Source organism: Mobula hypostoma, chromosome 9 (genome assembly GCF_963921235.1).
Source record: "Mobula hypostoma chromosome 9, sMobHyp1.1, whole genome shotgun sequence".
NCBI classification, from domain to species: domain Eukaryota; kingdom Metazoa; phylum Chordata; class Chondrichthyes; order Myliobatiformes; family Myliobatidae; genus Mobula; species Mobula hypostoma.
This window is the reverse complement of record NC_086105.1, coordinates 98,573,040-98,788,767: the sequence shown is the minus strand read 5'-3', so window position 1 is coordinate 98,788,767 and position 215,728 is coordinate 98,573,040. Positions and strand designations below refer to the sequence as shown.

General features: G+C 42.8%; 2 protein-coding genes across 4 annotated transcripts; one reads left to right on the top strand and one right to left on the bottom strand.

The window, feature by feature from the left end:
* The first annotated feature begins 44,013 nt into the window (after nucleotides 1-44,013).
* LOC134351886 (3-phosphoinositide-dependent protein kinase 1-like) lies at nucleotides 44,014-129,756 on the top strand. Of its 3 annotated transcripts, XM_063058741.1 has the most exons (15): nucleotides 44,014-44,205; nucleotides 47,493-47,538; nucleotides 98,518-98,811; nucleotides 104,430-104,472; nucleotides 106,871-107,008; nucleotides 107,200-107,344; nucleotides 108,555-108,652; nucleotides 109,018-109,093; nucleotides 110,059-110,127; nucleotides 111,252-111,348; nucleotides 111,835-112,008; nucleotides 116,590-116,807; nucleotides 117,130-117,187; nucleotides 124,476-124,628; nucleotides 125,342-129,756. In XM_063058741.1, the coding sequence occupies exons 3-15, from the start codon at nucleotides 98,572-98,574 to the stop codon at nucleotides 125,453-125,455; spliced, it is 1,623 nt and encodes a 540-aa protein (XP_062914811.1). In that variant the 5' UTR covers nucleotides 44,014-44,205; nucleotides 47,493-47,538; nucleotides 98,518-98,571; the 3' UTR covers nucleotides 125,456-129,756. The 3 variants fall into 3 exon arrangements, with proteins under 3 accessions (XP_062914811.1, XP_062914810.1, XP_062914812.1); XM_063058740.1 differs by lacking the exon at nucleotides 47,493-47,538; XM_063058742.1 differs by lacking the exons at nucleotides 44,014-44,205; nucleotides 47,493-47,538 and adding an exon at nucleotides 90,691-90,853.
* A 9,040-nt stretch (nucleotides 129,757-138,796) lies between these two features.
* Nucleotides 138,797-165,033, bottom strand: LOC134351885 (uncharacterized). The gene is made up of 10 exons (XM_063058739.1): nucleotides 164,906-165,033; nucleotides 160,172-160,286; nucleotides 158,425-158,563; nucleotides 155,176-155,321; nucleotides 149,928-150,076; nucleotides 147,989-148,136; nucleotides 146,714-146,804; nucleotides 145,958-146,036; nucleotides 145,311-145,390; nucleotides 138,797-143,742 (listed from the first exon to the last, which is right to left on the bottom strand). Exons 2-10 carry the CDS (start codon nucleotides 160,221-160,223, stop codon nucleotides 142,950-142,952), a joined length of 1,677 nt encoding a protein of 558 aa, XP_062914809.1. The 5' UTR covers nucleotides 160,224-160,286; nucleotides 164,906-165,033; the 3' UTR covers nucleotides 138,797-142,949.
* Nucleotides 165,034-215,728: the final 50,695 nt, after the last annotated feature.

Below are 215,728 nucleotides of genomic sequence, written 5' to 3'. Positions count from 1 at the left end.
TCCACTGCCAGAATTATACCCCTAATCCCATGAAGATAAGATCAATGTTGCTATCCAGAGGAGACCCAGACACCTGGGATGCGGATATATGGTATGATGATAATGATAATGGGTCCTTTGATGAGGGGGAAACTGCTTTTGCCCCAGAACCATTGCAGGCTTGGCCTGCTGTGGTGACTTCTCAGAAAAATGTCCATGGGCAGCCGGGAGTACAGACTCTCGAGTGCAAGAAGTATAATGATAAGGAGCTATCTGAAATGGCTGCCCGTTTTAAACGAAGGTCTGGGGAATTGCTGGCCAAATGGTTACTCCACTTGTGGGATGATGGAGGTGCTAGTATAAACTTTTATCCTGAAGAACTAGCAAGACTAGGGTCTTTAACCTCGAATTCTCGTATTAATATTGATATTCTCGTATTTGGAGTATTGTGTGCAGTTTTGGTCACCAAATTACAGGAAGGATATAAATAAGGTTGAAAGAGTGGAGAGAAGGTTTACAAGGATGTTGCCGGGACTTGAGAAATTCAGTTACAGAGAAAGGTTGAATAGGTTAGGACTTTATTACCTGGAGCATAGAAGAATGAGGGGAGATTTGATAGAGGTATATAAAATTATGATGAGTATAGATAGAGTGAATGCAAGCAGGCTTTTTCCACTGAGGCTGGGGGAGAAAAAAACAGAGGGCATGGGTTAAGGGTGAAGGGGGAAAAGTTTAAAGGGAACATTAGAGGGGCTTCTTCACACAGAGAGTGGTGGGAGTGTGGAATGAGCTGCCAGATGAAGTGGTAAATGCAGGCTCACTTTTAACATTTAAGAAAAACTTGGACAGGTACATGGATGAGAGGTGTATGGAGGGATATGGTCCAGGTGCAGGTCAGTGGGACGAGGCAGAAAAATGGTTCGGCACAGCCAAGAAGGGCCAAAAGGCCTGCTTCTGTGCTGTAATGTTCTATGGTTCTAAGTATATATATGTATATTAAATAGTTAAATTTAAAATAGTGCAAAAACAGAAGCAATAAAAATAGTGAGGTAGTGTTCATGGGTTCAATGTCCATTTAGAAATCGGATGGTAGATGGGAAGGAACTGTTCCTGAATCGCTGAGTGTGTGTCTTCAGGCTTCTGTACTTCCTTCCTGATGGTAACAATGAGAAGAGGGCATGTCCTGGGTGATGGTGGTCCTTAATACTGGACCGCTTTTCTGAGGCACCACTCCCTAAAGATGTTTTGGATACTATGGAGGCTGGTACCCAAGATGGAGCTGACTAATTCTACAACTTTCTGTAGCTTCTTTGGATCCTGTGCAGGAGCCCCACTCCCCCAGAGCAGACGGTGGTGGATATGATGATATCTGTTAAGTTTGTTATTGAGGGAGAGTTCAGAGCACAGCAGGACACCAGCATGCAGGACACTCAAATGAATTTTATTGATAACCCTGCTTGTACACCATGAGAGCTTCTCCCATGTGGGAGCAGCTACCTGAGTAGTACAGGAATAAATTTATTAACTATCTCTACATCCCCCTCCTTAAAAAAAGAGATACATACATCCTGTCTATAGAACTGCATTGAAATTGTAGTGACTGAAATTGAACGATTCAGTTCACTTTACCCATAGCACACAGGTTACACTCCTTACATAAAGATAAAAAAATACTTGTCAACATTATAACTATCTTTCTCTTTGTTTTTAATGGTCTCTCTCTCTCTGTTTTCCTTCTTTTTTCCAATACTTTTTAAGAACGGTCTCATTTTGTGAAATGTTTTCAACATTAGAACTTTTTTTAAAAAAACGCTAAATCTACTGGAGGTCAGGGCAGACCACCTCAACACTGACAAAGTGAGAGGATTATTCTGCCTCTTTAGGCTCTTATCCTAAGCTGTTAGGCTATGGAGGGACAGGTAAATGACCTGATCTAGTATAGGTTCCTGGAAACGTTGGAGCGGATGGAGATTCTTGAACAGGTGCGTCCACCTCAGGTTAGTGGTTTTCCACATAAGGGTTGGGCCACTCTATTTCTTTCTCTACCTTTTGTGGATTTTGAAGGCGCACAAGTGCACCCCTGTTCCACCTGATTTCACCTTGTGATGTTCTGATCACAAGCGATCGTGGTTCATTCTGCTGGGCTGTTGTTCCTTTGGTGAACTGGTCTGAAACCCGAACAGCCTCACCACTCCTGAGCGGCGACAACGATTTTGCTGTGTCTGAGATCGTGCATGTTCTTTGTTTTCTCACAGTACGTCGTCTCAAAATTTCTCACTTTGTCCAAGTCTGATAAAAAGGGAAGGAAGAACAGGCAGGCTTGTCTCAATCTCCGGCCTGTTGAGCTCTGATGGACTATAGTTATTTGCAAGAGGTGCGGACCAACAGCTATCGGTGCTTTATCAGGTTTTTGCCTTCAGTCGGACTCTTCTAACAGTTTGCACTGCTCCTTCCGTTTCTCCATTTGCCTGTGGGTACTGTCGACTGCTTGTCTGCTGTTTAAACTCATAGCTCCTAGCAAAGGCTTTGAATTCTGAGCGGCAGAATTGTGTATTGTTGTCTGACACCAGTGTCTCTAGTATTCCACGTTGAGTGAATACAGCTTTCAGGTGCTGTGCAACTATTGCTGAGGATGAAGAGGACAGCTCGGACACCTCAGCATTCCACGAGCAGTAATCCACAGTGAGAAGATATTTGTCTCCTTGTATTGGAGAGGTTGTGACTGTCACGAAACAGCATTGCCCATTTACCTGGTTGAAAGACACGCCACCTGCCAATCAAGGTTTGACCCCTCCTCGCCCATCAATGCACACCTAACCATTGGCCCCTTTAATTAGCCTTGTACTTGACCTCGGGCAACTGGCCTTTGTAATCAGTTTAACCCTGCTGGCACCGAGCCATTGGCTTCCCTGCGAATCACCTGGGCTGGACACATCAGCCCTGCTGCTCTATAAAGGAAGCCTCGTGTGCTTAACCCTCTCTCTTTTTTGCTACCTCCGAGGGACCACCCTGCCGTTGGTGAGTTGTGCATTGAATAGAGTTAGGGGTGTGAGTATCGTCCCTAATATTATAAGAGCCGTGCCCGCGCAGTGTCAAGGGTGTCGGGTATCGTATTGACTTTTCGTGTGTGTGTGTGTGTGAGAGAGACGTGATTTTATTAATTGCCCGTGCGTGTTTTATTGCTGATCCGACTACGGTAAATTGTGTGTGTGTGTGCATGTTGCTTCTGTTGCCATTTTCCCACGTTTGTCTAATGTAAATAAAATCCTTTACTACCAAGAATGTCCAGAGTCCTCGCCTTTCAGACCCTACCGAATCTGTTTCCTCACTTACAACACTCCTTTCAGCTCGAAAAATGTCTGTGGCTGCAATTTGCCATGGAAAGTCTAGGAGTTCTGTGGGACAGAGGGGTTCAGCATGATTTTTGTGTAGTTTTCTGCATGTTTCACATTGCTTTATGTAATCTCCCATCTGTGTGCTCAGACCAGGCCACCAAACGGGTTGCCTTGCTCTTAGACGGTATTTTTCGATGCCTTGATGTCCTTGGTGGATTTGACTGATGATTTTGGCATGCGTAGAATCAGAAATGATGAGTCTGGAGCCCTTTAGCAGCAAATCATCAAGAATGGTGAGTGTGTCTCTTTCAAGCCTGTTAGGTCAGAGAACATGAGCTCTTTTGGAACAGCTGGCCATCCATGCTCACAGTATTGCTTCACCTTGCTGCAGATTTTGTCCTTTTCAACTCAGCACAAATTTTGTCCAGTTTGCCCTGTGATGCAGGAAAACTTTTTTTACCTGATCTAAATAGATATTGGCATCTTCCATGAGGTGGGGTCAGCATCTGCCCACTAACTTTTGCATGGCATCCTTGACAGTGTCTGGTATCGTGAAAGATTTGCCGGTGTCATGTTCATTGTCATAACAGTATCACACAAACCTCATTCTGAATCTTTTCAGATGTGGAGGTAAGTCATCCAAGTGTTTGGAGCTGAGGAGGCTGACAAGTGGCTTGTGGTCTGTTTCAGGTAGGAATTCAGTGCCTGTCAAGTAGCAGCTCGTGTTCACAAGCCCACATGAGAGCCAGCATCTTCTTTTCAATTTGTCTGCAATGCTGCTCAGTAGGAGTCAATGCTCTTGATGCATATGCCACCGGTTTCCATACACCCACTGCAGTACTGCATGAGCACTCCTCCTAGGCCAAAGGAAGAGGTGTCTGCTGAGACCTTGGTTGCTTTGTTCCGATCAAAGAACACCAGTGTTGGCGAAGAAATAAGCTCTGTTTTAAGTGATAAGAATGACTTCCTCTGTGGTATGTCCCAGGTTGAAACATTCCTCTGAGAGAGGAGGTCATGTTTTCTCTGCCAAATCTGAACTGAACCTTCCCAGCTGGTCTACCATGCCAAGGAAACTGTGGATCTCTGATACATCCATAGGCTGTTCCACGTTTCAAAGTCCTGCCAGTTTTCATCTGAATCTGGTTGCACTCCCTCTGAACACAGCTGGTGGCCAAAGAACTTTGCAAATTTGTATTTCTTTTTGTTCAGGGTGATTCCAGCCTGTTTCGGTTTCTTCGAGGTAGCTTCCACTCATTTATCATGTTGCTCACTTGAGCCTCCAAAGGTGAGTATATCGTCCATGTGGCAAACTACTTCTTCCAATCCCTCCAAAATTTGGTTCATCCTCATCTGAAAGAGTTCAGGAGCTGATAAGATTCCAAAGGGGAGTTTCTTGAAGGCATTGCATTTATGTGGTATGATGAAGGTTCTGAGCTTCTGTGACTCAGGAACTAAACGGATCTGCCAGAACCTTGAATTTGTATCTAGTTTGGTGAAGAACTTTGCTCCACCCAGCATACCCAATGTGTACTCAACAAAAAGACTAAACTTCTTCCGCCTCACTGCATTATTCAATGTCATTAGATCAACACAGATCCTCACTCTGCCATCTAGCATGGGAACAGGAACAATACCCACACTCCAGTCAGTAGGTCCATTCACTCTGGTTATAATGTCAAATGCCTCCATTTTCTTAAATTCAGCTTTGGCTTTGTTCATCAATGGGGCTGGTATACACCTCACAGTGGTCAGAGAGTAGGGCCTCTCTGCTGGCCTCAGTTGGATAAGATACTCTTCTTTCAGCACCCCCAGGCCTGTGAACAACTCCGGGTACTTCCCCTGCCACTGATCATTGTTTAGCAAATCCAACCTTGTAATCAGGTTCAGCTTCTCAATGGCCTGTCATCCCAGTGGTGGTGAGAAGAGATTCTGAACAACCTCTTTTAACTGTTTCTCATTTTTATGGACGGAAGTAGCAAACATTCGTTTCACACTGAGCTTACGTTTCCCTGGCCCCATGAGCACTTTCGTTGTTCGGTTTAGTGTAATGCTTGTTTTCTTCACCAGTTTTGTGAACAGACATTCGGAGATGGCTGTGACATCTGCCCCAGTGTCCAGCTGAACCATAATACACCAGCCTTGTCTATTTGAATCTAGAGCCCCAAGGAAAGCTTTCTCTTCATCTGCATCATGGTCTTCTTTGACCCCCTGAAGAACTATTTTTGAGTAACACTGGCTCTTTTAACGGCTAACTCTATTGCACTGGTGGCATTTCACTTTGCTGGACGGATCTCTTTGACGTGGATTGGAGACGACACATCTCCTGCAGTTGGACATTTTCCTGCTCTTTGTTTCGATTGCTTGTTTTGTTTGAGCTGAGCTCTACTATCACCTCTTTCTCTAGTCTCTCTGTCTGCATCGTGTTTGTATCTTTCTTTTTGTACAGCTTCTAGCTTTACATCAACATCCTTTTGGTGCCTGAGTTCTGCCTGTTGCTGACGAACATTCTCACCCTGCCTGACCATAGTAATAGCTTTCTCTAGTGTGTGAGATTTACCTGCAACTGAAGTCTCTCTGACAAATTGGTGATTGTAGCCCAACAACAATCCTGTCTCTAATGTCCTCATCTCTCAGGTTTCCATATGCACAATTGTCTGAGGGCATACAATGCTGTGATGAAGTTATTTACACTTTCATCCGGCTCCTGCTTTCTGGAGTTGAACTCTGCTGAAATATTCTTTAGAATTAGTCCTGCACTGTTTTGTACTCCTTTTCCTGAGTATCTGTCAGTCCTAATCCAGTTATGACGTCATCTGCTTTGTGACCCATGCAATATATCAGTGTGCTTACTTGATGCTCTTCTGAAGCCTCAGTGAGATTCCTTGCAAACTGACATCTCTCAAAGTGTCTGAGCCATCTCTCGGTCCCCTGATATAGAGAACTCAAATGTCTTGGGTGGCTTTATTAGAGAAGTCGATGTAAGTCTTGCAGGTATTCGCTTCATTTTCCTGTTGGTTTGTTTATTTAGTTGGACTACAAAATCATCTTTTCTCTTGATTTTGAGTTTGACTGATTTCCCTGACTTATCTGCCGTGTCTGTGTCTCCGTGCACTTCCACAGGCTAAAGACCCACAGATTATTTTAATGTTTCCACTTTTGGGTGTATCTTGAAGGCATTGCCTAGCAACCCTGGCCTTTTCTCAGCTCAGGCCTCATGGTGCATTCATTTCATAAACTAGCATAGGCACTTTAGGTTGATATGTCTGGATTTTTTTTATAGATATATGAGAACAAGAACAGTCTTACTGTAAATTCTTGTTGGGGAATCTCACTTGTTCACCAATTCAATTACTTCTGACACCATGTTGGGTCCGTTATTGAGGGGTGGTGCAGACCGCACCAGGATACCATTATGCAGGAAATACAACTGAACTTTATTAATAACCCTGCTTGTACAGTATGTAAACTCCTCCCATGTGGGAGTGCCATAGGAGTAACACTATTCTCCACCACTACAACATCTGAGCAACATTACAAAGTACATCTTGAGAAATGTTCCCCGACAGGTCAGGCATGAGAAGTTGGTTGTTCAAGACTGAGATGAGAAGTTCTTTTACCAAATGTGGTGGGTCTCTGTCACTTGGTACCTCAGAGCGCTGATGATGCTTACTTGGTGATTAGATCCAAAGCCAAGGTCAATAGAAGATTGAGATACAAGGAAATTAGACCATGAAAACAGGAACAGGAGCTGCAACTCAGCCCTGGAAATCTGCTTTATATTTCATCAAGATCACAGCTAATCTTCTTCCTCACTACTTTTTCCCTCCTCTTCTCATGTCCACGAATCTCTTAGCAGCCGGAAGTTGGACAATCTCCGACTTTGACTGACCTCACTGACAGTGCCGTTATAGTCCTCCAGAGCAGGAGAATTACGAAGATTTTCTATTGTTCTCCTGAAGAAACTTCTCTTAAATTTCTCAGTCCTACATGGGCTAATCTGACCCTTCCTACGGCCCTCAGCTGAGGGAACTATGCTCCTTGAAATCACCCTCTCAAACTTGTAGAATTTTGTAAGTTTCAATGTAATTTCTTATTCTTCGAAATACTAAAGCAAACACAGTCTCTCCTCATTGAAAGGTTGTGGGAGAGGGTAGGAATTTGGAAACTGGCTGATCTTATTGAATAATGACATAGGCTGGAGTGGGCTCTTCTGGGGGCTCTTCTGACAGCTCTGTTCCTGTTTTCTATTGCTGACAGTGAAAGGAATAATATCACGGGTTTCTATGCCCCAAGTCAGGATTGCAAAAGAGTAAAGCATCATGGAAACTTGGCCAAGTACAGAACATATTTAGACCATAAGACAATAAGATACAGGAATAGAATTGGGCCATTTGGCCCATCAAGCCTGCCCCAATTCCTCCCAACCTCAATCCCTGCCTTCTCCCCATAGCCCTTCATGTCCTGATCATTCAAGAATTTATCAACCTCTGCCGTAAATATTCATAAAGACTTGGCCTCCACAGCCGCCTGTGGCAAGAATTCCACCAATTCACCACCCTCTGGCTAAAGAAATTCCTCCTCATCTCCATTCTAAAAGGATGCCCCTCTATTCCGAGGCTGTCCTCTGGTCCCAGACTCTCCCACCATAGGAAACGTCCTCTCCACATCCACTCTATCAAGGCCTTTCAACACTTGATGGGTTTTAATTAGGTCATCCCTCATTCCTCTGAATTCTAGTGGATGCAAATACTCTTGGTATCACAAGCCATTCAATCCTGGAATGATTTTCGTGAACCTCCTTTGAACCCTCTCCAGTGTCAGCACATCCTTTCTAAGATAAGGGGCCCAAACCTGCTCACAATACTCCGAGTGAGGCCTCACCAGTACCTTGTGAAGCCTCAACATTACATCCTTGCTTTTATTATTTGGTACAGAGTAAAGCTTTTTCCAGATTGACCAGTCACTGAATGTGTAGAGATGGTGCCCTCTACTGTTCATTAGTGAATCAGATATGGTGCATAATAAAACATATCCTTGGGCATCACTGCCACTTCTATGCCTACACTTCCAGACTGAAAAATAGCTTTTTCCCCAGAGCTAGAATTGCTTGGAACCAATCGATCAAACATCATCCATCAATTTGTTATATTGCTACTTTAATACTGGTTTTATGGCTGTCATGCATCTAAGTTGTGCTTTTGTACTGCTGGACATTGCTTGTACTGGCTGGTTACTTGATTTTATTTATTGTTTATTTATTTTGTTATTTTATAGCACTGAGTACGAGAGTTGCAAACTCATTATTGCTGTATTGGTGCATGACAAATTGTACTATGCAATGACAATAAAGATATTTCATTCATTCATCAAGTGGAGTGATTTTGAGTTAGAATCATTTTTAGGAGTGCAATGATGATTCATGAGAGGGCTATAAGCGAGATAAGCCCTCTTAGACAGATCCAGGCACAGGAGAACATTGAATCCATTCAAAATCAAAGGCTTTTCGTAGTCTCACCTCAGTCAAACTGATACCAAGCCGTACCAGGACAACATCCTGGTACAGGCTATGCCATTCAGGGGCTTGGGCTATACTATTTTCTTTTTGCTTTCTGCTATCATAACCGTATGTGTTAAGTGCTATGTGCTGTTGGTACTGCGTTTTTCACCTTGGTCCTGGAGGAATGCTGTTTGGTTTGGCTATACACTCATGTATGGTTGAATGATAACTAAACTTGAACTTAAACCTGGTGGCCATGTCTATCACAAATGTTAGTTGCTGAGGAATTTTGGTGGAATCTAAGCTTCAAACACTGTGACATATCAGGAAGGAGTGAATTACTAAGATAGTATGTTTTGGGAAGCAGTCAAATCCCTTAGATTAACTACACCAAATTAGGTAGCGGCAGAAGGGTATGACTGTAAGTGAGGCAAATAGAGGGATCCAGGAGACAGGTCTGAAGGAGCCTCAGTCCTTGGAATTGTCTGAAAAGTTCTGAGATTCTAGCTTGCTGTGTGGACGGGAACAAGGGCTATAGGAATGATAAGCAACCTAACCACAGAACAGTGGTTCAGAAAGCGTGGGGGGGGGGGGAGGGTTGCTGTGAGAAGAAATATGTGAGTTGTCATTGGACATAGTATAGTCAGAGGAATAAACGCTATTTACTGTCGCTGGGATGGAGAGTTCAGAGTATCTCATGTCAGAGCTGGGAGCTAGCCAGCAAAGGATACAAGCCTACTCAAGTACAAGGAAATCTGCAGATGCTGGAATTTCAAGCAACACACATAAAAGTTGCTGGTGAATGCAGCAGGCCAGTCCTGACGAAGGGTCTTGGCCAGAAACGTCAACTTCCTAGAGATGCTGCCTGGCCTGCTGCATTCACCAGCAACTTTTATAAGCCTACTCAAGTGACAGATGGGCGTGCTGAGGAGGAAGGGTGGCCCTTTTGTTAACAAGTGAATTTGAATCAATAGCACGGAGCAGCTATTGGATCAGAAGGTGGAAATCTTCACGAGTAGAGTGAGGAAATCACAAAAGTAACAGGAGCTTGATGGAAGTTATATACAAGTCTCCAAATAGTAGTCAGGAGGCGGGGCACAAAATACAGCAGGAGATCAACAAGACATGTGCAAAAGGTAGTATTACAGTGATCATGGAAGACATCAATATGCAGGTAGCCATGGAAAATCAGACTGAAATGCAAGAGGGGGGATTTGTGGAATGTCTATAAGAAGGTTTTTTTTTTAGAGCAGCATGTTGTAGATTCCACCGGGGAATAGGCAGATACAGCAGAAATTCATCTCGAAGGGAAAAGGAGTGCCCCAAAGGGAGGACAAAACAGCCATTGTTGACAGCATAAAAGCAAAAGAAGAGGCATATGATATGGCAAGGAAGTCAGAGGTCTGGAAAACCATTAAAATGCAGCAGAGGACAACTAAAAAATCTATAAAGGAGGAGAGGGAAGATGAGGGTAAATTGGTCAATAATAACAAAAAATTCCAATAGTTCTTTTTGATACATAAAGGGTAAGAGTGGACAAAGGGCTGCTTGAAAATCACTCTGGAGAGGAATTAGAGTGGCTGAGAAATGGAGAAGAAGCGAAGTACTTTGCATTATATGCCACAGTGGAAGACACCAGTAAGGGAGAGAGTTGAATATCATAGCCATTGAGAAGCTGAAAAGGCCAATCAAATTCAGAAACAGATTTAGTATCACTGCCTATTTGTTGTTTTGTGCCAGCAGTACAATGCAAAGACATAAATTTACTATCAATTACAAAATAAATAGATAGGGCAAAAAAAGGAATGACAAGGTAGCGCTCATGGGTTCATGTTCCATTCAGAAATCTGCTGGCGAAGGGGGAAAAGTTGTTCCTGAAACATTGAGTTTGGGTTTTCAGGCTCCCTCCCTCCTTCCCGATGGTAGCAATGAGAAGAGGACATGTTCAAGACAGTGAGGGCCCTTAATGATGAATGTCACCTCTTGACATTCTTGATGATGGGGTGGGTTTTGGCTGAATCTACAACCTCTGCAACCTCTTGTGATCCTCTATGTCAGAGGCTCCATACCAGTGTGTGATGCAACTCGTAACCATACACCAATGGAAATTCAGAATCAGGTTAATATCACTGGCGTATGTGGTGAAATTTGTTGTTTTGCAGCAGAAGTATATTGCAATACATAATAAGAAAACAAACTGTAAATTACAATAAGTATAATGAATAAACTTCTCTTGGGCTTCCAGCTGGGTACAGGTATCCACTATAACCAATGTTTTAATGACAAACTCCGCCACCTTCTTCAGGGATGATGCCTGGACATGTCTATACCACCAGACTAGACTTGCCCAGGCATCAGCCCTGAAGAAGATGGCAGAGTTTGTCATTGAAACATCGGTTATAATGGATACCTGTACCCAGCTGGACACCCGAGAAGAGTTTATTCGTAATATACGCTGGGAAAGCACTACATCCTTTTTTTTAAACAATACAACTTCAACTTAACAATCCATCTCCTGTACTCAATACATTTATGAAAATCAAAGTGTCAACAGCTTTATTTACAACCTCATCAACCTGATTTTCACATTCTCACAATCTGTCCAAATCCTTCTGTAAACTCCCTGCTTTCTCAACAATACCTGCCTCTCCACCTATCTTTGTATTGTCTGCAAACTTGGCCACAAAGCCATCAATTCCATCATCCAAATCATTGACATGTAATATGAAAGGATGCGGACCCAATACCAACCCCTGTGGAACACCACTAGTAACCATCAGCCAACCAGAATAGGCCCCCTTTATTCCAACTCTTTGCCTTCTACAGGTTAGCAAATCTTCCTACTATGCTGATTTTATTACGCTAATAGTTTCCTTCTCTGCTTTGAAACCAATGGGTGAGGTAAGGAATCAGTTTGCACCATTTCCCACTTGGTCGTCCTTCATGTACCCATCATTTTTCTCCTTTGGTAGAGAATATGGAGCTAGGGAATCTGCTGTGCTCATATTGAGACAGGGAGTGAATTCAAAGGGCCAAAAGTTTCAGGCCAGTGACCTTTCTTCAGAAGTAGGAGATGTTAGAATACCAGCCTGCAGAGAAGAGAGAGGCAGAGTGAATGAACACAATGTCTGTACAGAGGAGACCAGGAAAGGCTGGGTGACCCAAGTGTGCTTGATGTGGCAGAGAGAGGAGGGTAAAGCCGCCTTAATTGTAACTGATCTGTCCTAAAGAGAATTGCCGGCAGAGGACAGGACAAGTAGACAGTGAGATGGTGGCTGTAAGGACAGCGTTGGGGAATTTCCATCGATTTGTATCGGTTCAGACCTACTTCTGTCTCACATTGTATGGAATGTTGAATGTATCTAGAGTCACTGGTGAAGCGCTGGATTCTTTGTCAAGATATTGTTGTTGTTGCATTGAGACCTCTGGTGTTCCTTGCCATTAACGGTGCAGCAGTCTGTAGAATGGTTTCCTTGACGGTTTCTTTGTTCTTTGCCCTCCTTCCACATTGTGATTGTTTTGCACCCATATTTTCTGACAGCAAGACAGTAAGTTATTTTGGTAGCTGCATGGCATCACTGCCTTGTTCTAAAACTTCCAATATATTGTAAATGAATATAATTCTTAAACTGTTTGAAACTTATTCTATCATTACAGTAGGATTTCTTGATTTTGTCTTCACCCTTCAACCTAAATTCTGAATTCACAGACATATGAACCTTATAACTGCATGCTGATTAAACTGTTGTCTCATTGACTCTTGGTTCTGTGCAGTATAGCCTTAGTCCTTCACCTACTTTCTTGTAGTGTCAAGTCTTCCTCTGTTATCTCTGAGATCTGATTTCAAAGCCTTTCTGATTACAAGTATGCTTTTGTTTTCTAAATTCAATGTTTTCTGGCATGTAGTAATTTGGTGGACTTGCAAACTGAGAATGGGACAAGAAATGCAATCTCCGTTACACACTCTGTGGATGCCGCTTTACCCAGTGGATCATTTCCAGTGTTTGCTGCCTTCAGACCGAGAGAAGCCAGCTGGCAAGTTTTGACTGTCACAGAACAAACAGGCTGGTTGAAGATAAGCAGAGTGACAGGAAGGGACAGAAAGTTCATCAAAAATGCTGTACCAGTGAGAAAATCGTAATAAGATCAGTGATCATATCTAACTGCAAGAAATGTTTGCAACTAAATAGATAATGAAACTAATGCAGAAGCTGAAATAACATGTTGTGGATAAATGGTAACCGGGGGTTAAATATTCCATACTACATGATTTTTAGAAAAGGAGAAAATATAGAAGAATATATTAGTACAGTGAGGTCATGGATAGACTTGGGTTGATATCTTTATTATAAAGGGTGCTATAACTGTTGCAAAGGAATAACTGGCCTAGATAAACAGGAAGTGTGATCAGTATGGGTAGAGATGAGAGATAACATTGGAGGGGGTGGTTACAGGAAATGATGTCAGAGAGAGACTGAATCAGGAAATAAAAGTTTCTACTGTCACAAAACACATCGGTTTGTTTGATCAGGTGGTTCAAATGGTCATGAAGGAGTTTAAACTTAACATAGGAGGGCACATCATATTCATAAAGCAATTTTGAAAGATGAGTTTATCAAGAACATTTGGGGCAGATTCCAGCAGAAAGGTTTTAGGGAACCATTTTATGCCTGGTCTGAGTAATGAGAGAGGCTTAATTAGTAACTTATACTGAGGGATCATTTAGGAAAGTGATCATAATATGATGGAGTTTTGTATGTACGTTTATAGTGTCAGAGTAAATCAGAAACTAAACCATTGAAATGAAAAGATACACATACAGAAGATATGTGGGCTGAATTTAATAGGGTTAGTTTGGAAAACTCATTTAAAAAATAATCTGCTGATATATTATTTCAAAGGTTTTTTTTATAATTCTTAGTAAATTCCATTGAGAAATGAAAATACACGGAAAAACTGATACATCTGTGGCTTATTAAGAAAGCCAAGGGTAATATTAAATTAAACAGCTTGCAGCGATATCAGGAGCAGTAGGAAACTAAGTGTGGGAGCATTATTGAAAGCTTTCATGACATCTAAGTAAAAAAAATCAGAATGAAAGTAACAATAAATATTTGTCCAAGTTCTTCTACAACCATATAAGAAGGAAAAAGTGAATATAAGTCTGTGTTACTTAGAGGCAAAGTTTGCAGGTTAAAGTGGAGAGAATAAAGAAATATCTGAGGTATTAATCTTTTATCTGTCTTCAATATAGAAGACACAATAGTCAAACCCAGACCAAAGTTGAATCATAGGAGGATGCACGACAGCTGTGGCAGGACTTAAATGCCATCACCTCCTACAAATAAAATCAAGTGACATAAATGACAAAAAGGTTTCGCTCTCAGATAACCTCAGTGCTGTTTAGGCCCACTTTGACTGACAGAATATGGAGGCACGTTCACGAACACCTACGGCCCCTAACAACCCTGTGATTTCATTCTCTGAGGCTTCCTTCAGAAGGCTGAACCCACGGAGAGCATCTGGCCCAGACAGTGTACCTGGTCGAATAATAAAGATGTGTTAATCTACTGGCTGGAGTATTTGCTGACAACTTTAACCTCTCGTTTACCTGCTTCAAGCAGGCTTTAATCGTACTGGTTCTCAGAAAGGACATGCTAAGCTGCCTCAGTGACCATTGTCTAGTAGCACTTACATCCACTCTGATGAAATGCTTTGAGAGGTTGGTCATAAAACATCAATTCCTGCCCGAGGAGTGAATTGGATCACCTCCACTGTGCCATTGGTCACAACAGATCAACAGCACAGCCCATTTCATTGGCTCTACACTCAGCCCTGGAACAGCTAGACAGTGAAGATGCATGGTACATCAGGATGCTCTTTACTGACCACAACTCAGCATTCAGTACCATCATCCCCTCAAAACTAATCAATAAGCTGCAAGGCCTCACCCTCGATACCTCCTTATGCAAGCTGATCCCTCAATTTCCTCTCTTGCAAATCCCAGTCAGTTTGGATTGGCAACAACATCTCCACCATCTCCATCAGCACAGGTGTGTCACAAGGCTGTGTGCTTAGCACCTGCTCTACTCACTTTATACTTTTGACTGTGAGGCTGAGCACAGCTCCAACGCCATAGTTAAGTTTGCTGGTGGCCGAATCAAAGGCGGAGATGAATCGGTATGTAGGAGGGAGACTGAAAATCTGGCTGCGTGGTGCCACAACAACAACAGACCTTCACTCAACATCGGGAGGAATTCTCCTCTGGGCATCCCGTGTCTGCTTAATTCATATTCATCAGCCTCCCATAACCCACCTCAGATACAGATATGGGTGTTCCTAGTGCTTCCTTTTGAGCCATACCCCCAATCAGACTTTATTATCTACGGCACAGCAGCAAGTGTCAGACAAAGTACTGAGAACCCCAAGGAGAACAGTATTAAATGGCCATAGCTAAACCCTGGCACACACCGGGAGAAGCCAGTGCCACTACAGAAAAACCATTACGCAAAAATGCATCTCCATTACGCAAACAACAGGAATTCTGCAGATGCTGGAAATTCAAGCAACACACATCAAAGTTGCTGGTAAACGCAGCAGGCCAGGCAGCATCTCTAGGAAGAGGTGCAGTCGACGTTTCAGGCCGAGACCCTTCGTCAGGAGATGTGTGTTGCATCTCCATTACGTTGGTTTGTATCCTTATGACAAGGAAGCAGTTCGCCCCAATTCCTGCATGGTCCTCCCCCGTGTGGCCATTTTTCTTTCTCCCTTGTTAGGGAATGTGGAGTATAGCACTTCCCTTGTTAGGGAATGTGGAGTATAGCACTGAGTTAAAGGATCAGCTGTGGTCTCGTTGAATGGTGGAGCAGATTCAAAGGGCAAGGAATTTCAGGCCAGTGATCTCTTATCAAAACTAGAAAATGTCAGAAAACAAGCCTGCAGAGAAGTGGGAACAAACACTCCCCAAACGTTAAACCTTTCATCACCAGGATCATTCTCCTGAACCTCCTCTGGACCACCTCCAATGCTAGCTCATCCTTTCTTAGATAAAGGGTCCAAGATGGCTCTCGTTACTGCCAGAACATAGACCGATGCCCAACGTACTAGACATCTGTTATACTAAGATAAGGAATGTCTACTATTCCAGGCCCAGGCTGCATTTTGGTAACCGGATCACTTAGCCGTCCTTCTCCTACCTGCGTACAGGCAGAGGCTAAAGGGCAAAGCTCTAGATGATTAGGCCAACAAAGAGGTGGTTGCAGGAGGCAGGGGGACAGCCCCAGGATTGCTTCAAGTCATTAGACTGGGCTGTGTTCAAGGACTCACCTGGAGATCTGAATGAATACACCACGGTTGTAATGGACTTTATTAAAAGAGCTGTAGATGAGTGTTCCCACAAAATCATTCAGATCTCTGCTAATCAGAAGCCCTTGATAAACCATGAGACCTGAAATCTGCTGAGAGCCAGATCAGAGGCATTCCAGACTGTGACCAAGAAAGTTACAAGAGGTCCAGGTATGATCGTTGAAAAGCCATCTCACAGGCAAAGTGGCAATTCTGGACTAAGCCTGAATCAACAAAGGATGCTTGACGGTTGTGGCAGGGCTTGAATTCTATCACCTCTCGCAAAGTTAAATCAAGCAACATAGGAGACAGCAGGCTTCACTCCCAGATGAGCTCAATGCCATCTATGCTCGCTTTGACCATCAAAACATGGAGGAACCGTCACAAACACCCACATCCCCGATGATCCTATCATTTCAGTGTCCGAAGCCAATGTGCAAACAGCCTTCAGAGTATGAACAGACGAAAAGCATCCGTCCAGATGGGGTACCAGGCCAAGTACTAAAGACCTGTGCTGACCAACCAGCTGGTTTGTTCACTGGGACCTTTAACCCCTCACTTCGGCAGATTGAGGTACCCACCTGCTTCAGGCAGGATTCAAATATACCAGTGTCCAAGAAGAGCGTGGTGGTCTGCCTCAACGACCATCACCCAGTAGCACTTACATCCACAGTGAAGTGTTTGGTGATGAAACGTATCAATTCCTTGCTGAGAAGTGAATTAGATCTGCTCCAATTTGCTCACTGAAGAAATGGATCCATCTCACTGAAACTTCACTCAATCCTGGAACCTCTGGACAGCCAAGTGGCATACAACAGGATGCTCTTTATAGGCCACAATTCAGCATTCAATACCATCATCCCATCAAAACTAATCAATAAGCCTCAAGACCTTGGCCTCAATATCTCCTTGTGCAATTGGATCTTGGATTTCCTCACTTGCAGATCCCAGTCTGTTCGGATTGGCAACGTCATCTCTTCCACAATCTTCATCAGCACAGGCGCATGAAAAGGCTGTGTGCTTAGTCTCCTTTTCAACTCACTATACACCGATGACTACGTGGCTAAGCACAGCTCCAATGCCATATTCAAGCCTGCTGATGACACCACTGTATTTGGCCGAATCAAAGATGGTGATGAAGCAGCATATAGGAGGGAGACTGAAGATCTGGCTGAGTGGTGTCACAGCAACAACCTCTTACTAAGTGTTAACAAGATCAAGGAGCTGGTTAGATTTCAGGAGAAGGAAGCCATAGGTCCACAAACCTGTTCTCATTGGAGGATCAGAGGTGGGGAAGGTTAAGAACTTTAAATTCTTTTCTTTTTAAACCTTTTTATTAATTTTTCCAAAGTTATAAACAAAATAACAGTGTTGATACAAAGAGATTGGAATAATTTTATTGTTAATAAACATATACAGAAAAGATTTCAGATAACACAGGTATAATAGACTTCCAAACTCATGATGTACTTAATCATAGATATAAAAGAAAAAAAAATACAAAGAAAAACCCCCCCAAAAAACAAAAAAAACTAAATACTAAACCCAAAAAAGCAGATGGAACAAAACAAGGCTAGACCAATATCTTAAATCGAACACATTCAGTAATGTCATCAACTCCGCTCCTCTATTCATATATTTTAAGTTAATAAGAAGGATTCAGAAAGGTCGAATTACAAGAACTTTAAATTCCTATGTGTTATTATTTCAGAGGACTTGTCCTGGGCCCAGTATGTAAGAGAAATTATGAAGAAAGGACAGAGGCACCTCTACTTCCTTAGAAGTTTGCAAAGATTTGGCAGGATATCTAAGACGTTGCCAAATGTCTATAGATGTGCATAGATGTGCAGCGGAGAAGATATTAACTGGCTGCATCACAGCCTGGTATGGGAACACCAATACCCTTTAATGGAAAATCTTACAAAAAGTAGTGGATATGGTCAGTCCATCACAGGTATGGCCCTCCCCACCCTTGAGGACATCCACATGAGATGCTGTCACAGGAAAGTGGCATCCATCATCAGGGACCCCCACCCCAACTTTCCAGCCCATGGTCTCTTCCCGTTACTGCCCTCAGAAAGGAGGTACAGGAGACTAAAGTCCTACACCACCAGGTTCAGGAACAGTTAATACCCCTCTTGATCCAAAGGGGATAACTTCACTCAACTTCTCTTGCCCCATCATTGAAATATTCCTACAAACCAATAAACTCACTTTCAAGGACACTTTATCTCATGTTCTTAATACATATTGCTTATTTATTTATTACTTTTTTGTATTTCTTCTTTTTGTATTTGCACAGTTGTTATCTTTTGCACCCTAGTTGAACACTCTAGTTGGATGGTCTTTCATTGATTGGTTATTATTCTACAGATTTATTGGGTATGTCCACAAGAAAACTAATCTCAGGGTTGCATATGGTGACGTATATGTACTTTGATAATAAAAATTTAATTTGAACTTTATAAAGCCTCAGCATTACACCCTTGGTTTTATATTCTAGTCTTTTTGAAATATATGCTAACATTGCACTTGCATTCCTTACCACAGATTTAACTTGCAAATTAACCTTCAGGGTAGCCTGCACGAGAACTCCGAAGACCCTTTGCACCTGGATTTGCAACCCATTTAGAAAATAGTCTACACCTGTATTTCTTCTACCAAAGTCCATGACCATTGTCACGACCCCCGTGACGGGAATAAAGAACCAGCAGAAATAGAAAACGCTTTGGAGTCCATTATTGCTATAAACTAATAATATTTATTAGTAACTACACAATACAGTAATATAAATGTAGATAAATCAAACAGGTTAGCAATGATTACATAAAAGTAAGTGTGGAATATATATGTATGAAAAACCAAGCTGCTTTAAGTCTAGGGGTAAAAAGATACAGTCTTACGATGATGAGTAAAGTTCAGTTCGTGGTATCGAGTTGAGTAGTGATGGAGAGAGAGAGGGAGATTTGGTCTTCAGGTGAACTGATGCCGTTGATCTTCTCGTCGTCCTCCGAAATCCTTTAAAAGTCACCGACTGTGACTTTAACAAAGGGAACTGGTTTTCTGCGGTGGAGCTATCACCCAGGCGAGGGTGGACACATAGACAACTCCCCACCAGTCAACCTTTTTTCCTCCTTCCACTACAAGAGCGATTGGATCGATCCGCCTGATCGATTCTCCAAAACCCACTTTTTCTGCTGGTGCAACAATGCTCATTCAGTGTCCAGATTGTGTGCCTGAGGTCTGTATCATCTGACCTCCCATTTATCTCACCAGGCTGAGCATCACCCGTCATTCAAATAATTCCTCCTTCCTTTGTGAAGAAATGCAAGCAGGCAAACAGTCCTTGAAAAATATCAACAACCTGCCTTGGGTCACCATAGCAACTTTCCAGCTGCTCGGTGCTGTCTCCAAACCCAACTCAGTAGAAATCCAAAGTTACTTCCAATGCCTTAAAGTGACAGTCCAACCGTTAATCTTCATCTCTCTCTCTCTCTCTTACAAAAGCAACATATCGGTGGTAAATAGGTCTCTCTCTCTCTCTTTTCAAAACCACAGTTAATAGGGGTACTCCAGGATCCCCTCACACCATACACTTCCCCACGCTGTATTTGATCTGCCTCTTTTTTGACTATTCTCCTAATCTAGGTTCTTCTGCAGACTCCCTGCTTCCTCAACACTAACTGCCCCTCCAGGTATCACTGTATCATCCACAAACTTGGCGAAAAAGCAATCAATTCTGTCATCCAAATCATTGACATATAATGTGGAAAGATATGGTCCCAACATTGACCCTTGTGGAACACCACTAGTCATCGGAAAAGACTCCCTTTTTCCCACTCTTTGCCTCCTGCCAGTCAGCCAATCTTCAATCTATACTAGTATAATTCCTGTAAAATCATAGACGCTATCTTGTTTAACAGCCTCATATGTGGCAGCTTGTTAAAAGCCTTCTGAAAATCCAAGTAAACAACATCCACTGACTTTACTATCCTGCCTGTTATTTCCTCAAGCAACTCCAACAAGTTTGCCAGGCAAGATTTCCCCTTAAGGAAACCATGCTGACTTTGGCCTATTTTATCATGTTCCTCCAGGTACCCTGAAATTTCATCCTTGGTAATGGACTCCAACATCTTCCCAATGACTGCAGTCAGGCTAGCTGCCCTATAATTTTCTATCTTTTGCCTCCCTCCCTTATGAAGGAGTGGAGTGACATTTGCGATTTTCCAATCCTCCAGAACCATTCCAGAATCTAGTAATTCTGAAAAGATCACTATTAATGCCTTCACAATCTCTTCAGCTTTCAGAACCCTGGAGTATCATCCACCTTGTTCAGATGACTTATTTGCCATTGGAACGTTCAGCTTCCCATATACCTTCTTAGTAATAGAAACTGCACTCACTTCTGCCCTGATGTTATATAACCATATAACAATTACAGCACAGAAACAGGCCATCTCGGCCCTTCTAGTCCATGCCGAGCTCTTACTCTCACCTAGTCCCACCGACCTGCACTCACCCCATAACCCTCCATTCCTTTCCTGTCCATGTAGTTGCTCAATTTAACTTTAAACGACAACATCGAACCTGTTTCAAACACTTCTGCTGGAAGTTCGTTCCACACAGCTACCACTCTCTGAGTAAAGAAGTTCCCCCTCATGTTACCCCTAAACTTTTGCCCTTTAACTCTCAACTCATGTCCTCTTGTTTGAATCTCCCCCACTCTCAATGGAAAAAGCCTATCCACATCAACTCTATCTATCCCCCTCATAATTTTAAATACCTCTATCAAGTCCCCCCTCAACCTTCTACGTTCCAAAGAATAAAGACCCAACTTGTTCAACCTTTCTCTGCAACTTAGGAGATGAAACCCAGGTAACAGTCTAGTAAATCTTCTCTGTACTCTCTATATTTTGTTGACATCTTTCTTATAATTCGGTGACCAAAACTGTACACAATACTCCAAATTTGGCCTCACCTATGCCTTGTACAATTTCAACATTACATCCCAACTCCTATACTCAATGCTCTGATTTATAAAGGCCAGCATACCAAAAGCTTTCTTCACCACCCTATCCACATGAAATTCCACCTTCAGGGAACTATGCACCATTATTCCTTCATTCCTCTGTTCTACTGAATTCTTCAATGCCCTACCATTTACCATGTATGTCCTATTTTGATTAGTCCTACCAAAATGTAACACCTCACATTTATCAGCATTAAACTCCATCTGCCATCTTTCAGCCCACTCTTCTAACCGGCCTAAATCTCTCTGCAAGCTTTGAAAACCTACTTCATTATCCACAACTCCACCTATCTTAGTATCATCTGCATACTTACTCATCCAATTTACCACCCCATCATTCAGATTATTAATGTATATGACAAATAACATTGGACCTAGTACAGATCCCTGAGGTACACCACTAGTCACCGACCTCCAATCTGACAGTTATCCACCACCACCCTCTTGCGTCTCCCATCCAGCCACTGCTGAATCCATTTTACTACTTCAATATTAATACCTAATGATTGAACCTTCCTAACCAACCTTCCATGTGGGACCTTGTCAAAGGCCTTACTTATCCAGATAATTATATATACCATCTCTAAGAATACTTTTCATTAATTTACCCACCACTGATGTCAAACTTGCAGGCCGATAATTGCTAGGTTTACTCTTAGAACCCTTTTTAAACAATGGAAAAACATGAGCAATATGCCAATCCTCCGGCACCATCCCCGTTTCTAATGACATTTGAAATATTTCTGTCAGAGCCCCTGCTATTTCTACACTAGCTTCCCTCAAGGTCCTAGGGAATATCCTGTCAGGACCCAGAGACTTATCCACTTTTATGTTCCATAAAAGCTCCAGTACTTCCTCTTCTTTAATCCTCATAGTTTCCATAACTTCCCTACCTGTTTCTCTTATCTTACCCAATTCAATATCCTTCTCCTTAGTGAATACCGAAGAAAAAAAAATTGTTGAGAATCCAATTTTATCCCTCACTATTCTTTTGCTATTAATATAACTGTAGAAGCCCTTGGGATTTATTTTCCCCTTACTTGCCAAAGCAACCTCATCTTTTTTTAGCTTTTCTAATTTCTTTCTTAAGATTTTTTTTTTTACATTCTTTATATTCGAGCACCTCATGTTCTCCATGCTGCCTATATTTATTGTAAAAGGGGGAGGGGGGGAAACAAAAAGAAAAAAAATATTTATTGTAGATGTCTCTCTTTTTCCGAACCAAGTTTCCAATATCCCTTGAATACCATGGCTCTCTCAAACTTTTAAACTTTCCTTTCATCCTAACAGGAACATAAAGATTCTGTACTCTCAAAATTTCACCTTTAAATGACCTTAATTTCTCTATTACATTCTTCCCATAAAACAAATTGTCCCAATCCACTCCTTTTAAATCCTTTCGCACCTCCTCAAAGTTAACAATCAAAATTCTCAACCCTGGGTCCAGACCTATCCTTCTCCATAATTATATTGAAACTAATAGCATTGTGATCACTGGAGCCGAAGTGCTCCCCAACACAAACCTCTGTCACCTGACCTATCTCATTCCCTAACAGGAGATCCAACACTGCCCTTTCTCTAGTTGGTACCTCTATGTATTGCTGCAAAAAACTATCCTGCACACATTTTACAAACTCCAAACCATCTAGCCCTTTTACAGTATGGGCTTCCCAGTCTATGTGTGGAAAATTAAAATCTCCCACAATCACAACCCTGTGCATACCGCAAATATCTGCTATCTCCTTATAAATTTGCTTCTCCAATTCTTGCTCCCCCATTTGGTGGTCTATAATACACCCCCATAAGAGTTACTACACCTTTCCCATTCCTCAATTCCACCCAAATAGCTTCCCTAGACGAGCCCTCTAATCTATCCTGCCAGAACACCGCTGTAATATTTTCTCTGACAAGCAATGCAACACCTCCCTCTCTTGTTCTCCCCCCCCCCCATTCTATCACACCTGAAGCAACGAAATCCAGGAATATTTAGTTGCCAATCATTCTTGAATTTCTGGCACGCTGCTAGTGTATCCCACAGTGAAGACTCTTGCAAACTTTGTTAGCCATTTCTTTGTCTCCCATTACTACCTCTCCAATGGTTTGATGTCCATTCTTCTCGGTGAATGACCACCAGAAAATAAATCTCAAGGTATAATATGGTGGCATTTGTGTACTTTGATAATAAATTTTACTTTGAACTTTGAGCTCAAGTACATGCAGGTACAGGTGCAATGAAAAAACTTACGCAAGAAATTCTGCAGATGTGTGAAATCCAGGGCAATGGACACAAAATGCTGGAGAAGTTGAGCAAGTCAGGCAGCGTCTATGGAGAGTAATAAACATTTGACATTTCAGACTGAGCCCCTTCATCAAGATGGAAAAGGAAGGGGAAAGAAGCTGGAATGAGAAGGCAGAGGGGAGGTGAAGGAGTAAAAGGTCGCAGGAAATAGAATTTACAGCATTACAGGCACATACCACTAGAGGAATTGGTTTGTTATTTTCACATGTACTGAGATACAGTGAGAAGTTTTTCTTGTAGGTCAACTCATTACGCAGTGCTTGAGGTGGAACAAGGAATGTAGAATAAAGTGTAAAAGCAACAGAGAAAGTACAGTGCAGGTAAACAATAAAGTTCAAAACCGTAACAGCAGATTGTGAGGTCTAGAGTCTTTAGTATTGGACGAGGGAAGCATTTACTATAAATGTTAATATAAACAATAACATTTAATATAAACTGCCTGAGAACAGGAGGATTGAAGCTGTCCTTGAGCCTGGTGGTGTGTGTTTTCAGGCTTTGTATCTTCCGCCCAGTTGAAGCGGGGAGAATAGAGATGCTGGCTACTTTACTGAGGCAGCGGGATGCATAGAAGGAGCCCATTGAGGGGAGGCTGGTTTTCATGATGAGCTGAGCCACGTTCACTATTCCCTGCAGATTCTTGCGGTCACAGGTAGAGCAGTTGCCGTATCAAGATGTTTTGCATCCAGATAGGATGCTTTCTATGGTCCGCTGATAAAGATTAGTAAGGGTCAACGGGGACATGCCAAATTCATTTAGCTTCCAGAGAAAGTACAGGCTTTGTTGAGATCTCTTGACTGTGGCATCTACATGGTCTACCAGGATAGGCTATTGGTGATGTTTAGTCTTCAGAACATGAGGCTCTTAGCCTTCTCAACAATTGATTTGGAAAGGAGAATGGGCCCTGCTCTCTCCCCACCCATCCCTTTTTGAGATCAATGAGCAGCTCTTTTGTATTGCTGACATTGAGGGAAAGATTGTTGTCATGACATCATGTCGCTTCTCCTGCCTGCATCGTTGTTTGAGATACAGCCCATTATGGTGATATCATCTGCAAGCCTGTAGAGTTAGAGCAGAATCTGGCCACTTTGTCATGCTTGTACAGGGAGCAGAGTAAGGCGAAGGGACAACATTCATTAGGAAAACTATAAATGGGACATAAATTGTACAAGAAAGAACACAATTAGAACCAAAAATTAACAAAGTTGTGTTATTGCAATGTTGGAACCAGAAATGCACTGATAAAACCTGAGAATTCCCCGGGAACTGATGAGCTACATCTCAGAATTCTTAAGAAACAGTAGATAGAGATAATGGACACACTAGTATTGATGTTTCTAAATTCCCTTGATTCTGAAATAATCTCAGTAAACTGGAAGGTAGATGTTTGGGGAAGTTGTAGTCACAGGTGTCGGCTGACCAGGACGTTTTAAGGTGCAGACGCTGAGTAGACATTCCAATTGCTCTCACAAAAGGATTATAGGTAAGCTACCTGCCTTGATGAACAGAGACACTATTATAGAGGCCATTGCCAGGTCTTTTTTTTGTTCCCGGCTGAACATGAACAAATAGAAAATGTGTACATTTGCAATTGATGATGAGCAATAACATTAAAGACAATATGAAAATGGGCCAATTGATCAGCTCAATAAGATCATCAACTTTTGCATTTCCATCTGCTATTTGTGCACTCAAAATCGATTAAAATCAGAAATGTAGGTGTCTGAAAAACCTTGGATGCATCTCGTCTGCAGAAGGAATATTGATAGGTATGTGTCCGACCAAAGACTGAGTTACTTTACTTTTATCTGAGAGCTTTTCACAATGTAGTGGCATCAAACACTGACAGATTCCTATATATCATTCTGTATCTAGTAGGGTAGTAAAGTAGTTTAGATAGGGAGATGGAGTGGCAGAAAATGAATGGATTTAGCAAACTTTCCATCAAATGTTAGTAAAACGAAAGAGCTGGTTATTGACTTCAGGAGGTATGGTGGAGCAGATGCCCTTGCATTTATCAATGGTGCTGAGGAGGAGATGGTTGAGTGCTTCAAATTCCTGGACGTAGGTATCACCAATAGTTTGTCCTGGTCCAACCACATATGGCCAAGAAAAACTGTTAGCTCCTCTATTTCCTCAGAAGTCTGAGGGAATTCTACATACCCTGATGACCCTCACTCATTTTTACAGGTGCACCATAGAATACGTCCTATTCAGACACATCACATCTTGGTCTGGCAACTGCTCTGCCCAAGACAGCAAGAGATTGCAAAGAGTTGTGAATGCAGCCCGGTCTGTCGTGAAAGCCGTCCTCCCCTCCATTGACTCTGTCTACGCTTCCTGCTTCCTCGGGAAGGCAGGCAACATAATCGAAGACCCCTCCCACACTAGTCATTCTCTGTCCTCACCCCAAACCCCCTCCCTTGGGCTGAAGATACAGAAGCTTGAAAACATGTATTATCAGGGTCAAGGACAGCTTCTATCTCACCGTTATAAGACTGTCAAATGGACCTCTTCTACGATAAAGATGCACCCTTCATCTCTCAGCCTACCTTGTTATTGCTCTTGCACCATGTATGTCTCCTTGCACAGTGCCTTCTCCATAACCGTGACACTCTATTTTACATTCCATTATTGTTTCTCCTTTTGCACTAACTCAATGTACTGATGTTTGGAATAATACCCCTGGGTAGCATACAAAAAGCTTTTCACTATTTCAGCACAGGTGACCATAAAAAACCAGCAAGAGTGAAAGAGCATGTGCAGGCAGATGGGATTAATTTGGATTGGTACCATGGACGTGGGCTGGAAGCTTGTTCCTGTGCTTAACTAGTTCTGCATTCTTGTCACAGTACACTCTCGGAGGACTGGACCCAAGTGCGGAGGAACAGCAGGCTTTCTCTGTCATGGGGGTCGCTGGCAGCAGCGCAACCCATGAGCTGCGGATGGCAGGCTCACAGCTCGACTCCGTCTGATGCGGAGGGCAGCCAATTCCTCGGAAGAGAAGGATTCCTGAGTCTAACAAGAGGTTAGACTCAGGAATCCTAACAGAGCCTTGGCGGAATGACTGGGTGACACTGCAAGACAAATCGTTCTCTGCAACACAATGACTCCACTAAGGCACTAAACAGGAGTCCTCTTCAAATAACCATAGAATGCGGAAAAACCTGTCAGTCATAATTAACTTGACAAGATTAAACCGAAAGCACAAAGGCTTAACAGCTCTAGTTGAGATAACAGTTAGCAAATACAGGTGTTCGAGAAACATCCATCAATGTTCTACAGCAAGCCACAGAGGCCTTCAGGGCTCATGACAGTTCAATGTTCAGAGGGATCTGTATGCCTACAATAGAGCAAGTGCTCCAACATATTTCTAGCTTTGCAATAAGTCATCAACTGAGTAATTCCTTGTTTAATTATAGCATGTCTCCACAGTTTACTGCAGGCTTTACTCCTGTTAATGGCATCGTTTGTCACACTCACGCTTGGGCTTGCTGGATATGTAACTGTTTCAAGGAAGATGAAAGCAATTGGCTTAGCATGGAGAAGTTGGGGTCATTGGTCTGGTGAGGAAGCGCAAGACCCAAAACTAACCTGGATTTGTAGACTGGGTTGGAATTATGGCTCGTATTGGGAATCAGATGAGATATGTCCATCTAGATTAGATGATCATATCTAAAGATGCTGAAGTAATGGATGATGCTCAAACCAGTTGTGATCATGATACAGAGCCAACCACTGTTTGAAAGTCACGGCACAACTAGTCAAGAGGCTGCAAGTTTCATTGTCCCAGGGACAAGGGCAATGTACACAGTTGAGAAGGCCACAAAGTAAATCTATGATAACTGTGTATCACTTTGGATGTGTTTACGCACTTTGAGTTTTACTAAAGAAGTGTGCCTTTACAATGTGGATAAGTCAACTGGACCAGATGGACTACATCCCAGTGCTCTGAAAGAGGTAGCTGAAGAGATTGTGGAGTCATTCTTTCAAGAATCACCAGATTCTGGAATGGTTACAGAGGACTGGAAAATGTAAATGTCACTCCACTCTTTAAGAAGGAAGGGAGGCAAAATAAAGAAAATTATTGCAGTTCGCCTGACTTCAGTGGTTGGGAAAATGTTGGAGTCCATTATTAAGGACGAGGTTTTGTGGTACTTGGGGGCACATGATAAAATAGGCTGAAGTCAGCATGGTTTACTTGAGGGGAGCTCTTACCTGACAAATATGTTGAAGTCTTTGACAAAATAACAGACAGGATAGAAAAAGGAGAGTCAGTGGATGTTGTATACTTGGATTTTCAGAAGGCCTTTGACAAGTTGCTACTCATGAGGCTCCTAAGCAAGATAAGAACATGAAAGATACTAGCATGGATAGAAGATTGGCTAACTAGCAAGAGGCAAAGTGTGGGAATAAAGGGTACTTGGTTTGGTTGGCTGCCAGTAACTAGCAGTGTTCCACAGGTGTCGGTGTTGGGGCCACTTCTTTTCATGTTTATATGTCAATGATTTGGATGGCTTTGTGGTCAAATTTTGTGGACGATATAAATATATGTGGAAGGGTAGGTAGTGTTGAGGAAGGGGGGGGATCTGCAAAAGGACTTAGGTTCAGAGAATGGGCATAGAAGTGGCAGATGGAATACAGTGTTGGGAAGTGTATGGTCATACAACTTGATGGAAGAAATGAAAGGATTGACTGTTTTCTAAACGGAGAGAAAATTCAAAAATCAGAGGTGCAAAAGGACTTGGGAATCCTCATGCAAGATTTTCTAAAGGTTAACTTGCAGGTTGAGTCAGTAATAAGGAGGGCAAATGCAATGTTAGCATTCATTTCAAGAAGACTAGAATATAAAGGAAAGGATGTAATGCTGAGGCATGATAAGGCACTGGTATGACTGCACTAGTAGTATTGCGAGGAGTTTTGGGCCGCTTATCTAAGGAAGGATGTGCTGACATTGGAGAGGGCCCAAAGAATGCTCCCAGGAATGAAAGGGTTAATGTATGCGGAGTGTTTGATTGCTCTGTGTTCGTACTCACTGGAGTTCAGAAGAATGAGGGGGGATGTTATTGAAACCTATCAAATGGTGAAATAGAATGGATGAGAAGACCATGTTTCCTATAGTGAGGGAGTCCGAGGACCAGAGGGCACATCCTCAGAATAGACAGGCATCCCTTTTGAACATCCTAAGGGGGAAGTTCTTTAGCCAGCGGTTGGTAAGTCAGTGGAATTCATTGCCACAGACAGCTGTGAAAGCCGAGTCATTGGTTATATATAAAGCTGAGCTTGATATGTTCTTGGTTAGTTATAGTGTGAAAGGCTACAGGGAGAAGGCAGGAGAATGGAATTGAAAGAGGGAATAAATCTGCCATGATGGAATGGCAAAGCAGACTCGATGGACCGGATGGCCTCATCGTGCTCCTATGTCTTATAGTTTTATGGTCTCATTTGTATATTGTTTTGTGAATGTCAGATTGTCAGAGGATGTGCTGATATATCATCATCTGAATACTTGCATGATGAAATCAAACTTTCCTGTTAAAGTTCGTAGAAGCATTCTGATTCAAATTTCCTGTGGTCTGCGACCATTACTGTAAGTATCAGAATCAGGTTTAATATCACTAACCTTTGTCGTGAAATTTGTTGTTATGTGGCAGCAGTACATTGCAATACATAATAATAAAAACGGTAAATTACAATTCAGGCTCTTTAGGCCTCTCCCTGATGGTCATATTGAGAAGGGGGCATGTCCTGGGTGATGGGGGTCCTTAATGATAGATACCCTTGGATGCTGTGGAGGCTAGTGCCCAGGATGGAGCTGGATGAGTTTACAGATTTCTGCAGCTCTTCACAGTACACCTGTAGAAGTTTACAAGAGTCTTTGTTCACATATCAGGCCTCAAACTCCTAATGAAATATAGCCACTGTTGTGACTTCTTTGTATCTGCATCAATACGTTGGATTCATTATAGAACTTCAGAGATGTTGACTCCCAGGAACTCGAAGTTGCTCACCCTTTCCACTGCCGATCCGTCTGTAAGGACTGGTGTGTGTTTGCTCAACTTACTGCTCCTGAAGTCCACAACCATTTCCTCGGTCTTACTGAGGTGGAGTGCAAGATTGTTGTTGCAACGCTACTCAACTAGCTGATTTATCTCTTTCCTGTTTCTCTCCTCGTCACCACCTGAAATTCTGCCAACAATAGTTGTGTAGTCAGCAAGTTTATAGATGGTGATTGAGCTGTGCCTAGGTACGCAGTCGTGGATATAGAGAGTCGAGCACACATTCCTGAGTCGTGCTAGTATCTGCGTGGTGGAGATGTTATTTCTCATCTGCACAGACTGTGGTCTCCTGGTGAGTAAGTCAAAGATCCAGTTACAGAGGGAGGTACAAAGGCTCAGGTTTTGGAGCTTTTTGATTAGAACTGAATTCAAGATTGTGTTGAACGCTGAAGGCTGATTTATACTTCTGCGTCAAATCAACGCCGTAGGCATGGCGTCGCCACGAACCCTACACGGATCCCTACGCCGTAGCCCAACGCGCACCTCTCCCAAAATGTAACTACGCATCACGGCAACGCAGAACGCAACAGCTGTGATTGGTCCGCCTGGTAGCATCGCATTTCCTACTATGCTGCAATAGCTTCCCATGGGGCGACTGAAGGGCAGGGAAGGAACTCTGGCTGCAATGCTTTCCATAAAGCTTTACAGACCTCCGAAATTATGGAGGACATATTTCACTTCTACGAAAAAAGACGATCGCTTTTAACTTATTTACCCCAAGAAAGACTACGATGACCATGAAGCCTTGCACAGGCAGGTGTGTGCGCATGCGTAATATGCCCGAATTGCAGAGCGACGCAGACACACCAACGCACAAGTATAAATGCTCACAGCGCACATAGGCCACTTGTGTATGTTACGGCGTCAAGTTGACGCACAAGTATAAATCAGCCTTGAGCTGTAGTCAAGAAACACAACAAAATGCTGGAGATGTCCAGGCTGTGTAGATTTTCTCATGTTTGTAGTCAATAAGCAGCAGCCTGACATAGGTATTGCTGTTGTCTGTGTGATCCAAGGCTGAGTGGAGAGCCAGTGCGATTGCATCTGCTGTAGACCTCTTGTGGCAATAGGAGAATTGCAGTGGGACCAGGTCATTGCTTAGGCAGGAGTTGATTCTAGCCATTGCCAACCTCTCAAAGCACTCTGTCACAGGAGATGTGAGTGTCACTGGACGACAGTCATCGAGGCAGTTTACCCTGATCTTCTTGGCCATCGGTGTGATTGTCATCCTTTTGAAGCAGGTGGGAACCTCTGACTGCAGCAACGAGAGATTGGAGATTACCATGAACACTCCCACCAGCTGGTTTGCACAGGTTCTCAGAGCCCTATCAAGTTACACCATCTGGGCCTGATGCCTTGTGAGGTTTCACCCTCTTGAAAAATGTTCTGACATCAGCCTCCAAGGCAGAGATCACAGGGTCACAAAGAGATGAAAAAGCATCATGCTGTCTGGGATTATTCTGGATTTGTGAATAGCATAATAATGAATTAATTAAATTAAGAACCAGTCTTCAGTAAATAAAACCTGTTTACAATTTAAATTCCAGGTGATGCTAGTGAAACCCATCATTGGGTGTTGAACATTCTGACTGCCCCATTGAGTATATTCAGGGTAAAACAATAGGTGAATGGTAGCTTTTTAAAACTTTAGAGGAAGATTAGGGAAGACATTAAGTGGTCATCTCCTGTGTTAACACACTGTTAAAGGCATTTTCCTGTCACTTAATGCACAGTTCAGGACAGGACTGCTTTGTCATTCAAAATTCTGGGCCAGATGAATATTCAGGAACATCCCTCAACACTATGACAAAGGGGTATATTTTGGGTGCCTGGAATTTATGCTTAGAAGCTTTTGGATCAGTCAACAGTATTGAACATTCTGCTGGTTTAGTTTGCAACCGTTGTAAACATATAATTCTGTAAAGTTAGTTTAAGAGAACACTCAGTCCTCTTTTACTGTCATTTAGAAATGCATACATGCATTAAGAAATGATACAATATTTCTCCAGAGTGATATTGTGGCGACCCACTTTCGAGCACACACGAACCAGCTCACGAAACAGCGTGAGCAGACAGAGAGGTCGGCCCCAAAAAGGGCGCCAGGCCATCTTCACCAGCAGGGGGAAAATCCCGCGCGCAGAAAGGGTCTGGGAATATGCATTCCCCACAGCAGCCCCGCCCAGGGAGGACGGGAACGGGAAGGCTTTAAAGCAGGCTGCGAAGTTTGAATAAATCTCTTTCATGGCAACTCTAACTCACCGACTACGTGTGGTTATTTTAGCACTGTGTGTAGCACACCGCTACAATATCACAGAAAACAGGACAAACGAAAGACTGACACTGACAGAACCACATAATTATAACATATAGTTACAGCAGTACAAAGCAATACCATAATTTGATGAAGAACAAACCATGGGCACAGTAAAAAAAAAAAGTCTCACAGTCCCCGAGTCGATCGATTCCCGAGTCCCCGATAGCAGGTGGCAAAAGGGAGAAACTCCCTGCCATAAACCTCCAGGCACCATCAACTTGCCGATGCCTTGGAAGCAGCCGACCACAGCCGACACTGAGTCCGTCTGTCCAAAAACTACGAGCTTCCGACTAGCCCCTCCGATACAGCCTCCCGAGCGCCATCCTCTGCCGAGCGCCTTCGACCTCTCCCCGGCCGCTGAAACACGCAAAGCCGAGGATTTCGGGGCCTTCTGCTCTGGAGATTCCGGTTACCACACAGTAGCAGCGGCAGCAAAGCGGGCATTTCAGAAGTTTTCTAGAAGTTACTTCGTACTCTCACGTCCGTCTCCATCAAATCAGAATTGTGCACAGTTCCCTACTTGACAGATTACAGATACCAATCACTGGAGAGGCCGCATGCGCTGCCCTCGCACCGCCATCTTCTCCTTAGCCAGTTAGTTGACTATATTCAAAGTGTTAAGGTTAAATATATGATTATAGCCATTCAAGCTGCAATTAATCATCAGGTGTTATCTTTGTGTTTAAAAAGAATAAACACAGCAGATAGCAATAAATTATGAATGAGTGCAGTGTGAATAGAGACTTTAATATTTCCCAATTACAGTTTCCATGTGGCTGAAATTAGTCAGTCATAACAGAGCCAGCTCGTTTTCCAGAACTGTTGAAGGTTTATCTTAGATCCACCTTGGATTGCAAGAGTTTCAGAATTGGATTGCTTGCTGAAGACCTGATAAAGGGTCTTGGCCCAAAACGTCAACTGCTTATTCCTCTCCAAAGATGTTTGCCTGCAGCATTTTGTGTGTGTTGCTCAATTTCAAAATGACTGTGCCTAAAGTTTTAAAAGGCTTTTGATGGATACCTGACATAAAGTAAAGTCTGACATCACGGGTTGGATAGTGACATAAATAAGCAAAAGGTTATCAGAGTGAGGCACCTTTTTTCTCACAGGTTGCTACAAGTGTGTTTCACAATGATTAGTATCGTGGCTTTGTCTTTGAACTGTCTTAGCAGCTGTGGTCAGGCATGTGAAGGGGTCCATTGATGATCTAAATGAATGTCCTTGCAAAGGCTAACTGGGATCTCACTCAGAATCACAACGTACCCTGGACTAGACAAAGCCAGGGAGAGATGTGGAGTTGGCTGATGCATGCCAACTTCATGATTCAATATGTGGGATAAAATTAACTGGCACATGTAAAATTGTTGTCTTATAAATCATGGTCACGATGTTTACTTTACTTACTGCCCGTCACACCGCAGTCGTTTAGGGCAGTAGTGAAGGTCCCCCATCTCTGCTGGTGTTCAGGACTTGCTTCATCGTGTTAGTAACTTCCTCTCGATTTTCACTACTGTCAGTCATGCAGGTCCTGGGTGGAGACTCAGGGTTACAATCACACTCAGATGCAGAAGGATTCTTCGTTGCTGTTTCCGTAACAATTTTGTTTTACCAGTCCAGGTTGTTAGGACTGAGCTGAACCTCCAAACCTGGAGAACTGGTGGGCCACTCTTGGTCTGGCCTCTACTCACAGGCCTGGAGGACGGATGGGCCACTCTTGGTCTGGCCTCTACCCACAGGCCTGGAGGACTGTTGGGCCACTCTTGGTCTGGCCTCTACCCACAGGCCTGGAGGACTGGTGGGCCACTCTACCCTTTGACCTGTCTGGCATGGGTGACCCTACCAAGAGCCAAAGCACAAGACCCTGACTCCAGCCAATATAGCTCTCAACGTCATTGAGACACGCAAGCCTCCAAACCCTACGACAAGGTTGTCATCTTCTTGGAGCGTGGTCACGCCGCATTAAGCACATATTGTGTTTGGTTAGTTGAATAAGTATTTTGTTAAATAATGGAGAGAATATAAGTAAGTAAATGAAAACTCTGTGTGGATTTCAGAGAGTTAAAAAGGAGATAAAAAAAGCAGAACTCCAGAGGTTGTAATTAGTGCATAAATTGAAATAGGATAGTGCGGACAATTATGTTGTAGAAAGGTGAAGAATGATGGAAAAATTGTACGACAGTATCTATGTAAATAAATCCACACACTTTTTTGTAATTCTTGTATGCCTTATCTGAAAGGTATATTTTTGAAATATTTACAAAGTATCGTGGAGCAGCAATTGTGTTGGATTCAAAATGTCCAAAGCAAGTACAGTATTGAGACGATAGCGTGGAGTGCAACAGTGACACCTGTTGGCAGAAAGTCAAAGCTGCAATAGATTTGCCTCCGTGCCCAGCAGGTGATCGCTGCCCGGGTATCATTGCACAGCAAGCCACTGACTAGATAATAGATGCCAGGGACAAAATTGATGACAAAAAATATTATAGGAAAAATTAGCTTGTTCCACTTCCTTCCCCAATCCATGGAAAAAACCTTCTGGATCAGAGATTGCTTAAAACAAAACTAACTTTATTCACAATAAAAAAAACAAGAATAAATTGTACAAAGCCTTTTCATTCTTACATCGATAGACAATGTGTTAAGTAGCATTTCATTACATTACTTGAAACCAATTGCACTGTTGCCACACATGTGGCCCTCTGGGACGGTACACTACAACAATAATCGAGGGGCTTTCTCTCTCAGTCCACTCCTCACTCAGTAGTGGGAAAGCCCTGTCCTGTGGTCCCCCTACCAAGCCCTTGCGGAGGCTGCACCAAGCTTCAGCACCTACTGCCGTAGTCTAGGAAGTGCCAGTCAGCTGCATTCATCTGCAGACCATCTTGATTTGCTGGCAGACCTACGAGTTTCAGGCAAACCAAAGGGCACCCTTCACTGCTCTTTCAGCAGGACCTGATGTCTGCCCCTCTGCGTGTCCCTGGGAATAACCCATAGATCCGAGAGTCCTGTGTCATGTAGAGAACTGAGACTCTGCTTGCTGGATGCCAGTCACAAGGAAGCCTGAAGCACCCAAGCAGAGATCAACCATACTAGTGCCCAAGAAGAATGTGGTAACTAGCCTCAATGACTATTGTCTCGTAGACTTAGATCCACAGTGCTGAAGTACTTTGAGAGTTTGGTGATAAAACGTACCAAATCCTGCCTGAGAAGCAACTTGGATCCGCTCCAGTTTGCCTCCCGTCACAACAGGTTAACTGCAGATGCCATCTCATTGGCTCTCCTCTCAGCTCTGAAACACCTTGGCAAGGAAGATGTGTGTGTCGGGATGCTCTTAGTTGACTACATCTCAGCATTCAACACCATCATCCCCTCTGACTCATCCCCAAGCTCCAAGGCCACAGGACCATAAGATAAAGGAGCAGAATTAGGCCATTTGGCCCACTGAGTCTGATCCATTCCCCTCTCAGTCCCAATCTCCTGCCTTCTCCCTGTATCCCTTCATGCCCTGACTAGTCAAAAACCTATCAACCTCGTCCTTAAATATACCCATTGACTTGGCCTCCACAGCCACCTGTGGCAATGAATTCCACAGATTCACCACCTTCTGGCTAAAGAAATTCCTTCTCATCTGTGCTCTAAGTAAACATCCCTCTGTTCTGAGGGTGTGTCCTGTACAACTGGGTCCTCGATTTCCTCACCTGCAGAACCCAGTCAGTTTGGGTGGGCACCGCGGTAGGAAAAGAAGCACTGCGGTAGCGTGGCTGCTAGTGCGATGCTCTTACGGCTTGGGGCGTCGGAGTTCCATTCTGGACTCCCACCCCCGACTGGAGTGAGTTTCCTACAGATTCTCCGGATTGCTCCCAGAGTCCAAAGACAAGGTTAATTAGTCATTGTAAGTTGTCCTGTGGTTAGGCTGGGGTTAAACAGGCGGGTTGCTGGGTGGAACGGCTTGTTGGGCTGGAAGGGCCTGTCTCTAAGTAAATATCTCCAGGTAAAATAACTGTAGGTAAAATAAAATAACCGTGTCCTCCACGATCTCCGTCAGCACGGATGTACCGCAGGCTGTGTGCTTCGCCCCTTGCCCTACTCACCTTTCATGATTGTGTGGCTAAGCACACTCCAACGTTGCTTTTAAGTTTGGTGATGACATCACTTTCTTTTGGCCGAATCAAAGGTGGTGACCCATCAGCATACAGGAGAGAGATTGATAATACGGCTGAACGGTACCACAACAACCACCTCCCACTCAGCGTCAGCAAGACCGAAGAGCTGGATAGCGACTGCAGGAGAAGGAAGCTGGAGACCATGATCCAGTCCTCACTAGGGGGATCAGAGGTGGAGAGGCTGAGTAAAGTTAAATTCGGAAGGTCTGCCATAGGCCAGCAAGTAAGCGCCATTACAAAGAAGACACAATAGTGTCTCATTTTCCCTAGATCATTGCAGAGGTTCGGCATGTTGTCAAAAACTTTTACCTGCTTCTACAGATGCACAGTGGAGAGTGTCCTGGCTGCATCACAGGCAAATGGAATGCTGGCCTTCGTCGCTAGAGGGATTGAATTTAAGAGTAGGGAGGCTATGCTGCAACTGCACCTGGAGTACTGCATGCAGTTCAGGTCTCCTTACTTGAGGAAGGATATACTGGCTTTGGAGGTGGTGCAGAGAAGGCTCGCCAGGTTGATTCCAGAGATGAGGAGGTTAGACTATGAGGAGAGATTGAGTCGCCTGGGACAGTACTCACTGGAATTCAGAAGAATGACAGGAGATCTTATACAAACATATAAAATTATGAAAGGGATAGATAAGGTAGAGGCAGGAAAGTTACAGTCTCAAGATTCGGGGGAGTAGATTTAGGACAGAGATGAGGAGGAGCTGCTTTTCCCAGAGAGTGGTGAATCTGTGGAATTCTCTGCCCAATGAAGCAATGGAGGCTACCTCAGTAAATATATTTAAGACTCGGTTAGATAGATTTTTGCACAGTAGGGGAATTGAGGGTTATGGCTAAAAGACAGGTAGGTGGAGATGAGTCCCTGGCCTGATCAGCCATAATCTTATTGAATGTCAGAGTAGGTTCGACGGGCCAGATAGCCGACTCCTGCTCTTCTTTATTTATGTTCTTATGACTCTTTACAGCTCATGTTCTCAGTATTATTTTTATTTGTACAGTTTTTCTTTTGCACGTTATTATTTATCAGTCTTCATCTGTTTATGTCAAGACTTTTTTTTGTAAAACGTTATTGTAATTCTTGTAAGAAATTAAATATCGGCGGTGTATGGTAATACGTACATACTTTGATAATAAAGCACCGCAGACAAAAAGCCAGAGGAACTCAGCAGGTCAGGTAGCATCTATGGAAATGAATAAACCCTTCTTCAGGACTTCATTTAGTCGATTAAAAAATTACTTTGTACTTTGAACACCATAAAATTCTTCTGGATCTATAGGTCAGGACTAAACTTGTGAATTTACCTCCAGCAGCTTTAACTGATATCAGCAACTCAGCCTGGAGGAAAGATCTAATCGGACTTTACCAGATTGAGTGACTCAGTACTGCCCTGGAGCAACTATTTAGTGGCGAACTATTGAATTTGGATATCTGGATCCATTGTTTAATACACAGTTGGAATGTGGGCTTGTACAAGTGAAGTCATCTGGTGTTGCCTACAAATGCCACACTGTGCAGAAACAGGAGTCATTCTCACAGACATGAACCATCCAATTTCTTGGAAAGAATCTGCCTTTGTTTTCTTGTGTTCTTCAGTCTTCTCGATGCTATTGCAGTTCCTGTAGAGGCTGTGTCTCAAAATAAACCATAGTACAGCAACCTGGCCTCAGGCTACGTCCTCACTACGCCGGATAATTTTGAAAACAAAGGTTTTTCTCTTCGTTTTGATCTTCTGTCCACACCGAAACGGTGTTTTCAGCCCCCAAAAACGGAGATTTTCAGAAACGGTCTCCAGAGTGAATAAATCTGAAAATGCCTAATATCCGTCGCAGTGTGTACAGGGTAACCGGAGCTTTTTAAAACCGCTGTCATGACGTGCCGCAACAGATGGCGGCAGCGCGGCATTTCATTGTTTTATTATTATTATTATTATTTTATTGTCGCCAAAGAATTGATACTAGAGCATACAATCATCACAGCAATATTTGTTTCTGCGCTTCGCAGAACCTAACAATTTCAGAACAGACGGCAACAAGACTAAAGCCAGAAGAGTTAGAAATGTGCTCACCAAATACTTTGACCCATAGCTTACTGAATAAATAAGTATACTCACTTTGCCCTGTTTTCTGTCCTTGCTTGTATGAAGGTGGTTTACCTATTGATGCAAGTACTTCTTTGACAATAGATGTGTGACAGCCTAATGTAACATTGTATGGAAATACAAGATAACACTGATGCAGACGTGTTTTATACATTTAACAAGGTGCTTTATTAATGTAACAGGGTTAGTCAGTTTTTCCAATGTTCGTCGTCAGCCGGGTCATTCTGTCCGTGAACTCCCTGTCGGTTGCCTCCATTCGCTCCAGTATTTGTGTTTTTTAGTTTTAAGTCCTCCTGCGCGAGAGCCAAGAGCAATCCCTTTTAAGTTTTTCTACTCTGTAACTGGACAAACATGCACTAAGTATACCGTTTCCTCTTCGCTTGTTTTCTGTGTGTCCTGCGCATGCCCAGTAGGAGATTCGCCCAAATATCCGTCTAATGTGGACAGAGATATTTTGAAAAACGCTTAGTGTGGACGCCTGTCATTTTTACTTGAAACCGGCATTTTCAAGATTATCCGGCGTAGTGTAGACGTAGCCTAAGTGTTACTTGAAATTTTTTTTTAAAAGGTTGAGTGATTAGACACAGATTCAAAAATACAAACACAAAATACTCTGCAGAAGCTGGGGTTAAAGCAACACTCACAACATGCTGGAGAACTCAGCAGGTCGGGCAGCATCCGTGGAAATGATCAGTCAACGTTTCAGGCCGGAACCCTTCGTGCCCTGATGAAGGGTTCCAGCCTGAAATGTTGACTGATCGATTCCATGCATGCTGCCCGACCTGCTGAGTTCCTCCAGCGAGTTGTGAGTGTTGCTTCAAAAATACAAAGTTGAAACATTAGGAAATGCCTCACATGCAATGCTGTAGACAGACTCCTAGGATGAACCCGTAAAAATGAAACATTTTAGTGGTTAGCACAACGCTTTACAATACCAGCGACCTGGGTTCAAGTCTGTAAACAGTTTGTCTGTTCTCCCCATGACAACGTGGGTTTCCTCCAGGTGCTCCAGTTTCCTGCCGTGTTCCAAGAATGTACCTGTTGGTAGGTTAACCAGACATTGTGAATTGTCTTGTGATTAAACCAGGGTTAAATTGGGGATTTAACCCTAGCCTAATCAGTCCTGCTGAAGGGTTTTGGCCCGAAACATCAACAGTACTTTTTCCCATAGATACTGCCTGGCCTGCTGAGTTTGTGTGTGTTGCTCAGATTTCCAGCGTCTGCAGATTTTCTCTGGTTTGTGGGTCGGGGATGGGTGGGCAGTGTGGCTCGAGGGGCTGCAAGGGCCTACCTTGCGCTGTATCTCAATAAATGAATAAACTTGTGCAGTAGGATCATTCCAGATGGAACAAATTACACAAGGAGGATAATGGTACCACATTGCAGCTTCTCACCTTTCCCCTCTCCTGATTAAAGCTGAACTGGGTATGGGACTGCCTGCTTTCCAACACCTCGCCGTTGGACAATCTTTATCTGTGAAGCTGGGTTCTATAACAACATTCACGGTGGAGTAATGAAGGCCAATTTCCCCACACGGTTAAGGACCGTCCAGGAGGAGAAGACAGCTGGACCATCCCATACACTGTGTACCATTACCTGCATGCCATTACCCCGTCAGTGCCCGGTTCCCGTCAGCATAATCTTGGTCAGGCAGCTCAGTGTGGACAATGGATCACCGTCGAGACTAAGCCAGCTGTGAAATTTCACTTCCTACCCAGCCAGCCATCCACTAGTCTGGCCATACCAACTGAAGACCATTAAAGGCATCCATTAGTCTTGTGAGACCATGGATCTGCGCCTGGAAAGTCTTCACTCTCCAGGGCGCAGGCCTGGGCAAGGTTGTATGGAAGACCAGCAGTTGCCCAAGCTGCAAGTCTCCCCTCTCCACGACACCAATGTTGTCCAAGGAAAGGGCATTAGGACCCATACAGCTTGGAACCAGTGTCGTCGCAGAGCAATGTGTGATTAAGTGCCTTGCTCAAGGACACAACATGTTGCCTGGTCTGGGGCTTGAACTCACGACCTTCAGGTCGCTAGTCCAATGCCTTAACCACTTGGCCATGTGCCCACATCAGAGACCATTATTATCCTTTTTACACCCACCCCCCCCCAAATTTTATGTCATCTCTGAATGTGGAAGAGGTGCTCTGTCCACCCAATACGCCATCAATGCACAAGAAACAGACATTGGCATTAGTTCCATTCTATGGGGAAAACCTAATCCTATCCCAAAAAAAAACAAATCTTCTATGTTTCTCCCACTCCCCCAATATCATCACCCTATGGTTGTTGAACATCTTGTAAGTTGTCTGGGCTCTTTGGTGACCTGTAGAATGATCCCAGCACTGTAACCACCCCTCTATGAATTAATTCAAAGCAGATGAATTCTGTTGCTGGAAACTCGAAGTAAAATACAGCAGAGCCCAGAGATCTGAAAGAAAAAGAGGTGTTGGAGACGTCCGGAAGGTCTGATGGTATTTGCGGAAAGAAAACAGAGTTAATATGTGTTAATTTTTTTCCCCACAGGAAACTGTGAAAAAGAGAAAACAAGTTTGTTTTTAGTCACACAGCAGTTGAGGGAGAAGTGGAAAAGAGGAAGAGAACATCTTTGGTAGTTTGAGGCGTGGGCTGCTGTGGTCGTTGTAGAGGTCATCTACTGTAGATCACATGGGTCTGTGGGAGCATCTGAGAGAAGGAAATGACCACCAGCTTTGAGGTGAGGACAGTTCATGTTTATTTTATTTATTTAGTAATACAGCACAGAGTAGGCGCGCCTGGACTTTCGTGTTACGCCACCCCAGCCCGATCGTGGGACATGTACAATGATCAATTAACCTCTTCGGTACATCTTTGGACTGTGGGAGGAAATCGGAGCCCCCAGGGAAAGCCCACGCATTCCATGGGGAGGGTTTACAGATCCTTACAGAGAGCTGCGGAACTGAACTTCGAGCTGCCGTAGCTTTGTACTAACTGATACGTTACCACGGTGACCACTGTGAACGCGAGAACAGGAGAAGTGCCACCATCTCACACAAAGCAAAACTAACCACAGGAATAATGAGGTTTTGCTCCCAAATGCCCGCAATGTCGTTTACGCCCACTTTGACTGACAGGATATGGGGGCACCTTTACGAACACTCACAGCCCCTGGTGACCCTGTGAGTTCGGTCTTTGAGGCCAGTGTCAGGGCATCCCTCAGGAAGGTGAACACACAAGAAACATCTGGCCCAGATGGTGTATGGAACCGAGTACCGAAGACCTGGCTGGAGTGTTCACAGACATCTTCAACCTCTCGCTCCGGCAGAGTGTGGTACCCACTTGATCCAGGCAGGCTTCAAATGCCGAAGAAGAACGTGGTAATCTTCCTCAATGATTATCGTTAAATACACTTATATCCCCTGTAGTCATAACCGAAGGGCGGTAGTGGGGACGAGCTCCCACTGCTAAACAAATGCTCTTCATGGTGTGCATCTCAAACAACCTCTGACAACCAAGTCCAACTCCTGGCCTTCAGGTGGGGCACAGTTCTTATGCCCAGTGGAGCTGTTCTCACTGACAGGAGAAGGGGCAAAGGCGGGCCACTGGCGCCTTAAAACCAGTTGCTCCGGGCAGATGGGGCTCGTTAACCATGGATGGTAGCTCATCTAGGAGAGGGAAAACTCCGATTTCAAACCTCTGCTGCCTTGCCGCTATACCCACTCATGGGAAAGGCTTCGAGAGTAAACCCCGAGGAAAAATCCAGAGTTGGAGTCCCGAAGGCGGCTGACTGCTGTACCCAGCACCGGCACGGCAACTCCCGCAATACTGCTGGCACCAAACTGTATCAACTTTCATTTTCCCTTTGGACCTGTCATCAGCATGGAGAGGGGGGGGGTCCCACTGCATGGGCAACAGACGGATCTCCATATCAACTCTGCCCTGGCTTGCGCCCTGGAGAGGCCACTCCAGCTTACCGGAGGCGCAGAACCCATGGTCGACCACGACCGACAGAGGCCACACATCCCCTGCAATTAAGTGCTTTGAGAGGTTGGTCATGTAGTATATCAAATCCTGCCTAAGGAGTGACGTGAATCCACTCTAATATGCTGGCTGTCACACCAGGTCAACAGCAGATGCCATTTCAGTGACCCTTCACTCAGCCCTGTAACACATGGGCAATGAAGGTACATATGTCAGGAGGCTACTCATTGACCACAACTCAGCCATCAACATCTCAGTACTCATCACCAAGCTCAGAGACCTGGGCCTTGCTACCTCCTTGTGCAACTGGATCCTCTATTTCCTCACTTGCAGACCCCAGTCAGTTTGGATTGGCAACAGCATCTCTCCACAATAATGCGTTGTAAGGTAGACAAGAATGAGGTTTAGAAGGAACTGAGGAAAGCTGGAATGGGCATGAGAAGACTAAGCAAGTGGAGTTAAGGATAACTCCAAGGCATTTCGCACATACATGAAAAACAGGAAGATAACTAGAGTAAGGGTAGGACCATTCAGGCATAAAGTGGGAAACATGTGCCTGGAAGTGGAGGAGAGTCAGGAGGTCTGTAATGAATGATTTGCTTCAGTGTTCAGCAGTGAGAGGGACTTTGATGAGTTGGGGGGGGTTTAGCATAGATGAGACTAATTTACTGGAGTATGTCGAGGTTAACTTTTGAAAAGCACGAGGACAGATAAGTTTCCAGCGCCGAAAGGGATATTCGCCAGGTCATTACAGAAAGTGAGGAAAGAGAGAGCTTGGATATTATGCTATGGACATAAGACTCGTATATAATTCCAAGGATTAATCCTTGGAATTATATACGAGTCTTATGTCCATAGCAGCCGGCTGGTGGCATAGTGGCATCAGCGCCGGACTCCGGAGCGAAGGCTCCCGAGTTCGAATCCAGCCGGCTCCCTTGCACACTTTCCATCCGTGCTGGGTTGAGCGTTGAAATAGCAACCTCGTAAAAATAAGAAAGCCTGCTAAAAAAAATCACTGTCACGATGGCATCCCGATGACTCCACTCGGAGTTAAGGGCTTTCTTCTTCTTCTTCTCTTATGTCCGTGGTGGGCAAACTAACAGAGAGGATTCTTAGGACAGGTTTTACAAGCATTTGAAGAAGCAAAGTTTTATTAAAGATAGTCAAAATGACTTTGTGAGAAGCAGGTTGTGTCTCACGAGTATAAAGGACTTTACTGAGGAATCAACAAAAGACAATGTAGGTAGAGTGGTCGATGTGGAGTACATGAATTTTAGTAATGTGTCTGACAAGGTTTCCTATGGCAGACTCATCCAGATAGCCATAAGGCATGGGATCCTGAGAAACTTGGCTTGTAATTTGCCCCAGTAATACCGATGATACTGCAGGCATTAACCATGGTTTATAGTCAAAAGAAGTATGTAAATGTGCTTCAGTAGCCAGACAACAGGAATATACAATAGGATCTTGAACGGAATCAGTTCCTGCACACTTTTGTTGTGCAAATGTCATGATTAAGAAGTGCAAAAGACTTAATGTGTTTCACTCACAAAATTTATCACCAAATTAAAGCATTATTTTGATAAAATCATTACAGATGACACATCTATTTTTACAATTTAAGAAAAAAAACTAGGTGCAACGCAAGTTTCATAATAAAGAACAGTAAATGACCCAGCCCTAAAGGAAGCAAAATTGGCACATTAACCTCGGACTTAAAATTGGGGGCAGCAGTCTCATCTTGCGCATGCGCAGACCGTATTCCTGGCCGGGTCAAAAGCGGATCGCCGGAAGCAGCGATAGGCTGGTCCTCATCCTCAATGTCACTTGAGATAACCAATAGCTGTACAGTACTGAGAATCCGGAAGTGGCGCATGAAATGATACCCAATGCGAAGACTCCTAAATAAAGGGGTTGGACTGCCGGTAGGAAGGCGCTGGGGCCGAGACGCATTGTTGTGCTATGACGTAAGGAGTCGGAGACGGAAGATGGCGGAGTTAGCGGCTGCGGGCGGCGGGCAGTGAGCGGCGCCCAGGTCAGCGCCAGCTCTCGCAACCCGACCGCGGGTAGTGCCAGGCAACTGTATCTGGGCCGCACCGCGTCCATGGCGAGAACCAGCAGTCAGATGGTGAGTAGCGGCTCATTAGGACTCGGAGTCCGGATCGTACGGAGACCGCTGGGCCTCCCTAGCTATGGTTAGGAAAAGTCTGAGGGGAGGGTGAGGCCGACCAGGAGGTAGGTTAGAGCGGAGGAGGCCAAGGGGATAGGTTGAGGGGGCTAGGTGGTTCTGGGGAGGGAGGAGGGAAAGGGGTCGGGGGTGTCTGTTGGGTAGAGAGGCCGGGGGTGGGGGAGGACTGGCGGGTGAAGGGGCTGGGGATAGGGACTGGAGAGAAAGAGGATGTAATGGGTCGAGGGATGGAAAGAGGGTAGGTGGGCAGGGGAGAGGTAGAACAGTATAGTGTCAGAAAGACCCTGCAGCCTCAACGTTTGTGCTGACTATGAACCCAATTTCAATGAATTCCATCTGCTTGAATGTGGTCAATATCCCTGCATCTTTATCTGCCTCCTTAAATGCTCTTAAAGGTTGTAACTGTATGTGCTCCCACCACCAGCCTAGCACTGCTTTTCAGGCGTCCATCGTTGTTAGTGCAGCAAATCTGCCTTCCTCCCTGCCCCCGCACTAATGCAATCCCCTCTGCTGTTTATTTTCATTCTGAGGAAACAAGATGCCATCTACCCCATCTATGCCTCTGGTGATTTTGAATACTTTATCAATCTGCCCTGAACCTCTGAGGTGCCAGGATACATATAAAAAGACCATGTTTGTGTGATCTCTTCTTACTGATAGTACTTCGTAACCCAGTGAACATTCTGGTGAACCCCTTTTACATCCTCTTAAAAGTCCCACATCCTTCCTGTAGGTGACCAGAGCCGTACACAGTACTCCAAGTGTGGCCAAACCAAAGTTTGACGAAGAGTGGTATGACTTGATAAGTTTTATACAAGCTGGCACAACTGATTTTTTTTAAACTAATATGACATATGCTACCTTTAACACCTAATCAACTTGTGTTGCCTCTTCTAGGAGAATTAGGAACACATATCCCACCAGTTACCTTGTATTCCTCTGCATTTGGCCTCAGAATGCTGCGTCTCACACGTGTCCATCTTAAGCCCTGGTTTCTCTGTTCATATTACAGCTGATCGGCAACATTCTTCACTATCCAGAGCTTGACCACTTTGTGTCATCTGTAAGCTTCTAATCACCACACTTGCTTTTCTTTTTGTCCATTCCAATCACAAGTATAGAGGTCCCAGCAGAGATCTGGGTAGAAGGCACCGTGTGCCTTAAACATCTCGATCACTCTTCCATGAGGGACGTCATTGCAAGCTATAGTAAAGTCTGTATGAAGTCAACATTGACTGCCCTACTATCATCTAAGATCAAGTTTGAATGGGGGGGGGTACTGAGTAGGAGGTGGGATCAGAGGGGAAAGGTGGGATCTGGGTGGGAAGTCAGATTTAGAGAGGGTGGGGCGGGGGAGAGAGAAGACATCAGAAATAAAGGGGGCTGGGAGAGGGGAGAGATTGGATGGGGAAGGGTGGACAGAAGGGAGGGGAGATCAGAGGGAAGGGAGGGAGGGCCGGGAGGTAGTTGATATTGTGGGAAGGGGAAGATCAGGGGGAGAATGGGAGCTGGAAGGGAGATGAGGTTAGAAGGAAGGGGGGGCTGTGAGGGAGGGGGGAATTGGATGGGGAAGGGGGGGACAGAAGGGAGGGGAGATCAGAGGGAAGGGGGGGGTGGGCCAAGAGGTAGATGTTATTGGTGGGGAGGGAGATGAGATAGGAGGGAGGGGAGATCAGATGGGGAAGGGGTGAGGGGGGGAGATCGAGAGCTGGATAGGAAGGGTAAGGTGGTGGGGGGGGGAAAGCAGGGCCGGAGGGGAGATCAGGGGTGTGTGTGTGTCAGGAGGGGGCTGGGAGGGAGGGGGAAGGGGGTGTTGGGAGGGATCGGATGAGGAAATGGTCTGGGAGGGGTGGCCAGGTGGGTGGGATCGGATGGGGAAATGGTCCGGGAGGGGTGGCCAGGTGGGTGTGGATCGGATGAGGAAATGGTCCGGGAGGGGGTGGCCAGGTGGGTGGGGATCGGATGGGGAAATGGCCTGGGAGGGGTGGCCAGGTGGGTGTGGATCGGTTGGGGAAATGGTCCGGGAGGGATGGCCAGGTGGGTGGGGATCGGATGGGGAAGGGGCTGCCAGGAGAGATGGTGGAGTTTAGAGGGGGTGACGTCTGTGAGGAAGAGAAATGTCACAAGAGACAAGCTGCAGGTAGACCCTGCTGGGTTGGATCGGTAAGAAGGAATGGGGCAGTTTGAGATGGAGTTGGCAGGATGAGGTAGATTAGGAGTCAAGGGGTGAAGCTTTAAGGGTGGAGTCATATGAGCATGGGATAAAGGAGAACTGAGTTGAGGGCTGGCAGGTATGAAGATAGGAGGTGGAGGGAGAGGAAGGCAGGAGGCAGACACTTCTGAGGTGAGTGAAGTGATGACAGGAATTGTGAGACCAAAGGCCTGGAGCCATGAGATGGTGGGGGGCGGGGGTGTGAAGATGGAGTAGACACATTAGACTGAAGATGGGGAAGGGGGCTTGCAAGGTGCTGTTAGTGAGGAAGGCAGTGGTGATGGAATTGGAGAAAAGAGTGAAGTGTGGGGGGCAGTCAGAATGGAGTTGATGGTGACCAAAGTTGGGTGTCTGGTTAATGACCCTGGCATGAACCCTGGTGAGTATTTGGGATGGGTCACTGGCTGTTGAAGAGTGTGTGGATGCAGAATGAAGCAAGAGGGGGTTTAGTTTTGTATCTGGTGTAATGTTTGAGGTGATGGGACCAGTGGGACTAGTGAGCGGGAAGGAGATTTGTACGTGGAGAGAGAAGGGGGTTGGGAAGCAACATGGGTCTGGTGTGGAGAACTGACCTAGGGGAGGGCAAATGAAGAAAGGGGGATAATTACCAAAGGATAACAAGGGTATAACCATGATGTTTTGGGATGGTGGAGACCAACAGTTGGCTCCCTTCCTACTACCTGCTTCTTCCCTCCATCGTCCCCTCTATCCTTCACCTGCCCTTCATACTCCCTCCCCTTATATTCCTATGGTCTTCGTTGTATTCCCAGTTGTGTGTGGCTGATCTCCCATTCTGTTCCCCTCTGATTGATGTGGTCCTTTCTCACTCTCTATCCCATCCTTGGAACTTCTTGACTCTTACCCTTTCTTTGTATTTTCTCTCAAACTCTCACTCCTGCACTCTCCTCTTGTGTCACAACGCTGACTTCATCTTCCTGTCTTTCAGAATACTTTCCTTCACTGTCCTGCATCACAATATGTGCACGTTGTAGATAAATGGCTTTTTGTTTTGCAGGCTTTGAAATTTTGAGTCAAGGCTGATATATCCTTGTTGCTTTTTGGTGAGGACTGAATCTTTACTTAAATTGAGTGACTTGTTCTGCTGGTAGAGTTCATTTCTGTACATTATCATGTTTAATAGATTTAGCCAAATTCAGAGTGCTTTGTTTTCTGTGTGAGTGTTGTACCATTTTGTTTAGTATCCCTCTGAGATTTTCATTCCAGTATTTAGTGTATTTCTTCTGTTATTATTGTTCAGAGTTACGAATTCTACATTTAAAGGTTTGGATGGATTGTGAAGATGTTGGTCTCTTCTGCTGATATAATCCCTTTCTGACAACTGAGCTTTTACTAGTTCATAGTTTTTTAAAAAATTGTTTCCATAATTTGAAGCAAGGCTGGGTTATTTTTTATTACTGTATCACTTGACCAACTTGATCTGTAATAGTGGTTTTAACTAGTAGACATGTTGGAAATATAATATTTACTGTATTGTAAGTTGATTGAAGCACAGCCCATACTTGTTTTCTTCTAAGCGCGCTTTGGGTTTAAAGATGATTTGTTCTGGTGGTTCTGAAGTGACTAATGAATTCTTTGTGGGGAACTCAGCTTCTGCAGCCATTCGGGTAGGTGGAGCTTAACAGTTCTTGGTACTGTTGTTCCTTCCACCCAATGCTTCTCTGTACTTGTCAAAAGTTTGGTTCAAAATCTTTCCTTTAGGAGTTTGGTATCAATTATGTGGTGGTCCATCATGACTTGGATGCTAGGGCTGGGAGACAGTGTCCTCCAATCTAGCCAGTGAATTTTTCAATATTTTAAGATGCATCAAACCAAAGACTTGAATCCCCAAGGCGAGTGCTAGTTAATCAGTGTAAAGTAAACAGTACCAATGGCATGATGGGCCAGAAGGCCTGCTTCTGTGCTGTATGATTCTGCAACTCTGTTTGGCATCTGAGGCAGTGCTTTTGATGTTTCTACTATAAGACTGTTGAAGCTGACATGTTGGGTGGCAAACACCCAAATACTGTTTATTGGTTGAATACAGCCTTGGTGTTGGGTTTTAGAACATTCCTTCCCCATTCAGCTAAATGCTGTGATGACTTGATGAAAGTACTGCAGTAGTGGATTTTGTCATTGGTGTTTGTGGTCACTGAGCAGCCCTTCCAGAGATCTGGGAACTGATCTGAGGTGACCAAGGACCAGTGTTAGTGAGGGGACGGTGTGGTGTTGAAGGATATTTAACTTCCAGACATTTAGTGTTCTGTCACGTTCTTTGTTAGGGGAACCAGCAATGGCTTGGAGCTCAGCCAGTGTGGGTGTGTTGTCTTCTTACCATAGAGGTAACTATGTGATTTTAATTCAGTGGTGGAGACACAATTTTCCCGTTTGTCCGAGGTATTTACTCCACTTCAATCAAGAGCTTTTGAAGGTGATTGAGGTCGAATAGAACATTGGTATAATGACACAGCTTTGATACTTGCTGCACTAGGATAGGCTGAGGACAAGCATATTGGGGAGAGTCTTCCCTTAATTCCTCTTGTTTGATTGAGTCAAAAACCTTTGTGGGGTGGTATGTTGTTGTGCCTCTGAAGCACGTTGATCCTCATGTCGTTGAGGATTTTGAGATACTCTGGTATTACTGAGACTGTAACAAATAACGTGCTGTGGAATGCAGTCCAGAGCACTTGTATCAACTGGCAGTTTTGAGTTAAGAGTTCTTCAAAGAACTTCTGTTGACTTGTCTTTGACCTCTCATTGAGATGGCTTGTGAAGTGCTTGAGCTTAAATAATCTTGATAATGCTTAAGTATTCAATTGATCTCTTGATATTTTGTAATATTTTCCAGCCTCTCTCTTGAGTCTCAAGTTTTCATTTGACCTTAGTTTTCAGGTGTCTCTGGGTCTGTTTTTAGCCTGAAGTTGTGATGATGCTTAAAGACCAAGAATGTTTTTGGTTTGTCTACAATTTATGAGCATCTGAATCTCTAGATCGTGCTATGTTCTTGGGTAGAGAAATTGTTTGTTTATGGTTGATAATTATGGTGGAAGTTTTCTTTTTCTTTGAACCATTTACTAGTTTTCCTGTGGCAGCATTTCTGTTGCCATTGGGGCCTGCTTGATGAATTGGGCTCCTGTCGTGTGGTTGACACGTTATTGCCCCTCATTTGGCCAATAAAGTAGTTTGAGGCATATTGGTACACTGGTTGGGGTGTTAGAACTTTCTATCTGAAACTATTTTACTCCTGTAAAGCGTGTCTGCTTGGTGTTTTGTCAGGAGGTAGACTCTAGTGGGGTTGGCTGTCCTTGCTCTCTTCCTAGCAGATGTTTGTCTTTACAAAGCTTTGGTGCAATTACCAGGTTAGTTGTATATTACATTTTACAGACCTTTTCACTTTATTTCAAGGTAACAGTAGAATTATTCTTTGGGCTCACCTGTCACTTCCGGGGCTGACATGCAGACTTTATATCTAGGTGGACTGGTTCTGTGAATGTGAGCCAAAACATTGAACTCTCACATAGGAACCTCTAAGTCTTAATTCATTCTTGATGTCAAGACCAGTTCAGTGGAAGTGGTGTCCTTCCAGAAGCAGGTGCATGCACCCTGTTGTTTCTTGACCTGGTTTTCTCTTGCTGTCAGGGTGGTAATGTGATTGTCAGCATGTCTGAGTTTCCATACTATGAGTTGGTGTGATGTTTGGCTCTTTTGTTTCAGTTTTTCACAAGAGTCCACATGTTCTTGATCTTAAACTTTATTTTGAAACATGGAATACGCCTGCAATTGGGGATAGCTGTTGCACACCACTGATGTGGTCTTGCTAGGCAAGATCATTAGAGACTATGCTCCTTTGCATAGGCTGGAGAAGGTCTAGTATAAACAATTGTTGTAAGGTTGTTGATATCCAGTACATAATTCAATAATAAAACAGAAACCTGGAGCAGCGTAGAATGCTATGGATGAAGAATTGGGAAATGGGATTAGTATAGATATGTGGCTGATGTCATCAGACATCAGACATGGTAAACTGAAGAGCTTGTTTCTGTGCTGAATGACGTGTGATTGGTAGACAGATATGGATACTTTGATAGGTGACAATTTCCTTTTCCTCAGCAGAATCTTAGCAGAGTTTCACTCTGAGTTAGGAAGCATTTGTAATGCAAAAAAGGTGGACTTCTGAAACTGTTTCACAAAATGCAGTCTGTTCTGGGACAACTAACTCTAAATTTGAAATTGACAAACTTGTGTGAACTAAAGATATTAAAGTTTATATACTGAGAACTCAGCCAGCCACATTTTCACTGATTGGAGGAACAGGCTTGGAACTAAATTTGCTTTATTTGATAGTCACTGTAATATATTACAGAAGCGAGAAAGGAGTGGACTGGAACTGATGAAATGGATTTATTAACTTTGAGAATAAAATATCAGATGACTGTTGTAGCCTTAACTGGTAAAGGGAGTCTTGCCCTACGTAGACGGAAGAACTGTGTAATATTGTCAAAACATCCCAGCATGGACGGGCATGATTTCATGATTAGTGTATACAGAATATGTCAGTGGATGTGAATGCACAGTGGATACCAGAAGTCAAATGGAAAAGCTAAACCGAGTTACCCTGATGGAAATTATTCCAATTTAACAAGGTCCATTTTGTAAATTATGCATTGAAGGAGGAAACTGGGAGCTTTAGATTCTCGTCTGACTCCTTACCCTTCCTCCCCACTGAGTACATGATTGTATCGAGTTCGGTTACGAGAAGTGGAAAGTGCTTGGAGATCAGATTTAATATCTGTCCTTATAAAATGTCTAGAATTGCAGGCTTATAAAACCTTGCTTTTGCTTGCTCCTACATAGGAAAAAATCATAATTTATTAACAGAAAGAATGTAGTGACTTGCAGTACCAATACCATTCTTAGGAGCTGCAGATCTTCAAAATGTTTTTCTTAATTGTCCTCTGGAATGTCTTAAGTTATCCTATTTGAGGATCAGTTAGGGATGAACAATATATTGGTCTTGAACCAATGTATTAATAGCCTTGGACAAATTAAGACATTAATTTTTCTCAGCAAACTCATTGTGCTTGTCTCCCCTTTAGCTTAGACCAGACTAGTCATGTGCAAAAGGTGCTTTTTCTGAATGTCATTGGTGAGCTAGTTTTGTTTTCTTGAGGGAAGTGAGACTAATTGGTGCTTCTTTCAGAGCGAGAATCAGTCATCTGAATAGCCTTCTTGGTAAGATGCTGACATTTTATGATTAAACTCCATCTGACAGAATTCAAGATAATTTTCTGTAGCCAGCCAACATAATTTCAGATTTATCAGTTGGTTTCATTACTTGTGATGATAGTTACGGTACCATAAATTGATCTTTCGTGAGCCCCCATTGTCTTAGATGCCGGAGTATTTGACTGAGTACATTCCTAGCTTGTGTAAATTATGTGTAGCAATTTGGAGCCGTGTTGTTGCTGTCAGTGATAATTCAGCTAAATATATTGTAAGAATGTTCTTGTATCCAAGGACACTAGTTACTAGTGACTTGAGAGTGACCTTAACATAATTTAAATGGACTTATGTTTTCCCTATTTTTCCAATTGTTAATTTTCTCTAATTTCTGAATGGCCATTCTTTCAGTTGGTTCAAGCCTGGATCATCTGAATTTCATTGCCTAGCTGTTTGCCAGATAAAGTCATTGTTTCTTAGGAGCATTGATAATCTTGTGTTCTTACAAAATACTTGTATCTGGACTTTGAAAGTTGGGTTATTCGGTTCGGGAAGCTGTCCAATTAACTTAGTCTTTCATTATGCATACCCAGTATATATTTCACAGTGGAGGTAAATACCGGTTGCATTTCTGATTGGAAACCCCCTCCCCCATTTGGTCAAAGGTCTTTGACATATTGTAATACTTAGCTGTGTATCAAGCTGTTCATTGGCTTTGTGCTGTTTTACTGATACAACTATTGTTCTCTGATCACCTGCGTATCACCTGGCTTTGGTAATGTTTACTTCTCTGACAGAGTTGGAAAAAGTCTTGTTAATAGGCCTGTTTGTAATTCAATCTAATCAAATAGAACACTTTTAATGTTCAACTTGTGACAAGCCATCCCCTTTTGGGAGGAAAGTTCCTGTTAGTTGACAAAGCTGGTAACACCTCTTTATCTTGTGTAGTAGTCACTGTAGAATTGAACTCGTGCTCAGGGCTTAAGTTTGAAAGCTTCAATTTTCTGCAAGTGTTGTGCCAGCCCAAGTCTGATCTGTTTCTACAGATGTTGGATTCCTCTGTATAACAGGTTTTAAATCTAACAGTTATAGCAGAAGAGTTCAAATTTGACTGACATGTACTAAACACAATTGGGAGTCTGAAATTAAAACAATCTAGAAGAAACTGCTAGGTCAGTCAGCTCCAAGAATAATATAATTATTGGTTTAGTTTGGAAGCACTGATTAGATGTTGACATGACCATTCTCAGGATTAAAAAAAACCTTTTGTCTGCTCATTGGGGGATCGTGAATCAGTGTTAGTATCACCGGGACCCTTCAATTAATATACTGTTTACTGTAGTGTATTGTACTTAGAAATTTTGATAACTTGCTGAAGCAACATAAATGAGATTAGATCTCAGTTGTGTGCCATTATGACTCATGGTTATGAAAATCATACACCTGGAATGAAGATGCCAGGATTAGCATATATTCAGCTTCAGTGTCAATTTTAGAGAATGCAACCTGAAATTTAGGGGGGAAAATTGGAGTAGGAAACATCGCTACTGGTTCTGAAGGAAAATCGTTAACCCTTGCTTCTCAAACCATGTAGCTTAGTCTGCTGAATATTTTGCCATTCTTTTAACAACTCGGCTTGGAGTTTCTATTGATTGCATGATCATCAGGATTATTTCCATAATGATTAAACAGTAAAAGCAAACTGCAGATTGGGTGAGCATAAAATTAAAAGCAGAAAATGTTGGAAGCACTGTGGATGGAGTAACAGTTGATCTTTTCAACACAACTGTCAGAAATTAGCAACATAACAGGGTTTAAGCAAGTGAAGTGGCAGGAGAAATTGGGAAGGGAAGCAGATTTAAAAACGAAGGCCCTTAAGGCGGAAGGCAGGAGTAAATATTGTAAAGTGATAAGTAACGAAGCAGTAGATGAGCTGGGAGAATGGGGGTTGATGGTGGGTGTTAAAATGGGAATCATTATCAACAAAATAGGGGGCATTAGTTGTGTCGTGATGAATTGAGTTATTCAATGTCACCAAAGGTGCAGGTGTGGAATAATTCTGTTTGCAGTTTTCACCATCATCAACAGTGTTTGGTTTGTTTATGAATCTCTCTGAACAGCTTTATTGTTTCTGCCAGATCCAGGATGTGAGCATGGGGCAGAGAATGTGAAAGCAGAGTATTGCTATCATATGATGGGGATGCTGTGCCAATTCATAGAGCCATTCCTTACCTGGGTTGCACTACGGTAATGGCAGGTATAAGTTACTCGGTCGTCAATTTCACTCTGTATCTTTACTCAATGATTGGACTTTCTGCAGTCGGATGTAATAGTTTCTAGATCTGATATTACTCGTGCATGCTTATAATGGTCATTACAAACTGGGGAAACACTGACGAGTCCCTAGTGTTCATGGTTCATGCATTGAAACAGGAGTTAATAATTGCTTTTATTCGTTTTCCATTTCCTCATTCTCCTTGCAGTTTGTTCACAAATACGGTCGACCTTAACTAATCCGACTTCCTGTAATCCAGTTCTTTCGATAATCCGGCACTGATTATGCTTAATGTCATCCTTCTGTAATTCGGCATTTTCACTAATCCAGCACTCCTCAGGTCCCAGTGGTGCCAGATTAGTGAAGGTCGGCCTGTATTGGAAATTACAATAATTGGCCTATTGAATTCTTATTCTGAGAAGACACACTTTGGGTTTCCTTTCTCTTGTTTTAACCAGAGGGACTAATTCCTGTATATAAGTACTGGCACGTCTATTATCTCTTGTATTCAAGAAAAGTTGTGTTGTTTGGGGGAGTACCTAGGTACCATACTTGTTTGTCCGTGGTCTGCACTGAATTAGCATATCTTGGCTGCTGCTTTGGATCTTGATATCAAAGTTGCTGGTGAATGCCGCAGGCCAGGCAGCATCTGTAGGAAGAGGTGCAGTCAACGTTTCAGGCCGAGACCCTTCGTCAGGACTAACTGAAGGAAGAGTGAGTAAGGAATTTGAAAGTTGGAGGGGGAGGGGGAGATCCAAAATGATAGGAGAAGACAGGAGGGGGAGGGATAGAGCCAAGAGCTGGACAGGTGATAGGCAAAAGGGGATACGAGAGAATCATGGGACAGGAGGTCCGGGAAGAAAGACGGGGGGGGGAACCCAGAGGATGGGCAAGAGGTATATTCAGAGGGACAGAGGGAGAAAAAGGAGAGTGAGAGAAAGAATGTGTACATACTAATAAGTAACAGATGGGGTACGAGGGGGAGGTGGGGCCTTAGCGGAAGTTAGAGTAGTTGATGTTCATGCCATCAGGTTGGAGGCTACCCAGACGGAATATAAGGTGTTGTTCCTCCAACCTGAGTGTGGCTTCACCTTTACAGTAGAGGAGGTCGTGGATAGACATGTCAGAATGGGAATGGGATGTGGAATTAAAATGTGTGGCCACTGGGAGATCCTGCTTTCTCTGGCGGACAGCGTAGATGTTCAGCAAAGCGGTCTCCCAGTCTGTGGCCTTTTATATATTGGGTGCTGCCGATGTGGCCTTTTATATATTGGTGGGGTGATATACTGTGTCCGGTGCTCCCGATGTGGCCTTTTATATATTGGCGAGACCCGACGCAGACTCCTTCTTGGGTTTCTCCCCCCCCCCCCGTCTTTCTTCCCGGACCTCCTGTCCCATGATTCTCTCGTATCCCCTTTTGCCTATCACCTGTCCAGCTCTTGGCTCTATCCCTCCCCTTCCTGTCTTCTCCTATCATTTTGGATCTCCCCCTCCCCCTCCAACTTTCAAATCCCTTACTCACTCTTCCTTCAGTTAGTCCTGACGAAGGGTCTCGGCCTGAAACGTCGACTGCACCTCTTCCTACAGATGCTGCCTGGCCTGCTGTGTTCACCAGCAACTTTGATGTGTGTTGCTTGAATTTCCAGCATCTGCAGAATTCCTGTTGTTTGGATTTTGATATCTTGTTTTTAAATACTCTTGTGTGGGTGAAGGGTGTTGGGAGGAACTGGTCAAGATTCCAATGTGTGCTGGCTAAGCCACTCTGTCTTTGTATCAGACAAGAGTCAAATGGTGTTGAACAGGATTGTCCCCTCCTTGTCATTCTAAGGAAGTCACCACCCAAGTTTGATGGGTCGGGTAATTTTTTTTAACTGCAAATTTCCCATGAGGTCAAATTGACCAGTCAGTGCAAAGATTGGTGTCTAGTCTACTGCATCCCATTCTTGTACAACAACAGTTCTTGCATTTAGTTCATTTCACCCCAGCAATCTACAATGACTCCCAGTTTGGTGACACTGTAATTTTAAAATCATTATTTTCCATATTTGTGTAACTTTGATTTGGCATCCATCTCCAGACTATGTACTCCTTAGTGTCCTTAATTTTAATCTTACCCTTTAAATTACTATTCCATTAGCTACTTAAATTCTAGAATTTCATTCCTTACTTTTGTGATTCCTGCCTTTTTTTAAAATAAATTGCTAAAATTAAAGTTGTAAAATTAGTCAGCTCCATCATGGGTACTAACCTTCGTAGTATCCGTGACGTCTTCAAAGAGTGGTGCCTTAGGAAGGTTGTGCCCATCACTAAGGATTCCCAGCAACCAGGACATGCCCTCTTATCATCGTTGCCATCGGGAGGGAGGTACAGGAGCTTGAAGGCACACTCAACGATTCAGGAACAGCTTCTTCCCCTTTGCCATCAGATTTCTAAATGAACATTACCTTGCTGCTTTTTAAAAATGTATTTCTGTTTTTGCACCTGACTATTTGATATACATATACTTTAAATCAGTTTTCTATATTTACTATGTATTTCATTGTACTGCTGCCGGTGATATTAAACCTGCTTTTAATTCAGGCTTGCATCTTGGATGTCTTAATGTTATTATGTGATTGGTTATTTTAAAATTTTGTTAACCGTCCTTTGCTAGGGAAATTTTGCATTGTTTTACAGTTTATGAATTTCTGGTGGAAATTGTTCATATCACCAAACACTCATTTCTGTACAGATGGAGGATAAACAAGGTTTGTTGTTTGTGATACCAGTGGTCTCAGCATGATTCAGATTGCACTGTTAATAAGGCACTCTCCAGTTTTGAGTAAAATGACACTCTTACTGGGCTAGAGAAAAAAAATGCGCACACAGATTGATAAATGGAGAAAACTATTGCTTTGAGATTTTCTTTTCTTTTAAAATCTGGCTTCTGCAGTTTATCTGGCAGTTTTACACTCAGGTTTAAGCCAGTTGTTGGAGTGCAGTGCCTTTTTTAACCAGTTGGCACATCTCTTGGCTAAAGAAAATGTTGATTAGAATTGAACTCCATCTACACAGTGATTTCCCACTGTGTAATATTTTAAAAGATAAACAGTAATCTCTACATAATCACCAGTAAACTTTGACAGGACATGCACATAATGTAAGTACTTAGCACCATGAACTCCAGCTGAAGTTATTTAAAGACAAGTAGTTAGAAAAGGCACGTTGAGAGTTACTGAGTGCGCTTTGTCAGTCACAGCTGTCCTCATTGATTTCTACTTTCTTGACCCACTAAACAGTCTCCCTGGATCACATGTTTATAACACCTCCCCCAATTTATTGTAGCATTTGGTATAACCCTGGTGCAGTTCAGCACTCTGGTTAGTTAAGGGCATAATCGCCTCACGTAGCCTGGATTCGAGGCAGGCACAACCCCGTGCAGCTGCACTTGCACATCTGAACTTATTGCATATTTTAAATCGTGTATAGTCTTGTAAGCCAATACTTATTTTCACTATTTTTTGGGCTGATTCCATTAGGCCATTTGTTGCACCGAGTAAAGCCGGTCTTTGTCCCATTTTCACTGGCTCTTGGTTTAATTAGTCTTGACCATTTAACTCCGAGTCCATCAGCCATCTGCTCTCTAGGATCTAGTACTGGGGAGTTTGGTTAAGCCACTTCTCAACCAACTGCTAAAATTCAGAATAATGCCTGCCCTTTCCTACCAGCAGTCTCTAATGCCCTAAGGTATTTTTTATTCAGCCAATACAAATTCATACTAGGATGCAAATTACTTTGAAATCTTGTCAGGATTGTTTGTAAGATGTTAAATACTGCCAGAGAATTGCTTAGTAGCAGGTTATTTAATCATACAAGCTGTTGTAGAACTATTTTCTGATTTACTGAAGAAAATCATTTCAGCAACCAGTACCACCAAAGTAGGCTTGCTAATTATCTGTTTCAACTGCTCTGAATAATTGTTGTATTTACCTGTACCTGTACTCGCACATTAAACACAATTAGACTTCCAGGTAGCTCAAAGATGTGAGTGACATAATGTTCTTTCAGGGTAGGTATTTGGTATAAAGATTATTTTGAAAATGATGTTTAAAGAAAATAAATTAGGATGTGCTGGAAAAATGAGATGAATTTAAGAAGACAGGTTAGTGGAATAAGTCAAGTTGCTGGTGAAGGAAGTTTTTTAAATCGCTGAGGGCATGCTATGTTGGTGCTGAACATTTGGCAACATTTGCCCGCTGCCTCCAGCACACCCTTGGGTGTGTTGGTTGTTACCATTATACAAATGGACTTCACAGCCATGATAACCTTTGTTATAAAAATTTTTCCCACTAGGTAGAGGATTGGTACAGTATCCATAATCAGACCCTGAAAGAACATTACGGCATTCACATCTTGGAGCTGCCTGGAAATCTAAATCATTGCTTTGATGTACATGTAAATAAACTTGAATCTTGAAATTCTGCCGTCTCCATCTGCTGTGATCAGCTGGGTCAGTAACTTTAGTCTGGGCGAGACCGTAGATTGGTACGGCACAAGAACAGACCCTTCAACTCACCATGCTGCGCTGGACTAATTAAGCTAATGACACCATATGCTCATGGTCCATATCCCTCACGTTCACCTGCCTATCTGAGAGCCTCTTCAGCATCTTTTGTACCTGCTTCCACTCCACCACTACTACTACTACTAGCGATCATTTCAGGCATCTCGCACACTTGTGTGAACCAAAGCTTTCTCTGTCACCTCAACCATTAGTCATTTTAACCCTAGGGAAAAAGAAACTAGCTGTCTACTGTTCATGCCACTTGTTATATAAATCTCCATCAGGTCTTTGCTCAGCCTCTGCCACCCCAGAGGGAAGCAACCCAAGTTTGTCAGCTTTTCTAATGTAGCACGTGCCCTCGAATCCAGATTCTCCTTTTAATCCAATAGACTTCCTGTGCACATCTTTATAGCCTCCAAATAGCTTCCTGACTCTTGACTCAATGCCTCAAAGTCAGCTTGTTTTCCCAGCTTTAACTGCTTTGGATTGTGGTAGATAGAAAGTGCCATTTGGTGGAATAATTTGCCGGGAGTTTTGAGTTGGTGCCTTTCCGAACAGTAACACTACATCAGAAGGTATTGGATCCTATTTTTTTGGGGAGAACTTGCATATAGAATGTTGATTTTTTTTTGTGGTGGGGGGGGCACATTCCAGAAACCACTACTGTTGGTCAAATATTGGAATCTATCAAAATCATGCAGCCATTTTACAGACAGGAAGATATCATTATCTGGGTAATTTGGTTTAGATGACTAAAATGCATTTTGCATGTGTTTGTTGTTGACTAGTACACATTGAATTCCCTATTCCTCTATAAGCAAGACATTGAAATCTTTTTCAAATGTACACGGATTTACTATTTAATTTCTAGGACAACCTCCAGTTATACAGCTCTCTGAACAACACTGTGGTATCAACATGAGCATTAAACTGGGGTACTGAAGTGGGGTTTGAATCATGCCTTCTCTCTTGAGTGGGAGTGCTACCACTGAATTAAATTTGAGACTTTTAGAAGTTTCTGTTTCTGCTATTCAACTTGTACTCAAGATTATGAGCTATTGCTATTGTTGGAAAATGACAAAGGTTTTAATTTGCTTTGTTACTGATGCTTTTGCTTAAATGATAGGTGAGGAGAGCAAAATAAACCGGCCTTAATTTGGGATTGATGGAAAGTTTTATGTGTTAGTATACATCGTAATAGGATTAAATCTTATACTGGGCAAAATCATACTTCACCACACAGCTGCTGTCCTTTGTTTTGGAGAAATGTTTTGACTATAATCTAATTTGCTTAGATAGTGAATCATTACCTCCATTTGAACAAATTGATTGATATGTTTACAGATCCCATTTTGAGTTGAATTTAAAATTAGGATACAAGTACTTCATTAGTTTATGTACCATTTTGAATTATTTTGTGTATCTTTACTCACAAGAAATTTGCTGCCAGGAAATGAAACACTAATAATCTTAAATGTTTTTTAATGCAATAAAAGCTACTTCAACAATATACCTCAAATACAAGTTTGAACACATTCCCTGCACTAATGTTCAGGTTTCCCTTAAAAAACCCTCCTGATATCCTGATGCAACTTCGATTTGCAGCTGAACATTGATCTCTCAGATTTCCAGTAATTGCCCTCCCATTCCCATTCCCATTTCCCTCTCGCCTGATCTTCTTACTTACCTGCCCATCACCTCTCTGGTGCTCCTCCTCTCCCCTTTCTTCCATGGTCTTCACCGTCTCAGATTCTCCCTTCTCCAGTCCTTTATCTCTTTAACCTATCAGTTTCCCCAGCTCTTTATTTCACCCCTCCCCCTCTCCAGTTTTCATCTATCACTCTGCCACCTTGTATTTCTGCCCCCCTCTCCCACCTTCTTGTGCTAACTTATCTTTTTTTTCCCCAGTCAGCCCGAAACGTCGACTGTTTATGTTTTTCCATTGATGCTGCCTGGCCTGCTGAGTTCCAGGATTTTGTTAGTTGTCACTTCAGTTGTAAACACTTTCCATGAAGTTTGGCCCATATGTATGTTGGTTGAATGTAGCACTCCATGTGTAATGTATTTGACAATCTTACTGCAGATTCCATAATCGGCAGAATCAATAGTTTATGGAAATGTTAAGCAACAGTGTGGAATAGGCACTTCTAGCCACACTACACAGCAACCTCCGATTCAACCCTAGCCCAACCACGGGACGATTCACAGCGACCAGTTAACTTACCTACCAGTACATCTTTGGAATCCCGCACTGTCATGGGGAGAATGTACAAACTCCTTACAGGCAGCAATGAGAAATGAAGCTGGGTCGCTGGTACTATAGAGCACTGTGCTACCATATTGAGAAGGGTGGATCCATATTTGTCAGTTCTGGAGGAGAAGTGATTTGATTGAAATGTGAGGGTAATTGGCAAGTCATTTGCTGTGAAGGTGGTTTTTATAATGACATGTGCCTGTGTGTGTGCGAGTCTGTGCATGCGCATCTGTGCGTGCGTCCGTAATGTCTTTTTCGTGGCTTTTACAAGGTGCCGAGAGAGAGAGACTGTGTGGCGTGCTACTCCTCATACAGACATTTTCACAGTATTTTTCCTTTTTTTTATTTTACGAGGTTGAATTGCGATCTCGACACTCAACCCGGCACGGATGGAAAGCGTACTTGGGAGCGGACCCGACTGGTTTCGAACCCGGGGACCTCCGCTCCCAGGTCCGGCGCTGATATCATTGCCCCACCAGCCAGCCCTGTGAAGGTGGTTTTAATGCATGTTTCTAGGTTTATAACATTTTAAGGTGCTAGTTATGCACAGAACCACTTACACAACTGGATTTGTGATACTGTTCACGTGATTAGTAATGCTAGAGTGCCATAAGTTAAAACCAGTTGTTCCAAACTCTACCAAAAGCACCAGAAACAAACATTGTTTCCAATCTGAGGTTGCTGATGTAGCCGAGCGGAAGAGGAATTTCTTGGAGATTTGTGGTTGTATGGAATTCGCTACTCAGAGAATATGTAGAGGCTGTGTCATTCAATACAATAAACTGTATTTTTAGTACAGGAGAATCAAAGATATGAGGAAGTGGTGTTGATCAATATTGGATTAGCCGTGATGTGACCCAACTGAATGACCAAGCAAACTGCGTATCCTGTTTCGTGTCCTGTCAAAACTAAATTGGCCTCATTGGTTGAATCTTTTTAGTTGTTTCAAAATCCAGTATTCTAGCTGATTGGGGGAGCACTATAAAACTGGTACACTAAACTGGAATTAGTTGGGTACAAATTTCTGCCTGCAGTTTGTGAGAAAAGTAAAGCTTATTTGAGGTTAGCTGAAAGAGGCAATTTCTATTTTGTACTTTCTGCCCCCATTGAAGCATAATCGAGTACAGGATTCACTATGTCCCTTTACCTTTGTAATGTGCACAAATTTGTAGCTTGTGTTGCCATGGATGTAGATATATTTGTGGGATATTGTGGAATCTTGCCATGATGTGAGGAAAAGTGTCCACTTTATTGCAGGTTAGCATGTCAGTGATTGGAGTACCACAAAGGCAGGACTAAGCTGAGGCAAGTTTTTTTAAAAAAGTTAAACGCTTATGTCTGGTCACATTTACCTTAGCAATAGGGTTTCCAAAGGAAGGAATGTATTCATTCGAGTTGAGAAAGTGTGTCCAGTTGTGAAATTGTTCTTTCTGGTTGTGAAGAACAGTGTCCTCCTGTAGTTTCATGAACATTTTTTTCCACTGCTTTGCTGGAAATTTTTATGCCTTCTGTTCATTCTGTTTTAAAATCTATTTTTGAAACTGCTGCTCTGCTTCAGGCACTCTCTGACAGTTTCCTTGAGTACTTTGTGACATTCCAGTGATTTTTTTTTTCCTCTTCCCCACCCTTATTGCTAAGGCCTCTGACTTCAAGGCAATAAGGCAGTATTATAGGTTTTGGATAAAGGTTGTTCTGCAATGAGGGCCTCCCTCAAATGTTACTGAAGCACATAGATGGCCAACAAATGTGAGAGCTTTGCCTTATTCTCCTATCCAAGCTCTGTGGACACCAGTGAGTGGGCTGACCAGGGGTTCTTGAATGAATTTGACTGTAAAATCCATTTTTGGAATTTTTGACTGGAGGGCAAAGAATTGAGCAATAGGATGCCTTTTATTACTCAAAGTTAAGCTGCTCCTTAACTTTAAATCTAGCAATTCTCTAAAAATTCTGGGCAGGCTTGATGTAAGTTATAACCTTATTGGGAGCAAATGGTGATTTTTGCCATCAATATTTCCCCAAGTCTTCAGTGCTGATTTATGAGCTGCAGCAAATTCCCAATACCTCAGCAATCTGGTCATTTAATAGATATTATGAGCACCACTCACCAATTGTCTGAGTGTTAGCTTCTAAGTACCGGGGCACTTTGGAAATCTTTTCCAGTGTTCTCTATTTGACGAAGTAATCATACATACAGGTTGCTCAGAGGGCGAAAATTGCACTGGTCAGTCACCAATTTACCTTGTAACTGTAACCACAAGTTGTTATTCCTATTTATCCTTTGGTGCATCCAGTATCAATCAATATCTTGACATCACTGTCCTGTGATCTTTTGTTGTAATTTTTATTCCATGCTTCCTAAATACAACAATATACAGTGTGCCACGTTAGCTGTTGAGGTCTTAGCAGATCTACTTTATTTGGTTTTCTTGCCTATCCCCAGCATAGATTCGTAAGGTTAGAGAGGAAGAATTTTCTCGCCCTCTCAGTCCCAATGACCAACTACTTATTTTGTACCTGTAGCCCCTCATTTAGACATTTCAGCCAGAGAAACCAGCCTCTCGGCATCCACACTCAGTGTTACAGAATGAGATTTCCTCTCGATCTATTCTTTAGGAATAATAAATCTAGTCTGTTCCTTTGCACTTCTGTACCACGGTAGCAAGTTACTGGGGTAGTGAATTTGGAGCATGGAATAGGGTTGTGTAACCCAAATAATGCGACATTTATTTTCAATTTTTGTCAAAGGCGCAATAAGAGCTCTATTTATACAGGCTCAATTCTGTAACCTAGTAATTTCCAAATCAGTAGCGTATAACTTTTTTCGCAAGGCGGGCCAGATTTACAACATAAAACTGTAGACTACTCAAAAAAAAATCACATTATAACTATGTTTACCCAGTTACTGGCATTTTTGAATCATATTTAAGTACTCGATGCTGTTCGTCTTGCAGCACCACTCATCCTGTGCTGTTCCACATGTGTACCCACTGGTAGTGTGCCCTATTGTTAAACGGTGACTGGCATGTGCTGTACTGCTATTTTCAGTGACAACTAGTCCCATCAATACTGTGATAGGTGTCACACAATGTCAGACATGTAGCCATCAAAAATATACTCGTAAACTGTTGTGTACGGAGACTCCTGTGGTCATCCTTGCAGTGTGCTTTTGACTAGGCTGCATGTAGACTTGGACTAGTGTGGCCCAAGAATCTCTGGCCTTTGGCATGGTCCAACATTAGTACAAAGCATGTATAATGAATGCTGCTTCTTCTTTTGCAGTCGGTAAAATTGAAACAGAAGGCAAATTAGCCTTTTTGAATCTTTTCTGCCATTAGGTACAATTACAACTTGTCCTCCATCTCATATATTCCTGCTCTTTTGATACACCTTGTAGGAATTAAAGATGTCCTGTGGATTCCCAGGAGCTATTGGCAAGGCTGTGACCAGGCAGCTACCATGATGAATGGATAAAACGGGGTCTTGAGGAACTACAGGAACAATATTGGGGAGCTAGTCAAAAGTGCTTGGAGTTGTATAGTGCTCTGGTACTGCATATGTTTCTAGCACTGCAACTGCCTCAACTGATACCTCATTAATAGGTTCAAAACTCACAATTTTAATTGAGTTAATCAAACTATGGAATAGAAGGTGATCAGTGAGTTCCCAGGTTCTTGGGGGGGGGGGGGGGCAACCACAGCAATTTGCTAATGCCTTTCAGAAGAGGAAAGTTATGGCTTTGGCGATAGGAGAGACTGCAGATACGTGAAGTGAAAAGCACCATGTAGCATTTGTAGAGTTGCATGTTTTGGGCCGGAATCCTGCATCAAGACTGGTTTCACCTGTTCTGTGTACTGTGAAGACTAGCTTCACAGTAATGTGGTGCCTTTTAATTCACTTTTGAAGTGGCCTTCCAAATCACTCAACATTATCATTTATTGGCAGTAAGTTCTGGACTTCCTGGCAATTCTCATATCTTGTTGAATAAGTAATCTGTCCTCCCATCTCACTTCTGAAGAATTGGCATTCTTCAGTTAAGGTGACCAAAACATTATATACACTATACTGTATGCATGGATTCATGAAGATTGCATGAAATTCTCTGCCAGTCCCCTCATTGTAAAGGTCACAGATTGGCCACTATACTGCATTTTATGGTTAAGCTAGGCTCTCACAATGATATAGTTCATTATCATTTGCTGAAGGAAATTTTGTTGCTTAAAATATTTTTGGTGATGTGGAAGCCAGAGTCCACCAGATCCTTATTGCTGTTTCTGCGGCCAACAGTGCCAATCCAGTCTCATATAGTATATGTAGTTCCTTTGAAAATAAGTTGTTGCCGAACTTTGTTTTTAGAAGTTTCTGCTCGTAGGCGAAAATCTGAATACCATAATACACAGGCAGGGAATGATTTTGACTGAATATCAGTTCTGAAGATGCAGAACTGTGTTGTGCAACATGAGAGAGATCAAAGAGAACAGATTAAATTAACTTTGGGGAATGCAAATTGCTCTTTGTTTATTAACCAACATTTTAATTGAAATTTAGCATTAAGTTTCTTAAAGTTTCTGTCAACATCTGTTGAAGTAGAGGAACATTTTTTTTTAAAAAGCAGGAAACTTAGCAGGCAGGAAGCTGTTTGTTCAGATCTATGTTAGAACATTTTTGTTTTACGTAATTTGCCCTTACTACTTGATTTGGGTTTATCAAATCAGATTGCAGTGTTGCAAGTATGGAATATTATGTTCCAAATGTTCTTGCAGAACTTGGTTTATTTTAAATAAGCATTGAACATTCTGAAAGGAAGTAATGTGTAGTCACTTTTTGCATTCTGGAGGTCCGTGGTTACTATAGTTAAAGCAAAGACGAAAGATGTGAATGAACCCACTTCTCCATTCTTAAAGCTCTGAGAGGTATCAGTTACTACTGCAGGAAGTCACAGTTTGCTTTAACCAAATATGCTGCAGCCTCAGCTGCTCTTGTTTACTGTAGTTACACAGTAATCTAGCTTTTTATTTTCAGTGCAGCACTTGTTAAGCTGGAGTTTCATCTGCACTCTATCCGCTTCCTGTTCAGAATCGTTGCTTACTTTAGGTTTATGCACAGACCTTGTAAAAGTCTCCCTCGATCACCAAGATTATGAAGCCCTTTGCTGAGAAATAAATGCAGTTCCATCACCGTCTTACCCATTTGGTTACCTGTACAGACGTTATACTATCCAAACTGAACTTCTACATACAATGTCATGGAGCAGCGTTGGAGAGAATAGTGACTGGATGACAATTCAGGCCAATCTTCACACCCTTTCATAGTTTACTGTTACACTGACAGATTGGATTCTGTGCGAGGAGTGCTGCTTTCTGCTCTCCTTGTTGCACATTGCTATCAACTTGCCAATCAGGAAATTTTTCAGAAAATAATTTCTGTAGCTTACGTGTGTCTGTTGATGCGACTTTTTTAATAGAGTTGTCGTTTATAATTGGTGTTGAATTTCCAAACAGGAAGAAATTTAACTTAAGATGTAGCCTCCTCCACCATTGGTATAATTGTTTATCATCAATCTTCTATCATTGAAGTAAGCCACAACTTGTGGCCCCCACAATATTTTCCCACCACTTCCTCTAGGTTTTCATTTAGTAAAGCTGAGAGCTTTGTGCTGCTGACAGAATTATAAATTAAGGCAGTTAATATTAAACTTTAATTGCCTAATGCATTCAGAATCTTTCCATTAGATAATATAGCTTTCTGGTAGAAATGTCTTTTTTGTTAATGATAAAAGGATAGGCCATTGTTTTACTTCGGATATCTTTCGATCTTTGAATTCCACAACTTTGAGCCCCAAGTCTAACAGACTTAAAATCTTTCAGTACTGTTACATTATTGATCTGCTTACAAAAACATGCTTATTTTCATCACAGCTCTAGCAGATGTCACACAATTGCCTTGTTTTACCACCTCTGGGTATTAATTTAATCAAACTCCTACAATGCCTGGAAATGTTTTCTACAGTTATTTTTGGCAATACTTGCCGTGAGTATCTCCAGTAGCTGTGTAATTCTTCACCATCGCTGGAGAAGGTGAGAGTGGTTTGGGCCATTTTATTTTGATGTGGGAATCACATAGAAACTGGAGTTGTAGTTTATGCAGATGGATCATATTTGTTTATGTGGTATCGGTGGATTCTCAGTGTAATGGACACGAGAAATAGGAGGAGGAGGTCACCGCGCCCACTGATCCTGCTTCAGTCATTAAGATTATAGCTGATCTGGCTGATCTTGCCCTTTCCCTGTAATCCTGTTCTTTACTATGCAAAAGTCTATCTCACTATTCTAAATATATTTAATGAGGTAACTACTGCTTCCCTGGGAAGAGAAATTCCATAGATTCACTGATCTGAGGAAACTAATTCCCCTCCATCTCTGTCCTAAATCCACTCCCCCAAATCTTGAAGCTACGTTTCTGTTTCTAGTCTCATCTACTAGTAGACACAACTTTTCTCTTACTTTCTTAATTTTATGTTTGCAGAAGATACTCCTCATTGTTCTGAATTTCAGCAAGTATAGTTCCTGGTGATTCACTCTCTTCATCGACTTGCTGTCTCTTCTCCAGAGTCAGCCTGCTGCACCACCTCTAAAACTAGTATATCTGCAGTAAGCAAACCAGAGTTACAATGGCTGTCTCCAGCACATATTTGGGCCATTTGGTCGTTGCTGAAAATGAAGCATTTCACTGTTTTGATGTACAAGTGACAAATAAAGCTAATCTTTAAATCCTTTTATGGCATTGTGCATTGCTAAAAATTGGAACATCTGTTACCTGGAATCAAGAATATAAAATATAGGCATGCAGCTTATAGATAAAACAGCTTTTGTTTTTCTTGCTAGTGAACATGTAATGAAGTGGCATAGGCTTGGTAGAATAGATCCTAGGGAAAGGGTGTAGAGAAGTACAAAGATGGTCCATGGAAACATGAGGCTCTCTAGTCTAGAGCTCTGTAGCTACACATTTAAGTATAGATTTTCAGTTATTGACAGTTCTGGGGATGTGACAGTGACATGGAGGAAAATAGCCATGATCGTACTGTTGAGGGAGCATATTTGGGTGACTACAGGACCAATCCCTAGGATTCTAGGGAAAGAGCACAAGTATTGATGATAAACTTATCCCGCTGTAGCTCTTCTCTGAATGTTCATTAACCTGAAGTCCCTTTCCTGATTGCTTTTGTGGAAGCTCTCTGCGGTTACCTTTGCGCTGAAAGGCAAATTATACAAAACAAGTTTTTGCTTGTGTTTGTAATCTAGAAAATTAAATGTAAATACAAGTCAGGAATTGCTGTTAAATGTCATTAGGCCCTTCTGTTTTTTTGTCGATGTTAATTGGAAAAATAACCCTGTGCCAGTACAGCACGGGGTCCATAGCCCTGCACTTTCTAATCCCAGCAGCATGCTAGTAAATCCCCTCTCAACAGTGTGGAGTTTTACACTGTTTCGGGAAGCAAATGTCACACATATGGTTCTGAAACTTTCCGCTGTTAAGAGTGAAGGCCAAATGCAGTAAACTAATGCATAACTAAATGAAGCTTAAGGTTTTTTCTTAGTTCTACAACTGTAAATTATTTCTATAATGATTACTTTTAAGAGATTTGTTGCTGTTACACACTCCGCCCGAAGTTTGTTGTAACAACAAAATATTGGAAATACTCAGCAGGTTAGGTTGATCCTAAACATTAACACTTTCCTGCTAGAGGTGTTGCTTGGCCCACTGAATGTTTCCAGCATTTTATTTATTTCCAGTTTCCAGCGTTTGTAATTTTTTGCTCTTTGTCTTTGTAGCTTTAATGTGAAGGTTAACATTTCAGTAAGCATTTTAACTGTACCAGTTCTGTTACTCGTTTGAGTAAGATGTCAGTGTTCTAATTTTATCTGTTTTAAAAAAATTCTAATTTAGATAATTGCACGCTCTGTTGTACATATACAAAAGATTACTTTTAGTAAGCGAATGATTGTCTTCCCATAAAGGTGAACAATGGTTTAATTTATTTATAGGGTTTTGGAATCACTAGCAAGAGTAGTGTGTTTGCCAATCTCCAATTACCCTTGAGAATGTCATGCTGAGCTGCTCACATGAAATGTTGTAATTCATCCGGTGTACGTATTCCTGCAGTGTTATTTAGTTACTGTATTCGAAGGTTTAGTCCCAGCAAAAATGCATCTCCAAGAAAAAGAAGATGTGTGACTGAGTTCTAACCTGTCTTTGATCTTTTCCTCTAGAAAGTGGAGGAGTACGACTGGTTGTACAAGCTATGTACGAGGGTTCCCAGTTTATGGAAGACCTGATTGATGGAAAGCCAGCTGCGCAAATTCTCCTGTAAACTTTTAAAACAGTTTTCAAGATGGGGATGTTAGTTACAGAAATTCAAATATGCCAGGAGTTTGAGATGGGGGGGTGGCAGCTAGTTAATTTTAAGACCGTCTGCCACCTGTCTTATAACAAGCCTGTTAACATGTAACCTTCCTGCAGTTGTGGAACTACTCTTTAAAAAGAGCACAGCTGCCAATTCACAGGGGAAAGCCAAATAAGAAAATTGCTTTGGAAACTAGACAAATCTTTTTATTAAGGCTTGTAAAGTACTTTATCAAACAATATAATATTCATTGATATTTTAAACTAGCCATTCTATCAGAATCAGATTTGATACCACTGGCATATGTCATAAATTTTTTGTGGTGGCCGCACAGAGCAATAAATAAAAATGCTGTAAACAGAAATAAGAAGTATGCATATGAAATTAAATAGTGCCAAAAGGAGGAAGAAATAATGGGTTCATTATCCATTAAGAATTCTGATGGCGAGGTGAAGAAGCTGTTCCTAAAACACTATCTTCCCATTCCTGAACCCCCTTCTTGATGGTAGCATTCAGAAGGGAGCACCTCCAGGCTGATAGCAGTCCTTAATGATGGATGCTGGCTTTTTAAAGATGTTGGTTTTGATTCTGTACCATTGTAAGTACAGGGGACGAGAGTATTTAAACATTCATGCTGATCGACCCTCACTGAAACTGTTTGATCCTGACTTACAGAAAAACCCACTAACAGGCTGTCCTCTGTGACAGAACCCTTGTGTAACCTGGGGACTGCATGTCCTGCAGATTAGTAATCAAGTTGTAGGGACTTTTATCCGGAAAGTTGTACCTTTTGAATCAGAGACATGAGTGAAGAGACCCAGCATTGGTACTGGGGGCTTCAAATTTGAATAATGAAATCTGAAATAAAAAATGGTTGGTATCAGAGTGACTTTGAAAGATGTATTTCCAAGGGAAGGAACTCTACCTTTGTTACCTGCTATAGTCTATATATGGCTTTCCACCTACCAATGATTAGCAATGCATTTATTGTTCATATCCTTGGGGGGAAATAAAAGGAAGCTTCGAGAGACTGCACTGTATTTTGTTGATGGTACACACTGTATCATTGTTGGTGGTGGAGGTGAATGCTTATAAAACGTGCCAGTCAAGCATTAATGATATCCTTAAATATTGTAGGAAATGTACTTGGAGCCATCAAATCATTCAAAGACATAATGTTGTAGTGTGGATGAAATTACCAGAGAGACAGAGTCACTGGTAGATACAAAGCAGCTTCTTTATTCGACACAACAAGGTACAGCAGGCATCATATGGACGGGGACGCTTTCGGTAGAAAGGTCTGCTAGCTCAATGTGGGCTCGATATTTCTATGCTAAACACAAAGGCAATCACTACTTAAAAAGTTATAGGCAATGCATAGCCAATGCTTCCTATTGAAGTTACATACAAAATATCACACCATCGTTTCCTTCTGACGCCAACATGTCTGGGTTGGTATCCACAGCCTTTAGGAATGTAAGTTAAGTCTACGATACATTTATTTGGCATTTCCCGTGCTAACATAGAAGACAATTAATATTTGTAATGTATAGATAATACTGTCTTTGAAACTACAGCATCAGGTCAAACTACAGCGCCAGAAGCATCTGGTATTCACACCTTTTTAGGAAGCGCATTGTCAAACAGTTAAAATAGAAGTCTGGTGGCCAAAGTCATTTAAGTGTAAACAAATCATCTACCCAAAAAAACTCACTCTAACAAATGGTATCCTTAAATATTGTAGGAAATGTACTTAGAGCCATCAAATCATTCAAAGATGTTTTCCATGCTCTGATTTGATGGCTCCAAGTGCATATCTGACAGTATTTAAGAAACTACACACTTCAGGACATAATATCTGTTTGACTGTCACCTTTCTAAGCATTTGTGTTTTCCACCACCAACCAAAGTCATACAGTGTGTACCATCAACAAAATATAACGCAGTCACTCATCAAGGCTTCCTTTTGAGTGGCTGCCTGAACCACTTTCTCTGGCAGCTGGTTCTACATAGATATCACACTTTGTGTACAAAAGTTGCCCCTTAAGTTCCTCTAAAGCTTTCCCCTCTCCCCTTCATCCACTGCCATCTAGTTGTTGTACCCCAACTCTAGGCATACGACTGAATATAGTCAATGCCCCTCGTGATTTTATACATTTCTAAAAGATCTCCCCTCATTTTTCTATGCTCTAAGGAATGAAGTCTTGGCCTGTCCAACTTCTCCCTTTAACTCAGTTCCTTGAGCCCTGGCAGCAGCCTTATTCTGCTCTTTTGTCGATTTAATAACAGCATTCCTAACCCAAACTGAACACAGTACTCTAAAGTGCTGTTTCACCAGTGTTTTGTGCAGCCACACCATGACTTTCCCACTTTTGTAGTCATTGCCCTGATTTATGAAGGCTCATATGGCAAAAAACCACCATCACCACCCTGTCTACCATTGACTCCACTTTCAGCAACCATATATGTCAAGGTCCCTCTGTTCCATAACACTTTGTAGAGCCTTGCCATTTCCTGACAGTCCTACCTGGATTTAACTTTCCAAAATGCAACACTTAGCACTTGATTTGAATTTGCCATTCCTTGATCCACTTTCTCAGCTGATCTATATCCCCCTGCAATTTTTAAATCTTCATTATCCTTTTTACCACCTACTTTCTAAGTAGGTTAAATTTTATGGACAGTCATTCCTGAAGCATCTTGTCTTCTCAACCAGAGGATGTATTATTTGTGGAATATCCAACTTCTGAGCTGCTTATGAAATCAGTATTAATGTGGCTAGTCCAATTAAATTTCTGGTCAGTGGTGACCACAACCCCTAGAGGTATTCACAGTTCTGAAGATGAATGGAGATGAGGCTATTGTTAGAGATGATTATTCTCGGGTACTTCGGCATCACGTGTTGCTTGCCAATTTTTAAGCCTGACTGAATGTTAATGTCCAATCATGGGTTGCTTTGTTTTGAGAGGTTGCAAATGAATTCCCCTGTCTGGACCTATGGGAAATGAATGAGCATGGTTATACCAAGTTGGTGCATAGATTTCCTGCTAGCAACGGTTCCCAACATGGGGCCCACAGACCTGTTGGTTAATGGTAGGGATCCATGGTATTAAAAAGGTTGGGAGCCTTTGTTAGAGTATCCTTGGGCAGAGGTTAACTTTTAACACGAGTAGAATTAGGCCATTTGACCCATTGAGTTTGCTTTGCCATTCCATCATGGCTGATTTATTATTGCTCTCAACTCTGTTTTCCTGCCTTCTCCTCATAGCCTATACTGCTCTGATTAATAAAGAACCTATCAACCTCCTTAAGTATACCCAATGACTTGGCCTGCACAGCATCTGAAGCAATGAATTCCACCAATTTACCACTTTCTGGCTGAAGCAATCTTTCCCTATCTCTGTTATAAATGGGCATTCTCCATTTCTGAGGCTGTGTCTTTGGGTCCTAGACTCCTCACTATAGGAAACATTCCCCACACATCCACTTTATCCAGAGCTTTCAATATTCAACAGGTTGCAATGAAGTACTCTCCACCCCCCCCCCCCCGCCCGCCTCAGCCATTTGATAATTCTGGGTCAATGAGTACAAACCCAGAGCTACCACTCTTGAGCCTCCTCTGGACCCTCTCCATTGCCAGAGCATCTTTTCTTGGATAAGGGGCCTAAAACTACCCAGTACTCTTAAGTGCCTATAAAGCCTCAGCATTACATCATTGCTTTTGTATTCTAGTCTTCTCAAAATGAATGCTAAAATTGCATTTGCTGCTTTTTACAATCAACTCAACCTGCAAAGTTAACTTCTAGGGACTCCTGTAGGAAGAGCCCCAAGTCCCTTTGCATCTGATTTTTGAATTTTCTCCCCATTTAGAAGATAGTCCATGCCTTTATGCCTTCTGCCAAAGTGCAGGACCATGCACCTCCCTACATTCTATTCCATCTGCTACTTTGCCCATTACCCCAACCTTCTGCTGAACCCTGCTTCCTCAACACTACTTGCCCCTCCTATCTTCATATCATCTACAAACTTGGCCACAAAGTTGGTCAATTCCTTCATCTAAATCATTGATGTACTATGTGAAAAGAAGTCCCTGCACTGATCCCTGCAGAACACCATTAGTCTCCGGCAACCAACCTGAAAAGCCCCCTTTATTCCCACACTTTGCCTCCTGCTAGTCAGGTAATCTTTCCTGTAACACCATGGGCTTTATTGTTAAGCAGCACCCTGTCAAAGGCCTTCTGAAAATCCAAATAAAACAATATCTACTGACCTTTGTCTATTGTGCCTATTATTTCCTCAGAATTCCAACAGGTTGGTCAGGCCAGATTTTCCCTTTGGAAAATGCTGACTTTGGGTTATTTTATCACGTGCAGTCAAGTACCCCAAAAACTCATCCGTAATAGATTCCATTTTACCAATCCCTGAAGTTAGGTTAACTGGCCTATAATTCCCTTTCTTCTGCCTCCCTCCCTTTTTAAAGAATGGAGTGACATCTGCAGTTTTCAGTCTTCAGGAACTATTCCTGAATCTAATGATTTTTAAAAGATTTCTAATCCCTCCAATCTCTTCAGTTACCTCTTTCTGAACTTTGGGGTAAAGACCATCTGGTCCAACTTCAGGCTTTCCAGCTTCCCATTCACCTTCTCTTTAGTGATAGCAACAACACTCACTTCTTCCCCTGACACTCACATTTCTGGCATTCTGCTAGTGTCTTTGCAGTGAGGGTCACACAATATTTATTAAGATCCTCCATTTCTATTGCCCCAGAGTCATTTTCCAATGGTGTGGTATCCCTTTGTCTCTCCTTTACGTTGTATATTGTCGGGGGGCGGGGGGGGAGACTTGTTGTATTCTTATTTGTATTATTGGCTAGCTTATCTTCATATTTTAACTTTTCTCTACTTACGGCTTTTTTATTTGCTGTCTTGGTTTTTAAAAGCTTCCCAATCCTATAACTTCCCACTAATATTTGTATATCTACTATATGTTCTCTCTTTGTCCGTTAGGCTGTCCTTGACTTTCATTGCCAGTCAAGGTGGCCTCATCCTCCCTTTGGAGTACTACATCTTTTACTGTATCTTCTGAATTTCCCCTATAAACACCAGCCATTGTTCTGCCATCATCCCTGCTAGTGTCCCTGTCCAATTAACTTTGCCAGCTCCTCTGTCATGCATCTGTAATTCTCTTTACTCCACTGAAATAGTGATAAATTCAATTTTACCTTCTCAAACAGCAGGTTGAATTCATCATATTATGATCACTGACTCTTTGAGTTTTCCTTACCTTAAGCTCCCTAATCAATTGACCCAACACCCAATCCAGAATTGCTGTTCCCATAGTGAACTCACCATAAGATGCTCTTGAAAAGCCATCTCGTAGGCATTCTACAAGTTCCCCTCTTGGGATCTAGCACCAAGCAGCTTTTCCCAATCTTCCTGCATATTGAAATGCCCTATGATTTTTGCAACATTGCCCTTTTGACATGCCTTTTTAATCTCCTGTTGTAATTTGTAGCCCACATCATGGTTACTGTTTGAAGGCCTGTATATAATTCCTATTAGGGTGTTTTTTTTTTACCCTTAACTCTACCCACAAGTATTTTACATCTTCCAATACTATGTCACCTCTTTCCAAGGATTGATTTAATTTTTTAAAAATCATTACAGCTACCTCAACCTCTCTGCTTACCTGCTTGTTTTTTGTTTTTAATGTAACATGTATCCTTTGATGTTAAACTAACTATGATCTTTCAGCCACAACTCAGATGCCCACATCGTACCTGCCAATTTCGAAAATGCACCACAAGATCATCTGCCTTATTCTGTATACTGTGTGCATTCAGATGTAATGCTCTCAGTCCTGGATTGATTCACCCCTTTGATTTTGTCCCCCGTTACACTTTAAATTATTCTACTAACTGCAATTTTGTTCTATCATCTGTCCTTCCTCAGTGTCATACACACTGCATCTAGTTGTACACTAACTGTCCCATCCTGACCACTATCACACCAGTTCCCATCCCCCTGCCTAATTGGTTTAACCCCTCCACCTCTAGCAAACCTGCCCACTGTGATAGTGGTCCCTCTCTGGTTCAGTTGTAAGCTGTCCTTTTTGTACAGGTGATGCCTTCCCCAGAAGAGGTGCCAATGGTCCAGAAATCTGAAACCATGCCCCCTACACCAATTCCTCAGCCACTCATTCATCTGCCAAATTATCCTATTCTTGCCTTCACTGGCATGTGGCACAGGCAGCAATCCAGAGATTACTACTTTAGAGGGCTTGCTTTTCAGCTCTAACTCCCTATATTCTCTTCAAGAACTCTTCCCTTTTCCTACCCATGTTGTTAGTACTAATATGTACCATGATTTCATTATATTTCATTATGTACGATGATCATCTTTGTCCATACATCCATCAACCTTTAAAGTTGATTACATTTATCCACAACTATCTGAGACAGATTTCCAGAGATGTACTCGGTGGCTACTTTATTTAGGTACACCCGTACAATTGCTTGTTAATGCAAATATCAACCAATGGTGTGGGAGCAGCTCATTGAATCTCTTGACCTTGTCTACATGCAGTTGTTCAGACCAAACATCAGAACGGGGAAAAAATGTGATTTAAATGACTTTGACTGTGGAATGATTGTTGGTGCCAGATGGGGTAGTCTGTTGATCTCAGAAACTGCTGATTTCCTGAAATTTTCCAGTACAACAGAAAACAAAAGCTGCCCAGTGAGCAGCAGTTCTGTTGGTGAAAATGCCTTATTAATGAGAGAGGTCAAAGGAGAATAGCCAGACTGGTTCAAGCTGAGAGAAAGGCGACAGTAACTCAGATAATTAAGCACACCATTGTTGTAATGCACCTCTGATCGCAGAACATGTCAAACTTGCAGTGGATGGGCTACAACATAAACAGTTTGTTAAATATTATCCCAATCTTTATTCTTTTGTGGGGAGGGGGATTTTGGTCAATGTGCCTGTTTGGTTTTGCCTTTTTTGGTGCAGGGAGGAGGGATTTGGGGGTTGATGATTGTGCTGCCTTTCTTTGTTTTCTTGTTTACATGGCTACCTGTAGAAGAATTTCAGGGTTGTCTAATTTCATGATAAATGAAACTTTGAAAATATAAGAGGTAACTACAAAGTAGCTACCAAGTGAACAGCCTTTAAATGCATGTTCTCATTCCAGTTCAAAGTGGGCAACTCTATGTCCTCGGGCCTATATATGCTACATTTATTCTTGGTGACAAGAAGGAACAATCTGTTGATATTGGCATTTGTGCTTTTGATGTCTCTAGTCTGACATCTCCATGAATTTCTCATTTTTTCTAATCTCCAGGTTAAACATAAAATTTAAAAGCTCAAAGTAAATTTATTTTCAGAAGTACATATTTACCATATGCAACTCTGAGATTCATTTTCTTGTAGCCGTACTCAATAAGTCCAATACAATAATTATAATAGAATCAATGATAGATTGCACTAACTGGGCATACAACCAGTGTGCAAAAGATGAACTACAAATAGAAAAAAGTAATGATAAGTACACAGTAAATATCAAGAAGGAGATTAGTCCTTGAAAGTGAGTCCCTAGAACATTTCAGTGGGGCAAGTGAAGTTATCCCTTGATGGCTCTCAGTCCCTCCTTATTGGACTATCCCTCGTCAGATGAAACTGTCTTTATGTTGTGCTCCCTCTTTCCTTGGTAAAGAAATCAAGAGGATTCCAGGTGTACTTTATCAGTAAAACTTTGTTTTTGAATTGCAGCAATTAAGGTGATTTTTTTTTTGCTGTATTTTTCAGTGACTTCATTTTAGGATATGTTTGGACAGATGATTGAGCTTTAGAATCATAAATTATATCTTTAAGTAATGTGACAGTTTGTGTTGATTGAATTAGACAATGCTAACCAGAAGTTTACCAGTTTTTGACTTGCGTACTACTATAGGTATCCCATACATTATAAAAATACAATGTGATCTTTACAAGGAGCAGTTCATTAACAGTGTGTATTTTACCGCATAGTGTAAAATTCTGAAGCTTTTTCCTGTCTGATTCATTACATCATAAGTAATTGTGTTTAAATTAGTTGCTCAGCTTTTGCAACCTTTAAGCATTACATCTATGCCTTTAGTAACAACATATCCATGGTAATTATGATATGCTAAGCAAAGGTATTGTTAGCATGAGTCTAAGAGCTAAAATGCACCTGAACAATCTCTGCTCCTCATGGTATGATGGTCATTGTTAATTTGTGATGCCTATAGCTAGGTTCCTAAACTTGAGAATTGCTTCACTGTTTTCTGACTGAGCACTAAATTAAATGGCATGTTCTAATGGATCTTTAATAGCCAACGTTCTTGAACTTGGGGCAACGGTCTTGTGTAATATGGTTCAGGGGAAAAATAAAAAGAAACCTGAAGAGGCCATCTCATTGTAAAATGAAACTTAATTCTTTATATTGTTTAATGTGTCACTAATATTCTATTAAAACCAAAAGCAAATTTAAGAATAAAAAAAACAATGTGTTGCTAATGGTGAAAAGTAGACTTTAATCTTCTAGGGACGTTCACGCCACTGTTGCTTGTAGATTCATTGTGTGGTACTCATCTGCTTTGAATGGGCTTCAGTAATATTGGTGCCCAAGAAGAGAGTGGTAATTTGCCTCAATGACGATCGCCCACTGGCACTTGCACCCACACTGATGAAGTGTTTTCAGAGATTGATGTTGAAGTTTATCAGCTCCTGTCTGAATGGCGACTTGGATCCACTCTAATTTTCCCACCAAGACACAGGTATACAGTGGATTCCATCTCATTGGCTTTTCACACACCCTGGAACATCTGGCCAGCAGAGGGACTTGGTCAGTTTAGGAGAGTGGGCAAAGAAATGGCAGATGAGATACAATGTTGAGAAATGTACGGTTGTACATTTTGAACGAAGAAATAATCGGGCACGTTATTATTCAGATGGGGAGAAAATTCAAAAGTTAGAAGTGCAAAGGGACTTGGGGGTCCTCGTGCAGGATACCCTAAAGGTTAACCACCAGGTTGGATCGGCAGTAAGGAAAGCGAATGCTATGTTGGCATTCATTTCAAGAGCAATAGTGTATAAGAGTAAGGAGGTGTTGATGAGGCTGTATGGGGCACTGGTGAGACCTTATTTGGAATACTGTGTGCAGTTTTGGGCCCCCTATCTGAGAAGGGATGTGCTGATGTTGGAGAGATTTCAGAGAAGATTTACGAAGATGATTCCTGGAATGCAGGGGCTAACATATGAGGAGCGTTTATTGGCTCTTGGACTGTATTCATTAGGGTATAGAAGAATGAGAGGGGATCTCATAGAAACATTTCGAATGTTGAAGGGGTTGGACAGAGTAGATGTGGAAAGGCTGTTTCCCTTGGTGGGCGAGTCCAGGACAAGAGGCCACAGTCTTAGAATTAGAGAGTACCCATTTAAAACAGAGATGAGGAGAAATTTTTTTAGCCAGAGCGTCATGGATTTATGGAATTCGTTGCCACATACATCTGTGGAGGCCCGGTCATTGAGGGTGTTTAAAGAGGAGATTGATTGGTAATTAGTCAGGGTATCAAGGGATATGGGGAAAAAACCCGATATTGGAACTACATGGGAGAATAGTTTAGCTTATGGTAGAGTGGCGGAGCAGACTCGATAGGCCAAATGGCCTACTTCTGCTCCTTTGTCTTGTGACAGATGCTCATACCCTCTCTTCATCCTCGTGATAGTCAGGGTTGTTTTGGTGTGCCATAAGGTCACTTGAATATGGGGCATCTGTCTGTTGAAGCTCAGCCTGTAGACATAACTGCATTTCCAGGAGGAGTTTCTGGGTGGTGAGCAGAAGCCGTACATCACCAAAACCAATTGAAGCACCTCATTTGTTCAGCTTGTGTTTGGGTCATTTTATTGCAAACAACTTTTTATGTGCTGTTGAAGTGATCAAAGGGTAATTGCATTAACCTTAAATGTTTTAAATTGTGCACATTTTTGCAAAGGTTTAGGGATTAAGTTTTGGCTTGGTTGTGAAAGGGTTTTGCAAATATTTGCTTCTGTTAAGAAGTTTTGAATGACCCTTTACACTTGTAAAATTCTCTGCTTAAGCTGTTTTTATTTTTATTGTGTAAACAAAATCCTCAATAAGGAACTGGAACCTTGAACATGACTCACCAGGAAGGCAGAGAACTTGTGACTTCCGTGCTTGTGCAATGAGTATTGTATGCCACGATGAGTATCTGTATTCCTACGTGTTTTAAAAGCTTGTTTTCCTTTGAATTGACACATGACTGAGATTGTTATAGGAGAACATTGAACTTCATTAAGCTTATAATTTGGTATAATCAAGCCTCTTTCATTATCTGTCCTTCCCACAAGTTCTTGTTCTTCCAGTGCTGTTTCTTCAGCAATATTCATGAATGTAAATTAGTCATTCACATTTGGGGTGGAAAATAACTGTCAGGTCACCTTTTGCCCTCCTAGAGAATGCCAGCAGTCAGTGTTTGCAAGAAATTATTGGATGAGTCTCAACATCTCATTACTATTGCTAAACCCAGGACTGGCTGAACTACTTCCCCAGTCACTGGTACCAGAAATAAAAACTTTGTTTCTGATAATTTATAGGCACTTTGGTAAATGTTTTCTAACTCTGTTCATCTTTCAGTGATGCTTGAGGGCAAAACCCGATGTGTACATCGCTTATAGTTAAAATGGTGGGATCATATTGGTAGGATCAAATGTTTTACTCCAAGCTGAGAACTGTTTGTGTTGGGAATAGAATACTTTTCATTTTGTAGCTGAGTGGTTTATTCATTGGTTAGAATACAGACATAACTGAAGGCCAGCATTTTTCACACATTTCTAATTGCCCAAAGATGTTGGTGAACTGCCTTCTTGAGCTGTTAGTCCTTCTGATGAAGGTCTTTAGCAATCAGATTAACTTGTCAGTACCAACACAAATGCAGCAATACACTAAATAAAGATTAAAGATTAGCTCTGCCACATGTACATTGAAGTTTACAGTGAAATGCTGTGTTTTCCAAGAATGACCAGCACAGTTAGAGTTGGGCTGAGGCAGCCCACAACTGTCACCATGTTTCTAGTGCCAACGTAGCATACCCACAACTTACTTAACCCTAACTCGTCCATCTTTGTAATGTGGGAGGAAAATAGAGCACTGGAGGAAACCCATATGATTAAGGGAAAACATACAAACCTACAGCGTGAGAATTGAACCCCGATTTTATAGTTGGTGCTGTAAACTGTTCACTGCCTGCTTGCCTAGTTTGGTCTGCATGTTGGAATATGTATCAAAGCTTTGCTAGACCAATCCAAAACTAACCCCACTATTTTTAGTATTTTGTTTGCACTGGGATAATAAACCTCCTCCTTTCTTCTGCAGAGTATGTAGGTGATGGTAGAATTGGGATGTCATTGATGTAGGATTGGAGTTGCTAGTTGGGTGAAGGTCTGTTCCAACGCGGTGTATGTATTTCTCTGATTTCTTTCAGTAATTTTATTTTGGATTGGAGAAGGTTAATATTTAAGATTTCCTGTGTCACTGTAAAAATGGGAGAACTTTGGATTTAATTTACTCAGGATTTCACCTTCAGGATGCTTATGAATTTTAGAGATTCTTTCTCCCCACTATTTGAGGTTTTGATTGAGTTTGTTTTTTTTTTGGGCTTCTTCAACCATCATTCATATTGTAAATTGTTCAAATTATTCAGTTTCCCCTGGTATAATCGAGATCTCTGGTTATTATTGTTGATTAAACCAATACCCAATGTAATCATTGTGCAGAAATGTTGAAGGCTGTTCATAAACTTAAAAAAAATCCGAAGATTTGAGTTTTAAGCAATAGAAGTGACTTAAGTTCTTGAACTTTCAGCTGAATGTGTCTCGATATGTGCCTTGATATGGTCTCTGGTTTGTAACATTCAATATCCTGTTGCACCCAAGTTCATAAATGAAACGCAATCATTTTGGGAAAACCATAACTGTGATTCAATTTGTTGAATTCTGCTATAATTTCTGGAACATAAATGCATATTAATTAAAGCACATTTAAGTACACTGCCCATTAAGTACAAAATTCTGGCATGTTGATAAGATTGATACCAAGGTATTGTTTCCACCATCTGGAAATTTAGAATTGGGAGTGGAAGGAAAGAGTTTGCATTTGGTATAATCCAGGGCAAGGTGTTGGACTGAGATGTAAATCTTTGCAATTTTATACTGTACAGGTTGTGGATATCCAGTTGCTGTGTAGATTTAAAGTTCAGATTTATGGATTTTTGGAATCTAAAAGCATTAGCGTTTGGGAATGGAAAATGAAAGTGAGCATGATTGATCATGATTTTTATTGAATAATGGAGCATTCTTAAAGGAACACAGAGCTTGTTGCTTTTGTATGTTCTTAAATAACTACAAGTGAAGACATATAGTAAAATGGGGGGGGGGGGGGTGCCGTGAGGAGAAGGAGGCAGGGGAACCATGGGTCAGGTGTTCAACACAAAATTAGAAATCCATTTAAGATTTAAAGGTTCAAATGAAACTATCTTTTTTTCTTTGTCACCTTGTCCAATGACATTGAGAGCAATAGTAGAACGTATTATTAAAGACCTCCAGCACCCACGGCATGCCCTTTTCTCACTGTAACCATCAGGTAGGAGATACAGAAGCCTGAAGGCACACACTCAGTGATTCAGGAACAGCTTCTTCCCCTCTGCCAACCGATTCCTGAATGGATATTGAAGCTTTGGAACTACCTCACTTTTTTAAATATACAGTATTTCTGTTTTTGCACATTTTAAAAATAATCTATTCAATATACATAATTGATTATTTTTTATTTTATTATTTTTTCTCTCTCTCTGCTAGATTATGTATTGCATTGAACTGCTGCTAAGTTAACAAATTTCACGTCATATGCCGGTGATAATAAACCTGATTCTGATTCTAAAATATAGCAGGCTTTGGAAACTTAGGATGAAAACATAATGCTGGAAATGGTCAGTTCAGGCACATCTGCAAAGAGAACAACTCAGATCATTTTACAGGTCAGTGACCTTCCCTCAGAGCAGGTAAATATAAAGGGATGAAACTTATTCCAAGTTGCTGAATAAAGTGAGCAATGAAGGATATTGAGAAGAGTGGATGGAGACCAGGAGAGATTGAATAACACTTGTGGTTGTGTTGGCTGAAAGGGTAGTCAAGATATTTCTGGGAGGTATAAATAACAGGTATAAAATCTGATGTATGAGAAATGAGTGTCTTGGGTAGATGAGATGACTGGTAGTAGAACAAACAGATAGAAATGTCAGATAACGATGGGAGTGGCTGGTTATCTGAAATTGTTGAAATCAGTAGCTGCAATGTGCCTCTCCCAAGATGTCTAATACATAGTTTTAAATTAATGCTTATCCCTTGCAGCAAAGAACACCCAAGAAAAGTGGTCTAGCTGCAGCCATCAAGATGAATTAAAGATTGTATAGCTCTTCAATTGATCTAATACTGTGTTGTCCAAAAAAGTATCTTGGACTGGGAACATTTCAGTAATCAGTAGAGGAACACGACATTGCTAAGGGAAAAAGAAAATGGTATACAAGGCAATACAGAGCCTCGGCCCAAAACGTCAGCTATTTACTCCTTTCCATAGATACTGCCTGGCAGTTTGAGTTCAATCAGCATTTTGTGTGTGTTGCTTAGATTTTCAGCAATTGCAGATTTTTCTTGTTTGTAATTGTATACACAATTCTTTAACAAGAAATGTAAAAGCAGAGGACTCTTCTGGATATGTAAATTAGGTTAACTAAGTACTATCTTTTTTTTGGTGTACACTCAATCATCAAAGTCAGACAATGACAATCTCAGCAAGGGAGATTCTGACTAACTACCCTTGATACTGAATGGCATTCCACCTAAGTCAGTTTCCTTGGGGACACATTTGACTAGAAACTGAACAGGAGCAGCTTCATACATACCAAAACTATGAGAGCATGTCAGAGGCTGTAAATCCAGAAAGACTGACATACCATAATGAATTCCTTGATCTTGCTGATGTTGAATGCAGGATTGTTGCTGTGGCACTGCTCAACCAGTCAACTCCACTTCACTTCTCTATCTGAGATTCTGCCAACAGCAGGTGTCATCGGCAATTTGGCACCATGAGTGTGGTGAGAGTAGCACAGTGGGCTAACCGTGCATCCTTGATGTGCGTCTGTGTCAGTGAAGATCTTTCCTAAACCAGTCAGCACTGGTAAGTTGAGGATGCAGTGGCAGAGGGAAGTACAGAGGCACAGGTTTAAAAGCTTGTTGCTTGTTACTGGTGGGATGATACTGTTGAATATTGAGCTGTAATTGATGAACAGCAGCCTGACGTACAGTAGGTGTCCAGGCACACCAAAGCTAAGTGGGGAGCAAGTGAGAATGTCTGCTGTAGACCTTTTGTGGTGCTAGGGAAATTGCAATAGGTCCAGGTCCTTGCTCAGGCAGGAGTTAATTCTAGCTATTACCAACTTCTCAGAGCACATCATCACAGTAGATTAGGCAGATTAGCCATAGATTAGATGGAGCAGATCAGCTTTATTACTTTATTTATTAAGATACAGTGCGGAATAAGCCCTGCCAGCCCTTAGAGTCATTCCCCCAGCAAACCCTGATTTAACTCTAGCCTAATCACGGGACAATTTACAATGACCAGTTAGCCTACCAAACGGTAAGTCTTTGGACTGGGAGGAAGCAGACGCGGGAAGAAAGTGAAAACTCCTTACAGGCAACGCCAGGAATTGAACCCCGGTTGCCGGTACTGTAAAGTGTTATGCTGACCACTATGCAATTGTGCCACCCTTACCACTTGGGCACTGGTATGATTGCCCTTTTGAAGTAGGGGGTTAATTCTTTCTGCAGCAGCAAGAGATTGAAGATGTCCATGAACACGCCAGCCAGTTCATTGGCACATTTTTGGTACTCTGACAGGTAAACCATCCCAAGACATCAAGCCACAGTGGTTCACCCTCTTGGAGGATGTTCTGCTGTTCTGACATTAGCTTCAAAGACATATCACAAGGTCACCAGATGCTGTGAGAACTTAATGCGAGTCTCCCTTTCAAAGCATGTGTAAAAGGTTATTGAGGTCATTGGGGTGTGAAGCATTACTGTCCTTGTGCTTTTAGGTTTTGCCTTGGAGTAAGTGATGGCATGGAAACCCTCCCACAACAGTTGTGCATCCGACTGTGTCACTGATTTCATGTGAAATTGCCTTTTGCTCTCACAAAGACTTTCTGCAGGTTGTAGTTGGACTTGTGGGGTTCTAGATTGCCAGTCTTCAATGCTACAGGTCTAATCATCAGCAAACTGAGTCTCCTGATTCATCCAGGATTTCTGATTGGGTATGTTTGACCTGTTTTTGGAAAGTGCACATTCGTCCACACAGGTCTCATTGAAGTCAGTGACAGCCGTGGCCTATTCATTCAGATGAAAAGATGTGAATGAATCCAAATATGACCCAGTCCACCAATCCAGTGCAGTTATGTAATACTGCTCTACCTTTACCATCCCTTCGCAGTGCTCACCACTGGTGCTATGGTCCTTGTTCTCTGTCTATGCTGAGGTGATTGGACTTGCCAAAGTGCGGGTGTGAGATGGCATTGTAAGCGTTCTTGATGGAGGTGGCAGAGTAATCAAGTGTTGGCCCCTCTGGTTCTGTAGTGGTAATTTGATGGTAGTTTCAGACTTCAAGCTAGCCTGGTTGAAGTCCACTGAGATGATTGGGAAGGCATCAGGATGTATTGTCTCATGGCTGTTGATCGCAGTGCTAAGCTCCAGTGCCAGCTCAACATGTTGAGGTAATTGAAGCCTGGAGGCTAGTTGAGCAGCAGAGGTGAAGAATGGGAACCCTATTGTTGGTATGGCTGGATGGAGAAATGGTAAGAAAATGGGAGCAGGACATGAAACATAGGTGTAGGTACCATACGAGAGAAGAAAAGAAACTTTCAAGTTGGGAAGTGATTTCTGTGGGACAAGAACATTCTGAGATGATTGTACTAAGGTATTATTCTTGAATCTCAGGGAGGGAAGAGAGATGAACAGTGTAGTTGAGGCACTGGGGTTGGATGTGATAGAAGGAAGAAATAAATTAATTAGCTGTCCTGAGGGGGAAGACCAGCAGAGTGTTCTTTGGGTGTGAGGAGTCATGGAGAGCTGGTGTACTTGAAGCCCCCTCATGCAGAGCAGAGATCAATTTGCTAAACAGCAACACCCTGCCCTTGTCAGCAGGTCTACTGAGAATGTTGATCTTGCTCCTTGGTATGAAGTTCAAAGAATAGTAGGGTTATAGTCAGTGGATGGCAAAATTGAAGCAGTCAGTGTCATATTGGCAGTTTGTGATGAAGTATTGTAGCCTTGACTTACCAGAAATCACTCCTTTGACAAGATCAACTGTTTTATCATAGAATTAAATTATTCCACAGAAAATGTTGAACAGTGTTTATAAAAAAAAACGCATTTACAGTCAATGCACCAATCCTTTGTCACAGTTGGAATAATTTTTTTTTGAGAATGGCATTAAACTATAAGTTCTCCCCTTGCATAAATTCCTTCCAGTGAGTGTACCTGTCACATTGTGATGTTATTAGATTCATTGTTTGCAAAGCCCTCAACTCAAGCTCACAGATGCATAAACTACAAAGGATTTCCAAACCACAGGTACAACTCTTATGAGCTAAAAGAACATACCAACGAGTTGTAGGTGAATGGGTTGTCCATTGCAGAAACCGAAGGTTGAGGAATGAATTCTAGTTCTTTCTGTCATGGAAAGTTTTTCCCAATGTTTCCCACTGAAGCTGGAGAGATGTTGTTGGAGCTAAATTGAGGGTTGTGGGGAAGAAGAGGGGGAAATGCCTGGTGAAGAAGAAGAAGAAACAGTATTGTGCTTGGGTGCAAGAGATGAGTTTGGGGAAAAGGACAAATGGTTTTGGCTGTATCTTCACTCCAGAATCAAAGTCACCCTGCCCTTCGTTAACAAACTACCAGGCGTAGATGATGCTTCGATATTCGGTGGCCTTTCTTTTGTGGTACACTTTTGAGTACTGGGTAGGACCCCCACCCCCTTGCACCCTGAACACATGGACAAACACTTTGCTAGGAACACCTACACACTAATGCTAATCGAGTATCCAGTGAAGTATACAATTGAATAGACTTGGCACCAATAAAAAGTCTGTAACATCCTGCCTCTACTGCACATCACAACCTTGCAGCAATGTCTACAATCAAACCTTGTAAAATGGACCATTTCCAAATTTTTGTCCTGCAATGCTCTAGCACAGCACTTGGTTACCTTGAATGACAGAAGACTATCTCAAACCTGGTATAAAGTCATGGTCCACTGGACTGTGGTTCTCTCTGCCCACTTGTATCCTTCAGTCAATTACAACCTATAACGGGCATGTCAAAACTCTGGTGGGGTACCACCAATACCACTTCGACAAATCTTACTGGTAGGAACTGTGAAACAGCATAATTATCCTCTCTAGGTCCATGTTCTCCAGCATTGAGACACCAATTATGCTCATCTGGCTTTGTTAAATACTGAAATTGTCCCAAAGTAGACATCCTGTCAGAGAGGAAGTCACATAGTATTCTCAAAGCCACCTTGAGAAAAATGTAATACTGATTTTCCCCCTGGCCCATGACTACTTGGAATGTAGAACCATTCAGATCTCAGGGTGTGCAGATCTCCCATTCTCTATGTCCTGCTAAGGACCACTGCCTTATGGAAGAGTCAGCAGTTCCATGTGAACTTCTACAAGTAACTCAATACCTACAGAGCTGGAGTGGAAGCAACTCATCCAGAACCCTGTTAGTTATTTGTGTGAAAATGTGTTTAATTTAGCAATGAAAACTGAGTGCATAGTCGCCACTTCTACGCTATCTGCAGAATTGCAAAATGTTTTCTTCTGGCAGAAGAATAGGAATGCATCAACTGCACCATATTTCATGGAAAGAAAACGGAAGTTAGAACAAGCTGGTTTTGTTCATTGTAGGTAGAAGTAAAAACAACAACAATCTCCAATCTTGTTCTCTGATTCTATCCTCTTGTGGAACAAAATCACAATGCAAGAAATTTTCTAACCTCTTTAGTGGAGTGCAGCAAAAGTATTATCATCAGATAAAAGCTGCTTCTGAGCTTTGTGACCCCATAACCAAACAAGCTGTTGTGCATTCATGGTACCTAGGTCAAAGTTGCAAGTCCAATTCCAAAGAATTTCAGGCATATTGAGGGCGTACAGCTTATTCAGCTCATTTTCTAGCACTTAATTTGTATCCCTGCAGGTTATCCCTACTCTATCCTTTACTATTAAAGGAAAATATTCCTGGGATGAGACCTTTGTAGGTTAAAGGAGAGAGAAAGCGGACTGAACCCATGCAATTTGGTGTTTTAGAAAATGATGGAAGATGAGAATGAAGCCTTTTTTTTCCCTACAATCTAAGTCTTTGTCTATGAATTACAAAACCAAGTTTGTGTATCATCTGCACACTGCTTTATCATGCCCCCCTATTTTTGAGGTTAATTTGGCACAGACATATTGGGCTGAAGGGTCTGTTCTTATGTTGTGGTGTTCTGTGTTAAATCATTAAAATCTACTATAGGAAACGAGAGACTGAGTACTGAACCCTATAGAACCCAGCTAGTCACAAGAACATTTGACACCTTCAATTTGTCACTTGCCACAGAGGCCGTTCAAGATCTAATTCACCGTCTTTCCTGGGACTCCATGGGCTTTTATTTTGACTTCCCATGAGGGATCTTGTCAAAATCCATACAGGCGAAACTAAACACACTACCCTCATCAACCCTCTTTGCTACCTTCTCAAAAACACTCATTTACAATTTTCTCCAAAATGCTGTCTGTGCTTTTCTACTGTTCAGAATGGATTCCAACAGTTTTCCACCAGTGAAGTTATGCAAACTGCCTGTAATTACTGGTTTATCCCTTCTTCCCTTTGTAAACAGTACATCAACTAATCCTCTGGCACTACTTTGAGGGGGGAATTGAAAAAATTCAGAGCTCTGCATTTCCTTCCTTTTTTAAAAAAAAAGATGGGTTGGATACATCGTGCAGCCTGATGATCTATTTACTTTCACAGATGCCAAGCCCTTTCTGTTTCATAGTGTTTATCCCATCTAATATTTCACTCTATTTCTCTGTAGTTATAACATCACACTTCCCTTTTGTGAGGAAGCCACAAAATGCTAAGAACCTTCCTTCCATTCTCCACTCCATGCGGAGGTAACCATTTTGGTCTCAATTAAGCCCTACTCTTTTGAAGAAAAGCGCATCTTTCCCTGGTATATCAGTTGACCCTTAACCAACGGCACTGAAATATCTGCTTTTATCACCTCTCATTCCACTTCCTCCCCCACCCCCCACCATCATCCTGCATTTCACCAATATTTGCTTTGTGTTATATGCTTATGATTTTTCAGTATCTTGTCTGTTTAGTCTTTTGAGTTTGGGCATGTTTTCTAGGAAATAAGTTATAATGGCCTAAGCTCAAATTTATACCTCCTTAGTGATGTGGCTGTCTCTGTTGGGCTATCTGGTTCTGATGTAGCCTGCAGCGAGCTAGAGGAACTCCAAAGCCCACTTTGTGCATATACATATACTTATTTCATTGTAGGACTTTAAGACCCTTTAATGGATGAATACCTGCAACTGTAATGTGTATTGTGAGGATGAAAATTGAGCACAGCATCTGTAGACAATTGGGTGTGCAAAGTCAATTGTTCAATCGCTGTTTGCATCATACTGTATAAAAGTTAAAAGATATATTAATATTTTTTAATATTGATTAGGTCCAAGATCTGGAAAAGGTCCACTTGTAATAATGTGAAGTGATACTGGGTCATTAAGACCAAAAGACAAAGACAAAGGAGCAGAAGTCGGCTATTCAGCCCATCGGTCCTATCATCATTTTATCATGAGCTGATCCATTCTCTCATTTAGTTCCACTCCCCCGCCTTCTCACCGTAACCTTTGATGCCCTGGCTACTCAGATACCTATCAATCTCTGCCTTAAATACACCCAATGACTTGGCCTCCACTGCAGCCCGTGGCAACAAATTCCATAGATTCACCACCCTCTGGCTAAAAAAAAATTCTTCGCATCTCTGTTCTGAATGGGCGCCCTTCAATCCTTAAGTCATGCCCTCTCGTACTAGACTCTCCCATCATGGAAAACAACTTTGCCACATCCGCTCTGTCCATGCCTTTCAACATTCGAAATGTTTCTATGAGGTCCCCTCTCATTCTTCTAAACTCCAAGGAATACAGTCCAAGAGCGGACAAACATTCTTCATATGTTAACCCTCTCATTCCTGGAATCATTCTAGTGAATCTCCTCCGTACCCTCTCCAACGTCAGCACATCCTTTCTTAAATAAGGAGACCAAAACTGCCCACAGTACTCCAAGTGAGGTCTCACCAGCACCTTATAGAGCCTCAACATCACACCCCTGCCCCTATACGCTATTCCTCTAGAAATGAATGCCAACATTGCATTCGCCTTCTTCACCACCGACTCAACCTGGTTAACCTTAAGGGTATCCTGTACGAGGTGTTGCAGTATACCCAATAGTCAGTAACTTGTTACATTTTTCATTTGGTACAAGTTGCATTTTATAATTATTCATGGTTAAGTGCAAACAAATTGGCTAATTAAAATGTTCTTTATCATGGTGGAAATAAATTTTTGTTACCTCTAATTTAGCAGATAAGCAAAGGGTATGAATTATTCATTTCATATATTCAGCCTGCAGCTGCTGTACCTGGATCATCTTTCTGTTTGTCAAGAAAGCTTATCCAGTAGCCTTTCGGGCAGCATTTTTGTAGGGTGTAAGTGAGTTTTTCCAGCCACCAGTCCAGCTTATTTTCCTCCTTGAAATTTGGGTGTGTAATACAATTTCAAGATGTAGGTAAAACCATGTACATGGCTGTGAATGAATTTGCCTTTTTTTAAAAAAAGAACTTGGTTCCTTCAGCTTCTTCCTGACCCACAATTCTCAGCCTATTTACTTTCTCTCAGCACTGTTGATACTTTACAAATGAGAATTTTTGTGCTTTGGCTTGAAGCTGTTTTCTACTGAGTATCTAAATTGATCACAAACATTCCAAATCCTGACATTCCTTTCCGTCTTTTGATTAGAAGCAAAGAACCTTCTATGAATTTTAGTAACAAATTTACTTCCAGAATGTATCTGTTCAACATTCCTGAAAAACGTATTTAGTAATATCTACCAGAATTTTGGCAATGATAGAATGAGCTGGTTTACTTCCGTAGGAAAGAATACTTTGGCAGTTTGTATCAATTCAGGAATCAACAATGTGTGTAACTAAACTGCCATTGGTTCTTGAAAGGGTTTTTTTTCTCTTGTTCCCTGAATGTTCTGTGTCTGAGAGCAATGTAGCAGGACACTGATGCACTATATATTTTGTGGTGGCTTATTTGAGAGCTACTTGGATGTGGAAGTCTTTCTTGAGAGATCATTTTGATTGTATTCTGAAGTTGAATTTTTCTTAAGAATCCAACATTGGAATACTGAAGTGGAGTAGTTACCCTGAGAATTCTGCCTGCTGTACCATTTGAGAAGAATGGCTGCAGCGGAAAGGTAACTTGCACTTCTTTCCAAAATAATTGAAATGTGTTTAAAGTATTATAAATGTCCTTAAAACTATGAAGTGTTTATAGTCTGTGTATTACTGTTTGTGAATGTTTGATTCTTCTCGTGACAGTTCCTCCAGCAGAGCACTTGACAGTAAAAAAATAAGATTACCTTTCCTTTGTTTTAACTCTTTGACAGCAGGTAGATGTAAAGATTGGCATTTGTAAAAGTAGTAATGAAATTCTGTACTTTTCTAATTTGTCAAAAGACTCCCCCCGCCCCCCAGAGCATTGCAAATTACAAAGTGACCAGTGAAGCACTCTGAAAGTGTGGTCATTCGCAATGTCAAGAGTAAAAATTTACTGTGAAACTTTACTCATACTAAGGAATTTCTAACAGTAATTTAGTGGGTATTGAGCAACTTGGAAACTATGCTACATAAATAACACTTGCTCTCAGAGGAAGCAGTTTAAATCCTTGGCCTGTGGAATAACTAATTTCAAGCCCCAGATTAAGAAAGGGCAGTGGCTAGATTCTGATCCATGTAATGTAAAAACAGTTGTCCTGGTTGTGAACATAGCAGTTTGATAGCTTCAGGTAACTGGGCCAGTGCCCAAAAACAAGGTTTGGGCAATTGAGCATTGAACCCCCTCAGGCTATGGAATGATAACTTTGCAAAGAATTGACATTCTAGCAGAAGGAGTTAAAATTGATTGTTTTTGCTAAATATATGACAACCTGCTTTCTCATCAATAGAAATACACTAATTGATTTTGTAGGGAAGTGTTTAATCAGAAACTAGTTCACACATGTCTTGGTGACTGTTATAATCCTTACAGTACCCTTTAAACCCACCAACTGCCTTCATGGAGCCATGGAGGGATACAGCAGGAAACAGGCCCTTCAGCCCATAAGTTTGTGAAAATCGACCAGGTATTTGCATATATCCTACATTAAGCTTCGTGCATTTCTCAACCCTTTTATCCCAGGAGTCCTCTAATGAACTGACTTTGCACTGCTCGCAATGTTATGCGAAACAACGTCTACATAAAAAAGTTAAATTTCCATAGCAGATTTCATAATTTTGGGGCATTCAAAAGCACTTAATCCAAGTTGAGTACGTTTCAAAGTCTCGGCACTGTTGTCTCGCAGGGACACAGCAATTTCTCCAGACTGTAATGTGCTCATGCTGAGATATTCTGAGATTTTTAAAAGTGGTATATGTTGACTAGGATTCCCACATTAAACCTGCTGTTCAAAAATGTGCTATGGGATCTTTTGATTTGCTCTTGAGAGAGCTGATAAACCTTTGGTTTAGTTGTCATCCGAAAGTTGACAGTACAACACCTGACTGAATTGGTGTTGGTTGAGGCTCATGTACAGGTGTTTAAAACCATCAGTGGAGCCAAGAATGCTATCTATTTAATAAACCATGGCTGACATCATATTAGTTCTAGGATATTGACCTTTGTACCTAAAGAGGAGAGCTTAAATTATTAGTTTTAATGTTTCAGACAGTCACTTGCAAATGTTATGTCTCTGGAGTATGCCTTTTTTATAAAGATCTGACCTTATAATAGATGGGAAGAGTTAAACGCATCCTACATGTATTAAAACTATCAAGAAATAATGAAAATGGCAATGGGTGGAGGTTTCACTGTGGCATTCAACAAGATCTTATTTCTGTCGGAGTTGAAAGAATGAAAATGAGACTAGCATCCAGAGAGAAGTTTCAGTTCACACCCAGCCAAAAGTGGGTTGCAAGTTTCAGATTGTTTGAAATAATTCTATAAACCATTTCACACATTTTAATTCTATCATTTTTAAAAAAAATAATGAGCCAAAAACAGCATAGGAATGCTGTATGGCAAGAGAATTTGCACTTGCTAAGCCTACTTCTTAACCAATTGAGTACTTTGTTTTTAGCTGAACTCAGTCCTGTGGTAGCCAGTTAGTGACCAGGAAGCTCTCTCTGATAACAATATCATAAGTGACCATCTCTCTGGTCTGCAAAACAGGTTTGTTGTATGGGTAGTACTATCAATGACTTAGAGATATGGTGATGGCCATTAATGCCTGCTGCTTGTGTTATTTAAGTCAGAGATTTAATGAACTTCTAATGAATTTTAGGAAGAAACTTAACATTCAAATGACTTTTAATCATAAAAGGACATTGAAGCTTTGTCTTTTATCATTCCTCTAGATAACAGAGGAGGCACTTTATTCACACTTCAGTAAAGATGGTCCTGTGGAGATAACACAGTGGACCTAAGTTATTCAGCTAGGTCAATCAAACAGAAATTGCATGAACTTAGTTGTAAATTTGTGTCTATAGGTTTTTTTAAACTAGGAGCTTAGTGAGAGCCCACCTAGTGTTTTAATCAAAGAATGTTGAATGCTAGGTTTACGTAAAAAGTAGGTTTGAATGACTGATCAGGATTGGAGAGGGCAGGGTGTTTTGTTGAGTAGCTACTTATTCAGATCTTTGGTCTTTATGGGATATCACTGGATTCCAGTAAGCTCTTGTTTACCTGTGAAACTCCGGGGGAAAGTGTTCATCCTGTGATGAAACACCAAATAAATTGAAAGTTGTTCTTTAGATGGTAGATGGGGTTTTCAAGTTGTTTTGTGTACCATTCTAGGTCAATATTAGGAAGGAAATTGTCTTTCAGTTCCAAAACCTTGGATGATTCTAAAGGACTGTTCAGTTCCAGCTACCATGTTTCAGGGTGATTTAGATTTTTTTTATGCATGTTAGTTGTAATGTTTCCAGGGATATTGTAAATTCAAGTATGCATTCCTAGGGGTTAGGGGATTGGTGGTAGTCTATCAGGAACTTTGAAGGTATGTACAAAGGGAACCGTTTCCTGTTGTTATCACCCTCAGATTCACCAGTCTGTCAATGTAAGCGATCTTAAAGTCCATATTCACTTCTACAGTGATGAGGCCACACTCGGGTTGGAGGAGCAGCACCTTGTATTCTGTCCGGGTTGCCTCCAACCTGATGTCATAGAAACATAGAAAACCTACAGCACAATACAGGCCCTTTGGCCCACAAAGCTATGCCGAACATGTTCTTGCCTTAGAAATTACCTAGGGTTACCCATAGCCCTCTATTTTTCTAAGCTCCATGTACCTATCCAGGAGTCTCTTAAAAGACCTTATTGTATCTGCCTCCATCACCATCGCTGGCAGCCCATTCCATGCACTCACCACTCTCTGCATAAAGAAACTTACCCCTGACATTCCTCTGTATCTGCTTCCAAGCACCTTAAAACTGTGCCCTCTTGTGCTAGCCATTACAGTCCTGGGAAAAAGCCTCTGGCTATCCACGCTACCAATGTCTCTCATTATCTTGTACACCTCTATCAGGTCACCTCTCATCCTCTGTTGCTCCAAGGAGAAGAGGCTAGGTTCACTCAACCTATTCTCATAAGGAATGAACTTCTGGTAATGCACCCTGCCGTGCGCCCCCACCACCACCACCACCATTCCCCACTTCCATTTCCCCCCTCTCAGCTTATCTCCTCACCTGCCCATCTCCTCCCTCCTGGTGCTCCTCCCCCTTCTCCAGCCCTTTATCCCTTTCACTAATCAACTTCCCAGGTCTTTACTTCAGCCCTCCCTCTGTCCTGGTTTCACCTATCACCTACTACCATGTGCTTCTTCCTCTCTTCTTCCCACCTTCTTACTCTGACTTCTCATCTCTTTTTCCCATCCTGATGAAGGATCACGGCCCGAAACATCAACTGTTTACTCTTTTCCATAGATACTGACTGGCCTATTGAGTTCGTTTAGCAGATTTTCTCTAAGTTCTAGCTGGACCATTTAGGAGTGAAATCGTGATGTATTTTAAGCAGTTGCAGCAAAGAGGCATTGGGCACTGTTTGTAATCTGGCAGAAACACTGAGTGGTTGGGTTCCCTTCTGTCCTTTGTCCCAAGAATGATCTTTTAGAGCTGTTACATGAAGTTAACTTGTCCAAACTAAAGTACTTGTTAAACATACTGTTTTCAGTTGGTTAGCTCATCCTAATCAGAAAGCATGTTTCACTAGATTCGGTCTGTGTCTTGGGAAGAAACCTGTCAAGTTTCTGTGGCTTATTAAGATTTCTAAGACCAAACTATTTGTTTAAAAGACATAGTGGGAAAGTACCAGATACTACTTTTGTTCACCAGAAAAATCCACTTTTCTTTCATAGTAAACAACTGGGCTGATCCAGGAAATGGTTTGTAAGTGTGTGGGTGTGAAATGCGGTCCATCTTCCTAGTCTGGAGAGCAGGAAAAGGAATTTGAGTTCTCTTATGCTGCACGGTTACTAGATTCAAGCCCACTGTGTATTGATGACTAGAAAACTGCAGTCCTTTGATTTCTTGGCTTGGTGCCATTTGGATCCATTTCTCATAGCCCAGGAGGGTGCATGTTCAGTTCCTGAGAGGTATGACAGACCAGATTTATCCTTGATTCAATGCAATGAAAATGGATCAAAAGTACAAGAGCTCCTCCTGATGGCTGTGCAGTGAAGTTGCTGTCCTGCAAATAATATTATAAACCACTAGATATGAAAACTGTTTACTTGGATGTTCATTCTATGGTGATCAGAGCAGGAGTAAAAGAATAAAATTAGGATAATCTTTAACTTGGGGATTTGCTCCATTGATCTATGACAAAACAATATTATATCCCATTTAAGGCCTATGATCAGTCCAGTCTCCCTGGATCTGTGTTATAACCAAATCATTAAAATATTCAATTCTGCATGCGTTGTTTCAGGGTGGAGAGCCTGAGTGAGTGGGTTGTTAGCCTGCAACCAAGGTTTAGCATCTTTTCCCTCATGAGATCCTGGCTTCCTTCCTATCTTTCATTTCGACACCAAGAGGCCCTGCCCATTCACCTCCTTCCTCGGCTCCAAACAGTCCTTCGAGGTGAAGTAACACTTTACCGGGGAATCTGCTGAGGTCATCTGTTGTCTGGTGCTCCTGATGTGGTGTCTTCTACATTGGTGAGACCCATCGTAATTTGGGGGACCACTTCGTCGAGCACTTCCGCTCCATCCACCTAAAGCAGAACTTTCCAGTGGCCCAACGTTTTAATTCCAATTCCCATTCTCGTTCCACTATGGCCTCCTCTTGTGCCATGATGGATGAGCAGCACTTTATATTCTGTCTGGGTAGCCTCCAATCTGATGGCATGAATATTATTTTTCGTAAACTGGAAGGAGAAATTCTTCCCCACTTCCTTCTATTCCCCACTCTGGCCTCTTACCTCTTCTCACCTCCCCCAGGTGCCCTTCCTCCCCTTTCTCCTATTGTCCACTCACTTCAGTCAGATTTCTTCTCTGGCCTTTTACCTTTCCCACCCACCTGGCTTAACCCATTACCTTCTAGCTATCCTCCTTTTCCTCCCCCCCCCCCAATTATTTTATTCTGGCCTCTTCCCCCTTCTTTTCCAGTCCTGAAGGGTCTGACCCCAAAACGTTGACTGTTTGTTCATTTTCTTGGATTCTGCGTCAGCTGCTGTTCCTCCGGCATTGTGTATGGGTGAATAGCCGAAATCTTTCCCATGTTAGGATTTTAAGGTGAGGAGAAAGAGTTTTACCAGAAACGAGAGAGGATTTGGATTTTGGTATTTATTATAAGACCATAAGATTGTACGAGCAGAATTAGGCCATTAGGCCCATCGAGTTTGCTCCACCATTTCATCATGGCCAATCGTTTTCCCCCTCAGCTCCAGTCTCCTGCCTTCTCCCCATATCCTTCATGCCCTGACTGATTAAGAATCTACCAACCTCTGCCTTAAATATACCCAATGATGGCCTGCAAAGCCACTTGTGGCAACAAATTCCATAGACTAATCACTCTCTGGCTAAAGAAATTCCTCATCTCCCTTCTTGAATGGATGTCCTTCTATTCCGGTCTTAGTCCCCACCATAGGAAACATCCTCTCCATATCCCTTCAAAATTTGATTAACTTCAATCAGATCTGCTCTCTTATTCTTCTGAATGCCAGTGAGTACGGCCCAGAGCCATCAAATGCTCCTTGTGTGATAAGCTTTTCATTACTGAAATAATTTTTGTGCACCTCCTTTGAACCCCTATCAATGGCAGCATATCCTTTCTTGGATAAGGAGTCCAAAACTGCCCACAGTACTCCCAAGTGAGGGCACACTATTGCCTTATAAAGCCACAACATTATATTCTTGATTTTTTAAAAAAATTCTAGGCCTCTTGAAGTGAATGTTGACCCAACCTGCAATTAACCTTTAGAGAATCCTGCATGAGGACTCCAAAATCCTTCTGCACCTCAGATTTTTGAATTTTCCCTCCATTTAGAAAACAGTCTTTTTATTTCTTCTACCAAAGTGCTTGACCATAGTCTTCCTGACTCTGTATTCCATCTGCCACTTCATTGCCCATTCTCCTAATCCAAGTCCTGTAGCCCCTCTGCTTCCTTAGCACTACCTGCCCCATCTTTTTAACGTCTGCAAACTTTGCCACAAAGCCATATATTCTGTCATCCAAATCATTGATATATAACATAAAAAGAAGCGATTCCAACGGAGACTCCTGTGGAACACCATTTCCACTGGCAGCCAACCAGAAAAGGCTCCTTCATTCCCACTCTTTGCCTCCCGCCAATTAGCCAACGCTCAGTCTATGCCAGTATCTTTCCTGCAACACCATGGGCTCTTAACGTGATGAGAAGCCTTGTGTGTGGCACCTTGTCAAAGGCCTTTTGAAAATCCAAGTACACAACGTCAACCAACTCTCTTTTTGTTTAGAACACTTCCAGGAGAGGTGGTGAAATTGGATACAATCATTGCATTTGAGGGACTTTTTGAGCAGCACTTGGGTAGGCAAGGCATTGGAGAACATGGACCTGATGTGAACAAATAGGATTAGAGTCAGTGGGCGAAAGGAAGGTTAATGTTCGGCAGGTGTTGGGTGTTGTATGTATGAGTCTATAGCTTTGACTACGACTCTTTTCTCAAATGAAGGATGGAATTTTTATGTTGGGTGATTCAGGATTTTAATAATATAGATGTGCCTATTGTTGAATTCTGAGTGAAGTAGTGAAATAGAGAATGGGAGTACAGTGATTCCAACCCAATTTATTGCCAACCTCTGCAGGAGAAAGTAACAGTTAAAACACTTTCCTGAAAGCTGCTGTTCCCTTTCCCATCACAAAGACTGAATTTCCCTTTATCCTTTGTCTGACAGCACCTCCCTCCCTGGGCCTATGAGTCATATTTACAGTTGAGGGGTCATGTTCCCATTGAATCATAGAAGCTTACAACTCAGGAGGAGGCCTTTCAGGACTCTGTAGTAATGGAACAATAAAGCTCTCCAAAGTATTCCTGTCTTCGAGCTATAGGACCACAGTCCTGCAGGCCACGATACTTCAATTGCACGTCTGAGTACTGCCTCATGTTAGCAGTGGGAAATCAAGTGCTCAGGGATTTATGATAACTTTCCTCTTTTGTTCTGAAATTGCCTGTGTCAGAGAATATTTAATGACTGGTTGTACAGTGTTGTCTCATTTTGTTTGGATTGCATGTGAATGCACACAGTGTATGTACTTGTCTTGATTAATTTCTTCATGACCTGAATTTTACTGAATGTGTTATGACTTTGTTAATGAACCCATTTTCCTATGTGCTTTATTTTTCAGTATGATGTTCCCATTCAGTCCAGTGTAGTCCTTTGCTCTTGCCCATCTCCATCCATGGTAAGGAATCAATCAGACTCCAGCGTGCGACCAACGATCTCTGGTGCCTCCATGGACAGCAGTGCAGGCGACACTGGCCCAGTGATGGGCTCTTTACCACAGCGAACAGGGCAACGGCAGCAACCTGTAGTGCAGACCCAGCGGCAGCAGTCAGCTAGTCATGCTCAGCAACCACGGAAAAAGCGACCTGAAGATTTCAAGTTTGGCAAGATTCTTGGCGAGGGATCATTCTCAACAGTATGTATTTATACTTGTACTTGTAGATTGCTTTTCCTTTTTTTGAAAAAAAATATGGACATTGCCTTCTAGCTCGTACAAAGGGTTGTGTATTTATTCTCATCTATCGTGAACGAACTTTTGGATTGTCCATGTTAAGGGTGTTCCATGTCCAATTGCTTGTGTATGGAATATTACTGGTAATTTGTACAAGTTGTGTTGTGAGTGGCAGATGCACTGTACTGGTGTGCCTTGTCCAAGGATTTGGATTGGGTCAGTTTGAGATGCACAATTCTAACCTGAGATCTTGAATTTGTGCTAGGAATTGACCAGATTCTATTCTGACACTTCAGCTTGGTATTGAGACTCAGCTATATTAACACAGTATTTAACATTGTAATAAAGGGGAGACTTTCAGATCCTTGCGTCATCTCATCTTTGTAGAGAATTCCACTTAATCTTATTCTGTCACTTTCATCATAATCCTGGAACTACTTGCCTTCAAATATTTACCCAATTTTCTTTCAAAAGCTGGAATGTAATCTGCACCCAGTACATTTTTAGTTGGTGTATTCCAGGTTAGAGCCGTCCTCTCATTACCTCTGGAATTTTTGCTATTCACTTCAATTCCACATCCCTTGAATTCTTTGGCTGAAAAGAATTTTCCTCTATTTGCCCAATGTAATCCATCACAATTTTGACAACTACCACTCGTCTCGATATTGTATTCTACAAAGCAAGCAATCCCGTCTTCTCCACTTTGTCCTTGCAACTAATGTTCCTCATCTTTGTAACTTTATTTAGAGGACTTTCATATCCTTCCGAAAGTGCAGAAGTGTGGTAACCGGAATTAGGAGACAATGTTGATTGTTTCTAATTCTGGATATGAAATATCAATATTTATAGATCTTCAGCAAGCACATCTTGTATCCTGACTCTTGTTATGAAACCCAGGGTCCCATATTTCACAGCCTCTGTGATTTTATGTACACAGAAGCACAAGTCTAGTAATCCTAATCATTATCTGTTGGCTCTTCAAGTGAATTAACTCTGTCCAAAAAACTCTGACAAAATTTTCTTCTATTTAATAAAGCCTTGTGGCTGTTAGCATTTCTAACTTCAAGGTTAATTTAATTAATTAAATTGTTTTACTGATCATCATTTTTTCACCAATGATAAATCAAGGTGCTATTTGAGTATCCACGTTTTTCAATGAGCACTTAACATGTATCATTCTTGAGTCTTTTGGTATCATTCTTGTATCCAAGGAGTAGTACAAGTTTATAGCTACCCCCTCTGCAATTCCCACCCTCACTTCTTCACTGGATACTTCCCATCCAGATTGGGTGATTTTAAGCCCAGTTAGCTTTTCTACAGCTTTCTTCCCCATCTATCTTTGTCCCATCAAGTATTTTGATATCTCAAATAGACGTTCTCGGCATTATTTTTCTTGGAAAATGTAAGTGCAGAGTATTTGTGAGGATTCCAGCCAATCCCTCTGCCTTTGTAAGAAAAAAATGCATATTTTTTTTCTAAAAATTCTTAGAAGGCTAGCTTCAGAGACACCTTGGTTTCCTGGTACACATGCAGGTTCTATAACCAATTAGGAAGGCAGATTTTGGCTTTTATCACAAGAGAATTTGAGTAAAAGTGTAAAGATGCCTGACTCCAATTATATAAGGCCCTGGTGAGACAAGCCTGGTATCCATGTCTTGGGGAAAAATATACTTGGGATAGAAGGATTGCAATGAAAGTTGACCATATTGATTCTAGGAATAGTGCATATAATGTATGAGGTGAGATTGAGTAGACTCAGGAGTTTGAAGGAGAGGTGACTTTTTTGAAACAGAATATTTTTGTAGTGCTTGATGGCTTGGACAATTTTTATCGGAGGGTTGTGTAGATCTAAGAGTTATACTCTTTCATGGCAGAGATGAGAAGAAATCTCCATTTAGAGCTGTAAATCTTCAGAGTTCTTACCATATGGAGCCATGGCAGCTCAGTGGCTGTGTATGTTGAGTATGTATCAATAGGTTTTTCAATATTAAGGAAGTGGCACTAGTACAGAAAAGTAGCATTGGGGTAAAAAAAATAATTTGTGAAAGGCAGAGCAGGTATGAGGTAATAAATTACTTTACTTCAAGCTGTGCTTTGTTATTGCATACCAGTCATTTTTTGGGGCCCTGATGCAGCCCAGCATTCCCTTTTCCCAGGCACTTAAACTTATATGCACGCAAAAGATTTGCGTTCAACTTTATTTTAGTTCCTATTCTCTTACTATGTATTTTTTCCCTTACTTTTTGGCATTCATACGAACATCAGTCTCTTCCAACAGTACCAGACATGTACAAATCCCTGGTTAATTTTATTTGGTGGGGCTTTACGATATTTCTCCTGTGCTCATCAGAACGACTGGATTCTTTCCAAGGAAACCATTTGGTCAGAATTGCGTAATCTATCTGACCCTTTGTAATTCCGACTGCAGATTTCAGATTCCTTCTAACACTTTGGACATGCACTACTCTTGGAGAAATCTGTGGCAGTCCAAAAGATGGGGCATATTCTGAAGATGGCAATACTTGTACCCTAGGGGAGGCTTGAATCCAGTGCTTGAAAGAGCCCGTCCTTCAGTTTGGCAGTGCTATTAATTGATCAGTCATTCTGGGAGCTGGTAGCAGGGCAGAGTACTTTGAATGTGCCTCCTAATGACATCCTCCCCTCGATGAGGGCTACAAACTAGAAAAGCCATTAGAGGTCAGTAAATTGCAACAATGCTTCTGCATGTATATGGGATTCATGCAGCTAGGCAATGCTGGGGCCTTAGAGGAAGTGGCAAATAAATAAAAGTGCAGATGATGCAATGTGAAACACAAGCTGAAAATGCCAGGCAACCTGAACCAATGAAGCAGCATCTGTGGAAAGAAGCCAGTTAACATTTTGCGACAGCAGACCTTGGAACTGGGGAGAAAGGAATGGGAGTAGGCCAGCAGCTCAGATAAGCCTGCCCCAATCATTCAGGGTAGCATATACTGGCTTCAGCTCCTCTTGTGCCAGTTCCCCGTAACCCTTAATTCCTGGCTCTTTCATATATTTATATATTCATATATTTCATATATTCATATAAGTAATATTGGGAATTCTGCTTCCCTAAGGTCTGAGGATGGTTCCCTGTACCTGTCCCTAAATGTTTAGATTTCTCCTTCCACAAATGTTGCTTTGCTGGCTGAGTGTTTTCAGTATTTTTCTGTTTTTGTTCCTTTATTGGAATTGAATGCTGTTTTGCTGTTGGGGGATTTGAATTACCTGCATGTTTTTCCTCAGTGTTCATGTCCTCAAAATAACCCTTCACTTTTTGAACATTTTTCTTTTGACATGCTTCAGGTTACAAAAGCGAATTAAAACATTTGCAATTATTATGGGTCTCATTTGCCTCCACAAACAAGTCAGTGACTATCACCTACACACAATTGACTTTGACTCAAAGCCGTGAATCATTCACTTCCTTTCACCTTTAGTTACCAGGTCCCTTCTAAAAGAGCAATGTTTGTGAAGTTTTAATCATTTCCTATAGTATATTAGAATTGTTTACTTCTGCCAGTAAACCTTTATTTGGGAATTATACACAACCTTTTATTAATGGAACTGTGCAGCACAAATTCCTGTTATGAGATTTTTAATTGGTTCAAGTGTTTACAAAAAAGTTAGGATAGCTTTTCTTTATTGTAAATTAATATACAAATGCTCCCTGATGTACAAACTCCTGCCCTTAGGAAAAGCTTGACTGATATGTTCCTGAATGTCTGCCATTTGTAAGTGTGGGTGTTCATGTTGATGTTTTGGTACTTAGCAATTTAAAAGCAAATGGATTATCAAGTCTGAGCCGTGCCAGATTCTCTTTAGAAAAGCTTTAAGTGAGGACACAATTGTGAATAAAGGTAAGTGGCTACCTGCACTAAAGATAGATCTGTGTTCTCATGCAACATGGCTACAAGTCAGTGACCTTGGACAGCAATGGCAGAAACTGACCCAGGAGCAGGCCAGTATTCTGGATAGTGTCATTAGGCCTGAGCACGCAAGATGATATAATGAACTTGGGCTTTGAGGAAACAGATCAGTGGTCAGGGGCCCGGAGGCGGGCTGTCTGTGTGTGAGTGGGATCAGTGAGAAAAGAGCTTGCTTTGCTGTTTTTTTTAAATTGCTGCTTGTGTTGTTGTGCCGAACATTGTTTCTTGCTTTGTTGGTGCCGGAATCTGTGGTAACGCTTGCAGATTGTCCCTGGCACTACTTTAGGCTGTTTGTTGTTTCAGTGTATATTTTGTTGTACATGTGATAAATCTGAATCAGTGATAGCAGGCGGGGAAGCTGGGTCAGTGGCAATCGACATTGAGAAGAATATGTTCCCATTTATGGGTGGGTTTCAAAATGGCACTTTTTGTGCTACTCTTAGTCACGTTTGTCAATGAAATCCCAAGTATCAGTGCTTTCTCTGCTTACTAAATGTAATAAAATGCACTTGTCTTTTTTTTAAGGAAACAATTCGTGTTCTGGCACTGATTATTTTTTTTTACATGTTCAAATTTTGACTGAATTTTCAATGTTCATTAATTGTAAAGTTCTGAACAGCACAATAGCCCAATGTCCATCTGTCATGGCCTGCAATAATGTGATGCCTCAGACCCTGCAGCTCACTGGGGAAGAAGATTCCCTGGGACAAATTCCTTTCTTTTTCCCTTATGAGGCTGACCCTTCATTTCTCTCCTTTGTTCTGGACTCGCCACACCAGGGGAAGCATCTTCTCTTCATCTTCCCTGTTGAGCTTTTTTAATATCGCAGCACATTCTTCTCAACCCTTTACTATCAGCCCAGTGGGTGCCATGGGTACAGCTGCTCTACCACAGAGCAATCCAATCTGCTGACAACCTGGATTGGATTTTGACCCCTGTATGTGGAGTTGGCTCATCTTCCCTGAGATTGTGTTTCTCTTCTCTCTCCACCACCACCCCCCCCCCCCATGCTCTGCTTTCTTCCCCCATCCCAGAAGCTTATAGATGAGTAAGTAAATTAGCTCCTGCAAGTGTTTGGATGAGGGACATGTGGGGAGAATAGAATGAGATTAGTGTAAATGGGTTGTTGATGGTTGGCATGGATTCAGTGGCTGAATGGCCTCTTTCCGTGCTGTATTTCTCTAACTAAATTGGGAATTAGCATCACTCTCACTACGTTTGTTTAGGTATTCATGACCTCAAGTGCAAAGAGAAAATAATAAACGGGGTGGTATGAATAGTGGTTTAATGTTGCTACTGAGGACGGTCAGCAATGATGAAGATAAAGTTCATGTTTTAAATTGAGTTAGATGTGCATTATCTTCACTGTATTCAGGTCCTTTAGATTGCATGCCGGATATATTTTGGCACTGCACAGCTTATCATAGCTGTAGGTTATTGTGGTGTGGCATGCCCAGCTGAAACAGGGGTCCACAGTGTTAGAATTGCCCAAGTATAGTCATGGTGAGTGACTTTTGAAGAATTTGAGTTTGGTAAGATGAGCTGCATGTAAGAAGGAGCTTTGCTTATAAGTGATGCGAATGTAACTGAGTTTGTTCTACAGTGTAGCTGACTGCTTTGTTTGTTTCTCTGCAGGTTGTGTTGGCCCGCGAACAGACAACTGGTAAAGAATATGCTAGTAAGTAAAAACTAATAGACTTCCCTTCTAATTCAATTGATAGTTTTGAGCTGTTAATTCCACCATGGCTCACATTTAATTTTCCCAAGACAACTAGAAACAACTGTTAGCGTTTGACTCCAATTCCTGTTCAGGCTTTAGAAACAAGGGATGATAGGACTTGAGTTTGATCACATTCTTGAGTGGTGGATCCTGGAATGGCTCTATCCTTCCTCTGGCCAAGATCACTTACCCACCATATGTCAGCCAAACTCTGGAACAAGCTATTGAATGTGAAAGGCAGTCCGTGCTACATTTGCAAATCTCACAGCAGATATGTGTCAAAAATAGAAGGAAATATTTGAATTTTTTTGTTTTTATTGCCAGTGTTGATTGGAAACTTGTTCCATTTCCCCCACCCCACCCCATTTGTGGTTCTGAACACGAGACTGAATGGAATTAGTCTTGTGTCACAGCTGAGTCAGCCTGTTAGATAACTGACCTCAAGATAACTATGAATACTTGTTAGATGGAATCAGTCTGATGCAAGTATTAAATGAGCTGAATTTTACCTAAGCACAAAGATCCTTTCCCTAGACACTGAAGCTGAAGAATAGATTTGTTTTTGTTTTTAAACTTAAATTAAAGCAAATGATAAAATATTTCATAGTATAACAGAGGGCCAGTTGATAACATGTGTTTGATAATCTATCAGTAGAGTTTCAAGATAAGAACATCACGGGACTGAAATTCATTAAAAGGGCAGATGCTTACGAAAGTGGTTGAATAACAGAAAATGGTGTGAAACGTGGTTTTGTTTCTGCACTGGGGAGAAGTGTACAATGGGATTTTTCCTGGGGTTCAGCACTATGACCACTGCTTTACTGAATAATAAATATTTTGGACTGGGTATACAGTGCCCATTTTCTAAACTTCCAGATAACTCAAAACTTGAAGCCATGGTGAGGATTTCAAGAAGCCCTAGAAAGGCTGGGGTAAAGGTGAAATTCAGTGCTGAGTAATGTGATGTTACACTCTAGTAGGAATGGTGAGAAGAGACGATATGAACTAGATGGTACAAGGAAAGGGATGGGAGGGAATACGTACTCCTGAAAGCGGAAGGGAAGATTGGGAGAGCGGATAATTTAAAAAATGTGAATCTTGGCATTTATAAATACAGGAAAAGCAAATAAGAGTAAAACAAACGTGGTCGACCTTTTATAAAAGATTGGTTTCCAACAGTTTAGGAAGGATATTAAAGCTTTAGGAGTGCAGATGATAATTTACCAAAATGATTTCAAAGATTATAGCTGGAGTTCAATAGAAAGATTGGAGAAGCTGGGGTTGTTTTCCTGGGAGATGTGAAGAGATGTGATAGATCTCAATTTCACAAATTCATGCAAATAGAATATCTGCTTCGATTGGTGGAGAGACTGAGAACTGAGGATATAGAAGGAAGGTGGCAAAAGAACCAGAGAGGAGCTGGGGAAAGGTTTTTTTTTACACAGCAAGTGATTATGGTCTGGAATGTACTGCCAGGGAGAAAAATGGAGGCAAATTTAATTGCAAACTCAAGAGATTCTGCAGATGCTGGAAATCAAGAGTCACACATGTGCTTAAGGAACTCAGCAGGTCAGGCAGCATCTATGGAAAGCAATAAAGAGTCAAAATTTCGGGCCAAGATACTTCAGTACTGGAAAGAAAGGGGGAATACGCCAGAATAAGATGGTGGAGGAGGAGACTCACACCATTACAATTGAATTGTAATGTTTGCAGGGGAGCTAGGTAAGTATCTAAACAATCAGCTCAGTGGTGTAGGGTGCTGAGTGGGACCGTCTGTTTTTCTTATAAAGATTATATAGGCCAAATGGTCTTCCATGTCATAAAATTTGGATTGGTGATTAGCTGTAAAATTTGGTCTTGGTCCATTATTAAACCTGGCCTACATCAACCAGACTAGTGCCTGGCTTCCCTCATCTGCTTCCTGTAAAGATGGCGCCATGTTAAAAACTCAGCTGCCCACATCCTGAGTACACACGACTCCTTTGGCTGTTGTTTATGGGATGTATTTTAAAATTCTAGTATTTTCAGACTGTTTATAGTCTTTTCTTTGTTACCCCTCCCACCCATGGTGGAGGGGGCTACCAGTGAGTGAGGGCACAAATACATCTGAAACCGATTGTCAACTTTAAATATTTCTGCTTTTCCAATTTGGCACAACTATCATTCCCAGATTTAATTGTTCTATTTTAATGACGTTTTTTAGACAGTAGAGCTTAATCTTTGGAATTTGAAGACTGTTGGTCTTTGTAGTTAATAACAGTCAGTGCTAGCACAGGAAATCAGAGTAACCTTGTTCTAATCAATGCAGATATAAAACATTCAGTCAGCAGCTTCAGTAAATTACTTTATCTTACAGTTAAAATTCTGGAAAAACGTCATATCATTAAGGAGAACAAGGTACCGTATGTGACCAGAGAGAGGGATATCATGTCTCGGCTGGATCACCCCTTCTTTGTAAAACTCTACTTCACGTTTCAGGATGAGGAGAAGCTCTGTATCCTTCATTTTTATTGCATGTTTTGCTCTCTTTCACTGCTTAAAAGAAAGTACAAAGGAGCCATGCTTGAAGATTAGCACTTTAACAGAAGCACAGTCTTGTGATTTTTATGTAATTACAGGAAAATGTTATAAATCAAGGTGTTTTTCCCCAGTCTTTACAAGATTTGATCCTGAGCTTCTATGCAGATTTTGGTCTTAGTTATGCTAAGAATGGAGAGCTGCTTAAATATATTCGTAAGCAAGGCTCATTTGATGAGAACTGCACAAGATTTTATTCTGCTGAGATTGTTTCGGCGCTAGAGTACTTGCATGAGATTGGGATTATACATAGGTAAGGACTTTCATTTTTGCAGCTGTTTCGCCTGTATTATGTCTTGCCTGCTTCAATTTCTTCATTCCTGTTAATAGTAATTTGAGCTGATGAAGGTGGTCTTCAACTAGCTGGAGAAGTTTCTTGCCTTGATAGAATGCTTAAGTCTCATCACCAGCTGGGAACTGCTGGAGAATGTCATTAAGGCATTGATACCAGCCACACCTCTCACATTCCTCCAAACCCACCCCAATGCATGGACGTTTATGAAGACCCTTCAGCTTCACTATCTCTTGTTTCAGTATGTAAAAGCCGTTAAAGGCCATGGTGTTCTCTTGATCAAAAAAAAATTGAAAGATGGTGCACAAATGGAATTAAAGTACAAATCACAAATTCCCTGGAAAAAATAAAAATGCTTAAAATCAATCTCCAAGTCAACTGAGAAAGACAGAAAAATTGAACCAGATAACGAAATGGAGGTATAATTAGAAGCCATGAGCAAATGCGAAAGAGTCACTGGTGACAAGGGAAGGAGTTTATTGTTGTAAGGGAAATTAACAGTTGTAGCATTGGGTGAATTAAAAGTATGAACGTAGCTGGGATGGTTGGATAGAACTGTGATGGGGTGTGGCCACAGGCAAGATTTCAATATTGGAAATTTTCAGGTAACGGAAACTGCTGGAAGTACTCAGCAGGCTGGTAGAATTTGTGAACAGAAGTGATTAATATTGTAGGTCTAGAGTTGGAAAATGTTGGAGCTCCAACAATGCTGAAAAGAAAACAGGAAGGATAGGGAAGACATAAATAACTGGCACCAGCAGAGTGACTGCTGTTGAAAAATGTGGAGCAATAATTGTATCAAGTTGTTGAATGTGGGTGAGAAAACTGAGATTAAAAAGTTTTATTTTAAGCCTGGAAAAATTCCTCAGAACACTGGCATGCTGCACCAGGGCAAAGATAAGGATCAAAGCAGGATAGTGAACTAATAATGAGGTGTCCGGAGCTCAGGACAAAGCTTGTTGCTTCTGGGTACAAAACCCAGACACGTAATAGACCTTAAGGGAGCAGTGTAAATCAGTTTGAGGCAACTTAATAAAATATGGAGAAAAGAATTGAGCTAATGAGTGGTTTTGATCAATATGGGCTGAGACCTTTGTGCGATTGCATGCTATTAAAGGTAAGCTATGAATAGTTTGTCATTGATAATTTAATCTGCTTAAAATGATTTTAGGGACCTTAAACCAGAGAACATCTTGCTGAGTGAAGATATGCACATACGGATTACTGATTTCGGAACAGCAAAAGTATTATCTTCAGATAATACGCAAGGTGCATAATTTATCCTTTCTCTTTCATCAAACAGTGCCAACTTTTATATAAAAATAAACTCTTAAAAAGAGCAGGTGGTTAACTGCTATGTTTTACCGAGCCCTGCCTAGTTGCACTGCAAGAGCCAACATTTAAACCACTACTGTGGACAATTACTAGTGCTCTATGTACAAACCTTGCATGGCTCTTTGACGATTGGAGATATCTTTTGTAATTTGTGTCCCCTTGCTTAAAGGCTGTTTAGGTTGATGTATTCATTTGTTCACGACTTGAATTGAAAAGATTAGAGGGAAATGCTGTAGGGAGATGTGTGTGAGTATACCGATCATTGTGTTCCACAGTTTACTCTAGTTTTGGTATTGCAGCTCGAGCAAATTCTTTCGTTGGAACAGCACAGTATGTTTCGCCGGAGCTTTTAACCGAGAAATCTGCTTGTAAAAGGTAAGTAGACATCTCCTTTGCAAATCTCTGCTGGGGCAGCTATTTCCCTTCGGCATTTTGTGATGTATTTTTAACACCATACCCACACCCCTCCAAAACCCTGATCCTTAATGATCTATCTAGACTTTCTCCTAGGCTGCGCTTTCTCATTGACCAATCATCCAACTATAGCATGTCTGCCGTGTGGGAGGCATCACAAATGAGCTGAGATTAATTATAGGAGATGTTCTTCAGACTCCCTTCTATTTTGTATAATGATGCCTGTGTCAGGTACCTGGACTATCATTATGGTATGGGTTCCACAGACTCTGACTGGAATGCAGGTTCTTCAGACACAGACTCTGGGATTTGGGGCCCTTGAGTCCTGTCCCAGCTAGGTACTGAACTCACCAGGATAAGAGGTTCACAATCCTTGCCTTTGACTGGAGAACCTGAATAGAACACTGACTCGGGTATTAGATCGTGCTGGATTTGCCCCTCATTGATCTGTACGTGTATAGATACTGACCTTCACTGGAGTATAGACCAAATGGATTTTTACCGCAGTTCGATACCACAGCTGATGATTTTGACTGGGGGGGGCGGGCGCGATACTGTTTTCAGAGTATCTACATCTCCTATTCTCACTTTAGACTGTCGAGGGACTATCACAGAGCAATAACTCTGGTACATTTCCCCTCCTCTTTTCCTCTTCAAAGAACGAACCATACCCAGCTTTCCTATAGTCAGCGTAAGGAATAATTGATTCTGACATTGAATGGAAGCTCCCTGTGTCACTAGCACTCATGATAGAGTAGCTACACTGGTGGTCCTCTGAACTAAAGGAAGCTGGAGGTTGGACTTTACCCTCAGGCCTTCCTTTCTGACTGCAGACCTGTGATGTGGAGGTCAGAACAGTGTGAGTGAAATTCCAGAAGTTCCTGTGTGCAAATGCTGTATTGATTAATGTTTTCTAACCTCTGTAGCTCTGATCTCTGGGCTCTTGGCTGTATCATTTACCAATTGGTAGCTGGATTGCCACCTTTCAGGGCTGGGTAAGTACATAATATTGTATATTATGATGTTAGAACCCCTCTCCCTCCACTCCTCCCCCCCCCCCCCACAGCCTCTCATGTTATTAATTCAATTCTTTGGTTTTAATCTTGTCAATATCCATATCCATACTACACTATCCTCTGACACAGCATTGTTGTGTTGCTGTTTAGTGCACACAAACTGGCATTGCCTGGTGCTCTGCCTCAGCACATATGTCTGCAAAGAGCTTCTTAGCCGAAAGCTGATTTCTGAATTTGATTGAAATACATTAACTTCTAGCAGAGGTTTTGAAAGTATATGTTAACAAGCAGGTGTAAACGTTTTCTGAATCAGTGCTTATGAATTGCTGTAATTTATCAACTGTCACTTGGTGAACTGAAGTGGCTATAGTTAGCTATTCAGGCAGTGGCCGTTTTAACGGAGTAGAAACTCCTCTCCATTTAAGAAGCAATGGAGGCTTTAGGGATTGCCTGTTAGGATGGTTTCACGCTTACTTTCTTTTTCTCGGATTTTCCCCACCCTTTATCCCTTTATTCTATGTTAAAGCACACAGGGAATATGAAAAGTAGAAAAGCATTAATTTGGAAATCCTGTTTGAGCAGCCTGTTTGACTATTAAGTGTATGCTAGTCGCAGGTAGCAAATCACAAGCAACACCCTGTCCCAAGTACTAAGGTCAATTGCTCCCTTTCTCTGGTCTGACTTGGCAGTGATTCAGGTCCATCCTAAACTAACAGGTGTTCGTGGGTAGTGCAGACACATCTTTTCTTGGATCCACTTATCAATCAGCGTTGATACTTCATGATAGTCTCACTTCTACATTTATTATCAAGGATTGACTTGTGATCCCCATCTGATGCCAGTTGTTGGCATCCCCTCTTCTGCATCACCTGTACTTGGCTAAGCCAACTAACTGGATTGTGTTGATTTGAGAAGGATTTGTACTCTATTCCTTGGGTTTTTCTTAGCCTGCTCAGTGCATTATATGGTAAACTTCTAAGGTTCCTTTAACTCTATCGTGAAGCTGCATACACTTAGCTCATGAAATCACCGATTAAGGGAATTTTTAAACCTTCATAGTTTTGATGATTGGTGATATTTATTGTATTTATTTCTCTTCACAGGAATGAGTATCTCATATTCCAAAAAATAATTAAGTTGGAATATGAATTCCCAGAAAAGTTTTTCCCAAAAGCGAAAGACTTAGTACAGAAGCTTCTGGTAAGTAATTTCATAATTTCTCCCTTGATGCTTATCTCAAGATGTTCACCAAACTGCTAACTACAACCAGCTGTATTCTTGGCCTTTCACTGAATATCCACTCTCAGAAAGTATCTCATAAAAATAAAGTGGCATTGTGTTACATTCCATCAGTGTGCCTTGATTTTGAATTTAATAACATTATCTAGGCCAACATTTCAGTTTTACTGGAGGAATGCTACACTCTAGGCATTGCCTTTCAAGTGTGATTTAAAGACTATTAACCTGTTGTTTGAAGTAAAAGATTGTGATGCTGAAAACATTCTACCATAAAGGAACAACCGGTCATTTGTTCGATTGCTGGTCGTGGTATCCGACTGGGAAAATTTGTTTACCATTGTGTTAACTGAATTATTACATCACATGGAAAGTACAATTGATTGGACACCGAGTATGGAGCTATTATCAATGGGTTTTTAATAATTTATTTTCCTTTTTAAATTCAAGGTGTCTGAACACACCAAGCGCCTTGGCTGTGAAGAAATGGGAGGTTATGGACTCCTTAAAGCCCATACGTTCTTTGAACCTATTGCATGGGAGAATCTGCACCTTCAGACACCCCCCAAACTCACTGCATATCTCCCAGCAATGTCTGAAGATGAAGAAGATTGCTATGGCAATGTGAGTACAAATACCCTTCTGAATCTTTCATACTTATCCTAAAAATGATTAATTTCAGCACTTTTAATTGATTCTCATAGTTTCCAAATAAACAGCAGGCACTAATGTTTGTGTGCATATTGCACAGTATTTTGGTGCCCTAAGCTGCTCTCTTGTAGTGTACATCAGATAACAGAGGGCTGAATTTCCTCTCCAGTTGTAACTCTGGGCATGCCCCTATTAACTTCTAAATGACCTTAATCTTTTAGTAGATGTATGTATATTATAATTCTGTCTTAAATCATTTTGTCTTTCCTTCCTTAACTTCCAGAATCTTAATTTATGATCGTTATGTAGTGAAAGGAGATCACTATGTATCAGAATTTACAGAAGCAAGACCTTCATTTAACACTTAATTCATTGCTTCTCTGCAATTTTTTTTTTTAATTTTATTTTTATTTGGATAAGGAATTCACAATTATGTACTTTTTTCACACATATAACCTTTTCCATTTTTTTATATGTATAAAACTACAATTATTTATACATTCTTAAGTACACATTGAGATGATATAAAAGGAAAATAAACATTTAAATAGATAATTATGTACTGTGGTAAATCTAACCTATTAGGCTAAGTAATGAAATTAGTTGTTAAGAAAAATGGTAATAATAGTTTCCATACAACCCTTCTGGACCATTTCCACTGGTCCAAAATGTTGCATACAAGCCTATATACCAACCATTGTAGGTGTTTATATCCCAATTTGTTCGTGCTTGTTCCTGCCCGCAGACATAATTATCCAATCCCTATGTACTTATTTACTTAATTTTTTCATTTTTTTTTAATCCCTTTCCCAAATCTTTCCCTTTACTTGTGTTAATTCTCTATTTTCCAAAAAAAAAACAACAAACATTTAGACTAGGGGTGCTTACATTAGCAATATTACTGTGTTGATGAGAAGAGCAATAATAATCATTAGGAGAGTCATCTAAAGTCTGCTCGCATTGGGGTTATATATTCAATCCATTTATTCCAGATTTGATAAAATGTTTCTTTTTGAGTTCTCAGGGAGTAAGTCAACTTTTCCATTTTAAATATTTCCAAGATAATTTCGTAGCAATCTTCTAATGTAGGTGGTATTGGATTTAGCCATTTTCTAGTGATTGATTTCTTACTTGTCGCTAAGAGGGCCTGCAGCAACTTTATATCTTCCTTCTGTTCAAGGAACAATACATGCCCCAAATAGAGCGTCTCAAAGTTCAGAGGTATCTGGGACCTAAGTACCTTAACTAATGTTCTATGAATACCTTCCCAAAATAGACTTAATTTAGGGCAATCCCAGAAAATATGAAAATGATTTGCCTCCCTGGAGCCGCACCTTCTCCAACACATCACATTTGTATCTTTATATTTTTCCTGATATGGGGTCTTGAAGTATCTTATAATGTTTTTCCAACAATGTTCTCTCCAAGTCAAAGAATTAGTCGAGGACAATTGAAAGCTGCAGATTTTCCCCCAAGCCTCCTCTGAAAGTACCAACCCCGCTTCTTTCTCCCACTTCTCTTTAATATACAGTGTATTTACATTTTTAGCATGGGAGAGTGCATTATATAGGCGAGAAACTGATTTACTAGGTATTGAACTGCAAGCCGGATTCAGAATCTTGAAAAATTCTAATTCTACTGTTGATAGGTCTGTATATCTACAACTCTGGTTAACATAGTTTCGTATTTGAAGGTACCTAAAAAAGTCATTATGTTCTAGGCCATGTTTGTCCTGCAGGATTTGGAAACTTTGTAATACTCTTTTATCTATAAATGAGAGGTAGGTTGTAAGACCTTTCTTTATCCATAGCTCAAATCTTTTATCTCCTCTGTTGGGAAGGAATTCGGTATCATATGCACACCATCTAAAGAGTTTTAGCATGTTATTAATTCCACATGAATTAACCACCTTCTGCCATACTTTTAATGTAAGATTTATCCAAGCATTATTAAATTTTTCCAACTGGGCCATCAATCCTTTGTCGGCTATTGAGGCCTGAAGAGGAAAACTGTCAACTAATCCAAATTCTATTTCCTTCCATCTAGCCTTATATTCCCTATTACACCAATATAACAGAGGGGTTATCTGTGAGGCATAAAAATAATTTCTCAGTCAAGGAAGAACCATACCTCCTCTTTCCTTCCCTAACTGTAAGGTGTTATATCGAATTCTAGGTTTCCTTCCTTGCCAAATGAAGCGGGAAATCCATTTGTCCCATTCCCTGAATTGATTATCATCCACCTCCACTGGTAAAGTACGGAAAAGATATAATAACCGAGGAAGAATATTCATTTTTATAGTATTTATCCTTGAATTTAAACTTAAAAAGGGGATAAGATTCCATCTATGCATATCTGCTTTTATCTCTGAGATTAATGGCCCATAATTTACCTGTGACAGTGCTGAAAGATCCTTCGGCAGGGTTATTCCTAAATATTTTAATGATTTAGCTTCCCACTTAAGATCGTATGTATCCTGCAATTTTTTGGATGGTGTATAATTTAGGGACATAACCTGCGTTTTCTTTACATTTATTTTATAACCTGATATTTTCCCAAAGTCATCCAACAGTGTAAACAATCCTATAAATGATTTTTCTGGTTCACTCAGATAGACCAAAACATCATCTGCGAATAACGCCACTTTCTGTTCAATCCCTGCCACCTTGATACCTTTTACGATTTCGCTCTGTCTTATTAGTTGGGCAAGTGGTTCAATATATAGCGCAAAAAGGAGAGGAGAAATTGGGCATCCCTGTCTAGTGCCTCTCTCTAAAATGAAGGAGTCAGAGAGGTCCCCATTTATCTTAATTCGGGCTGTAGGGCTGTCATATAGAGTCTGAATTACTTTAATAAACCTTTCTTGAAAGCCGAATCTTCCTAACACTCTGTATAGGAATGCCCAACTAACCGAATCAAAAGCTTTCTCAGCGTCCAATCCTACTACCATTGTCTCTGTCTCGTTCTTATTAACCTGTTCTAATATGTGCAGAGTTCTCCTTATGTTGTCCTGTGTTTGTCTTTGTTGAATAAATCCAGTCTGGTCTAAATGGATTAGGCCAGGTAAAAGCTTTTCTAATCCGCGCGCTAATATAGATGTAAATAGTTTGTAATCTAAATTAAGAACACTCATTGGCCGATAATTGCCACTTCTAGTTTATCTTTACCCTCTTTTAGGAATAACTGAAATAATCGCTTCTCTCCAGGAAGGTGGAGTTTCTCCTCTCTGCAATATCCAGTTAAAGGTGTTAAGTAGTAATGGGGCTAACTGTGTCTTCAGGGACTTGTACCACTCTGAGGTAAACCCATCAGAACCCGGGGACGTTCCAGCCTTTAACCTAGAGATGGCCACGTTCAGTTCTTTGACAGTTACTGGTTCTAATAAACTTTCATTTTGTAAATCTGTAAGTTTAGGTAGATCTAAAAAATTCAATACACTATCTATATAGGGCTCATTGGGGGCCCGGGGTTGGGAGTACAGCTCTCTATAATATGTTTCAAAACTCTCTTGAATTTTCCCTATTGTACTCTCCACAAGCTTTGTCTTTGGATTCTTTATTTTATGAATTGTATTGTCTGCTTGTTGTTTTCGTAATTTATATGCTAATAATCTAGCTGATTTACCTCCTACTTCATAATTCTTTTGTCTCAGGTAAAGAAAATTTCTTTGAGTTTCCAATGTATAAATATCATCAATTTCACTTTGCAATTTCCTAATTTCCTGTTTTCGATTTGAATTACTTTTGTTGCTATCTACAACTTGAAGTTGTTTTAATTTTCCTTGAAGGTCTGCTAATTTTTGTGCATTGATTTTTTTTCATGTGAGTAGTAATGGAAATAATTTTCCCTCTCAGTACAGCTTTCAATGTATCCCATAAAATCACTGGTGATGTTTCTCCCGTGTCATTAAGGTCTAGATATTCTTTGATTTCTCCCCTTAATCTCTCTATTACTTTCGGGTTATTGAGTATATGTGAGTTTAGCCTCCATAGTGTTTTCCTCATTTTCCTTTCCAGGATTAGAGACATAGAGACTGGGCTATGATCCGACAGATCAATTGTTGCAATATTACAGTTTTTTATCCTGAGTCTATCTGTATTAAAGATAAAGAAATAGTCTATCCTTGAATAGGCTGAATGAGGGAAAGAGTAATATGTATAATCTTTACTAGTAGGGTGTAATTCCCTCCAGACATCTATAATTCCCAACTCCTCCATCAATGAATTCACTTTCCGAGTCAGAGGTTTATTCTGAGTAACTATTCTTGAAGAATCCAATATAGGATTTAATCTAATATTAAAAACCCCTCCACAAATTACTACCCCTCGAGAACTGACCATTAGGTCAAAAATGTGTCTATAAAATGACCATTCACTACCTGGATCTTTAGCGGCTTTTTTTACTTTTCGGTCATCTCCCTTTGTTTTTTGTTCTTTCCCAAAGGTTGTCCTCTGGTTTGTTATTCTTTGTGCTTAAAAACTGTTGCTGATGTGAGAGTATCAGGGAATAAGATTATTGACTTTTTGTCCAATCTTTTTTGCTCCATGGCTACAGTATGATGACCTCCTCAGTCAGTTTGTCTCCATGCAAGTGGCTCCCTCCGGCTCACTGCACTCGCTGTCTTCCCCTGAGCCTAGCCCACCACAGAGGTTATGTAGTAACATCGAGCAGTATGTCCATGATCTTAATGACACTTCGTTTGAGTTGGACCTTCAGTTTACAGATGAGGACAAGCGTCTCCTGCTTGAGAAACAAGCCAATAGAAATCCCTGGTAAGTTGCAGTTATGCACATAAACAGTTAACCCTCTGGCTTTACAAACCTCCCAATAACTCCAGCTGGTATACTACCTTTAGAAACATTTGTCTGAAGAGAGACTACTTTCACCACAAGAAGTCACGTTCACCACTGTGTAAACCATTGCAGTGGCAGTTCTGTGTTCCCTTGGCCTACTTTGATATTGCTGTCGATCTGAAGTATAGTGCCAAGGCCTTGTGCTCAGCAGTGTTCGAATTGCCCATCAGACTGTGTCCTCCCTTCTCTTCCATAAACCTGTGACATGCTGCCGGTAACTGGTCTGTTTTTTTCTTTTCAGGCATCAGTTTGTAGAAAATAATTTAATCCTGAAGATGGGTCCAGTTGATAAGAGAAAGGTACACAGTATTTTTCATCAATGTATTTCACACTGTCTGTAAACAAGCAGAGGGGATTGAGAGGAAAAGTTATTCCATGGTGACGGAGAAAGTCAAAATGGTGAAAGGGAAAATCTTTGATTTTTTTTACAATTGGATTAGTGGCAGACCAGTGGATTTGTAGAGAGGGAGCTTTGCACAGGTCAGGGAGAAAAGTTTTTAAAAAAGGAGCATTTTGTGGGGCTCAGCGCATAGCTGTGGACCAGTCTATTCAGAGAGAGAGAGAGAGAGAGCTTCACACAGGTCGGGAAGCAGAGTTTAAAAAGGAGGGTCTCGCTGAGCTCAGCGCATTAGAATAGTGGGTATGACTGTAAGGCTAGTTTTCTCTTCTGGGTGTCAGATGTGGGATGTTCAGGAGACTTCCAGCCTTCCTGATGGCCACATCTGTGCCAGGTGCATTGAGCTGCAGCTCGATGACCTTCGGCTTGTTGAGAGTGAGGAAGTGATAGACAGGACCTACAGGCAGGTAGTCATCCCAGCAGCTAGGAGACTGTCAGGAGAGGTAAGTAGCTGACCGTCGGGCGAGGGAAGGGAGGGTGTCAGGTAGTGTGGCTATCCCCTTTAACAATAAGTACTCCATTTTGAGTGCTGTTTAGGGGGATGACCTCCCTGAGGGAAGTAACAGTGGCCATGCCTCTGGCACTGAGTCTGGCCCTGTGGCTCAGAAGGGAAGGGAACGGAATAGTGGCAGCGGTAAGAGGGAACTCTGTAGTTAGGCAGACAGATAGGCGATTCTGTGGATGCGAAGAAGAAACACGGATAGTAGTTTGCCTCCCAGGTGCCAGAGTTTGTGATGTTTCTGAGCACATCCACAAAATCCTGAAATGGGAGGGTGAGCAGCCAGAGGTCGTGGTACATATTGGTACCAACGATGTAGGTAGAAGAAGGGTGGAGGTCCTGAAAGCAGAATACAGGGAGTTAGGAAGGAAGCTGAGAAGCAGAACCTCAAAGGCAGTAATCTCAGAATTACTGCCTGCGCCACAAGACGGTGAGTATAGTAATAGAATGAGGTGGAGGATAAATGTGTGGCTGAAGAATTGGAGCAGGGGGGCAGGGATTCAGATTTCTGGATCATTGGGACCTCTCCTGAGGTTTAGACTAGATTTACGGGGGTGAGGGTGTGGTGGGAACCGAAGTGAAGAGGCCCAGGGTGCGGAGGTTGGAGCACAAGTAGACAGCTTGAAGGGAGTTTGTGAAGAAGGATAGGCAGATGTTACAGCAAAGATGCACTCAGCCTGATGGTTTGAGATGTGTTTATTTTAATGCAAGGAGTATCATAAACAGGTGGATGAACTTAGAGCGTGGGACTGTGACGTTGTGGCCATTACAGAGACTTGGATGTCTCAGGAGCAGGAATGGCTGCTGAGTGTGTCAGGCTTTAGATGTTTCAAAAAGAACAGAGAGGGAGGCAAAAGAGGTGGGACGTGGCATTGTTAATTAGAGATAGGTCACGGTTGCAGAAAAGGAGGAAGTCATGGAGGGATTGTCTACTGAGTCAGCGTGGGTGGAAGTCAGAAACAGGAAAGGGACAATAACTGTTCTGGGTGTTTTTTATAGACCCCCCCCCATAGTAACACGGACATCGAGGAGCAGATAGGGAGGCAGATTCTGGAACGGTGCAATAATATGGTTGTTGTGATGGGAGATTTTAACTTTCAACTTTCCTAATATTGATTGGCATCTACTTAGCACAAGGGGTTTAGATGGGGTAGAGTTTGTTAGGTGTGTTCAGGAAGGTTTTCTGACACAATATGTAGATAAGCCAACTAGAAGAGAGGCTGTACTTGATCTGATATTGAGAAATGAACCTGGTCAGGTGTCAGATCTCTCGGTGGGAGAGCATTTTGGAGGTAGTGACCACAACTCTATCTCCTTCATCATAGTGCTGGAGAGGGATAGGAGCAGACAATTTGGAAAAACATTTAACTAGGGTAGGAGGAAATATTAGGCCGGAACTTGGGATCATAAATTGGGAGTAGATGTTCTTGGGGAAATGCATGGCAGAACTCTTGCATGGTGTTCTGCATGTGTATGTTCCATTGAGGTGGGGAAGGATGTTAGAGTTAAAGAACTATGGTGTACAAAGTATGTAGAAAATCTCTTTAAGAAAGAAAAGCATATGAAAGGTTCAAGAAACTAGGTACTGTGAGAGCTTGAGAAAATTACAAGGTTGCTAGGAAGGAATTTAAAAATGGAATTAGGAAAGCCAGAAGGGGCCATGAGAAGCAGGCAGAATGGTTAGCAGGATTAAGGAAAACCCCAAGGCATTCCACTAGTATGTGAAGAGCAAGAGGATGAGACGTGTGAGAATAGGACCGATCAGCTGCGATAGTGGAATCATGTGCATGAAGATGCGGAGGTACTTGTACTTTGCTTCAGTATTTACCAGGGAAAAGATCTTGGCCATTGTGGGGATGACTTGCAGTAGACTGAAATGCTTGAGCATATAGACATTAGAAAGAGGATGTGCTGGAGCTTTTGAAAAACATTAAGCTAGATGAGTCACCGGGACTGGATGAGATATACCCAAGGCTACTGTGAGAAGTGAGGGAGGAGAATGCTGAGCCTCTTGCGCTGACCTTTGCATCATCAATAGGGATGGGAGAGGTTCCAGAGGATTGGAGGGTTGCAAATGTTGTTCCCTTGTTCAAGAAAGGGAGTAGAGATAGCCAAGGAAATAGACCAGTGAGTCTGACTTCAGTGGTGAGCAAGTTGTTGAAGATCCGAGGGCAGGATTTATGAGCATTTGGAGAGACATAATCTGATTTGGGATAGTCAGCATGGCTTTGTGGAGGGCAGGTTGTGCCTCACGAGCCTGATGGGATTCTCTAAGGAAGTAACAACACACATTGAAGGTAGAGTAGTGGATATAGTGTATATGGATTTCAGTAAGGCATTTGATAAGTTTTCCCATGCAAGGCTCCTTCAGGAAGGAGGTATGGGACCCAAGGAGACCTTTGTGGATCCAGAATTGGCTTGCCCACAGATGGTAAAGGGTGGTTGTAGATGGTTTGTATTCTGCATGGAGGTCGGTCACCGGTGGTGTTCTGCAGGGATCTGTTCTGGGAAGCCTCTTCTTTGTGGTTTTTTTATATAAATGACCTGGACGAAGAAGTAGAAGGGTGACTGATGACACGAAGTTGGGGGTGTTATGGATAGTCTGGAGGGTTGTCAGCGGTTACAGTGGGACATTGATAGGATGGAGAAGTGGGCTGAGAAGTGGCAGATGGAGTTCAACCCAGATAAGTGTGAAGTGGTTCATTTTGGTAGGTCCAATTTGTAGACAGAATATAACAGAAATGGTAAGACTCTTAGCAGTGTGGAGGATCAGAGGGATCTTGGGGTCTGTGTCCATAGGACACTCAAAGCTGCTGCGCAGGTTGACAGTGTTGTTAAGAAGGCGTATGGTGTGTTGGCCTTCGTCAACCATGGGACTGAGTTCAAGAACCGTGAGGTATACAAGATCTTGGTCAGACCACACTTGGAGTACTGTGTTCAGTTCTGGTCACCTCAGTACAGGAAGGATGTGGATACTGTAGAGAGAGTGAGAGGAGATTTACAAGGATGTTGCCTGGATTTGAGGGTGTACCTTACGAGAATAGGTTGAGCATACCTGGCCTTTTGTCCTTGGAGTGACGGAGGGTGAGAGATGAGGTGTGTAAAATGATGAGGGACATTGATCATGTGGATAGCCAGAGGCTTTTTCCCAGGGCTGAAATGGCTAACATGAGGGGGCATAGTTTTAAGGTGCTTGGAAATGGGTACCGAGGGGATGTCAGTGTTAAGTTTTTCATACAGAGAGTGGTGGGTGAATGGAATGCACTGCCAGCAGTGGTGGTGGAAGCGGATATAATAGGGTCTTTAAAGAGCCTCTTTAATAGGTACATAGAGCTCAGAAAAAGAGGGCTATGTGCTCGGGAAATTCCAGGCAGTTTCTAGAGTAGTTTACATGGCCGGCACAATGCTGTGAGCCGAAGGGCCTGTAATGTCCTGTAGATTTCTATGTTCCATGTCTGGATGCAAACTCAATATGAAGTATAGGTGCACCTATATCTGGAATTCAGAGAATTGCTATTCAGAATCACTTTTGAAGGCAGGCATTTCACCCTGCTTCTGAGTGACTATACAGGTTTTTGTTCTTAGGAGTTCTGTTCTGCAGGCTGCCTCTTCAAGAGATTCCTTTACCATAGCATTAGAGAGGGATAGGAACAGACAAGTTAGGGAAGTGTTTAATTGGAGTAAGGGGAAGTATGAGACTATCAGGAACTTGGAAGCATAAATTGGGAACAGATGTTCTCAGGGAAACGTACGGAAGAAATGTGGCAAATGTTCAGGGGATATTTGCGTAGAGTTCTGCATAGGTACATTCCAATGAGACAGGGAAATGATGGTAGAGTACAGGAACTGTGGTGTACAAAGGCTGTTGTAAATCTAGTCAAGAAGAAAAGAGCATATGAAAGGTTCAAAAAAAATTAGGCAATGATAGAGATCTAGAAGATTATAAGGCTAGCAGGAAGGAACTTAAGAAAGAAATTAGGAGAGTCAGAAGGGGCCATGAGAAGGTCTTGGTGGACAAGATTAGGGAAAGCCCCAAGATTCTACAAGTACGTGAAGAGCAAGAGGATAAGACGTAAGAGAATAGGACCAATCAAGTGTGACAGTGGAAAAGTGTGTATGGAACTGGAGGAGATAGCAGAGGTACTTAATGAATACTTTGCTTCAGTATTCACTACGGAAAAGGATCTTGGCTATTGTAGGGATGACTTACAGTGGACTGAAAAGCTTGAGCATATAGTTATTAAGAAAGGGGATGTACTGGAGTTTTTGGAAAGCACCAAGTTGGATGTCACCGGGACTGGACAAGACGTACCCCAGGTTACTGTGGAAGGCGAGGGAGGAGATTGCTGAGCTTCTGGCAATGATGTTTGCATCATCAGTGGCGACAAGAGACATTCCAGAGGATTGCATATGTTCCATTATTCAAGAAGGGGAGTAGAGATAGCCTAGGAAATTATAGTCCAGTGAATCTTACTTCAGTGGTTGGTAAGTTGATGGAGAAGATGCAGAATTTATGAACATTTGGAGAGGCATGATTCGGAATAGTCAGTGGGGCCATGTCAAAGGCAGGTCGTGTGTTATGAGTCTGATTGAATTTTTTGAGAATGTGACTAAACACATTAAAGGTAGAGCAGTATATGGATTTCAGATAGGCATATGGATAAGATAGGCATTTGATAAGGTACCCCATGCAAGGCTTATTGAGAAAGTAAGGAGGCATGGGATCCAAGGGGACATTGCTTTGTGGATCCAGAATTGGCTTGCTCACAGAAGGCAAAGAGTGGTTGTAGATGGGTCATATTCTGCATGGAGGTTGGTCACCAGTGGTGTGCCTCAGGGATCTGTTCTGGGACCCCTACTCTTCGTGATTTTTATAAATGACCTTGATGAAGAAGTGAAGGGATGGGTTAGTAAATTTGCTGATGACTCAAAGGTTGGGGGTGTTGCGGATAGTGTGGAGGGCTATCAGAGGTTACAATGGGACATTGATAGGATGCAAAACTGGGCTGAGAAGTGGCAGATGGAGGTCAACCCAGATAAGTGTGAGGTGGTTCATTTTGGTGTGTCCAATATGATAGCAGAATATTGGACATACCAAAATGTATGTCTTATTAACGGTAAGACTCTTGGCTGTGTGGAGGATCATAGGGATCTTGGGGTCAGAGTCCATAGGACACTCAAGGCGAAGAAAGCATACAGTACAGTGGCCTTCATCAATCGTGGGATTGAGTTTAGGAGCCGAGAGGTAATGTTACAGCTATATAGGACCCTGGTCAGACCCCACTTGGAGTACTGTGCTCAGTTCTGGTTGCCTCACTATAGGAAGGATGTGGAGACCATAGAAAGGGTGTAGAGGAGATTTACAAGGATGTTGCCTGGAATATTCCTTATCAGAATAGGTTTCGTGAACTCGTCCTTTTTCTCCTTGGAGCGACAGAGGATGAGAGGTGACCTGATACAGATGTGTAAGATGATGAGAGGCATGTGGATAGTCAGAGGCTTTTTCCCAGGGCTGAAATGGCTCGCACGAGAGGGAACAGTTTTAAGGTGCTTGGAAGTAGGTACAGAGGAGATGTCAGGAGTAAGTTTTTTTATGCAGAGTGGTGGGTGCATGGAATGGGCTGCCGGCGACGGTGGTGGAGGCAGATATGATGGGATCTTTAAGAGACTCCTGGGACAGGTACATGGAGCTCAGAAAAATAAAGGGCTGTGGGTAACCCTAGATACCTTCTCAGATAAGGACATGCTCGGCCCAATTTTGTGGGCCGAAGTTCCTGTATTGTGCTGCAGGTTTTCTGTTTCTAGATCTGTCTTCAGCAGATCCGTAACAAGTATTGTAAAGCTCACAGAAGCAGCTGAATCTCAGCTGCTTTTACACTCATAAAAAATTCGTGCACTTATTGTACTGGATAACAGGGGGTGGTTGTCCATTAAAGAGGGTCCAGTGGGGAAAGTAACCCTGATGGACAATCTTAACCTGGAATGTCAACTAATCCATTTCCTTCATAGAAGCAATTGATGCATTGAATTCTTCCAGCAGGTTATTTGTTGTGGTGACTGAATAAAGTGAGCTTCGCAGCCCCCTGGTGGTTCATTTGGTTAGTGCACAGGGCCAGGCTTGTTCATTCTCCAGCTTGCGTTATCTACTCTTGCTCAACATGGGATTACTCGAGTTGTTATTCTGTACAAAGTCTTGTGATTGTATTTTGACATCTGTTTTGTGTTGGTTTTCACGTGATAATGAAGGGGACAAGGAAAGTTTGTACAATGTCAGCTGTGGAGTAGGCAATACCTTTGCTCTGTAGCCTATCCCTTGATTCTGACTTGTAGATGTCTCTAAGGAAATTTTGTCCTGAGTCAGAAAATACCCAAAACTCAATTGGGTAACAAATCTCCACTGTATTGTAATGAATGGCAGTCAAAAGCTCATAAAACTGGCAGTACAATTACCAACATTGGAGGGGTGGGGCAATGTTGTTTGTAGGAATGAAGTATGTAAGTGTGTCCAATTTTTGAATTTAATAACGGAACTTGTTCATGTATTGGTAATTACTTGGGGATAACCATTTCCTACATTATTAACATTGTTCCTAGGCACCATTTCATTGTAGCATTGCCAGCCCCAATTCTATGGCGAAGGACAAATGCTTGAGTGGAGCCGATTGATTTCATTGGTATTTTTTGTTTGCAGGGCCTGTTTGCTCGACGTCGGCAGCTGTTGCTCACGGAAGGCCCCCATCTCTACTATGTGGATCCTGTCAACAAGGTTTTGAAAGGAGAGATCCCTTGGTCACAGGAACTGCGCCCAGAAGCTAAGAATTTTAAAACATTTTTCGTTCATACTGTAAGTTCACTATGGGATGGTTGGATTTGTTGGGAGTCACTTATCCAAATTAGGTTGTACCATCTTGGCTGTATGACAATGTTTTTGTGTTTACAATAAATCTTCATGATTTGCAAAGGTGGTGGGTTTGCAGTGGAAAACCAAATGAATGGATGCCACTGAGGCTGCCAATATTGTGACTATGGTTATAAAGGACTTCCCCTCCATGGATAAACAACTTTCAATATCTTGCAGCTCATATGTAAACCTCCCCACGTTGTTCCTTTATTCTCCACCTCTACCTTTGCCTACATGCTGAATCTTGGCTTCTGCTACGAACCTGTCCCTTCCCCTTGTACGCTGGACCTGAAAATTCTCTGATGTTCCCCACCGTGTGTACAGGGCTAGGGAGGACTTGGTGGTGTCGAAATGCTGTTTGTTGATACAAGTTTTCAGAACGCCATGCTTTTGTGCTGTGTGGGGTGTACGTAAAGAGCCCTGCCATTGCTGCAAACTCATGCAAATGAGAGATCAGAGAAAGAAGCCTGATGCAAGTATTGACTGTAAGAGTTTCCACAATGGAACCTTGATCAAGTGCACCCATTGTGTGGCAGGGGTGGCTGTTCCCTGCCCCTCTACTGGAGGATGTACACTTTTATAATGGAAGGAATGTCAGTTAGTGAGATGAAGATTTGATTGCAGTTTCAATTGCATTGTTGCCTTTTGTTTTACAGCCTAATCGGACATATTACTTAATGGATCCCAGTGGAAATGCTCACAAATGGTGCAAGAAGATCCATGAAGTGTGGCGACGGCGGTACCAGAACCAGCAGAACACCGGCATCTAGCAGAGTGCAGCTCCAGTGGAGGGACAAGCTTCCTCTCAAGTTGCCAGAGCTCCAGAGTTGAACACTGTAACACAGCAAAGAAAGCCTCCCTCATTCCCTTTTCTCTTGCCCATACACCCCTCCCATCCTCTTCCCTGCCCATTTAAAAAGAAAAACACACAGCCTGTGACATCCAGAAATATTCTATGCTTGTGTGTATTGGGTTTTTTTTGGGGGGGTGGGCTGCAAACTTTACTCCCATATTTCTTTTTTCCAACTAAAATGTAAATGGGATTGCGGGTTGCTTTGCCTGCTTTTCTGCAGGCTTATCATATCACAAATAGAAGACCCTTTGCCTATGTCTGTGTAACGTCTGCTCTCATTCCAGCTTCAGGATTTCAGATGAAGATCGCATATTTATAAACTGCTTTGTAGGCAGATTTCAAATTTCAGTTTAGATATTCCCCACAACCCTCATTCCAATTCCAGGTAGCCCTCTGCAGGGGCTGACCTCTTTATATTTTTGTTTAACTTTCTAAAATTTATTTAAGAGCTATGTGATTTTTGAAATTTGTTCTTGTTTTCATCTGGCCTTTGGCACCTGATTTGCTTCCCCTCAAGGCAAAGGTATATAGTGGTACTGAGGAACTGTGCATAGAAACTCTTTCAAACACAAGAAAACCCCTTATTTATGCGCTGTCTTATTCAGAGTAAAGCTGGTATTAATCTAATTGTAGGGCCCTTTCTCGCCTTTGTTTATGGGTAATCAAGATAGGTTCTCAAAGCAGAAGATGAAGCTTCCTAATTAATTGACCGGTCCATATCGAGCCTGTCTGTGTGGTGCGATAGAGTTCTTTACATGATAGTTTTATGTAATTACCTGTTCTGATTCAGTTCTACAGAAGGCTGTTGTTAAGTTGTTGCTCATACCCAAAGGATTGAAACTGATCTTTGGTCTTGGGCGTTTGCTGCATTTTTGCTTGGCTGAAGATATTAATCTGAACGAGCTGGAATCGTCACTGTGAGGCACTGAATTAATGCGTGCTTAAACCAGCAAACTACTTTGCTGCTTCTCCCTTCCCTTAAGTGATCGAAATGTCTAAAACCATTTCAGCAATGGTGCAGTATTTGCTCACTAAAATTTATACATGCTTTGTGCTAGATTTCACTCATGAAGTCAGACTAGTGTGTGTCTGCAAGTGGTTTGTGCAACCAGATGTTCACTTTGCATGCTGCGTTGTTTAATTTGCCGCTCTGATTCCTGTGGCACCTCAGTACACGTGCCCAGGGTCTGTCTTTAGTCACTGGTCTTAGTCATTGTTCTCTGGCCATGGGGACAGGCTGTGAAAGCAGCAGGGATTGAGGTACTTGGCTATGCTCAGTCCTGCATTCGTACATGTGACTGGATTTGAAGGTGTCCAGTTTGCTGTCATGTAACTTCTGTAAATTTTCTGTATATAACTATATATATAATATTATATATATGTGTTTGTGTGTGTGTATTTGCAGAGGGAGAGTCAAAATTGCACCTGGTACTGCAGTAAGATACTTTTATAGGACTCTCCGTGTGTGTGCAAACAAAATCAATGTTGGAAAAGAGAAATGAGTACAAAACAACAAGTCATACTCCACAACCCTCCTAATACATTACCAGTCAATGAGCGAGCCTTGTCAACCCCCAGATCCCTGGCACAATTCCTCTTTTTGTTTTGTTTTGGTTAAGGTGGCAGAAGGGTTTACAATCGGTCACAGCAGCTGCGGTTCACCCACACTAGGTTTACAAGGATACACGCTGGCTGCTCATTCTGATCTAGTGACCCCTATGGATGTGTGCCTGGGCTGTTGGGGGAGGACCTTTAAGGTTCTGGTGATCAGATCCCCACTTTGGCTGGAAGAGTGGTTTTTGCCCATGTAACTGTACTTCATCATGGTCTTTATTCTTGGAGAGCAGGAAAACTAACACTGCTAAACTGTACCGGCAGGTTATCCTATATGTCATGGAGCAATGCTTCCTAAAACAGTATGGTAATGTATATTCAATATATTAGTGATGTACTATCTGCACCACACTGTAGAAAGTCATAGAAACCCTGATGTAAAGTAACTTAAAATGTGATCTTGGAATACATGCGACACAACTCTTCAGATGCTGTTTAATGTGTTTTTGTGTTTTGTTTATATTTTGCTCCTCAGTTACATCCTGAGCAACCTTTGATCCGCATAGATTGATTGACTTGGGTCTCTTATGTAAGGCAGATGAGGGTTGCTGGTCGGCAGAATGGGCAGAGTTCAGAATTCTTTTAGACTGTGCACATTCAGCTGGACACTGCAGCATCTGGGTCATAACGTGTAACGGAGCAGGCCGATAGGAAAGAGCCTTCAGTCAAGCTTGCAGGGATTCCTCGAACAGGAATAATGACCCAGATATGGGCTGTCACCACTGTTTTACAAACCACCCTTTATTACTATCGGTCATCCTGTCACATTCCCCTTTTCAGAAGATAAAGTTGTGGTCTGTGAATACTGACCAGTTAGAACCCAGGAACTGATGCTGTGCTAGTCCTCGTGCAATTCTCTACAATACCGTTGCAGTTTTTGTTTGACCTATACCCCAAGAGCTCCTCCTTCCACTCCTGTCCAAGTTGAAGAACCAAACTTTATTAGAACTTGAACACAGAAACAGATCAGGAGTTAAACCAGGTTTTTTCTTTGTAGCTCAATCTTGGAGCTGATCACTGTTAAACACAAGCTTTTGGAGGTGTGAGCAATTCTCCAGATCTTGGATACCTGAGGTGGCCTCTGGGTACTTGTGATCAGTGCATTTGTTTCTAAAATATTGATGGCTTCTGGAGTTTTAACGGGTAGGCATGCTGTTTACCATGAGAGTGCAGTAGACATGGTTCTCTTTCCTTATTTCCTATAAAAATTAGTACTGCGAATGTCTTGGCTTCAAAATAAAACTCAATAACAAAACTTGACATTTAGTGAGGATGTGCAGTTCCTTGTGAAAACTAGTAAAATTGGTAATGGCTTATTGACTGCACTCGTGAATAGGATGCCTTTTTTGCCTGTGGGTTAGGGGTTTATCTGATAACTTTTTATAGTCCGTACAAGCTGCCATTGATGAGCAAGTAAAGGACAGGGGCACCAAGAGTCCAGTGTTTAATCATTTTCCAGAAGGGGTAGCAGCAACTTTTAAGGCCATCAATCTACAGGCAGTGGCTGTTTTGTGCAATGTGATGCATTCAATCTGTGATTGACCTGTGCCACTGCAATAAGTCCTTCACTTTTTTTTGTTGGGGGGGTTAAGTTGAGAAATGGATTATATTATCTTGCATCATATAGAGGTGCACTTTGGATTTATTGTACACAATACCAGTTTGCTTATGGCTGATGAGAGTTATCCATGACTTGCTGTCTTAACCTGAGAGATCTTTCCAAGACTGCTCAGTAAGCATGTGACTTTTTTCTATGTATATGTGTGATGTTAATTTTTTGATGTAATTTTATTTGTTTTGCCACATTTGTATAAATCTTGGACACGACTACAGTCGGTGAGAACTGAGTAAACTTCAGTCTTGACACTTTACAGCGAGCAAGCGCAGATTGATAAAATTCATCACTCCTCTTCCTTCTCATCCCTAAGAAAGATTCAACTTCACTACATGTAATCACAGCCCCACTGATTTTTGTAGTTTTTCCCGGATAGTCCCAAGCCTGGAAAATACAGCATAACTATTAGCACATTTGAATCTTCCTCCACTATTCAATTAAAGATCATGACTGATCATCTTAAACTGCTCATTGTCTGTCACTGTGAAGAGGGGAATTTCAAACAAACATCATCAATGCTCTACTCCGATCTTCTGACACTGCTAATCTCAGAACCTGCATTTTGTGAACAATTTAATGAGAGGGAAATCTTCTCTCTTTCCCCCTCCCCCCAAGAGAAGTTTTAGCGCTTGCACATTTTGTCTATATTATCCTCATTTGTGTTAGAAACAGGAGGCATTGATGTGTGGGGATAATGGGCAAAATAGAACTGGTTCTAAGCTAGGAATGCAATACATTACAGTCCAAACACATTGTTCACTTATGTTTATTTCATTTCATCCTTGTCAGATTGCTTCCTGGTTAAAGCTAGCCTGTAGTTCAGTCTGTTATTTAAATTCTAATATACAATTTGCATCTGGAGTTGATTCATGTTCAGGGGCCATGTTGTGTATGTGATGTTCAGCATTTGAATATGAATAATTATTGTAAACTATAATATTTTATGACTTTGTTTCCAGTCTTATATAAATTTTCTATTTGGTCAATGATTTGAATCATATTCCTCATAATTTAATGAACGTATAATACTTTTCAGAATATTTGTGCTTTAGATGGAACGGAATGACTTGAAATTTTCACGTAATGCTCAATAGTTCTGTAATTAAAGCATGTAGGGGTTGTAGGTCTAAACCACAAAATCTTTCTGTGCCTCTTTTTTTTGAACGGCAATTTGTCCACCATGGTCAATCGCAGTATTATGAGGTGGGAGCTTGCAGGTTTGAATCTCTGTCAGAGGCTGCTGCAACTTCCTCCTCAATTTGTAACACCAAATATCTTACTACTGATTCTGTTCAATGCAAAACATTTTGCCTCTGCAAGTGGCTATGTCTGAATGTTTATAATGCACTTTCAGATTGCTCTATCATCGTCAGAAGGGCTGTATTGACTTTGTAGCTGATGGACATCAATCCCCGGATTTGTGCCAACGGCTTTCACTCGTTCATGCTGTGCTCACTCAGCTGAAATTCCTTTGTCCCGGTAAACAGTCCCACCACTGATGTGCCTGCTGTATATACTGAGGCGTTCATGTTTGCTTGTCAGCACTGCAGAGCCTCTGTAATGGGGCTTTAGACAGTAATACAGCACAGAAACAGGCCCTTTTCTTCTGCTGTTCCATGCTGACCACAGTGTCCCCTGCTAGTCTCAGTTGTCTACTTTTGGCCCGTAATTTCCCCCCCCCCCCCCACCTATCTAACTGCCCCTTAAATCTACAGCCATGCCCTCTTCCTCTGGCAGCTCATTCCAGGTATACAGTGCCCTCCACGTAAAGAAGTGTCTGGGGTCGCTTAAAACTCCCCCATGGTATCTTGCCTTCTACTTTAGGACTCTCCAGTTCCAGGGAAAAAACTATGACCTCATGATTTTATAAACTTCTGAGGTCATCCCTTCAAAAAATAAAGATCAGCATGGCAAACCTCTCCCTATAACTTGGGCTGTCTAGTTTAAGCACCATTGTAGACCTTTTCTCTCCAGACATCTGGAACTTTAAGGAAGAGGCTCATCATTAAGCAAGTAACACTTTATTGAGGTACAGAGCAGAACCAGCCCTTCCAGCCCCACTGCCCAGCAACCCCCCAATTTTAACGCTAGCCTAATCACAGGACAATTTATAATGAGCAATTAACCTACTAACTGGTACATCTTTGGAGTGAGAAGAACTGGAGCACCCGGAGGAAACCACACAGTCACGGGGAGAACGTACAAACTCCATAAGGACAGCGGCAGGAATGGAACCGGGTTGCTGGTAACCACCACACTACTGTGGTCACTGGACCTGAAGTGCTCCCCAACTGCTACTTTGTTCCTGAGGAGGATGTCCAGTGTTGCTTCTTCCCAAGCAGGTTCCTCTATACATTGTTTCAGGAAACCATCTTGGATGCACCACACAGGTCCTCTGTACTCTGGCCCATTTGATATTGGGCAGATTGAAATCTCCCCACTGGTATTACCCTAATACAGTACTGTTACAACTACCTGCCATTTCTTGATATGTCAGCTCCTCAAATTCCCACTGATTATTGGGGCGTCTATATAGCCCAAGGTGACCAGCCCCTTTATTTTAAGTTTACTCAAATAGCCTAATTAGATCTCAAGAATATCCTCTAAGTACTGCTTGTATGTCCTCTCTCAAATAAAAAGACAACATCCCCCCACTCGTTTCCCTGACATGACTAAAGCATCAGTATCCTGAAACATTGAGCTGCCATTACTGCCCTTCCCTCATCCACGTTCCTCTTACAATATTCCAGTCCCTCCCTGGAAGCAAATCCCCGCCCTTAGTTTGTCTGCCTTTTAAGCTATGTGCGTTGAAATAGATGCAATTTAAAGCAGTGGCCCTGTATGCCTTTTAATGTAAATATCTCTCCTGATTGCTAGGCTCGTGCATTTACCCTTCCCTTCTCACTGACTGCTCTCGAGTCCCACCACCTACCAATCTAATCTCTCACTAGAATATTCATTTCCCCTTTGCCACCTTGACTAGCACGTGATGTTGGGAGTAATCTGCAGATCACTCCCTTCCAGCTCCTGCATTTTAATTTCTTGCCTAAATCCCTATACTAATTCTGCAGGAACTCGTCCCTTGTTCGTACCTACACAATTTCAACCGGACGGAGGTTATATTTCCTATGCTCGAGTCTATGGTAGGAGGGAGCTTGCTCGGGTCCTGTTCCAGCTGGCCAATGATCTCTGGCTCTCTGTGGTCTCCATTTGGTCGAGTGGTGAGCTTTGAAGCGTGGAGGCAAATTCCTGTAACTGAAAAATTATGACAGGTAATGCTTGTGTCCCACCTGGAGAAGAAACTGCAGCGAGCTAGTTTTTCCTGTTCGCGTTGATGTAGCTATTTTCTGTCATTTTCTCCCTCTCTGCCGTGGATACTTAATGAGGTTACAATTTTGTTTTAACAGACCTCCCTAATGGCACCTGTTACTCTCCCTTAAGCAGTTAGGTGTTAATATTTTACAAGTTGCTGATAATGCAAATTGGTAATCTGTGTGCTAGTGAACAGAGGAAAACATCTAGCTGCAGGCTTGTGCAGAAGAGTAGATTCCTAAGAAGGTTGGGGGGAGAGATGAGCATTCTTTGGAGGGGTGGTGGTGGAAGGGTAACGTAGGTATAAAATTGGATGGGGAAGTAGATACTGTATTCAGTAAGGGTAAGGAGAAAGCCATAGCGCGAAGCAATCTCTAACGATAACGAGTGCATAGGGCCGAAGTTAGAAGCAGAAAGCTGTACTAGGAAAGAAACAAAAATAATATTTGAAAAACTTAAATGTTCATTGGATGCCTGAAGCAAGACCATTCGTTGATGGTATAGAAATAAAAGGGACGGAGGCTTGGTTGCAATGCCACGAAAGGGTATTGACAGTGGTAGGTTAAAGGAAAAGGAGGTGAAGTAAAGGACACAGCACTGGTGGACTCGCAGGCGCTGGGCCTCCCGACTATTTGACCCACAGACCCAGGGGCTACGATTATCGGGTCTCAAATTCTGGACTTATCGCTGACTTTGTTCTTAGGGCTTCAATCTTCGGCATCACCGCAGGACTCCAGGCCCCAAACTCCGACCCTGCGACTTGCTGCCCGCATAGATCTCCAATCCCAGGATTTGCTAATCTTTGGCCAAGATTAGCTTCCCCCTTGATAGTTCATCCCCTCCCTCTCTATGACCACTCTAGGCACGTAGCTGTTTCTTGTTCCTTCCCTCCCTGCGGTGTCTCACCCGGGCCATGGGATCCGGTGGCTTCCTGGAGGCACGCTGGTGAGGTGTAGCACAATACCTTATCTCCCCTTCTCATTATTGCCGCGCCGCATATCCTAATTTGGAAGATTTTTCCCCCAAAAAAACACCTCCCAAAAATAACCAATGCTTTGGTAAGGAGGCGGGGTGCGGAGAGAGAGAGAAGGGGAGATGCATTCTGCAGCTCAAACACGCCTGTGCTCATACCCACTACCCTATCTCTCCTCACGCCGGCAGAGCAGTGTCCAGCTTCATCCCTCAGCAACTCCAACCTCCACACCACCTCAGCAACTTTGACTTCAGGTTTGGCTTGACCTCGACTTCAGCCATCCCTGTCCTAAATCCGACCTCCAGAATGAGCTGGTCATTACTGCTCTGTTTAGTAACTCCAAAGCATTAAACTAATTAAAAGAAACCCCGAAGCCGGGAACAGTGTATCCAATTTAGTTATTACTTTAAGCGAAGCGCGCACGCATGGCGTGATGGCACGATAAATGTATGCCATGCACGTACTTTCACATATAAACTGTAATGGATTGTTTTAAAAAAAGCTTAATTAAACAGTATTGCTGAAATGTTAAATACACAACACTTGCTATGCAGCAGCACCTGGAGGTGAAGCAGTTCGGCATGGTGGGGGTATGGGTTCGCCAGAGGACTAACTCAAAAAGCCGGGGGATCTCGGGGTCCCGGGAGCAGAGCTACTGCCACTCTCCGCACCAAACCCGCAGACAAAGGAGGTGTGGCTGAAGCCAGGCAGCTTCCCCTCCTCATGCCGACCCCTCGAAGGGGATCCAAATCCCGACCATTAGAAAGCTGTCTCGAACACCATCGCTGACTTCACCCACACTTTACTCCTCCCATCCACCAGCACCAAACTCCTGGTCCCCTTGCCCCCGCACTGCTTTCCTACCCAAGATCCACATATCAGACGGTCCCGGTGTCTGCTCCTGTCCCACCAAAGTCGTGTCCTCATACTCCGATACCATTCGATCCCTCTACATTCAGTTTCTTCCCACCTCAATTCGCGACATTTTTCATGCTCTTCCTCTCCTACTAACTTTCAGTTCCCGTCCGCCTCATTTTCACCATGGATATCCACTTCCTATACAATTCTATCCCCCATTTAGAAGGCCTTAAAGCTCCCCGCTTCTTTCTCAACAAAAAACCCTCTCTCGTATGGCAGAACTCGTCTTTACCCTCAACAATTTTCCTTCAGCTCCTCCCGCCTCGAGGGGTAGCCATGGGGCACAGCCATGCCTGCCTTTTCGATGGCCACGCAGAACAGTCCATGTTCCAAGCCTTCCCCGGTGACGCTCCCCTCTGCAGTGGCGCTGCTTCATGCACCCATGCTGAGATCGTCTGTTTTATCAACTTTGCCTTCAACTTTCACCCTGTCCTCAAATTCACTCCGTCCATTTCTCTGGCACCTCCCTCCTCTTCCTTGATCTGTCTCCATCTCTGGAGACCGACATCTTTCATAAACCTACCGATTCCCACCCTGTCTCTTTTCTCGGTTCCTTTCTCCGCAGCATCTGTTCCCAGGATGTGGCTTTCCTTTCCAGATGTCCCTCACAGAACGAGGTTTCCCCTACTCCGCCATTGATGCTGCCCTCACCTGCATCTTCTCCATTTCCCGAACATCCGTGCTACCAGCCGCCTTAACACGGGATACAGTTCCTTTTGTCCTTACCCACCACCCCATGAGCCTCCGCAACTTCTGCCCTCTCTAAAAGTGAAACTCACTGAACACATCTTTACCACTACCCCCCCCCCCCGCTTCCTCCTCGATTCCCCTGTCTATTCGTCCATCTCGGCACCTTATCTCTGCAAGCGGCCACAGTGCTACATCTCCCCATTCAGGGCCCCAGATACAGTTTCCATGTGAGGCAACACCACCTGCGAATCTGCTGGGGTCGCCAATAGAGTCCGGTGCTCCCGAGAGGGGCTCCTTTAAACTGGGGGAAGGCCTCGTCGAGCACCTCAGCTCCATCCGCGCCGGAGGCCAAACATTTTAATTTCAATTCCCATTCCTGTGTCAGGGCACGACCTCCTCTTGTGCCAAGATGAGGCCACCCTCAGGGTGGAGGAGTAACACCTATTTTTCGTCTAGGTACCCTCCAACCCCAATGACATGAGTATCGATTTCTTCAGCCGGTTAAAAAAATTCCCTCCCCCTCCCCTCTTCTATTTCCCACTCCGGCCTCTTACCTCTTCTAACCTGCCTATCCCGTCCCCTTCTCAAATGATTCACTTTCCTCTCCTATCAGATTCCTTCTCCAGTCCTGTACCTTTCCAATCCATCAGGTTTTACCTCTCACCTCTAGCTAGTCTCTTCCCCTCCCAACGTATTTTTATTCTCGCAAACAGGAGGAAAATCTGCAGATGCTGGAAATTCAAGCAACACACACAAAATGCTGGTGAACGCAGCAGGCCAGGCAGCATCTCTAGGAAGAGGTACAGTCGACGTTTCGGGTCGAGACCCTTCGTCAGGACTAACTGAAAGTAAGAGATTTGAAAGTAGGAGGGGAAGGGGAGAGCTGGAAAGTTGATTGATTTTTATTCTGGCGTCTTCGCCCTTCCTTTCCAGTCCTGGAGAAGGGTCTCTGTCCGAAACATTCATTTCCATGGATGCTGCCTGACCTGTTGAGTCTCTAGCATTTTGTCTGCGTTTACAGGGAGACCCACGCATCTCCTGTCTCTTCCCCTCCAGGATTAGCCCGTGACTGAGACAGCTGGATGATCCTCCCGCCGCCGGCTCCGCTCGGATGCAATCCGCTCTTTGTCCCTCATAGTCATAGTCATACTTTATTGATCCCGGGGGAAATTGGTTTTCATTACAGTTGCACCATAAATAATAAATAGTAATAAAACCTTAAATAGTAATATGTAAATTATGCCAGGAAATAGGTCCAGGACCAGCCTATTAGCTCAGGGTGTCTGACCCTCCAAGGGAGGAGTTGGAAAGTTTGATGGCCACAGGCAGGAATGACTTCCTATGATGCTCTGTGTTGCATCTCAGTGGAATGAGTCTCTTGCTGAATGTACTCCTGTGCCCACCCAGTACATTATGTAGTGGATGGGAGACATTGACCAAGATGGTATGCAACTTGGACAGCATCCTCTTTTCAGACACCACCGTCAGAGAGTCCAGTTCCATCCCCGCAACATCACTGGCCTTACGAATGAGTTTGTTGATTCTGTTGGTGTCTGCTACCCTCAGCCTGCTGCCCCAGCACACAACAGCAAACACGATAGCACTGGCCACCACAGACTCGTAGAACATCCTCAGCATCGTCCGGCAGAGATTAAAGGACCTCAGTCTCCTCAGGAAATAGAGACGGCTCTGACCCTTCTTGTAGACAGCCTCAGTGTTCTTTGACCAGTCCAGTTTATTCTCAATTCGTATCCCCAGGTATTTGTAAACCTCCGCCACCAGGCGGAGGCACAGGCCGTCCTTACCCTGGGTCAACAGCGAGACTTGGAGAGCTTTGCAGTGATACACGCTGCTGCCGGCGGCGAGCGTGCCCTGCCTACCCCCGCAGGACCTCGGCTTGCTGCTCCTCCCACGGCCGCCGGGTCCGCTCCCCGCTTTGGGCCTCTTCCCTAGGCTCTGGTTCAAAAGGTTGATCATTTTTTCCTTGTGTGCTCGGACTTCACCCGGGCGTCTGAATCCAGCGCCCTTTTCGGGTGGAGTTTACCCAAAGCGTTTGGTATAGAAGGTAGGATATAAACCGAGAAATAGAGAACAAAGCCGCAATAATGGACAGTTTTAATCTCTGGAATTCTCCGCCTTAAGGGCGGTGGAAACTAAATCTTTAAACGGCATCTGAGGATGACTAAGAAAATTAGGATACTATCAAATTGAAAGAAAAAATCTTCCATGGTAGGCCAGAGGATTGCAAAAACCTTGGAAATCCAACTAAGATGTCTAAAACAAAATGTGAATACGAGAGTAAATAATATAAACAGACTTAAGGGCTGTATAAAATGAGTAGGATGGAGCCCTTGACTGGTGAGACTGCGGAGCAATTATTGGAATTAGCAAAGATTTCAAATATTTTTATGGTAAAAGATATTAGAAGCATTCCAATAATTGATGATCTAGAAACTAGAGGGAAGGGGAAACATTAAACCCATCACAGAATCGATGGGCTAAGGGTTAGCTGAATTTGAAAGCTGTGTACTGAGGCCCGAAAAGGAAGTTGCTGTGTTGGTTACAATCTACAGAACATCTGTGCGTTCTGGAAAGGTCACAGAAGATTGGACAACTGAAAGGACAGACAAAGAAGGAACTAAAAATCAGTTAGCCTTCAATATATGTTTGAGAAGCTGCTGGAATCCACCGTTCCGGAAACAGAAAGCAAGAGGAGTTGGTGTGTTTTATAAAAGGGAAATTTTGTTTGACAAATTTGATGGAGATCTGAGAAGATGTAACAAGAGATGGATAAAATCAGGCAGTAGATGTAAGTTCTCGCTAAAAGTTAGAAGTTTATGAGGCTGGACGCTGTTCTATTGTAGTATGGAAAGTATCTCACAGATGTATTGCTAATCATTAAATACAGATATCATTGCCAGGGCCTGAACTGTTTATGATCTGTATTAATGAACAGTGTGTTGGTCAGTAATAATCAGTGTACTGATTTTGAGAGCGTACACAGGAGGTCTCCTCTTGTTAGGGAAGAATGTGCATTGTTTCAGATTAAGTTAGTTGAAATGCAGGGGCAATTTCTTCTTTGAGGGAATCTTTAGAATTCTGTATCCCAGAGAATTGTTGCAAACAGAATGCATGGATGTGTGTGTTTGCAGAGCATTGTGGAGTCTGTACACACGAGAACAAAAAATCACGGAAAATGCTACATAAACACATAGATACAGAGAACGGACCATGAAAACAAAACTGAGGAGATGGAAATGACATGAAAAATACATGCAAAACACAAAAATAACAATAATTTGTACGAAAACAGGAAGTTGTACTCAGAGATACAAAGGCATCTGTAATACACAAGAAAACTAAACAACATTGAGAAAACCATGACCTTTTGTCAAGTTTCTCTTGGCCCTTATTCTGACCGTTGTCATTTTTTCCTGTGACCTGTGACCTTTTCTGTGAGGAGCTGCCCATATTTGATAACTTTCTCTGTGGGTACTTGTGATTTTATTTTTGACAATATGTGTTTTTGGGGACTTTTCCTGTGGGATTTTGTGTGTGTGTGTGTGTGTGTGAGAATTTTTACTTCCTAACATGACATCTCTGACTAATTGATAGGCTGGTTGCAGGAAGAATACCTCGGCACTGGCTCCATCGCTTACCGTTTAACATGAAAAGAAATATCAGCTCAGACGGTGGTGAACCATTTGATTTATCACTGAAGACTGTGGGAGCCAAATTATTGAGTATAAATAAGGAGGGGCTGGGTAAATTTCAGACTGTATTAAGGATCAGGGTATAGGCTGAGAGAACAGGGGTATTGTATTGAATTGACATAAAGGATTAGCCCTATTCATGCTATCAGATGTTAGAACTGCCTCAAAATTTTCAGGGTCTCCACTCCAAATGTTCATCATTTGTTTTCCTCACCCCTGTGGATGCTATGTGACCTGCTAGCTGATTACCTTTTTTTTTCAAACTTTTTCTATGCTGTCAGTTTTGATACATTTCCTATGGCCTATCGCTATGTGTCTTTTTTTGTGACATATTCTGGGCTTTTTTTTTGCAACTATTACTTTCGCTTCTATGATTTTGTTTTTCTCTGTTGTTACGTAAACGGCAACAATGAATATAATCGAGACAGCTTATATAAAAACAACCAAGCATTTATTAAACACGTATAAACGGTAAGGGAAAAAAGAACAAAGGAAAACTTTAACTGGAAGTTAACAGATATTAAGCCATTCACCATCTCGCCACTCGGCTCTGGTTCTTAAAGCGTTAAATGCAAAAACAGTTCTTAAAGTGATACAGTCAGATATAGTTCTTAAAGCGATAACTTCGAAAGTCCAACAGTTTTACACGTTCAGTTGGGAGAGACTTCTCTGGAGAAGGATTTCTTCACAGACGCACCTTTACTGCTGGTTCTGTCCACAGGATTCACAATGCCAAAAATAAAGTTTAAATCAACTGATCTTAAATTCCTTTAGCGAGAGAGAGCACCTTTTTGCATGAACTCCTTGCTCTTTCTGGCAAGAGTTATCTCCATGCAGGTACTCCTCCAACGAAGACCCAATAAGGTTGATTCTTTATTAAACTGCCAAATGACGCCGACTTCTCTCGATCCTTCAGTAAATTCTTCACTCTCCCTTCAACTGTTGGAATTGAGTAAATCGGCAAATCCAGCCACAAATTTCCAGTCCAGATAATAAGGAATTTTGCAACAGAACGCACAACTGTTTTAAAAATGAAACTGCATCACCAAAAACAAACACAACAGAAACGGAGGCACAGCACATTCTACCTGGAAATCTACAAACTTAAAAACCTACTGCGTCACCTGAGTTGACCCTTATATAGTCACGGGGCACATGTCATCACGTGACCTCACCGGCGGGAAAATCACATCGGGTGACCTCCAAAAGACCATTACATCATTCTCACAAAAAAAAACAGATCTCCTTGAGCTTGTAACACTCTGTGACCCTTGTCTGTCACTCTGACTGACACTTTTGGAGATTTTTTTCTTTGCTTACTTCGTCAGTTTTTATGGCTGACTTTTTTTGTGACTCTTGCCCCTTCTGACACATTCTTCAGTTTTTGCATCTCTCTTTCTTTGTACAACAAGCCACAGGAAAGGTTGTACAAATATATGTTAAAATATGCAGAAGGGAAAGGGCAGAGAAGTGGAAAAGGGACAAACAAAAAATGCTCCAGAAACTATGAACATAAATGGGGGAGCGTTTAACCGATTTAACAAAAGCTGTTAAAAATTGCAGTAGAAGATGTTTGCACGATGATACACCTAGACAAAGGACATACTGAAAAGTAACAGCTGAAAAAAAGCTGCAACAGAAATCTGAGTTAATGAAAAAGAGATGGAAAGAGACAAGCAACACACACAAAATGCTGGAGAAACCCAGCAGGCCAGGCAGCATCTATGGAGAAGAGTTCAGTCAACGTTCCAGGCCGAGACACTTCGGCAGGACTGAAGGGTTTCGGCCTGAAACGTCAACAAGACGTTTTTTCACATAGATGCTGCCAGGTCTGCTGAGTTCCTCCAGCATTTTGTGTGTGTTGCTCGGATTTCCAGCATCTGCAGATTTTCTCTTGTTTGTGGTTGGGAAGAGACAATACCATTATACCATTCACTCAAAATGCCACCGTAAAACATCGCAAAGGAAAGACACACGAATAGCGAGAAAGCGCCTAGACGTTGCACCCTGAAAAAGACACACAAGGAAGCATACCAGGGCAGACAAAGTACCTCCAAAATTAGCTGCGTTAAAAACCATGGTATAAATGTAACAAAGCACAGAAAATCCCATTTAAAAAAACTTGGAAAATCAAATGTTTATATGAGGGAGGGTTCAATGTCCTAGTGGGCAGATTTGCTGATATAACGAGGGAGGGTTGCAAATAGATTTAGGGGATGGATCCAAAACAGATGGGAGGCTGGAAGCTGATAGAGAATTCAATGACAGTACATTGAGTAGACAAGACAGGCTGCAACATGACAGTGAGGAAGGTTAGACTGTTAGATTAACTTGTATTTATTTCAATGTGAGAGGCCTGACAGGTCAGATAGATGATATGGCATAGGTATCTACAATTGCACTGAGACATTATAGCCATTACAGAAACTTGGCCAAGGGAGGGGTGGGAATGTCAGCTAAAGATTGGAGGGTACAGATGGGACAGAGGTGAAGGAATAAGAGGAGGGGGAGTTGGATCCCTTATTAAGGAGAATGTCATGGTAACAGTCCAGGATGAATGATCATCCAGTGAGGCTTTGTGGGTGGGAGATGAAATATAACAAGGTAACAAGCACTTTATACTGCTGTGGATGGGAATTGGAGGAACAAATTTGCAGGGAGTTTGCTTGAGAAAAGGGTTTTCACAGTAGGGGATTTTACCTTTCCTTATATAGATTGGGACTGCCATACTGCCGAAATTTGTTAAGTGTGTTCAGGAAAGTTCCCTCAGGTGATCTATACAAGAAATAGGGCAGGACGAGTGACTGAGGTCTGAGTGGGGGTGTGGTGGGGGGGGGGGAAGAGGAAGGAACTTTGGGACCAGTGACCATAGTTGTTAGTTTTAAATTTGTTCTTGAAAGGGGTAGATATGGGTCACAAGTGAAGGCTCTAAATTGCAGGAAGGAGAATTCTGATGTTATGAGCACAAAACTAGTACAGCTCGGGCTGATGGAGTTCAGTTCTGGTGTACTCTGCAAGAACGTTTGTACCTGCTTCCCATGACCGTGTGGGTGTCCCCCAGGTGCTCCGGTTTCCTCCCACAGACCAAAGATGTACCAGTTAGTACCTTCTCTCAGGCACAAGATTCCTGTTCACTTTGCTTTGGAGAGTTATTGCTAACAAGAACCTGCAATGTACACATTGAGCAACTCCCGTGCACAATATGCGCTGGCTTTATTGCTTTAACGTCCAGAATGCACATTTTAGGGAAAAGTGTTTGTATAAAAAGCAGTTAACAACTCTTTACAATACTATTGCAAGTGTTAAGGACTTATAAAACTTTTACAATGTGACTATTTGAATCAAAGATTTCCTCTCCTGTTGAGAAAGGACAGTTCCTTATCTCTTCCTTATATCTCTTAAGTGGTTCACCATCCTCACAGGCAGCACAGTTCCCAGTCCTGCCTCTCAAAAGACTTCTGTCTTCAATATTAATTGCAAACTGCATGGATTTTGCATTACTGGTCAGCAGATAATTTGCAGCTCATATTGATGTAGAAATGAGATTGGTTTTGGGCAGATAGGTTACTGGACAAATATGGATTGAATGTGCAGAAAATACTTTTTCTTCTCTTTCCCAATATCATCTTCTCAGCCATTATTTGATGCTCCACAGTAGATGGATAGAATGCACCCCCCTTCCCACCACTACCACACTCAACAGTCCCAGCTGGCTCATTGTTCTTAAACCCATTTTTCTTTGTCAATGTTGGCCTGTTAGACCAAAGAAAAAAAAATATGTGCCACCTGCTTTTGCAATTCTGAGCTACTTGCCTGCCAAATTAGCTCTTGCATCTGATGGTTAAGGCAGACCAGACTCATCTGTTGAGGTGTCTCTGGGAACCAACCCTTTACACTTTTACGGTACTTTGCCTTTTGCCTGCATTGTCTGTTGCCTTATCCAGTTTCGCTATTTCTCTTCATATCGAGGCCCTGTAGACACTTGTCTTTTATTCCAAAGGGGATTAACATGCAAAATACCATCTCCTCATTACACATATCTCTAAAGAAGTGATTGAGTATTGCGCTGACATCCAGGGGCTAGGTGTGTCTTACTTTTAAGTTGACAAAGAGGCCTGGTTTCTCTCTTGTAATATTTTGGGAGACCCAGTGGTGCAATTATTAGAGCCACTACCTCACAGTTCCAACAGCTAGGGCTCAAACCTGATCTCAAGTATTTCTATGTGGAATTTGCATGTTCTCCCTGTGACTGCTGGGTCTATTCTGGGTGCTTCATCTTCCTCCTGCGTATCAGAAACGGGCGGGTTGCTAGGTTAATTCGCTGCTGCAAATTACCCCATTTGTAGTCAATGAGATTGCTGTGTGGGCCAACATAGACTTAATGGGCTGAATGTCCTCCTTTGTGGTAAAGAAGTGTAGAAGTTTGTTCCTCTATATTCAGCCCTATTTGCACTTTTGGTAGTTCATATGTCTAGCACTACGGAAACATGTGAATATGATTATTCTGGTTGTAGTTTTATTTGTTGACATGTACCCCACATCCTTAGATAGTCATTCACTGTCCGCTGGTCTGGCTCTAGCTTAAGGCAACTTTCTCAGGAGGGTACAGGGAAGGAGCCAGACTTAAAGACATGCAAGGTCCCCAGTGGATGGAAGGAGGTTCTTGAAATTCCATCTTTCCTGGAAGACTTGGCTGGAAGGTTGTGGACGGTAGTCTTTCAGGAAACAGTGGGAAGGGATGTAACAGGAAGTCATTCCCAGAAGCCACAGTGAAATTGTATGAAGCGTGGTGATCATCCTTTCCTTCCCCGTCAGGCTCCTTGCCATCTGCTGGGAATGGCCAGTTGCTGGAAGCCATATACTCAGATGACTCAACATCACTTGGATCCAGAGGTGTTAGCAGTGCTTCTGAGCTCTGCTCCCCAGGGTCCCATTCACCTTCAGTCCCTGTGACCCAGGGCTTGGAGACACAACTGTTAAATGTCTGATAGCCAACTTGCTCGGGTGCTTGAAATGCCTCCTTGCCAGGCCCTGGGCTCAGCGAGTATGTGGATAGTGTCAGTCGGAGGGTTCCATCTTCAGTACTGTTGAAAGGACGGTAGCCATCTCCCTCATCTGCCCACTGGTCTTTGGTTATGCCGTTGAACAAGGAATAACCTGGAGCACCTGAAGGAACCAGTGACAAATCCTCAACAGGTAGAGGGAAAAGAGACGGGATGTCCATCAGCACAGGGAAGCCAAAGCCTGGAAAGTGAGGAAAGGGGCTTTTCTCATTATGCCTGATGTCCTTCATCAAGGGTTGGAAGGCAGGGAACGTGACGCTGTCTGTACCGGGGTGCTCAGTGGGATCGTCAACCTTGGCTTTCTCCCTGAATGTAGATGGAATGAAAAGCAAAATGTTACAATTTGTAATGCCCCTGGGTTAGATACTCCAAGTGAGACCAGTGGCTTGGGCAGTGTCGGTGCCAAACCTGCAAATCGTTTTTCATAGTTGACCGCAGAACTGTAAATCAGCATTAAGGGTAGAACGTGGTGGAGACGTAGGACAGGTTTGCGAGGGGGCAAAAGAGAAAATGCTCCATGTTGAAAGCTTTTATTCAGGAAAGGAAAAAAAATCCTTTAAGTTGCAGGGACAGAAGAAGGGTGGAGGGAATGCCTGTGATAGGATGGAGATGGAGACAGGCTGGTGATGGCGGCTGGTGTGCCGGAGACAGGTGTACACACGGAACAAAGAGGGAGTGAAACCGTGCCAGAGTGATTATTGTAAATCTGAAAGGAAGGAGAATGCTAGGAAATTCCAGGCAGCATCTGTGGAGAGAGAACCCCCCCCCCCCCAGTTACAACAGAACTGGGCGGGGAGCCAGAAATTTAAAAAAAAGCTGAAGATGCTACACACCTGAAGAAAAAACACAGAAAAGGCGAGAAATGTTTGAGCCAGGTAGCAGAGAAACTGTTAATGCCCTTTTCTGACACTTCTTGCCTGCAGTGTGAGAGGTCAAGGGCCATGTCACCGACCCTGCCTGCCTCCTCTGTGGTCGCTGTCTAGTCTGCTCACTACCACCAGACCTGGCCCATTCAGACACAACACTGGGACTGCTGTACAGCTGCAGCAGAGTGACTCTGGAGGGCTGTAATGCACCAGACAGAGGATAAGGTGTTGCTGCTCTACATGGGACTGCGCCCCGAATGGAAATAGATCACTGTTCCTTTGACAATGCCAGTTACAAATCCTGCAGCTCCCTACCATGGGCTCCTTCACCAGAAGGACTGAAGCAGTTGCTGTTCATTGTGGTCAGGGTAATGTGGATTGGACAGACTTCCATCAACCCCAGATCACATGAATGAGCAGAAATGGAGGGAGTGTGAGAGATCTGCTTAAACCAATGCTCTCCCAAGGAGCTCAATGAGGAACCAAGAATCACAATTGCAATTCCTTATTTTTTGAAGAAGAGCAGGGGTATTAATGCAGAACTTGCATTCACGTGCACCTTCCATTCCTCAAGATCTCTTAAATAAGACTCACTGAAAATGAAGGTGCTTGAGAATAATCTACTGATCACTTTGATGTCTCCGAGGCTGTGGGTTCTAACTCAGCAGGTAGGCCAAGTAAGGAAGGGATGTGCAGTCCACATCCTGAGTACAATGTCATAATAATCTGGATTCATTATTTGGTCAAGAAGCTGACGGGGAGGAAAGGTCAAGGTCAGAAAGACTTGGAAAAGTTCAAAGCACCAAGGACAGTGGTAGGATCTATGAAACAGGAGCCAAAGGCAAGTCTAAAATTACTGGAGGGTAGAGGACAAGAAGGAGAAATCAAAGATTTACTTGTATGCTGGGGTGAAGCTGCAAACCAGATTGGGTTTGATGCATAGATTTTGTGGCGTAATTGATTAGCTAACTCTGAGGAGATGGGTCCCAAAACTTGACCTGCACTCACCTAGATACATCTTTCATGCAGGAGATCTTCTCCACTTTGCAGTCATCAATCTTATTTTCACTGAAAACTAATCCTTTCATCTGGTTCACAAAAACAAAAGTTGAGACTCAGCATATGGGTTAATTGGGCAAAATACAAATTTGAAATTAGTCAAGGATTTCAACCCACACCTTATAGCAAACAATTCCATTCCCGGAATACAGTTACTTGTCTTGGAGCTGGGGATCAATTGTCCCCCTTGAAATTGTGGGTGAGGGAGGGAGGGGATTAGGGAGAGGGCAGACTGTGTGAGTGAGTCAGGGAGGGAGTGGGTGAGGGAGGGGGCAGATTGTGTGGCTAAAGGAAGGGGTGGACTGTGTGGATGAGGGAGGGGTGGTATCAGGGAGGGGGCCGGCTTTGTAGGTGAGGGAGGGGCCGGTATCGGGGAAGGGACAGACGGTGTGTGTGAGGGACGGCTAATAAGGGGAGGACTGTGGGAGAGGAAGTAATGGCATCTGATGGTGTGTGTGTGAGAGTGTGTTTGGGGTGTGGGAAGGGGGTGTGCGTTGCCCAGTCACACTGTGTATGATGATAGCTGACACTCAGCTACAAGGTGAGGGGGGGGTGTGGGGGCTAAAAAAAAAATCAAATCGAAGTAGATTTTGTACCTGTGGTTGGTTGAAAATTTGTTTGGACACTGAGCTCTTCAGGGGTGATGGAATTTTCTCCCACCAGGACTTCTTTGCTCTTGATAACAGAAGAGATGTGATTGGATTAGTGTGCGTTCCTCGCTTCTCTCAGCTCGTGCCATCTCTGCCCTTATCAAATGACTCGGCCCTTTAACCCGTGAGAGTCTGGCAAAAGCCGGGGAAACAGTATTGTGGCTGAGCTTGGAGCCCAGTTCTCAGGCTGCAGTCCCAGTCAAGCTGAGCTGAACTGTCAATTTAGCTTTTCACCCTCTACCTCCTGTTCATAAATGGTCATTTCAATTGGAAGACTCTGATCATGCTGACAGCCAGACAGGGTTATCGTCTAGCCTGATTTTTTTTTTTTTTGTTTTGCTCTACGTCTGTTTTTCTGGCTTCCTCCTTGTGTCCATCCCATGCTGTCATTTACCCCGAAAGTGTGCGAGAGGACAATGTTCTCCATACCTAACCCCTGCTCTTTCTGCTGGGGAACTGATTGATGAGACAGCCTAGAGGAAGATCTGCTCTGTATCGAACCCTTGCTGTATCTGTCTTGAGGATGCTTGATGGGACGGTGTAGAGAAGGGGTTCCCCACTTTTTTAATGTCACGGACCCTTACCATTGACCAGGGGGCAGGTTGGGACCCTGGTGTACAGGGAGATTTATTCTGTATCTGACCTGGGAGTATTTGTTGGTATAGGACAGAGAGAGCCTCACACGGTCTGATGAACACTTACAACTGATACGTATAGAAGCAGATTGCCACTGGCAGCGGGATGAAGATACACACAAGAACAATGATTGTAGGTAAAATCCATTTTCGGGAATCTGAAAGCAAAGGTCAGAATATTAAAATACAGGATATTAAAACTGATTAAAGATTGTGAATGGACAGTTCTTTGTTAAATGAGAAATGACAGCGCGGACAAGGCTATTAGACAAATCGTGTCCTGACTGGGTGAGGAAAGAGAAGTTATGGTTATTTCTACATCTGAGATCTCAGTCCATAGATTCATCAGGCTCAGTTTAAATGTGACCTGCCTCTCAATGTGTCAGTTTAAAGGTTTCTGCTTGTGTACCTGTCAAACTCCACCAGTCGTAGAAATCTTTCTAATCCTACGTCAGATCTGCTAACCTTCTTGTTCCTTCCTCAAAAAAATTCTTAAACTAGGCATTGTCTTCCCTTCCCTTTGCAATTTGGCGATATGGCCAGTGATTGGAAAAGACACTGTCTATTCTGGGAAACTGGAACAACAGCAGGAAATACTGAACCACTCAGCATATCAGGGCTCCTGACCCAAAATATTGGAGTCGATGTTTCAGGTCGGGAGCCCTGGGAAAGGAAGGTGACGTACATGTTTTGAATTTCAGGAAAGGATGGAGTAAAAAGGGAAGGTGAAGAAGATGATTGACCAGTTAACAATTAATTTTAAAGAAGAGAGGTACAGGCAGAAGGGAAGCAAAGGAATAATTTGAAACTGGAAACTCTGGCAATGTGAGGCAAGGGACAAAAAGCTCTGGTTAATGAAATGGTTGAACTCAGTGCAGAGGCTTTAAGGCTGTGAAGTAGTCAGATGGAAGATGAGGTGACGTTCTCAAGTTTTTGTGTAGGGCGTCTCTGGATAAATGGAGAAGGCCAAAGATCAAAGGTATGAATAGGAGTGGGGTGGAAACGCAGAGTTACAAATAACCAATGTGAAAGGTTGACAGAATGAAGATGTACTGCCAAAGATGACCCGATCTACATTTGGTTCCTCTGATACAGATTACATTGAGAAATGCCCATGAGGCCAGGATTGGATGAATGCACATACATTGAAAGGCTGGAGATTAAAAACCGAATGGTGAGACAATGGAGGGATTTAAACTTTGCTTAACTGGGAGCCAGTAATGTCAAGGATGGGCAACGGGTGAAGAGGACCTGGACCAATTAAGTAATGGGAGAATTTACAAGGAATGAGGGAATCCCCATGTGGCTAGGGTGGGCTGGTGGTAAAGGGTGTGGTACTTACTGTAGCTCCACTCGATCACAGAGCTCCAGTCACTCCACATGCCTCTGTAGTTATCTGTTGTCTTGGAGTGGACTCTCATACGGTAGGTGTATCCTGCCTCCACAAATGGATTTAGACGCAGCGTTTTCTCATTGGAGACAGGGACCGTCTACACCAAAACCAACAACAACAGAGGCTGGGCAAAATTTAATCTTCAGCAGTGTCTCTGACAGCTCTTGCCCCACACTTGGACTTAACACATCGGCCCAATCAGAAGTAGCTTCCCTTCCCACCTCTCCAACAACCAGATGAAACCACAGAGTGAGTGTGTCGTGCAAGACTGAGCAATCACCACCCTCCCGTCCACCTCCACCCTCTCGTTCACCTCCACCCTCCCCGTCCACCTCCACCCTCCCCGTCCACCTCCACCCTCTCGTTCACCTCCACCCTCCCCGTCCACCTCCACCCTCTCGTCCACCTCCACCCTCTCGTCCACCTCCACCCTCCCGTTCACCTCCACCCTCTCGTTCACCTCCACCCTCCCGTCCACCTCCACCCTCTCGTTCACCTCCACCCTCCCGTCCACCTCCACCCTCCCGTTCACCTCCACCCTCTCGTTCACCTCCACCCTCCCGTCCACCTCCACCCTCTCGTTCACCTCCACCCTCCCGTTCACCTCCACCCTCCCGTCCACCTCCACCCTCCCCGTCCACCTCCACCCCGCCATCCACTTCAATAGTCACAATAGGTCTCCCCGACACTGGAGAAACTAATTGCAAATTGAATGGTTGTTCCATGGAACAACTTCTGCTCGGCCAGCAAGGGCGCCTCTGAGCTTACAGTTGCCTGTCACTTTAATTCTCGTTGCAACTCAATCCAACCTCTCTGCCTTTGTTCTAATGAAATCCAGCATGGACTTAGGGAACTGTACTCTGCCTTTTGGTTATACTTTGCTTATAGTTAACACTCATTCTCTAATTACACAGAACAGTAAAGCTGAGGAAAAGGCCTTTCGGCCCACAGAGTCTGGGCTGAACATGAGCTAAATCTATTCTGCCTGTAGAGGAGTAGCTTGTATAAGTAAACGGATGGTAGAGGAATGGAGGACTATGGTCCAGGTGTAAATTGATGGGAATAGGGAGGATAACAGTTTGGCACCGGCTACATTGGCTGAAGGGCCAGTTTCTGTGCAGTATTGTTCTATGACTCTAGATGAGCCTTAACCTTGATTAATTCACATGATTATTCACATCTATCTAAAAGCCTCCTAAATGCCACTATCATATTGGCTTCCACCACTAACCCTGCCAGCCTTCCCTGGCACCCAACACTCTCTGTGTAAAGGAAAAGAAATGCCCTGCAATCTCCTTTCCCCCTCGCACTTTAAAACATGTCTTCCAGTATTTGACATTTCTACCTGGGAAGAAAGATTCTGATTGTCTGCCATCTCATAATCTTATAACCTTCCATTAGGTCTCCCCATAGCTTCCAATGCTCCAGATCGTCTCCAGACTACATACTGTTGCCCTGTTATTCACTCACCCCAGTGATATGGGCTTTGCGCTCTGAGCCTGCATTTAATTGCCAGTCCTTGTAAAGTTGGTGATGAGCTGCCTTCTTGAACCTCTGCAGTCTTTGAGGTGTGGGACCACAAACTGTTAGTGAGGGAGTTCCCACCTCTCACTCCACTCCATCCCACCACTCCTTTCTCATAGCCTTGTTCTCCTGCCTATGACAGATCTTTCACCGTTCCCTCTCCACACCTTCCCACTTCTCTGCATTGTAATACCTGCCCTCCTTTATTTTCTCCTGGTCCTGGTGAAAGGCCAGACCCCTGAAGAACTGACCCTGTTTCTCTCTTCACAGAAGCTGACCGAGTATTTCAAGATCCTCAGCATTTACAGGACTTTGCTTCTGAAGAAGTGATTTAAACCCCTATACTTGAGGTGACGATACAAACCTTCCAATTCCCTCCTGTCCTCATGTAGGCAACTTCATATTCAATGTATTTGCCCAAAAGTAAACTGCTGTAGTCGTCCTCCCAAGACAGGAGTATGTTTTTGTCGTTCGAAATGTCGATTGTGAGGTTGTATGCAGCTAAAGGCTTGACTGTGGAAAAGAAAGAATGGTTCAACAATTTAGACAAAGTGGCAGAAGCAGGCAAAAGGCTAATGATGAGAAGCACCATGTCATGTATAGCGCCCATACACTCAGTGGCCAATTTATTAGGTACCTCTTGTACCTCAAAATAATGCTCGTATCTTCTGCTGCTGTAGCCCATCCACTTCAAGGTTCAATGTGTTGTGCATTCAGAGATGCTCTTCTGCACTATTTGAGTTACCGTCGCCTTCCTGTCAGTTTGAACCAGTTTGACCTCTCTCATTAACAAGGCGTTTTCACCAACAGAACTGCCACTCACTGGATCTGTTTTGTTTGTTTTTTATCATCATTCTCTGTAAAACTCTGGAGACCACTGTGTGGGAAAATTCCAGGAGGTCAGCACTTTCTGAGATACTCAAGCCACCCTGTCTGGCACCAAAAAAAAAATTCCTCAGTCAAAGTCATTTAAATCAAATTTCTTCCGCATTCTGATGTTTAGTCTGAACAACAACTGAACCTTTTAACCATAGTTGCATGCTTTTAAGTGTTGCTTTGCTACCACATGATTGGCTGATTAGATATTTGCATTAACGAGCAGCATGGCCAATGAGTGTATAATTTGCATGATTCACAGAAAAAGCAGGAATGCAACCATGAATCTATTCCACCATTCAATATCCATGCCTCCCTCTGCTAACGTAGCCAACAGTCAACACTTGTAAACAGAGGGCTCAGTTTCAGTGAGGGAGGAGACACATGCCAAGATCACAAAATTATAAACATAAGAGATTCTGCAGATGTTGGAAGTCCACAGCAACAAACAGTCGATGTTTCGGGCCGAGACCCTTCATCAGGATATCGGCTGTTTATTCCCTTCCATAGATGCTGTCTGTCTTGCTGAGTTACCCCAGCATTTTGTGTGTGCTGCTCAAGATCACAATGTTTCCATGGTAATATAGTCCTCATGCAGACTCTCAACCCGAGGCAGTGACAACTTCCCCCACAGATGCTGCTTGACCCCATGAGTTCCTCTAGAAGCTTGTTCTTTTTTGTTCCAGATTCCGGCATCTGCTGTCTCTTGTCCCTTCACAACATTTGGCTTCCGCATATTTCTCACCATGCAGGAGGCCACTCAGCCCATCTACCAACTCTGCTGGCTCTCAGAACAATCTCATCCCCACCCCCCCCCCTCGTGTTTGCAGCAACTACAGGCAGTGGCCATTTCACAGTGGCCAATGGGAAGGTAGTGATGATCTGCCTTCTTGAACCTCTGCAGTCTTGAGGTGTGGGAGGGAGTTCCAGCCTCTTTCACTCCACACCACCACCTCTTTCTCAGTCAATCACCCTCATTCTCCAGCCTATCTCAGATCTTTCACCAACCAACCAGTCTCTCTCCCGATGGATTAGACTCAAAATGTTGACAGATACTTTCCTGCCACAGATGTTGATCAGCCCACTCCAACAGATTGTTTATGAGTCCAGATTCCAGGATCTGCAGTTTCTTGTATAACTTATCAACCTGAACATCTCTGGGATGAGAGGGGAAACTGGAGTACCCAATCACACAGAGAGCATACAAACTCCACACAGACAGCACCTGAGGTCAATATTGAATGTCAGTCACAGGAACTATGAGGCAGTAACACTACTTGCTGCACCGGTGTGCTACCTGACTTGTATCATGGAACTTTCTAAATGATATTTTTGAAGATCTAGAACATTGAACATAGAACAATACAACACAGGGAACAGGCCATTCGGCCCACAATGTTGTGCTGAACCAGCTAAAAAGCAAATCAAAAAGCAACCCAAACACTAATCCCTCCTACCTACACCATGCCCATATCCCTCCATCTTTCTTACACCCATGGTCTATCCGAATGTCTCTTAAAAGCCCCTAATGTATTTGCCTCCATCACCATACCAGCCAGTGCATTCCAGGCACCCACCACTCTCTGAGTAAAAAAATTACCCCTCACATTCCCTTGAACTTACGCCCTCTCACCTTCAATGCATGCCCTCTGGTAGTAGATATTTCAGACCTGGGAAACAGATACTCCCTCTCTATCTATGCCTCTCATAATCTTGTAAAACTCTATCTGATCTCCCCTCTGCCTATGTCGCGCCAGGGAAAACATCCCAAGTTTATCTAGCCTCTCGTGATAGGACCTGCCCTCTAAACCAGGTAAACCTCTTCTGCACCCTCTCCAAAGCTTCAACATCCTTCCTATAGTGGTGCGACGAGAACTATATGTAATATTCCAGATGTGGCCTAACCAGGGTTCGATAAAGTTGCAACATAAACTCCTCACTTTTGAAACCAATGCCTCGACTAACAAAAGCAGGCATTCCATAAGCCGCCTTAACCACCTTACCAACCTGTGTAGCCACTTTCAAGGAGTTATGAACTTGGATCCCAGAGTCTCTCTGTTCAGCAACACTGTGAAGCATCTTGCCCTTAACAGTGTACTGTCTCCTTGCATCTTCCCTACCAAGGCGCAACACCTCACATTTACATGGATTAAACTCCATCTGCCATTTCTCTGCCCACATCTGCAGCTGAGCTATATCATGCTGTATTCTTTTCCAGTCTCCTACACTATCCTCAACTCCTCCAATCCTAGTATCATCCACAAACTTACTAACCCACCAATCTACATTTTCATCCAGGTCATTTATATATTTCACAAATAGCAGAGGTCTTGGCACAGATTCCTACGGAACACCAGTAATTACAGACCTCCAGCTCAAATAAGACCCTTCAATCACTATTCTCTGTCTTCTATGCGCAAGCCAGTTTTGAATCCCAATAGCTAATTTGCCACGGACCCATGCATCTTAATCTTCTGTATTGGCCTCCCATGAGGGACTTGGTCAAACATCTTACTGAAATCAATGTAGACAATATCACACTCCCCTACCCTCATTAATCGCTCTCACCTTGTCAACAAACTGAAATAAGTTGGTAAGGCATGACCTGCCATGCACAGAGCCATGTTGGTTCTCCCTAATTACGCCATGAGTTTCCAAATTCCATTATATCCTATCCCTAAGAATTTTCTCCAGCAATTTGCCTCCAACTGATGTGAAACTCATCTGTCTACAGTTCCCAGGATTTTCCCTTGTTCCCTTCTTAAATAGAGGTACAACATTAGCCACTTGCCAATCTGCTGGAACCTCACCCATGGCTAGAAAGGACATGAAGATACTGGTCAAGGGTCCAGCAATCTCACCTCTTGCTACCTTCAAAAACCTGGGGTAAATCTCATCAGCCTTGGGGATTTATCCATCTTATTACTCATTAGAAGACCCAGCACTTCCTCCTCCTTGACCTCTATATGCCCAAATGTATTTATACACTCAGCATTGACCTCCTGGTCCTCCAGATCCTTTTCCTTAGCATATAATGAAACAAAGTACTCAATAAGTAACTCACTCACATTCTCCACATCCAAGAAAATGCTTGAGTGATCCCACCCTCTCGCTAGTTATCCTCTTGCTCTTGGTGTATGTATAGGATGCCTTGGGATTCACCTTAATCCTGCTTGCCAAGGACTTTTCATGGCCCCTTCTGGCTTTCCCAATTCCATTGTTTAGTTCTTTTCCGCCTCATACTCCTCATGTGCTTCATTTGATCCAAACTTCTGAAGCTTTACACTCTTTTCCTTTTTCTTCTTGACTAAATTCATCACGTCTAGATTCTCTCATCTTTCCATCCCTGTCTTTCCTTCCAAAACAGGAGCATACATTTCCTGTACACTGTGCAATTGATCCTTAAACATCGTCAGCATGTCTAATGCAAACTTGCCAGAGAAAAGGTGTTCCCAATTAATGGTTCTTTGTTCCCGACTAATGCACTTGTAATTTTCCCTCCTCTAATTTAAAACTCTCCTGCAAGGACCATCCCTATTCTTATCTATAGCTATCCTGAAAGTTAAAGAGTTGTCATCACTGTTTCCTAACTATTTACCCACTGAAAGGTCAGTCACCTGGCGAGGACTGACACCAGGTCCAATACAGCCCCTCTTCTCATTGGACTGTCCACGTATTGATTAAGAAACCCTCCTAGATACACTTAACAAATTGCCCCACCACACCCCTTGCTCTAAGAAGGTCCCAGTTTATGTTAGGGAAGTTGAAATCCTCCATGACAACAACCCTATTATTTTTACACATTTCCTTAATCTGATTACATATTTGTACCTCAATGTCACGGTGGGTATTGAGGGGTCTGTAGTACAATCCTATTCCTGACTTCTATCCAAATGCACTTGGTGTCTGAACCCTCCATTATGTCTTTCCCAAGTGCAGCTGTGATATTGTCCCTGCCTTTTACCTCCTCCTCTCTCTTTTCTAAAACTTTGGAAACCTGGTACATTAATCACTCATCCCCGCCCCTCTCTCAACAAAGTCCCTATAATGGCTACAACATTTTAGTTCCATGTACTGATCCATGTTCTAAGTTCATCTCCCTCACCCATAATACTCCCAGCATTAAAATATGCATACTTCAAACTACCCAACCCATCATATCTGTTATTTCGATTTTGCCCTTCCAGTACGTTCCCTGACATCTTCTGATCTGCTCCTTTCCTTACTGACCTGGGGCTCTGGTTCCCAGACCCTGCAAAACTAGTTTAAACTCTCCCGAGTAGCATAAGCAAACCTCCTGGCTGGCTTATTGCTTCCCCTCCAGTTCAGGTGCAACCCGTCCCACTTGTATAGGTCACCCCTTCCCCAGAAAAGGTTCCAATGATCTAAGAACTTGAAACCCTGTCCTCTGCACCATCTCCTGTTTTGTGGACAAAGAATCTTCCTTCTGTCCCACCAGTTATCGAGACACACTATAACTACCGCACTGTATGCTTCCCCGTCAAGCCTCAGATGTCTGTGCAGATATCAGCTCTTAAGTACACCCTGCTGGCAGATGGTGATGTCTGATAATGACTGGCGACGTCTGGGAATTAAATCCATTCCTCATGACTAGTGAACGGACAAGAATCCATACTCTGCCTTAACACAGTATTTTTACTCTCCATGTGACACAAGCACCAATTCACTCAGTAATAATTCGTTTAACATTATAATGAACAAAGTCTTCTACTTACTAGTTTGTGAAGGTTCGAAAGTTGTGTTAAAGATCTCACTCTTATTGTATTCCACCCTGATCTTGTATACAGCACCAATGACCAAAGGTTGTTCCCCGAACTTGCATTGACAAGATGATCCTTGGTGATTCTCCATATCTGTGACTCTGAATAACAATAAAAGAGGCACTGTGTCACATTTTGTCCGTGTTCTTCTTTTAACCAAAATCCAATCTATTTTAGTTTGGGTGTGACACACACAAAATGCTCGAGGAACTCAGCAGTCCAGGCAGCATCTACAAAGAGTACAGGACTGGCGAAGGGTCTTGGCCTGAAACATCGACTGTTCTCTTTTCCTAAATGCTGAGTTCCTCCAGCATTTCGTGTGTGTTACTCAGATTTCCAGCACCTGCAGATTTTCTCTTGTTTGTGATTAGTTTGGGTGTGGCTATCTCAGTTGCCAGAACTTCCGGGAAATGTGTTGGTAAGGTATCTTCTGCCAGGCAGGAATGCAAACTTCAAAACTAGAGATGAAACACAAATCCCTTAATGCCTCGCAAAAGTGTCTGTGCCATTTCATGGGATGTGTCTGTCAGTACTTCTCCCAGTCAGTTGCTTCAAGCAGAATTGTCCTTAGTTGTGTGGATGGAAAAATGGACAAAGATGAACGTCGATGGGATGGGAACTGATCTGGCCCATTTACACTAGAATTAAGACTTGGTAGGCAAAGTGTAATTGAGCAATGAGTGACCTTTAAAGTAGAGAGATTTGAGTTACAGATTCAGTAGATTCCAACAAGAAAGGTCATAACTCTCCAAAAGTTAAAAAATTAGAGAGTAAAGCAGCTGGAATTTTTATTTTTAAAAAACATTTGGCTGGTTGTCAATATAAATGAAAAAATCAGATGGACTTCAGAAAATTCAGGAGGGGGTTGAAAGGGATATGAGGACAGATAGACAGCTTGAGAAAAAACTGACAGCAAACAACAGGAAATCTAAAAACCTGCAATAAACGTGTGAGCTGGGGAGTAATTATGAGAAGAGAGATTGGTCCAGAGACCAAAGAGAATCTACTCATGGATGTGGAGAGCATAGTGAGGTACCGAGCATCAGCTTTATATGGGAAAAGATGATGCTGGAGTGTCAGCAAAGTAAGATTTGGGACACGCTAAAGAAATGTTCTAGGAAAGCTTATCTCTACTTAAAAGTGCTTCACCCCCCTGGTCCAGAAAGGATGAACCCAGGTTACTGGGTGAACAAATTACAAAAGCTCTGGGTGGTGTCAGAAGATTGGAAAATTACAAGTGTTTCAGCCAAGTACAAAAACAATGTAGGGATAAACCCGGTCACGAAAGATGAGCTGGTGAGGTGGTATAGAAACAATAACTTTAAAGTTAGTGGCCACGTGGGCAAGTGTGAATTGATCAAGGAATTGCAGAATTGATTTGTTAAAGGCAGATTAAGGCCATTTAACTTGGCAGTCATTTGATTAACTAACGGATGAAGGAAATGAGATGGATATGCAGAATGTTGATCAGCAAAATTGAAAGTAGTGGAATAAAAGAGGTTGGAATGTTATGCCTAGAAAGTTAGAAAAGTAACAGGAAACAGTAGGGTAGTTTCTCACACAAGGAGGTGTACTGTGGAGTTCAGGATTAGCACCGGGACTTTTATTATATATCCAGTCCGTCGCTTGGTTATGAATTATGGACAACCCTGCATTCAAACGACCTCTCATAATATTATTAAATTCAAAAATCCAATCCACCCACGTATATTTATACTACACATGGCAGGACTGGTTTTTCCTTTCTCCACTTTTAGTAATGGTTCTTTCTTATCAGTCTTTCTTAAAGTTCAAAGTAAATTTATTATCAAAGTACAAATATCTTACCATTGCCTTGAGATTCATTTTTCTTACAGGCATTTATGGGGAAAAATACAAAAAAATTACAAAAAAACCTACTTATTTGTCAAAGACTGTCAAACAACCAATGTGCAAAAGGCAGACAGACAGTGTAAATAAAAACTAATATTGATAACGAGTCGTAAAGAGTCCTTGAAAGTAGGCTGTAGAATCGGTTCAGAGTAGTTGTGAATGAAGGTTCAGGAGTCTGACAGTGTAAGGTATTAACTGTTCCTGAACCTGGTAGTGTGGGACCTAAGACTACTGTACCTCCTGCTTGACTGTAGCAACGAGAAGAGGGCACGTCCTGGATGGAGGGGGGTCTCACAATTCAATATTCCTCCAAAGCTGCTTCCTCGTGGCAGTGCTCCATATGAATATACTCATTGGTGCTTTGATTCCATTCATGACTACTGGGGAGGTATGGTTACCACTGAGTAACCTTTGTGTACTTCCTGCCTCACAGACAAAATGGACATCTGTGAAAATGGAACCTCTTCCTCAGCCTCTACAGACATGTACGGACTTAGGTATTGTGCAGGGCATGATTTTTAGATAGCAGATGATAAATGATTTGAAGGCATGGTGACCCCTGAGGGGATGGTATTAAACTTACACGAGAAATGGACAGAATGGATAGGCAATGGGTGAATTTAAAGCCAGAAATTGTGAAATGTTGCATTGTTCGTGGGAAGAAAGTGACACAATGATATAAACCAAAGGACACAACCTAAATGAAGCACAGAGGCAGAGCTGCTCGGGTATATGTGCATGGATCATACAAGGATGCAGGGCAGCTTGAAAAAATGATTTTTTAAAAAACTATTTGAGACCCTGATGATATGCACTCTGATTTCTCTAACTTCTGGTAAACACTCTTCTCTTTTTAGTTACCCTCTCCCCACTTTTTGTTTTCCCTTAATCTGGTGACCCTCTCACCCCTTCTTTTCCTCTCGTCCACCCTCATGACTCATTCCGATTCCCCACCTCCTTCCCTTTATTCCATGGTCCAGCGTCTTCTCCCATTAGATTCTTTCTGCATTCCTTTACCTCTTCCACCTATCACGCCCCAGCTTCCTCACATCAGCACCCCCTTCCACCACCTACCCTTCTTCTCCCTCACCTGATCTCGCCTATCACTTGTACTCCTTCCCCTCCCTCAACCTTCCCATCCAGCTTCTGCCCCCTTTCTTTCAAGTCCTGACGGCCCTGATGACGGGTCTTGGCCTGAAACATTGACTGTTCCCTTCCCTCGACAGCAGCTTCTTAACTTGCTGCATTCCCCAGCGTTTTGTGTGTGATGCTATCTGAGAACCTAGCTTTCATATTGTTACCTTACTGTTCATCCGGAGAACCAGTACTTACTCAGAACAGTTTGCAAAAGAATCCAAGGTCTGATACCACATAGTATAATCAGTTGAACAGTCGGTGTCTGGCTTGGCAGGCCAGATGCACGTCACATCTTTGATGTAGTCATTGAAGCACACAATGTGAGCATCACAGCCTGTTAACAGGTAATGCACAGTGTCAGTTTTAGGCCATTCTCAGTGGTCATGATTACAGAAATCACCAACCCACAGGGGTACAAGCGAAGAATGGACAGTGAGAGGGACACAAAGGACAAACGTAACAGCTGTGATTCTGCACCTTATGCCAGCTGTTCAACAGCTTCAGTTGAACATCATTCCAGCATCTTCACTTCTGACAGTCCTTCAAAACATCACATTATTGATCAGTACTCTCACTTCCTACACCTTTGTCTCCAACTCTTGTGGTTGAATCTCTGCTGCCTTCTACTCCGTCACAACCTTTCACCTCCGATTTCTCTCTGCCTCTCGCATTTCCTGTAAGTATTAAAGCTATCTTATCTCCATTTGGGCAGATCTGCTGATAGCTTCATCAACTTGAAACACTGCTCCGTCGATGCTATCTGGCACACTGAGTTTCTATTTCAGATTTTAAGAAGCCACAGCATTTTGGTTTCGAGGTATTGAAGAAAAGGGGAGAGTGATGGTTGGAATATGATGGAGAATGGAGGATATTAAAGATCTGTGGATTAGACTGGGTGTGATATTGACGTACATGGGGAGGAGGGAGAAACTTTGGTTAGACTGGGTGAGGTAATAGAGGAGAACATTGGATCAGGCAGGCAGGAATTTTCCTCAGCCAAGAGAAACATCATTCTAGATCTATCCCACTCCATTGAGACGTGGGTACAACAACACCCAGCATATCACAGCAATCTTCTGCAGAAGGCCCACTGCCCCCCTCTTGATTGGGACAGTTCCCACAGAATGTGGAACACACAACTTCTATTTTATAGGCAACAAGCGGATTTGTTCTCTTCGCAGCTGTCAGGGGGTGGGCGAGTGCACTTGTAGTGTGCCCACCCTCCTCACCCCTCCACCTCAACACCAGCGATCCTCAGATCCCACATGGATAAACTGAAAGTAGGTGCCAAAAAATTAAAAATACATTTATTTTTAAAAATGATGCCAGATTGTTAAATCTTGATATTCAACTAAGATCTGGATGTCTTTGTAAATACACCTCAATGAAGTGGCAAAGATCTAGAATTGGTGCTTCCCCTGACTAATCCACAGCATCTGTCTAATCGCCTCACTCTCCAAACCCTTTACTTCCCCAGCCAGTCTAATCCAATTATCTTCTTCCTCCCCATGTACATTAATATCACACCTAGTCTAATGTATAGTCTTCCACAGAATTTTCATACTCCAGCCAGTCTAATCTCACTCTCCCCTCAATCCCCACACCTTACAATATCCAGCCGGTCTGGACCTATTCTGTCACGCTTCCCTATTCTTAGAAGGGAGATGAACTGGCTAAGTTACCACCACCATGCAAATCGGCAGTGGAGCTCTGGGAATAAATGACTTCATTCAGAAATTTACCCCATCTTCTCCTTGCTGATCATCAAATATCCATCTCTACTTATCCCATTGTCCAGCCCCTCTCCAGTTTCTTCCATGTCCATAGTCTCCATTTAAAGATTGCTCTGTGAACTGTTTCAGAGTGAAAGTGCTATCTCTTTTCATGCCTAGAACCACTTGTTAAATAAAGACTAATTGGTCGCTGTGCGAATATCACTGACCTTGACCTTGACTGAGCCAAAAGGCGATGATGAAGAGGCACCAGAATGCCATCCCTGATCCTCTCAACCGAGTGGGCCAGCAGTGAGTCAAGTCAAGTGCAGGCAGCTAGCCGTTCTGTAAAGAAGAAACACTGCGTAAACAATCTGCCATGACGCTGCATCCCCATGCTGTCTATTGTCCCCAAATGCTGGAACCAGGGCAGCCAGCTTTCACACAGTGAATTCTACAACAGATTGAAACTCTACAACAGATTCACCATCTGTGTGCGTAATTCACCATCTTGCACACAGTGAATTCTACAACAGCCAACTAAGTGGATAAATAGTCATAGCCATACTTTATTGATCCCAGGGGGATTGCTTTACAGTTGCACCATAAATAATTAAATATTAATAAAACCATAAATAGTTAAATAGTAATATGTAAATTATGCCAGGAAATAAGTCCAGGACCAGCCTATTGGCTCAGGGTGTCTGACCCTCCAAGGGAGGAGTTGTAAAGTTTGATGGCCACAGGCAGGAATGACTTCCTATGACGCTCTGTGTTGCATCTCGGTGGAATGAGTCTCTGGCTGAATGTACTCCTGTGCCCAACCAGTACATTATGTAGTGGATGGGAGACATTGTCCAAGATGGCATGCAACTTGGACAGCAACCGCTTTTCAGACACCACCGTCAGAGAGTCCAGTTCCATCCCCACAACATCACTGGCCTTACGAATGAGTTTGTTGATTCTGTTGGTGTCTGCTACCCTCAGCCTGCTGCCCCAGCACACAACAGCAAACATGATCGCACTGGTCACCACAACTCATAGGACATCCTCAGCATCGTCCAACAGATGTTAAATAACCTCAGTCTCCTCAGGAAATAGAGACGGTTCTGACCTTTCTTGTAGACAGCCTCAGTGTTCTTTGACCAGTCCAGTTTATTGTCAATTCATATCCCCAGGTATTTGTAATCCTCCACCATGCCCACACTGACCCCCTGGATGGAAACAGGGGTCACTGGTACCTTAGCTCTCCTCAGGTCTACCACCAGCTCCTTAGCCTTTTTCACATTAAGCTGCAGATAATTCTGCTCACACCATGTGACAAAGTTTCCTACCGTAGCCCTGTACTCAGCCTCATCTCCCTTGCTGATGCATCCAATTATGGCAGAGTCATCCGAAAACTTCTGAAGATGACAAGACTCTGTGCAGTAGTTGAAGTCCAAGGTGTAAACGGTGAAGAGAAAGGGAGACAAGGCAGTCCCCTGTGGAGCCCCAGTGAGATATTGAGAACCACTTGACAAGGCAATCTAAAGGCCTTGGTATCCATGACTCGGGCTGGGAGAAGCTGTGTTAACAGGGCTGAGATTGAGGGTCTGAGGAAAACTAATAGTAAGCAGTGTTCAGGGAGAGCATAGACAGATCAGAGTTGAGGAGTCTGTTGTTCAGATAGGAAACTGGTAATGCAGTTCCTCAAAACCTTCCCTGCGTGGCTTTTCTCAGAAAAATCTGCAAGTGCCAGAAATCGGAATGGGTCAGAGTACAGGAACACTGCAGCAAGTAACTCACCTCCTAACTCCCCAAAGCCCTCCCACCATTGACGCGACACAAGTCAGGAACATGATGAAAATCTCTCCACTTGCCTGGATGAGTGCAGCTTCTAAAGTTCTCAAGAAGTTTGACAGCATTCAAGTTAAAGCAGCTTCTTTGATCCGTAAACAATCAGAGTGTCAGGTCTGTTACCTTCCAAAAACATTAACTGTTTTTAAAGCCCAGCGGCAGGAATTGATCCTGGGTTGCAGGTACTGTAAAGTGTTGTAGCAACCCCTCCCTACGCTATGGTGCTGCCCCTATACAGTACAGAATTGGCCCTTTGAGCCATACTGCCCAGCAATTGCCCAATTTAACCCTACCCTGATCACAAGACAATTTACCTACCAACTGGAACGTCTTTAGACTGTGAGAGGAAACCAGAGGACCCGGAGAAAACCCACATGGGGAAGAACATACAACCTTATAGACAGTAATGGGAATTACTGTAAACTGTTGTGTTAACCACTACGCTACCGTGCTGCTGTTCCCTGTTTTTATTTTGGACTACTGACATCTGCAGTTTAAAAACAAAATTAAACCCTAATTATCAGCTCCCTTCACCATTGCCGCAGTGTACACTTAGTCAAATACATTCCACTTAGTCACCCACAGTGTTCCAAGACCCCAAACCCAAGACTGAATCCGGAGGGGTACTGGTTCATGGAAAAATCGCCATTTGCAGATTCCATTCCTGGTCGCACACCATCCCGACTCGGAATTATATCATTGTCCCTGGGTCTGAATCCTAGAAAGCTCCCCCCCACCCCACAACAGCACAGTAGGAACATCTCCACCAGAAGTAGGGTAAGAAAGCAACTCATCCCCACCTCCTCAAGAACAATTAGACTTGAACAGTAAATGCTGAGAACTCTGGTTCCCTGATTCTGAAAAAGACCCCCCCCCCACCCCACCCGTGAACTCTGTCTACAATTCTCAAGATTCAGGATTGTTCAATGTCATTTCCAGTACACAAGTGTGTAAAGGGGAATGAAATAATTGTTCCTCCAGATCCAATGTAACACAAAAAAACCACAGTAAGATAAAGAACACAATAATAAATAAAACACAGGGAATACATAAGATGGCTTATATACAGTACATACAGTGATGCTGGACACAGGAGTGTCTGTACAGAAGGTGACCAACAGGAGCTGGTAAAGGAGTGGTGGTGAGGGGACGGAGGGTGGCGGAGAGAGGGTTCGTTGGCGGAGGTGTTGAGCTTTCTGCTTGGGAAAAGTAACTGTTTTTGAGAGCTGTGGTCCTGACGTGGATGCTACCGCCTCCTCCCTGATGGGAGTGGGATGAACAGTCCATGATCAGGGTGGGTGGGATCCTTCATGATGTTTCTGGCCCTTTTCCGGCACCTTACTGCACTGTATATACGTCTTTGATGGTGGGGTAGGCTGGTGCCTTTGATGCCTTGGGCAGTTTTGACTACCCGTTGTAGAGATTTTCTGTCTGCTGCCTCAGTAAAGCAGCCAGCATTGTCATCCAGCCGAAACGTCAACTGTACCTCTTCCTAGAGATGCTGCCTGGCCTGCTGTGTTCACCAGCAACTTTTATGTGTGTTGCTTGAAATTCCAGCATCTGCAGATTTCCTCGTCTTTGTCATTCACTCTCAACATTGACTCTTCTCCCACTCCCATCGGGCAGAAGACACAAATGCCTGAAAGAATCAAGCTCAAGGACAGCTTCCATCCTGTTGTTGTGTCTATTCCCTAGTCAGGCACACAGGATCCTACAGATACGATAAGGTCTTTTCGGAGACTCCTGCATAGGTACATGGCAATGGACTCTTGGCCAATCCACTTCAATATGATCTTGCACCTCCGCACTTTCTCTGTAGCTTTTGAACTTTATTCTGATAAATCCACAAGATATTGGAGCAAGATTTGGCCCATTGAGTCTGCTCTACCATTTCATCAAGGCTGATCCATTTTCCTCTCAGCCCCAGTCTCCTGCCTTCTCCCCATATTCCTTCATCCCCTGACTAATCAAGAATCTTCCTTAAACATGAGCTAACTATGTGGTGACACGTATGTACTGTGATAATAAATTTACTGTGAACTTAGAAATACCTGTATGCCCAATGACTAAGCCTCCACGGACACTTGTGGCAACTAATTCCACAGATTTAACACTCACGGGCTAAAAAAATTCCTCCTCATCTCTGTTCTAACAAGACACCCCACTATTCTGAGCTGCTACTGTGGTCTTAATTATTAATTTACTTTGTAGTACAGTAATTCAATGCAGTGTGTAATGATTTGATCTGTGGAGCAAGACAAGCTTTTCACTGTACTTCAGTAGAGAGAAACAAAATCCAATTGAGCTTTTTTTAAAAAAATTCCCATCCGCAGTGCAGTGTTATGTGCTACCTTGAATTCACTTTCTTGTGGGCATTCACAGTGGAACAAAGAAATACAAAACACTGACAGCCAATACGCAAAAGACAAACCACACATACAAAAAAGAAACCAACAATAAGGTAGTCAATAAATAATACTCAGAGCAGGAGTTGTGTTGTCCTGGAAAGTGAGTCCATAGGTTGCGGAATCGGCTCTGTCAGTGAGGATTAGTCAGGGGTTTAAATGCTGCACCAGGGGTTTGAGTCATGAGCACTCGTTCCCCATTTCGTTCTGAGACACTGTTCCTCCGACTCTGTCGTGTTCCCTCAGCCCTGCTCCTCTGATAGAGCCCTTCCAATGACAGGGAGCTGGCCCTTGGTCTGCGCGGATCCTTCCCGGGACTATATCGCCAACCTCGGGGTTGACTCTCAGAGGCTTTTCCTGTCGCTCCCCCGAAGCCGAAGGGCGAGACGTCTTAACGACGGGATAGTATCTCGACTGCTTTAACGAATACATTCTGATAGTGGCGTGGCTAGCTTAGTCTATTCCGGGCAGGATCTAGGGAGGGTATCGATCTCTCAAACCAGAGGCGGAAAGACAGGGAAACCCCAAAGCTGGCTATAAAGCACAGAATCCCCCCAAAAAATGTGTGTTTTAAAATTAGCAGTTTACCGAACAATAACGCAAAGTACTGCTTGCTCTGATTAATTTCCGTGTAAAACATTGAATGAAATCCTAGGTTTCCCACAGCGTGGGCAACTACCCCCCACGACCCCCTCTCCGCAACGGACCGGACCGGACGTGTACCTTTGAGTAAGTGGCCGAGCTCCCTCTCCAGGTGTGTCCGTTCGCAGACTGGTCTTGTTTGAGGAAGTTGAAATGTTCAAAAAATAGTTAGCTGTGCAAGGGAGATTTACATATTGACTTCCCTCTCTAAGCCGTGCCAGGTTATACACATAGCCACTTGAGTCAATGTATTACGTTGCTGAGTTTAGGGATTTAACTCTTAGTGTGCCTTCCACCCCGAGTGCAGAGTGGTACAGCTCAGTCAACGCAGCGTAGGAGTTGATCTTCAGGAGTTAAAGACATTTGTGGGAACTTCCCTAAAGCCAGAGAGTAGGTTGGAGTTCACTTCCACTTTGACAGATCGATGACTAATTCAGAGTACGTAAATGTTGACTGGAAATTACAGACCACGCTCCGAGCCCTTACCATAATGCAAATGATTCACTCCGGACCAACACCTCCTGAGCCTTTGTTTTAAGTCAATTCCCTCAAGGACTGTCCGGACAGACAGAGGAATTCCACGCTCGGCTATTCCATGAGCGATACACCGCTCCCGTATAGCGCCTTGCTACTCACAATCACAATTCCCTTATTTACACAACACTGAAGATGGTTCGGACCATTGCGTATGTGCCAGATCTCAGAGAAATCCCATGAATTCCATTGCCTCACAGAGGAATCCCAGCCAGCCCATTTCCTCCCACTCGCCCACCATTCTCTTGCCACCTATCTATACTGGGGCCAAATTGCTGTCTTTTGTGGTGTGGGGAGGGGGGAACGGTAACACCCAGAGGAAGCCCACGTGGTCGGTCACAGGAGAACGTGCAAACTCTACACGAACACCACCCGAGGCCAGGATTGATCATGGAGCTTTGTAGCAGTGCTAACTACTTCCCATCGATCTGAGTTGTGTTGAAACAGAAGTCAGTGATGTAGAACAAGCACAGAACAGCACGGCACAGGAGCAGGCCATTCGGCCCACAATGTTGTGCTGACCCAGCTAACAAGCAAATCAAAAACACCCAAACACGAATCGCTCCTACCTACACCATGTCCACATCCCTCCATCTTCCTCGCATCCATGTGCCTATCCAAACGCCTCCAACCCCTCTAATGTTTTACCTCGACCACCATACCAGGCAGCGCACACCACTCTGAGTAAAAAACTTAACCCTCTGATTCCACTCGCACCTTCTACCCTGGGAAACAGATGCTCTCTGCCCTCATCATCTTGTAAACCTCTATCAGATCTCCTCTCAGCTCCAGAGAAAACAACCCAAGTTTATCCAGCCTCTTGTGATAGCACACGCCCTCTAAGCCAGACAGCATCCTTGTAAACCTCTTCTGCACCCTCTCCAAAGCCTCAACATCCTTCCAATGGTGGGGCGACCAGAACTGTACGCACTACTCCAGTCGTCTGTTGCAATCTCTAGTTGGATTCCTCCTCTCCCAACGTGGCACCCACCCTGACATCAGTTGCATCCCTCATTTGAAACCCTAGCATTTGATCGTGAATTATTCATCTGCTCCCCAATTCTCCCATGTCGACTCTTGTGATTTTATCTGATGACACCCCCTTGAGTCATCTTGTGACATTCTTCTTCACTAAAGGCACAGTCTGCGTAAACAGGAGCAATAGTGAACTTCACGAACCCAGTGCATCTGCATGACCTCGTCACTCGGCAACACGGAGGTACAAGCAACTGCAGATGCTGGAATCCGGAGCAAATAGCAAACTGCTGGAGAAGCTCGCCAGGTCAGGCACCATCAGGAACTATTGCCCTGATCCTTGTAGAAAGGGGTTAGAAGAATATGGTCTGAACATGGGCACATGGTGGGAATTTTGATTGGAATGGACCATTTGGGCTGAAGACCTTCATTCCAAGTTCTATGACTTTATGACTCTACCTCTCTTCCTCCAAAGATTCTGCTCGAACTGCTGACTTCTTCCAGCAGTTTTTTTTGCAATCATTCAAATACTTGCAATATAAATTAATATTTAACAAGGATCAAGTTTATCTAATTGGTGAACAGGTTAATGAGACGCAGCTCACTTTTACTGCTCCAGGAATTTCACCCACTGCTGAAGTATCGAGTGATATAGTCATTTTCGCAGACACACCCAGTCATTCACACGTAATGCAGAAAATAGATTATTAACCTGAACTGCCTTCAACTGCCAAAGGGCTGATAAGTGTCTGGGGGTTGCACTGGAGTGATCTTGCCTCATTCTATAGGCAGTGATGCCCCTATCACTCTGAAAATCACCCCTGATTTTCCACACTTCCCATATTTTCTAATGACACAAATGTGGCCAGTCTGCCCATCAGATTCATGTCAGCTCACAGATAAACCATTCTCTTTTCCTTGTCACCTATTCTTCCCACATTCCAACCAACTCTCATCAGAGTCTACCACGGCAGGGGCAGTATACAGTGAGCAATTAACCTATCTGGTCACAGGGAGATCGTGTCGAAACTCCGCACAGCACCCAAAAGCAGGATTGGTCCCGGGTCAGCTGAGGTGTGCGGTGCCAGTTCCACTGCCCACTGCTCCTTATAGATCAATCTGTTGTAGTGGTGCTGGATTCCTGACGTGCGGTTCTATTGAGTAATGACGTGTGCCCGTGTGTTTGCATGAGTGTGTATGTCTATGTGCATTAGTGAGTATGTGTCCTTGTATTTGAGCATCTGTGTGAGTATACATCTTTGTGTATATGCATATGTGTGTGTGGCTGTTTGTGGTCTTACTAATATTTTATATCTGCTTGTATATGGGAGGACTAAGCCTCGGTATTGCCTAGCGGGCAATGGGGCCGGTGGAGAGGTGATTTCGGTGGGCTGGGAGGTGTGGGTTATATACATCCACATTCTGTGTCGCTGTCTCTCTACTAATATTCTATCTGTGCCTGTGTATGCGAGGACTGGCCTCTGAGCTGTGGTATTCTCCTAGTGGGCATTGGGGCAGCTCGACAGATGGCCTCGGTGTGCTGGGGGTTTCGGACGATGTATTGTGTGTCTTTGTACATTTCTGATATTCTAAGTGAGTTTGTTGGCTTGTATGTACGAGGACTGGTCATCAGGCTGCAGTGTCGCGGGGGTGGGGGTGGGGGCGTTGGTACTCTTTTATTCCGTGAATGTGTTCTTGTGTGTGACTGTTGGTAATGTGTTTTAGCTCCTTGACCCCGTGGTAACTTGTTTGGCTGTACTCATGAACATTCATTATCGCTGATTCAGAATTAAACTTGAATATGTGTGTGTGTGTGTTTGTATCTGTGAGCCCATGTTTGTGTGTCTGCAGCTTTGTCTTTGTCTCTGTGTTTATGTTTGTCTGTGTGTCGTCGATACTTGTGTGTGCATGTGTGTGTTTTTGTGTTGAGGGTCTGCATGGTTTTGCTCCAATCTGCCTGACTGGGGGATGCAGGGATGGAAATGGAATGAGGTACATGTGCTCAGCTGGTTTCTACCTTTAACCAAGTCCATTCCAGAGCGTAGAGGCTGAAACGTAATCGATGTCTAAATGAGTCCGTTCACCTGAGACCTGGCTCGGCATTGGGCCTCTATTTGTAGTTTAGTGACACGTGACATATGTAGAGCTCAACCAAAGAGTGTGCGTGTGTGAGTGTGTGTGTGTGCGTGTGTGAGTGTGTATACATGTTCAAGGCCACTTCACAGCTTGTTTCTGGGACGTTCCAAGACATTATTGCAACTCATAGTACACTATGATGAAACAGTAGAACAGTATTTTATGTTCCTTTGATCAAATGGCGCAATCCAAACTATGGACTCTTATCTCCTTCAACACCTTTTGCAAGACAATGTGTGGTGAAGATAAATTTTATTTCCTCTATCAGTGCACGCTGAGGTAACCCATGGACAAAAATGCTTTGCTTCAAACCATTTCAACAGCTATCAGGCAATACTAAAAAGCCATCCAATTCTTTCTCAGAATAATCAATAACTGACCCACTTGCGCACTGGGAGTGGTGCATTATGAGGCTGTGTTCTGCAGCCATGCTGTACCGTGTACCTGCAGGCTGGGTCTTGTTCATCTCTAATGACACCAGGCTAATAGACAAAACCTCTTCCACTGCACCCATGTGTTGTGAGTGGCGTTCTTCCATAATCTTGCTTTGTAATTCCTTTGCTATCACTCTTTGCATCTTCATTTAATGCAGCCTTGGTTAGCACACAGGTCATCTTCAATTCAGGACTGTGTTTGAATCAGTCCATTCAATTAATGCCTGCCTCAGAATTGGGCATCTTTATGGAAAATCACCTACTGCCTGTAAAGGAGGAATTTTACTTTTCAGGTATGGCGTGGCCTCTTTGTGAAGTCGGCTCAACGTCGATGTTGAATTTTGACGTGGAGGCTATGGAGCCATGGTCATGGTCATGGGAGGGAGGATGGATCACCTCTGTCCTCAGTGTTTGAACAGCAGATCAGTACCAGTGACTTGTAATCAGTAACTAGTGTGTCTTCTCAGCAAGTTTAGTCACCGTAATTCACTAAAGAAAAGTTGGCTTCTGAAACCAGACCAGTAACGTTGAGGTCTGGTGATCAAGTAAGATACACGAGGTCAAGGTACGACCATCTCACACGGAAGAGGCAATTCTGGACCAAAGTTGAAACACTGAGGGGTGCTTGACAGCCGTGCCCACAAAGCGAAACCAAATAACCTAGGTGAAAACAACAGGAATTCTGCAGATGCTGGAAATTCAAGCAACACACATCAAAGTTGCTGGTGAACGCAGCAGGCCAGGCAGCATCTATAGGAGGAGGCGCAGTCGACGTTTCAGGCCAAGACCCTTCGTCAGGACTAACTGAAGGAAGAGTGAGTAAGGGATTTGAAAGCTGGAGGGGGAGGGGGAGATCCAAAATGATAGAAGAAGACAGGAGGGGGAGGGATAGAGCCGAGAGCTGGACAGGTGATAGGCAGAAGGGGATACGAGAGGATCATGGGACAGGAGGTCCGGGAAGAAAGACGGGGGGGGGTGACCCAGAGGATGGGCAAGAGGTATATTCAGAGGGACAGAGGGAGAAAAAGGAGAGTGAGAGAAAGAATGTGTGCATAAAAATGAATAACAGATGGGGTACGAGGGGGAGGTGGGGCCTTAGCGGAAGTCAGAGAAGTCGATGTTCATGCCATCAGGTTGGAGGCTACCCAGACGGAATATAAGGTGTTGTTCCTCCAACCTGAGTGTGGCTTCATCTCCGCAGTAGAGGAGGCCGTGGACAGACATGTCAGAATGGGAATGGGATGTGGAATTAAAATGTGTGGCCACTGGGAGATCCTGCTTTCTCTGGCGGACAGAGTGTACAGAGCGGACAGAGTTGACTGGGGTGATATACTGCGTCCGGTGCTCCCGATGTGGCCTTTTATATATTGGTGAGACCCGACGCAGACTGGGAGACCACTTTGCTGAACATCTACGCTCTGTCCGCCAGAGAAAGCAGGATCTCCCAGTGGCCACACATTTTAATTCCACATCCCATTCCCATTCTGACATGTCTATCCACGGCCTCCTCTACTGTGGAGATGAAGCCACACTCAGGTTGGAGGAACAACACCTTATATTCCGTCTGGGTAGCCTCCAACCTGATGGCATGAACATCGACTTCTCTAACTTCCGCTAAGGCCCCACCTCCCCCTCGTACCCCATCTGTTACTCATTTTTATGCACACATTCTTTCTCTCACTCTCCTTTTTCTCCCTCTGTCCCTCTGAATATACCTCTTGCCCATCCTCTGGGTCCCCCCCCTTCCTTGTCTTTCTTCCTGGACCTCCTGTCCCATGATCCTCTCGTATCCCTTTTGCCAATCACCTGTCCAGCTCTCGGCTCTATCCCTCCCCCTCCTGTCTTCTCCTATCATTTTGGATCTCCCCCTCCCCCTCCAACTTTCAAATCCCTTACTCACTCTTCCTTCAGTTAGTCCTGACGAAGGGTCTCGGCCTGAAACGTCGACTGCGCCTCTTCCTATAGATGCTGCTTGGCCTGCTGTGTTCACCAGCAACTTTGATGTATGAACCTAGGTGAGAACGCGGTTTTGCTCCCAGATAATTTCCCTTTGACTGTCAAAACATGGAGTCATCTTCCACAGACGGTCTGATTTACGTCTCTGAAGCCGACACGAGAGTGTCTTCAGGAAGGTGAACCCGTGGAAAGAATTTGGCCCAGAAGGAGTACCTTGCCAAATATTAAAGACCTGTGCTGATTAACTGGCTGTAGTGTTCAATGAGATCTTTAACCTCTTGCTTTGGCTGTCTGAGGTGCCCACCTGCTTCAAGCAGGCTTCAGTTATACTGGTGCCTAAGAAGAACATGGTGGCCTGCCTCAATAATTATTGTCCAGTAACACTTGCATTCACTGTAACTGTTCCCACAACCTATGGACTCACTTTCAGGGACTATTCATCTCATGTTCTTGAAACTTGTTGCTTATTTATTTATTTTTAATCTTTTACTTGTTTTTTGTTGTTTCTTTGTATTTACTGTGAATGTCTGCAAGACAATGATTCTCAACGATGTATTTGGTGAAACATGTGTATGTACTTTGATAATGAATTTACTTTGAACTCCAAAACTTTCTTACTAGCAAGGCTGGGTAGAAATTTGGCATGGTATTTGATCAACTCAGGAACATTTTGTGGTTTTCTGGACTGGTGGTCACCCACCCCTTCTCCTTAATTGGTTGGAGCCTGCTTTCCATGATGCATAGACATAAATAATTCTCTTCCTTTTGCACTTCTGTCAGCCTGATAACACATCGACATTCTCAAGGACTACTCCTTTATGACGTTTACAAATGTTAAATCATAGTCATCTGGAATACATCTGCTGATGATTTTATGCCAAATAACATCTTGTATTGTTTATCAAGTACCATTGACTGCCTTTGGCTAAGTTATGATGTGAATGGGTGTGAGACAGATCTAATTCAAAGAAGGTGTTCACTTCTGACAATTCAGCTTGCAAACCTTGAGATGATGGCTAGAAGTATGATTCATGAGCAACTGCTCTATCGGGATCACAAATAATCCTCACAGAAGTCAGTCTTATACTCTGCAGACACTGGCGATTGCAGAATCTGGACTCAGGAGCAGGGAGGAGCTCAGCAAGTTGGGCAGCATCTGTGGGGGTCAACATTTCAGATCGAAACCCTGTCCTGTCCTGATGCAAGGTTTCATCCAGATTATACATTACCCTCCAGATGCAGCCTGATTTGCTGAGTTCCTCCAGTGCCTTTAGTTTCATACTTCACTCCAATCTCCCCTTTTTCTACCTGGTCTTTTCGTTCACTTTGTTTGGTCTGGAGTTACAGATCGGTTTGCTCTTCAATCCACTATTCATGCCTTAATTTCTAAAACCTATCTTTATATTTAGTTCTTTTCCAGTGTATATGACTCCAGAAGAAGATGGCAGAGTTGGTCATTGACACGTCAGTTATAATCGTTACCCGTACCCAGCTGGAAGCCTGAGAAGAGTTTATTCATATCTTTATATTATTCTGAAATCTCCCTTAAACATGATTATGATGCATTTAAAAATATTCTCAATTCTCTCAGCTAATCTCACAGGAGCAGTGTTTATCTGCTTAATCACATAACCAACAAGTAGAGTTGGTAGCCTTCCCTCTGCCCTTATGGAGCACTACGCACTCTATTTGTCCCAGTCTGTTCTGAGTCTCATTAGAATCTGTCCTCCTTTAGTTGCTTCTTGCTTATGGCACTTCTGAAACTTTTGGTTATATGTATAGTTATTGATTAGCCAATATTAATACCTTGATTATTGATCACTCCATTTGAAATTACCGCTTACTTTCTGATTAGTACAAGCGTCATACACACTGGCTTCACATTGTTTAGCTTCTCAAATGTTATCTAAACCATGTTTCTAGGGTTTATGTTGTGAATATTTGTCTTTCAGTGGGACATTGGCTGGCTGCCAGTATTTTTTGCTTGTTATGCTCTGTTTAACAGCTGTGTCCTGCCTTACTACAATTAAGGCATCTTGTTTCTCAGAAATGACATAACATGCTGAATTATTTCAGAGAAATGAGAAAAGGGTTACTGCCAAGTTACTCTTACACGTCTTATGTTTATCATTGGAGTTGGAACATAGAACATAAAACCTTACAGCAGAGTATAGGCCCTTTGGCCCATTATGTTGTACTGAGCTTTTAAGACCATAAAACCATAAGATATAGGAGCAGAATTGCTATGAGATGAGCTATTTAGCCCATCAAGTCTGCTCTGCCATTTCATTATCACTGATCCAATTTTCCTCTCAGCCCCAGTCTCCTGCCTTCAACCTGAATCCCTTCATGCCCTGACCAATCAAATATCAATCAACTTCTGCCTTAAATATACATACAGATTTGTCCTCCACAGCTGCCCGTGGCAAAGAATTCCACAGATTCACCATTATCTGGCTGAAGAAATTCCTCCTCACTTCCGTTCTTAAAGGACACCCCTCTATTCTGAGGCTGTGTCCTCTGGTCTTAGACTCTCTCACCATAGGAAACATCCTCTCCACATCCACTCTATCGAGGCCTTTCAACATTCGATAAGTTTCAATTAGGTCTCTCTTCATTCTTTTGAATTCTAGTGAATACAGGCCCAAGTCCATCAAAACGCTCTTCACATGACAAGCCATTCAGTCCTGGAATCATTGTGGTGAATCCCCTTTGAACAGTCTCCAATGTCAGCACATCCTTTCTAAGATAAGGGGAAAGTCTCACTATTACATCACATTCAACCAACTCTAAGATCAATCTGACCCTTCCCTCCCACATAGTCCTTCATTTTTCTATCATTCCATATGCCTGTCAAGGAGCCTCTTAAACGTCCCTAATATATCTGCCTTTATCATCTCCCCTGACAGGGCCTTCCACGCACTTACCACTTTCTGTGTAAAAAAACCTACCTCTGATATCATATAACCTACCCCTGATATCATATAATCATATAACAATTACAGCACAGAAACAGGCCATCTTGGCCCTTCTAGTCTGTGCCGAACACTTACTCTCACCTAGCCCCACCGACCTGTACTCAGCCCATAACCCTCCATTCCTTTCCTGTCCATATACCTATCCAATTTAACTTTAAATGACAACATCGAACCTGCCTCAACCACTTCTGCTGGAAGCTCGTTCCACACAGCTACCACTCTCTGAGTAAAGAAGTTCCCCCTCATGTTACCCCTAAACTTTTGCCCTTTAACTCTCAACTCGTGTCCTCTTGGTTGAATCTCCCCCACTCTCAATGGAAAAAGCCTATCCCTGCTATCCTTTCCTCCAATCACGTTAAAATCATGCCCCCTTGTATTAGCCATTTCCAGCTTGGGTAAAAGTCTCTTTCCATCCACTCAGTCTGTGACTCTTATCATGTTGTACATCTCTACCTAGTCACCTCTCATCCTCCTTCGCCAAACCAGGTGGCATCCTGGTAACTTTCCTCTGCCCACTCTCTAAAGTGTCCACATCCTCCCTATAATGAAATGACCAGAACTGAGCACAATACTCCAAGTGTGGTTTAACCAGAGCTTTATAGAGTTGCAACATTAATTTGCTGCTCTTGAACTCAATCCCCCAACTACTGAAGGACAACACACCATACTTCTTCTTAACCACCCTATCAAGTTGCGTGGCAACGTTGAGAGACCAATGGATGTGGACCAACACCTTTGTTTTGCTGTTGGTCCCTAACGTAGGTTTAGATTAAATTTCTTCATATTTTTAAAGGCTTATTATGTCTATTTTGAACAATAAATCTAGCCTGCTCAGTACCTTGAACAGGATGGGTCATCTGCTTGCCCACAGACAAACTTAGCTCTCAGTGTGTGACCTAAGATGCCATGTTAAGATAGATGTGCAGAGAAAGCTCAGAGAAGAGCACAGATGGACTATTCAGCTACAATTGCAATCAATAGCCTGTAATTTCCATTTTGGATTTGAACCCGTACAACCTGCCATTTTTGTGGTGTGAATTGAAGTCCTGAAGGTGCAAGATGGTTGTAGTGTAGTGTGCACAGGCTAAGTCGAGGCGGCTTGGCCCGGGCATGAGAGTGGAGAATGAGCCAATGTTTGGCCATTTCTGGAGTGGACTTGGAGGTGACTCGTTGTGGCAAACCCGAGGCAAGGCAGAGTTGAGGTGGAGCCCTGGCCCGAGAGCAAGTTTGATTGATTTGCGTGCCGGGCCGAATTGGAAAGGTCCATTACAGGTCAAATCAAGGCAGTTGGGCCCGGGGTCCGAGAGCGTGCTGAGGCAGCAAGGTCCAGGTCTGAGCACAAGGACCAGCTCGAGGTCTGGACAATTTAAACGCCGGGCCTGATTGCAAAGGTCAGGGTGCCGGGGCCAGAGACAGGAGACAGGCTGGTTCAGCTCGCTGCTCTGTGAGGGTTACTCATCCCTGCGCTGAACTGAGCCTAGGCCTTCAGCGAACAGGCCCCTGAATTGGATGCTGCTGTGTCTCACTTCCCTTCCCAGTGCTATTTGCTTACTTTTATTATTTTCACGGCTTGTTTTTTTGCCTGCACATTGGGTGTGTGACTGTCTTTTTTAATGGGTTCTATTGAGTTTCCGTGTTTTTGCGGGTGCCTGTAAGGAGATGAATCTCAAGGTATGTATATAGTATACATACTTTGATAATTAATGAACTTTGAAGTAGCCTCCTACAGCCAGGAACCAGCCCAACTGAAATTGTTAATTTCCTTTCTACAATTTGGGGATTGTCGGGGGTTTCATTTGTGATTTCTGATCATCTCCCAGTTCTTTTCCTGCTGAAGCTGACTGCCAAGAGAATAATGTGTAACATGTATGAGCAGATATTTGCAAGCTGTGCAGTCAGGCATTGCATTCCCAGAATGTGGACACACCCATAGAAATTAGAGCAGGAAAAACACATGGAGTGGTGCAATCCGTTTTCCAGTGCTTGATTTAGAAGCTGGAGGGTGAAAGAAACAACATTCCAGCTTAGTCAATCAGTCTCCTTTGAGTGATTGACTTGTTCCACTTTCTGGTGGATTTTCCATTGTGTTCATATATAATGCCAGCCTAATGCACACAGTCTGGAAAAAATAATGTTTTTTTTAAAATTGAAGAATGTACAACAATGCAGCCCCTACATTACAGAATGTAGCTGGAAAATATCTTAAATATTTTAAATCAGCAGAAACAAGGCAACAAAGTGGATTTTTCCATTTCAAATGTATATATTATTCAGAATAACATGTACAATAGGTACAATGAATTAAAGACACAAACAAATAAATGAAATCACCATATCAAAGAAACATAGAAACATAGAAAATCTACGGCAAAATACAGGCCCTTCGGCCCACAAAGCTGTGCCGAACATGTCCTTACCTTAGAACTACCTAGGCTTGCCCATAGCCCTCTACTTTTCTAAGCTCCATGTACCGATCCAGGAGTCTCTTAAAAGACCCTATCGTTTCCACCTCCACCACTGCCGCCGGCAGCCCATTCCACGCACTCACCACTCTCGGCGTAAAAAACTTACCCCTGACATCTCCTCTGTACCTATTTCCAAGCATCTTAAAACTATGCCCTCTTATGGTAGCCATTTCAGCCCAGGGAAAAAGCCTCTGACTATCCACACGATCAATGCCTCTCATTATCCTGTACACCTGTATCAGGCCACCTCTCATCCTCCATCGCTCCAAGAAGAAAAGGCCGAGTTCACTCAACCTATTCTCATAAGGCATGCTCCCCAGTCCAGGCAACATCCTTTTAAATCTCCTCTGCACTCTTTCTATGGTTTCCACGTCCTTCCTGTAGTGAGACGACCAGAACTGAGCACAGTACTCCAAGTGGGGTTTGACCAGGGTCCTATATAGCTGCAACATTACCCCTCAGCTCTTGAACTCAATCCCACAATTGATGAAGGCCAATGCACTGTATGCTGCCTTAACCACAGAGTCAACCTGCGCAGCTGCTTTGAGTGTCCTATGGACTCTGACCCCAAGATCCCTCTGATCCTCTACACTGCCAAGAGTCTTACCATTAATACTATATTCTGCCATCATATTTGTCCTACCAAAATGAACCACCTCAAACTTACCTGGGTTGAATTCCATTTGCCACTTCTCAGCCCAGCTTTTTGCATCCTATCAATGTCCCGCTGTAACCTCTGACAGCCCTCCACACTATCCACAACACCCCCAACCTTTGTGTCATCAACAAATTTACTACCCATCCCTCCACTTCCTCATCCAGGTCATTTATAAAAATCACAAAGAGTAGAGGTCCCAGAACAGATCCCTGAGGCACACCACTGGTCACCGACCTCCATGCAGAATATGACCCGTCTACAACCACTCTTTGCTTTCTGTGGGCAAACCAGTTCTGGATCCACAAAGCGATGTCCCCTTGGATCCCATGCCTCCTTACTTTCTCAATAAGCCTTGCATGGGGTACCTTATCAAATGCCTTGCTGAAATCCATATACACTACATCTATGGCTCTACCTTCATCACTGTGTTTCGTCACATCCTCAAAAAGTTCAATCAGGCTCATAAGGCATGACCTGCCTTTGACAAAACCATGTGGACTATATTTCTGAACATTCATCGTATCATCAAATCAATGCATTCTAATACAGTGCACTGCTCTACTCTCTCTAAACTTATGATTGTGTGGCTAGGCACAGCTCAAATGCCATCTGTAAATTCACCGATGACGCCGCTGTTGTCTCAAATGGCAATGAGGAGGTGAACAGCAGGGAGACAGATTGGATGGTTGAGTGGTGTCGCAGCAACAATCTTGTACTCAGCATCAGCAGGAACAAGGAATTCATTGTGAATTTCAGGAAGGGGAAGTCAGGTGAAACTACACCAGTCCCCGTTGAGAGGTCAGTGGTCAAAGGGTGAACAGCTTTGAGTTCCTGGGTATCAGAATCTCAGAGGATCTATCCTGAGCACAACACAAAGACAGGCCAGCGGCTATACTTCGTTTGGAGTTTGAGGAGATTTGGTATGTCAGCAAATACTCCAGCAAATTTCAACAGATATACCTTGGGGAGCATTCTGACTGGTTGTGTCACTGGTTTAAAGCCTTCAAAGTGCTGGATCGAAAGAGACTGCAGATGGTTGCAGATTCAACCAGCTCCATCACGGACACAAATGTCCCTACCATGAAGGACATCTCCAAGAGGTGATGCCTCAAGAAGGTGGCATCCATTGGGGAGGAGATGCAGGAGCCTGAAGACCCACAATCAACATTTTAGGAACGGCTTCTTGCCCTTCACCATCAGAATTATGAATAATCCACAGACACTGCCTCACTAATCCTCTTGTTTTATTCTTTTTATTTTTTTATAGTTTGTAATTTGCAGTAATTTTTAAGACCATAAGACCATAAGATATAGGAGCAGAATTAGGCCATTTGGCCCATCGAGCCTGCTCCGACATTTCATCATGGCTGATCCAGTTTTCCTTTCAGCCCCAATCTTCTGCCTTCTCCCTATATCCCGTCATGCCCTGACCAATCAAGAATCTATCAACCTCCACCTTAAATATAAAGATTTGGCCTCCTCAGCTGCCTGTGGCAAAGAATTCCACAGATTCACCGCTGTCTGGCTAAAGAAATTCTTCCTCATCTCTGTTCTAAAAGGACACCCCTCTATTCTGAGGCAGTGTCCTCTGGTCTTAGACTCTCCCACCATAGGAAACATCCTCTCTACATCCACTCTATCAAGGCCTTTCACCATTCAGTAGGTTTCAATTAGGTCACCCCTCATTCTTCTGAATTCCAGTGAATATAGGCCCAGAGCCATCAGACACTCTTCATATGACAAGCTGTTTAATCCTGGAATCATTTTCGTGAACTTTTTCTGAACCTTCTCCAGTTTCAGCATGTCCTTTCTAAGTTAAGGGGCCCAAAACTGGTCACAATTGTCTAAGTGAGGCCTCACCAGTGCTTTATAAAGTCTCAACATTACATCCTTTTGTTTGTATTCTAGTTGTCCTAAAATGAATGCTCACATCACATTTGCCTTCCTTACCACAGACACAACCTGCAAATTAACCTTTTGGGAATCCTGCACAAGGACTCCCAAATCCCTTTGCACCTCAGATTTTTGTATTTTCTAGAAAATAGTCAACCCTTTCATTTCTTCTACCAAACTGCACTTCCAAACACTGTATTCCATCTGGCACTTCTTTGCCCATTTTTCTAATTTATCCAAGTCCTTCTGTAGCCTCTCAACTTCCTCAATACTACCTGCCTCTCCACCTATCTTTGTATTGTCCGCAAACTTTACAGCAAATCCTTCAAATTCCATCATCCAAATCATTGACATATAACATAAAAAGAATCGGTCCCAACACAGATCCCTGTGGAGCACCACTAGTCACCGGCAGCCCATCAGAAAAGTCTTCCTTTATTCCCACTCTTTGCCTCCTGCCAATCAGCCACTGCTTTATCTGTGCTAGAATCTTTCCTGTAATACCATGGGCTCATAGTTTGTTAAGTAGCCTCATGTGTGGCACCTTGTCAAAGGCCTTCTGAAAGTCCAAGTACACAACATCAAGTGATTCTCCTTTGTCTATCCTGCTTGTTATTTCTACAAAGAATTCCAACAGATTTATCAGACAAGACTTTCCCTTGAGGAAACCTTGCTGACTATGGCCTATTTTATCATGTGCCTTCAAGTACCCCAAAACCACATCCTTAACAATTAACTCTAACATCTTTCCCACCACTGAGGTTAGACTAACTGGCCTGTAATTTCCTTTCCTCTGTCTCTCTCCCTTCATGAAGAGTGGAGTAACACTTGCAATTTTCTAGTCTTTTGGAACCATTCTAGAACCCAATGATTCTTGAAAGATTATTACTAATGCCTCCATAATCGCTTCAGCCTTCTCTTTCAGAACTCTGGGATATACACCATCTGGTCCAGGTGACTTAGCTACCTTCAGGCCTTTCAGTTTCCCAAGAACCTTCTCTCTAGTAATGGTAACTTCACACACTTCATGACCCCTAACACCTGGAATTTCCACCATACTGCTAGTGTCTTCCACAGTGAAGACTGATGCAAAATATTTATTCAGTCCACCCACAATTTCTTTGTCCCCCATTACTACCTCTCTAGCATTGTTTTCTAGTGGTCTGATATCCAGTCTCGCCTGTCTTTTACTCTTTATATATCTGAACACACTTTTGCTGTCCTTTTTAACAGTACTGGCTAGCTTACTTTCATATTCCATCTTTACTTTCTTAAAAATGTTCAAGTTGCCTTCTGTTGGTATTTACAAATTTCCCAATCTCCAAATTTCCCACTAATTTTTGCTCTATTATAGGCCTCTCTTTGGCTTTGACTTCCCAAGGTTGTGTCATCTTGCCTTGAGAGTACTTTTCCTCTTTGGGGTATATATATCCTGTGCCTTCCGAATTGCTTCCAGAAATTCCAGCCATTGTTGCTCTGCCATCATCCCTGCCAGTGTTCTCTTCCAATCAATTCTGGCCAACTCCTTTCTTATGCCTCTGTAATTCCCTTTTCTCCACTGTAATACTGATACATCTAACTTCAGCTTCTCCTTCTCAAATGACAGGGGGAATTGGATCAGATTATAATCATTAACCCTAAGGGTTCCTTTACCTTAAGCTCGCTAATGAATTCCACTACATTGCCCAACACCCAATCCAGAATAGCTGTTCCCCTAGTGGGCTCGACCACGAGCTGCTTTAAAAAGCCATCTCATAGGCATTCTAGAAATTACCCCTCTTGGAATCCAGCACCAACCTGATTTTCCCAATCTACCTGCATATTGAAATTTCCCATGACAATTGTAACATTGCCTTTTTGGCATGTACTTTCTATCTTTCATTATAGACTACATCCTTACTACTGTTTGGGGGTCTGTATATAACTCCTATCAGTGTATTTTTACCCTTGTGGTATCTAGGTGCTACCCACAGTGATTCGACACCTTCTGACCCTATATCACGTCTTTCTAGTGATTTGATTCCACTTTTTACCACCAGACCCATGCCGCTCCCTCTGCCTTCCTGCCTGTCCTTTCGATACAATGTGTATTATTTGACATTAAGATCCCAGCTATATTCTTCTTTCAGCCATGATTCAGTGATGCCTACAAAGTCATACATCACAGTCTGCTACAAGTTCATCGACCTTATTCTGTATATCGCACACAGTCAAATATAAAACTTTCAGCCCTGTATTCACCCTTTTCGATTTTGTCCATCTTTTACATTGCAATCCTGTTGACCGCCATTTTGCTCTATCTCAGCCTCTTCATGCTAGGAGTCTCAGTACACATCGCCCCTGTTTGTAATCCAGCTACCTCATCCTCAGCACTATCACTCCGTTTTCCATCTGCCTGCCAAGTTAGTTTAAACCCTCCCAAGCAACCCTAGCCAACCTGCCTGCAAGGATTTTGGACTCCCTCGGAAGCAAGTGTAACCCATCCCTTTTGTACAGGTCATACCTTCCCCAGAGAAAATCCCAATGATCCAGAAATCTGAACCCTTGTCCCCTGCACCAGTTCCTCAGCCACGGATTCACCTGCCAAATCATCCTTTTCTTACCCTCACTGGCACACGGCACAGATAGCAATCCAGTGATTACTACCCTGGACGTCCTATTTCTCAGCTTTTTACCTAGCTCCCTAAAACGACCTTCAGGACCTCCTCACCTTGTCTACCTATGTCATTGGTGCCAATATGTACCAAGACTTCTGGCTGTTCACCCTGACCTTTGAGAATGCCATCAACACAATTTGAGGCATCCCTGATCCTGACACCAGGGAGGCAACGTACCAACCAGGTGTTTCTATCACGCCCACAGAACCTGGTCTCTATTTCTCTGACTAAAGAGTCTCCAGTCAATGCTGCAGTCCTCGTCCCCTCTCTGCTCTTCTGAGCAACAGCACTAGATCAGTGCCAGAGACCCGGTCGTATGTTGTGAAATTTGATGTTCTGTGGCAGCAGCACATTGCAATACATAATAATAGAACCTATACATTACAATAAATGTACATACAGAATTTTAAAAGAAGTAAATTAAATAAACAGTGCACAAAGAGAGGAAAAAAATAATGAGGTAGTGTTCATGGGTTCATTTTTCATTCAGAAATTTATTAGTGGAGGAGAAGAAATTGTTTCCAAAACATTGAGTGTGTCTCTTCAGGCACCTGTACCTCCTCCTCGATGGTAGTAATGAGAAGAGGACATGTCCTGGATGACGGGAGTCCTCAATGATGGATGCCCCCTTTCTCAGGCATTGCCTTTTGAATGCTGGGGAGGCAGTGCCCATGATGGAGTAGGCTGAATTTACAACTTCCTGCAGCTTTTTCTGATCCTGTGCAGTGGCCCCTCCATTCTAGTTAGTAAAGTAACCAGTTAGAAAGCTCTCCATGATACATCTGTAGATATTTGCGAGTGTCTTTGGTGATATACCAATTTTCCTCAAATTCCTCATGAAATATAGCCATTGTCGTGCTTTCTTTGTAATCATATCAATATATTGGGCCCATGATAGATCCTCAGAGATATTGACACCCAAAAACTTGAAAGTGCTCATCCCTTCCACTTCTGATGAGTACTACTGGGTGTTCCCTCAACTTCCCCTTTCATGAAGTCAACAATCAATTTCTTGGTTTTACTGACGTTGAGTGCTAGGTTGTTGTTGTGACACCACTCAACTGGCTGATCTATCTCACTTCTGTACGCCTCCTAGTCACCATCTGATATTCTGCCAACAATAGTGGTGTTGTTGGCAAATTTATAGAGGATGTTCGAACTGTGCCTAGCCAAACAATTGTGGGCATTGAGAGAGCAGAGCAGTGGACTAGGCATACATCCTTGAGGTGTGCCAGTGTTGAAGGTCAGTGAGGAGGAGGTGACATTTCTAATCCATACAAACTGTGGTCTTGCAGTGAGGAAGTCAAGGGTCATGTTGCAATGCCTACCTGAGGGTTTTGGAATTGGTTTATTATTGTTACATGTACTAAAATACAGAGAAAGACCTGTTTTGCATACAGATCTAATCATTACATAGTGCATTGCGGTAGATTAAGGCAAAATAGTAAGGCAGAATAAAGTGTGAAAGCTACCGAGAAAAGTGCCGTGCTGGTAAATGATAAGGTGTAAGATCATAACAAAGTAGGTTGTCAGGAGTCAAAAGCCCCATCTTATTGTACAAGAGGTCCATTCCAAAGTGAGAAAACAAGCTGTCCTTGAAGTGTGTGATACGTGCTTTCAGCCTTTTGTATCTTCTGCCCAACAGGAGAGGGGAGAAGAGAGAAAGCCCTGGGTGGGTGGGTCTTTGATGATGCTGTCTGTTTTACTAAGGCAGTGGGTAGTATAAACCAGAGTCTGTAGCTTCCCATCCACAATTCTCTCAGTTTCTTATGGTCACGCGCCTGGAGCAGTTGCCGCATCAAGTTGTTTTGCTCCCAGATAGAATACATCGATAACATAAAAAATAGGAGCAGGAGTAGGCCATCTGGCCGATGGAGCCTGCTCCACCATTCAGTAAGATCACGGCTGATCTGGCCGTGGCCTCATCTCCACCTACCTGCCTTCTCCCCATAACTCTTAATTCCCCTACTATGCAAAAATCTATCCAGCCTTGTCTTAAATATATTTATTGAGGTAGTCTCCACTATTTCATTGGGCAGATTCACCACTCTCTGGGAAAAGCAGTTACTCCTCGTCTCAGCCCAAAATCTACTCCCCCAAATCTTGAGGCTGTCTCCTAGTTCCAGTCTCACCTACCAGTGGAATCACCTTTCCTGCCTCTATCTTAACTATCCCTTTCACAATTTATATTTCTATCAGATCTCCTCTCATTTTTCTGAATTCCAGCAATCTCACCTCAAAGTCTAACTCCCTCATCACTGGGATCAACCCGGTGAGCCTTCTCTGCGCTGCCTCCAAAGCTGATATATCCTTCCCCAATTAAGGAGACCAGAATTGCAGTAAGGAGAATAGAACTTACTGATAAAAAGGGTCAATGGAGACATGCTGCATTTCTTTAGCCTCCTGAGGACTGTTGCGCTTTTTCAGGTGCTGTGTCTTAAACAGGCATTCTGCTTGTTCTCTCAGATGAATGTAAAACAGTCATTCAAAGCAGTGGAGACCTGACCAATGGCATATAACATGATTAACACAAATGATTTGGTCAATATTACATCACCAGTTGCAAATTCTGGGCACATATTGGCTTCATGGTGTGGCTACATCACATGTACTTCATCGGCTGATGTATTGGGAGGAATAAAGGAATGGCTTCTTTCTCATTTACATCAAGGTAGTTTCCCACTTCACCTCGTAAATTCAGCAACAAAGTAGGTCTGTTAATTTTTCATCAAATTATCAGTTTCGTTGAAGATAGGAAGCAAAGCAATAAAATGGCAGATGGCAAGGGCCCACATGAAAAGATTATAGAATAAAGGGAAGTGAATTAAGTATAAACAATGACTTGACTATACTGCGGTCACTACGTAATCAGATTTTAAACATTTACTGGTGCAGAATCCAGGATATTACAAAACAAAGGTCCTCTATCAACCAGAAATCCCCACCTATCTCATAACACTGCCTTCCAACAAAGAAAATACATTGCAAGATCCTAGTATACGTGGACCACGTACCTTGGTAGCCATCTCTCAGTGAAGGTGGACATCGAGAATGAAGTTCTTCATTGTTTCTGAGCATCAGCACAGACTTCAGCCAAAATCAATTATTTGAAGATCAAGACACCAAACTTGCAACAAATCTCATGCCCAGGCATTAAGGCTTTAAATCCACTTTGTAGGCTTCTCAGTGGAGGCAATGGTGCTTGTGTACCTGATACCAGTCTCTCAAAACAGACATCCTGTTCCAAGTTGTGTCTAGACATTGCTGGACATTGCTGGGCATTGCTGGGCATTGCTGGACATTGCTGGGCATTGCTGGACATTGCTGGGCATTGCTGGGCATTGCTGGGCACAGCAGCTGCACTCAGATCGCATCACTTTCCTGGCTCTTTAATCCTCCTAAGCTCTTTCCTGTACTGTTACAACGAGAACCAAAATAAGCTGAGGCGAAACACATCATTTATCGTCCGGGCATGCAATAACTTGAAGAGGCCGATACTGAATTCCTTTCTTGTTTATATGAGGACTTACACACACACAAACAATGCCGGAGGAACTCAGCAGGCCAGGCAGCATCTATGGAAAAGAGTAAAGAGTCGATGTTTCAGGTCGAGACCCTTCACCAGGAGACCATCGGGAGTTTATGCTTTTTTGCTTGACATCCTTCTCCCCTTTTCTTTCATTTGTTTCCTTTTAATTTGTATATCCTGGCCTTCTACATATTTCCTTGTAGGCCAGACATCATGTAGCACATTACACAAAGGAGCTTAACTGTCTCTTAACTTTCCCCTAATATTGGTGAAATAGAGAAGTTCCCCATATTCTCTAATTTGGGGAAATTCCATATTCTCCAAACAAGAATGTTCTCAAAATCTTCTTGGAAAAACTTCAGCATTCCCATTGATTCTCAGGACCTCAATCTCCAAACCATTCGAAGTGAAAAAGAGCATTTGGGATGGCATTGAGCACCTTTGGTCCATTCATCAGAAACTTGTGTAAGCCCAGCCGAAATGGTGGAAGGGACACCCTCAGGCACCCTCCTTCCTATCTGCAGGTCCCTCACAGAAGCCAAGATGGCACTGGTGAACCGTGACGACGTTCTGCGGGCTATGTACAATAATTCTAAATATACCTCTTTTGAATTACTCTCACTGCAATCTGCAGCATGCAATTTCCCTTTAAGCAATGTAAATTAAATCAGCTTTATAATCTGCAGATCTTATGAAGAACTTGGCAAACAAAGCAGTATGCCACATTACGCGGACGCAAGTTCATAGTCATGACCGGAAGCAAGGCAGGAGGGTGCGTGGGGGGTTGACTCCAAGCCAGGCTGAAACACAGGTGGATGAGTCATCTTCCACACATTATCCTGCTGGCAAACGTGCAATCACTAACTGAGGACCCGATGGCGAGATTGCTGTATCGGAAGGAAATGAGACATTGTTGTGTCCTATGTTTGACCGAGACACAGCTTACTCCCATCACTCCAGATATGGCAATCGAACCCATAAGCTTCTTGATTCACGGGATGGACTGAAATGCCAATTAGGAAAAGGCAAAAGGTGGAGGTGTGTATTTCATGATCAACTCATAGTGGTGCTTGGTTTGGAGGTTTTGTCATACTCTTGTTCCCTGACCTCGAGCACCTAATGGTCAAATGCTGTCCATTCTATTTACTTAGAGAGTTCTCCTCCATAATCCTGACCACAGTTTACATACCACCAGTGGCCAACTATAATCAAGCGCTTGAGATACTGTATGATGCCGTCTCCAAACAAGAAATAGTCCATCCTGACTCATTTCACATCATAGGCAGACTTCAACCAGGCTTGTCTGAAGAAAACCCTGCCCAGTTACCATCAGCATATAACCTGTGGCACCAGAGGTCCCAACACACTAGACCACTGTTATACTAAGGTAAGGAATGCCAACCATTCCAAGCGTAGACCACATTTTGATAAACCTGATCACTTGGCTGTCCATCTCCCGGCAGCGTACAGGCAGAGGCTAAAGGGAAAAGCTCCAGAGATTAGGATAACCAAGAGGTGGTTGTGGGAGGCAGGGCAGCAGCTACGGAATTGATCTGAGTGGGTGAACTCGGCTGTGTTCCATCTCACAGGTGAAGTGGCAATTCCGGACTAAAACTGAATCAATGAAGGCTGTGTGAAAGTTCTGGCAGGGATTGAACATAATCAACTGGCACAGGCGACGACAGCGCTTCGCTTCCAGATGAGCTCAATGCCGTCTATGCTCGCTTTGACCACAGAACATGGAGAACCATCATGAACAACCACAGCCCTCGAAGATCCTGTGATTTCAGTCTATGAGGCTGATGTGTGCGCAGCCTTTAGGAGGGTGAACGCAGGAAAAGAATCCGGCACAGACGGGGTACCAGGCCAGGCCAAGTACTAAAGACCTGTGTTGATCAACTGGCTGGAGTGTTCACTGAGATCTTTAACCTCTCACTTCGGCAGGCTGAGGTACCCACCTGCTTCAAGCAAGCTTCAATTATACCGGCGCCTAAGAACAGGGTGGTGACCTGTCTCAATGACTATCACCCAGATGCGCTTACATCCACAGTGATGAAGTGTTTTGAGAAGTTGGCAATGAAACGTATCAACTCCTGCCTGAGAAACAACTTGGATCTGCTCCAATTTGCCTACTGGCACAACAGGCCTGCAGCAGATACCATCTCATTGACAATCTGGAACATCTGGATGGCAAAGATTCCTACATCAGGATACTCTTAATCGACAAACAACAGGAATTCTGCAGATGCTGGAAATTCAAGCAACACACATCAAAGTTGCTGGTGAACGCAGCAGGCCAGGCAGCATCTGTAGGAAGAGGTGCAGTCGACGTTTCAGGCCGAGACCCTTCGTCAGGACTCCGTCTCAGCCTGAAACGTCAACTGCACCTCTTCCTACAGATGCTGCCTGGCCTGCTGCGTTCACCAGCAACTTTGATGTGTGTTACTCTTAGTCGACTATAGCTTGGCATTCAATACCATCATCTCCTCAAAACTAATCAAAAAAAACTTCAAGGCCTTGGCCTCAATACCTACTTGTTCAATTGGATCCTCAATTTCCTCACTTGCAAACTCCAGTCAGTTTGGATTGGCAATGACATCTTCTCCATGATCTCCATCAACACAGCTGCACCGAAAGACTCTGTGCTTAGTCCCTGTTCTACTCACTTTGCACTTATGACTGCGTGGCTAAGCACAGCTCCAATGCCATATTCTAGTTTGCCGATGACACCACTGTCTTTGGCTGAGTCAAAGATAGTGACAAATCAGCATATAGGAGGGAGATTGAAAATCTGGCTGAGTGGTGCCAGAGCAACAGCATCTTTCTCAATGTCAACAAGAGCAAAGAGCTGATTATTGACTTCAGGAGGAGAAACCAGAGGTCCATGAGCCAGTCCTCACTGGAGGATCAGAGGTAGAGAGGGTCAGCAACTTTGAATTCCTCTGTGTTATTATTTCAGAGGACCTGTCCTGGGCCCGACAGTTATGGAGAAAACATGGCAGTGCCTCTACATCCTTAGGAGATGGTGCAAGAGAGATAAAACCTTGACAAATTTTTATAGAAATGTAGTGGATGTACATTGGCTGGCTGCATCACAGCCTGGTATGGAAATACCAATGTCCTTGAACGGAAAATCCTACGAAAAGTGATGGATACAGCCCAGACCGTCACGACTGAAACCCTTCCCACCACTGAGCACATCTACCTGAACCATTGCCGCAGGAAAGCAGCATCTATCATCAGGGACCCACACCACCCAGGACATGCTCCTTTCTCACTGCTGCCGTCAGGAAGAAGTTACAGGAGCCTCAGGATTCACGTCACCAGTTATTCCCCCTCAACCATCAGGCCCTTGAACTAAAGGGGATAACTTCACTCAGCTTCACTCACCCCATCATTGAGATGTTCCCACAGCCTGTGGACTGGCTTTCAGGGATTCTTCATCACATGCTCTAGATATTTATTGCTTGCTTGTTTGTTTGTTTGTCTGTATATTAATTTATTTATTATTTCTTTCTTTTTGTACTTGCATGGTTTGTAATCTTATGCACGCTGGCTGGGTGCCTAAGTTAGTGTGGTGTTTCATTTATTCTGTTATGATTATCACTCCGTTATGGGTTTTATTGAGCACACCTGCAAGAAAATGAATCTCAGGGTTGTATATGGTGACGTATATGTACTTTGATAATAAATTTACTTCGAACTTTTCTGGGAATGTGTAGGTCATTAACAGGACCACGTGAGCAAAGAGTGGCAAACACTTGAGAGCAAAAGTGAAAATTCATCAGACAGTTTCCAGCGATTGTAGATTTGCTTCATGAGAAGTTGGAAGAAGAGGAGATCTTACCAAAAGGATTTTACAGGCCAGATAGAGAGAAGGCTCTGAAGCCTTAGATCTGGGAGCAGCTTTAGGATAAGGGGTGGGTGGTTTGGAATCAGGATGAGAAATACCTTCACTCATTGATGGTGAAACATTGTACTTTAAATTAAAGTCAAAGTCAAGTCGATGTATTATCAAAGTATGTTTATGTCACTATGTTTTACCTCGAGGTTAATTTTCTCAAAGGCAGGAAATCAAGAAATACAATAGATTTTATGAAAAACTATACATCAATAAAGACTGACAAACAATGAATGTGCAAAAAGTGACAAATAGTGCAAATAAAAAATCAACAAATAATACTGAGAACGTAAATTGTAGAGTCCTTGAAAATGAGTCTGTAGCTTGTGGAATCAGTTCAGAGTTGAGGTGAGTGACATTATCCATGTTGGTTCAGGAGTCTGATGGATGTAGGGTAATAACTGTTCCTAAACTTTGTGGCGTGGAACCTATGGCTTCTGTATTTCCTGCCCAATGAAGTGAAAAGAGAGCATGGCCTGGATGGTGGTAGTTTGTCCTTGATGACAGATGCTGCTTTCTTGTGGTAACCCCTTGTAAAATGTGGACAAAGATGGCGAGGTCACTGTCTGTGATGGACAGGGCTGCATCCACAACTTTTTACATGTTTTTTTCTTTCTTGGCAGTGGTGCGTCCATGCCCAGGTAATGCAATCAGTTGGGATATCTTCCACTGTGCATCTACAGAAGTTTGTCAAAGTTTTAGATGACACACTGAATCTGTGCAAACTTCTAAGAAAGTAGAGGCACTGTTGTGTCTTCTTTGTGATGGCATTTACCTGCTGGTCCGAGAACAGAAACTCCACTATGATAATGCCAAAGAATTGAAAGTTTCTGACCCTCCCAACCTCCAAACCCCTAATGAAGACTGACTCATGGACCTCTGGCTTCCTCCTCCTGTAGCCGATAATCAGCTCTTTGGTTTTGCTGACGTGGAGTGAGAGGCTGTTATTGTGTCACCATTCAACTGGAGATTTAATCTGCCTCCTATAAGCCAATATATCACCACTGTTGATTCAGCCACTGCAGTGGTATTGTCAGAAAACTTAAATATGGCATTGGAACTGCACTTAGCTACACAATCATAGGTATAAAGTGGGTAGAGCAGGGGGCTAAGCACAAGGCCTTCTAGTGCACTTGCGCTGATGGTGATCGAGGAGCCAACATTATTGACTGGGGTTTGCAAGGGAGGAAATTGAGGATAAAGTTGCACGGGGAGGTCTTGGAGATGAATGGCCAGTTTTGAGGGGATGATAGTGTTGAATGCTGAGCTGGAGTCAGCGAAGAACATCCTGATGTATGCATCATTGCCCAGACGTTCCAGAGCTGAGTGACAAGCCAATGAAGAGGCACCTGTTGCAATGGTAGGCAAATTGTAGTGGATCCTGGTCACTCCTCAGGCAGGAGTTGATATGTTTCATCACCAGCCTCTCAAAGCACCTCATCACAGTGGACGTAAGTGCTACTGGATGATAGTCCTAGAGGCAGCTTGCCACATCCTTCTTAGACACTGGCATGAGTGAAACCTGTTTGATGCATGTGGATACCTCCGACTGCTGAAGTGAAAGGATGAAGATGTCTGAACACTGCAGCTAGTTGATTAGCACAGCTCTTCGGTACTCAGCCAGGTATGCTGTTTGGGTCAGGTGCTTGTAGTGGATCCACCTTCCTGAAGGATGTTTTCACTTCAACCTCAAAGATGGAAATCACAGGGTCATAGGGGCCGTGTTATTTCTGTTGCTTGGTTTTGCTTTGTAGGAGGTGATGCCATGCAAACTCTTAATATCATAGGCTGTGTTGTCATTCAAAATGCAGATTGCTGGTTTTCTGGACACGAAAGGAAACAGGATCCAGGACAAAAACAGAAAATACTGAAAAAACTCAGCAGGAGATACTGCTAGAAGATGATGCTGACGCAGAAGATAAGTCATAATCCTAATGAACAGTGGTGAAAGCTCGAAGGAATGGGTGGTCTCCACTGTTTCTATCTCTTATGTAATGTTTTTAAAAAAGTCATACAATGTTAAAAGTGAGGAACACTCACAACACGCTGGAGGAACTCAGCAGGTCGGGCAGCATCCGTGGAAAAGATCGGTCGACATTTCGGGCCAGAACCCTTCGTCAGGACATTTCGGACCGAAACATTGACCGATCTTTTCCGCAGATGCTGCCCAACCTGCTGAGTTCCTCCAGCATGTTGTGAATGTTGCTTTGACCCCAGATTCTGCAGATTATTTTGTGTTAAACATGAGGATTTGTATGGGGTGGGAGAGATATGTATGGAGATCTTGAGATCAGGTCCTATTGAGCTGATTACCACCCAATTAGTCATCAGCAGGGTGGTGGAAGGTGTGGTTGATAGTGCTATCATGATGGGCTGCTCGGTTTCAGTAAAATCTACTGTTTTAACTGCTACAGGCAAGGCAGTCCTTGCCCTCCTCTGAGGGTGCAGACGGATTTCAATAGATCAGAATCAACATCAGGTTTATTATCATGTGTCATGAAATTTGTTAACTTAGCAGCAGCCGTTCAATGCAATATATTATAATATAGATAAAATAGGTAAATCTATTACAGTAAGTAGATATATGTGTATTAAATAGCTACATTAAAAACAGTGCAAAAACAGAAACAATATTAAACAAAGTGAGGTAGTTTTGGTGGGTTCAGTGTCCATTTCGGAATCAGCTAGCAGGGGGGAAGAAGTTGTTTTTGTTCCACTGATTGTGTGTCTTCAGACTTCTGTACCTCCTTCCTGATGGTGACAATGAGAAGAGGGCATGTCCTGGGTGATGGGGGTCCTTAATAATGGACACTGCCTTTCTGAGGCACTGCTCCTCGGTGGCAGGTTACAGGCAGTCCCATCTCCTGCAAAGCTCCCATTTCTGACAATTGTCTGTAAGCCGATTTCCATTAGTCTGAAATGTGTGCTTTCTTTTGTAGCTCACATTGCATCACTCCATGTACACTAGCTGTAGTTCTTTCAGGCCATTGAATAGTCACCCAAACACTGGAACAGAATTCAGTCATCAGTGAAGCAATTTTAAAAAATTATTTTATTACTAGCTTGAAAAATGGAAGAATTTACTTGAGAGTCAGATTTCTATGGGTCTGGACTGTGGTAATTTGGGAAGGCTCTGTACAGTGGGCACACATATTTACTTAAGTTTGCATGTTGCTTGCTGGGAGCTCATGGGAACATTGCTGCCTGGTCTCCTAGTGACAGCTTTTCTCATCCTCCTCCACTCACTTGTCCTCTTTGTGTGTCCTATGACTATAAGATATAGGAACAGAATCAGGCCATTCAGCCCATCGAGGCTGCTCCACCATTCCATCATGGCTGATTTATTATCCCTCTCAACCCCATTCTCCTGCCTTCTCCCTATAATCTTTAAGACCATTACTAATCAAGAACCTATCCACCTCTGTTTTAAGTATACTCAATAACTTGGCTCCACAGCCACCTGTGGCAATGAATTCCACAGATTCACCACCCTCTGGCTAAAGAAATTCCTCATTTCTAATCTAAACAGATGTCCCTCTGTTCTGAGGCTATGACCCCTGGTCCTAGACTCTCCCACTATAGGAAACATTCTCTCCCCATCTACTTGATCTAGGCCTTTAAATATTCAACAGGTTTCAGTGAGATATCCCCCCTCATTCTCTTAAACTCCAGCGAGTACAGGCCCAGAGCCATCCTCATATGTTAACAGAATCATACTTGGACCCTCTGGACCCCGTTCAATGCCAGCACATCATTTCTTAGATAAGGGATCAAAACTGGTTGCAATATTCCAAGTGAGGCCTCACCAGTGCTTTATAAAGCCTCAGCTTGTTTTTTATATTCTTGTCCACCCAAAATGAACCCTAACATTGCATTTGCCTTCATAACCACCAACTCAACCTGCAAGTTAACATTTAGGGAACCCTGCATGGGGTCTCCCAAATCCCTTTGCACCTCAGAATTTTGAATTTTATGCCTTTATTCCTTCTGTCAACTTCCCTACACTACATGCCGTCTGCCACTTCTTTGCCCATTTCTCAATCTGTCTGAGTCCTTCTGCAGACTCCCTGCTTCCTCAACACAACCTGCCCCTCTGTGTATCGTCCGCAAACTTGGCCACAAATCTATCAATTCTGTCATCCAAATCATTGGCATATAACAAGAAAAGAGGTAGTCCCATACTGACCACTGCAGAACACCACCACTCAATGGCAGTTAAACAGAAAAGAACCCCTTTATTTCCAATCTTTGCCACCTGCCAGTCAGCCAATCTTCTATTCATGCTAGTATTTTTCATGTAATACCATGGGCTCTTAACTTGTTAAGCAGCCTCATGTGTGGTACCTTGTTAAAGGCTTTCTGAAAATCCAAGTAAGCAACATCCACTGACTCTCCTTTATCTTTCCTGACTCTTATTTCCTCAAAGAATTCATCAAATTTGTCAGGTAAGATTTCCCCTTTAGGAAACCATGCTGCCTTTGGCTTATTTTATCATGTGCCTCCAAGTACCCCAAAATCTTGTCCTTAATAATGTCCAATGTCTTCCCAGCCACTGAAGTCAGGCTAACTGGCCTATCATTTCCTTTCTTCTGATCCCTCCCTTCTAAAAGAGTGGGGTTACATTTTCAATTACCACCCCCCGCCCCCCTGGAAATCATTCAAGAATTTAGTGATTCATGAAGGATCATTACTAATGCCTCTACAAACTCTTCAGCTACCTCTTTCAGAGCTCTGGGGTGAAGTCCACCTGGTCCAGGTGACGTATTTACCTTCAGACCTTCCAGCTTCCCAAGCACCTCCTCCTTAGAAATAGCAACTCCATTCGCTTCTGCCCCCTGACATCCACAAATTTCTGGCACACTACAAGTGTCTTTCACAGTGAAGAGTAGTGCAAAATATTTATTAAGTTCGTCCACCATTTCTTAGTCCCCCATTACTAACTTTCCAGTGTCATTTTCCAGTTGTCCAATATCCACCATCACCTCTCATTTATTTTTTATATATCTGAAAATACTTCTTGTATGATCTTTTATATTATTGGCAAGCTTACCTTCATATTTCATCTTCTTTCTCCTTTTGGTTTTTAGTTGCCTTTGTTGTTTTTGAAAGCATCCTGATTCTCTAACTTCCCACAAAATTTTTGCTATTTCATATACCTCCTCCTTTGCTTTTATGCTAACTTTGACTTCCCTTGTCAGCCACAGTTGTGTCATTCTCCCTTTAAGAATTGAAAATACACTTGGACTAAGATGTTATCTGTCTTGTGCTATCACCAGTGGGATCATCGGTTGATCTGCCACCTGTCTTCAGGAGTTTCGGCCCGCTTATGATCAAGACTCACTCGAGGTGGTGGGCCAGCAGTGCTAAAGCACCACCTCCCACTGGTGAGCTTAAAAACTTGGCATCTGCCTCTATCAGAGTTGTTGGTCACTTCCATCCAACAGATAGCCTGCTCTCCAGGTGTCTATGCAACTACTGAAGGGTTTGCAAGATGTGTGTACACTGTCTGACTATCTGCCCCTCTGGACGTACTTGGTCCACACCCATGCTGATCCTTTTTCTGCTGCTTCAGCTACAGCCCTGCTGGTTGACTTGATCTCTCTTCTAGTGAAGCCAAGGTCACGCAGCCACTTCTGGAGAGTGAACACAATAAACCCACGGCAGCCTACTTCGAGTGGATAGCATGAGACCTTCCACCCTCTGTCTCTGCACTCTGATCTTAATTCTGCATACTTGGTTAACTTGTGCTCATGGGCTTCATCGATGTTGTCTTCCCAGGGGACTGTGAGTTCACCAATAACCACTTCTCTACTGGTGTCAGACCATAAGATTATATTTGGACGCAATGTGGTGAAAGCTACTTGCTCCAGGAAACTGCCTTTCCCATCCAGGTCAACTTTGACACACCAATCATTGGCTGAAGAAAGTATGCTTGATCATGGGTTGCATTGTTCTGTGCAGCATGGGGCATGAGATAAGTTGTGCTGTCGTACTCTCTGCTCAACCACTTCTGTTACAACTTTGAGAACATTGTTATGTCTCCTAGTATACATGCCGCTGGAAAGATTGACTCTGCATGCACTCAAAATATGTTGAAGTGTTCCCTTCTCACCACAAGCAGCACACCTGTCTGTCTTATCTCCATATCAAGCAAAGGAGCCCCCCGCTGTTTGTGAGAGTGAGTGCTTGCCAGGTGATCCTGAAGTTCTTGTTGAGAGATGTTAAGCTGCCTGCTCTTACTTTGTTCAAACAAATTCTTTGTGAACTGGTGAGGGTTCTCAAAGAACGACTTTCTTGCCTTCTCTCTCTTCTTTCTCTTTTTTACATTGTGACTCTGCATGACGGAGTGATGCTAACAAGGGGCTTGGACCTGATGGGAAAGTGTTGAACAACATCATCTGTCATCTCTTTAATTCCTGAAAAAGATAAAGATTTATCTAAATGCGCCTCTTATAGACTAATTTCTCTATTGAATGTGGATTTTAAAATTCTCTCTAAGATTTTGGCTAATAGACTTGAGAATATTTTACCTACAGTTATTTCCAATGACCAAACTGGATTTATTAAAAATAGATATTCACATTTTAACAGTCGAAGATTATTAAATATTGTTCACTCTTCTCCATCTAAAGAATCTGAATGTGTTGTTTCTCTTGATGCAGAGAAAGTCTTTGATAGGTTGGAGTGGTCTTACTTATTTGAGGTTTTGTAAAGATTTAATCTTGGCCCAGGATTTATTTCCTGGATTAAATTGATCTATCATGCTCCTATGGCTGCTGTTATAACTAGTAATCAAAAATCTCCCTACTTTAGATTACAAAGGGCTACTCGACAGGGATGCCCTCTTAGCCCTTTATTATTTAACTTGGCCTTTGATCCCCTTGCTATTGCTCTTAGAGATTCTGACACTGTTCAGGGTATTAAGAGAGGGGACAAAATACACAAGGTTTCGTTATATGCAGATGACCTGTTAGTTTATATTTCAGATCCTAGGAAATCTATTCCTTCTATGTTATCTATATTTTCTGAATTCAGTAGTTTTTCTGGGAATAAATTAAATTTACATAAAAGTGAGTTATTTCCTATTAATAATTACTCTGATCCAAATCATCAAGTACCTTTTAGTATTGCTAAAAATTACTTTACCTATCTTGGTATTAAAATTACTAAAATTTTTACTGGGAGCTTCTCTTCCCTTTTTGTTTTCTAAGATTAGTAGACAAGATTTTAATCCCATTATTAAACATATATTAAGAATTTGGTTTCAGTTTCGTAGATTTTTTGAGTTAAATAATTTGAGATGGGGCTTGGTGGGTGAGAGATGTTTCCCAGAGGTCATCAGGTGGGCCCCCTCCTGATTAGATGTTTCGTCAATTTAAGCCCACTACATCTCCAGAGGGTTCAACAGTGCAACCTGACATCCCAGATGCACCCACCCCTTCACATCTGACTACCCATGGGCCCAGATGACGTCACTCCTTTTCATCCTTAACCAGTGGCTGCTTCGCTCGGCTGCCTGCGAGAGTTCTTTTATAGCTTGCTGCCGGCCCTGTCCTTGGACTCCCAGCATCTTCAGCAATCCGATTGTGGAAGTAGCCGCAAACCCTCTGCAGCCAACCTCTACTGGGAGAATCTGCACTTTCCATCCACGCTGCCTAGCACCTGTGGCCAGCTCAGCGTATCTCATACGTCTCACAGACTGCACCTTCCCAGGGCCCTGTGAGCTCCGAGATTACTACAGCCTTCAGACTGCTGGACCACAAGACCAGTGGCTATCTCCGGGGGAAATATTAGTCTTTTGTCAAGGTCAACAGCCATGCTCCAGTCATGAGCAGGTTTCTGTATGCTTGACATCAACCTTGTCACCAAGGGAGGCACCTTCTGTCCTTGCTGGACAAAGGGGATGGTGGTTCTCCCACTCATATGACGCTTAGAGTTGTTATTCAGCTGCCTTTGCTTCTCCACAATGGATGCCAAACATCTGATGACCTGGTTGTGCCTCTATGTGTTTGCTGTTCTTCCACAAAGTGGACACGCTGGGTCTTCACCGAGCCATTGGTTCTGATTTTTGCAAGTTGGGAGAACATCATAAACTGCTCTTATAACGAAGCTAATCTTTCTTCCTTCCTTTTCCCATAAGTCTTTCCAGCTGAATTATCTTTCTCGATGTTTTCCCACCTTGTCCACTATCCCATTTTTGCCTCAGACGCTGCTCTTGCATACCTCATCTGCTCCTCCTGTCACTGTACTTCCTCCACCACCATAGCTTGCCTTCGGTTTTGTGTTGTTGCCTTTTGCCAAATGGGCCTATTTGAGCCTGTGTGAAGGCCCCCTCTTCCAGACTGCACCTGGCCCAGCATGACTGCACACCCCAGTGCTGCTTTTGTCTGATTTACTGACTCTGCTAGACACCACTTTCTCCCTGCTAAGATCCTGGGTGCAGTATCCTGGACAACACTGTCACGAGAATCCAAGAGAGCCATCTCAAGCCTCAGCCTGGCACACTTGAACTCTTCAGTCAGCCCATGACAGGCAACTCCAGAGCTCCTTTGCCATACAGGTAGATGTTACTTAGTGATCCTGGTAGGCCCATCCACTTCTTAATGAAGGAACTAACTGTCCTCTCCAGCTTTTCAACATGAGTGATGGGGACTTCATACGGAGTCAGTGGCCACAACACCTGAGATAGCAATCCAAACTGAAGACACCAGAGCTTGAGGTTTCCTGGCAGCAAGGTCTTGTTGATGGCTTTAAGCCCTTCGATGATTTCTTCTCTCAGCAGTTTCTTTTTTTTTTTAATTTTTTATTTTTATTTGGATAAGGAATTCACAATTATCATGTACTTTTTTCACACATATAACCTTTTCCATTTTTTATATGTATAAAACTACAATTATTTATACATTCTTAAGTACACATTGAGATGATATAAAAGGAAAATAAACATTTAAATAGATAATTATGTACTGTGGTAAATCTAACCTATTAGGCTAAGTAATGAAATTAGTTGTTAAGAAAAATGATAATAATAGTTTCCATACAACCCTTCTGGACCATTTCCACTGGTCCAAAATGTTGCATACAAGCCTATATACCAACCATTGTAGGTGTTTATATCCCAATTTGTTCGTGCTTGTTCCTGCCCGCAGACATAATTATCCAATCCCTATGTACTTATTTACTTAATTTTTTCTTTTTTTTTATCCCTTTCCCAAATCTTTCCCTTTACTTGTGTTAATTCTCTATTTTCCAAGAAAAAAACAAACATTTAGACTAGAGGTGCTTACGTTAGCAATATTACTGTGTTGATGAGAAGAGCAATATAAATCATTAGGAGAGTCATCTAAAGTCTGCTCGCATTGGGGTTATATATTCAATCCATTTATTCCAGATTTGATAAAATGTTTCTTTTTGAGTTCTCAGGGAGTAAGTCAACTTTTCCATTTTAAATATTTCCAAGATAATTTCGTACCAATCTTCTAATGTAGGTGGTATTGGATTTAGCCATTTTCTAGTGATTGATTTCTTACTTGCCGCTAAGAGGGCCTGCAGCAACTTTATATCTTCCTTCTGTTCAAGGAACAATACATGCCCCAAATAGAGCGTCTCAAAGTTCAGAGGTATCTGGGACCTAAGTACCTTAACTAATGTTCTATGAATACCTTCCCAAAATAGACTTAATTTAGGGCAATCCCAGAAAATATGAAAATGATTTGCCTCCTTGGAGCCGCACCTTCTCCAACACATCACATTTGTATCTTTATATTTTTCCTGATATGGGGTCTTGAAGTATCTTATAATGTTTTTCCAACAATGTTCTCTCCAAGTCAAAGAATTAGTCGAGGACCATTGAAAGCTGCAGATTTTCCCCCAAGCCTCCTCTGAAAGTACCAACCCCGCTTCTTTCTCCCACTTCTCTTTAATATACAGTGTATTTACATTTTTAGCATGGGAGAGTGCATTATATAGGCGAGAAACTGATTTACTAGGTATTGAACTGCAAGCCGGATTCAGAATCTTGAAAAATTCTAATTCTACTGTTGATAGGTCTGTATATCTACAACTCTGGTTAACATAGTTTTGTATTTGAAGGTACCTAAAAAAGTCATTATGTTCTAGGCCATGTTTGTCCTGCAGGATTTGGAAACTTTGTAATACTCTTTTATCTATAAATGAGAGGTAGGTTGTAAGACCTTTCTTTATCCATAGCTCAAATCTTTTATCTCCTCTGTTGGGAAGGAATTCGGTATCATATGCACACCATCTAAAGAGTTTTAACATGTTATTAATTCCACATGAATTAACCACCTTCTGCCATACTTTTAATGTAAGATTTATCCAAGCATTATTAAATTTTTCCAACTGGGCCATCAATCCTTTGTCAGCTATTGAGGCCTGAAGAGGAAAACTGTCAACTAATCCAAATTCTATTTCCTTCCATCTAGCCTTATATTCCCTATTACACCAATATAACAGAGGGGTTATCTGTGAGGCATAAAAATAATTTCTCAGTCAAGGAAGAACCATACCTCCTCCTTCCTTCCCTAACTGTAAGGTGTTATATCGAATTCTAGGTTTCCTTCCTTGCCAAATGAAGCGGGAAATCCATTTGTCCTATTCCCTGAATTGATTATCATCCACCTCCACTGATAAAGTACGGAAAAGATATAATAACCGAGGAAGAATATTCATTTTTATAGTATTTATCCTTGAATTTAAACTTAAAAAGGGGATAAGATTCCATCTATGCATATCTGCTTTTATCTCTGAGATTAATGGCCCATAATTTACCTGTGACAGTGCTGAAAGATCCTTCGGCAGGGTTATTCCTAAATATTTTAATGATTTAGCTTCCCACTTAAGATCGTATGTATCCTGCAATTTTTTGGATGGTGTATAATTTAGGGACATAACCTGCGTTTTCTTTACATTTATTTTATAACCTGATATTTTCCCAAAGTCATCCAACAGTGTAAACAATCCTATAAATGATTTTAACGTAAACAACAGGAATTCTGCAGATGCTGGAAATTCAAGCAACATACATCAAAGTTGCTGGTGAACGCAGCAGGCCAAGTAGCATCTATAGGAAGAGGCGCAGTCGACGTTTCAGGCCGAGACCCTTCGTCAGGACTAACTGAAGGAAGAGTGAGTAAGGGATTTGAAAGCTGGAGGGGGAGGGGGAGATGCAAAATGATAGGAGAAGACAGGAGGGGGAGGGATAGAGCCGAGAGCTGGACAGGTGATAGGCAAAAGGGGATACGAGAGGATCATGGGACAGGAGGCCTAGGGAGAAAGACGGAGGGGGGGTGACCCAGAGGATGGGCAAGAGGTATATTCAGAGGGACAGAGGGAGAAAAAGGAGAGTGAGAGAAAGAATGTGTGCATAAAAAGGAGTAACAGCTGGGGTACGAGGGGGAGGTGGGGCCTAGCGGAAGTTAGAGAAGTCAATGTTCATGCCATCAGGTTGGAGGCTACCCAGACGGAATATAAGGTGTTGTTCCTCCAACCTGAGTGTGGCTTCATCTTTACAGTAGAGGAGGCCGTGGATAGACATGTCAGAATGGGAATGGGATGTGGAATTAAAATGTGTGGCCACTGGGAGATCCTGCTTTCTCTGGCGGACAGAGCGTAGATGTTCAGCAAAGCGGTCTCCCAGTCTGCGTCGGGTCTCACCAATATATAAAAGGCCACATCGGGAGCACCGGACGCAGTATATCACCCCAGTCGACTCACAGGTGAAGTGATGCCTCACCTGGAAGGACTGTTTGGGGCCCTGAATGGTGGTAAGGGAGGAAGTGTAAGGGCATGTGTAGCACTTGTTCCGCTTACACGGATAAGTGCCAGGAGGGAGATCAGTGGGGAGGGATGGGGGGGACGAATGGACAAGGGAGTTGTGTAGGGAGCGATCCCTGCGGAATGCAGAGAGGGGGGAGGGAAAGATGTGCTTAGTGGTGGGATCCCATTGGAGGTGGCGGAAGTTACGGAGAATAATATGTTGGACCCGGAGGCTGGTGGGGTGGTAGGTGAGGACCAGGGGAACCCTATTCCTAGTGGGGTGGTGGGAGGATGGAGTGAGAGCAGATGTACGTGAAATGGAGGAGATGCGTTTAAGAGCAGAGTTGATAGTGGAGGAAGGGAAGCCCCTTTCTTTAAAAAAGGAAGACATCTCCCTCGTCCTAGAATGAAAAGCCTCATCCTGAGAGCAGATGCGGCGGAGACGGAGGAATTGCGAGAAGGGGATGGCGTTTTTGCAAGAGACAGGGTGAGAAGAGGAATAGTCCAGATAGCTGTGAGAGTCAGTAGGCTTATAGTAGATATCAGTGGATAAGCTGTCTCCAGAGACAGAGACAGAAAGATCTAGAAAGGGGAGGGAGGTGTCGGAAATAGACCAGGTAAACTTGAGGGCAGGGTGAAAGTTGGAGGCAAAGTTAATAAAGTCAACGAGTTCTGCATGCGTGCAGGAAGCAGCGCCAATGCAGTCGTCGATATAGCGAAGGAAAAGTGGGGGACAGATACCAGAATAGGCACGGAACATAGATTGTTCCACAAACCCAACAAAAAGGCAGGCATAGCTAGGACCCATACGGGTGCCCATAGCTACACCTTTAGTTTGGAGGAAATGGGAGGAGCAAAAGGAGAAATTATTAAGAGTAAGGACTAATTCCGCTAGACAGAGCAGAGTGGTGGTCCCATGATCCTCTCGTATCCCCTTTTGCCTATCACCTGTCCAGCTCTCGGCTCTATCCCTCCCCCTCCTGTCTTCTCCTATCATTTTGCATCTCCCCCTCCCCCTCCAGCTTTCAAATCCCTTACTCACTCTTCCTTCAGTTAGTCCTGACGAAGGGTCTCGGCCTGAAACGTCGACTGCGCCTCTTCCTATAGATGCTGCTTGGCCTGCTGCGTTCACCAGCAACTTTGATGTATGTTGCTATAAATGATTTTTCTGGTTCACTCAGATAGACCAAAACATCATCTGAGAATAACGCCACTTTCTGTTCAATCCCTGCCACCTTGATACCTTTTACGATTTCGCTCTGTCTTATTAGTTGGGCAAGTGGTTCAATATATAGCGCAAAAAGGAGAGGAGAAATTGGGCATCCCTGTCTAGTGCCTCTCTCTAAAATGAAGGAGTCAGAGAGGTCCCCATTTATCTTAATTCGGGCTGTAGGGCTGTCATATAGAGTCTGAATTACTTTAATAAACCTTTCTTGAAAGCCGAATCTTCCTAACATTCTGTATAGGAATGCCCAACTAACCGAATCAAAAGCTTTCTCAGCGTCCAATCCTACTACCATTGTCTCTGTCTCGTTCTTATTAACCTGTTCTAATATGTGCAGAGTTCTCCTTATGTTGTCCTGTGTTTGTCTTTGTTGAATAAATCCAGTCTGGTCTAAATGGATTAGGCCAGGTAAAAGCTTTTCCAATCTGCGCGCTAATATAGATGTAAATAGTTTGTAATCTAAATTAAGAACACTAATTGGCCGATAATTGCCACATTCTAGTTTATCTTTACCCTCTTTAAGAATAACTGAAATAATCGCTTCTCTCCAGGAAGGTGGAGTTTCTCCTCTCTGCAAGATCCAACTAAAGGTGTTAAGTAGTAATGGGGCTAACTGTGTCTTCAGGGACTTGTACCACTCTGAGGTAAACCCATCAGAACCCGGGGACTTTCCAGCCTTTAACCTAGAGATGGCCACGTTCAGTTCTTTGACAGTTACTGGTTCTAATAAACTTTCATTTTGTAAATCTGTAAGTTTAGGTAGATCTAAAAAATTCAATACACTGTCTATATAGGGCTCATTGGGGGCCTGGGGTTGGGAGTACAGCTCTCGATAATATGTTTCAAAACTCTCTTGAATTTTCCCTATTGTACTCTCCACAAGCTTTGTCTTTGGATTCTTTATTTTATGAATTGTATTGTCTGCTTGTTGTTTTCGTAATTTATATGCTAATAATCTAGCTGATTTACCTCCTACTTCATAATCCTTTTGTCTCAGGTAAAGAAAATTTCTTTGAGTTTCCAACGTATAAATATCATCAATTTCACTTTGCAATTTCCTAATTTCCTGTTTTCGATTTGAATTACTTTTGTTGCTATCTACAACTTGAAGTTGTTTTAATTTTCCTTGAAGGTCTGCTAATTTTTGTGCATTGATTTTTTTCATGTGAGTAGTAATGGAAATAATTTTCCCTCTCAGTACAGCTTTCAATGTATCCCATAAAATCACTGGTGATGTTTCTCCCGTGTCATTAAGGTCTAGATATTCTTTGATTTCTCCCCTTAATCTCTCCATTACTTTCGGGTTATTGAGTATATGTGAGTTTAGCCTCCATAGTGTTTTCCTCATTTTCCTTTCCAGGATTAGAGACATAGAGACTGGGCTATGATCCGACAGATCAATTGTTGCAATATTACAGTTTTTTATCCTGAGTCTATCTGTATTAAAGATAAAAAAATAGTCTATCCTTGAATAGGCTGAATGAGGGAAAGAGTGATATGTATAATCTTTACTAGTAGGGTGTAATTCCCTCCAGACATCTATAATTCCCAACTCCTCTATCAATGAATTCACTTTCCGAGTCAGAGGTTTATTCTGAGTAACTATTCTTGAAGAATCTAATATAGGATTTAATCTAATATTAAAATCCCCTCCACAAATTACTACCCCTCGAGAACTGACCATTAGGTCAAAAATGTGTCTATAAAATGACCATTCACTACCTGGAGGAGCATAAACATTCAGCAATGTTATTTCTGTACCTTCTATTCTTCCTGTGATTTTTACAAACCGTCCTTCTTTGGCTCTAGTCTCTGAAATATGTTCATAATTAAGAGTACTTGATATTAAAGTAGCTACCCCTCTTTTGTGACTCAATTTATATGATGAATAAAATACATGCTTAAAGCCCATTCTTTTTAATTTTCCATGTTCAGATTGGCTCATATGTGTTTCTCTCAGCAGTTTCACTTGATTTTTATCATTGAAGTTTACCCCAAGCTTTTAACTAGCATTTCTGACACAGTGCCAGATTATTTTTCAGTGTCATAGCACAAAGGTTATTTAACTTCCCTGGAGAAAAACAACTTCATCAACACACGTGCAGAAGGTAGGGATGCCGGGTTTCTCTGGCTGCTTGGAACACACAAGTATAATTTGGCATCAAATACAAACTGCTACAAGTGAAAGAAAAGAGCTTCATGTCATCTTCCTGGACCTAGCCAATGCCTTTGGGTTGGTCTCACATAACCTCCTTTGGCCTTCCTTTGAATTCTTCCGTGTATCAGATTCTTGGGAAACTGAAAGGTTCCAAGTCAGCTGGACCAGATGGTGTACGCCCAGTGTTCTGGAATAAGTAGCCGAAGAGATTGTGGGAGGCATTAGAAGTTATCTTTCAAGAATCACCAGATTTTGGAATGGTTCCAGAAGACTGGAAAATTGCAAATGTCAGCTCAGTCTTGAAGAAGGGACAGAGGCGGAAGAAAGGAAATTATAGGCCAGTTAGTCTGACTTCAGTGGTTGGGATGATGTTGGAGTTGATTGTTAAGGATGTGGTTTGGGGTACTTGGAGGCTCGTGATAAAATAGACCATAGTCAGCATGGTTTCCTCAAGGGAAAATCTTGCCTGACAAATCTGTTAGAATTCTTTGTAGAAACAAACAGGATAGACAAAGGAGAATTGCTTGATGTTGTGTACTTGGATTTTTAGAAGCCTTTTGACAAGGTGCCACACATGAGGCTGCTTAACAAACCATGAGCCCATGGTATTAGAAGAAAGATTCTAGTATGGATAAAGCAGTGGCTGATTGGCAGGAGGCAAAGAGTGGGAATAAATGGAGCCTTTTCTGACTGTGTGCCAGTGACTAATGGTGCTCCACAGGGGTCTGTGTTGGGACCGATTCTTTTTATGTTATATGTCAATGATTTGGATGATGGAATTGATGGTCTTATTGCAAAGTTTGCACATGATACGAAGATTGGTGGAGGGAGAAGTATTTCTGAGGAAGTCAAGAGGCTATGGAGGGACTTAGACAGATTAGGAGAACGGGTAAAGAAGTGGAAGATGGAATACAGTGAAAGGAAATGTATGGTCGTGCACTTTGGTACAAGAAATGAAAGGATTGACTATTTTCTAAATGGTGAGAAAATATGAAAATTTGAGGCACACAGGATTTGGGAGTCCTTGTGCAAGATTCCCTAAAGGTTTATTTGCAGTTTGAGTCTGTGGTGAGGAAGGCAAATGCAATGTTAGCTTTCATTTCAGGAGGACTAGAATATAAAAGCAAGGACGTAATGTTGAGACTTTTTAAAGCACTGGTGAGGCCTCACTTGGAGTATTGTGAGGAGTTTTAGGCCCCTTATCTTACACAGGATGTGCTGAAAATGGAGAGGTTTCAAAGGGGTTCCAGGATTAAAAGGCTAGTCATATGAAGAGTGTTTGATGGCTCTAGGCCTGTATTCACTGGAAATCAGAAAAATGAGGGGTGACCTAATTGAAACCTATTTAATTGGTGAAAGGCCTTGAAAAAGTGGATGTGGAAAGGTTGTTTCCTATAATGGGATTGTCTAAGATCAGAGGACACAGCCTCAGAATACAGGGGCGTCCTTTTAGAATGGAGATGAGGAATTTCTTTAGCCAGAGCGTAGTGAATCTGGGGAATTTGTTGCCACAGGCAGCTGTGGAAGCCAAGTCTTTATGTATATTTAAGGCAGAGGTTGATAGACTCTTGATTGGTCAGGGCATGAAGGGTTATGGGGAGAAGGCAGGAGATTGGGGCTGAGAGGAAAAATTGATCAGCCATGATGAAATGGTGGAGCAGACTTGATAGGCCAAATGGCCTAATTTTGTTTCTATATCTTATGGTCTTATGGCCGCTGTAATTCCCTTTACTCCATTGTAATACTGATACATCTGACTTTTACTTCTCCCTCTCAAACTGCAGGATAAAGTCTGTCATATCATGATCACTCTCTCCTAAGGGTTCCTTTACCTTAAGCACCCTAATCAAATCTGTGTCATTACAAAAGACCCAATCCAATTGTCTTTTCCCTATTGGGCTCATCCACAAGCTGCTCCACAAAGTTACCTCATAAGCATTCTTTGGATTCAGCACCAACCTGATTTACCCAATCTACCTGCATATTGAAATCCCCTTGACCATCATAACATTGCCCTTTTCACAAGCCTTTTCTATTTTCATTGTAATTTCTACCCACATCCTGGCTACTGTTCAGACATCTGTATCTAACTCCAATCAGGGTCCTTTTATCTTTGCAGTTTCTTAACTCTACCCACAAAAACTCTTCTACCCACATCCTGGCTACTGTTCAGACACCTGTATCTAACTCCATTCGGGTTCTTTTAACTTGGCAATTTCTTCTCTCTACCCACAAGGATTCGACATCTTCCCATCCTATGTCACGTCTTTCTAAGGATTTGATTTGATTTTTACCAACAGGATTTTTACTCCCACCCCCTCTATCTACCTGCCTGTCCTTTTGATACAATGTGTATCCTTGGATGTTAAGCTCCCAGCTATGATCTTCATTCAGCCACGATTCAGATTCCACAACACCATACCTACAAATCTCTAACTGCACTGCAAGAGCATCTACCTTATTCCCTATACTGTGCATTCAAACATAACACCTTCAGTCCTCCTTTCATCACCCCTTTCCATTCCCCCCTCCCATGTTACACTTCAACTCATCCCACTGACTGCCATTTTGGTCCTATCATCTGCCCGTTCTTCCTCACAGTCTCACTGCACTCTGCATTTTATTGTATACTGTCCCATTCTCAGTTGTCACTCCAGTTCTCATTCCTCTGCCAAATTATTATAAACCACTCCCCAGTCTATATTTAGAAAAGGGTTGTTTATGAATGTATTCTTCTTTAGTTGCAGCTGGTTTGTGCAGAGGTATGAAGTCTGCCAGTATTCACCACACCACTCAGGCTAATTAGCCACAACAAATGGGTCCTACTTTCGAGTTCCAGCAATGCCGTCTTTTATTTATATAACTCTGAAACACCCAGCATCAATCCCAGCACTCAGTGTGTAATTTACACAATCTGTAATTTACACTTCTGGATTGTTGGTTCAATAAGCTCGCACTACAATTGTTCCAGTATTTGACGCTGCACAGCTTCGCTTAATGTTAAGCCTGCAGTGAGTAGGTGTGGCAGGAGCTGACAGTCGGTAGCAATGAAATTGGGTATACTGATATCAGAAAAATGCACTTGCCCAGTCCATCATATAAACCAGCCACCCCTCCACTGAGTCCGCCTACACTTCCCACTGCCTTGGGAAAGCAGTAAACATAATCAAGGATCCCTCCCACCTTGGTCATTCTCTCTCTCCCCTCTTGTTGGGCAGAAGATAGGAAGGTTTGAGAGCATGTATCACCAGATTCAAGGATAGATTTTATCCTATTTTTATCAGACTCTTGAATGCATCTCTCATACACTAAAGAATGAATATTTGAATTATTGAACTCCTGATCTCTCAACCTACCTCATCGTGGCACTTGCTCTTTAGGTGTTAACTTGCATGCCATTTTCCCTGTAATTACACCACTCTTTTCTGCATTCTGTTTTCTTTTTACAACCTTGACATAATTATGTATGGCATGACCAGTCTGGATGGCATGCAAAAGAAAAGCTTTTTACTGTGCTTCCATCAGTGTAACAATAATGAACCAATACCAATACAGCTAACATTACATGTGAACCAAAATTCCACAGGTAACACCCTAAAGATGACTTGTCTGGATGCCAGTTTTGCATCCCTATTCACTACAAGTACGCAAAGCCACTTTCATCTCAGCATCTACTTTCAATGATGAAATTCCACCTTCAGAAGAAGACAGCTCTCACCTTTGTTCAAAATGATTATATCTCTTCATTAGCAACCTTCCCTTCCTATTGGTTTGACAGGCTCTTGGACTTTGCATTGGGTGCACATACCAGCTTTATGAGGCACTTGCGTTGAGATAGAAATTACAGCCCGGCTGCACACATGTTTAAATATTTACATTTCCGCCATCCAGTTCATAATTTCTTCTTGCTGCTACTATCTGGCAGGAGGTACAGAAGCCTCAGGCATCCCACACCACCAGGTTCTGGAACAGCAAACTTTCCTACAACATCAGGTTCTTGAGGTGACCCGCATAACCCTGAGCTCACCTCGGTGACAGACCATCTCTTATGCTACCATGGACTTGTTTCTAATTATATTGTTTTTGCACTAGTGTCTTGATTTGCAGTCTTTTTCTTCACTGTCTTGTATAATTTATGTAGTTTAAGATCAGTGTGCTGTCGGAATCTACATGCCTGTGACGTTGTTCCTTCTATTTGTACCTCACTGTACTTGTGCTTATGACAATAAACTCAACTTGGAGTATGTGTTTTTCAAATTGTTGTAGAAAATTTGTACATACAAATTCATATTTACAACCAAAACAACCTTATTCCCTTTCCTTTTAAAGAGACCTCATAACTTGGATGCTCTTGAACATTTTGTAACTTTTGTATGGGTTATGCTTCACTGCAGTAGATTCTGAATCTTAGAACATGCTGGTCAGTGACAATCATTTGGAGATAGTTCCTTCTAGTGGAAGATGTTTCCAGGCAGATCACACGTCCTCCTTCACAAGTTTAAGTGGACGTGTAGATTGCTCTGCATCTCTGCAGACAACCTGCTTTGGTCAGTCACCTTATTGAGTTGATAGGGATGAACTTCATCAGAGAGCAACTAAGAACTAAGATCATTTTTTTTCTTCCAGTGCTTTGTTCTTATGTGACTCTGTGACTTATAACAAAGTGGTTTTAGGAGATAATACTGTTCTTATTTTGCACTGATAATATAGAATATTCCATAAGCATTGGCACTTTTTTGTTCAGAAAGCTTTATTAATTTATTTATAATATCTACATCATCCTTATCCAGGCTGCATTTGCACTACTGCAGCACCTACCTGTCACCAGAGAGCTGGTGGACAATGCATGCTCTCTGTGGGCATGAATGTGTCCTTGTCAGTTGGCATGGATGGATCCCATAATGTCTTGCTGCCAGGACCCATGAATGGCCACCTTGACCAGAACCAGGAGCAAAGTGACAAACAAAACCCTGATCTCCTTTGTCTTCCTCTGGACTAGGTGCTCAAAGATCAGGGGGGTTTGGGGGCCGAAGTCCAGCCAGAACCCTTCAAGCCCAATGGAAATGGTAGAAGTGCATGGTACTCCAAATGACTGACATATCCTTCTTACTAAGCACATAGACAGCGCAGTGGCATTGGCAGTAGAGTCACTGCCTCAACGTGCCAGAAGCCTGGTAAGATCCTGAACTCAGCTTTTGTCTGTGTGGAGTTTGCACATTCTCCCTCCAACATCACAATGATTTGTGAGTTGGGGTATGTTAATCTGCCACTGAAAATTGCCCCCTGTGTAAAGGTGCGTGGAAGAATCTGGAGGAGAAGATGAGAATGTGGGGAGAATAGAAAAAGAGATGGATGTAGTATTGGGGTAAAAGGGTGGTTGATGTTTGCATGGACGAGGGTTCAAAAGGGGCTATTTCTGTATTTACTCTATTGCACCTGCTGCCACAATTGTAGCCAAGTCCACAGGATCCAACACCAGTCCTGTCAGCCACCTTGGAAGTTACAGAACAGAAATGCAAACAACAATCAGCTGGAGGAACTCAGTAGGTCGAGCAGAATCTGCAAGGGGAAAGAACTCGATGTTTTTTCGATCAAAGCCCTGCATCAGGACGGGACAGGGCTTTGATCTGAGGTGCATCACCTCACATTTATCTGTATTGAAATTCATTTGCCACTCCTCAGCCCACTTCCCTAACTGACCAAGATCCCATTGTAATCTACAATAAACCTCTTCACCATCAACACCTCCTCTTAATTCTGTGTCAGCTACAAAATGATCAGTCAAGTCTAGAGCATCCACATCTAGATCATTTATATAAAAAACGAACAAGACCCCTGCAACACTCCACCATTTAATGGCCTCTATTCGAAGGAAGTACCTTCTGCTTCTTAATACTGAGCCAATTTTGAAACCAAAAGGCTTTTCCTGGATTCCAAGAGACATAACCTTCCAGAATAGCCTACTGTGTGGGACCTTGTTGAAGGCCTCACTAAGGCTCAAATATCCACAACATTCACTGCCCTACCCTCATCTACCTTTGCGGTTACTTCTTCAAAAGACTCTAAAAGATTTATCGAGCACTACTTCCCTCACATGTACGGTTCAGAATTGATTTTAAGATTCTCCTGTTTGTTTATAAAGCCCTGAATGGGCTGCCTCCCCCTTATATTACAGACCTTCTAACCCCTTATTCTACTTCCAGGTCCCTCAGGTCAGCTGACTTGGTGAGCTCCTGACTGTCCTGCGATCTAAACTTCAGTTCAGGGGTGGCCGCACTTCTGCTATTGTAATCCCTAGACTGTGGAACAGCATTCCCTTTCCTATCAGATCTGCCCCCTCCATCGACTCTTTTAAATCCAGGCTCGAATCTTACTTTTATTCACTAGTGTTTGAATCCTCCTGATGTGGCTGATTTTTGGCTTGTGCCTAGGCCCTTATGTTGTTTCTTTTGTGCCTATAAGCTGTTTGCCTTGCTGGTTATGTCTGTGTTTCTTGTGTTTGTGATTTTAGCTATCTGCTCTGATCTGTCCAGCACTTTGGTCAACGTGGGTTGGTTTTAAATGTGCTGTATAAATAAATTTGACTTGACTTGACACAAAGTCACGCTGACTCCTAATCAGACTCTGTCTATCCAAATGTCATAGATCCTGTCCCTCAGAATTCACTCCAGTAACTTCCTGCTACTGATTTGGGCTGACCAGCCTGTCAGTTCCTGTTTTCTCCTTGCTACCCTTTTTAAACAATGGAACAACATTAGCCTCCTTCCAGTCTTTGGGTACACCAATGGCTAATGATGAAGCAACTATCTCAGCAAAGACCCTCACAATTTCCCCTTAGCATCCACCACTATCTTAAAACTAAAAGAATCGTAGTCATGAGAGACAAAGTGCACCCTCAGTGCAACTTATGTTACTTGCTCTGCTTTGTCCTCTAACGATATGGCCAATATTGCACCCTCCCGACTGGGACCCTCTATATATAGACTCAGTAAATTTTCCTGCCCACATTTCATACATTCCTCCCCATCCAGGTTCTTAAAACTCTTGCTGTCCCAGTCAATAGTGGGGAAATTAAAATCTCTACTAATACACTATTATTCTTACAACTATAGGCAATTTCTTGATTCAGCTGGTCCTCAAGTTTAGGCTGACCATGACAGGGTGGACCAATAGTACAGCCCCACTAGAGTGACCTTTGCTATGGTTCTATGTTGTACTCACATGGCTTCACTGGAATCTCCCCAAGATTGTCATCTCTAAATACTGCTGTTAAAATTAAAAGAAGGCCACTCACTGAATGCTCCTCTTGAGGGATGTGAGACAGCAGGGAGATCTCCAGTGTCCCTGAGTACTTAGTTCACCTGCAAGAAGTGCATCCAGCTGCAGATTCAAACATTCCGTGTTAAGGAGTTAGAGCAGGGACTGGATGAAATCTGGATCATTCAGGAGGTTGAGAGGGTGATAGATAGGACATAGTAGTTACACACAAGGTGCAGGACACAGGAGACTGGGTGACAGCCAGGAGGGTTAGAGTGGTGCAAAGTACCCCTGTGGCCATCCCGCTCAACAACAGGTATAACACACTTTGGATACTGTCAGGGGGAATGACCGAGCAGAGGAAAATCACAGCAGCCAGATCTCTGGCACTGAGTCTGGCTCCGTGGCTCAGAAAGGAAGGGGGAGATAAGGCAAGCTGTGGTGATAGGGGATTCGTTAGTTAGGGGAACTGAAAGGAGGAATGAGATTCCCAGATGGCCTGTTGCCTCCCGGGTGTGAGTGTCTGGGACATCTCAGATCGAGTAGATATTACCAATAACATAGGGTGGAAGAGTAGCTAGAATTTGCAAAGTGAGTTCAGGGAATTAGGTGCTACATTAAAGGGCAGGACCTCGAGGAGTATGATCTTAGGATTGCTAGTGAGCCCAGAAATAGGAAGATCATACAATTTAACACATGGCTAAGGAGTGAGGGCTTCAGAATTTTGGATCATTGGTCTCTCTTCCAGGGAAGCTAGGTCCTGTACGGAAGAAATGGTTTGTACCTAAACTGGAGGGGGGACTAATATCCTGGTGAGAAGGTTTGCTAGCACTGCACGGGAGGGGTTTAAACTAGACTTGCAGAGGGATGGGAAGCAGATAGTGGTTGTGGAAACATGTTGTTAGTACCTCAGGCAAAGTCAGGAGTCAAAAGGCTGAGGACTGTTGGACTAATGTTGAGTTGCACATATGTCCATGCAAGTTGTAGGAAACAACAGATGAGTTTAGGGCAAGGATTAACTAATGGAATTATGATATTGTAGCTATTACTGTGATTTGTTGCAGGAGGGGCAGGACTGGCAGCTCAGGTTTTGTTTTTTTAGACGTGATAAGAGTGAGAGAGATGGCATTACTAGTCATGGAAAATGTCCCAGCAGTGCTCAGTCAGGACAGACTGGAGAACTCATCTAGTGAGGCTTTGTGGGAAATAAGGAATAGGAAGGGTATGACCATGTTAATGGGGCTAAATTATAGATGACCCAACAGTTGTACTGTATAGGATGTTGGTGAGGCTTAATTTGGAGTATTGTGTGCAGTTTTAGTCACCTACCTACAGGAAAGATGTAAGTAAGATTGAAAGAGTACAGAGAAAATTTACAAGGATGTTGCCGGGACTAGAGGGCCTGAGTTATAAGGAAAGATTGAGTAGATTAGACCTTTATTCCCTGAAACATAGAAGATTACTTGGAGATTTGCTAGAGGTATACAAAATTATGAAGGGTATAGATATGGTAAATACAAGCAGGCTTTTTCCAATGAGGTTGGGGAAGACCACAACTAGAGGTCATAGGTTAAGAGTGAAAGGTGAAGTGTTTAAAGGGCACATGAGGGGAAACTTCTTCACTGAGTGTGTGTTGAGAGTGTGAGACTAACTGCCAGGCAAGTGGTGGATGCGATTTTGATTTCAGCCTTTAAGAGAAGTTTGGATGGAAGTGGTATGGAGGGCTATAGTCAGGGTGCAGGTTGATGGGACTGGGCAGTTTAAATGGTTTGGTACAGACTAGATGGGCCAAAAGGCCTGTTTCTGTGCAGTAGTTTTCCACAGGTCTATGACATCCTGCTTCTTCTTACACTTCCCTCAGTCATGTTTCTGTTATAACCATACCATCCTCGTCCTCAGAGACAATCAACATTCTGAGTTGGCCTGCTCGTCCTAAGCACTGAAATTAATCCTGTTTAATTTAGTATTTCTTTTCCTGCCTTTACTGTGTCCCTGGCTACCCTGATTATTAAATTTGTTCTCCATTGTTACTGCTATATGCAGGGTTTGCAGGTCATTACTTCATAGAAAGTGGAACCTTACATCATGACTGGACGTGATGCTTCGCTCCCAGGTGAGCTCAATGCCTTTTATGGACGCTTTGAAAGGGAGAATAAAACTACTCCTGTGCGAATCTCTGCAGAATCTGATGGCTGTGTGATCTCAGTCACAGGGACTGACATCAGAACATCGTTCAAGAGGGTGAACCCTCACAAGGCATCATGCCCTGATGGTGTACATGATAAGGATGTGAAAACCTGTGCCAACCATCTGGCGGGAGTGTTCAAGGTCATCTTTAATCTCTCACTGCCGTAGTCCAAGATTCCCACCTGCTTCAAAAGGGCGACGGTCATACCAGTGCCCAAGGAGAGTAGGGTGAGCTGTCTCAACAACTGTTACCCAGTTGCACTCACATGTAAGTGCTTTGATGGGTTGGTTAGGGCCAGGATCAACTCCTGCCTAAGCAAGGACCTGGACCCACTGCAGTCTGCCTAGCGCCACAAGTCTATGGGAGATGCAATCTCACTAGCTCTCCACTTAACCTTGCATCACCTGGAGAACAGCAGACATCCCACCCTGCAAAAACTCATTTCAGGGAGGTCGCACCCCCACCCCCCGCAACCCCATATTCCCGCCCCCCCGTCGACCTCCAAGGGTGCATGTAATACTTTGTTTAGTGATTTTGTCTAATCTGTAAACCAAGTTGAGTATATGCAGGAAATGTGACATTAAAATATTTACTTATATTATATTATCATGTTTATTCTATTACAACTTTAAGCAACTCTACAGGGAGCTTGGCCTCATCACGTAGGACATCAATAGCGTAGCTCCTTAGCAGCCAGCCAGCTAGTTTAAATCAAGGGTCCCCAACCTTTCTTGCACCGCGGACCGGTTGAATATTGACAATATTCTTGTGGACCGGCCGACCGGGGGCGGGGGGGGGAGGAGGGTGTTAAACACGACTGGAATATAGGTGATAAGTCAAGTATAAGTCACTTGTAAGTGGCTAATACACTCAATTTCATTTCTAAAGGGGTTTATCTAACGAATTTAATATTAAACACACAGCGCATATTTTCCTCGCATGAATGTAGTGATAAGTCAATCATAACAGTGGTCCCAAACCTCCGGGCCATGAAGAATGCAGCGGTACAGCGGTAACCGAAATAAACAAGCTAATTGATTAGGTGCCGCCCGGCATGTAATCAATTGGCTTGTTTATTTTGTTTTTTTTCTTAAAGATGTGCTGGGTGTGTTCCGGCCACCGCTGTATTCTTCGCGGCCCGGAGGTTGGGGACCACTGAATTATAATAAACTTATAAGTCAATAGCATCATAATATTTTAAGTAATGTTTGGATATTAAACACACAGCGCATATTTACCTCGTATGAACATATAAAATCATTGCAACCCACCAATATCACTGAATCTGTGGGAGCCCTGGGCTTGTTTCCCTGCAACAAGACGGTCCCATCGAGGGGTGATGGGAGACAGCGATACTCGAAGGGGGTTCCTTATGTCCAGTCTATTCTGCAATTTAGTTTTCGTTGCATTCATTGCAGAAAACTCCGCTTCACAGAGATATGATGTTGGAAATGGAAGCAACGTTTTCAGTGCTTTCATGGCTATGTCAGGATATTCAGCCTTGACTTTGATCCAGAATGCCAGCAGAGATGTTATGTCAAACATACTTTTCAGCCCACCGTCACTTGCAAGCTCGAGGAGTTGATCTTTTTCCCGTGCTGACATGGATGATTCACCGAGGACTTTCACAAATGGGTCACGGACCCATTCCTTTGCACGTCTTGGGTCACCGATGACCTCGCGTGCGTCGAAGTTCAATAGTGGGCGTGACAGGGAATGAGGAAAGGTGCAGCTGACTCATATTGTTTCATATTGCCAAATCATATTGTTTCCTGGTTGGGGACCAATCTTAGCACGAAGAGAGACCAATCAGGATGCTCGCTCTCCCTCTCCCTCTCAAAAAAATCTATTTCCGGGATATTGTACATAATTTCCGGGTGTCAGGGAGCCACTATCGATATGCGGGAGGCTCCCGGAACTTTCAGGAGAGGTGGGATGTCTGCAACAGCAATACCTATGTTGAGCTGCAGTTTATTGATTACAGCTCAGTGTTTAACACAATCATACCCTCAGTTCTGATCAAAAAGTTCCAAAACCTGGGCCTCTGTGTCTTTCTGTGCAAGTGGATCTTTGACTTCCTCACTGGAAGACCACAGTCAGTGCAGATCAGAAAGAACATCTCCGCCACACTAACAATCAAGCGTACCTTAGCCTACAGCTTTCGCTCCTTACACTCATGACC

Bases quoted from the DNA above. Each gene is read 5' to 3' on its own strand.
- LOC134351886 (XM_063058740.1), top strand. From the start codon at position 44,182: ATGGCGAGAACCAGCAGTCAGATG. The intron at 112,009-116,589 runs GTGAGTACAAAT...CCATGGCTACAG, and splicing joins AAGAAGATTGCTATGGCAAT to TATGATGACCTCCTCAGTCA. The intron at 124,629-125,341 runs GTAAGTTCACTA...TTTGTTTTACAG, and splicing joins AAACATTTTTCGTTCATACT to CCTAATCGGACATATTACTT.
- LOC134351885 (XM_063058739.1), bottom strand. From the start codon at position 160,223: ATGGCATTCTGGTGCCTCTTCATCATCGCCTTTTGGCTCAGTCAAGGT. The intron at 158,564-160,171 runs GTCAGTGATATT...ACCTGTTAACAG, and splicing joins TTGGCTCAGTCAAGGTCAAG to GCTGTGATGCTCACATTGTG. The intron at 150,077-155,175 runs GTAAGTAGAAGA...TCTTTTCCACAG, and splicing joins TTTCGAACCTTCACAAACTA to TCAAGCCTTTAGCTGCATAC.